The 288,358-nt window shown below is 45.9% G+C and overlaps 1 protein-coding gene across 1 annotated transcript; it reads right to left on the reverse strand.

The window, feature by feature from the left end:
* Window positions 1–563: 563 nt before the first annotated feature.
* On the reverse strand, window positions 564–161,484 carry LOC115075448 (zinc transporter 5). Its single transcript, XM_029575825.1, has 16 exons — window positions 160,836–161,484; window positions 154,255–154,377; window positions 139,394–139,460; window positions 126,996–127,081; window positions 115,238–115,325; window positions 114,234–114,321; window positions 110,798–110,874; window positions 106,315–106,485; window positions 89,053–89,341; window positions 80,675–80,883; window positions 69,308–69,465; window positions 51,911–52,040; window positions 21,448–21,676; window positions 5,672–5,898; window positions 3,075–3,203; window positions 564–1,018 (listed from the first exon to the last, which is right to left on the reverse strand). The coding sequence occupies exons 1-16, from the start codon at window positions 160,904–160,906 to the stop codon at window positions 848–850; spliced, it is 2,313 nt and encodes a 770-aa protein (XP_029431685.1). The 5' UTR covers window positions 160,907–161,484; the 3' UTR covers window positions 564–847.
* Window positions 161,485–288,358: the final 126,874 nt, after the last annotated feature.

Consider the following 288,358-nt stretch of genomic DNA (forward strand, 5'->3'; position numbering starts at 1 on the left):
ACGCCGTTGGGTACATTTGGTGCATGTTCGGACATCCTCAGCTCGGTACTCACCCATTTGTGAGGACAACCATCCTGCTTGTCCTGTGAGAAAGCAAATGTTGCTTACCTGATGTAACAGGTGTTCTCACAGGACAGCAGGATGTTAGTCCTCACGAAACCCGCCCGCCACCCCTCAGTGTTGGGTTCGTTTTTATTTTATTTTTCGGCACTGCCTGTAGCTTTGAAACAAGACTGAAGGGAGACCCCTGCTGGCTGCAGGGTTAGTGCCGTGCTGGGTATGCCCAGTAGGGGCCAGTCAAAGTTCCTGAAACTTTGACAGAAGTTTTCCGTGGTTGGGCTCGATCCTCGATGTCACCCATTTGTGAGGACTAACATCCTGCTGTCCTGTGAGAACACCTGTTACATCAGGTAAGCAACATTTGCTTTATATTTTGATGACTCTGTAGAAAAGAATCGCTGTCATCTAGTCTTCTTATCAACAAGCCTAGAAATTAAAGAATGATGATCAGGTCCTATTCACGGGGGACAGAGTTCAATTGATTTGTGTTCATTCATTCAGTGTAATAACATTTATATTTAATAAAGTCAAAGTACACTATCTCATATGAACTGCACATGGCTATTTCCAGATATACAACTCATATTCCAGTCTGTCATAATTTTATATAAAAACATCCTGATCCAGTCTTAAAGACGGCATTAAACTGGCTTTAAAAAAATTCATATCTATGGTACAATTATTTTTGTACACTTATGTGCAAGTCTTTGTCTCCTGACAAAATGCAGCATCAATACTGAGTCAATGTAATTCCAGCCAATGACCAGACATGAGTGGTTATGTGTCGTCACATAATATAAGTTCCGTCTTTGTAATAGTTCATGGATTCCATCTGTTTTGTCATATCGAGGACTTCATGAAACCCGGTACTGAGGCCAGACATGTGCTGAAAATAAGCTTCCTTCTCCACCTGCACAGTTAGGTTGTTTATGCCAGCATCTTTCAGAATGGATGTTACCTGGCCAGGAAACAACAGAAGAGTTTAAGAGTGAAATTACAACTTGACAATTGCAAATAGTACAAGCAGCACAATAGCAGTCACATCTCACCACATTCTCTGATATGAAATGGGACAGAGGAACTAAATGCAGCACAAGCACGAAAAATGTGCTAAATCAAGTCCCAGAAGCTCTAGCTTGAAATGATTTCAAAGTAACACAGTAAATGATAGAAGAAAAAGATAATCTGGCCAATCCAATCTGCCTAGTTATTCTGTCCACATATTTTAAGGATACATTCCAGCTGCTGGCCACAGAGTGTAACCACATGCAAGATTTCTCCTCATCCAGAACAGTTTTTTTTTGTCTTCCTCCTTTATATTCCAATATCTTAAATAGAAAAGTATACAGGATTCCCACTTAGCTCCTTCCTTTCCCATGCCTAGCCGCAAAGTACTGTATTAATCAAAATAGCCAACATTACTAGTGTGGTCACTGTCCAAATATCCAGCCTCCCAGGTCCCCCTTGTAGCTTGCCAGAGAGACATTGCCCATATTTCTGCTAAGATTTCTAGTTGTTATAATACTACAGCCTTCCAGACAGACCCAGCTGCTGGTCAATTCCACCATCACAGCCTGTCAGATAAACCTGGTCACATGGATGCCTGTGATACCGCTAGGACTTCTAACATTTCATATTAATCACTCTGCAATACATTCTGGCAACTCCAATGCTAGTTGTTGAATCAGGTATGAAGAAATTATTCTGAAAGCAATTGTAATGTGTTTTCAGTTTGCATCTTCAGTGTATTTTTACATGGAAAATAGACCTTGCAGCAATAGGAAGTAATTCTGAAGTACAGCCTAGAATAGCAGACAAGTATCATGGCTAAAGCCAAAAGCCTTCTGTGGCGATTCACGGGTTTTGCATGTTCTGTGGTTTATTGTTTTGTTCTGTGACACTTTTCCCCAAAGAGTTCATTTCCTCTGTGCTGGCCTGCAGGTGGTGTTTGGCCTTTGCACTGTAGTTGAGGCTCTGGATGCTGCCTTGACTCAAGAATGAGCTTAGACAACATATGTATCCCAGCATCCCTAAGGAAATGTAAGCTGAAGCATCCTGCATTGTCATTGGCCAGAAAACTATTACTAATCAGAAGGCCATTAGTCAGGGAGCAATTAATTAATTGTTAGTACTGATTGGTCCTTCAGATAGTGAACTATCCCAGAAGGATCCAGAACCTAGGCTTGGCTGGAAGTACAGAGGAAGCAGATCTCTGTGCTGAGGCCATATTCAGCTCATGTGGACAGGCTGTTTTTCTGACCTCCCTTAAGTAGTGTAAAGTGTTTAGTTAACTTTTACTGTTTAACCCTTGTTGTTTTACCTGTTCCTGTTTGCAGATAAGAAAAGAATGAAAAAAAGATTTAAAGTTTTGTTAATAAACTTATTAGTTTTTTAGCTCTGCCTCTCTTGGACTGATTAACAATCCTGGTATTATGTGTATTTGATCTGTGGGTTTATTTTTGAGTCTGCTTTTTTTTTTTTTTTTGTAGGCTGCTCATAGCCTTATTGGTTTTAACCATTTTCTTAATAAACAAAATTCCCAAAGTCTCTTTTGGCCTGTATGTTCAATTTGATTAGACTGGGATAGTCTCTTATGTGTATTTGCACTGCGCTGTGTATGCTGAGTAACACAACAGAAGTAATTAGTAGTAGTCAATATTTGTCAAGAAATATAGTTGATATTTTAGAAGTTGTAATACCTTTTACGAGATCCTCCAAAATAGCTTTTGGGGCTTTTCTTGTGAAACCTGAAATGCTAATGTATCAAAGCATAACATTTTCTTGGTCCCAACAAATACTATCATTTTATCCAAAGAATTCAGTCTTTCTTGGGGCTAGAACAGTACCAATCACTTAGCTATTCCAGCTGTTTGCTTCCAAATACAAATGAAGCACATAATCTAGAGTAGAATATATTTATTGGCACTGATTTAGTGTAAGTGCTGTAAACAGCAACTGACATTTCCACTAATGGGTTCTGAAAAGGTTCTAGAAAGCACACAGAATGATGTTACCTGCTGAATGATTTTCTGTTCCATGATATCAGATAGGACCTGTATGTGTACAGTCCCTGCCACCACACTGGCAGAGTGACGCCAGAAATGAGGGTCGCGGTAAGATATTATACCGTCAAGTTTCTCAATCTGAAAAACAAGGACACTCCAAAACTTCAGGGCAATATTTTCCCAGCATAATACGATTATCTTTTGCTCTGCTCTCAACAAAACAGGGAGGTTTTACAGTTATTAGGAAATCTCTCTCTATATTTTTCTTTTATAGGATGGGGGTTGCAGGGCAAAAGATCTGAGAAGTACAGAAAGATCAAAAGGGAAAAGAAAACGATTTAGTAAGGGGAGTAGCGAGAGAGAGATAAGATTTCCAGCGCATATTAATCACTACAAGGAATTACTATATAGTGGACACAGAATACAGCTCTCTTAAGCTACTTGTTTTACAATATGTGCCATATGTCACTGGTCACAGATCAAAGTTCATTACTGAAGCATTTTTTTTTAATCCATCAGTTTCCTCCTGCTCCTTTGGGCTTCCGGCTCAAATCAGAGCTAGAGCTGGGATCTAGCACTATGAGCCTTCACCAAGGGATTTTTTTTCTCTGTTTTATATCCTCTCCCAAATTACTTTGTAGCGAAAATCCTCAGGTGGGGGCCATGCACCATGCCTCTTCCTGGAACCCTGCAATCATGAGCCTTAAATCTGAGCATTACATGTCACCTTACTACTGTGTGAGGACAGAGTCCCTTCACCCCCCTCCCCACAGGCTGCAAACACTGCTTCTGCAGCCTCCCGAACCCCAGCTGACTCAGATCCCCAGCACTGCCTCTGATCCACAAAGCCAGACCCACTGAATCATCTATTTCAATTCAAAAATTGTACTAAAAAGAGTCTTAAAAAGTTAGAACTTTCTAGAACAGGATTGTTGAATATAAGACAGCATTGTGGTGTTTAGGAACCCTGTCTATTAGTTTCTAAAACAACATTGATGTCTGTACTTTCTTTTAATTCTCCTTTAAAAAAAACAAACTTTCTGTAATATAAGCACAATGTATGCAACACATGGTGTAAGGGAAACGTGTCAATGCATTGTCTACTCTGATATCTGTTCTGTATGTTTGAAATTTCTAGTAAAAATAAAATACTTTCTCTCTTCCTTTTCTATAAACAGTGAAATCTAGTATTAGTGATGCAGAATTTCTGGATGTGTTTTACAATAATTGCTACTAATCCTGAGACTAAACTTCAAAGTAATATGGAGATTGAAATTATTGCTTGATATGATGCTTGTGAACAAGTTTATAAGGCAAGGTTGAGGGAGGAGAGTGCAGTTTGTTGTTTACTAATTTTCGTCTAGATTTTAAAAGCCCTGTGCGCGTAAAATCCAGGCTTTACGCACGCGGCTGGGCCTTGCGCTCACTAAGCGAATTTTCGAAGGGCCCAGCCACGTGCGTAAAGCCTGGTACACGCACAAGTGCCGGGCTTCTTCGAAGGGGCAGGCCGGGGGCGTGTTCGGGGCGGGCCGGGACATCGCCATTGATCGCTGTCCTGAAGACCCGGCTGCTGGCGAGAGCAATTTCTAGAATGGTTACACCATAAAAAGTTATACAATGGTTAATGCCACATCTATATAGATGAATAACTATACACCTATCAGATACATAAAAATACATTTAAATGCAATTATCTCATAAGTAAAATGTACAGATGCTCTATAAACCCTGTTTACTGATGTACACAACAAAAACAAGAAAGCAGTAACTCCTTCAAAAACACCAAAGCAAACACAGAACAAGGGGGATACACCTTGTGGATATGTACAAGTTTCATAAAACTCGGCATCAGAAAAATGGTGTTCACTTAATTTACACCCACCGCCTCTCGCCACGCAATGAGCCACAAGCGATAGCAGCAGCAGTCACCTTTGATTTCATTCATGTGCTGGTTCGTTCAGTGCTCACAATTAGTGAGCCCAAAAATTTTATTTATTTAAAAAAATATATGTATGAAACCACACTCAAAAGGTTATAAATACACTTCCTAACCAAAAAGCAACTTTAAACAAAACAAAAATGAAAACAAGATTAGCTCATCTTAAAAAGACCCGCCTTTCACAACATTCACTGTTGACTCCAGAAATGAAACGCCAAACATGAACTCACGTTTCGGTGAACTGTGCCGACTGCCTCAGGGGTGACCAATTAAACTGGTATTAAATACCCTTCCCAAGGTTTATATATCGGTTCAAGACCTGCAACGGATATCGGCATATGCATCAATCAAATGTGGGTTTCATACATTTATTTTTTGAAATAAATACAATTTTTGGGTTCATTAATTGTGAGCACTGAACGAACTAGCACACAAATGAAATCAAAGGTGAATGCTGCTGATACTGCTTGTGGCTCATTGCGTGGCGAGAGGCGGTGGATGTAAATTAAGTGAACACCATTTTTCTGATGCCGAGTTTTATGAAACTTGTACATATCCACAAGGTATCCCCCTTGTTCTATGTTTGCTTTGGTACTATTGCACACTATACATTTACACAGTATAAAGAACAAATTGAAACCAACACACTGCAGTTGTCGTTTCTAACCTTTTCCAATGCAATGTGTACTTCCTTCTCAATTTCAGGTGGTATCCTCAACAAAATCACTTGACATGCATCCTTAAGAAATGGGAGAACACTGGCAAATATTAATACAGCAATAAAGAGGGAGCAGATTGGATCCGCTATTAACCAGCCAAACTTTTGTATGAGAATTGTGGATATGATCACACCAACGCTGCCAAGTGTGTCTGCTAACACATGTAGAAACACTCCTGTAACAAAAAGACAATGAAGAGAGAGTTCAGCATGTCCATTTTTCAAGTAGCATCATTAACAGATTGCACCGCCTGACCTGGGCTTAATGTACAGAGCTGTTTGCTGGGGCCTGTGGCAGTGCAATAAACCTCTCCCTGTCCAAGCCTGTAAGATATGAGAACAAATGCTTTGAAGCAAAAGCACAGGGGCTTCCCCCAGGATGAAAATCCGACAAATTTATGCAGTTAAGTGCTTTCAAGTATGTTTGCTTAGCAGCTCCTATTCATCTTATAGTCTCACTTAGGGCCTGATAAAATGCAGTTTTATCTGTGTAAATGAGCTTTTGAAAGTTGCCCGAGGTGGTAGTCACATAAAAGTACATGTAGAAACGATCCCACAGGTACTTTTATGTGCACTAGGAAGCGCATTTTCCATCAATAAGCAAGGCTAAATTAGCCATGATTTGTGGGTGACATCAACCAGCGGTACTGAACAGAACTGTTTCTCCAAGCTAGTAGAGCTCTGAGCACTACTGAGCATGTGCGGGAGTTCCCACACGGGCATTACTTTGTAGTGTCCTCAGCCTGTTTTTGTCTGCACTTCACATGGACACTTTTTCTGTCTCTCCTGAGATTTTCACTTCTCAGAAATTTCTTCAGTTCTCGCTGTTTCAGTGACCCACAACAGCCCTTTTCAGACTACTTAGCCTTTGGCTTAAAAAAAAAAAAGAGAAAACTTAGAATTGTTGAACATAAAAACATAAGATATGCCATACTGGGTCAGACCAAGGGTCCATCAAGCCCAGTATCCTGTTTCCAAGAGCAGCCAATCCAAGTCACAAGTACCTGGCAAGTACCCACACATTACATAAATCGCAAGCTATTATTGCTTATTAATTACCGTAATAGCAGTTTATGGATTTTTTCTTCTAGGAATTTATCCAAACAGTTTTTAAACCCAGTTACACTAACTGCTGTAACCACATCTTCTGGTAATGAATTCCAGAGCTTAACTATGTGTTAAGTGAAAAAGAATTTTCTTCAATTTGTTTTAAATGAGCTACTTGCTAACTTCATGGAGTACCCCCTGGTCCTTCTATTATCTGAGAGAGTAAATAACCGATTTACATTAACTTGTTCAAGTCCTTTCATGATTTTGTAGACTTCTATCATATCGCACCCCTCAGTTGTCTTCTCCAAGCTGAACAGCCCTAACTTCTTTAGTCTTACTTCATAGGGCAGCTGTTCCATGCCCCATATCATTTTGGTCGCCCTTCTCTGCACTTTCTCCAGTGCAGCTATATCCTTTTTGAGATGCAGTGAACAGAACTGCACACAGTATTCAAGGTGCGGTCTCACCATAGAGCGATACAGGGGCATGATGACATTTTCTTTTTTATTCACTATTCCCTTTCTAATAATTCCCAACATCGTGTTTGCTTTTTTGACTGCCGCAGCACACTGAACAGACAATTTTAATGTCTTATCCACTATGATGCCTTCTGCATTGCTGTGCCACAGCTGGTCTCAATCTTTCTCTTTCCAATCCAGTCAGGGCTCATCAAGTTAGAGCAATGATTTCCTCAACTGCGCATCTCAGAGAGGTCTTAATTGAAGATATCTGTAAAACTGCTACTGGTCATCGGTGCATACTTTCACATCACATTACTGCCTGGATAGCCTAGCATCTTCAGACAATGTGGTTGGGCAGGCAGTGCTACACCATATTATACAAGGATAGTTTGCTCTCCACGATGGAGTCCAGGTTGCTTACCAGTAAAAGCTCTGCTGCAACTCTCAGCTTAGGATGCCCCACAAATCATGGCTAATTCAGCCCTGCTTATCAATGGGAAAAAGCAAGTTTGCTTACCTTAAACTGTGTTTTCCATAGATAGCATGATGAATTAGCCCAGAAATGCCCACCCTCCTTCCTGGAGAGTAGACTATATTCCTACTAGCTCCGACACGGACTGATGAAGTTCTGAGGCAACAACTGTGTGAACTTCCGCAGATGCTCAAAAGAACTCAAAGCTTTACTAGCTTGGAGAGAGACTTCTGTTCAGTGCTGCCGGATGACATCAACCACGGATCATGGCTAATTCATTTTGTTATCTACAGAAAATGTTTATGATAAGGAAACCTGCTTTTCTAGGGGGTGTTGAGGAGGAGGATAGGAGAAATACTATTTACACTTATACATTCAATTTTTAAAAGCATGCGTGTTATACCTGCTAATTAGCATATGCAGCACTGAATTTCCCGCATACATGCTAATTTTCAAAACGGATTTATGAGGATAGTAAATTAATGACAGCAGAAAAGGACTAACTGATCCATCCAGTATGCCCAGCAAACTTCCCATGGCAGTATCTGCTGTGCCATACAGGTAACCCCAATGTTTCTCTTAAGGGTAGTAACTGCTGCTCATTGTAATTATTCTCAAGCCTTATGATAAGGGTAGGAATATTTACAATCAAAACCAAGCAACTATCAGACCCATAACAAAATTACTGCTAGCAACATTTTTTTTTTAAATTTTATGTTTATTAATTTCAACATTACAAGACAATACCTTACTTCGAAAAAAACAAAATGACTAAATGACATTGTCCAAGAGACAGACATAAAAAGAACAGAAAATAATTTCACAAGAATTAAATTTTATAGACAATAAGTCATTTGCCCAAAAGGAAACTCTATATGCGGGGGAGCACAATATTGGGAGAATTATAGGTATCAAACATACAAAGAAAAAGGCTTAATGTGCAATCAGCTACTTATATATCATGGATCTAGGTTAACTTATTCCCCAGGAGAAGATGTTAATATACTTCTGGAATTAATGAAGGATTTAAGCTGTGCTGGAAAAAGAAATACAAAACATTCATTAGAAGAACAAATTATACACTTGCAGGGATACCTTAATATAAAGGAAAACCCCAATGAGATAATCTGAGGGCGGAGAATAAGGAAATTACGTCTTCGTTCTTGGGTAACACGAGCAAAGTCCGGAAAGATACGAATTATCTGTCCATAAAAAGGTACAGAGATATTCTTAAAGTATCTCTTCATTACGTCGCCCAAATCATATTCAGAAATAAAGAAAACAAGAACTGCTAGCAACATTTTATAGGGTGCGCAGCCGTTTTGAAAATTCAAACAATGCTGCTTGACATGTTTTGTGTTTGGACTTGGCTGTAGAAGCAGTCCTGTGCTTTTTCTCTTAAGTCTGCAAATCAGTACCTACCCCAGACCATAAAAGTTGGGGCCCGCACTAGTGTCATCTGAATCCACTTCCCCTCCCCCCCACCATCACCATCGAAGCAGAGAACAATGTTGCAGCTGTGTCAAAAGCATCAAGGCTTATTGGTTAAGGGCAGTAATCCCCATGCCTTCTGTCCTCAGCCCTCCAGTCCTTAGAGTATATCTGGGGGTCAGGACAAGGTCTTCCTTCCATCCTCGAGGATAAGGAAGATGATGTGCCAAGAGCACCGGTTGACGAATACCATACGCCCCAGGGTGTGGAGCTATCTTCAGGTCCTCAGTCTGATAGCATCAACCCTGGAGGTAGTTCCGTGGGCGAGGGCACACATGCGTCCACTCCAAAGCTCCCTGCTGTCAAGTTGGAATCCGCTGTCCCAGGACTATGCAATTCGCCTACACCTACCGATGGAAGTATGTTCTCAACTTCAGTGGTGGCTGCAGGAAGCCCACCTGAGCAAGGGTATAGCCTGTCCCCTCCAGAATGCCAATTCTCATGACAGACACAAGCCTCCAGGGGTGGGGAGCTCACTGTCAGAAACTAGCGAACCAGGGGCAAGGAAGAAGTGCGCTGGAACATAAACCGCCTGAAAGCTCAGGCAGTCAGATTAGCATGTTTACAGTTCAGCCACATACTTCAGGGGTCAGGTGGTCCACGTGATGTCGGATAACGGAAGAATGGTAGCCTACATCAACCGCCAGGGAGGAACCAAGAGCCAGTAAGTGTCCCTGTAGATACATCTCTTTATGGAATGGGCGGAATTGAACCTATGGATGATCTCTGCCTCCCACATCGCAGGAAGAGACAACGTCAGAGCAGACTTTCTAAGCAGAGAGAGTGTGGATCTGAGAGAATGGACAGTGTTGACCAGAGCCTTTCAGCGATCGACCTGCTGGCCTCATTTCACAATGCAGCCTGCCACGTGGAGTGTTCACCGAGCCTGAAGTGGGGCCTAGCCCATTGGGGGGCCACTCAACCTGCTCGGAGGCCCCCTTCCCTTGCCCAACGAGATCGGGAACGTCGTCGGTACAGAGCGCAGAGCAAGGAGACTGAAGGAAAGACTTACCAAAGCCCTTCCACATCTCTGAATTGGGAGGAATCCTCTTCTCTCTTTACTTACCTGGGCTCAGTGCTTACTGGCTGAGTACAGAGACTGTCTCCAGCTGCGGGGGTAGAGGGCTTTGGCCATCACTGCTGCGCTTGGCTTCCTGCACCCGATGCCTTTCAGCTGCTTCCGCAGCAAAGTCCACACCGGGAAGCAGCTACCAGACCAAGGCACACCTCTGAAGGATCTTGGAAATCGCCTCAGGAATTCTCAACTGGAGGAGGAACTTTAAGGTATTACTGCAGGAGAGAGGGGCTCAATCTTTCTCCAATTTAAGGTAAATTTTCCTCTTCTAATGAGTACTGCAATCCTGCTATACCACCAATGCTGTTGTAGGGAAAGCATGTCCACATCTGCTAGGAGACGGAGAGATACAGGAGGGCTGAGGTCACTGCAGGGGCATTACTAAGGTGATGTCAGCTTTGAAACCTGACACTTTCTCCATCTGTTAACAGGGGAGCATATAACCCGTTGGTCCTGAGTCCATCTGGCTACACGCTAGGAAAACTCACTTTTAAGTCACTGGTGTTTCTGCTGTTATATGTCTTCTGATTCATTTTTGTCAACTCTGACTTGCCAGTGCTCACTTTCAGACCAAGATTTTGAGCCATCTTGGTCAATCTGTCTCCTCTTGCACATCTTTCTGATGGTTTGTTGGCAAGTTGATGCAGTTAGTCAAGTACAGATCCTCCAAACAGGAAGTGGAGGGTCCTCCTCTATTGTCAGCTAAGGGTTCTTTCATAAGTTAGCCCATGGCAACAATGAAAAGATGCATGACCCAAGTGGTAATGTTGTACTTGCTTTATTCAAAGAGGTCCATATTCAAAGGCTTTGTTCAGAGTAACTTTTTGAGTTTCTCAGACTAAAAAACAAAAATTGAAAAATTTCCCTCCACTCGCAGGCTAAATTTTGTCCGCATAATTCATTACTGGAGAAGGTACAGAGAAGGGCAATCAAAATGATAAAGGGGATGGAACAGCTTCCCTATGAGGAAAGGCTGAAGAGGTTAGGGCTGTTCAGCTTGGAGAAGAGACGGCTGAGGGGGGATATGAATAGAGGTCTTTAAGATCATGAGAGGTCTTGAATGAGTAGATGTGAATTGTTATTTACACTTTCGAATAATAGAAGGACTAGGGGGCATTCCATGAAGTTAGCAAGTAGCACATTTAAGACTAATTGGAGAAAATTATTTTTCACTCAACGCACAATAAAGCTCTGGAATTTGTTGCCAGAGGATGTGGTTAGTGCAGTTAGTGTAGCTGGGTTCAAAAAAGGTTTGGATAAGTTCTTGGAGGAGAAGTCCATTAAAGGCTATTAATCAAGTTGACTTAGGGAATTAGCCACTGCTATTAATTGCATCAGTAGCATGGGATCTTCTTAGTGTTTGGTTACTTGCCAGGTTCTTATGGCCTGGATTGGCCACTGTTGGAAACAGGATGCTGGGCTTGATGGACCCTTGGTGTGACCCAGCATGGCAATTTCTTATGTTCTTGCCCAAAATTTAGACGGATAAAAAGAAGCGATGATGGAGGCATTCCACGAGAAGGGCTACATTTTAGCCAGTGAGAGCTGGCTGGAAAAATAGCTGCCCTAAAAATGTATATTCAGCAGAACACTTACCAGGTATGTTCTGCTGAACATCTGGGTAAGATTACCTGGTTTCCTGCTCACTGGCTCACTGAATATCGACCTCAAAAGTCTCTCTAGCATAGTTCTGGGATGTTCACCTTCTTCTGAGGAATTACATATCAACAGAAGACTTTCTAGATGGATTCATGAGGAAGGCTGTCAAAAACCTTTTCCAAAATTTCTAAAATTGACAAAAATGGTGCGGTTCCATTTGGTCGCATACCCAGGAAGCCAATTAAAAATCTTTCAAATTTTAATATTTTTCTTTCAAAAATACAATCTTTTCCTAAACTTTGTTGCATGTCCAAATACTTTCTTTTACTTAATTTCTTCTCTCGCCCTTCTGTTTTTAAATTTCCTTTTCTCTCAATCATAATCAGAGCACCTTGTTTTTATATTCATTGGTAAAAGACGTTATTTAATGTGGCTATAGAATGGCATAAAACATAGAATATAAGAAAATTATTTCCTTACCTGCTAATTTTCATTCCTGTAGTACCATCGATCAGTCCAGACAGTGGGCTATGTCCCCCTTCCAGCAGGTGGAGTCAGAGCAAAAACTGAGAGGGCGGTCCTTCATAACTGGTGTGCCCTCTGTAAACCTTCAGTATTAAGAATAACCAAGCAATAAGGAAAAACACCTTGGATGGATCAGTACAAATTAAAGTACATAAACTGTCAACATGACTAAACAAACTTGCAACCAGAAAGCTCGATCAGCACCAAACCGGTCCTGAAAGAAGCACACAGTCGAGCTGGCAGATTGTTCCCACGAAACCCAAAAATCCTGATGGTGGGCGTCTGGACTGATCCATGGTACTACAGGAACGAAAATTAGCAGGTAAGGAAATAATTTTCTTTTCCCTGTACGTTCCAGGATCAGTCCAGACAGTGGGATGTACCAAAGCTTCCCTAAGTAGGGTGGGCCACTGATAGCCCAGCTCGAATGACCTGAGCCCCAAAGGACCCCGAGGTCGACGGTTGAAGATTCAGCAATAGTGATGCGCAAATGTGTGCAAGGACTTCCAGGTAGCCACTCTGCAAATTTCCTGCGGAGAAACTGCTTGGTGTTCGGCCCAGGATGCCGCCTCAGTGCGGAGAGAATGAGCTTTAATACCTTCTGGGGGAGAACGTCCCGCTCCAACATATGCCGCCGAAATGGCTTCCTTCAGCCACCGGGCGATGGTGGTCTTTGAAGCTTTATTTCCCTTTTGGGGACCACTCCACAGGACAAAAAGATGATCCGATAAACGGAAGTCATGGGTAACCTCCAAATATCGAAGGAGAGCGCGCTTGACATTTAGGCGCCTAAGTTCTCTGGAGTCCTCATCCTGGAATGAAGGCAGTTCCACCAACTGATTCAGGTGAAAGGACGAGACCACCTTTGGAAGGAAAGCTGGCACGGATACCCAGGAGTCCATGAAGCGTAGATAAGGTTCTCTGCATGACAAGGCCTGAAGCTCCGAGATTCTGCGAGCGGAACAGATGGAAACCAAGAAAACAGTCTTGAGAGTAAGGTCCTTGAGAGAAGCCCGTTTCAGCGGTTCAAAGGGTGGACTGCCAAGAATTCAAAGGACCAAATTCAAGCTCCAGGAAGGACATAAATTGCAGATTGGAGGTTTCACATGCTTTACTCCCTTTAAGAAACGGACCACGTCCGGGTGAGTAGCAAGGGTAGATCCTTCAGATGGGTGGACCAGAGCACCAAGGGCTGCCACCTGGACCCGCAGGAATTATAGGCCAATCCCATCTCCAGCCCACGCTGTAAGAACGACAAGATGTGGGCAATGGTCACATGCCGCAGAGAGAGGAGGGAGGACTGACATCAAGCCTCAAACACTTTCCAGACCCAGACATAGGACATGGAGGTGGAAGTCTTCCTAGCCTTGGGAAGAGTGGATATAACTGCCTCTGGGTACCCCTGTCGCCTTAGCTGGCGCCATTCAAAAGCCAGGCCGCTAGACAGAAGCGATCGACCTGGTCGAAAAATACTGGGTCCTGTCGTAGTAGATTTGGCAGATGTCCAAGGCGCAGCAGTCTGTCCACCTCTAGGTTGACTAAGTCGGCAAACCAGGGTCGACGAGGACACTCCGAAGCCACCAGGATCACGGGCCCCCGGTGACCCTCTATTCGCCAGAGCACCCTTCCCACCAGGGCCCAGGGTGGGAACATGTAAAGCAGGACGTTCATTGGCCACGGGAGGAGTAGGGCGACAACACCTTCCGCACTGTGCGGCTGAAGAAGCGCAGAGCCTTCGCGTTTCTTTGTGTGGCCCTCAGATCCAGATGTGGAGGGCCCCATCGCGTGAAGAGTAGTGAAGCTGCCTCCAGGGACAGCTCCCATTCTCCGGGATCTAAGCGCTGACGACTTAGGAAATCCGCTTGAACACTGTCCACTCCTACAATGTGAGAGGCCGCCAAACGAGACAGGTGAAGTTCCGCCCACGGCATCAGCCAGTCAGCCTCTCGAGCAACATGGAGACTCCGTGTCCCTCCTTGATGGTTGTTGTATGCGACCGTCGTTGCGTGGTTGGGGAGGATTCAGATTGCCCGACCTTGGACTAGGGGCAGGAAGTGCTGCAGCGCAAGACGGACCGCTCTGGTCTCCAGACGGTTGATGGGCCACGACACCTGTTCCGATGTCCATTGCCCCTGAGTTGATTGACGGCTGCACAATGCTCCTCAGTCGGCAAGGCTGGCGTCTGTCATCATGATTACTCCTTGTGGAATCTCCAGCTCCACTCCTCGGAGCAAATTATCCAGGTCTAGCCACCAGGTCAGGCTGTCCAGGGCTAGGGGCGGTAGCGGCAGGGGAGCCTGAAACTCTCAGGACACTGGTTTCCACCGGGATAGTAATGCTCTCTGCAATGGACGCATGTGGGCAAAGGCCCAAGGCATGACATCTATCGTGGAGGCCATGGAACCTAGTGTCTGGAGATAGTCCCAAGCCATGGGAGGCTGGAGGTCCCGAAAACGCTGAAGCTGAAGACGGAGCAATTGGGCCCCGTTCGGATGAAGAGAGACCGTGCCCTCCTTGGTGTCGAAATGAGCTCCCGGAAAGTCGAGACACTGGGATGGAATGAGGCTGCTCTTGGTAAAATTGATGACCCAACCAAGCGTTTGGAGGAAGAGTAATATTTATTCCACCGAGAGCTGGCACAAATCCCTGGACTTTGCCCGGATGAGCCAATCGTCCAAGTAGGGATGGACCAGAATCCCTTCCTTCCGCAGGGCCGCTGCCACCACTACACTCACCTTGGTAAAGGTGCGAGGAGCGGTTGCCAGGCCGAATGGCAGGGCCTGAAACTGGAAGTGCTGACCCAAAATCTTGAAGCGGAGAAAGCGCTGGTGTTCCTGCCAGATGGGGATATGCAGATAGGCCTCCGTCAGATCCAAGGACACTAAGAACTCTCCCTTGTGCACCGCCGCAATGACGGAGCGTAGGGTTTCCATCCTGAAGTGAGGAACCTTGAGAGCCCTGTTGACCAGCTTGAGATCCAGGATCGGCCGGAAGGAGCCCTCCTTCTTGGGGACTACGAAGTAGACGGAATAATGGCCGAGCCCTTGTTCCGTCACTGGCACAGGAAGAATGGCTCCCAACTCCCGAAGCCAGTCCAGCGTCTGTCGCACTGCATCCTGTTTCTTTAATCCGCAAGGGGAGAAGACAAACCGACCTCTGAGAGGTCGAGCAACCTCTAAAACGTAACCGTGCTTTAGAATACCCAGGACCCACTGGTCTGAAGTAATTGTGGCCCACTCCTCGTAGAATAGCGTAAGGCGGCCTCCTATCTGGGGAACTGAAGAGCGGGCCGGCAATACTTCATTGCGGAGATTTAGCAGAAGTCCCTTGGGCGAGGGCTCTCGGCTGATCTTCGACCCCCGAAAGGAATGAGACCAGGACTGAGATTGCGACGATGCAGGCCTGTGGGGTACCGGCCGACCCTGCTGAAAGCGCCGTTGTCCTCTGAAACGGTTCCGTGGAGAGCTGTAAGTCATGGAGCTCAGAGGATAACCTTCCGGTAACTTATGCAGCACCTTATTCTCCCTGAGCGATTTGATGAGTCGATCCAACTCCTCCCCAAACAGCAATTTACCCTTGAAAGGGAGGGAGCCAAGTTGAGACTTGGAGGGGGAATCCGCGGCTCAGTTTCTGAGCCAGAAGAGGCGTCTGGCTGAGACTACGGACACCGTGGACCTAGACAGCACCCGGAGAAGATCATACAGCGCGTCCGCACCATACGCTATGACGGCTTCCAGCCTTTCCGCCTGTTGTGCCTCCCCTGGAGTCAATTCTTGGGCGCCAAGCAGTTGTTGGAGAAACTGGAGCCCTGCTCGCCGCATCAGAGAGTTACAGACAGCAGCCCGAACTCCCAAGGCGGACACCTCAAAAACCCTCTTCAAATATACCTCAAGTTTGCGGTCCTGCAAATCTCCAAGGGCCGCTCCTCCAGTCACTGGAATAGTAAGAACATAAGAACATAAGAAAATGCCATACTGGGTCAGACCAAGGGTCCATCAAGCCCAGCATCCTGTTTCCAACAGTGGCCAATCCAGGCCATAAGAACCTGGCAAGTACCCAAAAACTAAGTCTATTCCATGTTACCATTGCTAATGTCAGTGGCTATTTTCTAAGTGAACTTAATAGCAGGTAATGGACTTCTCCTCCAAGAACTTATCCAATCCTTTTTTAAACACAGCTATACTAACTGCACTGACCACATCCTCTGGTAACAAATTCCAGAGTTTAATTGTGCGTTGAGTAAAAAAGAACTTTCTCCGATTAGTTTTAAATGTGCCCCATGCTAACTTCATGGAGTGCCCCCTAGTCTTTCTACTATCCGAAAGAGTAAATAACCGATTCACATCTACCCGTTCTAGACCTCTCATAATTTTAAACACCTCTATCATATCCCCCCTCAGTCGTCTCTTCTCCAAGCTGAAAAGTCCTAACCTCTTTAGTCTTTCCTCGTAGGGAAGTTGTTCCATTCCCCTTATCATTTTGGTAGCCCTTCTCTGAACCTTCTCCATCGCAATTATTTATTTATTTATTTATAGGTTTTTATATACCGATAGCCGTTTGCACATCGTATCGGTTTACAGATAACAAACTTTTTGACAGTGTCATTATACAGAACTTTTGGCACTGCCCTTACATAGAACAGTAAACTTTGCATACAAGATTTGTATATTATATCTTTTTTGAGATGCGGCGACCAGAATTGTACACAGTATTCAAGGTGCGGTCTCACCATGGAGCGATACAGAGGCATTATGACATTTTCCGTTTTATTCACCATTCCCTTTCTAATAATTCCCAACATTCTGTTTGCTTTTTTGACTGCCGCAGCACACTGAACCGACGATTTCAATGTGTTATCCACTATGACACCTAGATCTCTTTCTTGGGTTGTAGCACCTAATATGGAACCCAACATTGTGTAATTATAGCATGGGTTATTTTTCCTATATGCATCACCTTGCATTTATCCACATTAAATTTCATCTGCCATTTGGATACCCAATTTTTTTCTTCGTGACTGCTGAAACCGCAGCATCCACCCGCGGTACTTTAAGCAGATCCAGGGAGTCCTCGGTAAAAGGGTACAGCTTATCCATAGCTCTGCCAACCAGCAAAGAAGCCTCCGGAGCCCCCCACTCCTTGGACAGCAATTGGAGGAGCATAGGATGAAAAGGAAAGGTCTTCAAAGGGGGCTTGAGCCCCGCCAGGACGGGGTCCCCTCTCGTCGGTGCTGTGCTGGTACCAGGAGCATCCTGGGGAGCCTTAATGTCCAACTCGGCCAAGACATGCGAAATGAGCGAATCCAGCTCATCGCTCTGGAGAAGGCGGAGGACTCGAGGATCATCTCCTTCGACTTGTGCCGGGGGCGCAGAGTCAACCAAATCCAGGTCCACCGCAGGGACCGGCAAAGGCGGGTTAGGACCGGTCGGAAGAGAAACTGGCTGTACCCTGGCGGACCCTGAGGGAGCCGCTGGCCCGGCAGAGCCAGGGTCTCCTGGAGTCTCAGCTGAACGCGGTGGTCTCAATCCCCACAGTGCCCCTCCAGGGTCCGGGAAATCCCCCAGTCTGCCCACTTTAGCAGGAGGGGGAGCCAAGGCAGCTTTGGTGCTGATTGAGCCTGGCCAAATAAGCACTATGCATGAGCAGAATGAACTCTGTGGAAAAAGGCTCTGGAGAAGGGGTGGCTGGAGGGGGGGGGGGGGGTGTGTGTGTGTGTGTGTGAACCGGAGGCGGCTCTGAGCTGGGGAGGTTAACCGGAATGAGAACCAGAGGAGAATGAGTCCGGTCGGGGGCTGAACCGACAGGAGACTGCGCCGGAGGAGCCAACTCCGGATCCAAAATGGCCGGCGTTCCCGCGCTGGACGGGAATGGGGCTGTCCTCCTCAGAGCTTGGCGTGCGTATGAGCGCAAAACTTTCCGCCCTGGCGGGCTCGAGGTGCCCTCCCCACCAGGGAGGCACCGAGTACACAAACCTTCCCAGCAGAGCCGTGCTCCGGGCTCCCCGCAGGCACTTCATCGCATCGAATGCAGCATGGAGGTAAGTAAGAGTAAGCAAAGACCTCCGAAAGAGCTGCCGGCAGCCGGGGGAAGGAGTCCTGTGCTGCTAAGTAACTTAGTCGACCCGTTCCTTTAAGGGAAGACCCTTAAGAATAAGTATATTTTCTTCAAGCCAGAGGAATGCCGTGTCTCGGAAGCTTAGAGGCTGCCCCGAGGAATCGGCATCTCAGGGCAGCGGGTCGATATCGAGGGGGAGAGGTTGGACCACCAACTTCACCCCTAAGGCAGCAAAAGTTACTTCTGTGAAAGGAAAACTTACAACTTACCCCAAGGACCAAAAACAGCAATAAAGAAAAGCAAGAGTCTGGTCTGCCACTGAAAGAAAACCCTGCCTGCAAGCCTGCAGCAGAGCAACCAAAGCAGTAAGCCAAAAATGGGGTTTTTTTTTTTGTTTTAAATAAGATCCATCCAAATAAATAACTCTAAGGCGAAAAAGAAATCCAGAAAGGACTATTCTCAGAGAAAGAAAACTGGGGAACAGAAGGAGCCAACTGCCATCCAGCTGGAGTCAGAGAAATACTGAAGGTTTACAGAGGGCACACCCTCTCAGTTTTTGCTCTGACTCCACCTGCTGGAAGGGGGACATAACCCACTGTCTGGATTGATCCTGGTACGTACAGGGAAGACAGTTTATCATAGAACGGCATATATGCTCTGCATATATTTCTAGTTGCCAGAATAAATTCAGTTTTTATTTACTTTGTTTTATTTGATATACATCTATAAGGACTCTTTCTTGTCAAAGATTTATGCATATGCAGCTTTAGACAGCAGAATCTAGAATGCCAGAAACTGTTTTAACTTCTACAATGGAATTTTCCTCATTTCATTTAGAGTGGAATATTCAAATGTCTACTTATTCCTGTAATTGGAATCTGAATGTTTTAAAAGTTTGATAATGATTTCAAGTTAGCAGAAATATATTTTCGGATCATTTCACTGTACTATGTCTCAGGGCAGTTCATTATGAAGCATGCATTTTAATGTGAGGCGGAATATGGACTGCCTCAAGGATCTGTACTGCAACCTCTTCTTTTCACCATGTTTCCAAATGATTTATGTACAGGCGTGAAAATACCATAATCATTTTTGTTGATGACATTACGGTTAATTGTAGAGAAAATAATCCAACAAATACTGAATGATGCACAGGAACTTCGTTAAGCTGAGGGATGGGAGCATTTAATGCACCTGGAGACACTAGAAAGACTAGAGATATTTACCATGGACAAATGGAAAATAAGGGGCATATAACAACATTGTGTACATATTTTAGTTATAGTGACTGGATAGCTCCATGTGAAGGAGAAAAGGTTCTGCCTGTCCTGTTTTACCCCATCCACTACATGCAGGGAGATGTAGTTATATTAAGATTATTTTAGGTAGTTAGCTAGATTTCTGGAAGATCACTGTGACATGAAGATGGGGGTTAGCTATGGATCAAAACAGGTTCCAATAATTGATTAATGTGGATCTCTCGCTCTCTCTCTCTCTATATATATATCTCACATCTTAGCACAGCATAAGATTAAGAATTATTAAGGTCTGAGACACTGTAGCACACTGGCTGGCTCTGGCTGGTACTGATGAGCTGAGATAAGGCAGGAGACAAGACATCTGGTATCTCTAACAATTGTTTATCTAAGAGATAACATTAATGAGGGCCAGTAAGCAGAGACTAGTCCAGGATACCTTGGTCCGGGAGAAGTGGTTGTCAGCGGGTTTGGAAAACAGATGCTCAAATTTACGAGTATCTGTTTCCCTAACCAGTACACAGCCACGGATTAGTAAAATGGACACTCTTAAAATTGAGTGTCCGTTTTCCTGACCCGCCAGGACATTTTTTTTTAAATCTTTTTTTTTTTACCTATTGGTTCCTCAGACTTAATATTGCTACGAATTGACTGCATATTTTTTTTCTGTATCCTGGGCAAATGACTAATAGCCTCATCAACATGCATTTGCATGTGATGAGCGCTATTAGTTTCGGGGAGGGGGGGGGGGGGGGGTGGACGCACTATAAAGGGTTGTAGACACACGTCCAAAACGGGTTAAAAAGTGCACTCAGCTGAGCGCACTTTACAGTATTGGCCTGATAGTCGGGCTATAGATCTATTGTAACTGTGAGTTTTAATAGGCATAGCTTAATGAGCTGCAGATGGCCTGGCTAATGTCAGAGCTATGAGTGTGAATCAAAACATCTAACTTGCAGACTCTGGAGTTCCCGGCATTGAATAGCTTTCTGTTTTTTTCATGAAAATGCTATCTCATAGACAGGAAGGCCTATGAGGAAAGTATTTTCCTGTATAAACTCTTTCTTTAATTCTTTTATTGCAATAACTGTCTTGATTAATCTATATAATGCCTATGGTGATATAGTGTGATTATTGCTGATATTTACTTTTGATACTGTCTTTGCTTATAACATTTTCTACCAATTCATTATATTTAGTAAACTGAGTTTTGCTTTTACAAGATTGTATGTGTGTTCTATGGCGTAATATATAACCACTCAGCCTAACTTTAAACAGTAGTGATTTTTTTTTTAATTTTTTTTTTTAGAAATCATTTGGGAAACCAATACATTTCCTTATATGCAAGGAAGCAAAATCAGAATTTTCTCTGCTTGTTCCCGTGGACATGGAACTACATGGCTACTCTAGTTTTAGAGGGCTTTGCATAGATTTAATTGTGAGACTGTTCCAGGTACATGGAACTGGAAGAATAAGAGTACAATGAAGTGTGCAAACTGATCAATAATAAAAAATTAAAATCATGGGAAACAGGTTGGCAGGAGGTAAGGTTCTGGAATAGTCTACCATCAGCTCAGGAAATTTCAATACAGATTTTTTAAATAAACATATTCCTAGCTGATAATAAAAAAGTACAGGAAGTCAGAATGACAACTATCAGCTGAACACAATTGATCAAAATATTGTATTTTTGCAGTCTATAAACAATTTTGCTAAATTGTATTACACAAATAAATCCTTACCTTTCATGTTAGCATTCATGCCTCCTCCATGTGAATGTCCATGACCATGCCCATGGTCACTGTGGGAATGTCCATGTCCATGGCTGTGCCCATGGTCACTGTGGGAATGTCCATGTCCGTGCCCATGGTCATGTGATGGGCAGCCTCCTCGGGAAGCCCCATGGGAATGGGCGTGACTAAAGGCACAGATACCAACAAGGTTTACTAGCAGCCCTCCAACTGAGACTGGCTATCAAAGGGAAGGAAAAAACATTTTGAATGTCATACCCAAGGACTGCTGTTTAATGAAAACTAGCTACACAATATCATCCAGAACAAGCTTAATTCATATGAACTGTAGATGAAAGCAAGGCAGAAAAATCTTTGCACATGAACATGTCTTAAGACTCTTTTGCTTTCACCACCCCTCAAAATAAGCACTAAAATGCCACAACCTGGAAATGTCCCCAGTTAAGGAGGCATTTCAAATTTCAGTAACCAAAAAGGTAAATGAAGTTTCAAAAACCCCTGCAAGAGCATAAAATAGCTCTCAAAACAAGGAAATACATTATTTCCTTCATGATTTGCAGGCTTGATTTGGGTAGAGGAATTCACTTCAGAGCCTGGAACATGATGTTCTCTTGGTCTAGATCAAGCTTCAGTGTATAGAGAAAAAGAGTTTTTAATTTAAAACTTATTTTCTTTTCTTGAGGCTATACATCTTAGAGCTATACACACTTCTTTGTACTATCTGACTGTATAAATGTTTAGAAATGGTTTTGACTTGTTCAAATGTCTTATGTATTCCTAAGCAGGCTTTGCCATAATCATTTGGATATTATATATGTTTTATATATGTTTTGTATTTTGTATTATTTTCTTTTTGTAATAAATATATTTTTGATCTTAATATTTGTTTGGCTTTTCTACATGATTAATACTGTTGATTTTAAATGTTACACCATGTTAGGAAGATTAGCCTGAAATAAATCATTAGTTGTCACAGCAAGTTTGCTTACCACAAATGGGATTCTCATTGGATAGCAGGATGAATTAGCTACGACATGTGGGTTGACTTTATCAGATAGCATGAAACGAACCCCTCTCTCTCAACTAAGTAAAGCTTTTTCTCTACTGAGCATGTGCAGACGTTTCTACACAAATTCTGCCTCATGAACACCTCAGTCCATTTTTCAAGCTTAGTTTAGCTGAGTAGTTGATTCTCCAAAGAGGCCGGTGGGTATTAAGCATGGATAATTAATCCTGCTGTCTACAGAGAACCTAGTTTACGGTAAACAAACTTGCTTTCTGAAATGTGAGTCCCAAGCTGAACTGCAGATCACTTGCTGGATAAGCAATCTGGTTCCCCCATGAAGAGTGGATTACTAAATGATCAGGATGCGCAAAACTGCTTGTCCAAATTTATGGTCGTTTCTTTAGAGACTGTCCACAGAAGTGGGACATGAAGGTATGTACTAATGACCAAGTTGCAGCTTTATAGATGTCTTCTATAGGAATGATCTCAAATAAGCAACAGAGATCGCCATCGCCCGCTCTTTTATTTATTTAAGTGTTTTATATATCGTCGTTCCAAAAGAAGATCACAATGGTTTACATTATCAGCATTCATATTCTTGATCAACAATTACATACTGTGTGGCAGCATTTACATTCTAGGTTAAATCATAACAAATACATATTGATGGGCTTTTACTGGTTCTGAAATCTGGAGATCAGACAGACATAACAATGGGCAATACAGTCCACTAGCCAATTCAACATAATATGTTTAGCCACTGCCCTTCCCATCCTGGTGAAAAGCTTGTCAATGTGGCTGAGTTCTTGCAAACACTAAACTATAGCCCTCTTCCAGTCCAAGGAATGCAGGGTTTTCTCACCCTTGTGCACATGCGGCTTTGGAGAAAATGTTGGTAAGGCTTAAGGCTTCATTGATGTGAAATGCAGAAACAACTTGTAGGAGAAACTTAAGGTGAGTGTGTAGCACCAACCTATTGTGAAAAAATTGCAAATAAGGCTAATAAGAGACTAGGGCTTGCAACTCCTTGACTCTCCTCACAGAAGTGATAGCACTAGAAATACCAGCTTCCAGATGAGGAACTTTAGCAGACTAGACTCCAAGAGTTCACATGGATATTTCATCAACTGCGCATGGACAACGTTTAAGATCCCATAGAACTACAGGCCTGGAGACAGAGGATTTTATATGCCATAATCCTTTTATGAATTTTGAGACCAACGGATGAATGGAGATTGGCTTTCCATCTATGTAAGGACTGTATGCCGCAATAAGCAATTAGGTGCACCCTCAGATGATGTACCCAGACCTAATGACGACAGAGAAAACAGGTATTGAAGAAGGTCCTTAGGACGGCAATCAGATGCATCTAGACATGACGACTGACACTGAGTGAGAAACCTCTTTCACTTAAAAGTATATGCCTGCCTGGATGATGGCTTTTTTGCAGAAATTGAAATATCCTCTACTTCCTTGGGTAGTGCACATGGAGAGATCAACAAGTGCTCAATCTCCATGTCGTCAGGTTGCGATGTAGAAAACTTGGATGACGTACGTGGCCCCTCTCCTGGGTGAGGAGCATAAGAACATAAGAAATTGCCATATTGGATCAGATCAAGGGTCCATCAAGTCCAGCATCCTGTTTCCAACAGTGGCCAAGCCAGGTTACAAGTACCTGGCAAGTACCAAATATGAAATAGATCCCATGCTACTAATGCCAGTAATAGCAGTGCTATTCCCTAAGTCAGCTTGAATAATAGCAGTTTATGGACTGTTCCTCCAGGAACTTATCTAAACCTTTTTTAAACCCAGCTACACTAACTTCTCTAACCACATCCTCCGGCAACAAATGCCAGAGCTTAATTGTGCATTCCCTGTACGTACCAGGATCAGTCCAGACTGCTGGGTTATGCCTCCCGTCCAGCAGATGGAGTCAGAGAAAAGCTGAAAAGCACCCCCTAGATATACTGGTGTGCCACCTGCGATCCCCAGTATATCTCTGACTCCAGCAGATTGAGTGGCATAACCTGCGGTCCTGATCTTTTCTAAATTTGAGTTTGGTTATTCAGGTTTGACTTTTTGCTGACCTTTGACTAGATCAATTTCTTTTGTTTAAGGTAGTTAGATCAGTGGATAGGTTTGGTTTCTCTGTCCTTTTCACATGCGCTGGGCGAAGTTCTGATTCCTGGCAGGCTTGGCAGGGCAGTGCCCTAAGGCCTATTTCCCGGAGTTAGTGATCCCTTGGGACGAGGGGGAGTATTCACCGGTGGGCCGGTCACTCTCCCCCCCCTGTATGTATATTCCAGGGGTGTTTCACCTCTGAAGGGGGCTCAACTATCACAGAAAAGAAGCGGGGATCAGATTTTATTTATTTAAAAAAAAAACAAAAACATACAGTAAGTCCTGTTGGTGGCAGGCTGTTTGATCGCTTCGTTGGCCTCAGCCTGCCATGCTAGGGTCCCGGGACTCCGGAGGGGGTGGCCTGGTCACCCGGCGCGTTTTTATTTTACCTCAGTCACAGCTCTGCTGTTTTCGCGTGCTTTTTTCCTGCTCTAGCAGCTTTGGGCTGCTATGCCACGTGCGTTGGCCTGCACGGCCTGCGGGGAGTCGAGGGCGCGGCTCTCTCGAGAGGGTCTCTACTCCCGTTGTCTTCCCGGGGGTGAGGGACCCTCTCGGAGGCCCAGCACTGCCCGTGGGTTCCCCCTTTCACGGCCGCATGAAACGCGGAGAGTGCCGTCGGCTCGCATGCCGAGCAACGAGGATGCAACTTTGGATGGAGGGGATTTCCCTCCTGATTCTCCTCCGGCCCTCAGCCCACAACAAGATCGCGATTTCGCGGCGCATAAACCCCTCCCCCCCCAGACCTGATATATGGGCAGCCTAATATGGAGACTAATGCTAAGACTATTGCTCACTCAGCTCCCAGAATCCTTCATTGTCTGTGACCTGTTTGCAACTAAAAGATTCAAGACTTTGGAAGACATCTGGAATACATTTAGGCTCTGCAAAGCCTATGCTCAAAGGTCATGAGATTACAGATAGCAAATGGCCGAGGCCACATTCCAAACTACATTCTTGGATTATCTGTAATCAACTGAGAGGCTCAACTGATATCAGAAGTTTCTCCCTGCCCCCTGGAGATGAAATGATCGAGGACAAAAGAAATTCAGAAGAAACAGAACACGAAGCAGAACACGTCTGTCAAAAGCAAGGCCAGAAACAAAGGAGCTTTAATGTGGGTGGGAGTGTTTTCAGGTTAAAGTAGTTTTACTGTCATATTGCGTAAGTGATTATCACTATAGGCTCACAGGCATTCTCTGTATGGTTTAAGCCTATATAATACAGCTCTTACAAGATACTGGGAGAGACAAGCTGAAGTGCTTTCCCCTTTGTCGAAAGTCTGGCTGTGTCTCCCAAGGATATGCAATAATACATTTATCTTTGCTTTTACTAAATTCTTTGTAATATCCTTGTGTCCAAATATCTGCAGAGAAGCGCTGTTTACAAAATCAGGTAATATATACAGACCCGCGGAGACAGCTTTAAAAAGGCAAGTTCCATTTTCTTCGCAGTTTGTTCTGCTGATGCATCAAGCCTTCCTAGAGGCAGAGGCTGGCTGGGAGGATGCGGGTCCCTCTCCCACTAAAGTCTCCAAGTCCGCTGCAGGCGCTGGGAATGCAGGGGTTCGTTGTCCCCGGCCACCACTAAATCCGGGGGATGCAGAGCCAACTGTCCCGTTCCCACTTCCCTTCATTCCGGATGTTGGGGGTGATTTAGAGGGAAATGTCCCGGTTGCAGGGGATGACCCCCAGATCCTCCGTTTATTTGGTAAGGACGAGCTGGATCTCTTAATCCCGCAGGTCTTGAAAGAGCTTGAGATTCTGGCCCCCCCGCTGGAAACAGATGTTACCCCGGGGGATTTTGTTTTGGCGGGAATTAAGGGACCCCCTCAGACCTTCCCATTTCATCCAAAATTATTTCAGATAGTATCTAGGGAATGGGATTTTCCAGAGGCCTCATTAAGGGTCAATTTTCTCAGTGGAAAAGGGTAAACAGTGGAGTGCCTCAGGGATCTGTACTTAGACCGGTGCTTTTCAATATATATATATATAAATGATCTGGAAAGGAATACGAAGAGTGAGGTTATCAAATTTGCGGATGATACAAAATTATTCAGAGTAGTTAAATCACAAGCAGACTGTGATACATTACAGGAGGACCTTGCAAGACTGGAAGATTGGGCATCCAAATGGCAGATGTAATTTAATGTGGACAAGTGCAAGGTGTTGCATATAGGGAAAAATAACCCTTGCTGTAGTTACACGATGTTAGGTTCCATATTAGGAGCTACCACCCAGGAAAAAGAACTAGGCATCATAGTGGATAATACTTTAAAATCGTCGGCTCAGTGTGCTGCAGCAGTCAAAAAAGCAAATAGAATGTTAGGAATTATTAGGAAGGGAATGGTTAATAGAACGGAAAATGTCATAATGCCTCTGTATCGCTCCATGGTGAGACTGCACCTTGAATACTGTGTACAATTCTGGTCGCCGCATCTCAAAAAAGATATAGTTGCGATGGAGAAGGTACAGAGAAGGGCAACCAAAATGATAAAGGGGATGGAACAGCTCCCCTATGAGGAAAGGCTGAAGAGGTTAGGGCTGTTCAGCTTGGTGAAGAGACGGCTGAGGGGGGATATGATAGAGGTCTTTAAGATCATGAGAGGTCTTGAACAAGTAGATGTGACTCAGTTATTTACACTTTTGAATAATAGAAGGACTAGGGGGCATTCCATGAAGTTAGCAAGTAACACATTTAAGACTAATCTGAGAAAATTATTTTTCACTCAACCACAATAAAGCTATGGAATTTGTTGCCAGAGTAGGTGGTTAGTGCAGTTAGTGTAGCTGGGTTCAAAAAAGGTTTGGATAAGTTCTTGGAGGAGAAGTCCATTAATGGCTATTAATCAATTATACTTAGGCAATAGCCACTGCTATTAATTGCATCAGTAGCATGGGTTCTTCTTAGTGTTTGGGTAATTGCCAGGTTCTTGTGGCCTGGTTTTGGCCTCTGTTGGAAACAGGATGCTGGGCTTGATGGACTCTTGGTCTGACCCAGCATGGCAATTTCTTATGTTCTTAAGGGTTAGCAAGGCTATGAAGAAGCTGTACCTCCTCCCGGCTGAGTCCTTAGATCTTCTCAAGCTACCCAAAGTGGACTCGGCGGTCACGGCCGTCATTAAACATACTACTATTCCTGTGACGGGGGGAGCAGCACTTAAGGATCTCCAGGATAGGAAGCTGGAGGATTTGTTGAAGCACATTTTTGAGGTTTCTGCATTAGGTGTCCGGGCCGAGGTCTGTAGCAGCCTCATACAGAGGGCTACGCTCCGCTGGGTACAGTAATTGCTTACAGCCCAGGACCTACTGCCTGAAGAGGCGGAGCAGGCGAACCGCATGGAATCTGCGGTCGCATATACTGCAGACGCCTTATATGATCTCCTTTGGACTTCCGCCCGCACTATGTCCTTGGCGGTATCCGCAAGGTGCTTACTATGGCTTCGACACTGGTCTGCGGATGCTTCCTCCAAGTCCCGATTAGGTTCCTTCCCCTTTAAGGGGAAATGGTTTTTCGGGGACGAGCTGGAACAGCTCATTAAGGACTTGGGGGACAATAAGGTCTACAAGTTGCCCGAGGACAAGCCGAAGCAGTTTCGCACTTTTGGGAATTTCAGAGGCTGTTTTCGTGGTCAACGACGGTTCCGTGTGGGGAGGGGTGTTTCCGCCGCACAGAGACAACAGGCGTCTCGGTCACAGACTTGGACGCACTCTTTTCGTGGCAGACTGCCTCAACGTTCGGGGGCATTGCATGCCTTTACCCCCAATAAAGCGTCACAATGAAGCAACGCTGGCCCATTCCTCCATTCCTTTAATCAGGGGTTGCCTGTCCCTGTTTCGGGAGGAATGGGTCAAGATAACATTGGACCAGTGGGTCCTCGACGTTATAAGTCATGGTTATGTTTTGGATTTTGCTCGCCCGCTCCGAGATCTGTTTTTTGTGTCCCCTTGCGGTCCTCCAGCAAAGCAGCAAGTTATTGCGCAGACATTGGACCGTTTACGGGCGCTGGGAGCGGTAGTCCCAGTCCTGCCTGCTGAGCGTCGGACCAGTCGGTATTCCATTTACTTCATTGTTCCAAAGAAGGAAGGAACGTTCCGACCAATCTTGGACTTGAAACAGATCAACAAGCTTAGCGCGTTCCGCGTTTTCACATGGAGACGCTGAGGTCTGTCATTGCGGCCGTCCACAAGGGAGAATTTTTGGCTTCTTTGGATCTAACCGAGGCATATCTCCACATTGGAATTCAGGAGCAACATTAGAGATTTCTGAGGTTCATGGTTCTGGGGGACCATTATCATTTTTGCACCCTGCCGTTCGGTTTGGCGCAGCCCCCAGAATTTTCACCAAAGTATTGGTGGTGGTCGCGGCGTCTCTTTACCGCCAAGGGATACTAGTGTATCCCTATCTGGACGATTGTCTCATAAGGGCCAAGTCGGAAGCTCTGTGCAAGCTAGCGGTTCAGTCAGTGGTGGAGCAGCTACAGGCGCTAGGTTGGGTGATCAACTTCACGAAGAGCCATCTAACCCCAACTCAGCACCTGGAGTTTCTGGGAGCCTGTTTCGATACCTCGGTGGGCAAAGTGTTTCTTCCACGACAACGGATGGTCAATTTAATGGCTCAGGTGTGGAACCTGTTGGAACTGCCATTGCCTACGGCCTGGGATTATTTACAGGTACTTGGGCATATGGCTTCTACTCTGGAAATGGTCCCTTGGGCCTTTGCTCATATGCGCCCTTTGCAGGGGGCACTGCTTTCCCGCTGGGATCCCAAGTCGGAGGACTACAACATGCTATTGCCCTTGCCTGAGCCAGCACTGTCCAGTCTCAGTTGGTGGTTAATACTGGACCATCTCCTTCAGGGGGTGGACTTGGAACCTTGTTACGACGGATGCCAGTCTATCCGGGTGGGGAGCGGTCTGTCAGTCCCGAGCAGTGCAGGGACGATGATCCCCCCGGCAGGCCACATGGTCCATCAATCGCTTGGAGACCCGGGCAGTTCGTCTGGCCTTGTGTCAACTCCTCCCGATGGTGCACCGTCGGGCGGTGCGAATTCTATCAGACAACGCGACCACAGTGGCGCATATAAACAGGCAAGGAGGCACAAGAAGTTGCCTGGTGGCTGCCGAAGCGACTTTGTTAATGGCCTGGGCGGAACGCAATCTGACCCGCATCGTGGCCTCACACATCGCAGGTGTGGACAATGTTCAGGCAGATTTTCTCAGTCGACAACACCTGGATCCAGGAGAGTGGGAACTGTTGGCCGAGGCGATGCAACTCATAACTCGACATTGGGGGACCCCGTGCTTGGATTTAATAGCGATTCTGCGAAACGCCAAAGCGGCTTGTTTCTTCAGTCGAAGGAGGGAACACGGATCGGAAGGGGTGGATGTGCTGGTACTTCCGTGGCCTCCACGCATCCTCCTTTATGTGTTTCCCCGGTGGCCCCTAGTGGGAAAGGTGTTAAGATGCCTCGAATCTCACCAGGGTCTGGTAATTCTAGTGGACAATAAGGCCGTGGTTCGCGGATCTGGTCAATCTGGCGGTGGACGGTCCATTGCGTCTCGGTCATCTCCAGAATCTTCTGAGTCAAAGCCCAGTATCTTTCCATCTGGCAGATCGCTTTTGTCTAGCGGCTTGGCTTATGAGCGGAGACAACGGAGAAAGAAGGATTACCCAGAAACGGTGATTTCTACTCTTCTCAGGGCACGCAACTCCTCGACGTCTCTCGCCTATGCTAGAGTTTGGAAGGTCTTTGACTCCTGGTGCAGTAAGTTAAAGCTGTTGCCACGGAGGGCCTCTCTGGGGCATATGCTCACGTTTTTGCAGGACGGTTTGAAAAAGGGCTTAGCTTACAGTTCGCTTCGCGTGCAGGTAGCGGCCCTGGGCTGTCTGAGGGGCAGGATTGATGGTTCTTCTCTTGCCTGCCATCCGGACGTTGCTCGTTTTTTACGCAGGGTTAGGAATTTGCATCCCCCTGTTAGGGCTCCATGTCCATCCTTGAGCTTGAATTTGGTTCTCCGTGGTCTCTGCGCTTCTCCATTTGAACCTATCAAGAGAGCCACTTTGAAGGATTTAACTCTCAAGACAGTATTTCTAGTGGCTATTTCTTCAGCGCGTCGCGTTTCTGAACTTCAGGCATTGTCGTACAGGGAGCCATTTTTGCGTATTTCTGAGTCCGGGGTATCCCTACACACTGTGCCTTCTTTCTTGCCTAAGGTGGTTTCGACCTTCCATGTCAATCAAGCAGTGGAATTACCTGCCTTTTCTGAGGAGGATATTCGCTCTTGTCAAGGTCGGGATCTGAGGCGTTTGGATGTCCGGCGGGCACTTCTGCGGTACCTGGCAGTGACTAATGATTTTTGACGGTCAGATCATCTATTTGTTTTGTGGAATGGCCCCAAAAAGGGTCTTCAGGCTTCCAAGACTACTGTCGCCCGCTGGTTGAAAAGCACGATTGCTTCCGCATACATCGGGTGCGGACGTCCTGTACCAGATGTGCTTAAGGCTCACTCTCTTCGTTCTCAGGCGGCATCATGGGCTGAAAGTCAGTTTGTGTCTCCTCAAGAGATTTGCAGGGCGGCGACTTGGAAGTCCTTGCACACATTCGCTCAACATTATCGGTTGGATATCCATGATCCGTCGGTGGATTCTTTTGGTAGCACTGTGATTCGAGCGGGACTCTCTGTGTCCCACCCTATTTAAGGCGGCTCGGGTACATCCCAGCAGTCTGGACTGATCCTGGTACGTACAGGGAAAGGAAAATTAGTTTCTTACCTGATACTTTTCGTTCCTGTAGTACCTAGGATCAGTCCAGACGCCCGCCCAAGTCTGTTTACTACTGGAGAGTCCGCTCATATTTCTTTCTGTTGCTTTGTCTCCTTACAGTTCCTGCAGCTGCAGAGTATCGGAATACGTGTTGATGCGTAGTTTCAGGCAAGTAATACAGGGTTTTCTATTTTCATATAGGGAGACAAGTTTGTTTGAGTTTTCAGAGCACTAGGCCTACTTGATCTAGTCATTGCTTGAGTTAAAGGAGTTTACTATTCAGCAGGAGTGGATGTTTCTATGATTCATTCTGCTTTGATTTATACTGAGGGATCGCAGGTGGCACACCAGTATATCTAGGGGGTGCTTTTCAGCTTTTCTCTGACTCCATCTGCTGGATGGGAGGCATTACCCAGCAGTCTGGACAGATTCTAGGTACTACAGGAACGAAAATTATCAGGTAAGAAACTAATTTTCCTTTGAGTGAAAAAGAATTTTCTCTGATTTGTTTTAAATATTCTACTTGCTAACTTCATGGAGTGCCCTTAGTCCTTCTATTATTTAGATAACCGATTCACATTACCAGTTTTAGCTCTTCCATGATATCACAGACCTGACAGGACTAGAATGGGTAAATGTGGATCAATAGCAAGGTCCCCAACTGGAGGATGAATTAAGAGTTGAACCAGGTTTGAGAACCACACTTGTCTAGGACAGGTTGAAGTGACGAGGATCATTTCTGCTCAAACCTGTAATACCTTCTGAATTGTCCTGGTTACTAAAACTAGTGGTGAAAAAGCATACAGAAGACTGGTATCCCATTTGAACAGAAAAGCATCAGGTGTGAATCTGAACTTGTTTGGGGGGAAAGAAGGGCAGAAACTCTTTTTTCCAATTTATCTCTGAGGCAAACAGATCCATGGCCAGTTGACATCACAGAGAGAACAGGTCAATTGCCATGCCCTAGTCCAATGACCACTCGTGTGGTTGGAAAATCTGCCTAAGATGACCTGCTGGTATATTGGACATCTCTGGGAGGTACGTCCAATATACTAGCATCCTGGGCATCCTGGCACAGAATCCAGGAGCCTGTCCCACCTTGCTTGTTTATATAAAGTATTGATGTTTGTTTGAATTAGAATTTGTTTGCCTTGCAGACGGTGAGCAAACACCTAGAGAGAATAACAAATTGCTTGCAGTTCCAAGAGATTTATCTGACAGCAGCACTCGGTTAGAGACCACATCCCTTGAGTTTGATAGGGGCCTGTGTGAGGTGTCTTTTGCCAGTGTTATCTGCTGTAGGAGGATTCTCAGGGGAATGCCCAGTTTAAGAATGTCTGATCTCAACCATCATCAGGATGGCTTATTTAATCTGGCTGTTACTTGATAGGATGTGTCAAGTGTGCTTGTAGTTGGTCCCACTGTGACCGAAAAGCCCACTGGAGAGGTCTCATATAAAGATGAGCAAATTGTATCACATGGACCATGGCTGCCATGTGACTGAGGATAACAGTGCTGAATTAGCCATGGTTCAATTCCCGTGAATTAAAATCTTCACCAGAGTTCGAAGATGGAATGCTCTGTCTTCTGGGAGGAATGTCTGTCCTTTGACTGAATCTATGCAGGCTCCTATGAACTGGATCCTCTGAGTTAGATTTAGGCTCGATTTGCTGCAGTTGATGAAGAACCCCAGAGACTGAAGTAGCTATATTGCATGACCCAGTGATACCAAGACTCCTGCTCTGGAGGAACTCATCATCAACCACTCATCCAGGTACAGAAAAACTGATACATCCTCATATATTGCTATCAATGCTAAGCACTTGGTGAACCCCTTTGGGATTTTTGATAGCCCGAAAGGTAGAATTTTGTATTGATAGTGCTGACTGTCCACTCTATAGCTGAGTGTGGACTGACAATGAAAATTCAATTGCCAATGAGAACTCGTAATTTGTAACTATCATTAAAATTGTCCGTTGAATCTGAAGATCGGAGGGTGCGCAATGTGATGATGATCTTTAAAAAGGGCTCCAAGGATCCAGAAAACTGTAGACCAGTGATCCTGATTTCAGTTCTGGGAAAAATCATAGAAACTATTCTAAAGAATAAAATCACTGAACATATAGAAACACATGGTTTAATTGGACACAGCCAGCATGGATTTACACAAGGGAAATCTTGCTCACCAATCTGCTATATTTTTTGGGGAGTTTAATAAACATGTCCATTAATGGCTATTAATCAATTATACTTAGGGAATAGCCACTGCTATTAATTGCATCAGTAGCATGGGTTCTTCTTAGTGTTTGGGTAATTGCCAGGTTCTTGTGGCCTGGTTTTTGGCCTCTGTTGGAAACAGGATGTTGGGCTTGATGGACCCTTGGTCTGACCCAGCATGGCAATTTCTTATGTTCTTATGTGGATAATGGTGATTCAGTGGATACAGTGTATTTGACTTTCAGAAGGTGTTTAACAAAGTCCTCCATGAGAGACTCCTGAGAAAAATAAAAAGTCATGGGATAAGAGGTAATGTCCTATTGTGGATTGCAAACTGGTTAAAGAGTAAGAAACAGAGAGTAGGAATAAATGGTCAGTTTTCTCAATGGAGAAAGGAAAACAATGGAGAGCCTCTGGGATCTGTACTGGGTCCACTGCTTATATTTAGAAATGATCTGGAAAAAGGAATGACAAGTAAGGTGATATTTGTAGTTGACACAAAATTATTGTAAACCATTGTGATTCTACACATGGAACAACAGTATATAAAATGTCTAAATAAATAAATAAATAAATATTCTGAGTACTGAAATTACAAGCAGATTGTGAGAAATTGTAGAAAGACCTTGCGAGACTGGGCATCCAAATGATAGATGAAATTTAATTTGGGCAAGTGCAAAGCAATGCACATAGCAAACATTAACCACATTAAAGTTAAAATAAGTTAGGTTTCATATTAGGAGTTATAACATAGGAAAACGATCTGGCTGGCCATCATCATGGACAATACTTTGAAATCCTCAGCTCAGTGTGCAACAGTGGTCAAAAAAGCAAATAGAATGTTAGGAATTATTAGGAAAGGAATGGAGAATAAAATGAAGAATGTCATAATACTTCTGTTTTGCACCCAGAGTACTGTGTGCAATTCTGGTCGCTGCATCTCAAAAAATATATAGCTGAACTGGAAAAGGTAAACAGAAGGGCAGCCAAAATGATAAAAGGGATGGAACGGCTCCCCTATGAGAAAAGGCTAAAGAGGTTAGGGCTGTTCGGCTGGAAAAGAGACAGCTGAGGGTGGATATGATAGAGGTCTAATCAATCATCAGAGGAAGATAAAGAGATAAATAAATTGGTTATTTACTCTTTCAAAGAATACAAAAACTAGGGGACACTCCATGAAATCAGTAAATAGCACATTAAGAAAAGGGTAAATGGGGGTAACCTGCATGGAGCGGCAGCTACTATCTGTAATAGAAGTCATGGGGATTGCTACCCTTAATCAATTAGCTTGCATAATTTTGATGCAACTGCAGCATCACTCTCCACTTTGATAGCGGGTGGGGGGAGGGGGAGGGAGAAGGGAAACTGAATTCAGACGACAGCCATCACTGGGGCCTTGACTTTTACGGTCCGGGATACTGATACACAGATATTATGGAAAAAGTACAGGACTACTTCGATGGCCAAATCCAAAAGCAAAGCACATTCAAGCAGCATTGCCTGAATTATCAAGAAGGCTGCTCATCCTGTAAAAATGTTGCTAGCAGTAATTCTTTTATGGGTTTGATAGTTACTTAGTTTGATTGTTAATATTACTCCCCTTAACATAATGCTTGGGGGTAACCTGCACAGAGCAGTAGTTACTTCCCTTAACAGAAAGATGGGGATATCCTGCATGGAGCAGCAGTTATTGCCATGGGAAACTTACTAGGCAGACTGGATGAACTATTTGGTCTTTTTCTGCCATCATTACTATGTTAAAACAAATTGGAGAAAATTCATTTTTACTCAACAGACCATTAAGCTCTGGAATTCATTGCCAGAGGATGTGGTAAAAGCAGCTAGCATAGCTGGGTTCAAAAAAGATTAGGAAAAGTTGTTTCAGTTCATAAATGTTATTAACCAGATAGTCTTGTTAAAAGCCACTATTTATCCCTGGGCAACAGTAGCATGGGATTTATCTACTGTTTGAGATCCTGCAAGGTACTTATGACCTGGATTGGCCATTGTTGGAAACAGAATACTGGACTTGGTGAACTCTCAGTCTGGTGCTCATCCACGCTCTCTTAAAGAAAGTTTACCCATTAGTCAGTTTTTTTCATTTCTGGAGACTTTGCTCCACGAAAGAAGAATATAAGACTCAAGCTAAGCGTTGGGCAAAAGATTTTTGTCACGGGGATACCCAGCCACATGTATCAGGAGGGCTTATTTAAGGGCCAAATACACACACAGAGAGTGGTTTTTCCTCCCAACTTCACAACGGCAAAATTCAGATCGTTTAACATGTGCTGTTCCTTTTTCATCTTCTGCACACCATATTACTAAATGGGCACATTTTACAACGCCATGAGATCTTTAAAGATCCACCACTTATTTCCTATACCAAAGGCTCCAATTTGAGAGATTTCCTGGTTCCTGTCCCATAACCCCTGGACACACATTCACTTCTACAGGATCTCACAGACCTTGCGGATTGGGCACTGTATGTTACAGTTCTATGGACATTACGTTGTACATTCCATCGGCCTACAGGATGATTACTTTACGTCAACATACTACATGCCTCTTGACAGGAGTAATCTATGCAACTGAATATCCATGAAAAAAATGTTATATAGGAAAGACCAAACAATCGGGCCAATACAGTACAGTGCGTTACCCCTTATTTAGTAAGGGGCCGAAAACGCGCGTCCAATCCCCCGAACCTAACAGCGCCCGCAACATGCAAATGCATGTTGATGGCCCTATTAGGTATTCCCACGCGATTCAGAAAGGAAAATGTGCAGCCAAGCCGCACATTTTGGGTAGGCGCTAATTTCTTCGGGCACCGGGAAAGTGCACAGAACAGCAGTAAAAACTGCGGGTCGAAAACCGGACGCTCAATTTTGACGGCGTCCGGTTTCCGAACCCGTGGCTGTCAGTGGGCTCAAGAACAGATGCGGGCAAAATTGAGCGTCTGCTGTCAAACCCGCTGACAGCTGCCGCTCCGGTCCAAAAGGAGGCACTAGGAACGCGCTAGTGTCCCTAGCGCCTCCTTTTACCTGTTTTTACCACCGGGCCTAATTTGCAGACTGAATCGCGCGCACAGGAGAGTGGCCTATGTGCACGCTCTCCCGCGGACTTTACTGTATCGGCCCGAACGTTATATAGGAAAGACTAAACAAATTTTAACAGACAGTGCATGACGGCTCCACTGGTTTCGCATTGCCTAGTCGCATCACATGAATTTGCTCAACTTCAATTTTGCAGTCTGCAAAAGTTTACTCCACGATGGCGGGGAGGAGATTTCAATCTGAAACTTTTGCAATCTGAACAGAAACAGATATACAGACTACAACCTATGGGACTGAATTCTGAACTGGACTTCAGTGTTTTTCTTTGAATTGTTTTTATAACATTTTTTCTTTACAATGTTCATCTATAATGTTTTTGGTTTGATTATAAAAAAGTATTTTCTCCTTTTTTCATTGGTGGGTAAAGGTGGGCCTCAATATGGGTATGTCCTGACCTTAGGTGTTATGGAGTAGGTGATCTTTGGGATTTGCCACCATGAGATGATGGGTTTTGAATGAACTTTGGTAATCATTATCCATTTTGCAATCAGTGATGTCATTGGTTGTTTCAAAAATTTCTCCGACAGTTCAACTCAGCGTTTGCTATAAATTCAGCATTTAAATGGCAGCAGCCGCTGTTCCTCTTCCCTTGAGAGTGTTATGAGACCCTTGGTCTGGGAGCTATCGTAGAGATCCATCCACAAGATGAGTATTTTTTAATTATTTGAAATGTTGATACCAATCGTTTTGTTTTTTATTTATTTTAGACAATGATGTATAAGTCAATTGATTTAATCTGGTGACATGATTGAGATGCTCCTGAAGAAGCTTTTTTGCGAAACACTGGCCTTTGTCGAGCTGTGATCATTGTTACTCTCTTTTCCTTGCAAGAAAGATTTTTTGAAAAAATACATTTCTGAAAAAAAGAGACTTTCACAGTACGCAAATGATGTAGCCTGAGGGTGGCCCATTTAAATAGGGGCACACCGTCAGGCTTGCTGATGCGTGATTTTTAGTAGGCACTAACCATCTGGTACATAGGGATCTGATTTGATATTTGCTATTGTTTGATTCTGCCTTTTTTGGTGTTTGGTGTCATTGTTTTTGCCAATTTTCTTGGCTCTTTCTTTGTGTTTTGACATAGATATTTTTATGCCAGTGTCACAATGGAAAGTCCCTGGCTTCCCTAGGAACACCAGGAATAGTCAGAACAATGAAAAAGACAGCTGTGAAGACTCCTCTGCTGTCTAGGCGAGGAATGGAAAGTCTCGCCCCAGGAGCGCTTAAGAACACCATCTGGGACTGTAAATATGTGGGACCTTTCCACCTCTCACCTAATAAGAAACCTGTGGGCTGATATGGGCTAGACAACTAGACCACTACAGATGCTCCAGAACTCAGCAGCCAGGATATTAACCAACACCAACCGGAGAACTCATATCACTCCTATACTTAGAAACCTACACTGGCTACCTATTAAATACGGAATTTTGCACAAAGCACTCACCATTATCCACAAATCTATACACAACCAACTACCTGTAGACCTTCAGTTCCCACAAACTATACAGATCAGTAAGACCGATCAGAGCGGCACACAAAGGAACACTTCAAGTTCCCCCAACCAAATCCTCTCGTCTAACCTCCACGAAAGAACGGGCATTCTCCACAGCTGGCCCCATCATCTGGAACAACCTGCCGACTGATCTAAGACTGGAACCCTGCCTGATTACCTTCCGAAAAAAACTTGGCTTTTCATCTAAGCCTTCCCTTAAGCCTAACATTGCAACAGTTCTTTCATTTAGCCCAATAGACTAAATGACCGACCCAGCCACTGTATATTCATACGTTCTCATTCTCCAGTTTTTTCTGTCTTTTATTTCCTGGCTACTCTAGCCCCCAAGTTCATTCTCCCTGTTATTTGTATCTGCGCCTCGGCCTTCCTGTTATATGGTTTTGTTCAGTTAACCCCTAAGTTTGATGTAAACCGGCCTGATATGAAGCTTCTCATGAAGTTCGGTATAGAAAAATGGCAAATAAATAAATAAGACAGATCTGCACCTGCATAGCAGATAAAATTCTAGCACTTGGGGCCACTCTGTGGTTCCTGCTTTGCTCAGAATTTAGGGCTGACTTTGGGTCAGCACTTTTAGGGCTGATTTAAGGTCAGCACTTCTGAGTCTAGGGATGTACACCTGGAAAGTACCCAATAAGCAGGTGATCTCCATATTCCACCATTGATTTGTTTCTCTATATAATAAGCACTATGCTAAGTAACAGATCTCAGACAGCTTTCGATGCCTCCACATGTATATAGACTGTGCTGTCACAGCAAACAAAGCCTTGCCATCACTCCTGAGTGTGGTTCTTGTCTTACCCTCAGTCTGGGGAAAATTTCAGAGTGGCCTCAGATGCATTGTCGCCTTACACACCCTATATGGCAATTCTTCTGTTCTTATGAGATGGGTGAATAGGGATGTGGACGTAAGCCTCCTTCAGGTCCAGTGTGCACATCCAGGTACCTGCTTAGATGAACCAGAGGATAGTGTGGAGGTAGTTCTTCTTGCATTTTTCCTCTTTAGGGTGGATGTTCAACTGTTGTAAATCTAGGATGGGTCTCAGCCCACCACCTCCCCCCTTTGATCTCTTGGGGATTTGGAAATACAGGGAGTAAAAGCCCTTACTACACTTTGAGATGGGGACCAGCAGTATTGAGTGTTGGTGTAACAGTGCATCCACCTCAGAACAAAGTTGGGTCGAGTGAGATGGACTTGTACTGAAAGTCACCCATCAGTACTGCACTGGTAGATGGGAGAAAAGCAAGCGGTACTTACTCTCCACAGTCTTGATAACCCAGTGGGGTCCTTGGTGATTCTCTTCCACTCTTGGAGGAATAACTGAATTCTCTCTTCCACTGGAGGAAAGGGAGTGATGATCTAGCCCTGTCAAAAATTAGGCCCCACCTTTCCCTGAGCCTGTTGAGCTGTTTTCAGCTCAACAGGCTCAGAGAAACTCCAATGGTGATGGCTGAACCTGTCGCTGCTGAATTGAAAGCCTCATAAATGGAACAAATGAGATAGTGCTTACATTCCTCCACGTCCAGAAATGCTTGATGGCAAGCTCTGCGTTCCTCGTCCAGGAAGTTCATAAAGGGCCTCATTCTGTTGATGCAATCATGCAAATACTGCATCATATAAAGCACTGAATATTGAGACCTGGAAGAACTACTTTCCAAATGAGCAGACAGCCTGAAGTCTTTTCCTAGAGGTGCTTGTCTTTGTCCTCTTTAAGGCAGACTCCACCATCACCAAAACTAGGAGATTGCTCGACCCTGTACTTCAGATCCAGTTTTCTTGCCGCTGGGCTTTCCCACATTCTGATCTGGACGTCCTGAAGATTTTTATGAACTGGCAAGGCCACTGGTTCAGTTGGAGACTCCAGCACATGAAGGATATCAAACACATTTTTAATAGGATCTTTCTCCTTCCATACGTGGACATTGAGAGCTCTATCTAATTTGTTCAAGAATTTTAGTATAATAAATCATCTGGCGGGGAGGAGTGCTCTTGCGTAAGATCTGAAGAAATGCTCGTCAAACCTTCTTTGGAATCAGATAAGGATGGGACACTCACCCGCTATCCAAATGAAGACTAAGGTCACCGGGGAGCGGATCTTGGTGGAATCTGAGAGGGGATCTGGCTCCTATGGAATCTGGGAGCCAGATCTTCTTAGTTCTACTTCCTCCTGTAGTTGTCGTTGAACCCCCCCCCCCCCCTCAGAAGCTACTGATGAATCTGATTTTTGAGGATTAACCCCAGAACTGGTAGCTATTGTGCTGGGGTGGATGCATTTTGAGATAAAGCACACATAATTGAAGACAAGACTAAACATAACTTCCCTTAGCTATCACTGGATGCCAGTAATGTGAAGAAAGTTTTGAGCAATTCCATCATCTGAAGTGGTGTTGGGGAAGACACATTCTCCTCTGAGACCATAACAAGATCATTACTCTGGGAGACATCCCCCGAGCTCCACAGAGGGGATCCTATCTCGGCCTCCTGAGTCTATCCTGAAGTGGAAACTACAGGTAATAGGGAGCAGATAGGATCTTAAGTTTCCAGCTGTCTACCCATGCCACTGAAGCAGGTCCCATGGGCTTTGGGTCAGGGTAAAAGATGTGAGAGACATGCGAATCTTCCAGGCCAAAAAAGAGGAGGAAACAAACAGAATTGCCCATGGGTCCTCCCCAAGACCCTTGCTTTCAATCAACCCCACATTGACTGCATCGAGCATACCTATGCCCAGTGTTTACACGTCAAGGGATCTGCTGGATCTATGTGCCTCGATGGCACTTACAGCACTGTATGATCCAGAGCTATCAGGTACACTGGTAACACCAGAATCTTGTGCACCGACCATGTCAAGGCCTCATGCTTTAATAGCACGGATCAATCTGAGCCCTGGTGATGCAATGGCGCCGATCGTACTGTTCTGCTTCAGCCGGGACCTTAAATTTCAACAGCACTAACCACACTGAAGCTGCCTGTACTCCCAGTTTAGAAGGCTTTCATGTTCCAATGGGGCTAAACTGTCCGAAACTCAGTGCTTCCTCGAACTGCTCAACCCTGACACTACCTCTGCAGTTTGTGGAGTCCTGTTCGACTCACTATGCATGGAGTTTACTGATGAGGAGAAACTCCGAAAGCCCCAGGACTAGGCCATCTTATAGGCCTGGTTCTTCTGAGTTCTCGGTGACATCCAGCCACAATTGTAGCACTTTGGGTCTTGGTAGGACCCCAGGCACTTAAACATAGGTCGTGCCCATCAGTAATGGACATCTTCCATCTGCAGATGCAGTCCTTAAGCCATTAACGGTAAGCTTCTTGGGTCTGGGCATTATTCCTCTTTATTTTGGTGGGTAAGACTAAAAAATGCTGTAGCGAGAGCTGCCAAGGCAGAGAGGCAGAAAAAAGTTAGAATAAACCTCTGAAGACAAAAACTGACAACAAAATGACAGAATGTGAGAGGGGTACATCCAGACATCAGTATGGACAAAAAAAGACTGAGGGGCTCATGAGACAGCACTTGTGCGGGAATTCTTGCACATGCTCAGTAAAGTGAAAGCTCTACTGAGCTCAGAGAGAGAGATCCATTCGGTGAAGTCGGATGTTATCACCCCACATGTCATGGCTAATTCAGCCCTAATTGTTGAAGGAGAAAACTGTTTTATTATATTTTTTATGCTGCTATGTACTATTGGTACAGGTGTAGCTAGTATAAAAATAAAGGGAAATTTTTCCTATTGATTATTGTGCTAGAATATTTTTCCTTATTTATGATTTTGAGTGAATTTTATTTGGGAGCACTTTTGTTCTGGTTTTCATACTTCTATGATCAGTAAGGGTTGCGGGACCTTTTCAATGTGTAATCTGCAGGGACTTAGGCTATTGTGACTGTTTATTTCCATGAACAACCAAATGTTCTCACTCCTTTTGAACAATTCTGTTTTACAATATGAAGGTTGCAATAATGGAAGCACCATATTAATTTGATATTATAAGTCAATTTGTTGGGGAATTTTCCTCTCTCTCTCCTCTTTCTCTCTACCTCCTCAAACTGCTGGGTCAGAGGACATGAAGTATGTTTCTTCTTACTTCTGAGTACGTAAGTTGTGTTAACTTCTGTTTTCTTAGACATAAAGAACTGTTGAAATGGAGTTTTTCTCCAACCTGCTTAAGTCTATTTTACATTTAGTTCTGACTGGATGTGGAAATAATTCAGGGAGCTCAGGATGTAGTATTTTAGCAGGATGCATGGCTATGGCTTGATCAGCAGGGGATATGATTTATAGTTTGTTTCCCTTTTGTGTGCCTTGTTACTTTATATGTTTTAAAAAATACTATGATGTAGCCTAATTTTTAGAGCAGCAGACCACTAACCAGGGAAGCCAGGGTTCAAATCCCATTGACCATGGGCAAGTCATTCACCTTCCATTACTTCAAGTACAAACTTTGGGCCACATAATAGGGAAAAAACCTTAATAAATCTGAACCTTAGATTGTAAGCCCTTTAGGGATAGAGAAATACCTACTTCAGCTGAATATAATCGGCTTTGAAGTGTTATAGAAGGCTGAATATTAATATCTCTATATCTATCTATCTATCTATATATATATATATATACACAAACACACAAACTTGCTTATTCTTGTTTGTAAAACAAAGTTGTCTATTACTAAGATGTTTTCTTCTGACTTCTGATCAGTTAATAAAATCCTGCTGTTACTGATAACCGGCTTGGTGTTTGTGCATGTCAAAAGGGCTGCATGAAGCCATCCCTTTCACAGACATATAAAATAAGGGCATGGACACCATTAGACACCTACCCCAAAAGCATCCAACTCTTTGAGAAGTAACTTTTCTTTTATGCACCTAACTGGTGAATTTCAGCACCAAGATCAGACACCTGCTGTGCCTTGAAAAATTCTCTCCAAATTATAGGCAGCCCATGTGGGATGCTTACACAGCCCCAAATTCCTCCTGAGTTACAGAGTTACAGTTATATAGAATATACAAACTTGCTTATTTAATATGCTTAGTACACGGCTTTATTCTACCCTACATTTTTTTTTATGTCTACCTGTATGAAAAATAAAGATTACTGGAGATATTTTAAATGTTCTTTTTTCTTCTTCATATCCTTCTAGCTCCATTTTCACAAGCACTAAGCTTTTAAAGCCCCGAGACTGCGCAGTCTAACACCTGCCACACATGCTGCTGTACCCTGCTGAGTATGTATAGATTGATCATATGAGCCTGTAACTTCCTCCACTTCACTTTGGAGGTTCTCCACCTAGCTGAACCACTGCAATTTCAGTTTTAGTTCTCAACAAAAATACAGTCCATACTACCAATGTAAGACATCCTCTATAAATTATTATGCAATAGTAAAGCCCCTGGCACCAATACTTGAAATACAGTTGCATGCATAGTTTCTTATGCTGCATGAAGATACTGGTCTATCAGTTTCTGCTGCTGCTATCTTTGGGGGGGGGGGGGGGGAGCGTGAGGCTCAGGCAGATTCCTCCTGCTTCTTTGGACGTGCAGCTCACTTGGAATCAACATTTGTTGGGCTATGGTATCACAAACCTTCATTCACAACTACCTGGCGCTTTCTGCCCTATTTTTATATCTCCCTCTAACTCAGCTCAACCATCCTGGTGATAGTTCTCAGTCAGAGACCTCAAACTGCAACCCCCTTCAAAACTCAGTTTATGTCCACCCCAAGTCTGACCACTAGGTATTGCTGGTGTACAATGACAAACTCCCTATCCATCAGAGGCTGTGAACACTGCCTCTGCAGCCATCCCCAACCCTGGCTGATTGAGAGAATGGAAGACCTGACCTGGAAATCAAACCCAGGTCTTCTGATTGGTGAAGGTAAACGTCTGAGCAGGCACGTAGAGGGTGAACTAGGTAGACGATTGGAATGTGTAGTTTGCGTCCCAGGTGGAATGAATATGTGGAGAACTAGGCGTGTGGTTATGAATATGTGGAGAACTGAGGTGGTGTGTTATGATTGGGTTCATGGATCTTTATAAGTCAAAGAACGCGGGTAAGTAATCAGTTGATGGAGGTGCCTTGGATGAATTAGAGCTCGAAAGGACGGTGGTCGGCATTGTAAATTACTTCGCGCAGTGAAATGGTGTCTGGGCAGTCGTTGGTGACATCAGTGTCTAGTATTTGGCGTGGCAGTGTAAGTACACAGAACTTTGTGATTTGTTGAGGTGTATTTGTGGGATTACATCAAGTAGTTATATTTGGTATATTTTTAGGTAAGACTGAATTTGAGTGCTGGGTTACCTGTATGTGTTTTGGAGTTCATACAATGTGGTACGGGTTAGTGGAGCCATGGGAGACCAGGTATGTAGCTTAATTTTTATGAGGTCTGTGATCGTAAAGTTTTTGATGTTGAGATAATATATACTCGGATATAATTACCTATATTTACAGGTGCTAATGAGAAACAGTTTCATTGAGGGTCCGGACATGCGGTAGTTCTATTTGAGTTAAGTATGCCTTAGTATTACTATAGTGATTGTTAGTCTCTTTAAATATTTGGATACATTTATAGGTTTACTCACTCTTGATACATATATTTCAGGAGCTCGTTTATGATAGAAAACCATTTGGTCAGTTCTAAGAAGTGATAATAGATTTCCCCTGAAGAAGCCCGGTGAGGGTGAAACAAGGAAATTTGTTGGGTGACAAAGTTTGGAATACAGGAGTGAAGAGAACAGGGTGAATACCAGTGTTGTCCATAGGAATGTTATTCCCATGGGAATCCCATGGGACACGTCCCATGGGATGGGATGGGATGGCACACATTTGTATTTCCCATGGTAGTCGATACTTGATATTGTAAAATAAATTTAGGCTGAAATGTCAGAATGATACTGAATTGTCATACTTAGATTATACTTTTGAGTGTTAAAGTTAATAAAGTTAATAAATGTTGTCGTTTTGCATGTCTCTTTGTACATGTAGTCCTATTTAGTAGACACTAAACGTAAACTTTCATAAATTTAATAATTTTATTTGAACTGTATTCCATATTAATATTGTAATGGGAATCCCATGGGATGGGATGGGACAGGCATAAATTGCCATGGGATGGGATGGGATGGGACAGAAAAATATGTCCCATGGACAATACCCTAGGAACAAAGATATTGGAGAACATATAAATGGGAGGGAATTGTTCTATCAAGGAGTAAACTACAGACCATCAGAGCGAGCGGTGATACATTTTAGAGGGTTGAGATTTTTAGTGGAGTGAATGTGGTTATGTGTTATTATTGGGTTAGGGTTGAGAGCAAGTTCGGACAATTTGTATAATAAATTCACTATAATATACATTTATTAAGGTGATGTTATATGTACATTGTGATATGTATTGTTTGATATGATGTGATGACATTTTGTATGTAAAGCAATATTTTGTGTGTGATGAAAAAGTGCAATATAATAAATAAATTGTTAATATTTGTAGAACAATATATTGAATATATATATGATTAAATCATTAAGTAGAGTAATGTTTACATAGTACACCTGAAAAACAAACGGGTTGTATGATTTATTGTGATTCCCTGTTGTGTTGGGTTGTGTGAGTATTGGGGGATCTTTGATTTCTCTCAGAGTTTTGTGCCAGTGGTCAGTACTTGCCATTGGGCCAGCCTCTGAATGCTTGCTGCTCTCTCTCTCTCTCTATAGATATATATTCCTGGACCCGCTGATATTAGCAGTTATGTCCGGTTTATGCAACACCCTCTGTAGAAGACAACAATGAGTATATTCCAGAGTCTTACTGCTTAGACCCTTCATCCATGTTAAACTAAGCAATTTGATTCTGCCTTTTCCATTTCTCTTGAATACTTTGCAAGTGTCACAACTGAAGCCTTTACCCTTTGGGGAAACTGCCCATTTGAGGCACATAAGGAACCTCGATGCTCACCTGCCAGCATCTTGCTCTCCCAGGACAAGCAGAATGGTAGTCCTCACATGTGGGCGATGTCACTGGACGGAGCCCTATCACGGAAAACTTTAATGTCAAAGTTTCTAGAAATTTTGACTAGCAGCATGCCATAATCCCTTCAGACTTTTTTTCCACCCTGCAGTTTGCCCCGCGGTTAGCAGCTCTGTGAGAATTTTCTCACACAATTTTCCTCACAGAAAAAACTTGATTACTTTATTAAAAAGTTCCCTCATAGGAGTCTCCCATCGTGATAGTGTTTTTCATTGCTCGGTGAGTAAAGTTCACTGTCCCCAGTCGGTTCCCGCTCCCACCTTTTTTCGGTGTCCACAGGCCATCAACCGTTTTTGGGCCTCAACCTCTGCCATTATGGCAACAGGTTTCAGAAAATGTCAAGTGTCCCCGTACCATGTCGATTACCGACCCACATGATGTCTGTGTGCTGTGCCTCGGCTCATCACACGACGTTTCTCACTGCCCAAGTTGGGCCCAGATGACTCTGAAGGGTAGGCGGGCTCTCCTCGACAAGATGGAGACCCTGTTTAAAATCAATTGACTCCATCGATGCCCACCTAATCGTCACCGGTAGGAGCATCGAAGACATTAGTCATCAAACCTCGCCGGGAGCACCAGGGCAGCGGTGACCGTCTATCATAGACTCCGTCTAAGGCATCTATATCATCTATCTCGGTGCTGGAGAAAAACCAGACCGAGCACCGAGGGAAGCACAGACACTGGCGCAAGTCTACACCAGGTGCCGGCACCAGCACTGCATCAGCCTCGATGGCTATCAAGCCGCTTGCGAAGAGGACACGGGTAGAGGAGCCTTTAACACCCTCTCCACCCGAAAAACCAAGGCGATCCCCACCGATATCAGTGCCGGGTACTGAGCCCCCACAACTCCCTGTGGAGATGCTAGTAGTGCCTAGCCTGCCACCCCCTGTAGCTGCGATATCTACACCAGCTTTCAGGGAGGAAATGGATGGTTTTATCTGCCAGGCAGTGCTCGATGTTCTCAGAGACCTACAGCCATCAATGCCGGTCCCCATACCGGCACAGACACCGGAACTGACCAGACTGGATACACTCATTGGTGCCCTTCCAACACAACCCAGGCCACAGACACCAAAGCAACCCGCAAAGCCTCTGAAAGCCCCGATTCCCATTCCAGGGTCCTCTGATGACGAAGGCACGGATTCCAGTCCCCTTTCACCGATGCCGGAACCAATGCCTGGTCCATCAGGGCTCTCGGGACCGAGAGGCCCTTGTTTTCCATCGATGCCACCGGTGCTGCCGAAACCCACATCGGTGCCACCGCATCTTCCATCGAGGCCATCGAAGGATCCATCGGTGCCAACACGTCCTCCCGTACCAACCTTTTTCCCTGCTTCAGGATCTCGACTAGAGACCTTTTCTGACACATGGGAAGATGTTGACACAGACACATCCACGGAGGATATTTTGTCAGAACCATCTCCTCCGGAAGAAAGGAGAAAATCTCCCCCAGAAGATCTCTCCTTTGCCAATTTTGTTAGGGAGATGTCAGAGACAATTCCCTTTGATCCGATTACAAAGGAGACCTGAAGTCCAAGACAAACTTGCCAATTTGCCATGTACCGGTGAAAACCTATTCAGCAACAAGATACAAGATGCAGTGGCTCAATTAAAAGACCATAATGAGACCCTGCGGCAATTATCCACAGTGACTACCGAGGCCCCTTCTTCTGCAAGAAGATCCACTAGAAGGGACCCTAGAAAATAATTTTATCGCCCACACAGATACTACCCACCTGCATCTTGCATGAGGCCATCTAGGCCATCTCAGAGAGCACATCCTCAACAAGCCAAGACATCCAGGCCTCAGCCACCACTGCAAACAGGCCAAGCCTCTGGATTTTGAAACCTATCCAGAGAACAGCAGCCGCTCCACAAATCCAGATCCACATTTGCCAGTAGGAGGTCAAATTCACCATTTCATAACCAAATGGCTCAACATTACCACAGACCAATGGGTGATATCCATCATAACCCAGGGATACCATCTAAACTTCCTCATGGTACCCCCAGACTCACCACCCAATCCACTGTGGATACACAAAGATCACACAAGTCTTCTATAATCAGAACTGCCCACCCTTCTGGGCGCCAGGGCTGTGGAACCAGTGCCCTGGGCACAGCAGGGCAGAGGGTTCTACACCCGCTATTTTCTCATACCAAAGAAATCAGGTGGCCTCCGCCCCATCTTAGACCTCCGCAACCTCAACAAATTTCTACAAAAAGAAAAATTCAGGATGGTGTCCTTGGGCACCATACTTCCCCCTTCTGCAAAAAGGAGATTGGCTCTGTTCTCTGGATCTTCAAGATGCTTACTTTCACATTCCAATATTCCCACATCACCACAAGTACCTGCGTTTCCTAGTGGGACATCAACACTTTCAGTAGGTCCTGCTTTTCGGACTTGCCTCGGCACCCCATGTATTTACAAAGTGCCTAGCAGTGGCTGCAGCCCATCTACGCAAGAAAAACATACACGTCTTTCCTTACCTGGACGACTGGCTCATTAAGAGCCAATCCAAGCAAGGCGCTCTTGACGCTCTCAAGCTCACTATCAATCTGCTACACTCGTTGGGATTTCTCATCAACTACCAAAAATCCCACCTGACTCCATCTCACCTCCTGACTTTCATCGGAGCAGATTTGGACACCACAGTCGCAAAGGCCTTCCTGCCCAACAACCGCGCAGGCACACTCTCCAGACTAGCTACATCTCTGCGCATAAAGAAAACAGCCTCAGCCCAACAATTCTTAACGTTGCTGGGTCACATGGCTTCCACGGTCCTCGTCACTCCTATGGCCAGGCTGGCCATGAGAATAACTCAATGGACTTTGAAGTTTCAGTGGCTCCAAGCCAGTCAACCACTTTCATCCCAGAATCAAGTAACCCACCAGTTACATTTCTTGCTTCTCTGGTGGACGAACAAAGCCAACTTGCTAACATGTCTACCGTTTCAGCAACCAGTTCCGCAAGTAACTTTAACCACAGACGCATCCAACTTGGGTTGGGGAGCTCATATGAACCACCTTCAAACGCAAAGTACTTGGACACAGCTCGAAGCAATGTTTCAGATCAAATTCCTAGAGCTTCGACCTATATATGCGTTCAAGGACTACCTTTCACACAAGACTGTTCTCATACAAACGGACAACACAGTTGCAATGTGGTACTTGAACAAGCAGGGCGGCACAGGCTCTTATCTCCTCTGCCAAGAAGCCACACGGATCTGGGCCTCGGCCCTTGCACACTCCATGTATCTCCAGGCCACTTATCTGGCAGGCATACAGAACGTAGTAGCAGATCGCCTCAGCCGACAGTTCCATCCCCACGCATGGTCTCTGGATCCTGCGGTAATGACCAGAATCTTCCAACACTGGGGTGAACCAACAACAGACCTCTTTGCATCCGAACTGAATCATAAAGTGGACAGATTCTGCTCTCTGCACAGACAACCAAACCAGTTAGCCATGGACGCCTTCGGTTGCCCCGAAACACAGGTCTCCTATAAGTGTATCCCCCGATACCGCTGATAGCCAAAATTCTCGTGAAGCTGCAACAGGACAAAGGGTCAATGATACTCATAGCCTCATATTGGCCTCGACAAGTATGGTTCCCCATGCTTCTTGACCTCTCGGATCAGAGAACCCATTCGCCTGGGCGTAGCGCCCACTCTCATAACTCAGAACCAAGGCATCTTACGCCATCCGAACCTTCAGACCCTATCCCTCACAGCCTGGATGTTGAAAGCTTGATCCTGCAACCGCTCAACCTTTCAACTAATGTCTCTCAAGTGCTTGTAGCTTCACAAAAGCCTTCCACACGAAAATCCTATCGTTCTAAGTAGAATAGGTATCGACCCTTTTTCCTGCCCCACTCCGTCTCTATTAGACTATCTCTGGCACTTTTCAGACTCTGGTCTCCAGACTTCTTCGGTGAGGGTACACCTAAGTGCCATCTCAACGTACCACATGGGAGTTGGAGATGCCCTGGTAGCAGTGCAACCCCTTGTGAGTAGGTTTATGAGGGGCCTACTACAACTCAAGCCCCCCCTCTATGGCCACCAGTCACTGAGTGGGACCTGAATGTAGTACTTACAAGGCTCAAGCACTCCCCGTTTGAGCCTTTGCACTCCTGCGATGTTAAATTTCTTACATGGAAAGTCCTCTTCCTAGTAGCCATTACATCTGCTCGAAGGGTTAGTGAGTTACAAGCACTTGTCACATACTCACCCTATACAAGGTTTCTACATGACCGAGTGGTCCTCCGTACTCATCCTAAATTCCTTCCCAAGGTGGTTACTGACTTCCCACTTGAATCAGTCTATAGTTTTGCCCACATTTTTCCCCAAGGCCCCACTCTCACCAGGGCGAGAGGGTTTTACACACTTTGGACTGTAAATGTGCACTTGCATTTTACCTAGACCGCACTGTAGTCCATAGGAAATCCACCCAACTCTTTGTTTCCTTCGATAAACACAAACCAGGAGTTGCAGTGGACAAACAAACTCTTTCCAATTGGCTAGCAGACTGTATCTAATTCTGCTATGACAAAGCAGGCCTTCTTCTCCAGGGATGAGTGAAGGCGCACTCAGTAAGAACCATGGCAACCTCGGTAGCATACTATCGTTCGGTACCGATTGCTGAGATCTGTAAAGCTGCAACATGGAGCTCTCTTCACACTTTTGCAGCACATTACTGCCTAGACAAGGAAGGACGCCAAGACACTGCCTTTGACCAATCTGTCCTGAAGAACTTATTTCCAGTATAATCCCAAATCCTTCCACATCCAATCTGCTCTGATTTTCAGGCTGCCTCATTTTTCCCAACAGTACACCAGTTGTTGTGCCTGTTGCACAAGTTGTACGCTGTTGGTCCAAACAAATATGAGTCAGCCTGTAGATTGCTAATCACCCACATGTGAGGACTACCTTCCTGCTTGCCCTGGAAGAAAGCAGAGTTGCTTACCTGTAACAGGTGTTCTCCCAGGACAGCAGGATGTAGTCCTCACGAAACCCACCACTACCCCGCAGAGTTGGGTCCGAAACATTTTATTATTTTATTTTTCGCTCGCATCTTTTGCTACAAACGAGAATGAAGGGAGACCCCTGTGGCTACAGGGATTATGGCATGCTGGATATGCTCAGTGTGCCAGTCAAAAGTTCTAGAAACTTTGACAGAAAGGTTTTCCGTGATAGGGCTCTGTCCAGTGACGGCACCCACATGTGAGGACTACATCTTGCTGTCCTGGGAGAATACCTGTTACAGGTAAGCAACTCTGCTTTATCCTTAATTTTTGTGGATTTGGATGCCCAGATCTTTTTCTAACTCATATGTACTTACAACAGCCCTCCCTAATTTATAATTAGTATGGTTACTTTTGTTTTCCAAAATTACAGGTCCTTACAATGGGTTCCATTGAACTGTGCTTGCTATGTCCCCAATTTACCAAAATCCTTTGCAGCCTTTTGATATTTGCTGGATTATTTTCTAATGTTGAACGTTATTTGTGAAAGCCATGGTGGTACATTTCATCTGTATGTGTTTAAACTGCTGTTCAACAAAATGCAGCAGGGGGCTCAGTACCGATCCCTGCATAACTCCACCCTCTACAAACTCTGTCCTCTAGTGACAAGCTAATTTTGCCTACTTTACCATAATTATAAGGCAAAAAAATAATAATAAAGTAACAGAACTGGTAAAAACTTACAGTTAACATATCAGTATCTATATCTGGAGGATCAAACAATCGGGTCACAGACTCCATGAACACAAAGAAGGCTATCACCATTAGGAAAAGGCCATTAATAAAGCCAGAGAGAATTTCCACACGGCCATACCTGAAAGTGCATAAGGAAACTTGCCTTTAAAAAAGTATCAAGGAGGCAACATGCAAATAGAACATTTGTTATACCAGACATTTCAGTCTATGCTTCTGCTTCCATGCTAACCATTTTCACTGTCAAGCCTGGGCAATGCCAAACTGACAATGGAGGCTAGGAGGGAGTTGCATGGCCACCCTAGTCAGAAGATCAGCATTCTAGTAGTTTTATTGCCCCAGAAATGCTGGATTCTTTGTAGGCTGTGACAGGAACAAATTTTTCTGGTGCCTATAGACAGCATGGGGAGGGTGATGGGGGGGGGGGGGGGGGGGGGGGGGGGGGGGGGGGGGGGGGGAATCCAGTCCACTCCTCTCCCTGCTGCTTAGCTAAATCAGTGGCATCCTGATTCCACAGCAGCCATAGCAGCAACTTGAAAAAAGGCATTCAGTACAGGGCCTGCTTTCTCCTGTCACACATTCAAGGCTATGCAGCAGCCTCACTCCCTCCTCCCACACAGGATCTTACTATAGAAACTCATGCAAGGGGCAGGGCGTTAAGCGTGTGATAAGCAGCTGCAGGTCTTGCGCTCAATTTCTTTTTCCAAGTTGCTGCCACTGTAGGATCAGGACGCTGCCGCTTTAGGTAAGTGGTTGAGATGAAGGCTTGGATTGAGGCATAACAGCAACACTCCAAAGCCTATCAGAATCTTGAGCTAGAGGCAGTTGCCTATACTTAAAATCTGGGTCTGGGTTGTGATAACTTTAATTGGGTCAACACAAGAATTATCCAGTGATGAACTTGTACAGCAACTCCCAAGGCCACACAGGATCCTTTGTTCAGATGTGCCCTCCAAAAGTAAGCATCCAGGGCAAAAAAAACCCAAAATTACAATAAAAAAAAGAGCTATCTACCAATGTAGAAATTACTTACCTGATAATTTCATTTTCCTTAGTGTAGACAGATGGACTCAGGACCAATGGGTATAGTGTGCTCCTGATAGCAGTTGGAGACGGAGTCAGATTTCAATCTGACGTCAGCATTACATATACCCGTGCACGAGGCTTTGCTCTCCAGTTTTCTCCTCGAAAAGCAATTACGGATATATGTGTTTGGATAATTTTTTGATTAACTTGGATAACTTGATTAACTTGAGTAACTTGATTAACTTGAATTGGTTAACGTGGTTTCTAGCTGGAGACCGCCAGGACACTCAACCGAGAAGCGCCGACACCTGGTAATATGGGTATCTGAACTAGAGATAAGGGTTGGCTTACCCGTGCTTGTATTGCACTCGGGGGGGGGGGGGGGGGGGGGGAGGTTTCCCCGAGGATTCTTGATTGTGAGGCAGCCATGGGCGGGATGCTGAGTCCATCTGTCTACACTAAGGAAAATGAAATTATCAGGGAGGTAATTTCTACATTTCCTAGTGTGTAGCAGATGGTCTCAGGACCAATCGGATGTACAAAAGCTACTCCCGAACCGGGTGGGAGGCTGCCCGTGGCCCATTTAGTACTGCTCTTGCGAATGCTGTGTCCTCCTTGGCCTGAACATCCAGGCGATAGAATCTCGAAAAGGTGTGGCTGGAGGACCACGTTGCCGCCCGACAGATCTCTGCGGGTGACAGCATCTTGGTTTCTGCCCAGGCCTTTGTGGAATGGGCCTTGACCTTTAGAGGTGGAAGCTTGCCTGCCTCTATGTAGGCCGCCTTGATTACTTCTTTGATCCAGCGGGCTATGGTTGCCCGCGAGGCTGCTTCTCCTTGCTTCTTCCCGCTGTGAAGAACAAAGAGATGGTCCGTCTTTCGTACAGGTTCCAATCTTTCCAGGTATCGGACTAGGAGTCTGCCGCCATTCAGGTGGCGAAGAAGGCATGAGTCTTCAGAGTCCTTATGTTCGTCTGGAGATGGCAGCGAGATGGATTGGTTTAGATGGAAATGAGAAACCACCTTTGGCAGGAAGGAGGGTACCTTGTGCAGCTGTATGGATCCCATCGTGAATCTGAGGAACGGCTCCCGGCATGATAGTGCTTGAAGTTCGGAGATTCGACGGGCTGAGCAGATTGCCACAAGGAACGCAGTCTTCGAGGTCAAGAGCCATAGGGACAGACCGCGAGTTGGTCTGAACGAAGCTCCCGCTAGGAAGTCTAACACTAGATTGAGATTCCACAGGGGTATTGGCCACTTTAGGGGTGGCCGAATGTGCTTGACCCCTTTTAAGAAGTGGTAAATGTCTGGGTGGGCCACTAGGCCCACCCAGAGATTTCCTGATTTGCCCCGGAGTCTGACTGATTTGCCCCGGAGTCTGTGGCTGAACCATAGGCAGGCTAGTCTGACTGCTCAGGCTTCCAGTCAGTTTATGTTCCATGCCAACTCTTCTTTGTCCCATTGCCCTTGAGCCGTTAGCTCCTGGCAGTGGGCTCCCCATCCCCGCAGGCTCGCATCCATGGTGAGCAAGGTCCATTCCGGTGGGGATAGGCTTGTTCCCTCGCTCAGATGGTCTTCTTATAGCTACCACTGTAGTAGGTTCCGAACCTTCGCCGGTAGCCGGAGGGGGACGGAGTAGTTCTGAGACATCGGGTTCCACTGTGACTGTAGGGAATGTTGCCCTTGCCCACGGGGCGACTTCTATGGTTGAAGCCATGAGTCCAAGGACTTAGTTCAACAATGCTTGTAGTTGTTCCATCAATCTCCTTCTCTTTGGAGGGGGAAGGGAGACTTTGTTCCATTTGGTGTCAAACCGGACTCCCAGGTACTCTAAGGATTGGGAGGGTTGCAGGTGGCTCTTGGGTGTGTTGACGACCCACCTGAGGTTCTGCAGTAGTTCCTTGACTCTGGTGGTTGCTTGATGCCTTTCCTCTGGCGATTTTACTTTGATCAGCCAATCATCCTGGTATGATTGCACGAGGATCCCTTCTTTCCTCAGTGTCGCCGCTACTACCATCATGATCTTGATGAACATCCGGGGAGCCATAGCTATCCCGAATGCTAGAGCCTGGAAATGGTAGTGATGGCTCAATCTCGCGAAGCGTAGGAAATGCTGATGGAGGAGATGGATCGGTATGTGGAGATAGGCTTCTGACAGATCCAGGGAGGTCAGGAATTCTCCCGGTTGTACCGCCTTTATGACCAAATACAGGGTTTCCATGCGGAAGTGGGGTACCTTCAGGTAGCGATTAACGGTCTTGAGGTCCAGTATGGGCTGGAATGTTCCCTCTTTCTTGGGCACAGTGAAGTAGATGGAATAGTGCCAGAATTTTGTTGGTGTGTGGGCACCGGTGTTATTGCCTTTAGGGCAAGGAGTTTTGATAGTATGGTTTCCACTGCCTTCCTCTTGGAGGTGTCGTGGCACGGAGAAATCATAAACTTGTCCGGGGGGGATGCTGTGGAAGTCCAGGTAGCATCCCTCTCGGATGATGGATAGGACCCAATTGTCTGACGTTATTTCGACCCATCTTTGGTAGAATAGGGTAAGCCTGCCCCCTATGATCTCTTCCTATAGATGGGTCTGCTGATTCTCATTACATGTTGCGGCTGAAGCCTTGTCCCGAGCCGGCTCCTCTTTTGTTGTGTCTGTTCCGAAAGGACTGCCCCTTGCCGGCAGGGCGGGAGGCTTGGTAAGTCTTTTTGTATGGCCTATAATGCTGGGATCCTCTGCCCTTGGGTGCCTGGGGAGAGGGGTGTTGGTTCCTCTTGTTCCTGTCCTTTGGTAGAAGGGGAGCTGGGGACTCGCCCCATTTGTCGGCTAATTTGTCCAGGTTGCTTCTGAATAGGAGTGTTCCTCTAAAGGGCATTCTCGTGAACCTAGTCTTAGAGGTAGTGTCGGCTGACCAGCTTCAGAGCCAGAGCTGTCTTCTGGCTGCCACTATGAACGAAAGGCTCCTGGCTGAGGTGCGTACCAGGTCTGAGGTCACATCCGTGAGGAATGATATTGCTGGGTCTAATGCCTCGATTGGCATAGTTGCGTCCCTGGCCATAGCCAGGCAGGCGCGTGATACCACGGTGCAGCAGGCGGTGATCTGTAAGGTCATAGCTGATACACAAACATACATAAATCTGATCACATTACCCCTATCCTAAAAGACCTCCACTGGTTACCCATAGCCTCCCGCATAAAATACAAAACACTCACCATTCTCCACAATCTATTGTATAATCAAATTCACACTTGGCTCGAGAATGCACCACTTTTCCGATCATCAACCCGCCCCTCCAGATCCAACCTTGCTGGAACTCTTTTCACACCCTCCCTAAAATCTGCTCACCACACCTCAACCAGAGAAAGGGCTTTCTCCATTGCTGGCCCTTCCCTATGAACACCCTGCCCACGGCCCTCCGTCTAGAACCTAACCTGTCTAAATTTAAAAATGGGCTCAAAACCTGGCTCTTTACATTAGCGTATCCAGATGTTGACCAAACTTAGCTTGCACTCTAACCCCTTAGCCAACTCACTCTCCCCTCCTCCCATCTGCCTCTCCTCTTTCTCCCCTATTCTTCCCCCAAGCAAAGACTCCTAAATACTGTGTTATAAGGTCCCCTCCTCCACTCTAAGCTTATCCTACCCTGTCCCCCCCCCCCCCCCCACCTCCCCCTTTCACTGCCATCAATGGTCTGGTACCTACCAGCCCACCTATACATATATTGTCTATTGTTACTTTATATTCTTCGAATGTTCCTATCAAATTTCTCTCTTTCCCTATCCTTCCTACTGCTGTCCTCTCTCCTCCTTCATTGCTGCTCCCCTTTCCCCATCCCTGTTTATTGTATTTCATTCTCTTGTTAATTTGTTTCAATGTAAACCGGCATGATGTTCCGACGAATGTCGGTATATAAAAATCAACAAATAAAATAAATAAATACATCATAAGACTGCTTGAGGATGGATTCCTGCCGTCTGTCATTGGCATCTTTGAGTGAAGCTCCTCCCTCGACTGGTATGGTAGTGCGCTTTGTGGTGGCACAGACCAGGGTACTGACCTTGGGAAACCTCAGGAGTTCCTTCGTCGCGGGATCCAAGGGGGTAGAGAGCTTCTAGGGCTCGACCTCCCTTAAAGGTGGCCTCTGGAGCATCCCATTCCAGGTCGATCAGTTGTTGTACGGCCTGTAGCTTAAGGAAATGGCGTGAGGTCTGGCGGAGCCCAGCCAGGAAGGGTCTCGCCTTGGACTCTGCTGTGTTGCATGTGTCCGGGATGGCCAATGCCTTCAGACTCGTGGCTACGAGATCTGATAATTCATCTTTTGGGAAGAAGTGCATCATGGTGCGATATGGTTCCGTTCCTGGAGGGAGTTCCCCCTCTTCCAGGGGTTCTGATTCCTCCTCCGACTCATCTGTGTCCCCTAAGGGGAAGTATTTGTCCAGGGGAGGCTCATCTGGTGGAGGCCGGGAGGGGCCTGGGAGGGGCCTGGGAGGTTCTGGACCACTGGCGGGGTTGTGGTTGTGCTGCTGGTGGCCCTGTCTGTGCGTGGATGTAGGATTGCAGTTCAGCAAAGAATCCCGCCCAGGTGAAGTTGTCTGGGACCGCATTGGGTCCGACGGTGCTCCCCAAGGGCCCCCCACTGTGGAAAGGCCGAGTCGGGAATAGAGAGGTCCGGGGTAGTCTCGCTGGTGGATCCGGAGTCCTCTACAGGCTGGGGGGGGACCTTGTCTCGGCTCCCCCCGAGCTTCTTCGCATAGCAGGCACAGAGCAGAGGTCACAGCGGGCTGTGCCGCTCTCAGATGGCATGCCGGGCAGAAGACTGAACCTTTAGCTGTCTTGTACGGCAGTGCCTTGATTTGCGCGTGTATTCTATACAGGTGCGCGTGTCGGGAGGCCTGGTTATGCGTTCCGAGTGCGCCTACGTTATGCGTGTAGGAATGGAAGATGCGCGCGCGGCTGTGCGCGCAGGCCTAGTTGTGCGCTTGGCACCCCTGGGCATGCCGCTGTGCGCCCGGCCCCGATGCGCGCGCCCACGTGGGAGGATCCTCTTGCCGGATCGAGGTCTAGCCCGGACGGGACTGCTCAACCCGCATGTACAGACGCCAGAGGGACGATCTGTGCACTGTCCGAGCCTCAGAGACTTAGAGAAAGTTTTCTATCTTACCTTGTCTCTCCGCTTCCTGGTCCTCTGCTGAGCGGTCTCCAGCTGCGGGGGGAGAGGGAATTACCTTCACCGCCGCACTTGGTTCTGCACCCGCTTTCTCTCAGCCGCTCCCTTTTCAGGGGGCTAAGTCCACGCCGGGACAGAGGCTTACTTCTGAGGGATCTCAGAAGTCACCTCAGGAAATCTCGACTGGGGGAGGGACCCTTAGGTATCACCGCAGGAGAACGGGCTTGTTTTGGAGGTAAGTTTTTGTTTCTTCTTTAAATTTGGAGTTTGGTTTTCTAATGCTGTGCAAGCGTGTGTGAAGTCCCGAACTGCTATGGAGACGGAAAAAACTGGAGAGCAAAGCCTCGGGTACAGGTATATGTAGTGCTAACTTCAGATTGAAATCTGACTCCGTCTCCAACTGCTATCAGGAGCACACTATACCCATTGGTCCTGAGTCCATCTGCTACACGCTAGGAAAATGGGCATTACAATGGGTCTGATATTAAAAGTCTTTTAGCTGCCCAATATTGAAGTTAAGGAGCTAGCTTGGTGTCTTTGAAGTTGTATGACCACTGAACATCTAAATTTAATTGCTCATAACCTGGGCAGTCTCAGGAGCAGGGTTAGATCAGAGGGCCAAAGTTCACTAGGTTAGCATTAATTTTCAGCGCTAGCTGGCTTAGGTGCCCAAACCTAGGTGCTGCTATGGCAGGCCTAAATCAAGTCCACAAAATTTTGACCAGCAGCTAGTTCATTTTCAGCAGCAAATTTAGCTAGCTAAATTCAGCTGAAAAATATCCTAACTTAACTGGCTAGTTGAAGCGCTCTGTCCCACATTGGAAAGGCATCCTAGTGTGCCCATATAGCAGAGACGCTACAAAAAAATGTTCTTCAGAGTCCATCTTTCGTGTCATTCTCATGTATTACCAACAAGAGTGAGATTTCTGCATGGGATACCAATGACGCTCAGCACAGTAGCACTCTAATTTACTTGGACTCACATTCAGGCCGATACAGTATTCAAACGAGGGCCCGCAGCAAAAAGAGGCGCTAGGGACACTAGCACGTCCCTAGCGCCTCTTTTTGGACAGGAGCGGTGGCTGTCAGTGGGTTTGACAGCAGACGCTCAATTTTGCTGGCGTTGGTTCTCAAATCCGCTGACAGCCACGGGTTTGGAAACCGGACGCCGGCAAAATTGAGCGTCTGGTTTTCAACGCATGAACCGATTTCAAATTCTTTTTCTTTTTTTAAACTTTCAGGACTTCCGACTTAATATCTCAGTAAAAACTGCTTTTCTCTGCACTTTCCCGGTGCCCAGAGAAATTAACGGCTACCTTTGGGTAGACGCTAATTTTTGAAAGTAAAATGTGCGGCTTGGCTGCACATTTTGCTTTCTGAATCACGCAGGAATTTATTTATTTATTTAAACAAATTTATATACCGTTTTCCAGTAAAAACTTACTGACCAAAGCAGTTTACAAAGTCAAGATAACCTTGATCAGATGAAATATTACTAAAAATAACACATAAAATAAATAAAATAAGTATGAATAAAAATACAATGTATTAATTATCAATAAAAATAATGCCAGAAGAAAGAATGGCCAATTACATTTAAAAACTTACAGATGAGAAAATTACATAGTACTATGTAATTTAATATCTTTAGTCTTATTTACTCAATTAAGATGCTTCTATATCTTATACATCCCATTGGGGGCATTTAACATTTTCTCAACTGTAAAATATAAATCATAATGAAAATGGGGAATTTAAAGATTTTAACTATTACCTGAATCATTAAAAAAAAATGTCAGTACTGTGGCTGTAAACCAGCAGGGTTCAATTAAGGTCCCAACAGGAAACGACAATGGAGAAATTACTTACCTGATAATTTCGTTTTCCTTAGTGTAGACAGATGGACTCAGGACCAATGGGTATAGTGTACTCCTGTTGGCAGTTGGAGACGGATCAGATTTCAATCTGACGTCAGCCCCTAGTACATATACCCCTGCAGGAAGTGCAGCGCCTCAGTATTCTTCCTTGCAAAGCATTGTGGATATATGTGTGACTGACTGATTGATTAACTTAATATGATTAACTTAGATAACTTTTGTTAGAACGTTAAAACTTGATTAACTTGAACAGGTTGGTTGACTATAGCTGGAGACCGCCAGTGTGCTCAACCGGAAAGCGTCGACACCCGGCAGGGTGGATGCCCTAGGGAAAAGAAAACATGGCTTACCTTTGCATCATTCAAGGACTATGTATAGTGGCAGCCGCGGGTGGGCTGCTGAGTCCATCTGTCTACACTAAGGAAAACGAAATTATCAGGTAAGTAATTTCTCCATTTCCTAGCGTGTAGCAGATGGACTCAGGACCAATGGGATGTATAAAAGCTACTCCCGAACTGGGTGGGAGGCTGCCCGTGGTCCATTAAGGATTGCTCTTGCAAATGCTGTGTCCTCCCGAGCTTGAACATCCAGACGGTAGAATCTGGAGAAGGTATGGATGGAGGACCACGTTGCCGCCCTGCAGATCTCGGCAGGTGACAGCATTCTAGTTTCTGCCCAGGAAACTGCCTGGGCCCTGGTGGAATGGACCTTGACCTGTAGAGGTGGTGGTGTTTCCCGCTTCTACGTAGGCCGCCTTGATGACTTCCTTGATCCAGCGGGCAATGGTTGCCCGCGAGGCCGCTTCCCCTTGTCTCTTTCCGCTGTGGAGGACGAAAAGGTGGTCCGTCTTTCGTACTGGTTCCGACATTTCCAGATATCTTGATAGGAGTCTGCCGATGTCGAGATGGCGCACACTATGGGCTTCTTCCGGCTTTGTCAAGCCGTCCATCGCAGGTAGTGAGATGGTTTGGTTAAGGTGGAAGTGTGAGACCACTTTGGGGAGGAAGGAGGGAACCGTGCGTAGCTGAATGGTCCCCGGGGTGAATCTGAGAAATGGCTCACGGCAGGATAGGGCCTGTAGCTCTGAAATGCGGCGGGCCGAGCACACGGCCAGCAAGAACACCGTCTTTAATGTTAGCAGACGGAGGGACAGGCCTCTGAGGGGTCTGAATGCGGATCCCGCTAGGAATTGAGGTTGAGGTTCCACAGGGGCACTGGCCACTTTAGCGGTGGGCGAATGTGCTTGACTCCTTTCAGGAAGCGTGTTACATCTGGGTGCGAGGCTAAGCTGTCGTCCTCGATCCTGGGGCCGTAGCATGACAATGCGGCCACCTGTACCTTGATGGAGTTGAGGGACAGACCCTTCTGTAGTCCGTTCTGTAAGAATTCCAGGATCACGGGAACTTTAGAGGAACGTGGTTTGACATTGTGGTCTTCGCACCAGGCCTCGAAGACTCTCCTTATGTATGTTAGAGATGTGAAGAATTTGCGTGCTCGGAGGAGAGTATCCCCTCTTTCTCAGGCGGGCCCTCTCAATGGCCAGACCATAAGAGAGAATTGAGCTGGGTCCTCGTGGAGAATGGGACCTTGTTGTAGCAGATCCCTGTGTGGAGGCAGGGGTAGTGGACTCCCTGCTAGAACAAAGGGGAAAGCCGACAGTCGCTCAGCAGCGCATGGTTCGGAGAGAGGTATCTTTAAAGGATACTAATGATGCATTAGAATTAGGGCATCCCGACAGTGAGGTTCCAATAATTAGAAAAGTAGTCCAAGTGCCTGTAATTAAAAACTCACCTGAGCTAAAAAAATTCTAACTTATCCCTATCAATTAAAAAGCAGAATGAAAATACAAACAAAAAACAAACTTTGAAATGTTTGTATGCTAATGCCAGAAGTCTAAGAAGTAAGATGGGAGAATTAGAATGTATAGCAGTAAATGATGACATAGACTTAATTGGCATCTCAGAGACATGGTGGAAAGAGGATAACCAATGGGACAGTGCTATACCGGGGTACAAATTATATCGCAATGACAGAGAGGAGCACTCGGGAGGAGGTGTGGCACTTTATGTCCGGGATGGCATAAAGTCCAACAGGATAAACATCTTGTATGAGACTAAATACAAAATTGAATCTTTATGGGTAGAAATCCCTTGTGTGTCGGGGAAGACTATAGTGATTGGGGTATACTACCGACCACCTGGTCAAGATGGTGAGACGGACAGTGAATGCTAAGAGAAATTAGGGAAGCTAACCAAATTGGTAGTGCAGTAATAATGGGAGACTTCAATTACCCCAATATAGACTGGGTAAATGTATCATCGGGTCACGCTAGAGAGATAACGTTCCTGGATGGAATAAATGATAGCTTTATGGAGCAATTGGTTCAGGAACCGACAAGAGAGGGAGCATTTTTAGATCTAATTCTCAGTGGAGCACAGGACTTGGTGAGAGAGGAAACGGTGGTGGGGCCGCTTGGCAATAGTGATCATAATATGATCAAATTTGATTTAATGACTGGAAAAGGAACAGTGTGCAAATCCAAGGCTCTCGTGCTAAACTTTCAAAAGGGAAACTTTGATAAAATGAGAAAAATTGTTAGAAAAAAACTGAAAGGAGCAGCTACAAAAGTAAAAAATGTCCAAGAGGAGTGGTCATTGTTAAAAAATACCATTCTAGAAGCACAGTCCAGATGTATTCCACACATTAAGAAAGGTGGAAAGAAGGCAAAACGATTACCAGCATGGTTAAAAGGGGAGGTGAAAGAAGCTATTTTAGCCAAAAGATCTTCATTCAAAAATTGGAAGAAGGATCCAACAGAAGAAAATAGGATAAAGCATAAACATTGGCAAGTTAAATGTAAGACATTGATAAGACAGGCTAAGAGAGAATTTGAAAAGAAGTTGGCTGTAGAGGCAAAAACTCACAGTAAAACCTTTTTTAAATATATCCGAAGCAGAAAGCCTGTGAGGGAGTCAGTTGGACTGTTAGATGATCGAGGGGTTAAAGGGGCACTTAGAGAAGATAAGGCCATCGCGGAAAGATTAAATTATTTCTTTGCTTCGGTGTTTACTGAAGAGGATGTTGGGGAGGTACCCGTAATGGAGAAGGTTTTCATGGGCAATGATTCAGATGGACTGAATCAAATCACGGTGAACCTAGAAGATGTGGTAGGCCTGGTTGACAAACTGGAGAGTAGTATACACCCCAGAGTTCTGAAGGAACTAAAAAATGAAATTTCAGACCTATTAGTAAAAATTTGTAACTTATCATTAAAATCATCCATTGTACCTGAAGACTGGAGGATAGCAAATGTAACCCCAATATTTAAAAAGGGCTCCAGGGGCGATCTGGGAAACTACAGACCGGTTAGCCTGACTTCAGCGCCAGGAAAAATAGTGGAAAGTGTTCTAAACATCAAAATCACAGAAAATATAGAAAGACATGGTTTAATGGAACAAAGTCAGCATGGCTTTACCCAGGGCAAATCTTGCCTCACAAATCTGCTTCACTTTTTTGAAGGAGTTAATAAACATGTGGATAAAGGTGAACCGGTAGATATAGTATATTTGGATTTTCAGAAGGCGTTTGACAAAGTTCCTCATGAGAGGCTTCTAGGAAAAGTAAAAAGTCATGGGATAGGTGGCGATGTCCTTCCGTGGATTGCAAACTGGCTAAAAGACAGGAAACAGAGAGTAGGATTAAATGGGCAATTTTCTCAGTGGAAGGGAGTGGACAGTGGAGTGCCTCAGGGATCTGTATTGGGAACCTTACTTTTCAATATATTTATAAATGATCTGGAAAGAAATACGACGAGTGAGATAATCAAATTTGCAGATGACCAAAATTGTTCAGAGTAGTTAAATCACAAGCAGATTGTGATAAATTGCAGGAAGACATTGTGAGACTGGAAAATTGGGCATCCAAATGGCAGATGAAATTTAATGTGGATAAGTGCAAGGTAATGCATATAGGGAAAAATAACCCATGCTATAATTACACAATGTTGGGTTCCATATTAGGTGCTACATCCCCAAGAAAGAGATCTAGGTGTCATAGTGGATAACACATTGAAATCGTCGGTACAGTGTGCTGCGGCAGTCAAAAAAGCAAACAGAATGTTGGGAATTATTAGAAAGGGAATGTGAATAAAACGGAAAATGTCATAATGCCTCTATCGCTTCATGGTGAGACCGCACCTTGAATACTGTGTACAATTCTGGTCGCCGCATCTCAAAAAAGATATAATTGCGATGGAGAAGGTACAGAGAAGGGCTACCAAAATGATAAGGGGAATGGAACAGCTCCCCTATGAGGAAAGACTAAAGAGGTTAGGACTTTTCAGCTTGGAGAAGAGACGGCTGAGGGGGGATATGATAGAGATGTTTAAAATCATGAGAGGTCTAGAACGGGTAGATGTGAATCGGTTATTTACTCTTTCGGATAGTAGAAAGACTAGGGGGCACTCCATGGTTAGCATGGGGCACATTTAAAACTAATCGGAGAAAGTTCTTTTTTACTCAACGCACAATTAAACTCTGGAATTTGTTGCCAGAGGATGTGGTTAGTGCAGTTAGTATAGCTGTGTTTAAAAAAGGATTGGATAAGTTCTTGGAGGAGAAGTCCATTACCTGCTATTAAGTTCACTTAGAGAATAGCCACTGCCATTAGCAACGGTAACATGGAATAGACTTAGTTTTTGGGTACTTGCCAGGTTCTTATGGCCTGGATTGGCCACTGTTGGAAACAGGATGCTGGGCTTGATGGACCCTTGGTCTGACCCAGTATGGCATTTTCTTATGTTCTTATAGTAGCCTTCTCATGTCTGCGTACCAGGGTCTTCTTGGTCAGTCCGGGGCCACCAGAGGAACTAGTCCCCTGTGCCACTGAATCTTGTGAATGATTGCGCCCAGTAAGGGCCACGGCGGAAAGGCGTATAGCAGGGTCCCCGGTGGCCAGGTCTGTACCAGGGTGTCGATCCCCTGAGACTGCGGATCCCGCCTGCGGCTGAAGTATCTGGGTACTTGAGTGTGGGATCTGTTTGCTAGAAGATCCATGTCTGGAGTCCCCCACCGATGCACTATCATCTTGAAGACAGTGGGTGACAGCTTCTATTCTCCTGGGTTTAGACTTTCCCTGCTGAGGAAGTCTGCCGTGGTTCTGTCCTTCCCGGCGATGTGGACGGCGGAGATGTCCTGGAGACTTGTTTCTGCCCAAGCCATCAGCGGGTTTATTTCTAAGGACACCTGTTGGCTTCTGGTTCCGCCCTGCCGGTTGATGTTGGCTAATGTCGTGGCGTTGTCCGACATCACTCTGACGGCTTTGCCTCGAAGTCTGTGGGCGAACCACAGGCAGGCTAATCTGACCGCCCGTGCTTCTAGGCGGTTGATGTTCCACCCCGCCTCTTCTTTGTTCCACCACCCTTGAGCGGTTAACTCTTCGCAGTGTGCTCCCCACCTGCGTAGGCTGGCATCTGTGGTGAGCAGGGTCCAGGTTGGGGAGGATAGTCTTGATCCCCAGCTCATGTGGCTGGTCTGTAGCCACCACCTTAATTTGGTACGGACTCTGCCCGGTAGTGGTAGACGTACGGAGTAGTTCTGGGATCGTGGACTCCACCGTGATAGGTGTGAGCGTTGCAGGGGCCTCATGTGGGCCCGCACCCATGGCACCACTTCCAGTGTGGATGCCATTAGTCCGAGGACTTGCAGGTAATCCCATGCTGTGGGACGAGGGGCGCTCAGCAAGGTCTGGAGCCGGTCCCACAGCTTTGATATCCTCATGGGGGGGTCAGGCTGACCTTGTCTTCCTTGGTGTCGAATCGGACTCCTAGGTATTCCAGCGACTGCGAGGGCTGTAGGGAACTCTTGTTTGTGTTGACTACCCATCCCAGGCTTTCCAGTAGAGCTATGACTCTGTTGGTTGCTTGGTGGCTTTCCTCCGGTGATTTTGCTCTGATCAGCCAATCGTCCAGGTAGGGATGAACAAGGATTCCTTCCTTCCTGAGTGTTGCCGCCACCACTACTATTACCTGGGTGAACGTTTGGGGTGCGGTGGCTAGCTCGAAGGGTAGTGCCCGGAACTGGTAGTGACGATTCAGGACCTTGAAGCGTAGGTAGCGCTGGTGTTCCTGATGAATTGGGATGTGTAAGTAGGCCTCTGACAGGTCCAGGGAGGTGAGGAACTCTCCTGGCTGTACTGCATGTATGACCGATCGTAAGGTTTCCATGCGGAAGCGTGGGATCCTTAGGTGCCTGTTGACCGACTTGAGGTCCAGGACAGGCCTGAATGTACCTTCTTTCTTGGGTACGATAAAGTAAATGGAGTAATGTCCAGTATTTGTTTCCCGAGTAGATACCGGGGTTATGGCCTCGAGGTCCAGAAGTCTGGTCAGTGTAGCTTCCACTGCCGCCCTCTTGCGGGGGTCGTGGCAGGGAGATTCCACGAACTTGTCTGGAGGAGTTCGAAGGAAGTCCAGGTAGTAGCCTTCTCGGATGATGGCTAGGACCCACTTGTCCGAAGTTATCTCGACCCATCTGCGGTAGAATAGGGTTAGCCTGCCCCCTATGGCTTCTTTCCTTGGATGGGTCGGCTGGATCTCATTGCGGGGTGCGGCTGGGGCCTGGACCCGAGCTGGTTCCCCTCTTGCTGTGTTTGTTCCGAAAGGACTGGATCCTGCCCATAGGGCGGGGCGCTTGAAAGTTATTCTTGTACGGGTTGAAGCGCCGTGAGTTTCTGCCCCTGGTGGACCTGGGAAAGGGGCGCTGGTTTCTCTTCGTCTTGTCTTCCGGCAGGCGAGGTAATGGGGAGTCGCCCCATTTGTTAGCCAGTTTCTCTAGTTCGCTGCCGAACAGGAGGGATCCTTTGAAGGGCATCCTCGTGAGGCGCGTCTTGGAGGAGGCGTCGGCCGACCAATTTCGAAGCCAGAGTTGTCTCCTGGCTGCCACTGTGGATGAGACTCCTCTGGCAGCTGTGCGCACTAGATCGGAAGCGGCATCAGTGAGGAATGATAGAGCTGATTCCATGTCTTTTCCCGGGGTGTTGTTCCTGGCTTGGGATAAACAGGAACGTGTCACCACAGTGCAGCAGGTCGCAATTTGCAGGGACATGGCTGCCACCTCAAAAGCTTGTTTTAGTATGGCTTCCAGGCGCCGGTCGTGTGCATCCTTGAGCGCCGCTCCTCCCTCCACCGGGATGGTAGTACGCTTAGTGATCGCGCAAACCATGGCGTCCACTCTGGGGCACGCCAGAAGCTCCTTGGTTGCTGGGTCCAGGCGGTACATGGCCGCTAAGGCTCGACCCCCTTTGAATGAGGACTCCAGCGCATTCCACTCCAGGTCAATTAGCTGTTGTGCCGCCTGTAAGAGAGGAAAGTGGCGAGACGTCTGTCGAAGGCCCTCCAGCAGGGGGTTGATTCTCGGTTCCCCTTGGGTGCCTTGGCTCGGGATAGCGAGTTCCGAAAGACATTGGGATACAAGGTCCGGAAGCTCATCCTTTGAGAAGAAGCGTCTCATGGTTCGGTGTGGCTCTGTCCCCGAAGGAAGTTCTCCCTCCTCAAGGGGCTCGGCTTCTTCCTCGGAGAAATCCGTGTCCCAGTAGGTGGGGCTTCTAGGTGGTGGGAGCCTGTGCCTAGGCCTCGAGGGTCCTGGGGCATGAGGGTCTTCCGGTATCGCATATGGCTGGTCCGCCCGGGATTCAGTCTGCATCTTGACAAAGGCGTGGATCCCCTTGAATAACTCTACCCAGGAGATTGATGCTGGGTCTAGGTTGAGGGGCGCCGGATCCCTGGGGGTCCCCGTCTGTGGAATGGACTCGCTGGGGCCTGCTAGATCCGGGGTGTCCCCTGAGGAGGTAGTCCTGTGCCCTGGGTGAGACTGGCCCTGACCTGGATCTCCCAGGGCCTCCTCACAGTGTGCGCATAGGGCATCTGCTTCCTCGCTCTGTGCGGCTCTGATGTGGTATGCCGGGCAGAGGCCTTGAGCTTTTATTCTTGTTTCTGAAGGTGCCATTTCTGTGGACGTGTAAGCTCTTATGCGCTCCATTGCGTCTGATATGTGCGCGCAAATGTGCGCCTTGTACTGTGCGCGTAAGATATGCGCGTAAGGTTTATGTGCGCCTAAGATTATGTGCACAAGGGATTTTGTGCGCTTAGCTTAATTTGCGAGCTCAGATCGGGCGGCGCAGCGAACAAGGCCAAGATGGCGACGGCGAGCGTGCGGGCAATATGGCGACCTCCTCAGAGGGTCTCCACGTGGGCAGACCCTAGGATAGCCGGGGCCTAGCCCTTCTAGGGCGGATCAACCCGGAGGCACAGACTTCCGATCGCCGACCTGTGCTCCTCCTCGATCTTCGGAGACCGGCTTAAAGTAGAAGATTTCCACCTTACCTTGTCTTCAGCGCTTCCCGGTTTCGTCCCGGGCGGTCTCCAGTTGCGGGGGGAGAGGGTAAGTACCTTCACCGCCGCGCTCGAGGGGATGCACCCGCTGCCTCTCAGCCGCGCCCGAGATCGGGGCTAAGTCCCTGCCGCGATTCGGCTCCGGACCAAGGCTGCCTCTACGCCGCGCCTGAACTCCTCTTGCTCGGGGGCTAGGTCCCTGCCATGATTTGGCCACCGGACCGAGGCTCTCACCTCCGAGGGACCACGGAAATCACCTCAGGAAACTCAACTGGGGGAGGGACCCGAGGGTATCACCGCAGGAGTGCGGGGCTCGTCTTCAAGTAGGATTTTCTTTTAGATTTGGTCTAACGCTCTGAGAGCGTGCAGATAGCTCCTAACTGCTTTGGAGACGGAAAATACTGAAGAGCTGCACTTCCTGCAGGGGTATATGTACTAGGGGCTGACATCAGATTGAAATCTGATCCGTCTCCAACTGCTAACAGGAGTACACTATATCCATTGGCCCTGAGTCCATCTGCTACACGCTAGGAAATGTGCCTTTATCTAGATCTGGTCTTGGTTTACAATATTCCCTTAAAGTAATTCTTATATGATGTGCTCTCTTCTCTCCCATCAAGATTACTGAGTAGGAGGCAAACAGCTCGAAGGAAAAGATTCTAGTTTCATATGGCATCTTTCACACAAACTGAATCCTGATGCGCGCACACACAGTGCAGCCATCTCTGGGGGGTGGCATTCCATACAAGCACTGAATTGTGCACTGTATCATGGTGGGAGATGAGGAAAGAAAGAGTAAGGAAATAAAGTAATGGGTCGATAGCATGACTAAAATCAGATTAAGTGACAGTGATAGGATTAAACCCACAATCAGTACATTTGGTACAATTTCAAGCCCTTTAAATAATAAAAGATAAAACAATATTAAGGAACTTACCCATATGAGAATATACGGGTTGCTTTCCACCTAGTCATTAATGCGGCAAGAAGACCCATAACTAAAGCAGAGCAGTCAAAAAGCATGTGAAATCCATCTGAGACTAGGCCAAGACTATTGGTCCACGCTCCATAAAAGAGTTCCACAAAAGTGAAAGCCTAAAATGGGAGATACTGGAAGTTACTTTTCTGAATATGAGCAAACCTTTCATCAGGCATATGTACAAGACCACATCATCTGCACAGGACTGGCTTGTCTACAGCAACTTTACACCACAAAGATGCAGTGTTCAAGTCATGGTTTTAACCAGTTATTCACTGCCATCACTAATTTCTAAACTAAAGAGACTAAAGGGCTTCAGCAGGTCTCATTCACTAGAAATACCCTGCCAGAGAGCACTCTTGTCCTGCTTAAGCTTATTTTACCATAACAGCAGGACAGTCGCTGGACACAATGGTGCCCTGGGCAAGGGTTGCTTTCCATTGTCCCTTTTTCCCTTTGGGCTCACTTGTTTGCAAACTGATTCAAAAAAGTGGTATGTGCCTTCCCCAGCTTGGTTGCCCTTCTTGCCACTCCTTACGACAGCCTAAGAGATTGTCAGCAAACATGCCGTAGTGTAACTAGCTTGTTCTTTTTGCCTAGTTTCCTATAGGAAAACTGGCCTTATGTCTCTGTGTATGTCTGTATGCCTGTCTCCTCTAATAATTTTTGAGTTCATTTCCATTCAAATTTCCGCCACAGATAGTAAAGCACCAGGTGACTCCCAGCTCACAATTTTCATGAGCCCTTGATGCCTTCTGACATTTAGAATCCCTTATGAAAGCAGGTCAGTTGAATTTGCAGGCAGGTCAGAGCACTTTGAAAGCTGCCCAACCATTGGTCAGCAGTTATAACCATATGCAAATTTCTGTACCAAAGAAGGAAACCAGGCATCATGAGATGTTCACTTCTCCTTGCTCTAAACACATATTTCGTTTACTTGCAAATACATTTGTTCCACCCTCACCAGTTCAGACATCAGATTTTCATCCTGAAATGAAAGAGAAGTGTGCCACCAAACCACACGCCTGAATCCTGAACCACTGTTGCATAACTCAAGACAAAAGTGTTATGTGCTAGTGTGTTCCTCGTTTAGGCTGGATTCTGATTTTTAAATGTTGGTGGCAGAACGTGACAACTGTGTGGGAGACACAGCTTCACGGGAATGGCCTGGATGGCTGAGGTCAGAAGCCTGCATTCAGACTGGCTGGCACAGTGCTTTGAGTATCCCAGCACTTCATAGTCTCACTGAGGCAAGCTTCAGATTTTAACATTAAAAAGATCAAGGTTTGTAATAATTGTAGCTCTCTAGTCTCAGGTTTTCTTGATATTAATGTGGGCTGTCTACCCGCTATTACTTAAATACATTTGGGGAAAAAAATATCCTAGGACAAGCAGGGTGGTAGTCATCCTAGGACAAGCAGGATGGTAGTCATCCGATGGAGCCTGACACGGAAAACTTATGTGAAATTTTCTAGAAACCGTCTGGCACACTAAGGATGCCAATATCCACGCATCCACGCGGGGTCTCTCTCCAGTCCTTTCTTTTCCGCGGAGCTACCATCTCGCGGAGGTGGAGCTCATGCTCTTTTTCTCGGGAAACTTCTTAAAAAGTGAGTTTTTTGCTTTTTTCTTCCCTTTCTGGGTCTTTCTTCAGTTCCCACTTCCTTTTCGGTCAGTAAGTATATTTTCGTTCTTCTCCCATGTCTGCCAGCTGTTGTGGCTTTTGCGGTCTCCAGTGAGCCTCAAGGCAGCCTCAGGTTTCCGTCGGTGCCCCCATTGCCCCCTGACGGGTCCACACAATGTGTGCATCCTTTGCCTGGAGGAATCGCAAGATGTTTGGGGCTGTGAATTGTGCGCTCAAATGACCCCAAAAGGCTGTCGGGTCAGGCTGGACAAGATGGAGAAGGTTTTTGGTTCGGGAAAGTCAGACTCCCTCCACTCCAGCATCAAGGTCATTGACACCTAAGGACCGAGGGGATCCTTCAGTGACCCATTCCTCCCCCGAGGCCTTCGATGGTAAAAGGCTCCAGGGATTACCCAGTCTCAGTCTCCTCCAGGTCACGGACTTCAGGATCATCCTCCTCGGCGCTGGGGAAAGACTGGGCCGAGCACCGTGGGAGGTTTCAGAAGCACCGTCACTGGTCTCTTTCTGCACACAGTGCCGGGCTCGGGCTGGCTGTAGCACTTGTTGCCTTGCCCCTGAAGCAACTATCCTCCCTCAATCCATTAGCCCGAGGCCATCCACACCGGTTATGGTGCTGGACATGGTCTCTCCTCAGCACCCCAAGGAGGAGTTGGCCTCTCCCCTCCCCCTCAGCGTGCCCTTTCATCAGAGGCTTTTGAGGCAGAGTTGGAACGTCAGGTGCACTTGGTGGTGGAACGTGCTTTGTGCGACAGGGAACCGGTGCTCCCACTACCTAGGCCGGCACCTTCCCCGATGCCAGTGCCCGCATCGATGCCGCCTATAGTGCCAGGGCTGGAGTTATTGCTGGACCGTCTTGAGGTCCTCCTCTGTGTCCTTCTGACCCAGTTATTGCTGGCATCCCACGATTCCTCAGTGGGCCATCGGGCAAGAAACGCAAGGCATCTAAAGCTGGCCCTCATGGGGGACTCTTCCAAGGGCCCGTTGATGCCCTCCGTGCCACGGGGTCCCCTTATCCCATGCCCGGTGCTGTCAGGACCAGGGCTGGAGCCTTTGGGTCCCTCGATGCCCCTACCCAGGGATGCACCCAGTGCTTCCCAGCCCCCATCTCCTGAGAGCCTGTATGACCCGGGGGAAGGGGGGGGGGGGGAGACACACCTCTGACGCTTCATCAGTGAATTCCAATGGTCTTCTGTCAGATCCTTCCCTCTCGGAGTGCTGCTGTTCTCCGCTGGAGTACTTGACCTTTGTGGGGTTTGTCTGGGTGATGGCTGAAGCCATTCCCTTCCAACTTATGATGGAGGAAGATGCCCACCATAAGATGCTGGAGATTCTCCAGCTCGTGGATGCCCCAAAGGAGGTTGTTGCAGTACCTGTTCACGAGATCTTCAGAGAGCTGCTTTTTCGGCTCTGGGAGCATCTTTTCTCTGTGGCCCCGGTGAAATCGAAGGCTGATGGGATGTATCTTGTACAGCAGACTGGGCGATTTGAGAAGTGCCAACTCCCCCACCAGTCAGTGGTAGTTGAATCTGCATGGAAGAAGGCAAAGAGGTCGAAGACCCATGCCTCAGCTCCTCCTGGAAGGACAACAGAGCATGGGCTCCTATGGATCAGAGAGTGTTTCACGGCTCCATGCTGGTGGCTCGTATCACCACCTACCTTTTGTATATGACCCAATATACCCGTAATTTCTGGAAGTCCAGGAGGTTGCAGACGGCCTGGTGCAGCAGCCGCAGGAGGCCCTTATGGCTTTTGTCCAGCAGGGCCTTGAGTGAGGGAAGCATGAAGTGCATGCTAAGTACAACATTTGAGATGGCGGACTGAGTTGCAGCAGCCGGCATTTCTGCTCGGCGTTTTGCCTGGCTTCATGTCTCAAACCTTCATCAAGACGTGCAAGACTGGCTAGCTGACTTCCCTTGCACTGGGGATAACCTGTTTGGTGACAAGGTCAAGGAGGCGGTCGCACAGCTGAAGGATCACCATGAGACCCTCCAGCAGTTATTGGCTGGTACCTCAGCTTTGCCAGCGTCTTCTACGAAGTCCTCCTGGCCAAGGTCGCGGAGGCCATTCTACAGACCGCACAAGTACTACCCTCCTGCCCCTCACTCTTGGCCACAACAGACCAGCGCCAGATCTCGACAACAGCGGGGCCCTAGGCCTCAGCCAGTGTCTCAGGTTAGCCCTGCTAAGTGGTTTTGACTGGATGCGAGGGAGCATAAGCTAGTTGCCGCTTCCGGTACTGGAGGACCCATTGGTCGGGGGTAGGCTGTGCTTCCTTGCGGACCGGTGGCCAGCCGTGACTTTAGATCAGTGGGCCTTGTCCATCATCCGTCATGGCTACAGGTTGAATCTCATGGCTGTTCCACCGAATTCTCCCCCGTGCCCACACTGGGATCCGGTCTCGCACTCAGAAGTGCTCCAAGGGAAGCTCTCGGCCCTTCTAGTGGCAAGAGCAGTGGAACCTGTCCCTCAGGAGCAGTAGGGACGGGGATTTTACTCCCCTGTCGCAGGAGGTATCTTCGCTTTGTGGTGGGCCGTCAACAGTTTCAGTACCGTGTGCTTCCATTTGGCCTGGCTTCTGCGCCCCAGGTCTTCACGAAGTGTTTGGCCATGGTCGGTGCCTATCTGCACCAGCTGGGAATCTGGGTCTTTCCATACCTGGATGACTGGCTGATCAAGCGCAGTATGCAAGCAGGGGCGGCGTGGTCCCTAATCAACTACCCAAAATCCAATCTCTGTCCATCGTCACAGCTGGATTTCATGGGAGCCATGTTGGATGCGATACAGGGCGCACACACTGCTAACCCTAGCGGAGGAGGTCCAACACCACCGGCAGGTCTCTGAGCGGCGTATGCTGCAGTTTCTGAGGAACATGGCCATCACAGTCAATGTCATCCCATTTGCCTGCCCGCATATGCGTTGAGCCCAGTGGACCCTACGCTCCCAACGGCGGCAGGTCACCCAGGGCCTTCAGATCTGCACCAGGATTTCCCCTCTCTCAGGGCTTCCCTGGCTTGGTGGAGGTCTCCATCCAATCTGGAGCAGGAGGTGCCCTTTCAGGTTACCCCACTCCAGGTTGTGCTTACCACATATGCATCCCACCTGGGCTGGGGTGCCCATATAGAGGGCCTCCGCACCCAACGTCTGTGGACTGCTCAAGAAGCTCAGTGTGTGTGGGCCTTCCCGCCCGCCACCCCTGGTTTGTTATATTTTTTCGTGATCTGCTTAAGAGACTGAAGACAGACCCCACGTGGATGTGTGGATGATAGTGGCATGCTCAGTGTGCCAGTCAAAATTTCTAGAAACTTTGACATAAGTTTCCATGTTGGGCTCCTTCGGATGATGTCACCCACTTGTGAGGACTAACATCCTGCTGTCCTAGGAGAATACCTGTTACAGGTATGCAACTTCGCTTTCTAAAGCTCTGTTGCTTCCTTGTCTGGTCTTAATCCTACATAGGATAATTGGTTCTAACCTACTAATTTTCATTCCTGAAGTAACACAGATCAGTCCAGACCCTGGGTTTGGCCTCCCTACCCGCAGATGGAGACAGAGAAGAAAAAAGCTTTACTGACACAGCTACTTAACCTAGTGAGCAACCTGCAGTCCCTTAGTATTTCTCTGTCTCTAGCAGATGGCAGAGGTGTTAAACCTGCAGTCTAGGGTGTTAAAAAAAAAAAAAAAAAAAGTAAAATATTAGAATAGATATGTTTTTCTCCCAGGGATTGTCATGTTTCTGGTTGGACCATCCCCCTAGTTGAGACAGTCTAGCAGGTGAATGGTGATCCTTTATGCAGGCTAGGAGTGAGGGACTCTGAAAGCTGGTGGTCCAGTTTCCTCATTCCGAAGGAAATTGTGAAGACTAAAACTGTGAAGGATTTCAAAGGGGCATGGGATAAACACTATGGATCCCTAAAAGGCTCGAGGATGGGAATAAATAAAAAAAGCTAAACCTGCACGGAGCGGCAGTTACTACCTTGGGAATTTGCTGGGCAGACTAGATGGACCATTGTAGAGATTACTTACCTGATAATCTCGTTTTCCTTAGTGTATGCAGATGGACTCAAAACAAGTGGGTATAGTGTGCTCGTGCTAGCAGTTGGAGACGGATCTGACGTCAGCACGGGTACATATACCCCCGCAGGAAGTGCAGCAATTCAGTAATCTTCCTTGCAAAAGCTTTATGGATATATGTGTAACTGACCGATCGATTAAATGAACAGGATTACCCTGACCGATTGATAGTAGCTGGAGACTGCCAGTGTTCTCAACCGGAAGGCGTCAGGACCCTCCAGGGTCCTGCTGGTAGACCCTCCAGGGTCCTGCTGGTAGATGCTAGGTCCAGCGTACTGTTAGAGAAGCTGGAACCCGGTACCGGCTGGGGAGGGCCATGGGCTGGATCCCCCAGGGCTTCCTCACACTGTATACACAGGGCCATGGCCTCCTCATGCTGTGCAGCTCTAATGTGCATGCTGGGCAGAGGCCCTGAGCCTTGAGCTTCTTTTCCGGTGATGCCATGGCTTGTGCGCATAAAATACAGTTATGCGCTCCGGTGCGTCGAAGTTGTACGCGTAGGATTAGTACGCACCGTTGTGTGCACAGATCGAAGTTATGCGCCCGGCACAGTAAGCGCGTGGCTATGTGCATCGCTTGTGCGCATGGTTCTTGGGCGCGCGACGTTGTGTGCACAAGGTATTTGTGAGCACGGATTGGGATGGCGAACAGATCAAGATGGTGACGGCGACCACGCGGACAATATGGCAACGACCTCGGAGGGTCTCCACGTGGGAGGACCCTCGGATCTGACCGGGATCTAGCCCTGTTAAGGCAGATCAACCCGGTGGCACTGGTCCCGGCTGGCGACCTGTGCGACTCCTCGAACTTTGGAGACCGGAGACTTTTAAATAGATTTCTACCTTACCTTGTCTCGGTGCTTCCCGGTCTCGTTCCGGGCGGTCTCCAGCTGCGGGGGAAGAGGGAAAATACCTTCACCGCCACGCTGAAAGTTGCACCCGTTGCCTCTCAGCCTCACCCGATGATGGGGGCTAGGTCCCCGCCGAGGGACAGCCACCGGACCGAGGCTTACCTCCGAGGGATCGCGGAAATCACCTCGGGAATTCTCAACTGGGGAGGGACCCAATAGGTGTTACCCGCAGGAGAGCGGGGCTCGTCTGTAGAGGTAAAGTTTCTTCTTGTTTTGGTTTTCTTTGTTAAATTACTCTAACGTTGTGCTAGCGTGCATAGAGTCCCGAACTGCTATGGAGACGGAAAATACTGAAGAGCTGCACTTCCTGCAGGGGTATATGTACTAGAGATGTGAATCGGAACTGAAATCGGATCTGATTCTGGTTCCGATTCACATCTCTAATATGTACTAGGGCTGATGTCAGATTGAAATCTGATCAGTCTCCAACTGCTATCAGGAGTACACTATACCCATTGGTCCTGAGTCCATCTGCTACATGTTAGGAAATTAAAGATTTTTTCTTACTTGTCTCGGCCCTTACTGATCGTGTGCCGGACAGTCTCCAGCTGTGGGGGGTGAGGGAATTACTTTCACCGCCTCGCTCGGTTCTGCACCCGCTGCCTTTCATAGAAACATAGAAATGACGGCAGAAGAAGACCAAACGGCCCATCTAGTCTGCCCAGCAAGCTTCACACATTTTTTCTCTCATACTTATCTGTTTCTCTTAGCTCTTGGTTCTATTTCCCTTCCACCCCCACCATTAATATAGAGAGCAGTGATGGAGCTGCATCCAAGTGAAATATCTAGCTTGATTAGTTAGGGGTAGTAACCGCAGCAATAAGCAAGCTACACCCATGCTTATTTGTTTTACCCAGACTATGTTATACAGCCCTTATTGGTTGTTTTTCTTCTCCCCTGCCGTTGAAGCAGGGAGCTATGCTGGATATGCGTGAAGTATCAGTTTTTTTTCTCCCCTGCCGTTGAAGCAGAAAGCTATGCTGGATATGCGTGAAGTATCAGTTTTTCTTCTCTCCTGCCGTTGAAGCAGAGAGCCATGCTGGATATGCGTGAAGTATCAGTTTTTCTTCTTCTCCCCTGCCGTTGAAGCAGAGAGCTATGCTGGAAATGCGTGATGTATCAGTCTTTCTCCCATGCCGTTGAAGCAGAGAGCCATGCTGGATATGCATCAAAAGTGAAGTATCAGGCACATTTGGTTTGGGGTAGTAACCGCCGTAACAAGCCAGCTACTCCCCGCTTTGTGAGTGCGAACCCTTTTTTCTTCTCCCCTGCCGTTGAAGCAGAGAGCTCTGCTGGATGTGTGAAGTATCAGTTTTTCTTCTCCCCTGCCGTTGAAGCAGAGAACTATGCTGAATATGCATTGAAAGTGAAGTATCAGGCTTATTTGGTTTGGGGTAGTAACCGCCGTAACAAGCCAGCTACTCCCCTCTTTGTGAGTGCAAATCCTTTTTTCCACATTTCCTCTTGCTGTTGAAGATTAGATCGATGTTGGAGTCACAGTAACCATGTGTATGTTTATTGAATAAGGGTATTGTCTCCAGGCAGTAGCCATCATTCTGGTGAGTCTCCCACTCTTCATTGGCGGCCTCTTGACTTTATGGATCCACAGTGTTTATCCCACGCCCCTTTGAAGTCCTTCACAGTTCTGGTCTTCACCACTTCCTCCGGAAGGGCATTCCAGGCATCCACCACCCTCTCCGTAAAGAAATACTTCCTGACATTGGTTCTGAAACTTCCTCCCTGGAGCTTCAAATCGTGACCCCTGGTTCTGCTGATTTTTTTCTTACGGAAAAGGTTTGTCGTTGTCTTTGGATCATTAAAACCTTTCAAGTATCTGAAAGTCTGTATCATATCACCTCTGCTCCTCCTTTCCTCCAGGGTGTACATATTTAGATTCTTCAATCTCTCCTCGTACGTCATCCGATGAAGATCCTCCACCTTCCTGGTCGCCCTTCTCTGTACCGCTTCCATCTTGTCTTTGTCTTTTTGTAGATACGGTCTCCAGAACTGAACACAGTACTCCAGGTGAGGCCTCACCAAGGACCTGTACAAGGGAATAATCACTTCCCTTTTCTTACTCGATATTCCTCTCTCTATGCAGCCCAGCATTCTTCTGGCATTTGCTATTGCCTTGTCGCATTGTTTCGCAGACTTCATATCATTAGACACTATCACCCCAAGGTCCCTCTCCTGTTCCGTGCACATCAGCCTTTCCCCCCCCATCGAATACACCCTGGGGGCTAAGTCCATGCCGGGAACTGGCTGCTGGACCAAGGTACACCTCTGAGGGATATTGGAGATCACCTGAGGAATTCTCGACTGGGGGAGGGACCCTTAGGTATCACCGCAGGAGAGCGGGGCTCGATCTTCTTTAAGGTAAATTTTGTTTCTTCTTTGCTGTAATTCTTAACACTATTCTAGTGTGTGGGATAGTGTCCGCATCTGCTAGGAGACGGAGAGATACTGAAGAGCTGAGGTTACTGCAGAGGTATATTTAGAGTGACGTCAGCTTTGAAATCTGACTCTGTCTCCCATCTGCTAGCAGAAGACCACTATACCCATTGGTCCTGAGTCCATCTGGCTACACGCTAGGAAACCTCTGTTATAAAGAATTAAATTAGTGGAAAGTTGATTCCACACAGAATATAAGCAGAATAATGGTTGTAATTTTTCTGTTATTTCTGCACTATGCAATGTTACCACACATACATTGACACCCGCACACATATACATATCTAATAATTCATAAAAAAGCATTAATACATCGGAAAATGTAACAACCTTTACTAGATTTATTTATTTATTTATTTTAGTTTTTTCTATACCGGCATTCGTGAGAGTGTCACATCATGCCGGTTTACAATAAACATGGGAGTGATGAAAGGTATAGAGAACAAAGTAAATAACATGTGTTGAACCAAAAAACAATTACAGTTACACTAAAACAGGGATAAGTACAACTTGGAGCAGAGAAGTGATATGAAAAAATTAACATAATATATTAATCTAACTTTGACAAGGTACAATGTAAATGTAACAAATAAAACCTTTTGCTCAGTTAGGAATGACTGCGGTTAAGAATGCTGGATATTCATCTATAAATGACACTACTTGCCCAAGAAAGTGCGATAACACTAAATGATAATAAATGGTCTGTGTGAGCTTTATGTCCAAGGTTCTTTGGCTTACTATTAAGAAGGCAATTTTCAAAGTCATGTATGCGGGTAAATAATGATTTATGTCTGAATTAGCTGTTCAAAAGTGCCTTCCCCAAATATAGCTGAAAATACATGCGCTACTTTACAATATGCGTACTTTTAGACGCATTTAGAGGAGGTGAGCCCCGGGATGTTTTGCATTTTCAGCTCTGTGTGCATTATTTTGCATGGGGAAAAATACTCACACAAAGCCGGTGTAAATGTCCACTGTTACTTTGTACCCATAGTAAGTGTCAAAGGCAAAGGAGGTAATTTTCAAAAGGAGTTATATGCGTAAAAGTAGCATATAGCATAGTCTATCCCCCTTTATCAGTGTAGAGAGGATTGGTGCACAGGACACACATACTCCCATGGCTGACCCAGTTTCTCTAACACTAGTCCTTTCAATCCCAGTGCATGCATTCTCTCGACTGGGGGAGGGGGGCCCATAGCACGCAGGAGAACCGGGGATCCACTTTCAGTCTCTTTACTTTCCCAGTTAGTACTCACTGTTCATTGGCTCACAGGGATGGTTACCTTCCTTCAGGATAAAGAAAGGTAGCACCCTGCATATGGTGTTCAAATAAAATTTACTGTAACAAAAATAACTGCACAGTCCAGTCAAAAGATAAAGTGCAGGAATCTACACAAAAAGTTCACAGTGCTCATTCTCACTTGGTTGGGTTCTGAGCCAGTAATCCCTAAGGGGTAGGGACAAACTTAACACCCACACCCCTGGGTTAGTGAAAGTGAGCTTCTGGAAAAAAGGCCAGGTCTCTCAAAACTCCTCAGAAGGCAAAATCCATAAATTTCCAATATTGCAAAAAACAGTTTCTCTCAAAAAACTTCTTTTCTCCAGGTAGGTGCAGAAGCCACCTCACTTCAAATGGGCATAGGGCAAGCAATACCCTCAGATTCTCTTTCCCTTTTCTTCTCTAGGCCAGGGAGGGCCTAGCAAGGGATCACAGCTAGGCCCTTGCTAGGCCATGATGTGTACCCAACTCCTAACTCCTGCTCAGCTCTCTGCTTTCTGCATGTGCTCAGCCGCAAGATATAGGGACAAGCTGACCAATCCCAGTCTTAGGAGAAGGAAACTTTTAGGGATGGTCTAAAAAGCTGCAAGTCCCTAGTGCTGGTACAAAAAGGGAAAAACACATTGGTAAGGGATCAGAAAAGTCCATTTACGTGCATAAAAACTTTTTAAAATTCAACCCTATGGAGTGAATTCTCAAAGGTATTCTCAAAGGAATTCTCAAAGCAATTTTCATTTACGCATATAAATCCTTTTGAAAATTACTTCCAAAGTACATATCTACTTCCTCTTTGAAATCTGGTGCAAAATCCAAGAGTAAAAAGTACACCTGAACTCTGTCCCAATACAGTCTGAAAGCTATCTCCATAAGGTAGCACCTGGTTTACACAGAATAGGGAAAAGGCCTTAGTTTGCAATGACTTCTCTATCCTTGTGTACTAAACTTTAATAATTCTACAGATCTACTTACCAGATTTAGGCACAGAAAGTAGAAAATGTTCCGCGAGTCGGACTCTTCAAGGATTTGTTTCAGAGAATCTTTAATAAATCTTGGTAAGGAAGGTGAAGTCCGCTGCAGGGCGTCTCCCATGAAGTTATACAGAGGCGTGCCCTCGGGGGAATACCCCACCAGCGTGCCCTTCTGTCCTCTCCTAGAGCTGGATGATAAGATGTTGGCAGCTATACAGGAAGGGAAGAAAGACGCATTATTTCATGTCTGCTTCATCATAAAAACTGTAAAAAAAAAAAAAGGAAAATTGGTTCTTACTTGCTAATTTTCATTCCTGGAATACCACAGATCATTCCAGATGCTTGGGTTTTGCCTCCTTGCCAGCAGATGGAAACAGAGAAAAGTTTCACTGACACTGCCATATAACCTAGTATGCTACCTTCAGTCCCTCAGTACTGATGTGTACCCAATTCAAGATGATAACTGATAACCAATACTAAGAATCTTGAATCTAAAACTCCAACCAGCACCAGGAGGAAGGTGAAGTTGCAAAAAAAAAAAAAAAATAAATAAATAAATAAATAAATAATAATAATGGAAATTTGTTCCAAGAAACCAAAGCAGAACAGCATTGAAATTGGGAACAATTCTGCATTATATTCAAATTATCAGTGCGAGCGGACTCGCCCTCTCCAGTGGGTCGGTCTCTAGACTGTGGTATTCCAGGAATGAAAATTAGCAGGTAAGAACCAATTTTCCTTTTGTGTTCGTACCCCAGATCAGTTCAGACTCCCAGGATGTACCCAAGTTCCATTAAACCGAGTGGGACCTTGAGAGTTCTGCATGTAGAACACTCTAACCTATGGAATCTGGAGCCCGGAGATCCAACCGATAATGTCTGGAGAAAGTGTGCAATGACATCCAAGTAGCCGCCCTGCAAATCTCTTTCGGGGACACCTGTTGGGATTTGGCTCAAAAGGTCGCCTGAGAATGAGTCGAGTCAGCACTCAACTCCTGAGACACAGGACGACCCTTACAAATATAGGGTAAACCAAATCAACTTTCAGTCATCCTAGCTTTTGACACCTTACATCCCTTCTTTGGACCACGCTACACCCCAAAGCGATGACACGTTGTCTGGAAATTACTAACCTTAACATACCTCAATAATGCCTGCCTTACATCTAAAACTTGTACTTCTTTCGTGTGAAGCACCGACAAATCCAAATCCGGACAAGCCGGAAGTTGTGCAGTTTGACTTAAGATGGAACAGCGAAACAACCTTTGGCAAAACTGAAGGTATCGTTTGTAACGATACCCCAGACTCTACAGAAAAGGATCTCAATACAACAAAGCCTAAAGTTCCAAGGTTCTCCTGGCTGAACAAATAGCCACCAGAAAAACCACCTTCAGAGCTAAGTCCTTTATAGTTGCCCTCTTCAATGGTTCAAATGGAGCCTCACACATTCCTCTAAGAACCAGATTAAGGCTTCAAGGGGGACAGATCTTTTTCACTGAAGGGCACAAATTCTTTGGTCCTCGAAGAAAACGCATTACATCCAGATGTGCAGACAGCGGAAATCCCTGCACCTTACCCTGAAGACAGCCCAAGGCTGCTACTTGCACTCTCAGAGAGTTAAAGGCCAGACCCTTAACCAAACCCTCTTGCAGAAAGGCCAAAATATGCGACACCATAGCCTAAATAGGCTGCAGTCCATTAACAGTACACCAGGACTCAAAGATCCTCCAAATTCTTACATACGCCAAGGATGTGGAAGGTCGCCTGGCCTGTAATAAGGTGGTAATAATTCCTTCAGAATATCCCTTCTGTCTCAGCTGATTTCTCTCAAATACCAAGCTACAAGACAGAAGTGAGCTGCCTGACCCAAAAAATTGTACTCTGGCAGAGAAGGTTTGACAGATGGTTAAACCTCAGCGAACCAACTATGACCATGTTGACTAGATATGTGACCCATGGTCAACACAGCCACTCTGGAGTCACCAGAATCACATTGCCTGGATGTTTCTCTATCCACTATAGCACCTTGTCCACTAGTGGCCATGGAGGAAAGAAAGACAAAAAAGAATACCTCGAGGCCAAGGTAGAACTAGAGCATCGATTCCTTCTGACCCATGTTCTCTCTAGCAGCTGTAAAAACAAGATGCTTTGGCGTTTTGTCTGGATGCCATTAAGTCCCTATGGGGACAACTCCATTTGTTGTGAATGAGATGAATTGCCGTTTTTGATGGCCCCACTCTTCGGGGTCTAGTTTTCTCAGACTGATAAAATCCGCCTGAACATTGTTCACCCCAGAGATGTGAGTCACCACCAGCCGCTCCAAATACTTGTCCCCCAGAGAATCAACTCCTGGGCCTCTGAGTCACTGCCCGACTCTTGGTTCCTCTCTGCTAGTTGATGTAGGCCACCTTCGATGCATTGTCCAACAGAACTCGCACCGGATGGTCATGTAAGTGTGGCAGAAAGGCAAGCAACACAAAACACCACCACGTCTCTAGCTGATTAATAAACCATGATGCCTCCTTCTTCAACTACTGGCCCTGCACTGACTGATCCTGACACACTACCACCCATCCAGAAAGGCTGGCATGAGTGGTGACTATCACCCAATCCGGGACCTCCAATTCCACACCACGCCCGAGACTGGCACGAATAAACCACCAAGAAAAACCTGTCTTTACATTCCCTCTTGTGCTGGAGGGGAAGATGAAACCCCTCTGATAATGGATTCCACCGGGAGATAACAGCTCTATGAAGATGCCACATATATGCAAGCACTCAAGGCATCAGTTCCAATGTTGATGCCATAGAGCCTAGAACTTGTAAATAGTCCCAGACTCTGGGTATCGAACACCCTAACAGGCGATGATCTGGCCCTGTAACTTTAGTATCCTCTCCTCTGTGAGAAAAACCTGTCCCTCTCCTGTGTGTTGAACTGAACCCCTAGATACTTCAAGGTTTGAGAGGGAACAAGATGGCTCTTTACTAGATTTATAACCCAGCTGATAGACCTTAACTGCAACAGTACCTGCCACACTGACTGCCGACAGAGGTCCTTGACTTCAATCAAATGAGCCACTTGTCCGGATACGGATGCACCAACACACCTTCTTGTCCGAGGGTCACCAACAGCATCACCATCATTTTGGAGCCATAGCAAATCCGAAAAGAAGGGCCTGAAACTGAATATATTTCTCCTAGGATCATGAACAGCAGAAACCTCCTGGTGCTCCGGCCTAATGGCTATATGCAGATATGCCTCTGTCGAGTCCAGAGATGCCAAGAACTTCCCCTCTTGCGTACTGTCGCTATGACTAACCTCACAGTCTGTACGCTTTTACATCCTCTGACCTCTTGATCACAGGTTACCAGGGTGGGCCGAAGGAAACTTTGAAAAGGACCGCAACTTGCCAGCCCTACTGCTTCACTTCACTGTAGCTTCGCTTGCTAGTGAACTTTTCCTTATCCCCTTTGGGCTTATTCTTGGGCAAAATTATGTTCATTGTCCTTGCCTCAGTGCTTAGCCAGATGTTCCTGGAGTTCACCAAACAGAAATTCTTCTCTAAAGAGAAGAAGAGACATACTGGAAGCCCCACTTGCGAAAAAAAAACCAAGTAATTAGGTTCAGGACCTAGCATATGCCAAAATCAGCATAAAGCAATCTCTTGCTGCCAACGCCCTGGCTGAGATTTAGGATAAGGCAATAGCAGCAACGGCCTATTGTGCCAACGATTTATTAAGCCCCAGCTAAGGCAATACAGGTAACTGCCTACTGCGCCAACAATTTAACAAGTACCAGGCCAAGGAGGAGCCTGCCGCTGTGTCATTTAGGACCATGTACCAACTGCATTTCAGAGGCAGCACCATGGCAGCTCCCTACAAGTGTGCCACGAAAAATGGCAGTAGCCAGAGAAATCAGAAGAACTGCCATAATCCATAAACAAGTATTTCTCTCTCTTTTTTTTTTTAAACTGGCTTTTTGATTCCCCGCCGGACTACGAGCTACCACAGTCACTAAGCCCGTATCCAGGAACTCGCCAAACAGGCTGCTTCACTTGAATAAACCTGGAAGCCATAAAAAATGACCTCTTGGGCCTATTCTATTTCAGAGAAACCAGAGCAATCACGCCATCTGCACCGTCAGTGCAGACCATGAGAATTTTCTGTGCTTTATTATGGAGCTTCTGAGCCCCCCGACAGGATTTAAAGATGGAGAAGCAGCAGGAATCTCCCCAGCAGATCCCAGAACCGCAGGATCAGCCTGTAAAATGGCCACCATTTACAGTCTCCCTGCTCGGCAGAATCTCCAAGATGGCAACAATATTTCTTCCCCCGAGGAGGACTGCAGCATGGAACTTCCCCAAAGCCCCTTTCAACCACCCTTGTTGAGGCCAGAAAATCTAATACCTTGTGGTCCTCCCACACCGCACCCGCCATGCCATCTTGCCGTCCATGCGGCGTGGGAAAGAAAGAGTCATCTGCCTTTATCTCCATTACCCTCCCTGCGGCCAAAAGCAGACCTCTGGCTAGGCCCCTATGCCATAAGAACATAAGAAATTGCCATGCTGGGTCAGACAAAGGGTCCATCAAACCCAGCATCCTGTTTCCAACAGAGGCCAAACCAGGCCACAAGAACCTGGCAAGTACCCAAACATTAAGAAGATCCCCTGCCACTGATGCAATTAATAGCAGTGGCTACTCCCTAAGTAAATTTCATTAGCAGCCATTAATAGACTTCTCCTCCAAGAACTTATCCAAACCTTTTTTGAACCCAGCTACACTAACTGCACTAACCACATCCTCTGGCAACAAATTCCAGAGCTGTATTGTGCGTTGAGTGAAAAAGAATTTTCTCAGATTAGTCTTAAATGTGCTACTTGCTAATTTCATGGAATGCCCCCTAGTCCTTCTATTATTCGAAAGTGTAAATAACCGATTCACATCTACTCGTTCAAGACCTCTCATGATCTTAAAGACCTCTATCATATCCCCCCCCCCTCAGCCGTCTCTTCTCCAAGCTGAACAGCCCTAACCTCTTCAGCCTTTCCTCATAGGGGAGCTGTTCCATCCCCTTCATCATTTTGGTTGCCCTTCTTTGTACCTTCTCCATCACAACTATATCTTTTTTGAGATGTAGCGACCAAAATTGTACACAGTATTCCAGGTGCGGTCTCACCATGGAGCGATATAGAGGCATTATGACATTTTCCGTTTTATTAACCATTCCCTTCCTAATAATTCCTAACATTCTGTTTGCTTTTTTGACTGCCGCAGCACACTGAGCCGATTTTAAAGTATTATCCACTATGATGCCTAGATCTTTTTCCTGGGTGGTAGCTCCTAATATGGAAGCTAACATCGTTTAACTACAGCAAGGGTTATTTTTCCCTATATGCAACACCTTGCACTTGTCCACATTAAATTTCATCTGCCATTTGGATGCCCAAACTTCCAGTCTTGCAAGGTCTTCCTGTAATGTATCACAATCCACTTGTGATTTAACTACTCTGAAAAATTTTGTATCATCTGCAAATTTGATAACCTCACTCATCGTATTCCTTTCCAGATCATTTATATATTGAAAAGCACTGGTACAAGTACAGATCCCTGAGGCACTCCACTATTTACCCTTTTCCACTGAGAAAATTGACCATTTAATCCTACTCTCTGTTTCCTGTCTTTTAACCAGTTTGTAATCCATGAAAGGACATCGCCTCCTATCCCATGACTTTTTAGTTTTTTTAGAAGCCTCTCATGAGGGACTTTGTCAAATGCCTTCTGAAAATCCAAATACACTATATCTACTGGTTCACCTTTATCCACATGTTTATTAACCCCTTCAAAAAAATGAAGCAGATTTGTTAGGCAAGACTTCCCTTGGGTAAATCCATGCTGACTGTGTTCCATTAAACCATGTCTTTCTATATGCTCTACGATTTTTATCTTAAGAATAGTTTCCACTATTTTTCCCGGCACTGACGTCAGGCTCACTGGTCTATAGTTACCCGGATCGCCACTGGAGCCTTCTTTTTGGTGGCTTATTTGCCGCGGGAAATAAGCCACCAAAAACTCTCCTGCCCAGCCTCCACAGCTTGTAGCCACTGTGCTGCACAGATGCCTCAGCAGGTGTCCTCCCTTCTCTAAGCGGTCGCCATGCTACTGTAAAAGGCCCATAACAGCGGGCAGGACTGCCTCCAACCTCCCTCCCTTTCGGAATGCAGAGGCGATGTAATTCTCCTTTTGCTGCCGTATAGTTACTGCAGCTCCTTTTTTTTTCCCCCCACTTAAAAGGGGCAAGTAAACCCCCATAGAAGAATCAAATACTTCCCTCAGTAGAGTCTACAGAAAAGGGTCACAGAGAGCATCCAGAAAAAGAGGGAGAAGAGACTAGGATATGAGAAGGCAGCCCTCCTCAAGGCTGGAGTCTGACACACAAAAAGGGTAACCAACCCCCTGCTCAACCCGACTCTACCAGGGGGGTGGCCCCCATCAGGCCCTAATACCCCTGGAAGTCAAAAAATATCCAACTGTACAACCACCTCATTTACTGAGTCTCAGAAAACTACCAGGTGAACAGCTCTGCACACCAGTGATCGTCCTCTTGTCAGACTGGGACCACACATTGCAAGGCTGCCATACTTTTTTTTTTTTAATTAAACAAACGAATGCTGCCACTAGCACTGGTAACAGAAAAACAAATAGAAAGGCAATACTTCCCTACTCAGTCGGGATAGTTAGATGCAGAACTGTCAGCGGATACATTGCTGCCTCGTGGAGGAGGAGGATATACACCCCATGGAATCTAAAACTGAGCTTCCATCAAGGGTCACCAACTCCCTGCTCGTCTATCTCAAATCAGGGTGGGGTGGCCCCACCAGGACGTACCAACCCCCTGGGAGGAACTCAAAATCCATCTTCTTGTTACTTCTTTCTCTTTTTTTTTTTTACTCAAGACTGCAGGTTTTACACCACTACCATCTACTGTAAACAGAGAAATACTGAGATGCTGCAAGTGGCTCACTAGGTTATATGGCAATGCCAGTGAAACTTTTCTCTGTCTCCATTTGCTGGCTGGGAGGCAAAACCCAGGAGTCTGGACTGATCTGGAGTATGAACAGGAAGGTGAATTTTAAGTTGCTAATTTAGATATATATAATTTAGCAACTTCCATGTAATTCTCTGGCTCTTCTTGAGCAGCTGTATTGATGTGTGAATATGGACGCTGCACAGCAGGGTCTACCTAATTGGTTCATATTGACAGTGATGCCACAGCTTAAAGAATTTAACTGATTTCATAATATTTTTTCCAATATGAAAATGAATCTGTGTTTTAAACTGTTTTTGCAGCCATTCTTTTCTTGGGAGGAGATGCCTTCTCGCTCAAATGATTGATCTATTTATTTCCTGGGACGGTTTAGTAAAGTTCCCACTTATGGTGCTCTATGACTTACGCTCCTGAAATGATGACATTCAAAATACAGCTCTGCTATTTAAAAATGCAGTTGCAGAGTCCACACATTGTATGGGGTACGTACTCTTTCCTGTGCTAGCTTCTTTTATACCGATCAGTCCATACACAGCTAACAAATTTGAAACATTTGAATGATAACTTTCAAACAGCTAAGTCAGATAGCCGGGAAAGTAGCATTTTAAGCTTTATCTGGCTAAGTAGTAGCTTTGCTGTCACTTAGACAGATAAATCGTAATTTGTCCAGATAAGTGCTGCTTTCAAGATGTAACCACAAAAATTAGAATTTTTCTAGATAAGTAGCACGCAACTGCTATATTAACATATTTTTATGTCTAACTTTAAAAAGATATGCCTGAAGATTTTACCAGAGTACCATACACATATTTACCCCATAGGTCAAGTTTTACACATGTACAGCAGGGGGATCTTCTAACATGTCTGCGGCAATGAAATTACTAGTTTTACTAGTTAGTTTACTAGTTCGCCCAGTCCTGGCTCTTCTCCCATTTCACCCAGACCTGTTCAGTTTGGAGAAGAGACGACTAAGGGGGGGATAAGGCTTGAACAAGTTAATGAAAATCAGTTATTTACTTTCTCAGATATTAGAAGGACCAGAGAGCAGAGGACCCTCATCCTGGAACCTCCCTGGCCCACCCTTTTTTTTTTTACACATACAAATTTATTCACAGACTGTTACTTACATTTGTATTTTGAGGTTTATAAAATAGCATATATGTGAGTATATGCTAGTTGTACGAGTACTATGTTGATTTTTAAACGTGCAACTTTTGAAAATTCTTCTTAAATTGAGGGAAATGTCTAAGAGTTGATTTTGCTTTAAGATTTTTCTCGATATTGTACAATCTCTATTGATCAAAGGTATCAGAATAGAATAGGCAAAAGGCTTACACATGATAAAGAAAAGCGCACTCACGACCACTCCTCCAGACAGCACATGCTCCGTCTTCTCCTGAGGCGCTGGCTTGCTCATGGATCGAAGCTGCTCGGTGATAGGATGTGTCCAGAAGTGCCCCAGGAGGAGAGCGCTAACAGGAACCAGAAATGAGGTGTAGCGGGCAACCGTGGAGACTTCCATCTTGATGGAGCATACTGACTCTACATAGAAATCCAGGATCATGACGGAGAAAATGACTGTAGTGAAAGGCACAATGAGAGCAGACCAGGATTCCACTTTACTCTGCCAAGAAACAGGAATAAATAAAAATGGATAGCTTGCTAAATAACTTACAGAAAGCTTTAATACATAAATGTGTCCACTGGACATATTCTGTGGCCTAAAGGAAGCACTGGAAAATGCTTGGTGATGGTTCTGTTTGCAGCTACCCGAGGATTCTTCCTTCATTATCTCTCTTTTTCCAAATCATGCAGTGATTGGGATTCCCTCTTCCCCATCACCACAAGGCTCTGAATGCTGTGTCCAAAGTATCCCCAGCCCAGGAAGAGCTGTCCGAGGAATCAAACCCAGGTCTTCCATATGGTAAAGCCAGCACCGACACTGAACTACCAGGTCAGCCCTTAATAACATTTCTTAGTATGGCAAGCACAGAAGGGCCAAACTAAGATTTATTCTTTGGCACTGTATACCTTAAAAAAATAATCTGCATATGATACTTTACCTATGCAAATTGTTTGTTTTTTTTTTAAGTTCCCCCCCAAAATTCTCTTTTACCAAAGCCATGAGCATATTGGGGAAAACCTCATAACAATGGGCCATATAGAAAACATTCACATTGTGAGTGTTTTAAGAACAGATCCCTTAGAGTACTTTTGAGCCTTCCTTGTATTGACTCTTTATTCCTGCACAAGTGAAGACCAGAACTGAACACGATAGCCGTATGTCAACACAGAAAACTTCTGCTCCTACTGTGGCACATTATTTACAAACTGGCCATTCATTTGAGGCCCTGATTTGGTTGGTCCTTGATCAAGTATGTTCGCTTATTGTTTGAACAGGAGCAACGTTGGACATTTTGCCTGAACACTATTTCCCCTACGGTTTGAATGCTGAAATGAGATTCCTTACTTTAATTTTAATTTCAATATTCAAATTACATATTTTTGACTTTAACAATTATGCTGATGATTTTCTGAGGCCCTTTGGGATTCCAAGGTTTTCTTTACGCTGATGATGTTCAGCTAGTGTATTCGGTTAGTACTGACCCTGTTTCTGCACTGGAGGGGGTTAATGCTGTCATTACAGAGATTGTACGTTGGCTGGATATTAATAAACTGGTTCTTAGTGAGAATAAAACTGAGTGGATATATATTCATGGTTCTGATAAGGCGCAGCATAATTTGAAGATCAAGATTAAGGTAGTGGTGGTGGAGTGTGTCCTGTGTGAGGAATTTGAGGGTGGTAATGGATGATGATTTTTTTCTTGGAATCCCATATTTCGAATATGGTTAAGAGGGTGTATTGTACGCTTTGTCAACTACAGAAATTACAGGGTATGTTGAGTTTTTAGCTTTTTGCGGAGTGGTGTAGTCGTTAGTTCTGCCAATTTTAGATTATTGCAATAGATTATGGCTTGGGTTCCCATGTAAGCAGATTCAGGGTATTCAGGCTATTCAGAATATGGCTGCAAGACTGATATTTTCTTGCCTTGTCAAGACAGTGCTGCTCCCCTTTTGCACCAACTTCACTTCAAGACTCTAATGTTTAAAATTGCCCAAAGGGAGGGGGCAAATATTTAAAGACAGCGGCTTCTAGTTATATACCTAGATGAGAGCAGGGGCTTTATTTCTGGTGCCCACAGTGTGCAAGGTCCATAAAGCTTTACATCGGAGGAGAGCTTTTCAGTGGTGGGAACCGAAACATGGAATGCTGCTCCTTTGGATATTAGATTAGAGCTAAACTTTCTGGCCTTCTGCAAGAAGATCAAGACATGGCTGTTTCCTTCGGTACTGGTTTAGTAAAGAGGTGAGAAATAATGCACTCAGGCATTCAATTTAATTATTAATCTGATTTGTTTTCATTTTTGAGTTATTGTATTTTATTTTTGATTTATATTTTATTTTGGTATTACATGTAAATGGAGAAATTTCCTTACCTATTAATTTCCTTTCCATTAGTCCTGCTATACCAGTCCAGCCCTGACAAGTGGGTTATTTCCCCCTACCAACAGATGGAGGCAAACAATGTTTTCCTGTGTGACGTCACAGCCATTACTTAGGAGGTGGTGCTAGAAGAAGGAATCCAGTATCCTTCTGTCAAAGCTTCAGATCAGACTCCTATCCACTGAATATCTAACAGACAGCAATCAGAAAACTGAAAAGAAGCTTCTCTGCAAACTGAAACAGACAAAGTCGACAAGAGAAGACTCTCTCAACCAGAAAATGTCAGAAATAGCACAGTCTCACTTGCCGGGTGGATCTTGGACTGATGTAGCAGGACTAATGCAAAGGAAATTAACAGGTAAGGAAATTTCTCCTTCCATCTCTTCCTGCTACACCAGTCCAGCCCTGACGAGCGGAAGTACCACAGCTTCACCAACCCAAGCAGGCGGAAGCGAGGGCTGCTCAGAGCACCTCTGCTCAGACGTATCTACCCGTGCCAGTACATCCAGCCAGTAATGCTTCACAAAAGTGTGTAGCGAAGATCAAGTAGCTACCCTGAAAATGTCAGCCAGCACAAGCACATGCCCTTTCATCCAGGATGCTGACTGAGCACTAGTAGAGTGCTCATGGACCAACTCCTGTGCTTCTTGTCCTTCAACACATAAGCCAACTCCGCCGTCTCCTTTCTCCAGTGAGCCAAGGTAGCCTTGGATGCTGCCTCATCCTTATGCAGACCTCCAAAAAGGACAAACAGTCTGTCCGACTTATGTAAGTTGTTAGTAACCTCCAAGGTACCTGAGAGAATGAATCTCAGGTCCACATTCCTTTCTGACAAAAGCTGGGAGGGAAATCGACTGATGATATGAAAAGCTGAATTCATCTTTAGAAGGAAGAATGGCATTGGGCAAATCACCACCATGTTCAATGTATTCACCAGAAAAGGATCTCAACAAGACAGAGCTTGTAACTCAGAACAAATTGCAGCCAGAAAGGACGTTTTCATCGACTCTGTTTCAAAGGCTCAAACGGGGCTCCCATTGGAGCTCTCAACACTAGATTGAGATCCCTCAGAGGGACAATGGGGGTGGAAAAAGTGGTCAAACATTTCACACCCTTCAAGAAGTGGGTCATATCTAGGTGAGCTGCTAGTGACACAACCACTACAGATCTCCAGTAACAAGAAATAGCTGCCACATGCACCTTTAAGAAGTTCAGGGCCAGCCCCTTGTCCATGCCTCCCCTGAAGGAAGGTTAAGACACAGTAAACTGCAGCTCGCCAAGAGGACTCTGCTTGGGACTCACAGAAATGTTCAAACAGCTGCCAGACCCGTATGTAAGCTAATGAAGTGGACCATTTCTGGAACTTTAGCAGTGTGGAAATTATCACTAAAGAATACCCCTTCCTGCATAAGAACATAAGAAAATGCCATACTGGGTCAGACCAAAGGTCCATCAAGCCCAGCATCCTGCTTCCAACAGTGGCCAATCCAGGCCACAAGAACCTGGCAAGTACCCAAAATCTAAGTCTATTCCATGTTACCATTGCTAATGGCAGTGGCTATTCTCTAGGTGAACTTAATAGCAGGTAATGGACTTCTCCTCCAAGAACTTATCCAATCCTTTTTTAAACACAGCTATACTAACTGCACTAACCACATCCTCTGGCAACAAATTCCAGAGTTTAATTGTGCGTTGAGTAAAAAAGAACTTTCTCCGATTAGTTTTAAATGTGCCCCATGCTAACTTCATGGAGTGCCCCCTAGTCTTTCTACTATCCGAAAGAGTAAATAACCGATTCACATCTACCCGTTCTATACCTCTCTTGATTTTAAACACCTCTATCATATCCCCCCTCAGCCGTCTCTTCTCCAAGCTGAAAAGTCCTAACCTCTTTAGTCTTTCCTCATAGGGGAGTTGTTCCATTCCCCTTATCATTTTGGTAGCCCTTTTCTATACCTTCTCCGTCGCAATTATATCTTTTTTGAGATGCGGCGACCAGAATTCTACACAGTATTCAAGGTGCGGTCTCACCATGGAGCGATACAGAGGCATTATGACATTTTGCAGAGACATTTTGCAGAGCCGTTTCCACTCAAGAGCCAGACCGTAAGACAGAATGGAGCTGGATCCTCCATGACCACAGGCCCCTAAGCCAGGAGACCTCGCACCCCTAGGAGTCAAACGGGTCGATCCACTTGGAGCTGGATAAGATCTGTGAACCATGGACTGCACAGCCAGTCTGGAGCCATCAGTATGACACGGCTGTTTTCCAACTCTGTTTGTTGTAGCAGGAGGCCTGTGATTGCCCATGGAGGGATGGCGTACGGAAATTCCCCCTCCGGCCAGGGCTGCATGAGGATGTTGATTCCCCATTCGGCCCCTGCTCTTTACATCAACTGAAGAAGCGGCTGACTTTTGCATTCCACTAGGTTGCTGTCACGTGTACTTGAGGGTGACCCCACCTATGGCAAATTCTGTGAAAAACCACCAAGCTCAGTTCCCATTCCTTGGATTCTAGCAAGCTCGGCTGAGGAAGTCGACCTAAACATTCACCAGGCTGGTGACATGTGCTGCTAAGAGAAGTTGAAGATTTTTCCCTGCCCATCGGAAAAGGAGCTATGTCTCTGCCAAGACTCCACAATCCCTGGTTCCTCCTTGCTGAATCACATAGGCCACTGTGGTAGCATTTTTCGAAAGGACCTGAACAGCCTGTCCCTAGAGCAGTGGGAAGAAATAGAGGCGGGCCAGATGAATTTCCCTGATCTCCAACCAGTTGGTGGACCACAAGGAACCCAAGTCCCCGGGCCAAATGACCCTGACAATGAGCCCCCCAACCTGAAAGGCTCACGTCTCTTGGGACCAGAATCCAGTCTGTGTGGCTAGACTGACAACCCTTAGCAAGTCAGCGGGGCCAACCACCAGCTCAGACAATAGTGGACTGCTGGGCTCAGAGGGAGGCAAACTCCCATGACTGCAGAAACCTCAGAGTCAAAAGTGATGCTTGGCAAGGGCACATATGGGCCCTGGCCCATGGCACCAAATTCAGTCACCATCATAAATCCAAGCATCTGTCCTATGCAGGGGGAATGGACAGTTTCAGGAACCTCTGAATATGACTGTGTATTTTGTGCACTCTGCCATCCGTAAGGAACACCTTCTCTACCTGCATGTCGAACCGCACCCCCAGATACTCCAGAGACTGTGTTGGCTGTGGGGATATTTTGGCGAAATTGATGACCCAGCCCAAAATTTCTAAAAGCTGACCACAGGATGAATCACATGCTTCACCTCCTCACAAGTCAGAATTACAGTACCTCCATATCTCAACGATTGGTTAATCCGGTCACTAACGCCAGAGAGCTGCTGCCACCACCACCATCACCATGGTGAACACCCATGGCCCATTTACAAGCATGAATGGCAATGCTCAAAGCTGAAAATGTTCTCGGAGCATACAAAACCAAAGGTACTGATCACTGCCCTGAATAGGAATATGGAGATAAACTTCCTCCAGGTATAGCGAGCACAGGCCCCCCGCAGAACTTCCGCCATCACCGCTCAGCATTTCCATTCGAAAGCTAGGAATCGACAGACAGCAATTCATGCCTTTGGGATCCAGTATAGGCCAAAAAGACCCATCTTTTTTGGCCACCATGAAGTAAATGGAATAACGATCCAACCCAGTTCTGACCAGGGAACTGCAGCAACTTCCCACAAAAACTGCAGTTTTGGGGGGGGGGGGGGGGGGTGTCACTTGAAATGCCCACTGCTTGGCCAGAACAGAGAAAGGGGAGACCATGAAGGCTTCTCAAATGGAGCAATGGAGATCAAGGCATATGCGGTATGAATTATCTCCAGCACCCACTTACAGATGTTATGTGGGTCCACTCCCTGTAGGACTCCCATAGGCAGCCATCTACAGGCGTCAAGAGCGAGGGAACCCACAGAACCTCATGAGGAAGCCCTAGCAGCTCCTGAAGAAGAGCCAGCATCTCCTCTTTGTCTTCTGGCTCCAAGAAAGGAAGGACCTCGGGATCTGGACCCCAAATATATAGTGGAGATGTTAGCAAAATACTGCCTATCAGAATACCATTGCTGTATGGCCCAGAACTGACCTAGACCTCTGCTAGCTCTGTAAAAGGAATAATCCTTATCCTCCAGCAAGCACTGGGGCTTAGGATTGCCGAGGCTCTTGACCAACTGGTCCAGATCCTCCCCAAACAGCAGTCTGCCCTTAAAGGGCAAGTTCCCTAGTCAAATCTTAGACCAAGAGTTGGCCGCCCAATTGCATAGCCACAAAAGTCGATACACCACAACCTTAAGAGACACCAATCGGGCAGAACTCTATAACAAATCATACAGTGATTCCACCAAAGAGGCTGCAGCGACTCCATCCACTGTCATCTACTCGCTCTCTGGAAGCTGTTGAATCCAGTGCAGGAGCGCCTGGAAAACTAGAGCCGAGCAGATAGAAATCTGCACCCCTATCACTGAAGAAACAAACAAGCTCCTCAAAGGGGGCTCCATCTTTCTGTCCTGTGGATCCTTCAGGGATGCACCCCCCTCGATAGTAATGGTGGTACACCTGGTCACAGCTGTGACCAGAGCATCCACTAGTGGTACCTGAAAACCTTCTGCAGTGCAGTCTATGAAAGTGTCAAAAGTCGCTGCAGGAGGTTGCTACATCTGCGGCCCGACTCCAAGAATTCCCATTCCGCTAACATCATCTCTTCCACCTCTGAATGGAGCAGGAAGGCGGTAGTGATTTTATACTTACCTTTAATAATGGAATCCCACATGGGAGCCTCTTGGGGCTTCAACTCTTCTAGCTGAATACATGCAACCGCCTGCTTGATCAGGAATCCTCTCTCATCCCGATGGAAGAGATGAATTATCTTATTATCATCAGGCCCAGGGGAATCTCCCCTTCCTCTAGGGATGCCAAACTCTTCACGCCTCCAGGTCCCTCTGCGACTGAAGGGTTCCTCCCAGTAGGGCCCCAGCACCTCAAGGGCTGGTTGCACTCTCTTGACGGGGATCACGAGGGGGCGGGAAGGTCAAGTCATAATCTTCTAGGACCCTCAAAGCCCTTTCCCCGGCTGAGGAGAACGCACAGTAAGCCTGGCGCAAGAAATGAAAGAATTCCGGCAAAAATTACACCCCCCCCCCCCAAGGCCATCAAAGCCATGTCCCCCAGCAAATGTCCCCCAGGAGAAATCACTGGCAGCAAAATAGGAAGCTCATCTTGCCCCTCACCTGCTTGTAACACTGCCCCAGAGTCCAGGCCCAAACGCGTGGGAGACTTTAATATGGCTGCCATCTCCGCAGGCTGTGCAGCAGACCACGTCAGGCCCCTCAGACCGGTTCGCCAAAAAATGAGTCAGGTAGATAAGCTGGCGCTAAACCCACCTTGGAACAATGTCTAGGTGTGGGCGCATGCCAGAGAAACTGGTCCCTTCACTGCAATTCTCAGGATCCCGCAGGCCTCGCAATGCCAACAACCACGGGTGGGCCTCTCCACTCCTCCCTCTCTACAATTGTGCCATGAGACCAGGCAGTTCCGAAAATGAACCCCCCCCCCCCTCCCAACAGCACCGACACCTCTGGTTCCCCCCCCATCCTACAGCCCCACACACACCTTACTGGCGAAGGGGAAAGCTTCCTTGACTGTTTCCTTTTTTTTTCCCCAATAGCCTGAGTGCTGGGATGGGGTGGGGGGCGAGGGAGAGAAAGAGAGTGAGGAATAAACCGGAAGGGGAGCAGGAGGAAAGCAGAAAACCTCCTCTCAGCATATAAAATAGACCACCTGCACTTCTGACAAGGGTCTGGGAGCCAAAAGGTGGGCTCGCACTGCTGTCCAAAACCAGTGGTCTGGCCCTAGGGTCTGATCAGAAATCCAAAGTTGTGCTGCTGCACAAATTCAGCCTACCACCTGCTGGAGACAGAAAATATGGGATTCCTGCTGCTAACATTACCTCCTAAGTAGTGGCTATGATGTCACACAGGAAAACAATGTTGTTTGCCTCCATCTGCTGGCAGGACTAGATGGAAATTAAGGTTGTTTTTATGCACTTTTTTTTTTTTTAATATTGTGCACTGCTCTGATCAGGTTTGTACCTGCATGGGCGGAATATAAGAATTTTGGAAATAAATGTGTTTTTCTTTAAATTGTCAACATTGTTTTATTGGTCAGAGGTGGTCATGTGATATCTGATGGCATTTATTTGTACTTTCTTGTAGTTGTGGATTCAATGGCAGCTCTTAAGATTGGTGCTCCCGAGGGAGGCAAACCTTTCTGCCGAAACAGCTATGTCGATATTGATTGGAGTTACAGTTGATCTTGAAAGCTGCACCCTCTGTTCTACAACAATGCTGAAAAACTACATTTAGCTGTTCTGTAACATGGGTCTGTCCTCAAAGTTTTTGGAGCATGTCTGGATTATGAATTATATGGGTTTTCATTTCAGATAACTGGTATTTTTCTGTTCATTTATAATATATTTAAGGGTCACATTTTGGCCAAAATTTGAAATTGCATCTATTGAACACTTTTTTTTGAAGTTTGTAAATAAATACAGCTTGTTAGTTCAGTGCAGACGATTTATGGAAACCCTGAATATTGAACAATGTACTGTGCCAACAAGTTAGTTCTTTATAATGATTTTTTTCATGTTTTGATTTTGAAGATTTTTTTTTGCATTGAAAATAATGTACTATTAGATAATTTTCTCACTTTATGAAAAAATGGAGAAATTACTTACCTAATTTCGTTTTCCTTAGTGTAGACAGTACCAATGGATTATGTGCTCCCCTGCTAGCAGATGGAGACGGAGTCAGGTTTCAAAGCTGACATCATCTTAGATATAGCCCTGAAGTGACCTTAGCCATTCAGTATTCTCTTCAAAAGCCACTGTAGACATACTATCGAAAAAAACTTGATTAAAAATGGATAACTGTAACTGTACTCAACCAAACAAACACCGAACCCCAGTAAGATTATAGATGACCTGATCTAGGGACTGGATGACTGCTTACCCGTAATCGCTTGGAATCAATATCCACTCCATAGGCAAATCCTTGGCACCATTCTTGGACAGCAGAGGATGGGATGCTGAGTCCATCTGTCTACACTAAGGAAAACGAAATTATCAGGTAAGTAATTTCTTCACTTCCCAGTGTGTAACCAAATGGACTCAGGACCAACAGGATGTACAAAAGCTACTCCAAATCGTGGCAGGAGGCTGCCTGCGGTCCAGTTTACGCCACCCTTGCAAAGGCTGCGTCCTCCTGGGCCTGAATGTCCAGGCAATAGAACCTGGAGAAGGTGTGCAAGGAGGACCATGTTGCCATTCAGCAGATGTCAACGGGAGACAGCAGTCTAGCATCCACCCATGAGACTGCCTGAGTCCTAGTGGAATGAGTTTTAACCTAAAGGGGTAATAGCTTTCCTGCCTTCGAATAGGCTCTTCTGACAACCTCCTTAATCCAGAGAGCTATGGTAGCCCGCGAAGCTGGTTTGCCCTACTTCCTTCCACCGTGAAGGACAAACAGGAGGTCTGTCTTTCGGACCGGTTCTAAAACTTCCAGATACTGCACCAAAAGCCGACTGACAGTCAAATGGCGGAGGAGGCAGTATTCTTCCGTGTCCTTGTGCCTATCTAGGGATGGCAACTAAATGGACAGATTCAAATGAAACTCCAAGACTACCTTGGGCAAGAAGGATGGAATGGTATGAAGCTGTAACGCTCCTGCAGTCATCCGGAGAAACGGTTCCCGACACGACAATACCTGTAGTTCAGAGATGCAATGTGCCGAGTATATAGCCACCAGGGTCACCAGTTTCAGAGTTAATAAACACAAGGAAAGACTGTGCAGTAGCCGAAAGGAGGGCCCTGCCAAAAACTCCAACACTAGATTAAGATTCCACAAGGGAACCAGCCACCATAGGGGTGGCCGGAGGTGCTTCACCCCTTTCTGAAAAAGGGCCATGTCCAGATGAGCCAACAGGCGGGTTCCGTTCACCTCGCCCCTGAAACAGGAGAGCGCTGCTACCTGGACCTTCAAGGAGTTAAGGGTCAAACCTTTATTCTACCCGTCCTGCAAAAGTTCCAGAATTAGTGGGATTTTGACCATCCGAGGGGAAACACTGCATTCCTCGCACCAGGCCTCAAATACTCTCCAGACCCGCATATACACTATGGACATAGGGAAATTCCGTGCGCGGACTAAAGTGGCAATTACTGCCGCCGAATATCCTCGCTTCATCAGGCGAGCCCTCTCAAGGGCCAGACCGTAAGACAGAATCAAGTTGGATCCTTGTGAAGGATCGGTCCCCTGCTGTAGCAGGCCCCTGAACAGTAGGAGGCATAGGGGGGTCTCCACCAGGAGTCTCTGCATGTCCACATACCATGGATGCCTGGGCCAATCTGTATCTACTATTTATTTATTATTTATTTAAGTTTTTTTATATACCAACATTCAAGACAATAGTCCCATCATGCTGGTTCACATGAAACAGGAGTGCAAAGTAAACTTAAACTTGAACAATAGTGCGGAAATAGCAGTTACATGTAACAAGGAAAATTGAACTTGGAATGAGAAGGAAAAAGGAAAAAGGAAAACCAGCTAATTACATATAATTACTAGTAGGACTAATCTCCGGTGGTGCTTGATTCTGTGAATGACCCTGCCCAGGAGGGGCCACAGAGGGAAGGCGTACAGCAGCTACTCTTCCGACCAGGTGTGAATGAGAGCGTTGATCTCCATGGTCAAATGATCTCTTTTGTGACTAAAGAATCGGGGAATATCTGGGAGTCTGGTTCGACACCAAACAGGGCAAGATCTTCCTCCTGACCACACGGATAAGGAAGTTGATGTCCCAAGTGTGTCTGTTGATGAACACGATATGCCTGATTGTATGGAGCTATCTTCAAGTCCTCGGTTTGATGGTGGCAACCCTGGAAGTAGTGCCGTAAGCAAGGGCACACATGCGACCACTTCCCAGCATTGTGAGATGCAGCCTGCAGGTCGATGGACGGGAGACCCCAGCGATCTACTACCAGCTGAAAGGCTTTGGCCAACAACGCCCACTCTCCTGGATCCAGACTCCCTCTGCTTAGAAAGTCTGCTCTGACAGTGTCTTTTCCTGTGATGTGGGAGGCTGAGATCATATGTAGATGTGTTTCCGCCCATTCCATAAGGAGATCTATCTCCTATGACACTTGCTGTCTTTTGGTTCCACCCTGGAGGTTGATGTAAGCTACCGTTATCTGACATTTCGCAGATTGCTTGGCCCTGGAGCATGTGGCTGAATTGTAGACACACCAGTCTGACTACTCGAGCTTCCAGGTGGTTTATGTTCCAGAGGGCATCTTCCTTGGTCCAACGCCCCTGGGCCGTCACTTCCTGAGCTCCCCAGCCCCGAAGGCTTGCGTCTGTCGTGAGAACCAGCCAGTTCAAAGGGGACAGGGGTATACCCCTGCCCAGATGAGTTTCCTGCAGCCACCACTGAAGCCGAGAGCATATATCCATTGGTAAGTGGAGGCAAATCGAATAGTCTTGAGACAATGGGTTCCAATGTGACAGCAGGGAGTGCTGAAGTGGTCACATGTGTGCCCTCGCCCATGGCACTACTTCCAGGGTTGCCACCATCAAACCGAGGACTTGAGGATAGCTCCACACCATCGGGCGTATCATGTTTATCAACAGACGCACTTGGGACATCAACTTCCTTATCCTGCATGGTCAGGAGGAACACCTTGCTCTGCTTGATGTCGAACTAGACTCCCAGATATTCCAAGGACTGGGAGGGTTTGAGACTGTTTTTATGCAGGTTTACGACCCAACAGAGTTCCTAAAAGCAAGGACATCAGTCTGTTGGTCACCCAGAGACTCTCGTCCACGGACTTTTCCGGATCAACCAGTCGTCCAAGTACAGGTGCACCAGGATTCCCTCTTTTCTCAATGCTGCCGCTACAACCACTATAATCATGGAAAATGTTCTGGGAGTGGTGGCCAGGCCAAAGGGCAGTGCCCGGAACTGATAATGGCAACCCAGTACCACAAAGCTTAGGAAACGATGTTCTTGCCAGATTGGAATATGTAGGTAGGCCTAGGATAGGTCCAGGGAGGTTAAGAACTCTCCTGATTGTACGGCTATTATCACGGAGAGTAGGGTTTCCATGTGGAAATGAATCACTCGTGATGTCAGTTGACATTCTTGAGGTCCAGGATGGGGCAAAAGGCACCTTCCTTCTTGGGTACAATGAAATAGATGGAATAACGCTCCATATTTTCCTGGGGCGCAGGTATAGGGATTATAGCCCTCATCCTGAGAAGCCTTAACAGAGTAGTCTCCAATGCCTGTTTCTTGTGCTTGGAGTGGCAAGGAGATTTATTTATTTTATTTAGAACTTTTCTATACCGACTTTCCAATAACAGAATTACTGATCAATTCGGTTTACATTTTGAACAATAACAGTGACAAGAAAATGTCTTACAAAAAAACAGGTAGAAATAACTTGGAGATAAATATATGGGGTTAAATAACAAAGAAATACAATATACAAAGCCTAATATAGGCTGTGGCAGATAACATCGGTGTGGGGTTGTGTAAAGAGTTTAGGACTCAAATGTCATGAATATGTCCCGAGGAGTGCTGCGAAATTCCAGTGCATATCTTTCTCATATGATTTCCAGTACCCATTTGTCTGAAGTGATCTCGACCCACCGTTGGTAGAAGAGAGACAGTCGACTCCCTATCTCCTCGTTCCGAGGGTGGGTTGGCAAAACTTCATTGGAGGTTCGGGATGAACCTGAACCCGAGCCTGATCCTCTCTCGGGCTTGGGCTGGTGACTCCAAAAGTACTGAGACCTCTGAAATGTCGAGTTTCTGTAGGGGCGAAAGTGTTGGGAGCCCCTGGATCGACCCCTCGTAAGCAAGGGGCGCTGTAACTGCTTTTTCTTATCTGCTGGTAGCCGGGGTATTGCAGATTCGCCCCATTTACTGGTAAGGTTTTCCAATTCGCTTCTGAAGAGGAGTGATCCTTTAAAGGATATCTTTGTGAGATTTGCCTTGGAGGTTGCATCTGCTGACCAATGCCGCAGCCATAGCTATCTTCTGGCCGCTACCACTGAGGCCAAGCCTCTGGCCGAGGTACGGACTAGGTCCGAGTCTGCATCAACTAAAAAGGCAGCGGCAGGTTCCATAAATGTTCTGGAATTTGCCCTCGAGTCATCACCTCCCTGAGAGAGGAGCAGGCACGAATGAGCTATCAGGGCACAAAAAAGAAGTGATCTGTAAGGTCACTGCTATTGCGTCAAAGGCCTGTTTAAGGATTTTATTTATTTATTTAACATTTTTCTATACCGACCTTCAAGGTAGAATACCATATCAGGTCGGTTTACATCGAACAGGGGGTAGATCAATATAACATAACATAAGGAACAACTTTTTATAATCAGAGGAGGCAAAAGCAGAAAAGCAAAAAGTTACATAAAAACATGGACCATGAACTTGGAAGCTGATTCAGCTGGAAAAAGAGAAGCCTTAAGAGGGTATTAAATTAAATACAGTGCGACATGTCCGAGCCTGGTCTAGAGCCAGTTAACTTATTAGGGTAGAAAACTAGTAAATGAGGTGAATATTGGAGGAGCGAAGTTCCATATTCATAAGCGGAGTAGTTATCTAGTGAAAGTTTGATGGATCAGGGAAGGCTTGTAAGAAGAGCCAAGTTTTGAGTTTTTTTTTAAATGTTGGTAGGCAAGGTTCCAGTCTGAGTTCTGCGGGGAGGTTGTTCCAGATGGCTGGTCCTGCTGTAGAAAAAGCTCGGTCCCTGGTAGAGATGAGTCGTGTGGCTTTAGTTGGCGGGGCTTGTGGTGCTCCTTTGTAGGTTTCTCTCATTGGTCTGTTGGAAGTGTGGAGTTTGAGTGGGAATTCGAGGTCGAGATGGAGGAGATTATGAATTGATTTGTGAATTAAAGTTAGAGATTTGTGTAGAACCCTGTGATTGACTGGTAACCAGTGTAGATTACGGAGGATGGGCGTAATATGGTCTCTCTGGTTGGTGCGAGTCAAAATTCTCGCTGCGGCGTTCTGTATCATCTGTAAGGGCTTGGTTGTTGAGCTGGGAAGGCCGGTGAGGAGAGCGCTGCAGTAGTCAATTTTGGCAAATATTAGGGATTGAAGGACAGTCCTAAAGTCATGAAAATATAGGAGAGGTTTGAGTCTTTTTAACACCTGAAGTCTGTAGAAGCACTCTTTGGTTGTGGTTTTGATCATATTCTTTAGGTTAAGGCGGTTGTCGATAATTACTCCAAGGTCTCTCACATGAGTGTGAGTGAAGGTGTTTGTGATGGGTCTGAGACGGGAGGTTTTCTTGGTTGGAGGAAATGAAGAGGAGTTCAGTCTTAGAAGCATTGAGGACCAGATTTAGACTGTTGAGGAGATTAGTGATGGCTTGTAAGCTGTTGTTCCAGAGTGAGAGGGATTTGTTAATAGATTCTGTTATGGGAATCAGAATCTGAACATCGTCCGCATAGATGTAGTGAATGAGGTTAAGACTAGTTAACAGTTGGCAAAGGGGGAAGAGGTAAATATTGAAAAGGGTAGGTGATAGGGATGAACCTTGTGGTACGCCAAGAGAGGAATTTGTAGATGGTGATTCTTTATTGTTGATTTTGACTTTAAAACTTCTATTACTGAGGAAAGACTTGAACCAATTGTGGACTGTTCCCGAGATGCCTATGTCTGAAAGGCGATTCAGGAGGATGGAGTGGTTGACGGTGTCGAAGGCCGCCGAGATGTCTAAAAGGATTAGGAGAAAGGAGTGTCCTTTGTCTAGACCCATAATAATATGGTCTGATAGGCGGATGGACTCCATCCGCCTATCAGTAGCATTCTTTAAGGCCACTCCTCCCTCCACTGGGATAATTGTTCACTTAGAGATGGCACAGACCAGCACATCCATTTTAGGGAAACGCAAACGTTCTCTCGCTGCCGGGTCCAGTGGGTATAGAGCTTCTAACGCTCATCCACCTGTAAAACTTGCTTCTGGGGCATCCCATTCCAGGTCAATCAACTCCTGGTTGGCTTCCAGTACTGGAAAGCAGCAAGAGGCTTTCTATAAGGAAATCAGAATGGGATTCTTCTTTGGTTCCGTCATAAAGTCCGCCCCAGGAACTCCCAGCATCTTCAGGGTCAGGGAAGCCAGGGCCGGCAATTTGTCTCTATGGAAAAACCGTAACATGGTCCGATATGATTCAAAACCGGGGGGAATTTTCCCATCTTCCAAGGAAACTGGATCCTCTTCTTCATCCATACTGTCTGGGTCCCTCCAGGGATATCCTTGGTGAGCCGAGACATGCCTCGAGGTCTGTTGATCGAACTAGGGGAGCAGGGCTTATCGGCTGAGGTTCTGTTCGGACAGGGGCAAGTGAGGTAGCAGACTGTGCATGTACGAAGGCTTGAAGGCCTTGAAAGAATTCCACCCAAGAAAAGGCGGCCAGGTCCATGCCTAGCCCAGGAACTACTGGGGTAGGTACCGTTAAATTTCCCTCTCCCATGAATGACCCCAGTCCTGGGGAACGTCCCTCTGAATGGGAGGAGCTGGGCTTAGCAAAGTCTGGGGAGGCCAACTCTTCCTGGGCTTCCTCACAGTGCTGACATAAGCAAGAATCCAGGTCAGACTGTGCAGCCCTAATATGACAAGCAGCGCAGAGAGAAAGGCACTTATGTTTCTTTGCTGCGGAGCCATTGGCGATGGTAACTGCGTGTTCAGACGGCTCTCACTTAAAATTTTATGTGCCCAGATTTCGGGTGCCTATGCAGGCCACAGTGAGGCGCATACACAGCCCATGTACCCAGCTTTACTTGTATTCTGCGCCTAAATTGTGCGCGTATGTACACACATGGCATTATGCGCACTGCGCGTATCGAAGCTCTATGATGGGCAATACAGGCACAAAAATGCGAGCAAGATGGCACTGCTGCGGCCTACTATGTGGTGCGCAGACCAAGCCTAAAGCTGGGCCTAGCCCAGGGGGGGGGGGGGGGCGCCGCTCAAACCACTTGGAAGCGCACTTCCCCTTAGTCCAACGGGATCAGGAATGACGTCGGTAGGGCACACCGAGCAAAGAGACCGGAGGAAGTCTTACCAAAATCCCTCCAATGTCTCTGAATCAGGAGGAAATCCTCTTCTCTTTTTTTTCCCCCCCCCCCCCCACTTACCCGGGTTCAGTGCTTACTGGCTGAGTACAGGGATGGTCTCCGGCTGCAGGGGGAGAGGGTTTTGGCAGTCACCGCCACGCTCGACTTCCTGCATGTGCTGTCTTTCAGCTGCTTCAGCAGCAAAGTCCACACCGTGAACCAGCTACCGGACCAAGGCACACCTCTGAGGGATCTCAGAAATCGCTTTAGGAATTCTCAACTGGGGGAGGAACCTTAAGGTATCACCGCAGGAGAGTGGGGCTCAATCTTTTCTCCAATTTAAAAGTAGAATTTCTTCTTCCAAAAGGTACAGCGATCCCCTTAGGGAAAGTATGTCTGCATCTGCTGGAGACAGAGAAATACTGAAGGGCTGAGGTCACTATAGAGGTGTATTTAGGGTGACATCAGCTTTGAAACCTGACTCCGTCTCCATCTGCTGGCAGGGGAGTATAAACCATTTGTCCTGAGTCCATCTGGCCTCATGCTAGGAAAAGAAAATTTTCAAATCAATGGATATGGGCTATGATTAAAATTTTACTTGGCCTTTCTATGAAAGAGGCAAATCAAAGCCTTTAATGTCATGCCATGGTTTATGAATGCCTTTATATTTCCACTTAATTAATTCTTAGTCATTTTTTATTATTTGTTTAACATTCACAGTGGGGTATTTTTTAATTTTCGGGGGTGAATTTATTGGGTTCTTTGTAATTGTTATATGTGTTATTGTAATCCATTGACTCAAATGCTGGCCTCATGGAAAGACTGTGTGTGCACACAGAGAAATCCCTCTTTCAAACTGCATCTCTTGTAAAGATTTAGAGTACAGGTTTAAGCGGTGGTAAGTTACTATTGGCATACCAAGCAGTCTACGCTCATCAAGCTCTTACCTCAGTTGTTACGGACAGGACGATGACCCAAGGGCACAAGATGATGACAGAAACAATGTGAGATAAAGCTTGAAGACGCTTGGCTCCACCAATATCTAGAGAAAGTTTTCGGGAAGCTGTGTGGAAACCAACATTGCAGCACAGCGTCAACACAAGCAGCAGCACACCACCCTACAAGTAAGAGGAAAGAGCAGATCCCTTGTTAGCAGTGCTACATATTCGGGTTCTGTTACCAAAACCAGAAAGTCCCTCATCCACAGTACAGAAAGCTAGGAAGCTGCAGTAACCAGTTTGTAATTCATTTTCCACTTACTGTGGTGCGATTGCTGTGTTAGTCTGCTTGGATATGTAGAAATAAACGTCAACAAAGGAAAATTAGTTCTTACCTGTTAATTTTCGTTCCTGTAGTACCACGGATCAGTCCAGATTGTGGGTTGAGCCTCCTTTCCAGCAGGTGGAGACAGACTAAAACTGAAAGGATATCCTATATGAGGACAGAGCCTATCCTGTAACCCTTCAGTGTAACCATTGTCAAAGCAGAAAACAACAAAACCAGAATAGGATCAAGCAAGTAACCAGAAAGCTCAATGGAGCAGATGTAGACATATGTAATTGCTCAATATTCATGCACAAAAAAGATGTGTGGAAATCTACAAATCTGCAAGAGAAACAAGCTTCGAGAGGATAGAAAAAAAGACAAACAGGGAAGGGCGTCTGGACTGATCCGTGGTACTACAAGAACGAAAATTAACAGGTAAGAACTAATTTTCCTTTCCCTGTACGTACCCGGATCAGTCCAGACTGTGGGATGTACCAAAGCTTCCCTAAACTGGGTGGGACCGAGACAGTCCCACTCGAAGCACTTGTAGCCCAAAAGAACCAAGAAGCGGAGCTTTCACCTCCAGGCGGTAGTGTCGAGCAAAAGTATGCAAGGACGTCCAAGTGGCGGCACTGCAAATCTCCTGCGGAAAGACCGATTGACTGTCCGCGCAGGAAGTAGCTTGAGAACGCAGTGAATGAGCCGTAAGGCCCTCGGGAACCGCCCGAGGATAGGCCGAGGAGATCGCTTCCTTCAACCACCGCGCGATAGTGGTCTTAGTAGCCGGCGTACCCCGAATAGGCCCACTCCAGAGGACAAAAGATGAACCGAGACCCGAAAGCCATGGGTAACCTGGAGATAGCGAAGTAGAACTCGTATGGTATCAAGTTTATGGAAATCGTCCCCAGTCGCAGGGGAAAACGCAGGGAGTTCTGCCGACAGGTTGATATGGAGGTTAAAAGAACCTTCACTAAGAAGGAAGGGCCCGTCACGAGGGATACCCCGGAATCGGAAAATCGCAAAAAAAAGGTTCCCTACAGGGGGGAATCTAAGATGGCCGCCGCCTGAAGCGGGAGGTGAAGTCACTCTCTCCTCACTTCTTTGAAAGAAATTTCCTTAACTATGCCGCATTCAAAACGAAAGGCCAAACTCAGAGAGACTACCGCCACATCATCGCCGGTTGCTGAGAATGGCCAGACAAGGATTGAGACGTTCTTCGCTACCGCAGTAGCAAGAGACACGCCGGTGGAGGAGGCCGCTGCAGAAGCCGATTTAGGGCGGATTTCGGCACTGCAGGCCAACGAGATCACGCTTAGTCCCAGCGCTCCGATAACCCCTCCATCTCCTGTGCCACCCGACGCTGTGTCAACTGGGGTAAGTCCTCAAAGACTATATTCTTCTTTTGGGACTGAAGCTAATTTAAACACAATAAAAATGAGTGACTTACCCAAGAGCAACGCGGAATTGGAAGCAAAATCTTTAGAGGAGGTGGTGAAAGGGAGCACAGCAGGAGGGAAAAGCGGGCTCAGAAATTAATGCTGGAAAAGTTTATACCAATGGAGAAGCCAAAGGTTATAACGATGGACTCCCTGTGGCAAATTATGAAAGGATTGGAAAACGCTATACTGAATCTGACTATGATAACAATTGAATCAAATAATAAGTTTCAAAGTATAGAAAAAGAAATTGATACTCAAACTACTAAGATGCAACAGATGGAAAACAGAGTGGAAAAAATAGAGACTATTCAGACTGAGATCCTAAGGGTTGAAAATATCAACTTGAAAAAAATGGAAAATATTGAAAACCAAACAAAGTTCCTAAATTTACGTATACTGAACTTCCCCTTCATCAGGAAAATATCAGCGTATGAAATGCTTAAAGACTATATGACAAAAATATTAAAAATACCATCGGAAGGACTCCCAGTAATTTCTAGAGTTTACTATTTACCAGAAAAAGGAGGGAGGCGTAAAGATAATTTGGGTCAAGAGGAAGAGAATCAAGAAAATCAAGAAAATGAACTTAATTTGACTCAAATATTGGAATTATCGTTGGAATCTGTAGTTAAAAATAGGATGAAATTATTTTTATCGTGTACTTTTCCCACTGACAGAGATATGATTATGAAGAGGTTTATGCGTAATCGTTCAGAGTTATACTATGGAAATAAGATCTGGATATTTCCAGATATTTCTCGCATAACCCAAGAAAGGCGAAAGAAGTTTCTGTCTTTAAGGCCAGGAGTAATTGCGAGGGGGGCTAGTTTTAGCCTGAGGTACCCAAGTAAATGTATCATTAGACATCAGGATGCAAAGTATATTTTCATAGAACCAAATTAATTGCAGAAATTTTTAGAACCTGCTAACCCGTAAATATCTGTTGTGCATCAGAGCTAATAATGATTTTTGCTATATTCAAGCGACGAACCTTAATGCTTATTATATTGTTTTCTTGTAATAGTACCGCCTATATAAGATTCCCCCAAGGATTTCTTGGAACAGTAGATAGCTTTAATTTACTTTGCATAAATGATTTATTTGTTGGAAATTGTTCACTGGTTCTACATACTGTATGATATTTACTCTGGGGTAAGTATTGAAAAATTGAATAAACAATAAATTAAAAAAAAAAAAAAGTTCCCGACAGGACAGTGCGTGGATCACCGAGATCCGACGAGCAGAAGAGATAGAGATCAGAAAGACAGTCTTAAGCATAAAAGCTTTCAAGGTAGTGTGACGGAGAGGTTCGAACAGAGCCGCACTGAGGGCCCGAAGGATCAGATTAAAACACCCCGACGGGCAAGCGGCCGAGAAGGTGGACGTAGATGCCTGACGCCCTTCAAGCACCAATCACATCTGGGTGGCCCGCTCAGTGAAGACATTCTACCCGACCCAGGAGAGAGCCGAGAGGGGAGAAGATCTTCTTGGGGAACAGAGGACTAACGAGATCGGGGCGGAGAGCGCTGAGATACCCGACTCCGCACAAACAGCTTCAAACACGTTACAGATACGCACGTACGCCAGGGAAGTCGACTATTTCCGGGCCCACAGCAAGGTGGAGATGACCTCCTCTTAATAGCCCTTGCGCCTTAGGCGTCGTCTTTCAAAAACCAGGCCGCTAGACAGGAGTGATCGGCCTGGTCGAAAAATACAGGTCCTTGACGAAGGAGCCGAGGAAGATGGCGTACCGCAGAGGTCCATCCGGCGCTAGGTTGAGAAAATCCGCGAACCACAGCCTGCGCGGCCACTCTGGTGCTACCAGAACCACGGGACCCCGGTGGAGTTCCATTCTACTGAGAACTTTATTTTAACAGGAAGAAAACAACTACAAAATCCCTAAGGAATAAGTACTTGCTTGATCCCAGAAGGAAGGAAGAGAAAGAAGGCCGACTAGCCTAAATCAGGAGACCGAAGGGAGACTTGCTGCACCTGCTGGAGACAGACAAATACTGAAGGGTTACAGGATAGGCTCTGTCCTCATATAGGATATCCTTTCAGTTTTAGTCTGTCTCCACCTGCTGGAAAGGAGGCTCAACCCACAGTCTGGACTGGTCCGGGTACGTACAGGGAACAGTCTTTTTTATTGGACTGTTTGTGATCAGCCTTTGAGAGCTACCTTCCCTTCAGGTCACTGCAGAATGCTTCAGTGAGTTTTGCACTGATTGGATGAAAGGAGCATAACTCTCAAAGCTAGTCCAAAATGTATTAAGTTAGAACAACAGAAAGTTACCACCTTTATTTCTACTTATCCACTTACTGTGAAAGAAACATTCTAATGGCAGAACATGTTTCAATTCACATATGCATTTGTTATAATTTCTAATAATAATGTGATTATTACATTACAGTTTTGAAAGATATGCTAACTGTAGCAATACTTGCCAGATTCTAAAATGCCCTGGAGAGGAAGGAAGGCCTCTGAGATCACAGCTAGCGGGTGCATGTTTCCTATAGGTACATTTTACTTCAAATCAAATTCTTATGAATTCCTGGGAAATAGTTCATAGGCGGGAAATAAATATTGTATATAAATAAATAAAATGTAAAGTAAAAAATGAGCATTGACATTTAATTTCAAACTGTACTAACATTTTTCTGGAGCATGCACTTGAGCCTCCACTGCTGTCCATGTAACAACCTCCAGCGACACGTCATCACTTACCTTGTGGTCTGCAACTCCCAGGAAGGAGATGGCTGTATACAGGAAATGGGTGAGAGCACTGTCATGATGCCCTTCAGCTGAACAGATTAAACTAGTTAAGGACAAGATGCCCTCTGAACCCACTCTTTAAAAATACAAATGAAAGTAACAGAAAGCACAGCCATTTCAAGCTAATGTAAGACTGCAGATAAAAAGACACTGGAACATGGTATTATAGAAGCCTGCACAAAGGTGCAATACATAATCCCAATATTAGAATTAAAACCCAGTCATACAATGTCTCCTAGTCACACTGCCCTAGAAATCAGCATCATATTCATAGGCCATGCTAACACCTCCGCGTCTACTGCTGCTTCTGGACATATTCGTACCCTCTAGGCATGTGTGAGGATGTGGACAATATCATTACTCATACTCCTATGAATGGTTCTCATGAGGTTTGGTGCAGTGCAAGAAAGGAATGTCAATAACTTGGGCTACCAAACACCCAACATTTTCAGGCCAATGTAATAAGCTGAGCGTTAAAACTGTGTACTGAAATTCAGCTCAGTTTCTTTTAAAAATTGTTCTAACTCCCAATGCAGTAAGCTAATAGCATGCCAATGCATTGGGAATTAAAAACAAACTAATCTAAAAAAAAAAAAAAAAAAAAAAAGCGCCAAAAAAAAAAAGCGCCAAAAAAAAAAAAGCTTACCACGTACAGACACATGATTTGTGCAGAAAACATGATTTGCACAATGCATATTTTCTGCACATAAATCCCGAGTACAGGTCCCAGCACCGTAAATCAAGCTTCTGTCCATAGACTAAACTAGCCCTGAAACAAAACTTTAACTCTGATTAGGAGTTAAGTTTCCAGCATTAAGAAAATATGAGTTGAGCCAGTGCACCTTTCTATATTGGGGGAGGGGGAGAATAGCTAGTTTTCATTACCATTAAATTTACAAAGGGGGGGGGGAAAGAGGGAGTGCGTGCTAATATGTACGCAAAATGTTCTGCACATATTTTTGTGCACAAAACTCCCTCCTGTATTGGAGGTAAAGCTCACACAACTGCGGGTAAACCTGTGAGTTCTGCTGAGCGTGTCTTATTACACTGGCCTCTTTAATGCTAAATTTTGCCAATATATACCTCCAAGGAAGCATTTCAGTCTGTTGAAAAGCTGGATAAAAGTTTGACATTGGGGAGAGCTACAAGGCGAAACAGTAGATGGCATTGACCTCCCATCCCCTCCTCCATCACCACCTCATATCCCTCTTCATTCTATCTCTTCCATCTTTCCCTTCTCCTTTCTCATCCTTTTCCATTACTTGTTTAAATGGAGAAATTACTTACCTGATATTTTCGTTTTCCTTAGTGTAGACAGATGGACTCAGGACCAATGGGTTATGTGCTCCTCTGCTAGCAGATGGAGACAAGAGTCAGGTTTCAAAGCTGATGTCATCTTAGATATACTCCTGCAGTGACCTCCCCAATGTCAAATTTTCAAAAGTCATTGTGGACATACTATTGAAAAACTTGAATAAAATTTGGATATAACTTAGTAACCTGATTAAAAACTTGATTAAAAAACTGGTGACTGTAACTGTGCTCAACCAAACATAAAAGCTGAATCCCAGCAATATTATAGATGCCCTGATCTAGGGATAGGGCGACAGCTGACCCATAATCTCTTGGAATCGAGATTCACCTCATGGGCAGCTGTGGGCGGGATGCTGAGTCTGTCTACACTAAGGAAAATGAAATTATCAGGTAAGTAATTTCTCCATTTCCTAGTGTGTAGCCAGATGGACTCAGGACCAATGGGATATACAAAAGCTACTCCCGAACAGGGCGGGAGGCTGCCTGCGGTCCAGTTAGCACCGCCCTCACAAAGGCTGCGTCCTCTTGGGCCTGAATGTCCAGGCAATAGAACCTGGAGAAGGTGTGCAAGGAGGAGCACATCGTTGCTCGACAGGTGTCGACAGGAGACAGTAGCTTAGCTTCCACCCAGGATACTGCCTGGGCCCTAGTGGAATGAGTTTTAACCTGAAGGGATAAAAGCTTCCCTGCCTCCTCTTAAGCTCCCGTGATCACTTCCTTGATCCAGCAAGCTATGGTAGCTCGCAAAGCCGCTTGGCCTTGTTTCCTTCCACTGTGAAGAACAAACAAGCAGTCCATCTTGCACACCGGTTCTGAGTGTTCCAGATACCGTACTAAAAGCCTACCGACAATTAAGTGGCATAGGAGGTGGTAGTCTTCCGTGCCCTTGCGTCTATCTAGGGACGGTAAGGAAATGGACTGGTTCAGGTGAAACTCCAAGACTACCTTTAGTAAGAAGGAAGGAACGGTGTGAAGCTGTAATGTTCTTGGTGTAAACCAGAGGAACGCTCCCAACAAGACAGCGCCTGTAGTTCAGAGATACAACGAGCCAAGCATATCGCCACCAAGAATACAGTCTTCATTGTTAACAGGCAGAGAGACAGACTGTGCATCAGCCTTTCAGCTGCTTCAGCAGCAAAGTCCACGCCGGGAACCCGCTACCGGACTAAGGGATCTCGGAAATCGCCTCAGGAATTCTCAACAGGGGGAGGGACTTTTAGGTATCACCGTAGGAGAGCGTGGCTCTATCTTTCTCCAATTTAAAGGTAAATTCTCTTCTTCAAACTAGTACTGCAATCCCGCTAAACACCAAAGCTGGTGTGGGGATAGCACGTCTACATCTGCTAGGAGACGGAGATACTGAATAGCTGAGGTCACTGCAGGGATATATCTAAGGTGACGTCAGCTTTGAAACCCTGACTCCATCTCCATCTGCTAGCAGGGGAGCACATAACACATTGGTCCTGAGTCCATCTGGCTACACGCTAGGAAATCTCTAATTATTTTTTTGCAATTGCATCATACACCCATACACGAGTCATCATTGCTTTCTATAAAACAGAAAAAAAAAAGGCCTGTGTAAGCTTTTCCATATCCTCTCGATTTCTAGTTTCAAATCTGGGTTCTTACTTCTGTCTAAACACAGGTCTCTTGCTCAATAATTCTCTGATTCACATTCTGACTAACAGTTATGTCTCTGGCTGGAGAAGCTGTTACGTCAGAAGTCTTCAGGTCATTATTAGAACTTGATTCTTGTTCAAACCAAGGCACTGTGGATTTTTGCTCATATAAATGCACTGGTTTTTTTTTTTAAATGCTTTAGTTTGCATCTTATCTGGCACTCTACTATAGGAATTTTACTGGATTTAATATTCATCAAAGCAACCAATGAAGGCACTATTCACACCAACCATTCCATGTGCCTGATAATGGTTTCATTATTATCATACAAAAAGGAAAACCACAGAGCTAGAAAATGAGAAAAATCAGGCAAGTCTATAGCCACTACTCTTGGAGGATGACTCATTGAAAGTATGTAAATACCATTAATCCCCACTGACATTGTAAAGGATACGATGTTCAGCCATTTTAGCCAGGAGATCATCATTATCAAAAAGCAATAAGCAGATGACAGCAATGATGAAAAAAGCAGCTCCTCTTGTCTGTGAAGGAGGGACATCAACAAAAGGTCAAAAACCAGCGCAGGAAATACAAGCTCAACTCCTGCAGCGGCAGTACAAGAAAACTCCCTTCTACTCCCCAACAGATGTGAACACAACCATGAGCACTCACACTTGGCCATTCTTCCTTTCCTCCCGGTTTTAAAAGGGGAACACCAAAAATACTTCCCTTCTAGTTTATAGACCGAATGTAACCTCTGCAACAAATCTCTTTAATTACATTTGCCCTCATTTTATTGCTTCCATTGTCTTCTAAAACCAAGTTTGGCTTCACTTTTATTTCAAAATTGTGGAAGCAAACTCTCGTGTAGGCTTTTATTTGCCCTACTTTTGGCTGAACCTTGAATCTGGCCTTCGGTGTTCCCACTGCCGGACATTCACATCTGCCTCCTGCAGCTCTAAGCACTGTGACAGCACCTGCAATGCATCATGAGATTTGGGGGTGGCAACCTTCCTGTCACCAGGTCAGTACTCTTAGAAAGTTCTATTTCAATACCAGAGAGACCTAAAACCCGAACTGAGGCTTTATTTGTACGCTTTCCTATTGATGATGCTATCTCTTTAATTCTTCTTTTCCATGACTAATCAAAACAGATTCTCTTTGTTCAACTACTCTACAAATATTTTCAGAGTTCTTAAGTCAGCCTTCGTATTATTTTCACATTGCCTCTTCTCAATTCAGTTATCACCACATTCTCTTTCACAGATTTACCATTAACAGTGGTAGGAGGCAGGGCAGCAGAGTCAGCTTACAAAATTGCTGGCTGCAGGAAGAGAGGCATAACTGGATATGAATACGACATCAACTGATTTCCAGAAATACAAGACGTGGCAGCAAATTGGCATGCCTTGCTTTTCCCCCAGATTGTTTGTGTAATCATTATTAAACTTAAATTACCTTTGCCGGTCCTCCTCCAGAACTGGTAAACAGCATAGTGAGCAAAGAAATGACAACGATGTCCCTGTGTTCGAACAGTAGCAATGTCCTACAATGGAAAGAGAGCAGCAGAGATGCTCAGGTGTAGGAGGGCACATTCAGCAAAGGGCGATCCTGTGGCAGTGCCTGACAGCCAGGCTGCTCTGGGGGAAAGGAAAGCTACATGTACTCTCTGCTTGCAGAACACAAACCCTACATCATTTCTGTCGCATATGACATAGGCAAACCCCCTTCATTCTCTGCACCAGCCTAGGAGTGGAGCGGGAACATCTACTAATTAACAGTGACTGTAACATGGAACCTCTTTGTACTAAGCTGGACTGCAAAGAGCGATGACAAACAATTCCAAATCTGACTGACAAGTTCAAAACATTGAACATTCAGCTGCTCTCCTACAAGAACAATTCCCTCCCATGGAAGGGCATCGGCTGTTATGCATTGCGCAGGACAGGGCAACATGATCAGTATGAACCAATCGAATCTCAGCGAGTGTGAGGTCGTGGGTCACTAACATGGCCTCTCAGCAAAGTGGGACTGCAGAGCAGCAGATTAAATCACTTCAAAACTAACACCACTCGATGCGATACAGAATGAGAGCCAGCCAGAACAGGTTTTCTTTAAATAAAACAAACTAATGACAATTACAATGAATTATTTTTGAATTGCAGTTGTGTACAAAAGTTTAGGTACCTCAGGTCAAATTTGATATTTCAATGAATCTCAAAGTGAACAGACGGTGACACACCTCTCTCTACATGCTGCAAAGTTAGTGTAAACATGACATATTTCTGCAAGTTTTAATGCATAATTACTATTTGCTGATTCTAACAGACTGAACATAATAAAACAATGAATCTGGCATGCGCAAATGTTTGTGCACCCTTTCAGTCAGAAATAACTGCTTCCAAACATTTCCTGTAGCCAGCTAAGAGTCTCTTTCGTCTTGCTTTTGGAATTTTTTCCTACTCTTCCTTGCAGAGCTCATCTGGCTCAGAAACATTTTTAGGTCTCCTTGCAGGCACTACATATGTTTGAGATCTCCCCACAGATCTTCAATAATATTCAAGTCTGGGGATTATGACATCCATTCCAAAACCTTCACTTTTCTTTCCTGTGGATACTTTACGGTGATTTTGAGATACGTTTCTGATTGTGGTCTTGCTGAAATAGCCAGCCTCTTTTTCAGTTTCTTCACTGACTGTGGGACATCAGCTTCCAGGACATGCTGACATTTAACTGTAAAAATGGCTTTGAGATCTTGCACCAATGGAATCTCTTAGAATCATCTACACCAGATTGACTGGCATCTTGACAGTTCATTTTTATATTTTGAGTGATTTTGATGAAACGATTGTCATCACTGAATTGCATGTTTTACAGAAAAGAGGTTTATGAATAAATATGTTTGGACTATTTTTAAGATGGAAGATTATATTTTAAGAGGTAGATATTTAAAACTAAATGTTATGTAAGTTAGCAGGATAAGTAACACTGCCCCAATCTGCCCACTGCCCATCCACTTAGTTGGATAAGTGGCTTCTGCTGAACGTAACCAGATATTTAGCAGCTGCCACTTAGCCGGATAAGAAGCAGTGAATATTGGCCACCACATGCACTAAAACACTTTGTTTGATATAGCATGTTAACAGCATTCTGTATGTCACCTAGTTAAATTTCTATGAATATTTATCACTCCTTTCCTAAAACTATTCCACACTATCCTTCTTGAGCCACTGGCTGCCACAAAACTCCAAACTATAACAGATCCACCCCCATATTTAACAGTTGGCAAGGTGTTTGTTCTTTTCTTTAAATTACTGCCAGCTGATTTATTTCGAACAGTGCAGCAGCCTTTGCACAGGGCTTCCTAACAAGCTTATAAGAGGGTTCCTGATTGTTCAACACTCTGCAGTTCACTAAATAATGGGTTTAAAATGGCAGGAGCATATAACTCCTGCTTTGCGAGAGCTGCACTGATTTCCGATTGAATACCAAGAACCCTGCCCTTTGGTATTCAAAAAGAAGCTAAAAACATGGCTATTCAGCCAAGCGTTCCCTGAGAGCTAAGATCCGATGATTGGCGTTTCATTGTCGTTGCTCCACTTATGCCACTGTATATATGTTTTGAACTGTACTAATTATGTTAGATAATCATGTTTTTTAATTGCATTTCCACTTGTTCACTGTAAGTTCCCTTCATCCTTGTTCCAATGTATCCGCCCCTGAGGTGACAGTTCAGTTCTCTGTAAACCGGTGCGATATGTATTCTATACAGGAACATTAGTATATAAAAATAAAAAATAAATAAATAAATAAATAAATAAATGGAGGTCAAAATCTGGATTATTAGTAACTATATATAAGTTATTGGCCTCTAAGCATCCCTGTGTACTTTGAAATGAGACTGAATGGTATACTGCAGCTCGGCCCCAGCGTTCTGCTGGCCCCTGGCTCTTGCACGTACTATCTACAAGAGCTTATAGGCATGAGCAGACACAGGCTAGGGAGTTCTTACTGGTTGCTACAACATTGTGGAACACACTATCAGTGCAGTTAAGGAAAGAGCAATGCGGTGATGGTTGGCTTTGGTAATGACCTCCATATTAGTGACTCTGCCCTGCCAGCTAATGTCAAGAATGTGCTGTAAGGGGGGGGAAGTGACGTCAGCCTTCTAGTATGGACGCTTAAAGCGTGGAAGAGCTAACGCTTCATCTAAATCACTAAAAATCAGTGGCATCGCGGTGCTTGAAGAGTTGAAAACTGTAGCGGTCCTATATTACAAGGTTTATCATGACCACCAGGAAAAAAGCAATTGATTTAAAGTCGTTTTCTTACGAGGCCAGCAGATCTCGATTTGCGGCCCTGCGCAAAGAACCGGATCCAGAGGCAGGCAAGATGGAGACTGCTGGCGGGCTGCAACCCCATGAGGCTAGTAATGCGACGGAGACTGAAACGCCAGAGACAAACGGGGAACTCACCAAAGAGGACTTTCGTTTGTGGTTTCAGGAGATTAAATGTGATATCAAATCGATAAAGACAGACATGCAGGCAGCATTAGCGGAGTTCCGATCGGAGCTGGGGAATTTTGGACATCGAGTAGAAGATGTGGAAAATATCGTAGAAGGTCAGGTCATGGAAAATTCATGAGTAAAATCTGAACTATCGACGCTTCAAAGTAAAAATGAAGAGATTCTGCTTAAATTAGAAGATATTGAAAATAGATATCGACGCTCTAATATTAGAATAAGGGGAGTGCCGGGGTCAGAGGCTTACGCTGATGCCGTAGAGGTGGTTCAAAAACTGTGCCGGGCTGGAGCCGATAGTACAAGGGAAAAGGACGAGGATATCGAGCTGGATCGGGCGCACAGGGCCTTGGGAACCCCGAGAAACAACGTGCCGCGGGACATCATTGCTTGTATTCATCATTACCGGCAAAAAGAGGAGATTATGCAGAAAGCTCGCCAAATGGGCACTATCACATGGGAAGGGCACAAAGTAGCCCTGTATAACGATTTAGCTACTGCCACCCTACAAAAACGGCGAGAACTTCAACCTGTGACTGCACTGCTTCGTAAAGAAAATATCTGATATAGATGGTTGTATCCCAGTGGATTAGCCTTCACAGTGGACGGTGTAACACATCGGATTAAAAAGATGGAGGAGGCTGAATCCATATTGGCTGCGGCGGGATTAACGTTGCTGGATGAAGACAACACTGCGCCACACTCCACTGGAATGGACCGTCCAAGATGGCAGAGAGCGGGAAAATCGGGCTCCAGACTCCGCCGCAAATCTTTAGACGCGAGTGCGACGAGAGTGGGAGTCAAGTGAAGCCTGAGGAGTACTCATTTATTTGGCTCAGATTTCTCTACTTTTTGGGTGACCGTCTGACAGTTTCCTGGAAAATTAGATGATACATTTACATTTATAGCATATTCTGTGTTTACGTTACAGCTCAACGCTGACATGTGTATAAGTAAATGTAGTCGCTGATAAGATCTTCACCAGTTCTGTTTTGTAGTAACGGTAAAGTGTGGGGGGAGAGGGAGGTTGACGGCTCCCCGGAGAAGCACTACTGATGAATCAGTGGTGGGCTTTCAGGGGTGGGGAGGGTGGGAGGGGGGAAACCAGGAGGAAGGAGCAGAAGGGGATATCGAGTTTAATGTATTACAAGGGAGCTTAATAATTCAGCCAAACGGGAAAGCGGGGAGACGAGGGGGAGAGCAACAATATGGGAGTATTAGAGCGGCCAGGGTGACCCTTAGACGTATAGATGTCGATTAAAGTGGTTTCCCTTAATGTCAAGGGTTTAAATACGCCGCTCAAAAGGAAATTAATGTTCAAGGAAGCCCTTTTTTTTTTTAAAGGCCTCCATCATCTTTTTGCAGGAAACTCACTTAAGAAAAAAGTATGAGAGATTGTTAAACTCTTCTCACTATCCACAAACTGTGTTTGCAGCGAGTACACCTAAACATAAATATACCGGTGTGGGGATTTTATTTTCTAGAGACTTAATGGTGCAAGTTGACACTATTTATAGAGATGAAGAGGGGAGGTTCTTGATTGTTTCTGTGTACATTAATAAGGTTTTGTATACATTGCTTAATGTGTATTGTCCGAATACATTACAGAGGGAGATCTTTCAGAGAATGGATGTGATACTATTACAATGTAAGAGTGGTATTGTGATTGTGGGGGGGGATTTTAACATGGTCAGAGATCCAACGCTAGATTGCTCTAAAGAGGGTGGTCATTACTCTAAAGTAGATAGAAGAGCTCTCCAGAGCTTCATTACTAGGTGGAATGTGGTGGACATATGGCGGGAAAGATATCCTACTGGTCGAGATTTCTCATTCTACTTTACAGCTCATGACACCTATACTAGAATTGATTTCCTTTTAATTGATAACATGTTGGCGAACAGCACCGCAGTTTAGGTATAGGCAATATGGCATGGTCTGATCATGCACCAGTTTGGTGGGAATTTAATAGCTTGAGATTAGATAGTGGGCGTAGATTCTGGAAACTCAATGACTCCATAATAAAAGATAAAGCGGTAGAATTACAACTACATATGACCATTAAAGAATATTTAACAATTAACGATACAGCAGATACCACCCCTGGGGTATTATGGGACTGTTTGAAGGCAGTCATACGAGGAAGGATTATTGCGATAGCCGCACACAAAAAGAAAGAGAAAGCTCAAAAACATGAGAGGTTAAGAGAGCAGTTGGCGAAGGCAGAACTGGCTCATAAACAGGCTCCCTCGAGGCCATTGTTAAAGGAATTGGGTGATATCCGTTATCAACTCCGCATGCTGGAAGCAGAGGAGCTGGCGCATACTTTAGATTTAGCTAAACAAACATATTATGAACACGGCAACAAGGCTGGGAAATTGTTAGCGCATAAGTTGAAAGCCAGAATAGCACAAACACAGATCACTAAAATTCGGGCGGCCGATGGGTCTCTGATTGTAGACAGTGAGGGGATTAGAGCTCAATTTAATCAGTTTTTTGCTAAACTTTATACTCGAGAGGAGGGAGTATCTGAGGAAGATATAATTAAATATCTCGATGAAGTACAGTTGCCTAGTTTAGATCCTGATATATCGGAAGGGATGAGTTAGCCTATTACCTCTGCAGAAGTGTTAGCATCGATTTCTGAGTTGAAGCCAGGGAAGGCCCCTGGAATCGATGGGTACATCCCGCTATTTTATAAAAAGTTTAAAGATTTATTAGTAGTACCACTGGTCAACATGTTCAATATGCTGAGAAGTGGTGGCCATTTGATGAGTGCTGCAAATGTTGCTGGTGTTACTATACTGCCTAACCCTGGAAAGGATCCCACACAGTGTAGTTCATATCGCCCTATTTCACTTATCAATATTGACCTGAAAATATTAGCAAAAATCTTGGCTACCAGACTGAAAGTGGTAATTACCTCTATAATTCATGATGATCACGCAGGCTTTATGCCGGGCAGAATGGCCAGGGATAATATTCGAAAGGTGATTAACCTTATTCATCACGCTAGGAAGAACAATATTGCATCCCTGCTATTTGGGGTAGACATGGAAAAAGCATTTGATAGGGTGCATTGGCCCTTTCTTTTCCAGGTCATGCGAAAAGTTGGCTTGGGGGGTGGTTTTCTTCATTGGGTACACGAACTATATAGAGAGCCGGCTGCTTGCATAAAGGTGAATGGAGGCTATTCCAACAATTTCAGTGTGCAACGGGGAACGAGGCAAGGATGCCCACTGTCACCCTTGCTGTTTGCCATATGCTTAGAACCATTGGCAGAAAAAATCAGGGCAATGGGAGAGATTATGGGTGTCCAGATTCGAGATAGAAATTACAAGATCTCACTATATGCCAATGATGTGCTTTTCACTCTGACCAAACCAGAGGAATCCTTATCTGTCTTATTGACAAAGCTGGACCACTTTGGCAGGGTCTCCGGCTTTAAAGTAAATAAAGAAAAATCGGAATTCCTCCCAATATATCTGACCGTGTCTCAGATTACTCAATTGAAACAGACCTTCCCTTTCCAGTGGGCAAAGAGGACGGTAAGATATTTGGGGGTCCAGATAGGGTCAGACCACAGGGACCTTTACAATCAGAACTATATACCTTTATTTAAACGGCTAGAGAAAGATCTCCAATCATGGGACAGACTGGAGTTATCATGGTTGGGCAGGATCGCAGCCATTAAAATGACTTACTTGCCGAAATTGGCATTTTTTTTCAGACTTTACCTTGCATGGTACCAGCGCATTGTCTTAAAGGGTTACAAACCAAGCTCTTTTCATTTATATGGAAGAGACGTCCGCCAAGGGTTGCACGGTCGGTGCTTTATCAAACTAAAGCAGACGGGGGTTTGGGGGTCCCGCACCTTCTTAAATATTATGTGGCGTCTCAACTAAAGGTGCTGCTAGATTTTCATGATCTGATGCACCCTAAACAATGGGTTCAGATAGAGAATAGTATGGCCCAAGGATTGTCGATCAAGCAGCTCTTTTGGATAGGGGAGAGGGTCCGAGTTGAGGAGGATCGGATGTCCCCATGTACAGCGATAACTATTCGCCTATGGAATGGATGGAGGTCCCAGCTGGTAGGCTCTCGCCGATACTGGTACTCCACTCCGATTAGAGGGTGTGAAGCGTTTCCGGCAGGGATATCGGGAAAATGGTTCCAAATGTGGGAAATAAAGGGGTTACATTCCCTGGGTCAGGTCTGGCACGACCAAAGGGTGTTACCTTTTGAGGATTTGAGAACTAAATTTGGTCTTACGGTAAAAGATCATTTTGCCTATTTGCAGCTACAACATTTTCTTACTTCTAAAGAGGTGCGAGCGGATTTGAATAAAGGGAAAACTCTGGTGGAAAGCTATTGTGATAAAGCCCACCTCTTTAAAGGGGCTATATCCAAGCTCTATGTAGTACTTAATGGAACGGTGCCTTCTACAGCGAAACATCTGAAAGCATGGGAAGCAGATTTGGGTAGCTCTTTGACAGAGAGGTGAGTTGCAGCTCACTATCCGCTCAATTACTAGAACAAAGCTACAAGATGCTGTTTCGATGGTATTTAACACCATATAAACTACATAAAATGGGGCTTAAACAAGATAATTTGTGCTGGAGACGATGTGGGAAGGTGGGGGACTTCTATCATATGTGGTGGACATGTCCGGTTATTAAACAATTGTGGGAAAAGGTGGAAGTCTGCAAACTAATTTTTGCTGGACTGCACGGGGGGCTCTGTTACATGCCCCTTTGTCTGAAGTTTCCTCAGTACAACAGCCTTTTCTCAGGGCCGTTGCAATGGCTGTGAGAGGAGAGATTGCGAAAAACTGGAAGCAGGAAAAGGCACCTTCCTTAACATCAGTACTTCAGAGACTAAAATGGACACATTACATGGAATATCTTACTGCATTGCGAAGAGATAATGTAAAACACTTTACTAGTAGTTGGCATGTATTTCAATTATGGATCGACAAACATGACAGCCCCAAGGGTGGTGTAGGTAAAAGGGGGAGGGACGGGAAGAGGGGAAGGGAGGGGGTTAAATATTATGTAATGTTAAGATTCAGTTTGGGAATGCACAGGTTGTGACTGTGAAATATCTGTTTCTGTTAAGTGTCATATGTTATTGTTCAATAAACAGTTAATTACAAAAAAAAAAAAGAAGAATGTGCTGTAAGCATCAGAAATAGAAACATATGCTTCTTTTCTGGATAAATGAATGCTGACCAAGTCTCACTGTTGTACACAAGGATGCAAAGGACACAAGCTGCTTCATTTTGATTAGACATTTAGAAAAGCCCTCTCTTATCTGTAGTGTTTGAAATAAATCTTAGCATTGTTGATTCTAGTTGTTTAGACTTTTTATGAAATTATATTGGGAAGGAATTAACTTCTGTTTATGGAATTTACTTTATAAGAAGTAAAAGAATACAGTATAAGGAAAGTATCCTAGGCCAGTGGTTCTCAACCTTTCTCCCAATGTGACACACCTGACAGACCACGCTCACATGTGTGACACACTGCTCATTACAATTCACAGAGGAAATAAAAAAATAAAGGCCCAGTATTATTTTTATTGCTAAGAATGACACAAGGGAAAGATAAGTACTCTGTCTGAACAGAAATTGCATAAATAGTAAACATCCCATATCAAAACAGCACCAATTTCTAGCACTCACAGTAACCACCTTACCTAAGAAAAAAGGCAACAATGAAAATATTACACCAGGCCTTAAGACACCAATACACCTCCTATTAGGAAAATGGACCAAGCCAGACTGCTATATATAGCCCTACACAGAAACTACACGCCAGCAGAAAACCTCACCTCAGTCACATGTGCAGATCCTCACCTAACAAAGAATAGAGAGACCATGAAGCATAACTGAACATGCAGGAAACAACAACAAGCCAGAGAGACTGTATGCAGCGTAACAAAGGAAAAAGAGAAACTTCACCAGTCCTCAAAACAAATCAAGAAATATGAAATCAATAGCAGTACAACCATACTAACAAAAAGAACAGATTATTTCAAAATGGAAAATGGTGAATGGAATACCCAATAATTAAAAACTCATAAAAAAATTTCTAGATACCAATAAAATATTTCAAAATAGCTGGTACAAAGACCCAATAATGAAAAATAATAAGGATTACAAAATGCTTTGCTCTGCATACCTGGGAACGTTTATTATCCAGGTGCCCTGAGATTGTTTTGAATTAGCAGTAGGAGGGATGGTTTGCTTACAACTTTCTCCTCTCTCTCAGTAACACACAAGCTCTCTCTCTCACACTGGTTCTCAATCACACACATATACACATGCTTTCTCTCTCTTACTTACATAGGCTCTCAATCACACACATACACACATGCTTTTTCTCTCTCACTTACAGGCCGATACAGTACAGTGCGCTCCGACGGAGTGCGCTGTTAACCTGCCATTGGACACGCGTTTTCCCTTATCCCTTATTCAGTAAGGGGTGGAAAACGCGCATCCAACCCGCCGAACCTAATAGCGCCCTCAACATGCAACATGCAAATGCATGTTGATGGCCCTATTAGCTATTTGCGCGCGATTCAGAAAGTAAAATGTGCAGCCAAGCCGCACATTTTACTTTCAGAAATTAGTGCAGACCCAAAGGTAGGCGCTAATTTCTTCCGGCACCAGGAAAGTGCACAGAAAAGCAGTAAAAACTGCTTTTCTGTGCACCCTCTGACTTAATATCATGGCAATATTAAGTCGGAGGTCCCAAAGAGTAAAAAAAAGTTAAAAAAACAAATTTGAAGTCAGCCGGCGGCTCGAAAACCGGACGCTCAATTTTGCTGGCGTCTGGTTTCCAAGCCCGTGGCTGTCAGCGGGCTCGAGAACCGACGCCGGCAAAATTGAGTGTTGGCTGTCAAACCCGCTGACGGCCGCCGCTCCTGTCAAAAAGGAGACGCTAGGGATGCACTAGTGTCCCTAGCGCCTCCTTTTGCCCGTTTCTACCGCCGGGCCTCATTTAAATACTGTATCGCGTGCACAGGCAAGTGGCAGGTGCGCGTGCCGGGAGAGCGGGCGTTTGCCCGCTCTCCCGCGGACTTTACTGAATCGGCCTGTTACAAAGGCTCTCAATCATGCACACACACACACACATATATATATATATAATTTTTGAACACCCTGTTAAACATCGAAACTTTGTAAACCATTGTGATGGCGAAACCGAACAATGGTATATAAAACTCGATAAATAAATAAATATACACATGCTTTTTCTCTCTTATATAGGCTCTTAATCACATATTTATATACATGCTGTCTTCACACTTACACACACATGCTTTCAATCACACATTTACATACATGCTGTCTTTCTCTCACACACAGGCTCTCAATCACATACTCACATGCTCTCTAGCGTACACCTGTTCTCAATCACACACAGACACACAATCTCTCTCTCTTAATTATACACACACATGATCTCTCTCACTTACACATACAGGATCTCAATAACACACACATAATCTCTTATACACAAATAGGTTTTCAATCACACACTTCCACATACAGGATTCTTAATCACTCACTTACATACATGCTGTCTCACACACAGGATCTCAAACACATATGCTTGCTTGCTCACTCACTCACTCTCTCCCCCCACAAAACCAAACCACTGGCAGCAGCAGCAGCCTCCTCCACTTCCAGCCCTCGTAACCTCGAGAAAGGAGCCCCAACGTCCGCGGGGGCTGACATTGCGCCTCTTTTGCTTGCTTCGAGCCGCACTGCTCTTCGTCAGGCCGCGCCTCTCTTTAGGCCGATGCTGCCTGCACTAGCGTGGTCTCTTCTTCCCACGCACGTGGCTGCTGCATACCACTTCCTCTTCCAGGCCATGGGGGGGTCAGGAAGAAGAGACTATGTTGGTGCCGCTGACTCCAGCTCTCCTGCTGCATTCCTCCCGGGCTATCAGCATTTTAACCCCGGACGGAGGATGAGATCCTATTTCGATGGAGCAGGGGGAGCAGCTGGGCCAGTAGGGGACCGGGAAGTGTGGTGATAGACCTGCGTGTGCTTGGCGACACACCGGTTGAGAACCTCTGTTCTAGGCAATGTGCAGCCACAGGTGAACCAGAGCAATACTGAAAAGCAAGGTTAATGAAGGGAAAGCCAAACTGAACAGCAAGACAGAAATGTGAGAAGAGGTGATGAATCCTGAATGTCAGGGGGAAGGTTATCCCACAGGAAAGCAGCTAGCAAAAAGACAGAGTGTGCCAGCAGGATGCTGCTTGCTTTGTGCAAGGCACACTGATGATATTCAAAATGTAAAAGGCAAAAAGGAAAGAACAGCAAGATGTGGGAGAAGAGGTAAGGAAGGGAGGGGGAGCCAGATCATGAAAACAATTGAAGGCAAGTACAAGGATTTTAAATTAGGAGACAATATTGATGGTTATAAATTGACTGAGAACACTTTCTTCTGCTAATATTACAGTAAGACTCAAAAGGCGGGTTTTCACAGAAAAAAAGGATGAAAATGGGTCACGCTTCTGTCATTGGCTGGACCTGCCAGGCACAACCTAAGAAGCAATCGGGAAGCAGTGACCTCACCTGAAGCAGAGGGATTTCTGGCAAGCAGGATTTGTACTTAATGCTAAATTACAAAGCAGAGTTAGCTATATCAGTGAAAAAAACATTTCAGAGTAATAAAATTTACCTTAACGGTCCACAAAGAGTGAGGCCAAAAAACCAGAGGAGAGAAATGATGAAGCTGGCAACAGCATGCTTCACAACACTGATCCACTGGAAAAGAAAGCAGCGTATCAGTCAGGATCCCCAACAACAAAGGCTCCTTTCCAACGACAGGGCAAAAAGCCTCCAGAAACCAAATCATCAGATAATTAGATTCTAGCATTAAACCTGATCATCACCTCTCCACATTGAACTTTCCTAAAATACTGATGACTCTGAGCAGAGATGTGAGGTGAAAAATCTTCCATTTCTAAAAACTGCTTCATTAGCAACAATGAATGGGTACCAGTGCAGAATTAGAGAAGGCGGGCAATTTCTAGCCTTGAATGTATTTCAGTATAACACTTAAACCGCATCAAGAGTCTTTACTGATTTCCCCCCTCCTCCTCCCAGTCAAATATTTCAACTACTTGGCTACTTGAAAAACTTTGTGATCCAGTGAGGAACACTTGGTGGGTAGGAGGACATAGTTACTAAATATACAGGGCAAATAACATGTCAAATCAGATCACAAATCTATTTAGGGCAGTGGTGCCCAAACCTGTCCTGCGGGAAACCCATTTGAAATGAAGTCTCACCAACGTGTGCTCATTCCCCACACCAAGTGAAGCATCATTCACCCTCCCCTGATTCTGAAGTGAAGCATCAGTGACTGACGTTCATGCCACATGCTGTCTGATCTGAAGCATCACTGACCCACAATCCCCATCTCCCAGCTTATGAAGTGAAGGATCACCAACCCACGTCGATTGAAGTAAAGCATCATTGCCCAGTGCTCATTCCCCACCCTGTCTAAAGTAAAGTGTCACCGACCCACGCTGAATCCCCACGCCGTCTGAAATGAAGCGTCACCAATCACGCTGACTCCCCACCCTGCCTAAAGTAAAGCATCACCGATAAGAAAATTATTTCCTTACTTGCTAATTTTCGTTCCTGTAGTACCATGGATCAGTCCAGACCGTGGGTTATGTCCCCCTTCCAGCAGATGGAGTCAGAGCAAAAACTGAGAGGGCGGCCCCTCATGACTGGTGCACCTCTGTAAACCTTCAGTATTAAGGATATCCAAGCAAAGAAAAACCCCTTGGATGGATCAATACAAAAATGAATATCAACTAAATTGAACATCAAACTGTAAATCTGAATAGGCAAACTTGCAATGTGAACTCTCAGTCAGTCCCAAACAAGTCCTGAAATAATTACACAGTTGAGCTGAAGGATTAACCCAAAGAAAAACCCCCAAAATCCTTAGGGTGGGCGTCTGGATTGATCCATGGTACTACACGAACGAAAAGTAGCAGGTAAGGAAATAATTTTCTTTTCTCTATACGTACCAGGATCAGTCCAGACCGTGGGATGTACCAAAGCTTCCCTTAAATAGGGTGGGCCACTGATATCCCAGCTCGAATGACCTGAGCCCCAAAAGAACCTGAGGTCGTTGATTGCAGATACAAGCGATAGTGATGCGCAAAAGTGTGCAAAGACTTGCAAGTGGCCGCTCGGCAAAATTCCTGCTGAGAGACCTCTCAGCTTTCTGCCCAGGAAGCTGCTTGAGCTCAGAGAGAATGAGCTTTAATACAATCTGGGGGCTAACGCCCCGCACCAATGTATGCGGTAGAGATTGCTTCCTTCATCCATCGGGCAATGGTGGTCTTTGAAGCCTAGTTCCCCTTCTTGGGACCACTCCAGAAGACAAAAAGATGATCTGATAAGCGGTAGTTGTTAGTAACCTCCAGATATCGAAGGAGGACTCGCTTGACATCTAGGCGCCTGAGCTCCTTGAAATCCTCATCCTGGAATGTTGGCAGTTCCACCAACTGATTCAGATGAAAAGGCGAGACCACCTTTAGAAGGAAAGATGTTACGATATCAGAGGATACTCTGGGATCCGTAGAGCGGAGATAAGGCTCTCTACATGACAAGGCCTGCAGCTCCGAGATTCTGCGAGCGGCACAGATGGCAACCAAGAAACTGTCTTAAGAGTCAGGTCCTTGAGGGTAGCACTCTACAGCGGTTCAAAGGGCGGCCCGCCAAGAATACGAAGGATCAAAATCAGAACACCCCGAGGGGCATAAATTGCAAATTGGTGTTTCATATGCTTTACTCCCTTCAAGAAATGGACCACGTCCGGGTGTGTCGCAAGACGAGGGCCATCCCGATGATGAACTAGAGCACCTAAGTCTGCTACCTGAACTCGGAGAAAATTGTAGACTAATCCCCTCTCCAGCTCTCGCTGTAAGAATGACAAGATCTGGGCTACGGTCGCACGCCGTGGAGAGAGACTGGCAGCAAGCCTCAAAAACTTTCCAAGCTCATAGGACCTGGAGGTGGAAGGCTTCCTAGCCTTGAGAAGAGCGGAGATAACCGCCGCTGGATAACCTTGCTCCTCAGCTGGCACCGTTCCAAAAGCCAGGCCACTAGACAGAAGCGATCTACCTGGTCGAAAAATACTGGTCCCTGCCTTAGGAGATTCGAGAGATGCACCAGGCACAGCGGGCCGTCCACCGCTAGGTTGACTAAGTCTGCGAACCACGGCCGACGAGGCCACTCCGGAACCACAAGGATCACGGGCCCCTGGTGACCCTCTATTCTTCGGAGCACTCTTCCCACCAAAGACAAAGGCGGGAACACGGAACGTAGGATGTTCCTCGGCCATGGGAGGGCTAGGGCATCGATGCCTTCTGCTCCGTGCTCCCTTCTGCGGCTGAAAAAGCATGGAGCCTTTGCGTTCCCATCAGATCCAGATGAGGAGTTCCCCATCGCGTGACGAGTAGTGCCATTGCCTCCTGAGACAGTTCCCATTCTCCGGGATCTAAGCACTGGCGACTTAAAAAAGCCACCTGAACATTGTCCACCCCTGCAATGTGAGACGCCACCAGATGAGACAGGTGGAGTTCCGCCCATGGCATCAGCTTGTTCGTCTCCCGAGTCACATGGAGACTTCTTGTTCCCTCCTGACGATTGATGTACATCACAGTCGTGGCATAGTCGGAGAGGATCCGGACTGCTCGGCCTTGTGCTAGGGGCAGAAAACGCTGCAACACAAGACGGACCGCTCTTATCTCTAGACGGTGGATTGGCCAAGTTGCCTGTTCTGGTATCCACTGACCCTGCGTCGAGTGCCGACCGCACACTGGCCCCAGCCTTTAAGGCTGGCGTCTGTTGTAACGAGTACTCATTTTGGAACCTCAAGCTCTACTCCTCGAAGCAAATGATCCAGGTCGAGCCACCAGGTCAGGCTGTCCTTGGGTAGGGGCGGTATCGGCAGAGGAGCCTGAAGTTCCTGAGATACCGGCTTCCAATGAAAGAGTAATGCTCTTTGTAAGGGACACATGTGGGCAAAGGCCCAAGGCACAACATGTGTTGGGGAGGCCATGGAACCTAGCAACTGGAGATAGTCCCAGGCTGTGAGAAGTCGGAGGTCCTGAAACGCTGAACCTGAGCAAGGAATGATTGGGCCCGCTCCAGACGAAGAGAGCCTGTGCCTACTTTGATGTCGAAATGAGCTCCCAGAAAGTCGAGGGACCAGGATCCATTCCTTCCTCAGGGCCGCCGCCACCACTACCATCACCTTGGTAAAGGTGCGAGGAGCTGTTGCCAGGCCGAATGGCAGGGCCTGGAACTGTAAGTGCTGCCCCAAAATTTTGAAGCGAAGGAGGCACTGATGCTCCTTCAGGATGGGGATATGAAGATAAGCCTCCGTCAAGTCCAAGGACGCCAGGAATTCTCCCCGGTGCACCGCAGCAATCCCCGAGTGCAGAATTTCCATCCTGAAGTGTGGTATCTTGAGCGTCCTGTTGACCATCTTGAGATCCAGGATCGGCCGGATGGGGCCTTCTTGCTTGGGGGCTACGAAGTAGAAGGAATAATGGCTGAGTCCTTGTTCCGATAGTGGCAACGGAAGAATGGCTCCCAGATCCAGGAGACGGTCTAGCGTCCGACGTACTGCGCCCTGTTTCCTTAGTCCGCATGGAGAAAAGACAAACCTGTCTCTGAGAAGTCGAGCAAATTCTAAAGCGTAAACGCACTGTAGAATATCCAGGATGTCCTGGTCTGAGGTGATTGTGACCCACTCCTTGTAGAAGAGCGACAGGCGTCCTCCTACGTCCTCTTACGTCAGAGACTTAGGCACCTTATTGGACAACCAGCTGAACTTAAAAAGATTTGTCAATAATACGACTAAAGAGTGCTTTTTCAAGTTACAGGTACTTAAAAAGCTTAAACCCCTCTTGTTTTTCAATGATTTCCGTCTGGTTCTGCAATCAATCATACTTACCAAAGTAGATTACTGTAACTCGTTGTTGCTTGGGCTCCCAGCGGTCACCATTAAGCCACTTCAAATGTTACAGAACTCAGCCGCTAGGATTTTAACGAATACTAATAAGAGGGATCACATTACACCTATACTCTACAACCTCCACTGGCTTCCAATTAAATATAGAATCATCTACAAAGTGCTGACCATCATGCACAAAGCCTTCCATAAACTTGCTCCAATCGATCTCTCTTTCCGGATTCGCCCTAATTCCTCCACAAGACCTAAGAGAAGAGCTTACCAAGGTTCTCTCTTCATCCCTGAAGTTAAAACATCTCTAAGGAACAGGGCCTTTTCTTCCGCAGGTCCTATTCAATGGAACATTCTCCCACCTGACCTCAGACAGGACCCCTGCCCAATTTCATTCAAGAAAAAACTAAAAACCTGGCTATTCAACCTAGCTTTTCCAGAAACAGCATTTTAGTTAACACATTCTCTCCTCTTTTCGCTACATATCTCTGTTCTTTCCTCACCTCAAGATAGGCTTGTTTTATTTCTGCTTTCATATTTTACTTTTCTTTTTTCTCTAATTCATTTCCCTTGAAGAGCCCTCCTATTACCCTTTGGTATTATTCTGCCTTTCTCCTCCCTTTTTTCTCCTATCTTTTTCACTTCATATCTTCTGCTTCAACCTAATAGTATCTAAGACCAATTTAATGGAATCAATTGCTTATTGTCGAGGCGCGCGACAAAGGGGCTTGCCCCTTTGTGTGCCCCTTCGTGCAGCCCCTGAGATCATACTCTTTTTCATTATCTGCTTAATTCTCCTTTCATACCTTGATTAGAATTCAGCATATCATCTTTAAATCTATAAATTACATTGGCAACAAGATTCAAGTCAGCTGATTCGTGTAAGGGAGACGAGAATAGATCCCAAGCTTTATTCATCAACAGGAAAACAAATTGAAATTGTAATCCAAAATCTCCACAAACCATGGAACCTCAACAGATAGTGTTCCCTGATCCTAAAGCCAGCTTCGGGTCAATAATAAGCCAGTTTACTGGCCCTTGAATCTTCATCTTCTTTGGAGCACTCGAGTAAGCCTCTAATATTCTCTCTATACCACACAAACAGATCAACATGCTTCTTGGTTTCCCTATCCCTATACATCACCATGTTTGCCATGGCGAATACTCCATACCAATCATCAAGAATCAACGTAAACATCAAACTAAGCCTCTCCCACAACACTACAACCGTCATCAAAGGCTAATTCCAATAATGATTTCACCAATCACACAATTCCTCGGCCTTTCTCTGTTATCTCTTACTCTATTCAATGCTCAATCACTTTCAAAAAAAACTCATATCTTAAACGACTACCTTACTGAAGTAAACCCAGATATCTGTGCAATCACAGAAACGTGGTTTAAACCTTCAGATTTAGCTCTGTTAAATCAACTACCAACTCAGCTTTATGATTTTTTCTCCATACCTAGAACCAAAAGAAAGGGAGGAGGTCTGCTTCTCGCAGCCAAGAAAGGTCTAAGAATATCTTTACAACATTCATATACCACATCAAAATTAGAGCTCTCTTTCTTTAAATCTGATCATTTACAAATTGGCCTAATCTACGCTCCACCAGGATCTTTAGATTCTGACCCTTCACCAGTCATTGAACTCTCTGCCAAATACTTCAACCCAGACAAACCTGCCATCTTACTGGGTGATTTCAACTTACATGTCGATGCTTCACCACAATCCCCAAATTGTGTTACCCTACTCTCGGCTCTCAACTACATGGGCTTCACACAAATTATAAAAGCCCCTACCCACAAAGCAGGTCACACTTTAGACCTTATTTTCATTAATCAGTGCATCTCAAACACAAATACAATCACATGTTCACCTGTCCCTTGGTCGGACCATCAAATCATCAACACGACCTTCAAGCTTTCACAACATCCTCCACTTTCGTTCCCAAAAAACACTATTCAATTCAGGAAACCTTGTTCTACAGACCTTCTCATCAATCAGTTCACTAATGAATTATCACATCTCGATCTCTCCAACGCATCTACAGCCACCACCTCATGGTGCAACATCACCAAAAAGATCGCAGACATTACCTGCCCTTCCATCACAAAAGTAGTACAACCTTCGCCAGACAACAGGAAACCCTGGTTCACCCCAGAACTGAAGCTGCTTAAACAAGAGCTAAGAAATAAAGAACATACTTGGAGGAGAAACCCATCCCCCACAACATTAGCTATTTATAAAACCTCCCTCAATGCTTATAGGATCACCATACTGAGAACAAAGAGAGATTTTTTCTCAAAAAAAATACATCATTTCATATTTGATTCAAAAGCACTTTTCTCCTACGTTTCAGCTCTCACTAAACCATCACCTCCTACCATTCCTGATGATCAAGCACTCAACAAAGCATCAGAACTAGCAGAATACTTTAAGGATAAAATTGACAAACTGACTATCTCTTTCTCATCATCTTTTTCATATCCCCCTTTCCCTCACATTACCTCACCTCAACTAAATACAACGCTGGAAACTTTCGAGACCACTTCAGCACTTGAGATAGAAAACATACTTAAAAAAATGAAACCGTCATCTCATCCCTTAGACACAATTCCTACTAACCTTCTCATCGCAATAAGAAACTCCATATCAAAACCAATTGCAGACATCATTAACTGCTCTCTCTCCCAGGGTCTAGTTCCTGACCAACTTAAATTAGCCATTCTCAAACCTCTACTTAAAAAACCTAACCTTCCAACCACAGATCCAGCTAACTTCCGCCCAATAGCTAATCTGCCATTGATCGCCAAAATTATGGAAAAGATAGTCAATAAACAACTATCTGAATATTTGGAAGAAAACAACATTCTTGTATCTTCCCAGTATGGCTTTCGGAAATCGTTAAGCACTGAATCTCTCCTTATCTCTCTTACCGATTCTATTCTATCTAATATGGACAAAAAACAACCACATCTTTTGATACTACTAGATCTCTCTGCAGCCTTTGACACTGTCAACCATTTATCTCTATTAAAATGTCTGGCAGATATAGGCATTAAAGGAACAGTCTACAGCTGGTTCAAATCCTTCCTAGCAAATAGACAATTCAAAGTAAAGATTAACAACAAAGAATCACAACCGATCCCTTCCAACCGGGGGGTCCCTCAGGGTTCCTCCCTTTCCCCTACCCTCTTCAACATTTACCTCTTACCTCTATGTCATCTACTTACTAAACTAAACCTAACTCACTATCTCTACGCGGATGACATCCAGATACTCATCCCAATCTCAGAATCCTTACAAAAAACCTTGGCTCACTGGAACAATTGTTTGCAACAGATCAATCATCTTCTCTCCAGCCTTTGCCTCATTCTTAACAACAACAAAACTGAGATCCTAATCATCAATCAAGACATCAACATCAAACTTCTAAACCCAGCTGACCTACTCAACTCATCCACTCCCATATTAAATCACTCACCACATGTTCGAGATCTAGGTATCATGCTAGACAATCAGCTCAATTTTAAAAAATTCATAAGCACAACCACCAAAGACTGTTTTTATAAGTTACAAGTCTTAAAAAAATTGAAGCCTCTTCTTTATTTCAACGATTTTCGGATGGTCCTACAAGCCATTATTCTATCAAAAGTCGACTATTGCAATTCGCTTCTCTTTGGCCTTCCATATTCATCCATCAAACCCCTCCAAATGCTACAGAACTCTGCGGCCAGAATCCTTACCAATACGAATAAAGGAGATCACATCACCCCCATTCTCAAGCTCCTCCACTGGCTGCCTATAAAGCAAAGGATCCTATATAAAGTACTCACCGTAATTCATAAATCCATTCACAATATCTCTCCTCTTCAATTATGTAACCAACTACGCCCTCACTCCTCCTCTAGACCCATCAGAGGAGCATATAAAGGCACACTCTATGTACCTTCAACAAAATCCTCGCATCATAAACGTGCCATATCTACAGCAGGCCCCATTCAATGGAATGCGCTCCCACCAGACATTCGGCTTGAGTTCTGCCACTCTTCATTCAAAAAAAAACTTAAAACCTGGCTCTTTAGCCAAGCTTTTCCAGGACCATGATCATCATTTTTTCCCCTCCAACCAGCAAGAACATATCTTCTTCACAAACCCCCATTTTCCATACCACCACCTACTTCGGTATCTAATCTCTTGCTGCAGGACACTTGAGACTTTCTCACTTATACGTTATAATTTTTATGCTCAATAAGACCTGTCAACTTAATTGTTTAAGTCTTTTTTTTTTTTTTTTCTCCTTTATCTTTTGGTCATCAATGTTACAACGTTATTGTTAAATTTTGAACTTATGTACACTGTTCCAAGTTTCATAACCTTGTTCTATGTAATGCCTTTTGGCAATTTTCATGTTCTGTTTCAATGTAAACCGATGTGATCTTTATTTCATATAGGAACACCGGTATATAAAAATCTAAAAATAAATAAATAAATAAATTGTGACTGTATTGTTTCATAATTCAATTTGTTGTTCCAGGTTCTTTCAAGGTTAATGTTCAAGGTTCAATGTATAGCCTACAGGCAAGTTTTACGTTCTTTGTAAACCGGTTTGATTTGTATCTAATGCAGGAAGATCGGTATATAAAAACCAAAAATAAATAAATAAATAAATATCCGGGGAATCGAAGAGTGGGCCGGCAATGTTTCATTGTGAAGATGTAGTGGCAGTCCCTTGGGCGAGGGTGTCTCGGGCTGATCTTCATCCCCAAAAGGAATGAGACCAGGACTGCGATCTAGACGAGGGAGGCCTGTGGGACACTGGCCGCACCTAGTGGAAGCGCTGTTGTCTTCTGAAACGGTTCCGCATGGAGATTTATGTTCTGGATCTCAGAGGACAATCTTCCGGTAACTTAAGTATCTTATGCTCCCGGAGCGACTTAATAAGTTGCTCCATCTCCTCTCCAAACAACAACTTACCCTTGAAGGGAAGGGAGCCGAGTTGAGACTAGGAGGAGGAATCTGCGGACCAGGTACTTAGCCAGAGGAGGTGCCAAGCTGAGACTACGGAAACCATAGAACCGGCCAGCACCCAGAGAAGATCATACAGCGTGTCCGCGCCATACACTATGACGGCTTCTAGCCTTTCCGCCTAGGTCCTGAGTCCAGAGTAGTTGATGGACCCACCAGAGAGTCATGCACGCTGCATCAGGGAGCTACAAACAGCAGCCCGAACTCCCAAGGCGGATGCCTAAAACACTCTCTTCAAATACACCTGCAAATCCCTGAGGGCTGCTCTTCCAGTCACAGGAATAGGTATCCTAGCCGTGACTGTGGATACCGACGCATCCACCTTCGGTACCTTAAGTAGTTCCAGGGACTCCTCAGGGAGTGGATACAGTTTGCCCACCCGAAGACAGGCCTCCGGAGTCTCCCACCCCCTGGACAGCAATAGAAGGAGCATAGGATGAAAAGGAAAGTCTTTGAAGGTGGCTTGAGCCCTGGTAGGACGGGTTCTCCTCTCTTTGGAACAGTGCGGGCGGCAGGAGCCTCCTGGGGGGTCTCAATATCTAATCCAGTCAGGACATGTGTGATAAGCGGAATTATCTCATTTCTCTGGAAAAGACGTAGAACCCGAGGAACATCCCCTTTGACTTGCGCCGAGGGCATCAGGTCATCTAGATCAGGGATCCACTGCAGGGTCCGTCAGGGGTGGAGGTTCAGGACCGGTTGGATGGGCAACTGCTGAACCTTAGAGGATCCCGAAGGTGCCACTGGAACGGCAGGGCTAGAATACTGGTGCTATACCGGGCCGTGACAGTACCGATCCCCGAAGTCCCCCTGCCACATCCGGGAGTTCCCCCAGACTGACCACTTTAGGAGGAGGGGGAGCCAAAACTGCATCCTGGTGCTGGCTGAGCCTTACCAAATAAGCCCCATGCATCAGCAGAATAAATTCTGTGGAAAAAGGCTCCGGGGGAGGGATGGCCGGAGGGTCTTCTGAGGGCGGCTCTGCATCGGGGAGGTGCACTGGAAAGAGAACCGAAGGAGAATGAGGTCCGTCTGGGTCTGAATCCCCGGGAGGCAGTGCTGGAGCAGCAAATAGTGGATCCAAGATGGCCGCAGTTCCCGCATTGGACGGAAACGGGGCCGACCTCCTCAGAGCCTGGTGCGCATTTGCACGCGAAACAGACCGCCCTCTAGGGCTTGAAGTGCCCTCCCCGCCAGGGAGGCACCAAGCACACAGGTCTTCCCGGGAGAGCCGCAATCTGGGATCCCCCAAGGTGCTGCATCGTTTCAGCCGTGGGATGGAGGCAAGTAAAGAAGGGCTTGGAACCCAAACTTCCGAAAGTGTTCGATAGCAGGAATGAAATCCAAGTCCTGCGCTGCCTGACTAACTTTAATGACCTGTTCAGTTTGTTTTTTTTCTCAAGCCAGAGGGATGTCGCATCTCTGAAGCTTAGGGGCTGCCCTGAGGAAACGACATCTCCGGGCAGCGGGTCGATATCGAGGGGGAGAGGTTGGACCACCACTTCACCCCTAAAGGCAGCAAATGACAGCCCTGTAAAAGGAAAGTTAACTAACTTACCCCCAAAACGATACAGCAATAAATAAAAAAGATGACAGGTCTGCCACTGAATGAAAGCTCTGCCTGCAAGCCTGCAGCAAGACAGCCCATAGAAAGTAGAGCAAAGCTACAATGAAAAGCCTTTGCCTTTCTTTTTTTTTTTTTTTTTTTTTTTTTAAATAAGATCCATCCAAGTAAAAAGTGTTAACAAGAAAACTGGAGAAATAAAACAACAAAGACTATTCTCACAGAAAGAAAATGGGAGAACCGAAGGTGCATCCCAAATCTGCTGGAGTCAGAGAAATACTGAAGGTTTACAGAGGGCGCCCTCAGTTTTTGCTCTGACTCCATCTGCTGGAACGGGGACATAACCCATGGCCTGGACTGATCCTGGTACGTACAGGGAACCACGCTGCCTCCCCACCCTGTCTAAAGTTAAGCATCACCGATTCACGCTGACTCCCCACCCCATCTGAAATGAAGCATCACCGACCACGCTGACGCCCCACCCCATCTAAAATGAAGCATCACGATCCACGCTGACTCCCCACGTCATGGACATGTCACCCTCTATGCTGACTCCCCATCCCATCTGAAATGAAGCGTCACTGACCACGCTGACTCCCCACGCCATCTGAAATGCTCTAGACGCAATTGCTGCGACAATGCTCATCTTCCTCACTCTGAGTAAGAAAGAGCAGCAAGGTTTAGTATTTTGTCTTCTGAATACGAAGACAGACTTCTAGCTGATGAGGCCTACTGTGGAAACAGCTGTCAACCCAGACCTGCCAACCTATTACAAACTGTAAGAGATTATGGCTAGTGGCTAAATGTGTTTAAGCTTTCTATGAAGTGTATTGAATAAGGCAAAACATCATGTGAAACAAGGAGCAGAAAACTATTTTGGGAAAGCTAAGAAGCAGACAGGATTTTACATTGGTAAAAACCTCATCTGAAAAAATGATACTCTTTTGGCCTTCTTCAACCAGACTTGCCTCCTGCCGAGCATAATTTCAGAAGCACACATAAAAACTGTAGCAGCAGCTTTGCAAGAAGTCAGCCCCTCAGCCTGCTAACTTTCTGAAGAAACACTGCGATACTGAGGCATCCATTCACTGCACCATGGAGGGCACCGCGGACCTACAATACAATGGGTTTGCTAAACAGCTGGGAGAATTCTGTGTATGTTAGAGGACAGCTCCATGCAAAACAACCACCTCCTGTGTACGGCCGCAGAAAGGAGTAGGTTTTAGCATAGCAGGAGTCACAGGGGTGATACACTTGGTAATGTTCTCTTTCAGCTCTCTGAGGGAATCTAGGAAAGTAACAGTTACCCCACTTATTCCAATTCCACATGTTCAGTAACTGTAGCAACAATTTATATTGACCAAACACCTCTCCAAAATAAAAAAAAAAAACAAAAACCTTACTTCCTACTCTTTGCTACCTGTCCCTGTCTGTCCTTCCTCCTCCTTGGAGATCATAACCTCCCCTTGCCACTCAACCACTCACCTGGCGTCTTGTAACTGTTTTTCCAGAAGAAAATGGCTTTTGAAACAAAACCATAAAGATTGCAGACCTGTTCAGAATTTAAAAATAGCACAGTGAGTAAACAAGAAAGCAGGCATACAGTCCATTAAGAAAAGTCCCAGTTCACAGTGTCCTGGATTTTCAAAAGCTTAATCAGGAAATACCTGTGTAACTTCAGGAGTTCAGCAAGCATATTTGGCTATTTAAAAATGTACCCCTGTGTATTTCTCTACACACTAACACTTTTACACCCATAATAAAAGTGAGCATTTCAGGGGCGCAGCCAGCTCATCTTCCAAGTCCTGGCATTTGTTAAGTTGGTATATCCAGCTGAACCAAAAGCTGATGTAACTACATCTAGGTAGTTTTAGCCACACAGGTTTATGCAGATTTTGTAACTGAACATCCAACTAAGGTTATGTGGCTACAACCACTCGGGTATCTGACCCACTGAGCTGTTTTTTTAAAATCTATCCCAATATGCTCAACTAGAAGATGCCCGCTGAAAATCCCCAGGGGCCCCTATTTATTGCCCTGAACCCAGCACTCCTTTCCAGCCTCCTCAGCCCCACCCCAGCACTTCCTTCCTCACTGGCCCAGGCCCAGTTCACTCTGATCCCTCTCCCGAACCTGCCCCTAGCACACTCAAACTCCCTTCCTGAAGCTGACCCTTTTCAGTAGCCTAATTCTAACACGCCCTGACCCGCTGCCCCTGCCTGCAGCACACCTGGCCATCCCCCCCCATCCCCTCCAACTGATCCCAGCATATTCGGACTCCTTTCAACATCCGGAGTCCAGCACCCTCTGACTCCACCCGTTACACTCTGCCCCCTTCCCCCTTCCAATTCAACCCCAGTTCCACCCCCTGCACTTCTTTCCCAGTTTTTTCCTCAATGGCTCAATCCCAGCACTCTAAACCTCCTCCCCAGACCAACCCCAGCATATCTTGAACCCCTGCCCCAGCATTCCCTTCTTCTTTGTCCAGTCTGGCCCCAGCACACTACCATCTCTCTCCTTAACCTGACCCCAGCATACTCCTGATCCCCCTGCCTTAGCCCAGATCCAGCACACTCTTGACCACCTTCTCTCCCAGCCTGCCTCAGCACACGTCCAACCCTCCCTCCCTTCTCAGCTCAGCGTCAGCACACTCTGACCCCATTACTTAAAAGGAAAGAAAAAATCGATCAATTAAAAAAAGAAAAACTCCAAAAAACCCAAGGAAATTAACATACCCCCCCTCTCCCATGCATAAAAAAACCCGCTTCAGCCTTCCCCTTCCCGACCTCTCTCCAAGCCAGACCAGGTGGTGGACACAATAGTGATATAGGAAAATTGGTTCTTACCTGCTAATTTTTGTTCCTGTAGTACCACAGATCAGTCCAGACCATGGGATGAGCCTCCTGTCCAGCAGATGGAGACAGACCAAAACTGTAAGGGTATCCTATATCAGGACAGAGCCTACCTGCTTCCCTTCAGTATAACCATTGTCAAAGCAGAAAAGTATAAAGACAATGAGAATAAGGTCAAGCAAGTAGCAAGATAAGTAATAACTCAGTGAAAAAGTGAACAATAAACCAGGGAATGAACTCTGTAGAACAATTGCTCTTGTATAAAACATCTATGGTCATCTTAAGAGATGCTTCCGGTGCCGGCATGTGCTGGTAATGAGATTTCAGGCAATGAGAATCCAGGAAAAGACATCCAGAAAAACGTGTAAGGGCAAGGAAGAAAAAAAAAAAACTTTGAGCAGACTGACCGATAAAGACACAGGAGGGCATCTGGACTGATCCGTGGTTCTACAGGACCGAAAATTAGCAGGTAAGAACCAATTTTCCTTTCCCTGTATATACCCGGATCAGTCCAGACCATGGGATATACCAAAGCTTCCCTAGATAGGGTGGGACAGAGATAGACATGCTCGAAAAACCAGCCGTCCGAAGTACCCAAACACTGGAGCCCGAACATCCAGACGGTGATGCCAAGCAAAAGTGTGCAGATATCACCACGTAGCCGCCCTGCATAGCTCCTGAGGAGAGACTGAATGACTCTCCGCTCACAATGTAGCCTGAGAATGCAAAGAAAGAGCTTTGGGCCCGACAGGGACCGCACGGCCATGACAGATACATGCCGAGGCAATCGCCACCTTTAACCAATGAGGAATTGGAGTCTTAGAAGCCTAGTTGCCCCTAGGGGGTCCACTCCAGAGAAGAAAAAGATGAGCTGAAGACTCTGAACTCATTGGTGACCTGAAGGGAGCGTAAAAAGACTCGCTTCACATCAAGACGCCTGAGATCACCCCCTGCTGTCCCTGCTATGATTTCAGGGGTAAAAACTGGGAGTTCCACCGATTGGTTGACATAGAAAGAAGAAACAACCATTGGCAAGAATGAAGGAACCGCCTTGAGGGAACCCCCTGAATCCATGAAACGAAGGAAAGGGTTCCCTACAAGACAACGCTTGAATCTCTGACACACGTCTGGCAGAAGAAATGGAGACCAGGAAAAACAAACAGTCTTGAGGGTCAAAACCTTAAGAGCAGACCAACGGAGAGATTCAGAGGAAGCCACACAGAGGGACCGAAGGACCAAATTAAGGCTCCACGAGGGACAAGGAGCCCGAACAGGCGGCTTCAAAGCCGAGCATCTGAAAGAAAACTAATGAAATCTAGATGAGCCGCCAACGAACATCCATCCACACTGCCCAGGAGAGAGTGGAGGGTGGACACTTGGACCCGAGGGAGCCGAAAGGCAACCTTTTGATAGGCCCCGCTGAAGAAAACGAAAGAACCTGGGAGATCTGAGCTGTACGAGCCTGGATACTGGATTCCACACAGACGATCACAAACATTTTCCATACCTGGGCATAAGCAAGAGAGGTAGACGGCTTCCAAGACCGCTGCTGTCTTAATCTTCGCCATTCAAAAGCCAGGTCGCTAGACAAAAGCGATCCACCTGGTCGAAAAATACGGGACCCTGCCGGAGTAGGCACGGGAGTTGACAGAGGTGAAGAGGACCGACCGTCGCCAGGATTACCAGATCCATGAACCATGGTCTGCGAGGCCACTCGGATGACCGGTCCCTTGGGAAGCTCTATTCTTCTGAGAACCTTTCCCACCAGAGCCCACGGAGGAAACATGTAGGAGAGAATGTCGTGGGGCCAAGAAGGACCAGGGGAACCACCCCTTCCCAAACAGTACTCCCTCCAGCGACTGAAGAATCTGGGAGCCTTGGCATTGCCCAGAGTTGCCATCAGGTCTAGGTGAGGAGGGCCCCACCTGTGAACAATCAAATCCTTTGCTTCGCCTGACAACACCTACTCACCGGGGTCGAGGCATTGACAGCTAAGGAAATCGGCTTGAACATTCTCCTTGCCTGCTATGTGAGAGGCTGCCAGGCGTTCCAAGCGCTGCTTCGCCCAAGCGAGAAGCTTGCCAGCTTCGAAAGCCACCAGCGACTCCTGGTGCCCCCCTGACAAATGATATAGGCCATCGTTGATGGGTATAGGTCATCGTGGTGGGATTGGAGAGGACGCACACCACTCTGCAGCGGATCAGCGGAAGAAAAAACCTTGAGAGCCAGGCATATCGCTCGTGCCTCCAGATGACTGATGTGCCAGCGGGACTGGACTAGGGACCAGTACCCCTGCGTGGCCCAGGATTGACAGACCACTCCCCACCCAGAGAGACTGGCATCCGTCGTCACTACTATCCACTGTGGAGACAGTAAAGGCATTCTCTACAAGAGGCATGCCAGCGATAGCCACCATTGTATATCGGCGATGGAAGAATCGGAGGGAGGTAGGGGCGTCTGGAACTACTGGGACACCGGCTTCCAGCGGGATAGCAAAACTTTCTGTAATGGTTGCATATGCACAAAGGCCCAGGGGACTAGGTCGATAGTGGAAGTCTTGGTCCCCAATACCTGGAGGTAGTCCCACGCTGTGGGACACGAGAGGAGGCTGAGCCCTTAATCCATAAGTTTGAGCTCCTGAGCGTCCGGGAGGAACACCTTGCCGACTCGGGTATCGAAGCGTGCCCCCAGGAACTCCAGGACCTGGGAGGGCTGAAGGTTGCTCTTGGAGAAATGGACTATCCCCCCCTCGACCGCTATTCTGCAGAGATTCACCGACTTGGCCCGCACGAGCCAGTCGTCAGGTAAGGATGAACTAGGATCCCTTCGCGGCGAAGAGCTGCTGCCACCACCACCATGACCATGGTAAAGGTGCATGGAGTGGTGGCGAGGCCGAATGGCCGAGCTCGAAACTGCAAGTGTTGAAACGGAGAAACCGCTGTTGCTCGTGATGAATAGGTATGGGTAGGTAGGCAGACAGGTCGAGGGAGGCCAGATATTCGCCTGGGTGAACAGCCGCAATCACCGCCCTCAGGGCTGCCATTCGGAAATGGGGTACCTTGAGGGCCCGGTTGACACTCTTGAGATCCAAGATGGGATGGAAAAAAACTGTCCTTCTGTGGCATGACAAAGTAGATGGAATACTTGCCGGGGCCTTATTCCGCCACCGGGACTATGGTTCCCAAATCCTGGAGCCGGGTCTGGGAGATTGCCGCCTGCTTCTGGTGCCCGCAGAGGGAGACCATGTACAGTTCCGGAAGGTGTCGAGCAAACTCTAAAGTGTAGCCTTTTTCTATCACCTCAAGGACCCACTGATCCAACGTGATTGTGACCCATTCCTCCAGAAACCGGGAGAGTCGTCCACCTAAATCTGGAACGGAGGAATGGGCCAGCCGAATCTCACTGGGAGGCGGGCTTTGCGGTGGCATGTGGTGGGTGACCATCCCGGAAGGCACGGCGGTCATGAAAGGAATGAGACCATGTCCGAGACCTGGAGGAGTTCCCCCAAGGAAAGGAAATCCGTGCCCTGTTGGTATATCTACGCTGTCCCCGGGAAGGAGAACGCATAGGAAGAAAATCCTAGGCTGTTTAGGGCGGTCCTCCAGCAGCGTATGGACCTTGTTGTCACCCAAGGACTTAATAAGCTGCTCTAGGTCCTTGCCAAAAAGCAACTTACCTTTGAACGGCAGTGCCCAACTGAGATTTGGAAGAGGAGTCCGCCGACCAGTTGCGCAACCAGAGGAGGTGTCAGGCTGACACAACAGAGACCACCGCCTTGGCCTGTACCACAGCGCCCTGTAGACATTCAACCTGTTCTGCCTCTGCAGACGGGAGATCCTGGGTGCTGAGTAACTGTAGGACCCACCTAAGACTGGCCCGCTGCATGAGACTGCTGCAGATCGTCGCCCGGACCTCTAGGGCCAAGACTTCGAAGATACGCTTGAGATAAAAATTCAAGCGTGCGATCCTGGACATCCTTCAAGCGTGGTAACCACCGAGACAGAAGAACCCACCTTGGGAATTTTCAACATTTCCAGGCAATCCTCGAAAAGAGGATAGAGCGTATCCATAGCTCTACCCACGCGTAGCCTCGTCTCGGGAGCTTCCCATTCCCAAAGGAGCAGCAGCTTACGCATGGGATGAACCGCCCTGCATCCTGCCAGGGCGGGAGCTGGCATTGCGGCCGTAACCATATCATCTGGAGGCACTTCAATTCCCAGTTCCATTAGGATAAAGGGAATGAGAGGCTCCAGCTCCTCCCTTTGAAACAAAACGCAGAATTCGGGCGTCATCCCCTTCAAGAGGGGGGCCCTGCAAAAACACATCTGCATCCGGATCCTGATGCGGAGCCGCAGGGGGCGTGAGGCTGGTCCGGGGGGGGGGGGGTTTACCCCCGGAACCACTCGGACAGAGCCTTGTGTGTCTAGCGCCGCAGGAGCGGGTGGAGTAGCCATCCGAGGGATCTTGGTAGGCGGGGGGCTAGGAGGGGGGGTGCTCCTGTTCTTGCGAAATAGCGAGGTAAGATTTGTGCAACAAAGGCACAAATTCTGAGGAAAAACAGGCTCTGGATTTCCCGAGGGGGGTGGGGGGAGGGAGTAGAGTCGGGATCCTCATCAGGAGGGTGCACGGGGCTCAAATCGGGGGAAGAACATAAGAAATTGCCATGCTGGGACAGACCAAAGGTCCATCAAGCCCAGCATCCTGTTTCCAACAGAGGCCAAAAACCAGGCCACAAGAACCTGGCAATTACCCAAACACTAAGAAGAACCCATGCTACTGATGCAATTAATAGCAGTGGCTATTCCCTAAGTATAATTGATTAATAGCCATTAATGGACTTCTCCTCCAAGAACTTATCCAAACCTTTTTTGAACCCAGCTACACTAACTACCTTCTCTGGCAACAAATTCCAAAGCTTTATTGTGCGTTGAGTGAAAAAGAATTTTCTCCGATTAGTCTTAAATGTGTTACTTGCTAACTTCATGGAATGCCCCCTAGTCCTTCTATTATTCGAAAGTGTAAATAACCGAGTCACATCTACTCGTTCAAGACCTCTCATGATCTTAAAGACCTCTATCATATCCCCCCTCAGCCGTCTCTTCACCAAGCTGAACAGCCCTAACCTCTTCAGCCTTTCCTCATAGGGGAGTGTTCCATCCCCTTTATCATTTTGGTTGCCCTTCTCTGTACCTTCTCCATCGCAACTATATCTTTTTTGAGATGCGGCGACCAGAATTGTACACAGTATTCAAGGTGCGGTCTCACCATGGAGCGATACAGAGGCATTATGACATTTTCCGTTCTATTAACCATTCCCTTCCTAATAATTCCCAACATTCTATTTGCTTTTTTGACTGCTGCAGCACACTGAGCCGACGATTTTAAAGTATTATCCACTATGATGCCTAGATCTTTTTCCTGGGTGGTAGCTCCTAACATGGAACCTAACATCGTGTAACTACAGCAAGGGTTATTTTTCCCTATGTGCAACACCTTGCACTTGTCCACATTAAATTTCATCTGCCATTTGGATGCCCAATCTTCCAGTCTTGCAAGGTCCTCCTGTAATGTATCACAGTCTGCCTGTGATTTAACTACTCTGAATAATTTTGTATCATCCGCAAATTTGATAACCTCACTCGTCGTATTCCTTTCCAGATCATTTATATATATATTGAAAAGCACCGGTCCCAATACAGATCCCTGAGGTACTCCACTGTTTACCCTTTTCCACTGAGAATATTGACCATTTAATCCTACTCTCTGTTTCCTGTCTTTTAACCAGTTTGTAATCCACGAAAGGACATCGCCTCCTATCCCATGACTTTTTAGTTTTCGTAGAAGCCTCTCATGAGGGACTTTGTCAAACGCCTTCTGAAAATCCAAATACACTACATCTACCGGTTCACCTTTATCCACATGTTTATTAACCCCTTCAAAAAAATGAAGCAGATTTGTTAGGCAAGACTTCCCTTGGGTAAATCCATGTTGACTGTGTCCCATTAAATCATGTCTTTCTAAATGCTCTACAATTTTGATCTTGAGAATAGTTTCCACTATTTTTCCCGGCACTGAAGTCAGGCTCACTGGTCTATAATTACCCGGTTCACCCCTGGAGCCTTTTTTAAATATTGGGGTTACATTGGCCACCCTCCAGTCTTCAGGTACAATGGATGATTTTAATGATAGGTTACAAATTTTAAATAATAGATCAGAAATTTCATTTTTGAGTTCCTTCAGAACCCTAGGATGCATTCCATCCGGTCCAGGTGATTTGCTACTCTTTAGTTTGTCAATCTGGCCTACTACATCTTCCAGGTTCACAGTGATTTCGTTCAGTTCGTCTGAGTCATCACCCCTGAAAACCATCTCCGGAACTGGTATCTCCCCAACATCCTCATTAGTAAACACGGAGGCAAAGAATTCATTTCGTCTTTCTGCAATGGCCTTATCTTCCCTAAGAGCCCCTTTAACCCCTCTGTCATCTAATGGTCCAACCGACTCCCTCACAGATTTCTTGCTTTGGATATATTTAAAAAAGTTTTTATTATGACTTTTTGCCTCTATGGCCAACTTCATTTCAAATTGAAAAACTGGTTCCCCTCCCCCCTGCAGCTCCGAATCGGGAGCTGCACGAACTCCCAAAATGGCCACCATTCCCGTGATTTGCCGGGTCAGGAACGGCCTGGCCATGCGGCTGGAGGAGCACCCCCGGGTGCCTGAGGGATCGGCACCTCGGAGGGACCCTCACCACCCGGTAGGCACCCCCAGCATAGCCCATAGCAGGAGAGCTGCTAAGCAGGCTCCCCCAAGGTTAAAACAAGAACACGATTGCGGCATGAGGGAGAGCTAAAAATAGGCGCGAGCAGGGGAAACAGCTGAGTAATGCTGAGGAGAGGAACGAGTGCAGGCGATCGAACCCTGCCCGCTCTCTTCTCTGCAGGGGCAGAGGGAAAGAACTGCCTTCAGTTAAAGAATCCTTTTTTTTTTGTTGGTTTTTTGTTTGGCCAGTCAGGGGAATGAACTTCCCTGAAAATGCAGCCGGGGAATTACAGCGTCCCGGGGGCCAAAGCAGCTATGTATGCCGCACAAATGGCTTCCTTAATCCACCGAGATATGGTCGCCTTTGACGCTTTGTCCCCCTTCTTTGGGCCACCAAAGAGAACGAACAAATGATCAAAACGTCTGAAGTCATTGGTAACCTCCAGATAATGCAATAAGGTGCGCCACACATCCAAAAGATGAAGGTCTCTGTTCTGAGAAGACTCCTGGGACCAGTTAGGGAACCCTGGAAGCTCCTCAGTTTGATTGACGTGAAAGGCTGAAACCACCTTAGGGACAAAGGACGGAACGCTACCTGATCGTCGTAAATCCTAAGAAAAGGATCCTGACAAGATAGCGCCTGCAACTCTGAGATCCGACGGGAAGAGCAAATGGCCACCAAAAACACCGTTTTCAAAGTCAGATCTTACAGGGAAACTCCACGAAGAGGCTTGAAAGGAGCGCCACATAGAACGTGCAAGACTAAATTCAAACGCCAATCCGGACACACCGAACGGATGGGAGGGTGCAAATGTTTGACCCCCTTAAGAAACCAAGCAAAATCCGGATGCACTGCCAGCGAACAGCCGTCAAAGTTTCCCCGCAAGGCACCTAGAGCTGCAACTTGTACACGAAGGGAATTGAACGCCAAGCCCTTAGCGAGGCCATGTTGCAGAAAGTCAAGTACCCAAGGAACATGCACTGCTAAAGGGTCGCAGGAACGCTGATGACACCACATCTCAAAAAGCTTCCAAACTCTCACATAGGCCATAGTCTCTCCTGTAGGAGGGTGGAAATGACTTGTTCTGAATAACCCCTCAAGCGTAAACATCGCCTCTCAAAAGCCAAGCCACGAGAGAGAAGCGATCCTCCCGATCCAAAAATATGGGCCCCTGACGGAGCAGACGTGTTAGCTGAGCCAGCTGAAGTGGACACTCTAGAGCCAAGCGAACCAGATCCGCGAACCACGGACAACGTGGCCACTCCAGCGCCACCAGAATCACCCTTCCCAGGTGCCGCTCTATGCGACGGAAAAGCCGACCTATGAGGGGCCAGGGTGGGAAGGCATACAGCAGAATCCCCGTGGGCCAAGGACACACGAGAGCGTCTATGGCCACTGAGCCCTGTTCTCGGCGACAGCTGAAAAAAACGAACTGTTTTTGCGTTCACCTGCATTGCCATCAGATCCAGCTGAGGAGTTCCCCATCTGGTGCAAATGAGATTCCACGCCTCGAGAGATAGTTCCCATTCCCCTGGGTCTAGTTGCTGATGGCGGAGATAATCGGCTTGCACATTCTCTACTCCCGCGACATGGGATGCGGCAATGCCCTCGAGATGGCGCTCTGATCAGGTGAACAGAAGACGTGCCTCCAGTGCTATGGCGGGACTTCGAGTCCCGCCTTGCCAGTTGATGGAAGCCACCATTGTTGCATTGTCCGAGAAGATTCACACCATTCTGCCCTGGATCCAGGGAAGAAACACCTGCAGGGCCAGACGTACAGCCCTGGTCTCGAGCCGGTTTAAGGGCCAGAATCTTTTCATCGCCGACCAGAGCCCTTGGGCGGACCTGTCTGCACACACCGCCCCCCAACCTGAGAGGTTGGCATCGGTGGAGATTATCAGCCAATTCGGAGTGTCCAAATCCACCCCCTGTTCCAGAATGCCCAGTGACAGCCACCATGACAGACTGGCTCTGGATTCCGGAAGTAGAGGCATTGGTAGATGGAATTGCTCTGACACCGGGCTCCAGTGAGACAAAAGCGTACGCTGTAAAGGTCTTAAGTGAGCAAACGCCCAAGGACCCAAGTCCAAGGTTGAAGCCATGGAGCCCAGGACCTGAAGATGATGCCACACTGTGGGATTGTTCCTTCGAAGAAGGGAATGTATTTGCTCCTGCAACTTCCCTATTAGGTCCGCCACTAGAAACACTTTGCCCAGCACGGTATCGAATTGTGCTCCGAGATAAATCAACTTCTGAGTGGATTCCAAGTGACTCTTCTGCACATTGAGTGCCCAACCTAGGGATCGCAATGTGAACATCACCATGTGCACTGCTCTCTCGCAGTCCTCCCAAGACTTCGTGCAAATCAACCAGTCGTCCAGGTACGGGTGGACCAAGATTCCCTCCTGACGAAGGAAGGCCGCTGCCACCACCACCTTGGTGAACGTGGAGGAGCTGTTGCGAGACCAAATGGGAGGGCTCGAAATTGGAAGCGTCGTCCCGAGACCTTGAACCGCAGAAACCTCTGGTGATTCAGCCGGAATGTGTAAATACGCCTCCGAGAGGTCCAGAGAAGCGAGAAACTCCCCTTTTCGAACCACGGCCATCACTGTCCTCAGGGTTTCCATAGGAAAGCGAGGAACCCGAAGGCAAAGGTTCATCTTCTGCAGATCGAGGATGGGCCGAAACGTGCCCTCCTTCTTGGAGACCACAAAGTACATGGAGTACAGACCTCGTCCCTGTTGAGACTCCGTAACTGGGACAATAGCTTTGAGCTCGAGAAGTCGTCGTAGAGTCACCCGGACCGCCTCTCGCTTGACACTTGAGGCCACTCAGGACTCCACAAAAACCTCCTGGACTGAGCGCGAGAACTCCAGTGCATACTAGTCTTTGATCACTTCTAAGACCCAGTGGTCTGATGTAATTCTTGCCCATTCTGTGGAAAAGTTGGATAATCTTCCTCAGACAGCTTCAACGATGGAATGGGTGCTCGTGGCTTCATTGGGGGTTTTTATTACTTCCTGCACCAAGATGTCCCGAATTTCTTCCGGGCCGGCAACCCCCTTGAAAGGACTGCTGGCGCCCCAAAGCAGGTTTAGAAGCAGGAGGTGTGGAGTATCTACCTGCTCTGAAGCGGCAAGAGTCCCGAAACCTAGCTTGAGGAGGGAAGACTTTCATAGAAGATCTTTTATCTTCCGGCAACCGATTGCCCTTGGATTCAGCAAACAGCTTTACTAGCTGATCCAGATCCTCCCCAAACAGGAGCTTGCCCTTAAAGGGTAGATTACAAAGCTGGGACTTGGAGGACAAATCCGCCGCCCAATTTTGCAGCCAGAGGAGACACCAAGGACACCATACTTCTCACCAAGGTCCTCACCAGATCATACAAAGCATCTGCAACATAAGCGATACCTGCTTCTAGACGGGCAGACTGCAGAGCCCCACTGTCGCCCATACCGGCCCCAGCACAGACAGGCCCTCTGCATGAGGCTAGCTCAAACCGCCGCCCGAAGGCTTAGAGCGGCAACCTCGAATGCTCGCTTCAACTGGATCTCCAGCTTGCGGTCCTGCATATCCTTAAGGGCAGCCGTCCCAGCAACTGGGATAGTGGTCTTTTTCGTGACTGCCGAGACCGCAGCATCCACCTTTGGAATCTTCAGTAAATCCAAAACATCAGACGATAATGGGTACAGTTTTGCCATAGCTCTGCCCACCTTCAAGCCAGAATCCGGAGTCTCCCACTCCCGGGTCACTAGTTTGCGAACCTTCTTAGGCAGAGGAAAAGATGTTGTAGGACCCCTAATGCCATCGAGGACTGGATTGACGCCCTCATTGTCAGACTCTTCTTGAGAAACCTTAAGTCCCAGAACTTCAAGGACATGGGGAAGAAGGTGTCTTAACTCATCCCGCTTGAACAAATGCACCACGCTGGGGTCATCCCCCTCTGCAGGAGGGTCATCGGGCTCATCCGGATCATCAGTATCCGCATCAGCCGGATCCGGCCGCGCCGTCCCTACTACCCCTGAAGCCGGGGGTCACCCCAGACCCCTGGATCGGATCTCGCATACCCTGGGGAGAATCCCCCCCTGTGGGGTGAGCCTGATCAGCGAGGCGCTGACGAGGGTCCATACCCCGACCTCTTTTATCAGGCAGGTCCGAACCTGTCCCCAGGAGACTGGGACGCTTTACCGCCGAGCATTTCCTTGCCAGGAAAGCCTGGTGCATAAGGAGGACAAATTGTGGGGAAAACCCCTCCGGGTCCCCCTCCCCCACTGGAGAGTCGGCTGGGGTGATATCATTTCCCCCAGTGAGGTCTTCCCTCACCGGGGCTAGAACAGGCGGAGAATCCTCTTCCTGCGAAGCCAAAGGCGAGACAGACATTCCCTCCCCGAGGGAGGAGGCAAGAAGCCCTGAAGAGCCCTCTAACCACGGAGAACACGTGACTCACAAGGAGGCCGCATGACCCACACGCGCGGCCTGCGATTCTGTTTTCGGTCCCATCCGCAGCAGCGCGCCAATAGTCTGAAGTGAAATAGAAAAGGGCGCGAATAAAAAAAGAAATGCTCAGAGCCGTGACACGGAGAAACTTTCAGTCAGGCAGGACCAGAAAAAAAAACAAACTTTTCGTGCTGCGGAGGAAAAAACGCGCGCAGCCGTGCCGCGGGAAAGGAGCCTTTCTATAGTGAAATCGCAAGGCCCCCAGCAGGGAAGCGGCGAGTAAACGAGGCACACGGAGAAAAATTCACCCTTGCCTTCAGAAAACGACCCGGAGCCCCGGGAGCTGAGGGAAACACTGCTGACAGCTTCCCCGGCTGGCCTTAAAAGACCTGGTCCCTCCTGCATCTCTCCTTACCTCAGCACTGAAGACAGTCAGCCACAGTGAAAACAGCTCTTCTTTTTTTTTTTTTTTAATTAAACTTTACCAAGACACAGAGAAAAGCTGTTGCAGGAAACAAGGGAGCAGCTGTAGCGGAGATGGGGGTGAGTAGCCAGGAGCCCCTGGTTGTCAGACACCGAACTGTGGCAGGCGAAACTCTGACAGGAATATCCAATTCCCCGGACGCCTGGCTTCTACTGAGGGATTGCCCATGAAGGCACCTAACACCTCAGGAAGTGACCGTAAACCAAAAAATTAAATTCAAACTAAATAAAAAATACAACTAAAGACTGCAGGTGTGCATATGTACCACCCGCTGGAGTCAGAGAAATACTGGGTGACTGCAGGTGGCACTCTCGTTATGTAGCAGTGCCCAAAGTTCTAATTGTTCTCTGACTCCACTTGCTGGTAGGGATACACAACCCACTTTTTTGGATTGATCTGGGTATGTTCAGGAACTGAAGATTTTGAGAAAACCATTACACACATTTTCTTCTGAAAAATTGTTTTCCCCCAAGTCAATTATTTCGAAAGAAGTCAATATTGCTACAGCAGGGCTTCCCAGACCTGTCCTGGGGACCCCACAGCCAGATGGGCGTGCAGGATGTCCACAATGAATATGCATGAGAAGAATTTGCATATACTGGAGACCCAGTATATGCAAGCCTTGATGGAAGCTTTGGCTTTGGAATGAACATAACAAATGAAATTCCTCTTATGTATATTCAATAAGGATATCCTGAAAACAGCCTGGCTACAGGGTCCTCAGGACAGGTTTGGGAAGCTTTGTGCTACAGGTTTTTTCCATTCCTATATATTTAAGATGCTCAGGTGAGCACCATAAATCAGACTGTGCTGTGCCTCTTGAATGCAGCCTGCCAAAGGCATTTTAAAATTCAGAATGCTTATGGACCCTAAAGTCTGCCTGTAAGCATTAGCTTAATTTAAAATCTAAGAAACCTTATGACAACAATAAAGCCTGATACAAGTCACTGTGGGCTGAAGCTTCAAGCACTGGCTCATGGAGTCCTTCTCCGAGTGATGACGGCACACTGCAGAGAGCTTTAGTAAATGCATATCTAGAAGCCAACCTAATAATTCATGGCTTCCTATCTTCAGCCATGAAACCAGTCTTCGAAAACACAAGCCTGGGCAATCACCGCATGGAGCAAAGACATGTGGTGCTATTTGGCCTCGGGACCCCATTCTGATCCTGTCTTTGGGAAGAGAACATCAGCTGCTGCTGTGCACACGCCAGCCCAGCCAGCTCATCCCTGTGGACTGACACTCACTGGGGAACAGGGGCAGAAAATACAGTGCCTTGAAAGGAGACTGGCCTGAAGACCCAGCAACCCGAGAAAGGGTTTCAGTAGGGAATCATGTTCTCAGGGACAGACAAGTCTGCGGAGCGTTACTTGGCAGTGGCACTTAGGTTCCAGCCTGCATGAGAATGGGAGGCCCAATCCGATCATCCTGGAGACATACTAGGCATGTTTTAGCACACTATTTCTGCAACAAACATTCCCCTGACAAAATGTCTACAATGGTGCAAATCCCCACAGCAGAGTGAGGCCGGTGCAGCCCTGCAAGTCTGTGCCCTCTCAGCATCCCTTTAATAGTTCAGCGTTTGAAAAGAAAAAGTCTTGCACAGCAATCAAACTGTATTTTCTTCACAAAAACAAGGAGCACTTTGAGCTGAACACCCACGTTGCTGGAACCACCGCTTCTTATTTGCACCTGCCCTTTCTGCATGTTTGCCTGTCCCTGAGAACGTGATCCCCGACTGAAAGCCTGGACATTGGAATCCACAGGACAGTTCTGCTGAAACTGGAGCTTTACACTAAGGCACACTTACCCGAGTTTTAATATAAAGATAAACTGTACAATGTGAACTACTTTTAAGAGATCGTAGGATTCAAAGATTCCTAACGCCTTTAAGAACTTCGTGAAGCATAGCAGCACAATATATCCGGTCAACCTATAATAGAAGAAAGAAAAAAAAATGTAGTCAGTAAAATGGAACAAAGGAAAAGTAAAACTGATATAGCAGAGGATACTATGGCAATAACCCATACAAATAACCCTCATCTCCTACCTCTGTGGTCACACGGCATTAATCCCAAGCTCAAGGCACTTCAACTCTTGAGACCATTAACATTCAGTGTCTCTAACTTCCTTTTGAGGAAAGAAACTAGACTTCATTTTCCAATCACGACCCTTCTTCAAAAAAAAAAAAAAATTAAAAAAAAACTTTCAATGGACTAAATCTCTGCTTTTTAGTGTCCTATTTTAAGAGTATTCTTGCTTTTTACACCTGGAAACACTACTTAACTTCCCCTCCTCCCCTCAGAAATGTCGAATTTGAAGACCTGATTTGGTTAGATGCTGGGTTAGTTAAGGTCAAGGTAAAACATTTTTAGAAAACTTAAGGGCCAATCAAACTCCTTTATACGCTTTTGTCCCTTTTTTCTGCTTATGTTGCTTTTTGGGTATTTTTTGCTCTCCCCTCCCCATGACAGGTTTTTTCCTCTCTTCTTCTGGACCCCACCATTGTTCCCAGCAGCCCCCCCCCCCCCAAGTTCCTCCTCCTAAACCCAGTCCTGACCACTGATGCTTCTCTTTCTGAGTCCAGCCCCCTACTTCTGGCAGCAGGTTCTAAATTTTAGCCGCCCAGGTTTCCAGCCCTAGTGAAGATGAACTTTTTGAGAAAAGCATGCTGAAAGATTCTTCTACAGGAACCTATGGCAGGGAGGGCTTTGCAGCTGTTTAACACTCTACCTCTTGCTGGAATAAAAATTCAAGGAGGATAACTTTAGAAGACTTGTGCACGCCCATATATACACGTATATGGCCACGTGGAAATCTACCCCAGTATTTTATAACCCATGTGTAACATATACACCCGGGTTATAAAATATGCATAATTCTTCCCTGGAAAGCTTGCATATGTAAAAAAAATAAGCAAGCAAATAAGTCTTAAAAAGCGCTACTTATACGGCTAATGGGAAATTTCTACAAGGTGTGATAAATTTTTCACTTCGTGCGCTGATTAATACACCACAGGGGGCATATTACGGCGAAGAGAAAGAGAGCCTACATTGTACAAATCAACTCCTCTTGTTTTACTTTTCATCCATTATAAATGACTTCAAATGTTTAGTGATGTCAATATTACTAGGAATACCTCAGATTGTTTCTGTTACAATACCCCCCCCCCCCAATTCAAAGTGCCCGTCTACAGTGGTACATCTCTCTCTCTTTCTCTCTCTAAGATTTAGCCGGATAAGTAGCTCTGTTTGAGATTTATCCAGCTACCTTACTTACAGGCCGATACAGTACAGTGCGCTCTGTCGCAGCGCACTGTTAACCCGCCACTGGACGCGCGTTTTCCCTTACCCCTTATTCAGTAAGGGGCCGAAAACGCGCATCCAATCCGCCAAACCTAATAGCGCCCTCAACATGTTGATGGCCCTATTAGGTATTCCCGCGCGATACAGAAAGTTAAATGTGCAGCCAAGCCGCACATCTTACTTTCAGAAATTAGCGCCTACCCAAAGGTAGCCGTTAATTTCTGCTGGCACCGGGAAAGTGCACAGAAAAGCAGTAAAAACTGCTTTTCTGTGCACCCTCCGACTTAATATCATGGTGATATTAAGTCAGAGGTCCCGAAACTTTCCAAAAGTAAAAAAAATAAAATAAAAAAAAATTTGAAGTCGGCCAGCGGCTGTCGGGTCAAAAACCGGACGCTCAATTTTGCCGGTGTCCGGTTTCCGAGCCCGTGGCTGTCAGCGGGCTCGAGAACTGACACCAGCAAAATTGAGCGTCGGCTGTCAAACCCGCTGACAGCCGCTGCTCCAGTCCAAAAGGACGCGCTAGTGTCCCTAGCGCCTTCTTTTTGCCCGTTTTTACGGCCGGGCCTCATTTAAATACAGAATCGCCCGCTCTCCCGCGGACTTTACTGAATCGGCCCGTTAGCCAGAAAAGAAGCTGTAATTGATTCTTTTCCGGCTAAGTAGCGCTTTTCAGACTTATCCAGCTAAGAGGGAGTGAACTGCTGTACGCATGTTTTATTACTTTATATTTAAAAAATATAAGCATGGAGATTTTACATGAAAAATTTAAGTAGCATTTACCCCAAGTAAATGCTTATTTATTTTTATTTAATATTCCACTTTTTCAGGCACTTCAAAGAGGATCACATGCAGGTACTGTAGGTATTTCTATCACAAGAGAGCTCACAATCTACCAGTCCGATGCAGAAAGGCATGTTCAGCCCAAAGCATAGCTTTACCCATATCTGAACGTACAATTTGTGAGTGGAAACCTTACTGCCAATGCAACAAGGAGTTTTACGCTCACAAAATGTGCATTCTAAAATGTGAGTACTGCTTAGCAGCCTCTCATGGAAATCCAATGCAAATCAGGGCATTAAGCAGTACTCCCTGATGCAGAGAGATACGCTGGCCTAACATACGTTTTCTTAATGCAGTGCTGAAAACTTAACTCCTGGGTCAGAAATGGAGTTAAGTTTCCAGCACTGCTCTGCAATTAGCCGCTGCCACTTAGCTAGAGATGTCCATACTTATCTGGCTAAGTGGCAGCAGCTAACTGGACAGACAACCAGATAAGTACAGATTTACCTGGCTAAGAGGCGGCAGTTAGCCACAGCCAGATAGGTGGCCAAGTATTTATTTTTATATGGATATTTATGCTGTTTTATTGTTTTATATTGTTTTTTATTTTGTGTATGCTATGTTTTATGTTTTGTATCCCATCTAGAACACAGCCTGGCAATTAGGTAGAACAGAAATTATTGTAAATAAAATAAACAAGTAAGATTTATCAGACTATCTTTTTTCTTTTTTTTTTTTAATTATCTGCACAGTCTCTTTCTTCTCCGGACCCCCCATCTCTTTCTCTCCCCCCCCCCTTTCCCAAGTTAAAATGTGCATTCGGCTTGTGCTAAACACACATTTTAAAGTTAACCTGCTTTTTTAAAACCCCTGATACATTTGCATAGCATTAGCTTACTGCATTAGGAGTTAAAAAGATTTTAATTTGAGCAGAGGGTGGAAAAGTAAACCCACAGGGGCGGAGTCCAAGATGGCGACCGAATGAGACGCGGAAGAAGGCAGCTCTGCTGAAGTTCTATATCTCTTTTTGAAATTATACCTCAACTTCACTAATGCTGCATATGAAACGCAAGGCCAGACTCTGTGAGAGCCAGGCTGTTCTGGATATTCCTGAAGCACGACAAAGTGTTACCCTGCCTTCTTCACCCCAATGCCCAACCAGCCGGGAGCTAGTGATGCGGTGGATGAGGACGTGGAGCGAACGCCCTCATCTCTGGCAGAGGAAATCTCGCTAAGTCCCGGAGCGCCTGAGATGCCTTCCCCACCCCTGCGAGAGAGTGAGTTTCGGGAGTGAACTCCAAAACGTTCGCCGTCAAGCCATGAGATAGAAGGAGGTCGGAGCCTGGCAGAAGCGGGAGGAACACTCCAGCTGGGAGGATATATACCCCCGATGCCGAGAGATATCATCCCCGAAACTCCACCGCAGAGAACTGCACGGGACACTGTATCTGGGGAAGAAGAGGTGAGTCTATATAAGAATTAACCCCTTTTCTTGTGAAGCCAGCGGTAATAATGCTGGCAGCCCTTTGGGAAGCAATGGCTGCTTATTGAAACAGCCGTTGTGAATTTGTCAAAAGTTTGCATGGAGTCAAATAAAAGAAGTATAGAGAATGTGAAAAGACTGGAAGTTCAAGATGGAAAATTGTCTGAAATGGATAAGAAAATTAAGAGTATTGAGAGTAGTCATCAACATCATCTGATTCTGCATGAGACTGTGCTAAATAAAAAAGTAGAAAATATAGAGAATTCTCTCCGCAGCCTAAATATTAGGGTTCTTAACTTTCCGGTCATACCCCAAATGCCTGTGATTGATTTGTTCAAGAAATATTTAACTGAAGTTCTAAAAATGCCTACAGAGGAATTGCCTTTAATTTTAAAGAGAATAGCCACTGCCATTAGCAATGGTTACATGGAATAGACTTAGTTTTTGGGTACTTGCCAGGTTCTTATGGCCTGGATTGGCCACTGTTGGAAACAGGATGCTGGGCTTGATGGACCCTTGGTCTGACCCAGTATGGCTTTTTCTTATGTTCTTACCTTCCACAAAAGAAGAGCGAGGCAGACCAGGAGAAAGAAGAACCCCAAGCACAGCTGAATATTTCTGATTTATTAGAACTATCAATTGAGGATCCAGTCACCACAAGAGGAGTTTTATTTGTGACTTTTGCTTTTCAGAAAAAAATAATGTGATGAGAATGTTTTTCCGTAAAAGATCAGAAAAATATTACGGTCAAAAAATATGGTTATTCCCCGATATTACTCGGTCGACACAGGAGAGGAGAAAAAAAGTTTACAGAAATGAGGATGGAAGCTTTAACTATATGTTCGAAATTTGTTGTTCGCTACCCATGCAAATGTGTAGTAAAATTTCAAAATTTAGTTTATGTTTTTTTTGAACCGGCCCAACTTCGTTTCTTTATTGACTCACATATAGCAGTGACTACGACAGTACAGAAGGCATAAGTAGGCATTCTCTAGGTCGCCATCATTTCTTTTTTCATTTTTTTTGCCTAAGATTTGTTCGCTCTGAAATTTATTTAGTATCTGCCCCCTTAATTTCTTCTTATAAGGATGGTATGAACATGGTATTATTGCTGATTGTATTATGTTTGCCTGAAATTATTGCAAATGTCAAATGAACCATCTGACTTTTCATTCTCGATGTTATTTTGTGTAAATAATTTAAAATGCAATAAAAATAAAAAAATACAAGATTTTAATTTGAATGTTAAAACTATGTGCTGAAAACCAAGGCACACTTTCTAAATGCTCAGATTATTGCATTGGCTGGTAAATTTTAACCTAAGGCTATGGAGACTGAAGTGACTTGTCCAAGGTCACAAGGGATTTGAACCTTTACTTAACAGCAGGCCGAGCACACCGTTTAGCACGCGATTGGCCATGCGTTTTTGACATGTGTCTATTACCCTTTATACTTAAGGGGTTTAGCACGTCGAAAACACGCGGCCAACCCCCCCCCCCCCCCAAAAAAAAAAAAACTAATAGTGGTCATCACATGCAAATACATGTTGATGAGGCTATTAGTTAGTCCCCGGGATACAAAGTAAAATGCGCGGTCAATCCCAAGGGCAGGCATTAATTTCTGAGCAACCCGGAAAAGTGTACTGCTTTTCTATACACCCTAGCGATATTAAGTTGGAGGAACCAAAAATAAAAATTTTTTTTTAACAAATTCGCCCACTGGTCAGCAGGTTAGAAAAATGGATGCTCAATTTTACCAGCGTCCATTTTCCTAACCCGTGGCTTTCAGCGGGTTCAGAAACTGACACCAGTAAGATTGAGGTCGGTTGTCGGAACCCGCTGACAGCTACCTCTATACTAATATGGAGGCGCTAGGGACACGCTACTGTCCCTAGCGCCTCCTTATTGGCGCAACCCCTCATTTAAATAATCATGCGCCCAGAAGAGGTGGCTGGGCGCACGTTGGGAGAGCTGGCGCTCAACAGAGTGCCCGTTCTTCCGCAATTCTTACAGTATCGGCCTGCCAGTTTGCAACTTGCTCCTCTAACAACTAGGCTACTGCTCCACGCCACACTATTTACATGCGTATATGCTAACTTTTATGCGCTGAATGATTTGAAAATTCACCTTTAAGATTTTATCTTCATGGATATCCTAGTTGATTTTTGCAAATCTCAGACATGGATCAGTGCAGGTTACCACTTCTTTCTATCCTTAGCTCCGACATAGAGAGACACAGAATATGACTGCATTCTAACTCTGCCCAATTTCATTCCTGGGGCAATGCCATAGCCCTCAATTTATCTTTGGCTTTCCATTTACGTCTATGCAACTAAAGATCCTTCTGTGCTTATCCCATGCTTTCTTGAATATCTTCTCCATTTCTGTTACCACTGAATAGCAATCATTCCAAAGCAAAATGAAAAGATCTACCCCATATCGCCTCAGTTACCCAGATATTAATTTAGACCCAGTATGCTCTCAGGGTGTCCAGATTTTCTTATTAATGGGAAGCACAATGGGGCACACTCAGGTTAACCTTATACTGAAAAACACTGAACCTGACAAAATATTTGTAAGAACAGGGGGTGAGAAATGATTAGTTGTACTTTAAAAACCCATGTCACTGTGGCAGAGCCAGAAACTTCTGAGACCCCTGGAAAGGGGCATTTTAGGGACTGCTGACGTTCTTAGCATATTCTTTCACTAAAAAGAAGAAAGGGGGCCCTGGGAGTATAGGGAGACACTGGTTGTATGAGGAGATCCGGGGATCCCTTGCGCCAGGGGCTTTGCTTGTACGGGGAGATCCGGGGCCTCTCACCTGGAGCTCGGGACGTCCACAGGCCCCAGCCTGCCGCTAGCTATCACGTTGCTGCTGTACTTCTCCTCCATGGCGCCGGTCCCAGCTGGTGGGGCGCCGGGGGCTCAGGAGCGGCGCTCTTCCGGCATGCTGGGTGCCTCTCACCACCCCATTCCCGGCGCTCTCAGGCCCCAGAGCCACGTCAGCGCTCGGCGAACTCGATGGGGAAAATCGAAACCCGGCCGCAGACGCCACGAGGTCCCACTCTGCCCCGCGGTCTGCCTGCTTCCTTCCCGCCGACCTTCCGTCACCACCTTCTCTCCTCTTCCACCTTCCCGTCGCCGGTAACCACGACCAGCAACCAGGGCCTGGCAGCAGCAACACAGACTCCACCAGGCGAAAGCCACGAACAGCGCCCCCTGCCAGCCCCAGAACGCAGGGCAGCCCGCAGTCACAGCTCCACCCCCGCCTCTGGGCTTCACAGCTCCATCGAAATCCTCTCTAACTTTACAGTAATACCCTGGAATGTTTAGCAGGCTTCAGTAATGTACAGGAAGGAGGCCTGTTCCATTAAAAGAAGAAAGCCAAGGCAAAAGGGGTCATAGTGTGGATTCAGAGAACACACTATTTTATCCAAGAAAACAGGAGAAAATATTTCTGTACTGAAGTTGGCAGGGACCTGAGATAACCAGCAGAAGTGGTGGAAAACCGAACCTTGACTTCATTTAAACATGCTTGGGTCAGCTGCTTATGATTAACAGCACTATAGAACTAATAAGTAGTAGTAGCAGCAGATATAGACACGGTCAAAGTCAGGTCTGAAAATTTTAGAAAATGGCACTGAACGGGCTCAGGGCTAGAGGGTGCTCTAGGGCCGCTACTTTTGCAGAACTGGAGAATCTCAGGTATTGGCGGGGCGGGGTTACTAGGCTACCACTGATTTATTTAGATTTTTAGGGTGGGGAGGCCCTACTTGCCTGGCTTTTTTATGGAAAGAGGGTGGGTGGGGGGTATCTGAATAACTGTTCAAATGATGAACAGCTATACTGAAACCTTATGCTTCCTGTGCAGCTGTCAAGAGCAATCTTGGGCTGCATAAGGGAAGGGAGACAGGGGATGGCAGTGTGGCAGGAAGAAGTAGAGGGTGCCAAGGAGGCACTAGTTTTTGAAATATTTACTAGGGAGAGACGGCTGGAGGGCCAGTTCCTGTAAATATTATTTTCTTTTTTTAATCTAGTGGCATTTGCAGGGTCCTGGCCTACCAGGGGCTTTAATATTAGTGGTGTTTGAGTTGCAATAGGGCCCGGCCACAGCATTGCTACTTATCAGGTTCCCTGTACGTACCAGGATCAGTCCAGACTGCTGGGTTATGCCTCCCCTCCAGCAGATGGAGTCAGAGAGAAAAATTGAACAGCACCCCCTAGATATACCGGTGTGCCACCTGCGATCCCTCAGTATTTTCTCTGACTCCAGCAGATTGAGAGGCATAACCTGCGACCCTGATCTGTTGTATCATTTCTTCTGGAATTCCAGGTTGGTTTTTTTCTAGTAGTTGAGGTTCCGCTGACTATATCAACTGGTTGTTTGTTTGATTTTAGTTTAAAAAAAAAAAAAAAAAGTAGGTGTCTGTATAGTTTATCTTGTTTGTTTTTCCTATTCTGTTCCCCGCGCAGCGACTGACAGGTTATCAGACAGGCTTAGAGGGCTATGTCCTCAGGTGTTTTCCCGGTAATAGTGTGTCCCTGTAGGTCCAGGGGGAAAGCTTACCGGTGGGCCGGTCACCCTCCCCCCCCCCCCCCCCCCCACAGTGATTTTTCCCAGAGGTTTCCTCTGAAGGGGGCTTGCTTAGAGACTCTGTGTCTGTTTCATAAAAAAAAAATAACAAAAAAAAAAAGAAATAAGGTTTATTTGATTTAAGAGAGCCACGTAAGCCCTGTTGGGGACAGGCACTGAGCTTGGTGCTTGCAGCCCCGGCCTGCCGTGCTTCGGACCAGGGATTCCGGATGGGGTGGTTGGTTCACCGGGCGTGTTTACATTTTGGGGACTTTGCTTACCTTTGGCGCACTTTTTCTGCTACCGGCCTCTTCATGCCGCGATCTTCAGCCTGCACGGCCTGCAGGAAGGCGGGGGCGCGACTCTCCCGAGAGGGTCTCTGCTCCCAATGTCTTCCCGGGGGCGAGGGACCCTCTCGGGGGCCGAGCACTGCCCGCAGCGCTGCTTCTTTGACTTTTTTGGCGCGGCGGCGAGGGGTAGCTGATTCCCGGTCTTCGGCCCCGCCTCCCATAGAGAGGCGGGGTCTTCGGCCCCGCCTCCCATAGAGAGGCGGGGCCGGCGGCCATTTTCACCACGCGGCAGGCACCCGATTCAGTGTCGGAAGAGGAGGACTCTCTCCCTCCTTCGCCGCCGGCTTTAAGCCCGCGGAGTGCGCCCGATTCAGATACTCCTCGGCCCGCGGGGGCAACATTTAAGGGACCAGTACCTTTTTCCTCCAAGTTTGTGCTGTTGATGCACAAAGCGTTTTTGGAGGCAGAGGCAGGTTGGGAGGCGGATTAAACCCCCCCCCCACCAAAGATTCCAAGGGTGGTCCAGGATCAGGGGAACGATGGGGCTAGGTGTCCTCGGCCGCTGGGAGCTGCAGGGGTTCAGGAGGCCCCGGATCCCGTCCCAGACCCCTCGGATGCGCTTGGAGCAGATCTTGCTGACGGTCAGGGGTCGGTTGAAGGGGATGACCCCCAGGTTCTCCGATTGTTTGGTAAGGACGAGCCCAACTTTTTGATCCTTCATGTTTTGAAGGAGTTGGAGATCCCGGCGCCGCAGCAGGAAGCGGACACTTCAACAGGGGATGCAGCTATGGCGGGCCTGCGGGTCCTGCCGCAATCCTTTCCCTTCCATTCCAAGGTATTACAGATCGTCGCTAAGGAATGGGATGTTCCAGAAGCTTCCTTGCGGGTTAGCAGGGCTATGGACAAGTTATATCCCCTACCGTCGGAGTCCTTGGAACTGCTTAAGGTCCCCTCAGTGGATTTGGCGGTCGCGGCAGTGGTTAAGCATATTACCATCCCTGTCACGGGGGGGGGATAGCGTTGAAGGATCTCCAGGACCGTATGTTGGAGATCTTGTTGAAGTGTATCTTTGAGGTTGCGGCGTTAGGGGTCCGAGCGACGGCCTGTAGCAGTATGGTGCAGAGGGCCACTCTCCGCTGGATTCAACAACTGCTTACAGCTCAGGAACTTCCGCCGGATGAAGCGGAGCAGGCCAACTGCATTGAGGCGGCGGTCGCCTACACAGCGGATGCCTTGTATGATTTGCTATGGACCTCGGCTCGCACTATGTCATCGGCAGTTTCGGCCAGATGGCTGCTTTGGCTACGTCGCTGGTCGGCGGATGCTTCCTCTAAGTCCCGTTTAGGTTCCTTTCCCTTCAAAGGTAAGGTGTTGTTTGGAGAGGAGTTGGATCAACTCATCAAGGACTTGGGAGACAATAAGGTTTACAAACTACCTGAGGATAAGCCCCATCAATTTCGGTCCTTCGGAAACTCCAGGGCCCGATTTCGGGATCAGAGACGATTCCGGATGGGGAGGGGCGATTTCTTTCCCCAAAGACAACAAGGGTCCAGGTCACACTTGGTTTCCTTCCTTTCGAGGCAAGAGGCCTCAGCGAGTGGGCTCCTCACAAAGCTTTGTCCCCAACAAGACTACTCAATGAAGACGCGCAGGCCCATTCCTCCGTCCCATGCATCGGGGGTCGGTTGTCCCTGTTTTGGAAGGAATGGGTCAAGATAACTTCGGACCAATGGGTCCTCGACGTAGTTCGTTACGGTTATGTGTTGGAATTTGCTCGGCCCCTCCGGGATCTTTTTATGATATCGCCTTGCGGTCCTCGGGAAAAGCAACTAGTTATCGCCCAAACGTTGGACGGTTGTGGACACTGGGGGCAGTCTTGCCTGTTCCACCAGCCGAGTGTAGGACGGGATGGTATTCCATATACTTTGTGGTCCCAAAGAAGGAGGGCACGTTCAGGCCGATCTTGGATTTAAAAAGGGTAAACAAGGCCTTGCGTGTTCCTCGGTTTCGTATGGAGATCCTGCGGTCTGTTATTGCGGCCGTCCACAAGGGAGAATTTTTGGCTTCTTTAGATCTGACCTAGGCGTATCTTCACATCGGAGTCCGGAAGCACCACCAAAGATACCTGAGGTTTATGGTGTTAGGAAACCATTTCCAGTTTTGTGCCCTTCCATTCGGGCTCGCGACGGCACCCAGGGTGTTTACCAAGATACTCGTGGTCGGCGCGGCCTTTCTATGCCGACAGGGAATACTGGTACATCCCTATCTCGACGATTGGCTCATCCGGGCGAAGTCGAAGGAATTGTGCAAGCGGTCGGTTCGGTTGGTGGTGCAGCAGCTGCAATCGTTAGGTTGGATAGTCAACTTCGCAAAGAGCCGGTTAGAACCGACTCAACAATTGGAGTTCTTGGGAGCCCGCTTCGATACCTTGGTGGGCAAGGTGTTTTTGCCTCACCAGCGAATGGTCAATCTGATGACACAAGTGCAGAACATGCTGGTTCTCCCGTTACCTACGGCCTGGGACTATTTACAAGTCATTGGTCATATGACTTCTACTCTGGAGATGGTGCAGTGGGCCTTTGCGCATATGCGGCCTTTGCAAAGAGCGCTTCTTTCTTGCTGGGATCCCAGGACCGGGGATTACGGCATGGAGTTGCCTTTACTGGAGCAAGCCCGGTCCAGTCTCGCTTGGTGGTTGAACCCGGACCATCTCCGGCAAGGCGTGGATCTGGAACCTCCGCCTTGGGTGGTAGTGATGACGGATGCCAGTCTGTCAGGCTGGGGGGCTGTGTGTCAGTCTCGAGCGGTGCAGGGGTCATGGTCGCCTCGCCAGGCCTCTTGGTCCATCAACCATTTGGAGACCAGGGCGGTGCGCCTGGCCTTGCGCCGCCTCTTTCCACTGGTACGCGGTCAGGCGGTACGAGTTCTATCGGACAACGCGACCACAGTGGCGTATATAAATCGGCAAGGCGGCACAAGAAGTCGTCTGGTGGCCGGAGCGGCCTCGGAGGGAACTTTCTTTCCACTCCCCCTACCTTTTGTTGGCAGATTTACGCCTGCTGAAAGCAGACGTAAATCTGCGTGCGCCAGCGGGCTGCTGGCGAGCCATCACCCGACCCGGGAGCTGGTCCGGAGGCCTCGACCAGGCCTCCGGGCTGGCACCATGCCCCCGGTCCCACCCCGAACCGCCCCGACCCCGGACACGCCCCCGCCCCTTTTACGAAGCCCCGGGACTTACACGCGTCCCGGGGCTGTGCGCCTGCCGGCGGCCTATGAAAAATAGGCGCGCCGGCACGCGAGGGCCCTGCGCGCGTAAATCTGGCCCATAAAGTTTTTTTGAAAATTTCCTCCATATTATCATTACCAGTCTTCAGGGAAAAAAAAACCAAACCTCAGTTAAATGAACTTGAAGAGAGATCATGCTTTAGAGTATTAATATTAGTATAGTGGATTCATCCTACAGGAAGAATGATTTATCATCCTAAAAATGGTTTAGGCCTACCTTCCTTCAAGAAATTGGAATAAGTCCATTGATGCAGTGGAGCAAAACCAGAATTGGAGCATCCTAGGTTCAGCTGGGTCAGGTGGCAACCCGAACCATCTGAGGTGGCCATAAACTGAACATCAGCATTAACTAGCACAAAATGGGGATGCATTTGTATTCATTTTTATACTGCGACTACAGTTTTAAATGCTTGCTAGGCAAAGACAGTAACTTTAAAATGAGTGCACAGGCGCCCATATATGCGCAGATGCCCATGCCAAAGCACATATGCAGAAATTTTAAATTGCGCGAGCACTATTTAAAATACACCTAGTGTACGTATGGAAGCTCCTAATTTTAAGCAGTTACATAAGCAAACGTAAATCATGTATCTTCCTTGGAAATTTGTCAGCTTGAATGCGTGCAGGAAAGCAGATTTTAAAATGTGCGCATGAAGGACATGCCCAGTTTTACCAGTTAGTCCACCAGTTTCCCAGTCCATCTCTAGGTTATCCAGTCCCTGCTGGTTCTTCTGCATGCACTCCCCCCAGTTTACCTAGAGCCCTCACCCAGTCGTTATAGGGCTAAAAAGAGTTTTCTGCGGACTTACACCTCATCAAGAGCAGAAGTAAATAAGCGTGGGGAGCAGCCCGACATGTGCTGCAGGCGTTGGATTTAGCATTCTGTTTTACACGCATAAATGTTGGTCCTGTCCCGGAACGCCCCTGACCTGCTCTAACTCTGGCCCTTTTTTCCATGCGTTGAGTTGCTCACGCACGTGTATATATATGCACTTAATTGGGCCATTTAAAATACAAGTTAATCACGCTCTGCCCAGATACTCGCGTATATGAGCCTTTTAACATGAGCAACTCTTTTAAAATTTATCTGAAAATGTACACATGAATACCATCTGTTTAAAACCTAAAAAGGCTATCTCTTATTTTCAGTAGAGAAAATCCAAGCCTAATTAATTTTCTTGGGCCAACTTTTTTTTTTTTCAGAACTGGGGGATGGAGATTCTGATGAAAGAACATTTTCAGCAAGAATAGGTTAAATAAAATGGGAGTAGAATCTGGTAATAATGCATTTCCTTTGTTCTGTACCCTGCTGCCTCATCAGCCTGGATAATGGGAGGCTGAAAGCCTCTGAAACAAAGTACTGTTTTTGCCCAGCCAAATTTAAAAGGTTTGTTTATTTGATAAGTATATAGCTGTGCTACAATGCCACCTATGGGACACGTTGGGGAATTGCATTGTACACTATAAAAAACATTGCAAAGTTTGCTTTTTCAGAATACAACACTGCCAGCTAGCTGCAAGGTACCCCAAAAAATTGCATTATCAATTAGTCTTCTCCTTTTGCAGGAGCAGGGCTGACTTTTAAAGGTTTACAGTAGTCTTCCAGAGAGAACAGCATTTGTACTAGGTTAAAATTTCCTTAGTAAAATGATAGAAAAAATAGTTAATTTACAACTTACGGAATTCTTGGAAAATAATAATACTCTACTTCCAGCCCAACATGGCTTCAAAAAAGGACATAGCACTGAAACATTTTTAGCTACTCTGGTGGATAATATTCTTCATGGTTTCGATAAGGGAATCTCTTTTATCTTGATTCTTTTAGACATCTCTGCGGCATTTGACTCAGTCGACCATAAGTTACTACTCCATAGATTAGTTGAGATTGGTATAAATGGTAATGTTCTGAAATGGTTTCAGTCTTTTCTATCTAATCGCTCCTTCAAAGTATCATACAATAACAATACTTCGGATCTCTCTCCTCTCCCACTAGGTGTCCCTCAAGGTTCATCCTTTTCTCCCACCCTTTTCAACATTTACATGCTTCCATTATGTCACTATCTAAATATATTAGGACTCTCATATTTCCTTTATACGGATGATGTCCAAATTTTGTTACCCATCAAAGATAACATCCACAGTACATTGTCACAATGGGAACTATATCTTTATGATATCAATAATATCTTATCTCAAATGGTACTTTCACTCAATCATAACATGTTGTGATCCTGCCCGCGAGGAGCGTGGGCAGGCTCTTACCTTCTCACAGCCAGTCGGGCTGCTGACGCTGCTGCTTGCTTTCTCCCTGAATCAGCTGGGGCTGTCCCCACAGCTGTTCCCATGCGGTCGGCTCCTCTGTTCCTGCCTTCTCCCGAGGACGTGCTGCTGCGATCCCGGGCCCTTCAGTCAGCAGGCCGTCTCTGCTGGTGCCTGCTACAGCCCGGGTCCTTGCCTGGCTGGGAAGCTGTCCCTGCCAGTGCCTGCAGCCTGCTACAGCTCTCTACTCTGCCTGCAGTTTTACCTCTCCTCCTGGGGCTGTCTTCACGGCATGGAGCTGTTCCTGCAGTCAGCCCTTCTCCTGCTTCAGTCCTTGCAGCTGGGAGCTGCTCCACTGATCTGCCTTCACCTAGCTCCAGCCCAGGGCTGCTCCACTGCTTCCCTGGCTCTCCACGTGGCTGAGGACGCCACCAGCTTCCAGCACTCATCTCTCCAGCTTCCTAGGGCGCGAGCGCGCCTCTCTCATCTGTTCTTCAAGGGCCAGCCAGGTGTGGCCCCTGCTGGCTCCTCCCTGGGCGTTGTCCACCTCAGCTCTACAAAGGGATTCTACGTTCAGTCTGTCTTTGCCTTCGCAAGGAGTTGGTCACTCCTGAGACCCTCGTTCCAGGAGCTGCCTTGAGTTCCAGCCTTCTGCAAGGTCTAAGTGTTCCATGTTTCCAGTTGTTACAGTCCTGATGTTTGCTTGTTCCTGTTCCTGCCTTGAGGTCTGATTCCTAATCCGGCATCCATGATCCAGTCCAGATATTACAAGCCTGTACCTTGATCCTGAAACTCGCCTGAAAGCTAAGTACTTTGCTTCTGAATCTCTTGAAAGCTATCACCTTGATCCAATGTCCTGGTACCTCGCGGCAAGCCACGCCGTGGCCCGTGACCAGCCCTCGGAGCGGGCTGATTAGGGCCATCTGTGATGCAAGCCATGTACCTCGTTTCTAAGTCCCTGAGAAGTCCTTGTTCCTGATCCTGTTTCCTGCCTTGGCTGCCGGTGTGCAGCAATCCTGCCTTGGCTGCCGGTGTGCAGCAACCAGCTTCTTCCCTGTTACCTTGATGTCGGTGCCAGATCCAGTTCCTGATCCAGTCCATGTGTTCTGTCCTTCGTCTTGTCTGGCTCCTGAGCCTTCTGGTCCTGTTGGGCCCTGGAGTGGCCAACAGGTGGGATTCGTCCCTGTGCTTTGGAGCTTCCCTTCCTGCCAGCCGACGGGGCTTCGGATGTCAGTATCCCAGCATCGGAGTTCGCTTCGCCTGGATCTCTCCTGCATTCTCCTGTTCTCAGCGTGGTCCGCGACCAGCCTTCTTGGGTTGAGTAGGGCGCGCATGGGACAGGGTGGTCCATGACTCAGTCCCGCGGGTGGTCTGAGTAGGGCGCCCTGAGGGACAGTGCCCATGTCTTCCTTCAGCCCTTGTTCCTGAGTCTACATCTGCACCCTCAGTACCTCACTTCTGAACCTACCTCAGCATCTTTAGTACCTCGCCTTTGAATCTACCTCCGCACCTTCAGTACCTTGTTTCTGAGTCTACGTCAGCACGCCCAGTATCTTGTCTCTGAGTCTTCGTCAGCACGCCCAGTATCTTGTCTCTGAGTCTTCGTCAGCACGCCCAGTATCTTGTCTCTGAGTCTTCGTCAGCACGCCCAGTATCTTGTCTCTGAGTCTATGTCTGCACTCCCAGTACCTTGCCTCTGAGTCTATGTCTGCACTCCCAGTACCTTGCCTCTGAGTCTATGTCTGCACTCCCAGTACCTTGCTTCTGAGTCTATGTCTGCACTCCCAGTACCTTGCTTCTGAGTCTACGTCTGCACTCCCAGTACACTGCTTCTGAGTCTACGTCTGCACTTCCAGTACCCTGTTCCTGAGTCTCGTCTGAATCTATGTTCCAGCCTTCGCTGTCCTGGCCTGCCGCTTCATGCCGTACCCTGCGGCAGGTCCGAAAGGGCTGGGAACGGTCGGAGGACTGTTCACAAGACCAACATTGCGTTGTTGGGTCTTCCGAAGCGTGCAGGTCCGCAGGAGGGCCTGTCGCCTGGTCATCACTCCAGTCTTGCTTCCGTCCTACCCATGCTCGGGCATGCCACGCCTCCCGTGGCCCTCTTCGGAATCCTCTGGGGTCGAGCCGCGGCCCAAGGACACACCTCTCTCAGGAAGTGGGATCGCTCTCCTAGCGCTCCACAACAGAACAAAACAGAGTTTCTTTTTCTTTCCAAAAAGTTAACGCCACCATCTATAGATCCATCAGTACTCTCTAATTATAGAATATCCACGTCAGTTAAGGACCTTGGAATTACCTTAGATAAAGAACTTAATTTCAAAGCTCACATCAAAAATCTAATTAAAGAAGGTTTCTATAAACTTCAAGTTCTAAGAAAATTGAAACCGTTACTACATCCTCCTGACTTTAGAACAGTACTACAAGCCTTAATTTTTGCAAAATTGGACTATTGCAACTCCATCTTAATAGGATTGCCTACTTCCACAATTAAACTGTTTCAACTGCTTCAAAATGCTGCCGCTACATCCCTATCAAATTGCAGAAAATTTGAACACATCTCTCCAATTTTGCATCAATTACATTGGCTTCCCATCGCTTTTAGATCACAATATAAGATATTTATGCTTATTCATAAAGCATTGGTACAATGATGACTCATCTTGGAAACAAAAACCACTATATCATTGTATTTCTACTAGAAATCTTCGTTCTACAGACACTGGTTTACTCTCTATTCCCTACAGCAAAAAATTCTCAAAACAGCTACTATAAATCGGGTATAATTTGTCCTACTCTATGGAACTCACTTTCATCGCCACTAAGGACTGAACCTTCCACATCTACCTTTAGAAAAAACCTTAAAACATGTCTTTTTATCAAAGGTTTCCCCCAATAAACTCGATAGATTTCATCCCCTTTTATACGGTTTGTTCCTTTTATTCTCGATGAGATACTGAATTTTGGTTTGATAATGATAGGTTATTATTTTATATAGTTCTATATTAATCTATTGATAATTATTAGTTTGTTTGTTTTTTTCTTATTCCACACGCTGTTTTTGAACTGTTATACTGTATTAGGTCTTCAATAATATTTGTTGACAATTTGTTTCAATGTAAACCGGTGTGATATTTTGAATTGAATGTCGGTATAAAAAAGCAAATAAATAAATAAATAAAATCTAAAGCAAGTATTATGTGGTAACAAAAAGCCTCAAACACAATTCAAGAGTTCCATCTCACCAGGGCCAGCATTAAGGAAAGCAGCACCCTGTGGGAGAGCCAGAAATGGAGACCTCCCCTGCCACTCCAGCATGATTCTAGCCATAGTCATCCAGAGCAGTGTAGCTACTGCCAGATCCTGTCCCTCATGCAGGCAAGGGCAGCAATAACAACCATTTCTGTGCAGCTCTGGCCTCTCTCCCTTAAATTGCCCACACTTATTTGGCTTGGAGGCTTTGCCATTGTTCTTTCCCTGGTCCTGGCACCTGTGCCCCAGCAGCTCTAGCCCTAGCTCTCCCACTGCATAGTGCAGCATGCAGACCCGGAGCAAGATGAGGGCACAAGATGAAGCATCAGTGGTATGCACAGAGCTCTAAAGCAGCAGCAGCAAGGGCTGCTTTCTCCAGACCCCTGCCTCACATTGGCAGGCTGATGCAATAAAGTGCGCCCAGCCTAGCACACAGGTTTACTCATGGTTGGACGCGCATTTCGGGCATGCAATCATAGTGTCCGATGCAGTTAGGAGATTAGTGCATCCATAACGTGCATCCTAACCAAAGCATATCGGATAGCACCCATCACATTTAAATTGTATGCAGACGAAGACATTAGCTATTACCGCCCAATGCAGTAAAGTGCACCCAAAGACTGGGCATTCAACACATTTTTTAATGCTGGAAAATTAACTCCAGATCTGGAGGTGGAGTAAAGCTTACTCGCAGTAAAGGTCTCATGAGAATCATAAAAAATGTAGTTCTCTGTATTGCGATAAATGTGCCCCTTGTAGATTAGAGAGACTAGATTAAGATTTAATTGTTTGGGGTTGAAATAAAAAAAAATGTATATAGGGTTTAGTGAAGCAGAGCATGATGATTAGCTAAAGGACATCTTAAAAAGCCGAGGGTGATTACTTTTGGTAAACAACAGGCATTGCAGATTCCTAGGAATGCATTGTTTAGACGTCTGGGCACACTATGCAATTTACTTTTGAGCACCAGAAATGCACGTTTCTCCTTATGCTTTGGTTTTATTCTCATGAGAATTTTGCATCGGGCACACAGGGGATGTGGATGCGCATGCGTTAGGAAAACAGGAGCTTGATTGCATCAGCCTGTGGGTAAGGGGGTTAGCGCCCACACACTCTACTTTCTGCTGCTGGACCCCACCACACCTTGTGCATGCAAGGGCAGCAAACACTGGAGCGTTCCAGAGCAGCCTCACCCTGTTACCTCGGCTCTGCTTGCACATAACGCCCTGTGCAAGATCACACACTCCAAATGATGACCCTGCATCTCACGCTATACAAACAATCTAAAAGTTACAAGGGATAGTTAAATAAAAGCAGACCTTTGTTTCATTTTTTTTGACTCAGAAGTTTCCATCTATCCCTTTGGGTCTCCAGTGTAGTTGGAATCCTGGTGCCATGAGCTTTCATTTGTACCTACATAGGGATTTTTCCCTCTAGTTTATATCCCCTCCCCGCCATGTAAAACCAGCTTAGGTAGCCAGAAAGATTGTAGCTGAATTAGTGAAACGTTCTGGTGAAATACAGTGTCTTACCAATAAATGTGAAGTAGCTGCAGCAGAAAGATATAATCGTGTATCAGTCTCTCAGAAGATACGGAACCCTGTCCATCGGTTCATCCAGGATTCTCAATGAAGTTAATGCTTTTAGCTACCTTTGAATGCGTGTGTCACATATTATTGGTTTTCTTTCTCACGTGGCTGATATTGTTTAAGTATTTTAAGTATAATATATATTAGAATAAAATAAATGTTTGACCTAAAAAGAAATAAAGATATTTTATTATTTCACTCTCCTTCTGTAACTTTTAAATTATTTGCAGAGTACGGATTAGGCTTTTTGAACTGCAGTAATCTTCCAAAATATGTTTCTCATAGACAGAGAATTAAAACTATGTGGTGCTCTTTTTTTTGTCATTTAGCAGTCTATGGAATAAACTTTAGTGTGGATGTTAAGGCCCTCTTGTGCACACTAAAAATAGCAAGCTGTGCAGGAAGTCCTTACCAGTCCTAGAATATGTTAGTGTGGACATGAAAAAATTTGCATGTCTACATATGCAAATAAAGGAACACCTTCTGCAAATGAAGGGTTTCCAAGTGCATGCTAAATATCATGGTTTTCTCACCTATGCTAATTAATGTGTATTTCACTAACTGAGTGCTATATATCATCTAGCTTGGACTGGTGCTAATTCGCTAATCTGAGCCAGTTACTTTATTGAGGGGAAGCTAAATAGTATGATCACAATAACTGAGCATGCTCTTGAATGCACTCAACCAACTGAAAATAGAGGAAAAATGAAGCTTGTGGATAGAAGATGCTTTTCAAGCATTGCTCCACACCTCACGGTGTACAAGGCACAGATATTTCTATGTAAACCGCTAAATGTAGCGACAGTTATTGTTCCTTGTGAACCGGGGTGATATGTATATTATACAGGAACCTCCGGTATATAAATCATTTAAATAAATAAATAAATAAATAAATATTTCATACTAGTGTGGATAGGCTCAAAGGAATTGGCATGAATTTCATGATCATTGTAGCTCTTGCTGTGGTTGCACTGGCCAGTGAACACTTGTTGAGAATGATGTTTTTCGTGTGCCCATGGGCCTCAGCCCGACCCAGACCTTCCGGACCGAGCCAAGAGTTGACAGTGGCTCCTCGTGGCTGAACAATCGTGCCCACGGCCAGGCCGGCAAGCTCCCATGGCCAACATCCAAGGATGATGGAAGGTGAATGGTCCTCCGACCATTCCGGGCCCTTTTGGATCTGCTGCGAGCAGCATGGAGCAGCAGGCCTGGCCTGAGGTTGAGGGCAGACGGACCTTGACTCGGATTGATGCAACGGCATCACATGGCACGAAGACTCGGGTTGATGCGATGGCATCACATGGCACGAAGACTCTTGACATCCACAAAGGTAACGCAAGGCATGGACATTGGCACTGTCTCTCAAGGCGCCCTACTCAGGCCTCCCGCGGGACTGAGTCGTGGACCACCCTGTCCCAGTACGCGCCCTACACAGCCCCAAGAGGCAAGTCACGGACCATGACAGGAGCAGGACAGCACAGGAACACACAACCGGGACTTGATGGCTCAGGAGCGCAGGACAACCGTCCACCAGCAGGCTAGTCCACTCAGGAGTACTGCATCTGAGGGACCCCCGGCCTACCGGACCAGAAGGCTCGAGAGTGTTGAAGGCGAGACGTGGAAAGGAACATCACGGAAGGCAGGAACACCAGGACGTAAAGGATAAAGACACCTGGACGAGGACCTCAGGCACGAAGACAGGACATGGCAAGACGAGAAGACATCACGATGAGGAGCTCCACAAAACAAGAAGACCTTACACAGGCTCTGGCAGGCAGGAGCCTCCAGAGCGAAGACTCCATGACGATGCAAGGCCAGGAACAAAAGACGGAGCAGCCCTTTAAAGGGCTGAAGCAGGAAACAGTCACCAAGGTGGGGCCAAGACACTTCCTGTGTCTGGCCCTTTAAATGAAGCAAGAAGATGCGGCCGCGCACCGAGGAGCAGGAAACAGAGGCTGTGCAGGACCATGGCCAGCGGCCCGCACAGCGTCTGTGCGTCAGACGCAGAGCAGGGCCTGAGGAGCAGGCCCTGATGTCGGCAGCGGCTCCAGCCGCTGCGGGGAGCCCCGGGGGTGGCTCCAGCTGCCGGATGGCACCGGGGCTTGTGGCCTAGCGCCGCGAAGATGGAAGAAGCGTTGGGGGCGGTCCCAGGCCACAAGGGAAGCCTCGGCTCCTACCGCGGAGAACAGGTACCACGCAGGCGGCCTCCGGGCCGCAGGAAAATCTTCAGGCTGTGGCTCTGGCCGCGTGAGAGGGCCGACGACGGCATCCTGCCGCGTCGGCTGAAGATCAGCATGGTGGTAAGTGTACCTGCTCATGGGGAAACCCGTGGGCAGGAGGGTTCATAACAGCACTGATGGCATTTAAATGTCTATCCATGAGCAACTTTTTTTTTTTTTTTGTGAGGGGCCCAGCCCCATCCTCTGGCTATTTATAAAAGTAGAAGGTCTCCTGCCAGGGGAGCTCCCCAAAGGGCCCTCTCCAATATGTAAAGAAACATTTCACAGAGAACCAGCAAGATGGGAGACATGGAGAAGAAGGGAGTGAATGATGGAAAGAATGAGGTGACAGAAGACATATACTTGAGCACTTCAAAAATAAATCTGCCTTTCTTAATATAAGGAAACTTTTATTTCTAAGCAATAGGTTACCAGAAGACACAGGTCTTTGCTTCGTTGACATTAATATTGAGGCCAATGACCACCGTAGCCATTCAGAGATTTGAGACTGAATTGAAGTCTGGGTCTCAGAAGCTTTTTTCATCTGATCAAGTGTTTTGGTTTGAGTGTAGAGCTCATCTATGTAAGCTTGGAGGTAGGAGCACACTGTGTAGTGCAGCCATTCTGGTACCTGCACTACAGGGTGATGGTAGAGATGTGGGTGTGCTTCTGAGTTAGGGTGGCTAGATTCATCCTGAATCTCTGCCTTGCATGTTCCATTCTGTCCCCAACCATGTCCTCTCACACTGCTCTTTGAAGATCCATACTGACACAAAAGCTAGATAATTCTGAACATGCCATCATGGCAGTTTTCTTCTCTTGTGGAATTGTGTCCTCTTCTTTGACCTCCTGGAATGTTATATATTTCCCACTTCTCTCTGCATTGACGAGCAATAACCATGTGCCAGTTGTATACCCTTTTGAAGCCAGCAGGAGGAGTCAAGAGAAAGATATAGCCCCCCTTCTTCTGTCCCTGCACTGATGAGGGGGATCATTATGGAGCTCCTGGGATCTGATGCAATCCAGTGCAGTTCTTTGACTCATTCTTATTGGGGCTGGGAAGGGAGGCAAATGGAGAATTTTCTCAGGTCCTTGGGCTTGGGATTTGTCATCAGCCTTAAATAATCGATTTCACTCAGTCTTTGATGTTCCAACAAAGAAATACATTTACTGAAAATAAACATTTTCTATGGTGACAATTTGACACAACGTACATTTGTTTTGCAAGATAAATCCATTTTAGAAGTGAATCCTATTTTACTGTTACACTATAGTATTCGAATTTGAACACTTGCAAAGCTCCTTCCAGAATTTATTGGAAATTACTTTTCTGAGGTTCCAGAGAGTCGGGCTCCCATGGTGCCTGTACTCCAAGGGCGATGTTCCTCAAATAACTCAACCTGTCCTGGAATCCCCCCCCCCCCCCCAAAAAAAAAAAATCCCCCACCCCTCACTTATTCACTTAAATTTTAGCTGGATAATAACTTAGCTGACTAAAATTTAGCAGGATAAGTGCTGTGGATATTCAAAACTTGACACTTATCTGGATAGCTTACATGTTATTTGGCTAAATGCCTTTGAATATCAGCTTCGGAATGTTTGCCTTTTTGGTGACATTGAACTTTATCGTGTGGTAAAATTTGTTTAATTTTTGGAAATTTTTCATTTAATATATATACATTTTTATTATATGAGGGAGAGTGTGTTTGTTTTTGTATGATTTTGTGCAGATGCTGTGGTGTTTATTGAAAATCCCCTGAGCAAGCCTTTTTGTGGTGAAACATATCGGGGTCCATCTTGTTGCTGCTTTCTGTGCCTTTGAAACTGATTGAGAACGTTCTCTGCTTCAAAAAACATCAAGTTATTTAAGAAGTCCTGCACTGTTACAAAGTGGACATAGTTTGCTCAGAAACAATGTTTTAACTATCCATCAGATAGATTGCTGGAGTATTTTTGCATCAGTTCTGTGAATTGAGCACCTTGATAGTTTGAGGCCATTTTCTGTGGAGAGCCTTTGCTCTGTTTAAAAGCTCTTTATTCCATGGTTGAACTTTGAATGTGTTAACTCTCTAGAAGGGTTCCTTTTCACATACCGATGGACATTTATTTTGCTCTCTCCATTTTAGTTTTATTTTATGAAATGTTTATATGTTTTTGTTATGTGATTGATATATTAAAAGAAGAACATAAGAACATGCCATACTGGGTCAGACCAAGGGTCCATCAAGCCCAGCATCCTGTTTCCAACAGTGGCCAATCCAGGCCATAAGAACCTGGCAAGTACCCCAAAACTAAGTCTATTCCATGTTACCGTTGCTAGTAATAGCAGTGGCTATTTTCTAAGTAAGCTTAATTAATAGCAGGTAATGGACGTCTCCTCCAAGAACTTATCCAATCCTTTTTTAAACACAGCTATACTAACTGCACTAACCACATCTTCTGGCAACAAATTCCAGAGTTTAATTGTGCGTTGAGTAAAAAAGAACTTTCTCCGATTAGTTTTAAATGTGCCACATGCTAACTTCATGGAGTGCCACCTAGTCTTTCTACTATCCGAAAGAGTAAATAACCGATTCACATCTACCCGTTCTAGACCTCTCATGATTTTAAACACCTCTATCATATCCCCCTCAGCCGTCTCTTCTCCAAGCTGAAAAGTCCTAACCTCTTTAGTCTTTCCTCATAGGGGAGCTGTTCCATTCCCCATATCATTTTGGTAGCCCTTCTCTATACCTTCTCCATCACAATTATATCTTTTTTGAGATGCGGTGACCAGAACTGTATACAGTATTCCAGGTGCGGTCTCACCATGGAGCGATACAGAGGCATTATGACATTTTCTGTTTTATTCACCATTCCCTTTCTAACAATTCCCAACATTCTGTTTGCATTTTTGACTGCCACAGCACACGGAACCAACGATTTCAATGTGTTATTCACTATGATGCCTAGATCTCTTTCTTGGGTTGTAGCACCTAATATGGAACCTAACATTGTGTAACTATAGCATGGGTTATTTTTCCCTATATGCATCACCTTGCACTTATCCACATTAAATTTCATCTGCCATTTTGATGCCCAATTTTCCATTCTCACAAAGTCTTCCTGCAATTTATCACAATCTGCTTGTGATTTAACTGCTCTGAACAATTTTGTATCATCTGCAAATTTGATTATCTCACTCGTCGTATTTCTTTCCAGATCATTTTATAAATATATTGAAAAGTAAGGGTCCCAATACAGATCCCTGAGGCACTCCACTGCCCTCTCCCTTCTAATGAGAAAATTGTCCATTTAATCCTACTCTCTGTTTCCTGTCTTTTAGCCAGTTTGCAATCCACGAAAGGACATCGCCACCTATCCCATGACTTTTACTTTTCCTAGAAGCCTCTCATGAGGATGTTTGTCAAATGCCTTCTGAAAATCCCAGTATACTACATCTACCGGTTCACCTTTATCCACATGTTTATTAACTTCTTCAAAAAAGTGAAGCAGATTTGTGAGGCAAGACTTTCCTTGGGTAAAGCCATGCTGACTTTGTTCCATTAAACCATGTCTTTCTATATGTTCTGTGATTTTGATGTTTAGAACACTTTCCACTATTTTCCCTGGTACTGAAGTCAGGCTAACCGGTCTGTAGTTTCCCGGATTACCCCTGGAGCCCTTTTTAAATATTGGGGTTACATTAGCTATCCTCCAGTCTTCAGGTACAATGGATGATTTTAATGATAGGTTACACATTTTTACTAATAGGTCTGAAATTTCATTTTTTAGTTCCTTCAGAACTCTGGGGTGTATACCATCTGGTCCAAGTGATTTACTACTCTTCAGTTTGTCAATCAGGTCTACCACATCTTCTAGGTTCACTGTGATTTGATTCAGTCCATCTGAATCATTACTCATGAAGACCTTCTCCAGTACGGGTATCTCCCCAACATCCTCTTCAGTAAACACCGAAGCAAAGAAATCATTTAATCTTTCTGCGATGGCCTTATCTTCTCTAAGTGCCCTTTAACCCCTCGATCATCTAATGGTATTACTGACTCCCTCACAGGCTTTCTGCTCCGGATATATTTTAAAAAGTTTTTACTGTGAGTTTTTGCCTCTACGGCCAACTTCTTTTCAAATTCTCTCTTAGCCTGTCTTATCAATGTCTTACATTTAACTTGCCAACGTTTATGCATTATCCTATTTTCTTCTTTTGGATCCGAAGCAGAAAGCCTGTGAGGGAGTCAGTTGGACCGTTAGATGATCGAGGGGTTAAAGGGGCACTTAGAGAAGATAAGGCCATCGCGGAAAGATTAAATGATTTCTTTGCTTCGGTGTTTACTGAAGAGGATGTTGGGGAGGTACCCGTAATGGAGAAGGTTTTCATGGGTAATGATTCAGATGGACTGAATCAAATCACGGTGAACCTAGAAGATGTGGTAGGCCTGATTGAGAAACTGAAGAGTAGTAAATCACCTGGACCGGATGGTATACACCCCAGAGTTCTGAAGGAACTAAAAAATGAAATTTCAGACCTATTAGTAAAAATTTGTAACTTATCATTAAAATCATCCATTGTACCTGAAGACTGGAGGATAGCAAATGTAACCCCAATATTTAAAAAGGACTCCAGGGGCGATCCGGGAAACTACAGACCGGTTAGCCTGACTTCAGTGCCAGGAAAAATAGTGGAAAGTGTTCTAAACATGAAAATCACAGAACATATAGAAAGACATGGTTTAATGGAACAAAGTCAGCATGGCATTACCCAGGGCAAGTCTTGCCTCACAAATCTGCTTCACTTTTTTGAAGGAGTTAATAAACATGTGGATAAAGGTGAACCGGTAGATATAGTATACTTGGATTTTCAGAAGGCGTTTGACAAAGTTCCTCATGAGAGGCTTCTAGGAAAAGTAAAAAGTCATGGGATAGGTGGCGATGTCCTTTCGTGGATTGCAAACTGGCTAAAAGACAGGAAACAGAGTAGGATTAAATGGGCAATTTTCTCAGTGGAAGGGAGTGGACAGTGGAGTGCCTCAGGGATCTGTATTGGGACCCTTACTGTTCAATATATTTATAAATGATCTGGAAAGAAATACGACGAGTGAGATAATCAAATTTGCAGATGACACAAAATTGTTCAGAGTAGTTAAATCACAAGCAGATTGTGATAAATTGCAGGAAGACCTTGTGAGACTGGAAAATTGGGCATCCAAATGGCAGATGAAATTTAATGTGGATAAGTGCAAGGTGATGCATATAGGGTAAAATAACCCATGCTATAATTACACGATGTTGGGTTCCATATTAGGTGCTACAACCCAAGAAAGAGAGATAGGTGTCATAGTGGATAACACATTGAAATCGGCGGTTCAGTGTGCTGCGGCAGTCAAAAAAGCAAACAGAATGTTGGGAATTATTAGAAAAGGAATGATGAATAAAACGGAAAATGTCATAATGCCTCTGTATCGCTCCATGGTGAGACCGCACCTTGAATACTGTGTACGATTCTGGTCGCCGCATCTCAAAAAAGATATAATTGCGATGGAGAAGGTACAGAGAAGGGCTACCAAAATGATAAGGGGAATGGAACAACTCCCCTATGAGGAAAGACTAAAGAGGTTAGGACTTTTCAGCTTGGAGAAGAAACGACTGAGGGGGGATATGATAGAGGTGTTTCAAATCATGAGAGGTCTAGAACGGGTAGATGTGAATCGATTATTTACTCTTTCGGATAGTAGAAAGACTAGGGGACACTCCATGAAGTTAGCATGGGGCACATTTAAAACTAATCGGAGAAAGTTCTTTTTTACTCAACGCACAATTAAACTCTGGAATTTGTTGCCAGAGAATGTGGTTCATGCAGTTAGTATAGCTGTGTTTAAAAAAGGATTGGATAAGTTCTTGGAGGAGAAGTCCATTACCTGCTATTAAGTTCACTTAGAGAATAGCCACTGCCATTAGCAGTGGTTACATGGAATAGACTTAGTTTTTGGGTACTTGCCAGGTTCTTATGGCCTGGATTGGCCACTGTTGGAAACAGGATGCTGGGCTTGATGGACCCTTGGTCTGACCCAGTATGGCATTTTCTTATGTTCTTATGTTCTTATGTTCTTCCAATTTTAGAATGAAGATCTTTTGGCTAAAATAGCTTCTTTCACCTCCCCTTTTAACCATGCCGGTAATCGTTTTGCCGCCTTTTCACCTTTCATAATGTGTGGAATACATCTGGATTGTGCTTCTAGGATGGTATTTTTTAACAATGACCACGCCTCTTGCAGACTTTTTACTTTTGTAGCTGCTCCTTTCAGTTTTTTTCTAACAATTTTTCTCATTTTATCAAAGTTTCCCTTTTGAAAGTTTAGCACGAGAGCCGTGGATTTGCATACTGTTCCTCTTCCAGTCATTAATTCAAATTTGATCATATTATGATCACTTGCCAAGCGGCCCCACCACCGTTATCTCTCTCACCAAATTCTGTGCTCCACTGAGAATTAGATCTAAAATTGCTCCCTCTCTCTTGCCGGGTCCTGAACCAATTGCTTCATAAAGCTATCATTTATCATTTATTCCATCCGAAATTTACATATTGGAATTATATTTAAGGTTTGTATTTTGCAAAAGTTTGGAAACCCATCACCTTGTTTATGTGAGGGTTGTATCATGGCAGCCAAAAGCTGCCAAACTGCTGCTGTTAGGATTGTAATCTAGCTGTTGCGTCCGTCAGTTTCAGACAGCTTCGACCATTGTGCCTCACCTTTTCTCTGCTCTTCCCGCTAGCCTTGGGAAGATGGCTGCCACCGCGTCTGCAAGCCGCGTCCTCCGGCGTCCCCGGAATGGCTATGGCAAAGCCTCACGTCATGTCTCTCCTAAGGGCCTCCTAGGGTGCGCGCTCATGAGCACCACCCACATCTTTATTCACGTCATGGTGGGAACCTCGAGGGTGTCCCCCTCAAGTGACATCACACCATCTGGGTATTTAGCCTACGCTTGTTTTCTAGCTCGTTGAGTTAGCAAGGATTGGACTTGTCCAGTCTAAGCTACTCTGCCGCTTCCATGCTGCTGCTGCAAGCTCTCTCTGCCCTTCGGGGTATAATCTAACCTGGGTACCCACTCCTCGGGGGCCCTCTGCTTTCTTTCAGGTGCCTTACTGGGATCAGGAACTCTCTCCTCGAGGGCCTGCTCTCCCTGCCTCGGTGCCTGTTACCATCGACTTCTGCCTGGTGGAATCATCAACCTTACAGCTACCATCTAGTGAATAATCTAATTCTCAGTCTGTCTCATCTACAGCTCTGCCATGCTGGGAAACCTACACCTAGATATCCCTATACCATCTTGGTGAGATGGGTTCCCTCTGCCAAGGGTCCCTGGACTGCTACCTCTGGATCAACTCACTACTGCCACCTTTGGTGGTATACACAAGCTGTACAATAAAAGGCAAAACTCTGTGTTTGTGCATCCTGAGTCTAGCCCAGTACCGTGGCTTCCCACGGGGATCCTCCCCGTGGGCATGGTCATCTCCCACAGTACCCAAGAATCCACTCAAACCTCAAAACCATAACACTAGCCTGACACAGTTGTAGCTCCACTCTGCTCAGTAGACAATGTTTTTCTTTCTTTGGTTCTCTAAAGTTTCATATGACTGAACAAACACTCAAGCACTCTTTTTAATTTCTTCTATCTGCCCTTACCACTGTTTAAATTCTGCTGGCAAGCTAATCCAGGCATCCACTCCCCTAAGAACATAAGAAATTGCCATGCTGGGTCAGACCAAGGGTCCATCAAGCCCAGCATCCTGTTTCCAACAGAGGCCAAACCAGGCTACAAGAACCTGGCAAGTACCCAAACACTAAGAAGATCCCATGCTACTGATGCAATTTCCTAAGTAAACTTGATTAATAGCAGTTAATGGACTTCTCCTCCAAGAACTTATTCAACCTTTTTGAACCCAGCTACACTGACTGCACTAACCACATCCTCTGGCAACAAATTCCAGAGCTTAATTGTGTGTTGAGTAAAAAAGAAATTTCTCTGATTAGTCTTAAATTTGCTACTTGCTAACTTCATGGAATGTCCCCTAGCCCCCTGGCGGTACAGAAGTACTATTGTCTCAAGTTTCCTTTGTACTTTCCTATCTACAACTCCATATCATGATCCCTTGTCCTTGACCTTCCTTTTCTATGGAAAATGTCTCCTTCCCAAATTGAAACCAAACAAATATTTGAAAGATAAGAATATGCCATACTGGGTTAGACCAAGGGTCCATCAAGCCCAGCATCCTGTTTCCAACAGTGGCCAATCCAGGCCATAAGAACCTGGCAAGTACCCAAAAACTAAGTCTATCCCATGCTACTGTTGCTAGTAATAGCAGTGGCTATTTTCTAAGTCAACTTACTTAATAGTAGGTAATGGACTTCTCCTCCAAGAACTTATGCAATCCTTTTTTAAACCCAGCTACACTAACTGCACTAACCACATCCCCTGGCAACAAATTCCAGAGTTTAATTGTGAATTGAGTGAAAAAGAACTTTCTTCGATTAATTTTAAATGTGCCACAGGCTAACTTCATGGAGTGCCCTCTAGTCCTTCTATTATCCAAAAGAGTAAATAACCACTTCACATTTACCCGTTCTAGACCTCTCATTATTTTAAACACCTCTATCATATACCCTCTCAGCCATCTCTTCTCCAAGCTGAACAGTCCTAACCTCTTTAGTCTTTCCTCATAGGGGAGCTGTTCCATCTCCTTTATCATTTTGGTCACCCTTCTCTGTACCTTCTCCATCGCATCTATATCTTTTTTGAGATGCGGCGAGCAGAATTGTACACAGTATTCAATGTGTGGTCTCACCCTGGAGTGATACAGAGGCACTATGACATTTTCTGTTTGGTTTTTTTTTTTAATTATTTATTTCTGAATTTTGCAATAATTAAACAAAGAACAAACTTTGTTAAATATACGGTTACAATAGTAACAAGAAATATTTTTAAGTCACAAAAACAAACAAGCTTCAGGAGATACAGTCGTATAATCCCTTATGTTACTATCATACCATAATGAAGAAATGGGGGGGGGGGGGGGGAAGTAATTTCTGTATTTGAGGAATTAAAGAATATCTCACAAAGAAATAATAGAGGTGACACAATACATTATTTAACTTTATGCCCCAGTTCTATCGATGGCACTGTTATGTCTTCTGCCATCTAGGAATTGTTTTTAAATGATCAGGATGAAAAGACAAAGGTATTGTTAGACATCTTTATAATACAGCGGCATGGGTAGCGAAGTAAAAATTTCGCCCCTGTCGCTATTAAATCAGGCTTCAGTGACAAAAACTCTTTACGCCTGTTTTGAGTTGGTCTGGCGAGATCTGGGAACAGACGTACTTTCTGATCATGAAATAGAGCATTCAAATTTTTAAAGTATGCTTTCATAATTAAGGAAAAATCCTGCTCAGAGTAGCAGGAAATAAACAATACAGCTCTATCAACCACCTCCAAATCAGAATTCTCCAAATAATGAGTCAAATTATGAAATTGAGAATCCGTCTCTCCTCTTTGTTCGGCTGAAACCATTCTCTGAACCAGGAAATTTATCTTTTTGAAGGCAGGTATTTTTTCTTCTTGAATCTTTAAAGACATCTTTTAAATATCTTCTCAGTGTAAGCAGTGGTAATTCTCCATTATCTTGGGAAAGTTCAAGATTCTAATATTTAGATGCCTTAGATAGTTTTCCACTGCTTCCAGTCTACGTGATAGAATAACATTTTCACGAGCCAGACCTCCAGTAATATCTTGGACACTCTTAAGATCTTGCTTTATTACTTCCACCGTTTGTGTTTGTTGTTGTATAACCGTACAATCTTCCTTTCTCATTAAATCCAATTTCTTCTCAACATTACCAACATGCATGGCCTGTTCCCGTAGCAGTTTAGACATACCTGCCATGAACTCCCATAGCGAGTCCATTGTCGCCACCTCCGGTTTGATAAAATCCTCGGTCTGCTCACTAGATGTTCCAGGGAGGCCTCCTTGTACCCCTTCCTCCACCGCAAGGTTCCCTGGGCTTCCAATCGTCCCTCCACTCACAGGGTCTCGGGGTAACAGGTCTCCAAAACTCCGCAGATACTTCTGGGTTCACGACGGAGATCCCAGCATGGTCAGGACCTTCGATAGGTGTCCCGCCTCCTGCCTGAGCATTCCCCGAAGTTCCCGGGGAGGAAGCCAATGGAGGCGGTCTGGGGTCCGGCGGGAACAGAGTAACATCCCCCGACGAGAGTAAGTTTCCTCCCCTTACTCCAACAATGGGGCTTAGCCCCGGCATTGTTTGTATTGGAACAGAGTATTGAGATATTAACCTCTTCTCCATAGAAGGACCGGGTTCTGCTGGGTACACCTGGACCTTACCCTTGCGTTTATGCGGCATTTAGAATAAGGAAATCCCGGCAAACCAGGTATTAACGAAATTTCAGGAGGAGCAGGAAGAAACACGTCCGTTCACGCTGCCATCTGGGACACCCCCCCCCCCTACATTTTCCGTTTTATTCACCATTCCCTTTCTAATAATTCCCAACATTCTGTTTGCTTTTTTGACTGCTGCAGCACACTCAACCGATTATTTCAATGTGTTATCTACTATGATGCCTAGATCTTTTTCTTGGGTGGTAGCTCCTAATATGGATCTTAACATTGTGTAACTATAGCATGGGTTACTTTTCCCTATATGCATCACCTTGCACTTATCCACATTAAATTTCAGCTGCCATTTGGATGCCCAATTTTCCAGTCTCACAAAGTCTTCCTGCAATTTATCACAATCCGCTTGTGATTTAACTACTGTGAATAATTTTGTATCATCTGCAAATCTGATTACCTCACTCGTCGTATTTCTTTCCAGATTATTTATAAATATATTGAAAAGAACAGGTCCCAGTACAGATCCCTGAGGAACTCCACTGCCCACTCCTCTCCACTGAGAAAATTGTCCATTTAATCCTACTCTCTGTTTCTTGTCTTTTAGCCAGTTTGTAATCCATGAAAGGACATCGCCACCTATCCCATGACGTTTTACTTTTCCTAGAAGCCTCTCATGAGGATGTTTGTCAAATGCCTTCTGAAAATCCAAATACACTACATATACCAGTTCACCTTTATCTAAATGTTAACTCCTTCAAAAAAGTGAAGCATATTTGTGAGGCAAGTCTTGCCTTGGGTAAAGCCATGCTGACTTTGTTCCATTAAACCATGTCTTTCTAAATGTTCTGGGATTTTGATATTTAGAACACTGTCCACTATTTTTCCTGGCACTGAAGTCAGGCTCAGATTGCCCCTGCAGTCCTTGTTAAACATTGGTATTACATTAGCCACCCTCCAGTCTTCAAGTACAATGGATGATTTTAATAATAGGTTACAAATTTTAACTAATAGATCTGAAATTTCATTTTTTAATTCCTTCAGAACCTTGGGGTGTATACCATCCAGTCCAGGTGATTTACTACTCTTCAGTTTGTCAATCAGGCCTGCTACATCTTCTAGGTTCACCGTGATTTGGGTTCAGTTCAATCTGAATCATTACCCATGAAAACCTTCTCCGGAACGGGTAGCTCCCCAACATCCTGTTCAGTAAACACCGAAGCAAAGAAATCATTTAATCTTTCCGCGATGGCCCTTATCTTCTGCAAGTGCCCCTTTAACCTCTCAATCATCTAAATGTCCAACTGACTCCCTTGCAGGCTTTCTGCTTCGGATATATTTTTAAAAGTATTTACTGTGAGTTTTTGCCTCTACGGCCACTTCTTTTTCAAATTCTCTCATTGCTTGTCTTATCAATGTCTTTACACTTAACTTGCCAATGCTTATGTTTTATCCTATTTTCTTCGGTTGGATCCTTCTTCCAATTTTTTGAATGAAAGATCTTTTGGCTAAAATAGCTTCTTTGACCTCCCCTTTTAACCATGCCGATAATCGTTTGCCTTCTTTCCACCTTTTTTAATGTGTGGAATACATCTGGACTATGGCTTCTAGGATGGTTTTTTTTTAACAATGGCCACGGCTCTTGCACACTTTTTTACTTTTGTAGCTGATCTTCTTTCAGTTTGTTTCTAACAATTTTCTCATTTTATCAAAGTTTCCCTTTTGACAGTTTAGCACTAGAGCCGTGGATTTGATCATATTATGATCACTATTGCCAAGCGACCCCAACCACCGTTACCTCTCTCACCAAATCCTGTGTTCCACTGAGAATTAGATCTAAAATCGCTCCCTCTTTCATCAGTTTCCTGAACCAATTGCTCCATAAAACTGTCATTTATTCCATCTAGGAACTTATCTCTCTAGCATGTCCCGATGTTCATTTACCCAGTCAATATTGGGGTATTTGAAATCTACTCACACTGAGGAGTCGGTGGTTCACCACAATATAGAAAACATTTGAAATCTCCCATTATTACTGCACTACCAAATTTGGTTAGCATCCCTAATTTCTCTTAGCATTTCACTGTCTGTCTCACCATCTTGGCCAGGTGGACGGTAGTATACTCCTGTCACTATACTCTTCCCCAACACACAAGGGATTTCTACCCATAAAAATTTGATTGTGATTTAGTCTCATGCAGGGTGTTTATCCTGTTGGACTCTATGCCATCCCGGATATAAAGCACCACACCACCTACTGGATGCTCCACTCTGTCATTGCGATATAATTTGTACTCCGGTATAGCAATGTTCCATTATTATCCTTCTTCCACCATGTCTCTGAGATGCCAATTAAGTCTATGCTATCATTCACTCCTATACATTCTAATTCTCCCATCTTACTTCTTAGACTTCTGGCATTAGCATACAAACATTTTAAAGTGTGCTTTTTGCTGTATTTTCATTCTGCTTTTTATTTGATTGGGATAAATTAGAAATTTTTAGCTCAGTTTTTAGTTACAGACATTTGGACTACTTTTCTTATTACTGGAACCTCACTGTTGGGATGCCCTAATTCTAATGCGTCATTAGTATCCTTTGAAGATACCTCCCTCCGAACCATGCGCTGCTGAGCGACTGTCGGCTTTCTCTTTGTTCTAGTTTAAAAGCTGCTCTATCTCCTTTTTAAAGGTTAGTGCCAGCAGTCTGGTTCCACCCTGGTTAAAGTGGAGCCATCCATTGGAAGAGATTCCCCCTTTCCTAAAAGGTTCCCCAGTTCCTTACAAAATTGAATCCCTCTTCCTTGCACCATCGTCTCATCCATGCATTGAGACTCTGGAGCTCTGCCTGCCTCTGGGGACTTGCGCATGGAACAGGGAGCATTTCGGACAATGCTGCCCTGGAGGGTTCTGGATTTCAGCTTTCTACCTAAGAGCCTAAATTTGGCTTCCAGAACCTCCCTCCCACATTTTCCTATGTCGTTGGTGCCCACATGTACCATGACAGCCGGCTCCTCCCCAGCACTGTCCTAAAATCCTATCTAGGTGACACGTGAAGTCCGCCACCTTCGCACCAGGTAGGCATGTTACCAGGCAATCCTCATGCCCTCCAGCCACCTTGTTGTCTACATTCCTAATAATCGAATCACCAACTATGACGGCCAACCTAACCCTTCGATCCTGGGCCGCAGCCCTTGGAGACACATCCTCGGTGCAGAAGGACAATGCACCACCTGGAGAGCAGGATCCTTTCCTGCTGCACCAGGTTGATGCTCTCCGATCATGAGACCTTCTTCCTCCAAGGCAGCACCAGGGCTGCCAGTCTGAAGTTGGGATTGGCTACTATGTCCCTGAAGGTCTCATCTATATACCTCTCTGTCTGCCTCAGCAACTCCAGGTCTGCCACTATAGCCTCCAGAGATCGGACTCATTCTCTGAGAGACTGGACCTCTTTGCATCGGATGCACATGTACAACCTTTCACCGGTGGATAAAAAATCATACATGTGACACTTGATGCAAAAGACTGGGAGGCCCCCCTCTTGCTGCTGGACTGCTGTCTTCATCTCAAATTTGTTGAGTTCCTAGTTTAAGTTTTAGGTTTCTTTGAGAGTCTAATTAGCGTCCTTTAAATGTATTAGTGAATTCTCTATATGTCTGGAAGTGGCCTCTAGGGGAATGATCAAACTCTCAATAAGGTGTGGGGAATACGTGAAGTGAAGTTAAAAGACTGATTTTTTTTTTTTAGTGTGAAAGTGGCACCTGCCTATAAATTAAAGGATGAGCTAGGGGTGGGTGGGTTGGGAAATTCAAACACTCTAACTTCTGTTTATTAGCTGCCTTACTGACTATTAAAAGCACAAACACACTAAATAGTATACTCCAATAGTTTACTTCTCCCCAATACTTTAAAAAAAAAAAAAATTCCCAAGCAAAACTTACTGATTCCTTTTAGCCACCAGCAAGGTAATCCTCCTTTCCTCCAAACATTTTGAATGTCTTACACCTTTGTTCCCATTCATGAAATGGAATCTGATTCATCATTCAACCATTGCATTGTTTCATTAATTGAGGTCAAGCCAGACAGATGGTACAGATGACCAAGGATTTTTTGAAGATCAAAGGAGATTGACTGACTGGATTGGTTCATAACCAAATTGCACATTATGTTGCACCATGTACCACAAGAGAATGAAAGCCTGCACATATGCTCATAAATCACTGTCTGAAGATTTACTTTGATCAGTTATAAGCAAAGTTGGCTACAGATCTCAAAGAGAAGAAAGATTCAAATATTGAAGTGTAGTCATTCAAAAAGTTTGAAAGGATGATCATCTTTGTGTTAAACTGTAGCTCTGGATCAGTGAGGATATCGGCTACCATCATCTGGATGGCTGGACCTAATTCATACAATGCAAGATTGCCTGATGGTCTGATTTGGCATTGTGACTGAGCAAGAAATACAGACATAATTCAAAACCTGTGGTTTCTATAGATCTCTTCACTGAGCCCAGTAGATGTTCCAGAACTATTTGGGTCCAGGATTCACTCGGAATGGGAAGTGAATGCAAGAGTCCCCAAGGCTTCCCTGCTGGAGGCTTATGATGGGCGCATGTAGGACAGGATTCGATGTATGCTTGAGTGTCCTTTCGAACTGTAGGCCACCAATAGTATCGTTGGAGAGTAGAAAGAGTCCTGGACTGGCCCAGGTGTCCGGAGGTCAGAGAGTCATAAGAACATGCCATACTGGTCCATCAAGCCCAGCGTCCTGTTTCCAACAGTGGCCAATCCAGGCCATAAGAACCTGGCAAGTACCCAAAAACTAAGTCTATTTCATATTACTGTTTATAGTAATAGCAGTGGCTATTTTCTAAGTCAACTCAATTAATAGCAGATAATGGACTTCTCCTCCAAGAACTTATCCAATCCTTTTTTAAACAACAGCTATACTAACTGCACTAACCACATCCTCTGGCAACAAATTCAGGAGTTTAATTGTTGCATTGAGTGAAAAAGAACTTTCTCCGATTAGTTTTAAATGTGCCACATGCTAACTTCATGGAGTGACCCTAGTCCTTCTATTATCCAGAAGAATTACAAGTATTTCATGCTATCATCTCATTGCTAATGGGTCTTGCACATCCTCCATATGAATCACAACACTGCAGGCATATTCAAGTTTGAACCCAATGTTTTAGCAACCATGTCACTCAGGGGAGTGGTATTATGTATTCAGGCTAACATGTAAAATTTCCTTCAGTAGCTAGGTGATAGTCAAGTATATTCTAGGCTGTATTCTAGCTGAGAGCACTCATTATTTGTGTAAGCAACATGTGCAGGTTTACCTGCCTGAATCAAACGTGTTGTTATACACTTTATCATCTCACCATACTTGCTATGGGTGACAATGCAACAGAACGTTTGCTACATTAACCTTCTTCATCAGAACCTGACACATTTTAAGTCTCAAAATAGGTACTTTCTCTTCTGGCCCCACTATATATTAATTTTAACATGATTTTCACTGTCTAGTACTATATTACCAGTGTAATCATCTGGTGGATATGGACCACCCTATGCTTTCAGTTTAAATGATTTACTGAAGTTTCTGGGATTCTTCTTCAATTATAATCCTTCTTCTTTAAATAATATATGAGTCTGTGTTAATAACTGAAGTATCATTAACTAGTGTTGCCATGCATCTATCAGGAATCTATGAATAACTTCTGTGCACAGGCATTCTTCCAGCATAGTGACCTTATTTGACTGTTTATCTCTACAAATGACTGGGACACTGTCCTGGTTTCTTATTCTTCCCATGCTATTGCTATGTACATTGCATACACTTACTTGTCATTTTAATTTTCTTACGTTTCTTATGGTTCACTTTTTTTTTTTTTTGAAGTGGCATCTACTGACTTTGGCTTTTCATCTTGTTCCATGAACATTATCCCATTCCTGACTTACTTAGCTGGCTGAAAAATTTGCAACCACCTTGTCTAGCATGTCTTCAGTTACTTGTACAAATTGCGCTCTAGGTATTTCATCACTGATCCCACTCACTGTTCTGCTTCTGATTAAAGTCAGCTAATCTGTGGAAAAGCATGCCTGATTTTCAAGTTTGAGATCTGTTCCAAAGTTTTCTGTTCTTTCTTGTTCATGTTATTCTTTGGAAAAGAATAAGGACTTTTACTGAGATTTATTTTTTTTAACTTTTTGGAATTCCTCCTGCTATTTGTATTTATTTCTTGCTTCTTCTGTAACATGGAATTAATTTTACATGTCTAGAATTTCTGAATATTCTAGAGTGAGAATTTGATACTATCTTTTTGTGCATTACTTGCCTCTTGAACACCAATGTCTTTCATGTAAAATGGAATGTCAAAATCTTTTCTAATTGTCTTTCCAGCTGCCAGTGAATTTCAGTTCTGTGGGAAGTTTTAGAACAGTTGCTATGTCCTCCTAATATTTTTATCTCTCAAAAAGCAAACACCAATGCAGTATAAACAAATTCCATTATGGTAAGATGAAATAGATTAAGAATCATAAGAGCAGCCAACATTTTGGTTCAGCAAGGAACCTGAGACTGGTTAGATTAGATTCAGGGTGATGCTCAAAGTTTTATTGCTGGTTTTTAAGGTTTTATATGGTAAGGTATCTAAATGCTCATCTTTTAGATTAAAATATTATTGATATTGTTTGTTTGGTTTTGGGTGGACCCTTGTACACTGTGACTGCTGGCCATGCCCATGGGGGGAAGTCCCGTGAGGGGCCACAGGTCAGGCTCAGCTTTAGGACACACAACACAGATAAATCTTTTATTAAAAGTATTGAGAGCTACCAGAGGTGGCAGTAGTGAGCAGAGATGGAACCTGGCTGGGCTTGTAGTCCCTCAGGGCTCTGGAACAGCGATCCCTCAATGGCTGTGCTTGTAGTGAAGAGAAATTGAGATCGTGAGTACAATGAAGTAGATGCAGGGTTCTGGAATAGAGCCTCATTGGTTGAGTACTCACACAGAGGTTTCTCTCGATAGGGAACACAGGAGCTGGAGTAGAGGCAGGACCTCGAGGAGCGAGTACCTGTTTCCAGGGAAAAGCTCTGAGAGAAGTAGATGGTAACTCACTGATGGTGTAGGCAGCGGTATCTTCCAGGCAGAAGTAGTGTTCAGGCAGCGAGTCTGGGAACATGGCCATCGAGGAGCGAGTACTAGTTCCAGAAAGCGACCTGAAAGAGAAGAGAGAGGCCCCTGAGGAGCGGGTACCTCGAATAGAGTAAGTCCAATTTCGGAGAGGCAGAGTAGCTAGGTATGGAGACGAATCCCATCCGTAATGAATCCTTTTACCATTACCCTTGCTAACTCGATTAGCTAGCAGTAGCGTGGCCTTTTTGTATCCGGGATGCGTGACATCATCATAGGGGGATGCCTGTGTACAGCAGGTCCCGCAGGATGTTGTTCATCATGTTCTGAAATATAGCGGGTGTGATGCACAGGCCGAAGGGCATAACTAAGTACTCAAAATGGCCCCCCTGAAGCCGGTCAAAAGCTCTGAGATTAAAGGCAGGAGGTAGCGGTCTTTAATCGTGATCTCGTTCAGACCTCGGTAATCGATGCAAGGATGTAGGGTACCGTCCTTCTTCCCCACAAAGAAAAAGCCTGCGCCGGCTGGAGACTTCAGTGGTCTAATAAACCCCTTCTGTAAATTCTCCTCAATGTATTTGGACATTGCCTTGTTCTCAGTCGCTGAGAGTGGATACACGTCCTTTAGGAGGTTCAGTATGAGTTTCAGTCTTATGGCACAGTCATAGGACCTATGTGGAGGAAGAATGTCAGCAGCTTCTTTGGAAAACACATCACTAAAGGATGCGTATTGGGGCAGCAGTCCTGACATCACTGGAGTAGTAGGCATGCAGATGAAAGGAGCAATTTCTTTAAGGCACTTCCGATGACAACCTGGGCCCCAACGGGAGAGTTCCAAGGATGCCCAGTCAAATTGGGGTTGGTGTGACTGCAACCAGGGTAACCCCAGGACGATAGGATGCATGGCCTTCTCTAACACAAAGAAGGGAATTGATTCAATATGGAGAGCTCCGGTGCGGAGAATTACCGGTACAGTTTGGCAAGTCACGTCATCTGGTAAGGGCTCTCCATGGATGGAGGATAGGAGTAGTGGAATCTTCAAGGTGACGAGGGGAATCCTCAGATGTTCCACTAAGCGTCGAAGAATAAAGTTGCCTCCTGCCCCTGAATCCACCAGGGGAAGAGTTTGAAACTCAAATGGTCCGCAGATCAAGGAGACTGGGAGAGAGAGCGGAGGAGAGAGCATAGTAAGGCCTAAGAACAGTCCTCCTGCAGGAATTAGGCCCGTCCCGTTTCCCAGCGAATGGGGCATGTTGGGACATCGTTACCAACTTGTCCACAGTACATGCATAGACCATGCCTCTTCCAAAGTCTTCTCTCTTTGGAAGTCAAATGTCCACGACCAAGTTGCATCGGTTCATCCCCACTGGCAGCAGGAATTACTGGAACCATCCGAGGTGCAGGTTTAGCACTAGCCTCTTTCTGACCAGGTCCTCTAATAGGCCGGATTTCTTTCACCTTATCACAAAGCTGGTGATCGATCTTAGTAGCCAAAGCCACTATTTCCTCCAGCGAGTCAGGAGTTTCACGAACGGCCAGCTTGTCTTTCAAGCGAGTATCCAGGCCTCTGAAGAAGAGGGTCTTCAGGCATTTGGGGTCCCAACAGAGTTTTGTAGCAAGAATCTTAAACTCTATCGCAAAATCAGCCAGTGGTCGGTTTGCCCTGCTTCAGGTCCACCAGAGCAGAACCGGCAATGGTCACTCGAGCAGGATCATCAAAAACGGATTTAAATAAGTCCAAAAATCCATCTATGTCCTGCAAAATAGGATCCTTGCCTTCCCACAGTGTAGAGGCCCAAGACAAGGCCCTTCCATCAAGATAAGATAGAATGTAAGTAGTCTTGGAAAACGCTGTGGGGAACTGAGAAGGCTGTAACGCAAAAATACATGCAGCCCTGGTTTAAAAAGCTCCTGGTCTTCTGAGTCTCTCTCGAGAAAACGAACTGGAGCAGCCAGTGGTACAGCAGTCTTTAAAGTTACTTCATGTAACTGACCTTCATTGCTGGAATTAGCGCCTTGAGTCTTCTGTGTGTGCAGCTGATGAAACGCTGAAGTGACTTTCTCCAATGCGTCTTGCTGTTCAGAAATGTGCAGGCCAGGCCCAGAATGGCCTGCAGGGCCTTGACCTGTGCCGGATCTATGGAGTTAACAATCTGTTATTGTTTGTACGGTTTTGAGTGGACCCTTGGCTGCTGACCATGCCCATGGGGGAAGTCCCGTGAGGGGCCACAGGTCAGGCTCAGTTTTAGGACACACAACACAGATAGATCTTTTATTAACAGTATTGAGGAGCCATCAGAGGTGGCAGTAGTGAGCAGAGATGGAGCCCGGCTGGGCTTGTAGTCCCTCAGGGCTCTGGAACAGCGATGCCTCAATGGCTGTGCTGTAGTGAAGAGAAACTGAGATAGTGAGTACAATGAAGAAGAAGCAGGGTTCTGGAATAGAGCCTCGTTGGTTGAGTACTCACACAGCGGTTTATCTCGGTAGGGAACACAGGAGCTGGAGTAGAGGCAGGCCCTCGAGGAGCGAGTACCTGGTTCCAGGGAACAGCTCTGAGAGAAGTAGATGGTAACTCACTGATGGTGTAGGCAGTGGTATCTTCCAGGCAGAAGTAGTGTTCAGGCAGCGAGTCCGGGAACATGGGCCCTCGAGGAGTGAGTACCGGTTTCCAGACAGTGACCTGAAGAGAAGAGAGAGGCCCCCGAGGAGCGGGTCCCCCGAATAGAGTAAGTCCAATAATGGAGAGGCAGAGTAGCTAGGTACGGAGATGAATCCCATCCGTAATGAATCCTTTTACCATTATCCTTGCTAACTTGATTAGCTAGCAGTAGCGTAGGCTTTTTGTATCCGGGATGCGTGACGTCATCACAGGGGATGCCCCTGAGGTTCCAGCCGAAGAAAGTATTTGAAGCAGTGCCGCACGGCGAGCGCGCCCTAAGGCAGCTGGATAGCATGGCGGGAGGCAGCGCCCAAGCCGGACCGGGGACGCTGGAGAGGATGGCAGGCAGACACGCGGCAGCCAAACGTCCATCAACCACGAGAGGAGTCGCCAGAGAGGTAAGGAGGGCGGAGGAGTGGAGACGCCGGGCAGCGACAGTCCGTAACAATTATCAACCGGATCGTACACTAAGATCAGCATTACAACACTTATTAGAGGCTCCTAATTTTAAAACCTTTAAGTTGGATGAATTGAGGTGTCGCCTTTTTTTGTGTAATGGGTTCAACATGTTGGAATGCGCTCCCTATTGAGCTTCAGACAGAATCATCCCTGGCAAGGTTCTGGAAACATTTAAAAACTCATTTATTCATTAGGGCCTATGGTAATTGTACTGATTGAAATCTTCTGGAGTGGTGTGGAGTGAACAACAGTTATTGTATTTATTTTTAGTTTTTTATGTTATTTTATTATTGATGTATTGTTATGTGGGGTTAAAGGGGCACTTAGAGAAGATAAGGGGCACTTAGAGAAGATAAGGCCATCGCGGAAAGAGTAAAATGATTTCTTTGCTTCGGTGTTTACTGAAGAGGATGTTGGGGAGGTTCCGTAATGGAGAAGGTTTTCATGGGTAATGATTCAGATGGACTGAATCAAATCACTGTGAACCTAGAAGATGTGGTAGGGCCTGATTGACAAACTGAAGAGTAGTAAATCACCTGGACCCGGATGGTATACACCCCAGAGTTCTGAAGGAACTAAAAAATGAAATTTCAGACTTATTAGTAAAAATTTGTAACTTAACATTAAATTCATCCATTGTACCTGGAGGATAGCAAATGTAATCCCAATATTTAAAAGGGCTCCAGGGGCGATCCGGGAAAACTACAGACCGGTTAGCCTGACTTCAGTGCCAAGAAAAATAGTGGAAAGTGTTCTAAACATCAAAATCACAGAACATATAGAAAGACATGGGTTTAATGGAACAAAGTCAGCATGGCTTTACCCAGGGCAAGTTTTGCCTCACAAATCTGCTTCACTTTTTTGAAGGAGTTAATAAACATGTGGATAAAGGTGAACTGGTAGATATAGTATACTTGGATTTTCAGAAGGCGTTTGACAAAGTTCCTCATGAGAGGCTTCTAGGAAAAGTAAAAAGTCATGGGATAGGTGGCGATGTCCTTTTGTGGATTGCAAACTGGCTAAAAGACAGGAAACAGAGAGTAGGATTAAATGGACAATTTTCTCAGTGGAGAGGAGTGGGCAGTGGAGTTCCTCAGGGATCTGTACTGGGACCTGTTCTTTTCAATATATTTATAAATGATGTGGAAAGAAATACGACGAGTGAGATAATCAAATTTGCAGATGACACAACATTGTTCAGAGTAGTTAAATCACAAGCAGATTGTGATAAATTGCAGGAGACCTTGTGAGGACTGGAAAATTGGGCATCCAAATGGCAGATGAAAATTTAATGTGGATAAGTGCAAGGTGATGCATATAGGGAAAAAATAACCCATGCTATAATTACACAATGTTGGGTTCCATATTAGGTGCTACAACCCAAGAAAGAGATCTAGGTGTCATAGTGGATCAACACATTGAAATCGTCGGTTCAGTGTGCTGCGGCAGTCAAAAAAGCAAACAGAATGTTTGGGAATTATTAGAACGGGAATGATGAATAAACGGAAAATGTCATAATGCCTCTCTATCGCTCCGTGGTGAGGACCGCACCTTGAATACTGTGTATAATTCTGGTCGCCGCATCTCAAAAAGATATAATTGCGATGGAGAAGGTACAGAGAAAGGGCTACCTAAATGATTAAGGGGAATGGAACAACTCCCCTATGAGGAAAGACTAAAGAGGTTAGGACTTTTCAGCTTGGAGAAGAGACGACTGAGGGGGGATATGATAGAGATGTTTAAAATCATGAGAGGTCTAGAACGAGTAGATGTGAATCAGTTATTTACTCTTTCGGATAGTAGAAAGACTAGGGGGCACTCCATGGTTAGCATGGGGCACATTTAAAACTAATCGGAGAAGAAGTTCTTTTTTACTCAACGCACAATTAAACTCTGGAATTTGTTGCCAGAGGATGTGGTTAGTGCAGTTAGTATAGCTGTGTTTAAAAAAGGATGGATAAGTTCTTGGAGGAGAAGTCCATTACCTGCTATTAAGTTCACTTAGAGAATAGCCACTGCCATTAGCAATGGTAACATGGAATAGACTTAGTTTTTGGGTACTTGCTAGGTTCTTATGGCCTGGATTGGCCACTGTTGGAAACAGGATGCTGGGCTTGATGGACCCTTGGTCTGACGCAGTATGGCATTTTCTTATGTTCTTATGTGGTTTGATTATTTTATGAATTCTAACTGTAAACCGCTTTAGAAGCATCGATAGTGCAGTCTATAAATTTAAAAAATAAATGCTGTCATCTGTAAATGATTGATATCACAGTTGAGATCTCTATTCAATAAAATTAAAATCTAAGCCAACAATACTAAGTTCCAATGGTAATTTTGAAATAGCCCTCATAAGACAAAGTCTGAGGTACTTTTTACCCACAGATTTTATCCAGAATTTTCAAAGCAGATTTATGCACATAAATCCGCTTTGAAAATTCATGGCATATGCATATAGTGAAGGCTCCCTTTTAAGAGCCAATACCAGTGGCAGTGCCAGATCAGGCCATCAGGCTTTCTTGCATCGTTTGAAGTAGGTCTAACCACTCAGATGACAGTAACTGGAACCCACATTAATCCAGAGCTGGTACCCACATTAATCCAGAGCATTTCACACAGTTATAACTTTGTGTGTGTATTTAAATGCATACTTTGAAAATAAAAAATATACACACAAATCCTACTCCTGCTCCAGACTAGAATACCTATTTATTATGTCTGTAAAAGTGCATGTGAAATTGTGTCCCACATACATCCAAAGAGTCACTGAAAATTACAACCCCCCCCCCCACCCATACACCGAAGTGCAAATGCTGAAATAAGTCATGCGGATATAGCCATCTTATGGTCCACTGAATGGTTTACTTCACTGTTTCCATGGAGTCTTTCAGTGTCACCCCTCACCTCTCACACTTCCTCCTTCCAGCATATCAATCATGCCAGTATTGTACTAAAAAGAGAAGCATTCTGCTTCCCCACCCAAGCTCACCGTCACCATCATGACAACCAGATCGTTCATTCCCACTCCTGCTACTGCCACTGGATTTGTCACTGCAGCCAGCAACACAACTTCTGTCAGCTAGTCAGAAAAACTGAAATCAGATTGCACCCTGATTTAACAAGGTTCATAACCCTCAGGCTTACTGCATGTACAGGAGACTGGATGGAACTGAAAAACACCAGCAGCAAACTAAAACATCACAGCTTGTCTTCAGCTACATAAATGACTCTGAAAGCAGCAAACATAAGCTTTCGTTGGTAGCAAATATGGGTATTCACACTGCCTCAGTCCTGGAAACAGGAGGTAATGTCAGTATCTACTTCAGTTTCTTTCCCCAGTCAAATGAGAACGGCTCAGGAGTCAGACAGCAGTATCCCAGGGTTTTTATTTTTTTACACTTTCTGTATGTATAAAGAAGCTGTCACAGACTCAGTTTCAGAAAAACTTAAGGAGGGTACTTTTATAACTGTGCATGTTTAGGTAAGTCTGTGGGTACCTCTTATGTGCAGACTTTACCCTGAACCTTTGAAAATTTGCAGGTAACTGGCCCAGGATAAGGATACACAAATGGCAGATGAAATTTAATGTGTACAAGTGCACATAGGGAAAAATAACCCTTGCTGTAGTTACACGATGTTAGGTTCCATATTAGGAGTTACCACCCAGGAAAAAGATCTAGGCGTCATAGTGGATAAAACATTGAAATCGTGAGCTCAGTGTGCAGCAGCAGTCAAAAAAGCAAACAGAATGTTAAGAATTATTAGGAAGGGAATGTTTAATAAAACGGAAAATGTCATAATGCCTCTGTATTGCTCCATGGTGAGACCGCACTTTGAGTAGTGTACAATTCTGGTCGCCGCATCTCAAAAAAGATATAGTTGCGATGGAGAAGGTACTGAGAAGGGCAACCAAAATGATAAAGAGGATGGAACAGCTCCCCTATGAGGAAAGGCTGAAGAGGTTAGGGCTGTTCAGCTTGGAGAAGATACGGCTGAGGGGGGATATGAATAGAGGTCTTTAAGATCATGAGAGGTCTTGAACGAGTAGATGTGAATTGGTTATTCACACTTTTGGATAATAGAAGGACTAGGGGGCATTCCATGAAGTTAGCAAGTAGCACATTTAAGACTAATCGAAGAAAATTATTTTTCACTCAACGCACAATTAAACTCTGGGATTTGTTGCCAGAGGATGTGGTTAGTGCAGTTAGTGTAGCTGGGTTCAAAAAAGGTTTGGATAAGTTCTTAGAGGAGAAGTCCATTAACTGCTATTAATTAAGTTTACTTAGGGAATAGCCACTGCTATTAATTGCATCAGTAGCATGGGATCTACTTAGTGTTTGGGTAATTGCCAGGTTCTTGTGGTCTGGTTTGGCTCAAGACTGTCCATGATGAAGACAAGAACTCAGGAACACAGACCAGATTGCCAACACAGGAACCAGGAACAGAATCAGGAACTTAGGAACACAGATCAAGAACAACGAAACCAGGAACAGGAACACCTGAGGCAATGCATTATTTCTAGGAATTTGACCTATTGGTGAGGCAAGGAACAACTGTAGGAGTGGTCTTATATATTCCCCAGGCAGTGATGTCATCAGGAAGCGCCGATCTTCATTTCTTACATTGGACCCACTCGCGCCTAGGAGGGCTCGGGATTGATGTGGCCTCAGAGGCTGATCAGGGGCGGATTGGCCCATCAGGAGATTGGGCATGCCCCGGTGGGCCGATCGCTCCAGTCACGTGGTCTGCCGTGCGCGGCCGTGACAGAGCCACGCTCAGCAGACCACGTGACGCGTCTTGGGCCGGCCTGGGCGGCGAATACCCGGGCAGTCCGACATTGTGAGTCCGCCGCTGGAGGCTGATTGAGTACAGAGGCCTGCCATATGGTCAGGGGAGAGCTGTGTCGGTGTCCCTAGAAGTGGAAGAGGAAGCCAGCATGTGGTGGGCTGCTGCATGCATCTTCAGGGGTCTCCCCTGGCAAGTGCTGGTGATGGGTCAGGCTCAGGGCCAGAGGTAAGTGCAGTAGTCCGTGGCCCCGTGCCATGAACCGCCAAGTGCAACACTTCCTACCCTATTACAGGAACTGGCAAGACATGCTTCTCTGCTGTTATGTACGATTGGGGACCTAACTCTCAGGCCCATGCAAAAAGACATGCGTTAAAATGGGCACTCATGTTGAGCACCCATTTTCCTAATGGGAACCTGATGCAATATTAAAATGAGTTGCTGTGTTAAAAAGGATGTACTAGGGAACAATTGTGCATTCCTAGAGCCAAATGCATTGGGTGCCCAGGAGACATGGCTGTGTTGCAACAGGTGCTCAGTAGGCTTGATGGCTGTGATGTTACTAAAAATAATAATAATAAAAAAAAAAACAACCATCCCCATGAATGTCTGACATTCCCCTATTTTCTCCCTCTTTCCTGTTGAATGTTTCTGGCTTTAGATGTAGGATAGTTAACCAAGCTCAGGAGGAAGAAAATAATAGATAAGCAAGTGCATACAGAGTGGCTATTTTTATTTTACAGAATGAAAAAGGCCAAGCAGGTAGCTGGGCTTCGTGTCAAAGCAGGCAGCTGGAGACGCAATGCGGGGCAGGGCTGCTGTTGCTGCTGCTGCTGCTGCTGCTGTTACTTTTACATTTGCAAAGCGAGCTCAGCACATCATGGCCAGAGCCAGCAGCAGCCACCAGCACCCAGGAAGTGCCAAAGGAATGGCTTAATGCCTGCTCCGGCGTGTTAACAAGTGTGTGTTGGGCGCCGGGTGGGTTCTGCATCAAGGGTAATAACTAATAGTCTCATCTATATGGAATTTACATGTGATGAGTGCTGTCAGCTAAGCAGTTGTTTTGGATGCGCTAATCCCTTTATTGCATCGGGTGCTAGCCTAGCATATCCAAAACATGCATAAATCTGTGTGCTGGGCTGGGCGCACGTTATTGCATCAGCCCCGCAAAGAAAACACATGATATACTTCCTTCCTTTCTGAAAGCAAACTACATCTGCCCTACTCTCCTCCTAAACTAGTTCCTCCCCCCCCCCCCCCCCATGCCTAAGGGTCATCCAGTTCCAGACAAATACTGGGGGGAAATGCTGTAATGAATGGTTTGTCCTGGAACTAGGGACATCTAATGAAGACCCGAAGTGGTCTCTATATTTAGCTCAGGTGATCCTTTACTTATAGGCGCATGGACTACTTTTGCTTTTGTAACCCTTAGTGGTGTGTTTTATGTCCCAAGGCACACACACTCATTTATTACTCTTCGGGGCCTCTCTAGTTAGCACTTCTTCCAGGTCCTGAGCTTTCTATCCTACAGGTAGATTATTTTTATGCGGGGAGACTCTCATCTATGGCCCAGACAGTGGTGTGATTTATCCCTTGAGTATATTGGTAGCTGTGGCAACCCCAGGAGGGAATTACTGTAACAAAACAGGCAAAACCAGGTACTAGGTGTTAAATCATAATTTACTGATTGATTAAAAATGGACTTTAATTTGCCTTTAAATAAGTGTGCAGTTACGGATGATTCTTTGTACAGTAAGGCTGTTTCATTCTGGGTAAGTGTCCTTTTCTTCAATAAGCTGGTTGAGCTTCCCATGCTGATGTAAACGTGCACTAAAGCTCTCCCAGTGGCTTACCTGGGATTCCTATGTCAGAGGTTCCATTCTAGCATAGCAAAAACCGGCCTACTTTAATCTCCAGCTTCTCACTGATCACCCAGCCCTGTATCCTGGTCCCTTGGGTAGAGATACAGATGGGGTCTCCAGTATCTTACTTGACTCCTTTTAGTTGTTCTGAAAAGGGTGACTCCTTGGTTTGAAAAGTCTGTGGTTTAGGAACCTTCTGTTCCAGCCTGGCCCCCAGTGAGGAAGGGTGGCTTAAAAACCTCCTCACAACAAAATCATTTTCTTAATAAAAAAAAATCTCCTTAGACTGGTGTTCTGCTGTCACAGGTGCTTGTCTCACAGGTGAGGTGAATGGGCTCACTGGTCTTCAGCCCCTGTTCTCTGAGCCAACGAGGATGATCTTTCCCAAAGGGGCAGAGTTTAAACACAGTCCCTTCCAAAAATAGGATTCTTCCAGCCTTCAAACGCTTCACACAGCCAAGCCTATCACAGGTGCTTGCCACATTCAGGGAGTGAATGAGCCCACTGGTCTTCAGTCCTGGAGTGGGAGTCTCTGAGCAGTTCCAGCAAAAAGTGGTCCTTCTAAGAGGCCCTCTGTCAGGGTGCGCACAAACGAGACTGCGCTCAAAAAGCAAAAACCTGATGAGGCAGGGAGTCCTCACCAAGGAGGAAAAAACATATAGCTTTACTGCTTGGTGTCTCCATTGAAGTGAAACTAGCCATATCTTAAACAACAAAATGGCTGGTTATAAAGCAAAGAGAAACTCATCCTGGCTCTCCAATGTGACAGGAGGGTGAGGGGGATGGAAAGCTCAAGAGTATTAAAGCTCAGGGAATGGAACTAAGGGCTTTCTAGTTGGGGGCTGGGATGTCCTGCCACACTTTTATTGGAACCTCACTGTTGGGATGCCCTAAATCTCTTGCTTCATTAGTATCCTTTGAAGATACCTCCCTCCGGGCCATGCACTGCTGAGCGGCTGTCGGATTTCCCCCTTGTTCTAGTTTAAACGTTTCTCTATTACCTTTTAAAAGGTTAGCCCCAGCAGCCTAGTTCCACTCTGGTTATGGTGGAGCTCATCCTTTTGGAAAAGTCTTCCCCTTCCCCAAAAGGTTCCCCAGTTCCTTACAAAACTGAATCCCTCTTCCCTGCATCATCATCTCATCCAAGCATTGAGACTCCGGAGCTCTGCCTGCCTCTGGGGACTTGCACGTGAAATGGAATATTTCAGAGAATGCCATCCTAGAGGGTCTGGATTTCAGCTTTCTACCTAAGAGCCTAAATTTGGCTCACAGAACCTCCCTCCCACATTTTCCTATGTCATTGGTGCTCACATGTACCACGACAGCCGGCTCCTCCCCAGCACTGTCTAAAATCTTATCTAGGTGACACATGAGGTCCGCCACCTTCGCACCAGGCAAGCAAGTTACCAGGCGGTCCTCATGACTACCAGCCACCCAGCTATCTGCATTTCAAATAATAAAATCACTAACTATCGGGCCAATACAGTACAGTGTGCTCCGGTGGAGTGCACTGTTAGCATCGAAAATGCGCGGCCAACCCCCCCCCCCAAAACTAATAGTGCTCGCAATATGCAAATGCATGTTGATGGCCCTATTAGTTATTCCCACGCAATCCAGAAAACAAAATGTGCAGTGAAGCCGCCCATTTTACTTTCAAAATTTAATTTAAATTAAATTAAATTTAATTTAAAACTTTTTTATAGTGTCATTAAGATTGATACCATCACAACGGTTTACAGAAAGGCACATAATGTTGCTAAATGTTTTAAATGATATCAATTAAACAGGTGCCATAAAGGTTCGGTAACAGTTTTATAATAAATATTATTTGGTAAATGTTATAAAACATGTCCAATTAATGCCCAAAGGCTGGCATTAATTTCTGCTGGCGCCGGGGAAGTGTACAGAAAAGCAGAAAAAAATGCTTTTCTGTACACCCTCCAACTTAATATCATAGCGATACTAAGTCGGAGGCCCTAAAATTTAAAAAAAATTAAAAAGTAAAAAAAAAAAAGTAAAATCGGCCCGCAAGTCAGAAGACGGACGCTCAATTATGCCGGCATCCATTTTCCAAACCCGTGGCTGTCAGCGGGTTTGAGAACAGACGGCAAAATTGAGCGTCAGCTGTCAAACTCGCTGACACCCGCCGCTCTTGTCAAAAAAGAGGTGCTAGGGACGCGTTAGTGTCTCTAGCGCCTCTTTTTACCGCGGGCCTTCATTTGCATACTAAATCACGCACACAGGAGAGTGGCCTGTGCATGCGTTGGGAGAGCAGGCGCTTGCTTCGGAGTATCCGCTCTCCCGCGGGTTTTACTGTATCGGCCTGTATGATAGCTGACCTAACCCCCCCTCTCTTGGGCAGTAGCCCTGGAAGACTTGTCCTCGGTGCGAGAGGACAACTCATCACCTGGAAAGCAGGTCCTTGCTACAGGATCACTTCCTGTTACACCAGGGTGATGCTTTCTGACTAGAAGACCTTCTTGATCCAAGGCAGCACCAGGGCTGTCAGACTGGAGTTAGGACTTGGCTACTATGTCTCTGAAGGTCTCATCTATATACTTCTCTGTCTACCTCAGCTCCTCCAGGTCTGCTACTCTAGCCTCCAGAGATCATACTTGTTCTCTGAGAGCCAGGAGGCTGTTTGAAGAAAATTACCCCTCCTCTTCAGAGGCTGGATCTTGGATGATTTTAAAAATCAAACAGCATGCTCATAATTTCCAGCTCTGCCCCACCTCTGCTCCTCAGAAGGTCGATCCTCAGTTCTCATAACAATACACATGTAACTGTTCTGTACATACTTTTATACACATAGCACTCCTGGCTATTTTCTAATAGACATTTCCACGCACAGACAGGGTTTAATGTGCATAAATAGCTTGGAAAAATTCATCCCAAAGGGAGCAGCTTTCAAGGGATCTTCCTCAGGTGTAATGGGAGTTTACCCACAAGAAGGCCTTTTGAAAATTGCAAGGAATAGAGACATGGATTCTGATAAATTTAATCTGAGCAGGGCATGCAATTGAATGTCATCTGCATACAACTGGTGAAGGATATCAATTCCTGGATTATCTTACCCAAAGGCTGCATATACAAATTAAATAATGCACATCTGTGTCGTAGGAGCAGTTACTAATTTAATTGTTCTTCCTCTGCTAATTAAGCTTTCATTTTTAGTTAACTTGAGACATGAAAAGGGTCCCTGCAACTTCTTTTTAATTCTTAAGTTTGAAAAAAGAAATGCTTCACAGCTGGAAACTGAGCAAATGTTCTTTTGAAAGAGACAAAAGGCAGATAACCATTTCTTATTTATGGCTGTGCAGCCATGGCAATGCTGGCCAACTAGGGTGGCCAATTCAGAATACCAGAAAAGCAGGACAGTGGACACTCACTCCCACAAAGGAGGACAAAATGCAGGATGAAAATTTGCATTGAATTTGCATATATAATTAGAAATTAATTTGAATATGCAAATATGTTTACCGATGCAACATTACCAAGCATTGCTATAAGTTAAATAGAAAAACAAGTCGCCATATATTAGGGGACTCAAACCAAGTATTGCAGATTGCAGCATATTTAGAATTCAGGTATGATAATTCCAAGCCCCAAAGAGTTTACCATCTATCAGGCCGATACAGTACAGTGTGCTCGGCCAAGCGCACCGTTTAGCACCCGTTTGGCCGTGCGTTTTCCACGCGCGTCTATTACCCCTCTTATAAGGGATAATAGCGCCTTGAAAACGCACGGCCAACCTCGCAAAAACTAATAATGTTCATCACATTTTACTCTCAGAAATTAACACCTGCTCAAGGGCAGGTGTTAAGATCTAACAGCCTGGAAAAGTGAACAGAAAAGCATAAAATACTCCGTTTTCCTAACCCTGTCAATGGGTTCGAATGGCTGTCAATGGGTTCGAATGGCTGTCAATGGGTTTCGAAAACAGACACCAGTAAAATTGAGCGTCAGTTGTCGGACCCACTGACAGCTATCTCTACCACTAATAAGGAGGTGCTAGGGACACGCTATTGTCCTTAGTGCCTCCTTATGAGCGAGAACCCTAATTTAAATAGAGAATTGCGCGCCTTTTACAGAATCGGCCTGTATGTAGGTTCTTTGCCTCATCTCTTGCTCTAGCTCCCTACCCCCAAAATTTTTACTATCTGTTGGAAGTATTCTGTTGCTTCTTCCACTCCTGCTCCCGCTCCCTCTATCTCATATACCCTTCTTCTCTTTCCTTTTCCAGATCCTGCCCTGCCCAGTACCAGATCCTTCAACTCTCCCCCTCTCCACATGTCCAGCAAAAATGTCTGTGTGTCCCTCCCTGGATAGCAGCAGGTACAGGTCCTCTTTCCTCAGCACCAGGTTCTTCTCTCTCTCCTTTCTCTCCCCCTTGTCTCACCCCTATCCAGCACCAAGTCTCTCTCTCTCTCTCTGGCATATACTCACTTTCTCTCTAACACACAAGGACACACAATCTTCTGCTACTGTGCTGTTGCTCATATACTCAATCAGCAAGTGCTTTTACTCCACCCCAGTGGCATAGCTATGGGTAGGCCTGGGTGGGCTGTGGACCACCCATTTTGAAGTCAGGCCCATCCAATTTGAGCATCTGATTAGCCATGTGAGACCTAAAGTAGAAGCAGGTCAGCTTCCATAGCCCCATGCTGACAGAAAAGAGGCAGCATTAAGCATCAGGAACCCTGCAGAGATGGCCTGAGTGTGCCAGAAAAAGGGCCATTGCTAGGCTGATGAGTCCTCCCAATTCCATGATCAAATGCATCCAGCTGCTGGTGCCACTCCTCTCCCTCCCATTCAGATCAGTGGTCTGCTTTTTGAACTGCTCAGGGCTCCATAGATACATAGCATCCCATAGTTTAAAAAGTAGATCATTGAACCAAGCAGGAGGGGAAGGAGTTGTACCAGTGGTTAGAAGCTGAAAGGTTAGATCTCTGACCACCAGTGCTGGAACACAGAAGAGGGAGGTGAAGGGAGTAAGATGCAAGCTGCGGGAGGTGAGAGCTCCAAGGAATAAAAGTAACTCTGGAGGAAAACTAAGGAAGACTTAGGGAGTGGAAACTTCAAGGGAGAATGGAAACTCCAGTGTGGGTGGATTGGACATTAGAGGCATTGGCGATATGAATCAGGTGGGGAAAGTAGAGACCTCGACTGGGAGAGGTTTGGGGAGGGGAAGACTCTGAAGTTGTGGGTGAGCAGGGGGTTAGTGAAGGCTCAGGGATTGGAAGAGAGTAGTGTCTGGATTGACTAAGGATTGGGGGGAGGAGTGGGGGACTGAGTGAGAACTTGGGGGACAGTGGGGATTAGTGAGAGAATGGAATTAGTGAGAGCTGATGGATTGGTATGGACTGGAGGAAAGTTGGGACTCGAAATTGAAAGGAACTCTGTAGAGAGTGGTGGGGAAATAAGGACTCTGGGATAGGGGAGAGAGCAGGGACTTAAGAAACTGAGTGGGGAGTGGGAAGATAATGGGCACTTGGCATTTGGAAGGAAGCTTATGAGATGGGGTTGTTAGTTGGGCTGGGAGAGTATGAGTGGGGGATTTGAGGTGGGACTAGGTATTTGAAATGGGTATAAAAGAAGGGGGGCTTAAGAGTGGGGAGGCGTGAGAGATGGCATGAATGAACCTGGGGTGAAAGACGGTGGTAAAAGATTGGAAGAGAGAGCTTGAGAGGGCTGCTAGACATTGGAAAAGTATGGGTCTGTAAATGGAGTAAGAGATGATGGAAATGGGCTAGGAAGGAGGTAAAAGGGTGTAATAGGATGTTAGGCAGGGGATAGGAGCTAGATGAAAGGGGCTGGGCAGGGAAGGAATTAGCAATAGAGAAGGAGCTGGGACTGAGAGAAGATGAAAGGCAGAGAAAAATAGATGAGGGCTGGGAAAGGGTGAGACAGACTAACTTGGGGGACTAGGGAATGGGTGAAAGCGGGGAGGGGGGGGGGGGGGGATAAGAGCCTGGGGAATGAGTGAGATACAGGAGGGGAAAGGGAGGGTGTATGAGAAGGGGAGATGAAAAAGGGGAGAAAAAAAGTCTGGTAGGTAGGTGAGGTGAAAAGATGAATATTAAGGACTGGAGTAAAGAGATGTGGGACAGTCCCCACGACTGGCTGTACTCACCCTGCTCAGCCGCCGACCCCCCTCAATGCCGAGTCTGCACTCTCCTCGCGAAGGAATGAGGCCACGCCTGGCTCCCTCTGGACACACCGCACCATTTCCTAGACATATTCGCACTCAACATGTTTCGTATAGGTCCCTTGGTGGGAAACTGGCAGTATTGCTCAGTGATGACATCAGCACGGGCTGGGGATATAAACCCCAGTCGCACTCCCAGACATTGCCTCAGCAACAGGACCTCCTGCTCTGCGGTGCGTGTTTGCTATGTTCTTGTGCCTTGATCATGCCTTTTGCCTTGCCTTATTGTGCCCTGGTTCTAGTCTTGTTCATTCTTTTGCCTTATATATTTCTCACCTTTCTCCCTTATCTTGTCTGGTCCATCCTGACCCTGTCTTGGCCTGATTCTCTGGTTTTACCCTCTGCTGTGAATTCTAACTTCAGCCCAGCTTGTTGCCTGCCCTGACTCTTGGCCTGGATCTGGGCACTGTTTTCTCACTGCCTGCCTCGCCCTGTGGCCTGGACCCAGACACCGTCTTCTCACTGCCTACCTTGGCCCTTGGACTGGACCTGGATATTCTTGCTTGCTGCCTGCTCTGAACACCATCCCTACCTGGACTCTCTCTGTCCGCTCTATGAGGGACATTCTCCTAAACCCTGCTAGCCCCTGGAACCCAAAGGCTCAACCCATGGGGAAAGGGGCTGGTATAGGTGAAGCTCCCGCTCCTGTCCCAGCAAGAGCATGTCTGCCAGCTGGTGGCTTGGGCCTAGTGGATTCGCCTACTAGGTAATGTCAATCACGCCACAGCCTAAGGGCTCACAACCATAATACTAAAGTTGTAAAGGAAAAGAAAATGGATAAAAGAGATATGAAAATCAATATCAGAGATACATGTTGAAGAGGAATTAAAGAAGACAGGAGGAAAGAAAGGAAATGGAAAAATAGAAAAAAGACTGGAAAAAGAGTTGAATATAGAGGAAAATGGGAGAGAAATTGGGTTCAATGCATGAAGAAAACTCAGATGCTTAGACAACAAGGTAGAAAAGCATTTTATTTTCAATTTAAATATTGGAATATGTTAATTTTGGAAATGTGCATCTCTGATATCTTTATATTTTGTTTGGTATAGGAGAAAATACATTTCTGTTTCTATTTTTCCCAATGTTGTAGTGCATGCAAAGATGAATTCTTGTAGTTTCAAGTTTAATTTTTGTTTACAAATTTCTGTTTTTAGTTTGTGGTCACTTATTCTCTGTTAGGTAAAGGTCAGTTTGTTCTGTGTAGGGATCTGTAGCAGTTCAGCTTGCTTTGTTTTCCCATTTGAAAGTGTATTAATGTTCTAGGGACTTTGTAATATATTTGCAGTGCTGTCTTTTACTTGCTCTGTGCATTCTGGGAGTTAGAACTGATATAAGTTTGCTTTATAGGCCCTGAGTGATTTTTGTAGGATAGCAGATTTAAAACTAATTGGAGAACATATTTTTTTCACTCAGTGCACAATTAAGCTGTGGAATTTGCTGCTGGAAGATGTGATCAAGGCATCTAGCATAGCAAGGTTTAAAGAATTTTGACAAGGTCCTGGAGGAAACGTCTATAAACAATTATTAGCCAGGTTGACTTGGGAAAGCCAATGCTTATCCCTGGGAGCAAGCAACAAAGAACTGGAGCTACTCTTTGGGATCTGCTGGGTACTTCCGAGTGACCTAGCTTGGCCACTGTTGGAGACAGGATGCCGGGTTCGATGGACCTTTGGTCTGACCCAGCATGGCACATCTTATGTTCTTATATTTTGTATTACTTCAAAGTGCCTGGCAGGGAAGAAAATTTGTTTTGCAGTTACTCAAGTGACACCAGAATTTGAATGTTATTTACAGGTCGATTTTAAAAAGAGCGCACGTATTTTTATACACGTGCATTAGCGCACGAGCGAGGATACACTAGAATTTTTAATTGTGTGCCACTTATGTGCATATGTTTTACAATGCACCAAGCCACACGTAAGTACACTTCTAATTTTAAGAGGTTACTCGAACACAGTGCGCATGTGGCTTCAATAGGACCATGTCAGCGTTTACATGCATATTTCTGCACATTTTGAAACATATTCGCGCGAGGCACATTCCCAGTTTTCCAGTTAGTTCACTGATTTGTCCAGTTAATAACGAAGTCTTTCACACCCATCTGGTTCTTCATCTTGCATGCCCTCAAGATGACCCAGACCCCTCACCCTTTCCTATGAGCCTAAAATTTGAGATCTACAGGCTTGTTCCTCAACAGGGGCAGCAGTAAAGTACGTTGGTTATCTAGCATAGATGCGCTGCGGGTTTCCTTTTTAAAATGTGGAGTTATGCGCATAAGTCTTGGCTCCGCCCTGGAATGCCCTTGCCTTGTCCATGCCCCACACCTTTTTCCTGCCCCCTTATTCCTCACGCACATACGGGTTCATACGTGCACATTTTGTGGCTTTTTAAAATCTGCATTATTCGCGCACAGCCCGCATACACATGTGTATGGGCATTTTGTGCAAGTAATGCTTTTAAAATCAAGCTGTTAAAGTTTAAAATATAAAAGCATGATATACTATTATTTGTTTTAAAATGATTGTTTTTTTGAGGTTGGGCAAATGGAAATCACGATTGGTTCTGTTACCAAATTCTACATAGCTAGTGTAAATAAGTGACAAATGCTTACATTCTGTGTGCCTTGCCTAGGAGCAGCTTGTTGCTTTTGTTGCTGCTCAGAGGAAGAAATGCTGCAGTGATAAACAGAAAAGCTGAGGGAAGAGGCAGCCTGTGTTGTTCTTATCTGATTACCTCTTGTGGTTTGGAAAGCAGCATGATGATATAGGCTGCAGCCCATTGATGGAAAGTAAGCCACAGAAGGAGAGGAGATAGAGAGGACCAGTAGGAGACAGTTCCTGCTACTGGGTTAAAAAAAAGCAGGGCTCAAAGAAAAAGAACAAGAGAGGGTTTTGGGAAGTTTCTGAAACATGCAGTTCCTGTGCTGCTAATTAATGTTCCTTTTGAATCACTGGGACTCCTGTCCCTTCCCACACACTGCTGCAGTCTGCTGGGCCTAAGTGAGATTTTTTTTTTTGATCGAACAGGAGGGCAGGGCCCGCTGAACTCCTGGACAAAGCAGAGAAAGCAGGACTGCCAGGGAGAAAGGAGGACCCATGACTACCATATGGCCAACTCGGACTTTTCCTCTGGCATTGTGAACCTGCAGGAGAAAGAGGTGAGAAATTTTTCTGATTTGTAGTTTCATTTAACTTCATGGAGACGTAAATGACCCTAATGGCCGCAAGCTAGTGCTGTGCCATAGGCTGGCAATCAGTGCTCAACTGATGACATTACATCACTGGGGATAGGATATTATTATTAATTCCTTTCTGGTTGCCTATCTGACAAGTTTTAAAGTCAAATGGGCGAATGGTAAACTTTTGTCTAAGAACCAAGAACTACTACTGTATAGTCCTGGGGGAATTCTGCGCTACTGCGGAGTGCAGAATTTGCGCAGAATTTCCCCTTCCCAAACATTTCCCCCTTCACCTTGCAGAATCCAGGCCACACCACCTGCTCGTAACGCTATCACAGGCAGGATTGTGGCAATAATGGCTCCGTGAGCCTGCTGGAGGAGGAAGAGCATGATCCCTGGAAGCTTGACAGGCTTGCAGGAGGCAGCACAGCTGAGCTTACAGACTAGCTCTGCGAGTGTGGCTGAAGACCATGCCTGGGAAGCCTCCCGGCTGTTAGAGATCAGCTCCCCCGAGGGGAGGAGTTGGCAATCTGTTATCGATCAGCTACCCCAAGGGGAGGAGTTAGCAATCTGTTCTCGATCAGCTCCCCCGAGGGGAGGAGTTAGCAATCTGTTAGAGATCAGCTCCCACGAGGGGAGGAGTTAGCAATCTGATGTTGATCAACTCCCCCAAGGGGCGGAGTTAGCAATCTGTTACTTCTTCGGTAAAGGAGTTAGCAAACTGTTAATGATCAGCTCCTCCAGAAGGGAGAAGTTAGCAATCTGATCAATGCTGTACCCCGAAGGGGAGGAGCTGGCAATTTATAAAACTCCGTAGACGGAGTTATCAATTTGTAGTGGGTTGGCTCCCCACAGAGTGACAGTCTGTTACACTACAACTCTTGTATTGTGGGGAAGAGCACCCAATGGAAGTTGGTGAATCCTTAGCCGATGGCAGATGACAATGCCCCCAGGAGGATATCCTGAGAGGGACCACCGGCTAGGCTAGAGTATGGAGACAGACACAGATAGTTCTTAATTTAGACAGATAGTAGCACCACCAGAGTTGGCAGTAGTGAGCTGATGTACCCGGCAGGGCTGAAGTCCCTCAAATACTGGAACTGCGATCTCTGGGTTTGCTGAGCTGTAGAGAGAGACTATCGGTAGTGAGTAGACAGGGTATGCTGGATACATAACCAGTAGATGATACACTCACAATTGTAGATATATCTGTAATGGCTCCTATGCAACAGAAAGTCTTCAATATTTTCAGGATCAGGAGCCTTTAGGCGAGTACTGGTTCCTAAATGCAATCTGGAATAAGAACTCACAATATCTGTGTATGCGATGACTTCTGAAATAGAAGACAATCTTTGGAGGGTTATAGAAGAGAGTCTTTGAAGGGTTTTAGGAACATGGGCCCTCGTGGAGCGAGTACCGGTTCCTATCTGCAATATGAAATAGTAATTCACAAGATATAGGTAGGTGATAACTTCTGAGATAGAAGAGAGTCTTTGAAGGGTTTAGGAACATGGGCCCCTCGTGGAGCGAGTACCGGTTCCTATCTGCAATCTGCAATAATCACTCACGATCTCCGTATCTGCGATAATGTCTTAGACAGAAGAGAGTCTTCAGTACTAGGAACATGGGCTCTCGTGGAGCGAGTACCGGTTCCTATCTGCAATAGAACTCACAGTGTTCACGTCTGCGATCGCTTCCAGGTAATAGGGAGTCTTCTGAGCATTCAGGGACGTAGGCTCTCGAGGAGCGAGTACCGGATCCCGTCTTAGAATCTGAAATCAAGAAGAGAGAGCGGGTCCCCCGAGGAGCGGGTACCCCTTGGTAAGTTTGTGGAGGCAGAGCAGCAGAGAAAGAATTCCCCTTGCTAACTCGATTCGTAGTTGCAAACAAAGATCTTTAAGGTGGAAGTGGATGACGTCACTACGGGGGGACGCCCCCGAGGTTCGCGCCCTTGCCGATACAAACTCTGGAGCGCGCGCCCTTACGTCATCAGGAACATGGTGGATCCGCAGCGTCAGGCCAGCCCGGGGACTCCGGGAAGAAGTGGCGAGGAGAAGCCGTGGCAAGCATCTGTTCGTCAGACTCGAAGGGAGATGCCACAGAGGTGGAGAGGGTGGAGCAAGGGCGAAAACAGGCACGAACGCAACACCGGCAGGGAGAATCTCCAAAGGAGAGCCTTTGTGGAGCATGATGAGAGAGAGAGAGAGAGGCAATTCCTCCAGGAGTATACTACTCTATTGTTTGCATTACTTATTTATTTATTTATTTATTTTTAATTTTTATATACCGATGTTCCTGTAAAGAATACATATCGCACCGGTTTACAAGGAACTGAACAGTCACCTCCAGGGCGGAAATACATTAAAACAGTCGCCTCAAGGCAGAATACATTAACACAAGTATACAGGAAAACTATTAAAGAGAATACTTATACTTAGTTAAGTGATACATTTCCTAATCAACCCTTTAGCCAATAAGAGGCAAGGGATCAAGTATTAATGAGATTTAAAAACCAATCACAGCTGTGTCTTTGAAGTTTAGGGTAAAAAGCACACAAGCTTATCTTTTTTTCAAGCAAAGAGCAGCAGGAAGAGAAAGAGAGAGAGCGCCATGACACCTGCAGCCAGCATTTAATTTGAGTCTATGAAGCCTCCGCTACAGTTTTGTCTAGACATGCATTAAACTGTATAACTAAGCTGTCTCCTATAATGTATGTCTAAATGTGTAATGTAAATGTATTGTTTTGTTTTCATTATTGTAGTATACATTTTTCTCCGCTCTGCCCTTTCTTCCCTATCTCCAGAAAACCCTTTAGCTATGTTTTCCTATTTTCTTATGCTCATTTTCAAATTACACAACTGGGTGGTGTAGCCCTGCCCTGTACAGCAGGGATGAGCAAACTGGAGGGCTTGATCTACCCAGTCAGTCTTGTTGCTGTGGAGGCGTTGCAGGCTGAGAAGAGAGGGATCTGTCAGAAGGTAGTGACATCATCTTTTGGTGGGCTAGGGAGAGGAGCTGCTTCTAATGTGGCGGGTCCAGGTGGGGGGGGGGGGGGGGGGAGCATCTTACTCTGTGGCAGAACTGGACGTGGAAGCCACTGCGGTGTCCCACAACCTAGGAAGACCTGCTGCCCTCAGGCCTCAGCCCAAAAGGAGTTCATGCTGCTGCTTGGTCTCTACCCAGGATGAGAGATAAGTACATAAGAACATAAGAAAATGCCATACTGGGTCAGACCAAGAGTCCATCAAGCCCAGCATCCTGTTTCCAACAGTGGCCAATCCAGGCCATAAAAACCTGGCAAGAACCCAAAAACTAAGTCTATTCCATGTTACCATTGCTAATGGCAGTGGCTATTCTCTAAGTGAACTTAATAGCAGGTAATGGACTTCTCCTCCAAGAACTTATCCAATCCTTTTTTTAAACACAGCTATACTAACTGCACTAACCACATCCTCTGACAACAAATTCCAGAGTTTAATTGTGCGCTGAGTAAAAAAGAACTTTCTCCGATTAGTTTTAAATGTGCCCCATGCTAACTTCATGGAGTGCCCCCTAGTCTTTCTACTATCCGAAAGAGTAAATAACCGATTCACATCTACCCGTTCTAGATTTTAAACACCTCTATCATATCCCCCCTCAGTCGTCTCTTCTCCAAGCTGAAAAGTCCTAACCTCTTTAGTCTTTCTTCATAGGGGAGTTGTTTCATTCCCCTTATCATTTTGGTAGCCCTTCTGTGTACCTTCTCCATTGCAACTATATCTTTTTTGAGATGCGGCGACCAGAATTGTACACAGTATTCAAGGTGCGGTCTCACCATGGAGCGATACAGAGGCATTATGACATTTTCCGTTTTATTCACCATTCCTTTTCTAATAATTCCCAACATTCTGTTTGCTTTTTTGACTGCCGCAGCACACTGAGCCGACGATTTCAATGTGTTATCCACTATGACACCTAGATCTCTTTCTTGGGTTGTAGCACCTAATATGGAACCCAACATTGTGTAATTATAGCATGGGCATATTTTTCCCTATATGCATCACCTTGCACTTATCCACATTAAATTTCATCTGCCATTTGGATGCCCAATTTTCCAGTCTCACAAGGTCTTCCTGCAATTTATCACAATTTATTACAATCTGCTGCCCACCAGGGCAAGAGAAGTGGGTGAGGCTGAGGAGTGGAATGGGCAAAGAGGCCAGAGAGGAAGTGGAGAGGAAAGAGAGAGGAGGAGGTAGGGAAGGGAGAATAAAGGCAACAAGTGTAAAAAAGTAAAATAAACAAATTGAAACATGAAAAAAGATGAGCAAACTAAGAAAAGTACAAAAATAAAGAGAAACAGGCAATATTAGTGAAAGCAGTAAAAAAGCAAAACAAAACCCCCCAAAAAACAAAGTTTGGAAGGGTGGTGTAAGGGAAATACCAGATGTTCTGCTTCTGTATGCAACAAATATGAATGGGCCTCAGGGGGACATAGGCTTTAAAAGAAGGATGCTGACATGTATGTCTAGCCAAGAAACCCTGTCTCAGCAGAGAGAAACAAGATAAGAACTTTGACCAGCCTGAACAATGCTACCCAACTAATCAAGATCAGTTTGTTGACAATAAGCTCCTGTCTAAATAAAAGGTAAACAGCCAAGGCAGCAACTCAAAAACAGCTTAATCTCACAGAGCAGAAAACACAGCCTGTCCCAGGACAATTCCTGGGACAGGAGAAGTGACCCCCACATGGAAGAGGGCGGAGCATCTGAAAGGAAGAAAATTGCCGACCTGGCAAGACAGCACTGGGGAGACAGTCCAGAGTTACACCCCCACCCCCCATGGAAAAGGGGGAGGGCAGAGACCTGAAATGCAGAGAAGACCCCCATTTGCCTGCTGCATGACTATGCATGAACTTTATCCATATTCATCCGCTGACTGTTGTAAGAAAGGGCAAACATAAAAGGAAAAAAAAGGAGAAGACACCTGATGATGCAGACACACCCATCTTACCCTCCCTGTGTCAAGGAGGGCGAGGGCCGGGAATGTCCAGGGAGACTGGAGAGGAAGCCTGGCCTGATACCTGGCTGCTTGCCCCAAAATCAGAGACGGTCCCAGAGCTCAGAGATGTCTCTTCAGCCCAGCCAGTACCAGGACCAAGGAAGCATGCTCTTTCCCTCGAGACTGTCCCCGAGGTCTCCAGCTAGAGACTGCTCTAGAAGTAAACAGAAGGAAATCTCCCAGAGTTGGGTGGACATAGCCAGTTAGTTACCTTTATTAATACTCTATGCAGGATAAGGTTTCTGGCATGTTGCAAGCCACTAATGATGCCTGTTCTGACTGCAGCCCGCAATACATCAGCTGCCGCCTGTCAGGGTCTAGTCTGCGCTTGCACAAACGAGGCTGCACCAACCCAACAGTGGACCAAGGGCTCACCTTCTAGAAGTGGGACATGTTCTTATAAAAGCTGTTTTTTAGTGATTGTGGAAAATATCCCTGTTTCAAAGATGTATTGATAATTAGTTGAAATGATAATAAATATCCCTCATTACCATTATCATACCTATAAGGGAGCTGGGACCGACGTGCCACGAATGCGCAGTAGAGAGCAGTTCTGCAGCTCTCACCGACGGGCCGCGTATGCACAGAAGAGAGAGCTCTAACCGACCTCCTGATATGATGCCCAGAATAGCAGAGAAAGACTGCACAGCTCTCGCGCATACTGCAGCACAGGCACTCCCACTTCCCGACTCACAGCCTGAGCCCGTCCCTCCGCCACCGGGGAAGGGGAGAGGGAGTACAGGCACTCCCACTTCCCGACTCACAGCCTGAGCCCGTCCCTCCGCCGCCGGAGAAGGGGGAGGGAGTAGGGATGGACAGACCGTCACGCAAAGGGACAGCAGTAAGACGCCACAGTACACTGGGAGGGAAGTTCGGAGAAAGGCAGGTCCCCATAGTGGTGCCCCTCGCCCTCTGCATCTGACACGTTCAGCAGGGTATAGCTGGTCCTGTAGAAGAGAAAAAGAGGGAGTGGAGGAGGGCTGAGGGAGAGGGAAGGGGTTGTGGATGAGGTGAGAGGGGAAGGAAAGGGAAAATGAGAGGGGATGGAAGGAAAAGGGGATATGAGTAAGTGGGAAGGGTAAGAAGTTGTGGAGAGGAGAAAGAGAGGGAGTGGAGGAGGGCTGAGGGGGAAGAGGGAAGGGGTTGTGGATGAGGTGAGAGGGGAAGGAAAGGGAAGATGAGAGGGGATGGAAGGAAAAGGGCAGAGGATATGAGTGAGTAAGTGGGAAGGGTAAGAAGTTGTGGAGAAGAGAGCGGGTCTGACGATGGAATCTCGCCCGTTTGAACGGGCCTAATGGCTTGTTTATTATATAAGAGGGGTATGGTCAACTATGGGTACAAACAAATCTAGTACTTCCTCAAGGGGAATCAAAAGACATCCTACATCACTGGAACTCCGTTCCCCAATGTTTCTAAGTCCAGTTCAGTCTTCCCCTCAACGCTGGCACCTGAGGGTGATCAGTCTGTTCTTCCATTAGTCTCCTTTGCACATGATCACAGAGGATGTCCTATGTTAGAACTACTCTCTGAGACTTCCTGGTTGGCTACTCTTTGTTCCTGTATATGCACCTGCTTAAGGTGGCATCCTAGTAGCTTAGTAACTCTCTGAATTTTCTTCCCTGGATACATTTGATGTCCTAATCCACACATCTGAAAAATTTCTAGTCCTATCTTGAACATGCACAGCCCTATCTGGTTTAAGGTCTTACCGAATATTAGCTATTTTATTTATAAAATAACTTAAAAGAGCATCACAGCCTACAATTGTCTTTTTCATTAACAGGTAGACTTTGTAAGGTGCGGGCATGCGCACTTCCCGGTGCGCACACATGGACACTCTGATTTTATAACATGCAGGCTTTCCTAGCATGTAGCAGATGGACTCAGGACCAATGGGAATAGTGTGCTCCTAATAGCAGTTGGGAGACGGTGTCAGATTTCAATCTGACGTCAGCCTACATATTCCCATGCAGGAAGCTTAGCTCTTCAGTATTTCTCCATCTCCTAAGCAGTTAGGGACACTACACATGCTTGCACGGCATTAGAAAATCCAAACCAAAGAAGAAAGAAAATCTTACATCTACAAGACAAGCCCTGCTTCTCCTGCAGTGATACTTAAGGGTCCCTCCCCCAGTCGAGAATTCCTGAGGTGATTTCCGAGATCCCTCAGAGGTGAGCCTCGGTCCGGTAGCCTGCTCCACTTGGAGACCCTCCGGGGGGGGGGGGGGGGATGTCGCCATCTTGCCTGCGTGGTCGTCGGTGCCATTTCCCCCCCTTGATCGCCGTATTGTCCACTCAACTGAACCATGCACACTGCGGCGAGCCAGGCGCACAAACGACTTGTGCACACAGCGGCGCACGGATCTGTGCCGTGCGCACAATGACGCATACTACTGAGCTGTGCGCACAGCGGCGAGCCAGGCGCACAAACGACTTGTGTGCATAGCGGCGCACGCACCTGTGCCGTGCGCACAGAGATGTGCACAACGGTGCCGGGCGCACAGTGGCATGCGCATCTCCACTAAACGCACAAATAGCAGCCTGCACGCACAACTAAGTTTCCCGGCACGCGCATCTACACGCACATGCGAGCTCTGAGCCACTCCACACGCACGAATCATGGCACCTCCGGCCAAGAAAGCCAAGGGACAAGCCCTCTGTCCTGCCTGCCACCTGAGAGCTGTGCAATCTGAAGTGGCCTCTGCCCTATGCCTACAGTGCAAAGAAGCTCAAGAGGACCCGAAGCAAGGCCCCCCTCAGACAATAGAGGAGTCCACCTCCACTAATGAAAGTACCCTGGACCTCTGTATCCCGGGAACCTCGGGGAACTCCTCTGGATTCAATATGGACCCAGGGACCTTTTCCTGGGTGGAATTCTTCAAAGGCCTGCAAACCTTTGTCCATTTCGAGTACTTAGTAATGCCCTTCGGCCTGTTCAATGCATCCATTGTTCCAGAACATGATGAACGACATCTTGCGGGCCCTGTTGTACAAGAGTGTCGTAGTGTACCTGATATTTTCTCTGGACTTGTCTACTCATCTAGAGGACGTCAAACAAGTACTACGAAGACTTCAAGAACATCGGCTCCACACCAAGCTATCCAAGTACGAATTCCATAAGGACTCTGTGCCTTTTCTTGGCTATATTGTGTCTAAAGATGGCTTCTAGATGGATCCTCAAAAATTAGAGAGTATTAAAAATTGGTCCCAACCTACCAGCCTGAAGGCCCTGAGACGATTTTTGGGGTTCACTAATTACTATAGAAGCTTTATAAAGAATTATTCTTCTTTAACTGTGCCCTTAACTGCAATGACCCGGAAAGGGGCCAACGCTTCTAAATGGTCTGCGGAGGCCATTTCTGCATTTGAGGATTTAAAGACTGCCTTTTCCACTGAACCATGCCTGCGTCATCCAGACCCCGACAAAGCATTCATCGTGGAGGTCGATGCTTCTGATGTCGGTGTGGAGGCTGTATTGAGCCAAACCAAAGACTCTAAATCCTTATGTCCCTGCTCCTTCTTCTCGCGACGTTTCTCTCCGGCAGAGAAGAACTATGGGATCGGAGATAAAGAGCTCCTGGCTATTAAGTTGACATTCTAGGAATGGCGGCCTTGGCTCGAAGGCGCTCAACATCAAATTACCATGTTTACGGACCATAAGAATCTAGAGTATCTTCACCATGCGCAACGTCTTAACCATAGACAAGCCAGATGGTCCTTGTTTTTTAACCGTTTTGACTTCATGCTCAAATACTGCCCCGAAGACAAGAATACCAAAGCTGATGCCCTGTCACGCTCCTTTCTCTCGGAGGATGTTCCAAAAGAACCTCAGCATATTATCAACCCGAAGAAAGTCATCTTGGCGGCTACTCATACTGTGCTTGCTGGTAAAACCATTATGCCTAAACACCTCAGGAAGAAAGTGCTCTATTGGGTGCACGATTCCAAGCTGGCTGGCTATCCTGGTCAACGCCGTACTCTGCTGAAGCTATAGAAGTATTATTGGTGGCCAACTATCAAGGAAGATACACTCTCCTACGTAGCATCTTGTGCCAACTGTGCCAAGCACAAACCTACTTCTGGCCAACCGTGGGGATTGCTGCAACCGCTTCCAGCTCCGGAACAGTCCTGGATGCATATCACTACTGACTTTGTAGTCGATCTACCCCTCTCTGGAGGTATGAATACCATTTGGGTCACAGTCGACCGCTTCAGCAAGATGGCCTATTTCATGGCACTGCCTGGCTTACCTTCAGCCTTGGAGCTTGCGAAGCTCTTCATAACCCACATCTTTCGCCTTCACGGCCTACCGAAGCACATAGTCTCGGATTGAAGATAACAGTTCACGGCAAGATTCTGGAAGGCTTTGTGCAAGTTTTTCGACATCTCTCTAGATTATACATCAGCTTATCATCCTCAATCAAATGGCCAAACAGAATGGATGACTAGGACCCTGAAACAGTTCATTCGGTCCTATGTGAGTTGCCGTCAGAATAACTGGGCCAAATTGTTACCATGGGCTGAATTCGTCATTAATTTTCATTCAGCATCATCCACCGGATCAACACCTTTTGAAGTGGTATATGGACATTCACCATCACCGCCACTTCCACTGAAGCTCTCAGTTGCATACCCAGCAGCTCAATCCACTGCTGATGATATCCATCAATTATGGACTCAGGCCGAAAGAAATGCTACTCAAAGCGAGTGATCGAGCCAAAAGGTTTTATGACTCTCACCATTCCAAAGCGCCTGTCTTTCAACCTGGTGACAAAGTCTGGCTATCCACTAAGCACCTTAGACTGAAGTTACCCTCCACTCAATTTGCTGCTTGCTATGTTGGACCATTTCCAATCCTCCGACGTCTTGGCAACATCACTTACAGTCTGAAGCTACCATCTGGATTAAACATCCACAACGCTTTCCATGTTTCACTTTTGAAACCACTCATTCTCAGTGAGTTCTCTTCCAAATCTCAGGAACCATCTCCATCAATGCAGAAGATGAACTAGAATACAAGGTCGAAGCCGTCCTTGATGTCCGAAGATGAGGCAAGACTTGGGAATACCTTCTTTCTTGTGAAGGTTTTGGCCCCAAAAAAAATTCTTGGAAGCCTCTGGCTAATATCCTTGACAAAGAGATGCTCCATCAGTTTCATCTCTCGTATCCTTGGAAACCAAAACCTGGTACCCGCAGAGGAGACCGCCCTTTGAAGGGGGTACTGATGTGACCGTCACTTCCCGACGGCTTCACTCCGCCTGTCTTTCCTTTTTGCGGCTCTTCCTGCTCTTCACGGACGCTTGGCTGCCGCGGTGTCAGCCTGCGTCCTCTCCGGCGTCCCCGGACCGGCTTGGGCGCTGCCTCCCGCCATATTCTACAGGTACCTTAGGGTGCACGCGCCATGTGGCCCTCATTCTTATTTTCTCATTGGCGTGTTCCTCAGGGGCGTTCCTCTGTGGTGACGTCACGCTGCCCAGATATTTAAGCCTACAATTTATTGCTAGCTGTTGAGTTAGCAAGGGGAATCTTACGGATGGGATTTGCTCTCCGTACCCAGCTACTCTGCCTTTCCAACTTCCATTGGACTCTTTCTGCTAACGGGGTACCCGCTCCTTGGGGGCCTCTTTTTTGCTTCTTTCAGGTCACTATCAGGTAACCGGTACTTGCTTCTCGAGGGCCCATGTTCCCTGACCCCCTGCCTACATCTATCTCCTCTTCTACTTGGAAGAATTCGCTACAGACACCATCAGCCAGTACTACTATCATCCACTCCTCAGAGCTGTCTCCCTGGAACAAGGTACCCGCTCCTCGAGGGCCTGCCTCTGTTCCAGCACCAGTGCCATCTCCTATGTGGAACCGCTGTGTGAGTACTTTGCGTACGAGTCTCTCTACTCCCAGGGATCTGGTACTCGCTTCTTGAGGGCCAGCTCTCCCTATCTTGGGGCTTCTCCATATTTGGGACCTGTGAATATTCTATTGTACTCACTTTCTCAGTTCTCTCCACTACAGCACTGCTACCAGAGGAATCGCTGTTCCAGGGCCCTGGGGAATACTAGCCCAGCCAGGCTACATCTTCTACTCACTACTTCCACCTCTGGTGGCTTCTCAAACTGTCTAAATAAAGAAATATCTGTGACTGTGTGTCCAGAGCTGAGCCTGACCTGTGGCCCCTCACGGGACTTCCCCCATGGGCGTGGTCAGCTGCCACAGTATCCAAGGGTCCATCCAAACCTCACTAATTATAACAGAAGCCTGGTGAGAAGACCGCGATATCCTTCTGCGGACAGTCAAAATTCCCATAATCCTGGAATTTCTTCAGGGCGGCTTGAAGAAGGGGTTGTCCCTGAACTCCCTCAAGGTTTAGGTGGCTGCTCTGGTCTGCTTTAGAGCCAAAGTTGACGGCATCAGTCTATCATCCCATCCAGACGTCTCCCACTTCCTGAGAGGGGTCAAGCAAATCCGTCTACCACTAAAGTGGCCGGTGCCCCTATGGAATCTCAATCTAGTACTAGACTTCTTAGCGGGAGCTTCCTTCAGACCTACACGCGGTCTGTCACTACAGCTCCTGACCTTGAAGACTGCATTTCTAGTGGCAATATGGTCAGCCCATCGCATCTCCAAGCTTCAAGCGCTATCCTGTAGGGAACCATTCCTCAGGTTCACACCAGGATCCATACAGCTTCGCACTGTCCCCTTTTTCCTTCCGAAGGTGGTCTCTCATTTCCATCTAAACCAAACCATCTCGCTGCCATCTCCAGACGAACATAAGGACTCAGAAGACTCACGCCTTCTTCACCATCTAAACGTCGGCAGATTCCTAGTCAGATACCTGGAAAAATCGGAATCTGTACGAAAGACGGACCACCAGTTTGTCCTTCACAGCCGGAAGAAACAGGGGGAATTGGCCTCACGGGCAACCATAGCCCGCTGGATTAAAGAAGTTATCAAGGTGGCCTACGTAGAGGCAGGGAAACCTCCACCTCTACAGGTCAAGGCCCATTCTAGAAGGGCCCCAGGCAGTGTCCTGGGCAGAAACCAAGATGCTGTCACCCGCCGAGATCTGTCGGGCGGCAACGTGGTCCTGCATACATACCTTCTTGAGGTTCTACCGCCTGGATGTCCAGGCCCAGGAGGACATATCATTTTAAGGGCAGTACTAAGTGGGCCTTGGGCAGCCTCCCACCCAGTTTGGGAGTAGCTTTTGTACATCCTGAGTCCATCTGCTACATGCTAGGAAACGGAGAAATTACTTACCTGATAATTTCGTTTTCCTTAGTGTAGACAGATGGACTCAGCATCCCACCCACGGCTGCCCCAAAATCCGGAAACCTCGGGTGAGAATCCCCGAGAGCAAGACAAGCACGGGTAAGCCAGTTATTACCCCTAGTTCAAGACACCCTAGTTACCAGGTGTCGGCGTTTTTCGGTTGAGTGCACTGGCGGTCTCCAATTGGAAATCACTTTAGCCAGTCCTAGTTATATAATTCTAACTCAATTTGGCTCTGCTCCCTACTAAGAATATACAAACCCACTAGACAGCTTCAATCCATGGACAAATGCACACTGGAAGTACCATCTGTAAAAATCGCAAGTTTAGTGCTGACTCGAAAGCAGGCCTTCTCCGTTGTGGGCCCAATCCTGTGGAACTCTCACCCGGAACAAATTCGCCTAACCACTAATACTAAAGAATTTGAGAAAGCTCTGAAAACCCACCTTTATACCATTGCCTATAATATTCAATAACTATTACCGCATTCTCGCAGCAGAAATTGTTTTAATAATGGTTTTATTGTAAATGTGATTTATTTTATGATAGCTTGGTTTGTCTTTTAACTGTGAATGTCTTACTGTAAACCATTTAGACGGTGAGATTCCAGTCCTATTTTGCGGTATATAAAAACTTTTAAATAAATAAATAAATAAATAATCAAGTTAGCCAAGTTAATCAAGTTATTAAAACACACATATATCCACAATTGCTTTTCGAGGAGAATACTGAAGAGCTAAGCTTCCTGCACGGGTATATGTAGGCTAAAGTCAGATTGAAATCTGACTCCGTCTCCCAACTGCTGTCAGGAGCAAACTATACCCATTGGTCCTGAGTCCATCTGTCCATCAGTCATTCTCCTTACTTCCTTTGGGGCCGATACAGAAAACTTCGTGGGAGAGTAGGCGAGCGCCCGCTCTCCTGGCACGCACCCAGGCCACTCTCCTGGGTGCGCGATCCACTAAATAAATTTATGTGTCCCTAGCACCTCCTTTTTTACAGAAGCGGCGGCTGTCAGCAGGTTTGACAGCTGACTCTCAATTTTACCGGCGTCGGTTCTCGAACCCGCTGACAGCCACGGGTTCGGAAATGGACACTGGCTAAATTGAGCGTCTGTCTTCTAACTCGCGGGCTGCGGGCAGATTTTTAAAAATTTTTTAATTTTGGGGCCTCCGACTTAATATCACTATGATATTAAATCGGAGGGCTATTAGTTTCGGGGGGTTGGCCACGCATTTCCAATGCGCTATAACCCCTTACTGTATAAGGGGTAAAAATAGCGGGATGAAAACGCGCAGCCAAACGCCAGCTAACCGTGCGCTTCCCTAAGAGCCCCTTTAACCCCTCGCTTATCTAACAGTCCAACTGATTCCCTCACAGGTTTCTTGCTTCGGATATATTTAAAAAGTTTTATTATGAGTTTTTGCCTCTATGGCTAACTTCATTTCAAATTCTCTCTTAGCCTGCCGTATCAATGTTTTACACTTAATTTGACAATGCTTATCCTTTTTCCTATTTTCTTCAGATGGATCCTTCTTCCAATTTTTGAAGGATGCTTTTTTGGCTAAAATAGCCTCTTTCACCTCACCTTTTAATTATGCCGGTAATCATTTTGCATTTATAAGACTGTATTTTAAACAATATCCAAGCCACTTTTAAAGTTTGCAGCTGCACCTTTCAGTTTTTTTCTATTTTCCTTATTTTATCAGAGTTTCCATTTTGAAAATTTAGTGTTAGAGCTGTAGATTTACATATTGTCCCCCTTCTAGTCATTAGTTCAAATTTGATCATGTAATGATCACTATTGCCAAGTGGCCCCACCACCATTACCTCTCTCACCAAATCCTGCATTCCACTAAGAATTAAGGGCTGAATTTTAAAAGGGTTACGCGCGCCAGGCCTATTTTAAGAGGCAGGCGCAAAAGGTAAAATAAAAATTTTTTTTGGGGGGGGTAGAGTAGGGTTAGGGGAAGGGGGTGGGAAGGTCAGGTTAGGGGTAGGGAACGGGGGAAGGCAGCGTGGCTTAGGGCGCGCAAGTTGTACAATTGTGCACTCCCTTGTGCGCGCCGACCCCTGATTTTATAACTTGCGTGTGCCTGCGTGTGCAAGTTATAAAATCGGGTGTACATGTGCACGCACCGGGAAGTACACGCACATGTATGCCACGCACGCTCCTTTTAAAATCTACCCCTAAATGTACAATAGCTACCTCTCTCGTTGGTTCCTGAAGTAATTGTTCCATGAAGCTGTCGTTTATTCCATCCAGGAATTTTATGTGTCTGGATTTGACTTTAGCCTGCTTGACACTTGACTACAACTGAACTCTGCCTGCCACTGACCACTGCTTGTCTCCAACCATGCCTGTACCTATCCTGCCCCGGATCCTGGCCTGTGACTTGCTTGTCTCCACAATCTTCCACCTTGTGTTACGCTCCTGCCCACAAGAAGCATGGGCAGGCTCTTACCTTCCACAGACAGCCAGTCTGGCTGCTGACGCTGCTGCTTGCTTTCTCCCTGAATCAGCTGGGGCTGTCCCCGCAGCTCTTGCCATGCGGTCGGCTCTTCCTGTTTCTGCCTTCCCCCGACGTACTGCTGTGATCCCGGGACCTCCAGTCAGAAGGCCGTCTCTGCCGGTGCCTGCTCAGCCCGGGTCCTTGCCTGCTGGGAAGCCGTCCCTGCCAGTGCCTGCAGTCTTACCTCTGCTCCTGGGGCTGTCTTCACGGCATGGAGCCGTTCCTGCAGTCAGCCCTTCCCCCGCTTCCTCTGCAGCCAGCCTTACCTATCTCTGCTTCTGTCCTTGCAGCTGGGGGCTGCTCCACTACTTCCTTGGCCTTCCACGTGGCTGAGGACGCCACCAGCTTCCAGCTCTTCTCTCCAGCTTCCTAGGGCGCGAGCGCGCGCCTCTCTGCTCCTCTTAAAGGGCCAGCCAGGTGTGGCCCCCTGCTGACCCCTCCCTGGGCGTTGTCCACCTCAGCCCTACTAAAGGGCTCAGCTTTCAGTGTGTCTTTGCCTTCGCAAGGAGTTGGTCACTCCTGAGATCCTTCGCTCCAGGAAGTTGTCCGTGTTCCAGCACTTCTGCAAGGTCCTGTGTTTCGTGTTACCTGTTGGAGCTCCTCGTCCAGTCCTGATGTCTGCCTGCTGTTCCAGTCCCAAGGTCTGTCTCTTGATCCAGTCCTGATGTTCCTGCTGTTCCTGATGTCCATGTTCCAGCCCTGAGGTGTGTCTCCTGTTCCAGTATCTGTGTTCCAGTCCTGATGTTCCTGCTGTTCCAGATATCCTTGTTCCTGATCCTGATTGCTTTTAACCTGCCTTGTGCTGCCAGGAGAGCAGCGTATCCTTGCCTAGTGCTGCCAGGAGTGCAGCGAACCTGCTTCCTTCCTCTTTCCTGTGCTCTCCCGCTCTCTGCGTGGCCTGCGACCAACCTTCCAGGGCTGTGTAGGGCATGCATGGGACAGGGTGGTCCGCGACTCAGTCCCGCGGGTGGCCTGAGTAGGGCGCCCTGAGGGTCAGTGCCCATGTCTACCTTCAGCCCTCGTTCCTGATTCCACCTCTGTGCATCCAGTCCTGAGGTCCATGCTGTGCCTGTCCACGTCTATGCATCCTACACCTCATTCCTGAGTCCACGTCTTTGCCTGAGTGCACGTCTAAGGATCCTACAATCTATGCCTGAGTCCACGTCTATGGATCCTGCACCTCGTCCTGAGGTCCACGTCTATGCCTGAGTCTACGTCGTTCCTGAGTCTCGTCTGAATCCATGTTCCAGTCATCGCTGTCCTGGCCTCCATCTGGCCTGCCGCTTCGTGCCGTACCCTGTGGCAGGTCCGAAAGGGCTGGGAACGGTCGGAGGACTGTTCACAAGACCAACATTGCATTGTTGGGTCTTCCGAAGCATGCAGGTCCGGAGGAGAGCCTGTCTTCCATGTCACTCCAGCCCTGCTTCCGTCCAGCCCATGCTCGGGCATGCCATGCCTCCCCGCGGCACCCTCTTCAGAGCCCTCTGGGGTCGAGCCGTGGCCCAAGGACACACATCACCCAGGAGTGGGATCGCTCCTCCTAGCGCTCCACAACACCTTGTCAAGAGAGGCTCGCACCTAAGTCCTGCTGGCCCTGCCACCCCAAGTGCTGAACCTAAAGGGAATCAGGGCTGGTATAGGTGAAACTCCAGTTGGGCCTATGCCACAGCCAGCTCTGCCAGCCGATGGTGGGGACCTGCAGGTTGCACCAACTTCACCTCGGCCCAAGGGTCCACGCTCGCAACATAAGGTAGCTGGTTTTGTCAGCTCACTATCCAAAGTTTCCAGTAAAGAAGACACATCCAAATTAGCCTCCCTGTTTGAAATCCCACTTCTGTTGCATCATTTCTTCTCTTGAAAAGGGGAAGATACAGGCAGAGTGGATTGTTCAGATATCCATAACACTTCATGCAAATACCTCTTAAACCTCTCTCTAGGAGATACCAAAGGTAATTTAGGAAAATGTATAAAGCAAAGATTCCTGCTTCTGATTGTATTCTTAACATTTTCCATTTTAACTGAGAGAATAGAATTTTCTTTAATAATAGTCTCTTGTACCTGCTTCACATGATCAAGTTCACTATAAATAGTAGAGACTTGCTATCTCAAATTAGATATAGAACTCTCTAAAAATTGAATCTGGTTATCTAGATCCATGCATTTCCCAACCAAGGGAGTCAACTGCAACATTATGGAACTTCTCAAGCCCTCTTCGGCATCCCAGATGAATGAAGTCGGTCTTACCATAGTGAAACTTGTCTGTGTAGCCTGAGGAGGAGAATAAGCAGACTGTGTGGCTAGTAAAGTCTCTCTAAAAAGTCCCATCTTTTTTAATCCCAGCTTGTCGCTCTCCTGGACCTTTGGCAATACTCTGGCCGATTACAGCCACAGAGTCCCCTACCATCTTGAGCTGTTGCACCAGGATTATAAGCCTGCGTCTCCCCTCCACTGGAGTAAGGAAGCCTGCGCTGCAGCAGGGTCCAATGATGCAGTTCTATATGCTAGGCTCAAAGATGCCATACTGCCTAGGGACCACAGGAGCACAACTTCTCTTCCTGAACTCTCCAATGGCTCAGGCTTCGGCGGCAGCAGGCCACAGACAATGTGGGCATCCAACGGGCTAGATAGAGGAGGCACCAGTGGGACCACAGAGTGAATCCCAACTTTGCCTTCCTCTTCTGCTCCATAAATACAAAAAGGCAAAGATTTCAAGGAAAAAATAAAGATCCAGCTGGTGGAGCTCACCATACTGTAAACTGCCTGTTAGGCATCTTGAATCCCCATCTGGAAGTATCAGGATATCAGGCAGTAGCTGTCCCTTAAAAAATAACTGTGGTATAAACTTCATTGCGGGCCATTTGACCCAAAGCATCTTCGTTTTCTGAGGATTAAGCAACATCCTATTTTGATTTGTCCACTAAGAAATTGCTTCTAAACACCCCATCATCTTTATCACCATCACCTGTACAGAAGCGTTCCGGTAAATTTATTTTCATAAAGATTTTTTTTTAACATCCAAAGCCCTTTTAAAATAGAAAGATATATAATTTAATTCCAGAATAAACTTTGTTTCTCTAAAAATTGAGATATTTTATCTACCCAGAAGTTGAGAATATTTCCTAAAATGGGTGCATAGAATACTGTGATTTCCAAATTGTTGTCTTAGCTGTACTTGAGAGGAGGATTCCTTTTAAAACTCATCATGCCTCCCAAATATTCAAATTTGTCACATTCCCACCCTCCAAATAATGTTTTGAAAATGTTATTCAACATGAAAACTGTTTATATCTGGCAGAGTTACCCTGTCTTACAGAGGGCATGGAAAATTGTAGAGGGCAAAGAAAAAGAGAAACTGTAGGAAAAAAAACTCCAAAAAGCATCAAGGTCACATTTCTTTACTGTAAACATTTGAAATTCTTTGGTGATAACTCAATAGCAAAAAGAAGCAAGACAATGACTTGTCCTAGTATATAAACAAAATGCAGAGAAAGTCTCCAGGTCCTCTCTTTCTGATTGATAGAACTGAGCAAAAAAACTTTGTAGTGGGAAAGGGAATAAATTGGGGGCATAACGGGTCAGATTTTCAAAGGGGTACGCATGTAAGATACGCGCATACCCCCGAAAACCTGCCCCAAGTTCCCCCTGTGCGTGCTGAGCCTATGTTGAATAGGCTTCGGTGGCGCGCGCAAGCCCCGGGACGCGCGTAAGTCCCGTGGCTTTCCTGGGGGTGTGTCGCGGCGGTGCGTCATCCGGGGGCGGGGCAGCGGGCGTGGTTCCGGCCTGGGAGCATTTCGGGGGTGTGGTCGAGGCCCTCCGAAACAGCTCCCGGGCCGGGAAGCATGCAGCTGGCGCGCGCGAGTTAGGCAAGCGTAACTCTTCAAACAAAGGTAGGGGGGGTTTAGATAGGGCTGGGGGGGTGAGTTAGGTATGGGAAGGGAGGGGAAGGTGTGGGGGGGGGTGGAGGGAACGGAGGCAGGCTGCGCGGCTCGGCGCGTGCAGGCTGCCGATTTTGCACAGCCTTGCGCGCCGCTGACCCCGGATTTTAAAGGATACGTGCATATCTATTAAAATCCGGCGTACTCTTGTTCGCGCCTGGTGTGCGAACAAAAGTATGTGCGGGCGTACTTTATTTAAATCTAACCCCAATGTGTGCATGTGTTGTAATCTGGATTCTAATAGGGGATGTGCAGGAAAACAGTTTTCCTTTCATTTTGTTATTTGTTTTGTTTTTTGGGTGGTATTTTAAATTTGGTGTTTTTTTTATTTGTTTAATATTTATTTTGGTTTGTTTCATTTACGGAACTAAAATAAACATTACATTTTAAAAAATCTGCAAGAGAAAAACAAATAGAAACTGTCCCCACCCTCCCAATGCAAAAAACAGCAAAATTAACCACCCCGGCTTTCACCATAAACTCCCACCTCCTCCACCAAAGAGGTGTCTTGCCAGCATCCTGGGATTTGTGAAGTAGAAAGTTGCAGAAGTAGGGTGACCAACTGCCCAGTTTTTGACCAGACAGCCCAGTCTGAAAACCCGGTCAGGCAAGGCCAGGGGCCAATCAGTGGGGGTAGCTGGGCAGCGCTCCAATCACTTGCCTTTTTTGGGGGCTTGGTTTGCTTTTCCTCCTCCTCTGCCTCTCCCATAGCTGTGCTGCCCTTGTTCCTACTTCATGCTGTCCTCCTGGGGGTCACAGAGGAAGAGGATAGTCGAACCGAACCCCAAAGCCAAGCAGGCAGAATCTGCCTAGGAAGAAAATCAATGCTCGATTTGGAAGGGGGAAGGGGGGAGGGTCGGCTGTGACCAGCCCCCCTGTCCCCCCAAGTGTCCGGTCCTGCTCCATAAAAAAGTTGGCAACCCTATGCAGAAGTGATCCCCAGTAACTCTTACTCCATCGGTTATTGGTTTGAAAACGACACCAACCAGCACTGAAGATGGCACCCTTGTATTGTATGGCTGTATGTTGTACAGCTGTACAGCATATAACTATAAAACAAAATGATTCTGACCTCAGAGCCTAGAGCCTGGCACAATTTTGTTTAATGGCTATATGTGGCGTGGACATACAATAAAATAACCAGCATTAGGGCTGGCTGGCACCATCTCAAACTGGGGCATGGTAGACAGGAGCAACTGAGGATGGCTTCTGCTCATGACTACTTTGCAGACCCCCAGTAAGGGGATAAGATAACTTTTGGGAAAGTCCTGGAAGGGGGGGGGGGGGGGGTGACGGGTAGTGATTTTTGTGGTTTTGGTTATGCTCTGGGTTTTTTTTTTCTTTTGGATGACTTTCAAAACAAAAATCAATGGAAAAAATAATTTGTGGGTTTGTTTTTCATTTCATTTTTTAAACTAAATGAAATGAAACATGGTTGCTGTGTCAAGTTTTTCATTTCATTTAAAAATAAATGCACAAGTGACATCTCTAAATTCTAATTAGAAAGATGCATCAAGTAATACCAAAATTAACAGCATGTGTTATTCTGCTGGGAAATAATGATATTCATAAAGAGGATAATTTTCAAAGCCATTGTTAATTATTATTTATAGAGTTCCATTTGATATTCTACTTTTTACCATGAATGGCCTCAAAACCGATTACAATATGTTTTTAAAACCATTTACAAAGAGGGAGCCTGGCTTTCAAATATATCCGCATGGCCCTGTATACGTGTGTATAGGGGCCAAAGCAGATTTGTTCAAGTATTTTAGATCCTGCACGGCGTCATCTGGGCAGGTTTTAAAATATGTGTGTCTCTGTCCCCCAAAGTATATGCATACTTTTCAGTATGTGTGATATTTTACGCAGATTCAGGACCTTTAGAGCACACATACTTTTTGTGGTGTGCGCGACTTCTGATTGTGTTGGAGTGGGTTCATTCCAAAATGGCTCCCCTGGCAAGAAAGCCAAACCTTTCAGCCCAAGACATGGCCAGGCTGGTCTCCCTGACAGTGGCCAATAAGAACAATCTGTTCCCAATCCAGGGGAGTCCTGTGGAACACCCGGACCATACCTCAGCCCCAGCAGGGCTTCTGCTGGGAGTTTAATCATGGAGCCTCATACACCAGGGAAGTAAGTGCCTCAAGGGAACAAGGGCGGTCAAAAATAAAATAAAGTGAGGTCAACCAGGGTGCACGTGCAAAGCTCCACAAACTAGGGGCTAGCTCTTGCACTTTGTGTGCAGTTTTGCAGAGAAGCTAGGGAAAAGGCTTCACATATTAAGGTCCTCACACATGGTCACACTGGGGCTCTGTGCAGTCACATAGCTGCAGCTGTCAGAGCAGAACAGCCCTGCAAGAGTTTCAGAGGACAGCACCAATAACTCTTATGGCACTAGGAAAACTCCAGGGTTGGTAACGCAGGATAAAGGGCAGTCAAGGCTGCAGCTCTTAGCATTAAAGTGTCACATGCAGTGAGAAGATTTGGGAGGATGGGGATGGGAGCGAAACCTAACAGTATAAAGTGATGTCAGAAGGGACTGTGAGCGAGCGGGTCAAAGGTTAGCTGGCATGAATGGAAACCTCCACACAATAAAGTCCATAACCTGGAAATTGATGAATGGAAACCTGCCATTGAGGATGTCACAGAACCTGTATCAAACAACTATGAACATTTTATTCTAACTTCTCATCTGTATAAATTGAAGACCTCAAGAAGAAATCCTAGGAGCTACACTGCCTGGTGGAGAAATGGTTGGAAAAGATGATGTCAGGCAGGAGGGCACCAGAGGTAAAACACCCATCAGGAATATGTCAACAAAGTCTTTTTATTTCCTGCTTCCATCACATAACCTACTATTGCCCTGCCAGCTCACAGAACCCTGGCACGGACAACATAAGGGCTTTTTCAGTAGCAGGTCCCTCCCTTTAGAATGCATTACCGGATTCATTGCGATTACTATCTAACCCAATACACTTCAAGAAATCCTTAAAAACATACTTGTTTCAGATTGCATTCAAAATTACACCAACTAAACACTAACTATTTCATATCAATATTTCAATTTTGAAATTTCCCTTCCTATTAGTCTTTTATATACATTTGGAATTACCCCTTTCCCTCAAATTCCCCTTTCCCATACATACACAGTGGCTACAAAATGGCACTTGATTTTTGATTTTGATATGTTTGATGTAATTATATTTTGATAATTTATTAATGTTTATGTTACTGTTATGAGATTTATGTAATTTTTTTGTTATTTTATTTTTATGATTTTATATTTATGTAAACCGTTTTGACTAAACTTTGTTTGTAAAAGCGGTATAGAAACACTTTTAAATAAAAATAAATAAGGCACTATCCTTCTAGAACCCATAGGCATCCAGCCAGTGGAGTGCAAAGCACTACTACTGGGTTATGGCCTGCCATGCCATCAGATATTATTTTACAGTACTTACAAGCCGACTATATAAGTAAGAAGGTTGTAAATACTATAACCAGGCAATCTCTATACCTGTCTTTCATCAAGGACCCTTTGCCTAGTGACTGCAACATGACTGTTGAAGTGTTGGAATCCAAGGCACACTCCAAAATATGCCAGCGTCACAGCTGTTATCAAGTAGGCACCATGCTGTAAAGGACAGCTGAATAGAAGCCTCTGTTTCTGTTAGACCTTACATATGGCCTTGAAACACCCTATAGCAGATGGGAGTCCCACAGCTAGGATCATATCCCATTACCTCCACTTCTCTCATAAATGGAATGCACTCTTATAGTTTATATGATACTGCATATCACACCCCTGTGCACACCAGCTGACTGCTTACCGTACACTTTTTTCTCTTTTCACAGACATCAGTGCCTCCTTTGATGAGGAGAAGGAAGCAGCAGAGGACCAGGTCCCTTTGCTGATACAGCTGCAGGGATGGTTACTGGTTGACATCACCTACCACCACCACCTGCAGTGGCACACCGCTTTTGGCCCCAGGCCTCTGAGAGGTCATCCTCTTCCTGTCTCCAACCTTGTAAGGCCTCCTTCCTGTTTTTCCCCAGGACCTTAGGATACAAGTCCTGAGTGTTCCTGGCCATTGCTGGGAGAGGGAGGCAACCATCTGGCAGGATAGCTTCCCCCTGAATCTGGTCAGCACCCCATGGCTGCAGAGGCTGGCTCTGCAGCTGGAGTACCAGTCTTTTGCAGCTATGGGTGCTGCAATCCAGAGGATGGGGAAAGAGTTTGGAAAGGTGTAGGCTGACCTCAGGAGGCTGGTGGCAGTAGTGGAGTCTCTAGTACAGGCTCAAGAGGGCCTCATGGCCATTCTTGAGCTGGTGGACATTCAGCAAATACCACTGCTCCCAATCCCCTAAGTGTATCAGGACCTGTCCTGAAGTTCCTGGGGCCTGTTATGTTTTGTAAATAGTTATGGTCCATAGTTTTTCCTTTTCATAACCTTTTTTTGTTGACTAATTTTGAATATATTTTTCAAAAACATTTAATGTATATATTTTATATATGTGTTGCATTTTGTGTATATCTTTTGTATGCTAGGTGCCATATTACTCCTAAAACCCCTTTCAGGACATCCTACTACACTCACTCTCATACCACACACTGACCTGCATGTAGTTAGACATGCAGCTTTTTACAATATTGTCCATCCTCCACTCAGCTACCATTACAGCTGCCTCATTTAAGCTCCAGATTATTTGGTTCACCATTCTAGACCTAGCTCCCCTGTATATCCTTCAACACTATTGAACTTGAAATCATCACTTAGGTCTTACCTCCCCAATATGTCAGAACTGGCTGTGCAGCCAAGCCTAAACACTGGTATAGCTTTTACTTCTGGGGGAATTCTGCGCTACTGCGGAATGCAGAATTTGCGCAGAATTCCCCATCTGCGCAGAATTGCCAAATTCTGCGCAGAAAATAGCAGAAGAGACCCCGGCATGCTGCGAACGGAGCGCGTCCCGCAGCACACGCTCCGTTTGTGGCGAAGATGAAGGCCCGGTGTGCTGTTTGCGGCACACGGGGGCTTTCCCTTTTCGCCGCAAATGGTGCGCTGGGCCTTCGTCTTCGCCGCGAACGGAGCGCGTCCCGCGGCATGCTGGTGACAGAGAATGTGTGTCGGGAAGGGGAGGGTGAGAGAGCAGGAGGGTGTGAGAGAGACCATGGAGGGGGGGGATGCCAGTGAGAGAGAATGTGTGTGTGAGAGAGGGGAAGGTGACAGAGAGCATGGTTGGTAAGAGGGGGGTGGGGAGGGTGAGAGAGAGCAGGAGCGTGTGAGAGAGAGCATGGGAGATAAGAGAGGGTGGGTTTCAGAGAGAGGGAGCCTATATGAGGGGAGGGGGATGCCGGTGAGAGGGAATGTTGTGTGAGAGAGGAGAGGGGGTGTGGGGGAGGGTGAGAGACAGCTTGGTTGGTAAGAGGGGGAGTGGGGGGTGCTTGAGTGTGGGTTTCAGAGAGGGAGCCTATATGAGGGGAGGGTGACAGAGAGCAGGAGGGTGTGAGAGAGAGCATGGGAGGTAAGAGAGTGTGGGTGGGGGGATGCTTGAGTGTGGGTTTCAGAGAGAGGGAGCCTATATGAGGAGATTGTGAAGGAGTGTGTATGTGTGTGAGAGATTGGGAGCTCATGTATATGAAAAAGGGATTGTGTGTATGTGAGGGTGCTAGCCTGTGTGAAGGGATTGTGTATGTGTGAGCCAGAGCCTGTGTGAAGGGCTGCGTGAGAGAGAGACATAGGTAGCCTGTATGAGGATGTATGTGTGTGAGAGAAAGGGAGATTGTGTGGGTGTGTATGCAAGAGAGAGGGCCCTGTATGTGGGGATGTGTGTGTGCGAGAGAGTGAAGGAGCCTGTATGAGAGTGTGTGTGTATGTGGAAAGGACACCCTTACAGTGAATTTCTAGGGAAATTCTGCTCAAAATATTTAAAATTCTGCAACTTTAAGTAATAACTTTTTTCTGTAATAATTTAAAATGTAATTACTTAAAGATTGTCATGTAAATTGTGTTATTTTGACCAATATATAGTTTGCAGAATTTTCAGTTTTTGTGTGCGAAATCCCTTCAGGAGTAAGCCTTTAGAGAGATATATCTTGTCTGCTTCATCACTACTACCATCAGACAAGGTGCTGAAATTTAGTGGCCCTTTCACCAACAGGAAACCTTCCAGCAGAGAAGAGGTGTTATATAGATGTGCAGATAAGAACTATTTTCAATGGAAGTTGTCTGCATCAAATTCTAATCATTCACCTTTATCTCCCAAAAGCTGGTAATTTCAATTATAGGGCCCAAATTCAGTCTTACACCATGATGATGATGGGCAATCTGGAGTTCAACAAGTGGCTGATGTAATTAGAGGCCCAATCCTTACTTTCTATCTGCATCCACAAACTCTCCTCCCAGGTAAGAACATAAGAACATAAGAAATTGCCATACTGGGTCAGACCAAGGGTTCATGAAGCCCAGCATTCTGTTTCCAACAGTGGCCAATCCAGGCCATAAGAACCTGGCAAGTACTCAAAAACTAAGTCTATTTCATGTTACCATTGCTAGTAATAGCAGTGGCTATATTCTAAGTCAACTTAATTAATAGCAGGTAATGGACTTCTCCTCCAAGAACTTATCCTTATGGTGGATAACTAGGGACCAGATGAAGGGTTTCAGCTTTTAGCTAGAAATCCCTTCATCGCCATGTCAACACTAACATCTCTGGAAGCTCCACATGCCGATGGAAGTCAGCCTGTCAGTACAGTAGTTTCTGTAGGACCCCTGGCTTCTGCCAGACATGTAGGCAAAAAGAGTATTTGAAGGCTTTCTCATAAAAGCTCCCAACTGTGAACTATCAGGGACTCCTAGATATTTCCATTACTTTGTCCTCTCACCCATCTGTAATCCTTATGATGGGGTAGGATCCACACAAAGCAACCCTTCAGATTATGATGGAAATCACCCAAAGCAAGGTCAAAATTGTCATTTCCCTCAGATGCTTCCCATCCAGACATAATTAACTTGAAATGGAATATATAGGTTACATAGGGCAAATGAGACCCTCTGTGGCCATAAAGTAACACAGATGGGCGTATTGATGTAAATGAAGGGTCCTACCAACTCGAATAAAATACTTGTAACTTGTGGATAGAATACCAGCTCTCCTTGCCCTCCCCCCTTAATAAACTACACAACACAGTAACTGGGATTATATAGGCCGCAATTTATTACTACAACTAAACCCGAGCCCTTACAAACTTGAATGAACTCAACTCAACTTCCCCCCCTTCTCAAATTATTCCGCCCCTTTCTCCACCACCTTTATTTATTTATTTATTTTGAATTCTTATATACCGACATTCTTGTATGATTTACAAATCATATCGGTTTACAGTACAACAGAACAATCGCGGCTAAGGCGTTACATTAAAACATAGCATCGAAAAGAATGTAGTAACAGAATAATCGCGGCTAAGGCGTAACATTGAAACATAGTGTCTAGTAGAATAAATAAATATGAGTACATAGCGTCTAGTAGAATAAATAAATAAATATGAATACATATGCACAATTCGAATAGAATGTAAAGGGGACCCTAACGTAAAGGGACCCTAAAGAACATTAGCACATTAGAACTTTAAAGCATTAATGGTAAATATTAGCAAGAGATGCTACCACCTTATCCCCAATGGTGAAGTAACAGCACCCACCCCCCACCCCACTCACTCCACCTCGAACCAGCGAGAGTAAGCTAATACCGAGAACCAGGCCCCGTAGTTCTTCGGTCCTCCGTGTAGCGGCCCCCCCTGGCTACACTAGGCTTGCCCCCTGTCCCCCTCCTCTGAAACCCCCCCTTACAAATTCCTCTTGGGCTCAGGTTTTTCCACCACAAACAAGTTGGGCTGCTCAACTTGTTCCCCCCCAAACTGCGGCTCTACCATTTTGCTACTTCCCTTTCCAACCCTTCCTGTATGGAGTTATTAAACAGGTCCATACCGACCTCGGATAAATGGACCCCGTCACCCACGAATAACCCTGCTTCCTCCATCCACGACCATGTGTGCCTAATCCAAAATCCCCCTTCCCACCCTATCTATTTACCCAGTTGCGTATTCAGTTTTTTGACTCCCGTTTGCCAAATTACCTCCTCCCTATTGCGTAAACGAATGATTATGTCGGACCAACCGATGCACATGTGCGGCCACCATATCCAAATCTGTGAAAGGTCTTTTTTCGTACAGGTAAGTAACTCCCTGCATGTTCTATATCCAATGTCATTCCCTCCCAAGTTAATGATGAGAATATTTGGTGCTCCCCACATGTCAAGCCTCTCATACAGGAAAGGTAGGATTTCGTCCCAGATCATACCCCTTTTACTGAACCACGCTACCCTCCATCCCTTCTTGTCTAACTCCAGATTCTCCCTGTAGGGACATTTCAGCGCTCTTCTTTGCGCCCTGTGGATGTATGAATGGCCCATGATCCAGGCACATCCTGTAAAATTCCTTGACCCCTGTCTTTCTGCAAAATAAATACAGATCGTTAATTACATCCCCCAACCCCCTGTTCCCGTGAGGACCCTTACAATCGAATATATGACTGAAACGCGTTTGACTGCCACCTCCCCAAGCCCTTAATACTACTAACCGAGAGACCTGCCTCAGCTGCCGAGGTTGCCGCCCCGATGCGAAAGGAATGTGAACTGTATGCCCGCACATCCCGTCCCATCTTGCCTATGACTGCGCTCAACACACTCCCAAATTGATAACACGTCAATGGATTCCCGTTCTCATGAATCAAAAAGGCCCCCTCACGTTTCGGCCTAACTTCCATATACTTCTCGGCTAACTTCACTGGACACACCTTTCTGTTCACATCTCACCCTAACTTAATAACTGCTCCTTTTCCTCCTTGGTCCGTTTTTGACTTTGTAATGAAGAGTCTTACCTCGGACTCCAGTAGCTTTACAAACTGACATTTGAGACCAACTTCCCAAATACTATGTCGAGATAACGCTACCAACTCGCTAATCCTGAGCGCTCAAAAAAATGCCCAGGAAAACAAAACTCGAAACAGCACGACCTCATACCGTGACCAACAAACTTGCGGCAAATTTGCAAACAAGCAATCTAAATCCTCATATCTAATGGGCCGTCTAACATCTTCCATCTTACTCGAACCCCGCTCCCAACCCCTTAACACTTTCTTTACTCTAAAACTGCTTACTGGATTGCCCCACCCGCATTCCTTTTGAAAGAACGCAAAACCCACTAAATGGGACCGTACTGATGCTACTGAATACCTAACCCTCCTGGACCCTATAATGAATTCTACTACGGAGTGTTCCGGCCCCTGACCCCCTGTCCACCCTTTATCTTGAAAAAACCTATGACCGTCTTAGCTTCTTGAAGGTATGCCTTCCAAGTCGCTGGGGCAACTGAACATCGTAGCAGCTCCCATTCCTCTTCATCACCCTGCCTGATGCTAGTTTCTTGCCGTCCATCACCCTTCTGCGTATACCCGTAAAAGTCTGCAAGGACATTGACATAACATTCCTATAAGATCTCCCCCTCCCCCTTAAGTATTTGAACGAGTAATTTATCAAGAACATATCGTTTAAGTTCTATTCTTATGTTGGTCTTTAATTTAATTTTTTTTTTTTTTTGTAATCCCTCTCCTCCTCCCCTTCCGGAAACCTGCCCCCTGTTCCATGTATAGTATTATGTATGGAGAGTTTTTTTTTTTTTTAATATGCATTTTCCTTGTGTCACATTTTTTCCCGCTAGTGCTGGTTGCACTGTCCTGCATTTAACTACAGGATGTAATCCGTTACATGCCGAGCACGCATGCCTAAACTTACAATCCGGAAATAAACATGTGGACCTATTAAATCTCCAACACACATCCATGGGAGATGCCGTCGTCTTCTGATCGGTAGATTTGACAGTATTCCCCGTCACTTTGCCTGGATGCGAGTAACTGGCGCCTACACTACCTCCCTCGTTGCCTGTTGTGATAATGCCTTGGCCTGCTCTCCCCGACCCTGCACCCTTGTTGGTCATCTGGGTCAACCATAAATTAATATCCTGCGTTCCCCATGACATAAATCTATTCCCTGCCATTTTTCCCCGAAAGCGCTCATCATAATTTAGCCATGCCCACCCTTCATAATCTTTAAATGCTCCCAGGATGCTATCCCCATAAGACAACAGGGCTCCATATTGCTCCGGCTGGTAATGCTCTACTACGCTGGCCAATCTCAAGAAACCCCTAACCCAACTGATGATGTTTTTGGGAAATCTTGTGCTGGCGCTGCGTTCCACTTTCCTCTTCTTACCCTTCTTGCGTGGCTTCTTGTCTCCCCTCCTGCCTTCTAACACGCGGAAAATGTTTACATATCTCCTTCTCTTGATCCTCATCTGTAATTTCTTGGGAACCCCTTCCCATAACTCTGTTAATGATGCTAATGCCGGGTGTCCCATATCCTTGCTCGGCCCCGACCCCCCTGTCCTTCGCACTGTCGCCGAAGCGCTACTATGCGACGTGGATGAAGTCGAGGAATCCAAACTGGAACTAGAACTCCCCGTGTGCTCTTTCCTTCTCTTATTTGCTTTTTTAGCCGGTCTTTTAATGATAACCTCACCCTCATTTCCTGCTGTTGATCCTTGGATCAAGTGAGCCATAACCGCCTGTGCTCCTCTGCTTTCAAAGCCGGCCCGCTGCCTACTGGGGTAGTCCCTCTCGTCCCTGGACCGTTCCCTCCATTGCTCCATGGATGCTCCCTGTTCTTGTCTGAGCACTGCACCTGCAAATGAAGACACACCACCGACGGCCTCTGCTCCAAAGATATTTTCCCCCCGTTCGTCTCCCTGTACCCCTTGGCTCCTAGCCCAGTTTGATGTATCCCGTCTCCCATTTACCTCCCCGCTATCTCCTCCCCCTATGGCAAATTCTGTCCGCCCATAATCCCTACCTCCCTCCTCAAGCTCCCTGAATTCCCGTGCCTTTTCCCTCTTCTGCCTCTCTAATGTTGCCTGTGCAAATCCCCTACCCAGTCTTACCCCCCCGGTTAGCTATTATGGATTGCTTGGTCACCTGCGTGGCATGTCCACACTCACCCGCATGCTTGTTCTGCTGCCTCTCCGCTCCACGCTGCCCGACCCTCCGCTTCGAAAGTGACTCGGTGGATGCCCCTGCTGCGACTGCGCGCTCCCATTCCCGCTCTGCTCCCGACTTCTTTCTGCCAACCTCTTCCATGTCTGCTCAGGCTTGCAGCCTGCTGGCCCTCTCCTTCCCGCCCAACTTTGCTCGGCGCCATTTTTCTCGCGCACGCCCGCTCTCTCCCTCATGTCACGGTCCTGCTCTCTGTGTGCACCACCGCCGATCGTCTGTCTTTCTCCCCGACTGCTTCCTCCTGGTGCATGTCGGCTGGGGCATATTGTTGTTGCTCAGTCGGCAATGGTGGCGAAGGCGAGGAAACCGGTTTGCTGGGGGGTTCGCCTGAAAATCGCTGCCCGAAGCACTAAAGGACATATCCAGGCCTTGTGGCCTGGTACCCTGCCCGCTCTTTTGAACACCCGCGTCCTCCTCCTCCGGAGCCGCTTCTGGACCGCTTTCACCCGAGCTGGCCGCCTGTCTGGTAGGTGTCGGCGCTGGAGCCAGTCCCCATATAGCCTGCTCCGTGGGCTGACTGAGAGCACGCGGCATACCGCTCTGGGCTTTTCGCCCTTTTTTGTATGCTGCCACTGCATCCTGCTCGGGCCTAGTACTTTTTTCCTTGCCGCGAGGCATTAGTCAAGCCGATACTCAAGTATAGTGCAGCGATCAGCACCTCCTCGTCCCTCCCTCCCTCGGTGTTGCTTTATTTATTATTGTTATTTACAAATTTGCTGATCGGTGCCTCGGTCTCACGAAACCTGCCCCCCTTGCAAAAAACAAGGTTGTTGACCGTTGGCGGCGCTGCCACCTCTCTTCGTTCCCGTCCTTTAACTCTATTGGCTAATCTGCCCTCTGCTTGCCCTTTCCTCATTGGCCTTCTTTCCCGCCTTTCCTAAAAACCACCTCCCCCTGGCTGTCCCTTCCTTTGCTGATTCTCCCCAAGTTATACACGCCGCGCAAGACAGGCTTGCCTAGCTTCTCTTTTATACAAGTGATGAGCTAGGCCCAATAAAATATAGGAAAAAGCTTCAGATATTGAGTTTTCATCCAAACATGCCTTAGATTTCTGAATGTAACTGGACATTATATTATTTATGCCTCCTAATTACTTTGCAACTATTATTATTATTATTTAAAGGCTTTTATATACCAATTGGCGTTTGCACATCGTATCAGTTTACAAAGAATACAGCGCTTATAGAATGAAGCATAAGAGTTACAAGCATCATATCGGTATACGAAGAACATAGCGTTTATAGTTTGAAGCATACCAGTTACATGGAACAAATTGGTATCATATAGGTATAGTATAAGTAAGAAGTATTTAAATCAATCATATTATAAACTATGTACAACTCATCGGTTTACAAAGAACATTGAGCTTATTATAATGTAGCATAACAGTTACATGGAGCGGTTGGAAGCATATAGAGATAGCATCAAAATAGGTAAATAAATCAAACAGATTGGAAACTAGGTTCAGGAATATAGACTGGACATGATTAGTGGGCCAGAAATGTAAACTAATCAGAGTAAACTTTTATTTGAACACTCATCCAGTGAATCCAGCCTTATTTGTGCATGTACATGTCCCAAAGAGCTGAAAGTGGATTCTCTTTCTTTGCCTGGGCCTAAAATGTCATCCTTTCCCCCAATAGATAAGAACCCACTCCTTGGGACAGGAATATGGGAAGAGGACTGGTTGGAGATAGCCCCAAATATAAATTATTTTATGACCCCACAGAATATTGTACCGCCACTAAAAAGGGGTTACATAAGTGTTCCACAATAATAGAAATGTGCAAGACCTCAGTCACAAGTGCCGGTAGGGATGTGCAGAAGAAAAAAAAATTGTTTTGGTTTGTTTATTCGTTTTGATGGGACCCCAATTTGTTTCATTAGTTTCAAAGCAAAAAAAAAAAATGTGTTTATTAGTTTGATTCGTTTTTCGTTTCCCATTAAAGTCAATGGGGGAAGTATTGTGGACAAGTGCAAGGTGTTGCATAAAGGGAAAAATAATCCTTGCTGTAGTTACACGATGTTAGGTTCCATATTAGGAGCTACCACCCAGGAAAAAGATCTAGGCACCATAGTAGATAATACTTTAAAATCGTCAGCTCAGTGTGCTGCAGCAGTCAAAAAAGCAAACAGAATGTTAGGAATTATTAGGAAGGGAATGGTTAATAAAATGGAAAATGTCATAATGCCTCTATATTGCTCCATGGTGAGACTGCACCTTGAATACTGTGTACAATTCTGGTTGCTACATCTCAAAAAAGATATAGTTGCGATGGAGAAGGTACAGAGAAGGGCAACCAAAATGATAAAGGGGATGGAACAGCTCCCCTGTGAGGAAAGGCTGAAGAGGTTAGGGCTGTTCAGCTTGGAGAAGAGACTGCTGAGGGGGGATATGATAGAGGTGTTTAAAATAATGAGAGGTCTTGAACGAGTAGATGTGAATTGGTTATTTACACTTTCGGATAATAGAAGGACTAGGGGGCATTCCATGAAGTTAGCAAGTAGCACATTTAAGATTAATCAGAGAAAATTCTTTTTCACTCAACACACAATTAAGCTCTGGAATTTGTTGCCAGTGCAGTTAGTGTAGCTGGGCTTAAAAAAGGTTTAGATAAATTCTTGGAGTAGAAGTCAATTAACTGCTATTAATCAAGTTGAGTTAGGGAATGGCCTCTGCTACTACTGGCATCAGTAGCATGGGGTCTTCTTAGTGTCTGAGTACTTGCCACGTTCTTGTAGCCTGGTTTGGCCTCTGTTGGAAACAGGATGCTGGGCTTGATGGACCCTTGGTCTGACCCAGTATGGCAATTTCTTATGTTCTTAACAGTTATAGAAACTAAAATAAGATCATATACAGTACATCCAAAATGTAAGCTAAAAAGTAATATACAATAGCATAAATATAAAAAACAAACAAAAAGCTTAAGACATAAAAATAAATAGTTTAAAAAAGGAATCATTATCCTAGCCCTGCCCAAATCTCAAATAATATCCAGAATTCATCCAGCTAGCTAACTGTATAAAAAAAACTAATTTAGGCAAACTGTAAAGGACATAAAGAATAAATAATAAAACAACTCACTACTAAATTATCATTTTTAGATGGTACTTCTGCTTTAAGAGTAACTGTTACCATCAGTTAGCAACATACTCAAATCCAGTCACCAGCACCTCATCAGAAATAGTGTATGCAGTGAAAGGTAAAAGATCAAAACTTTTAACAGTCTGCTAGACTAAAGCCCAGAGTGATGCTGTATCCATTTTTCTTCTTTGTATACAAGAGTGCAGTTTTAACAGCAGAGGGCAGGAAAGAAGCTTTCTTAGAGGCAGCAGTAATAATAAGCTGCAAATAGGAACAAGAAAGTTCATTGTTAAGTTGTAAGTGAGCAGTTTAAAGGGAGTCTGATCCTCCCTTGGAAAAATGTCTAACAATCTGGTCACAAAAGGGATAATAATCAAACTGCTTGCTATGGTGCAAACTCCACAGGTAGTTTTTATCCACAGGGTTTGAACCAATAATCAAAGAAAAACTACACAGGCAGTTTTGCTTTGATTATTGTCCTTAGAAAAAATTATCCACAGAGATTTGTGTGTGCTTTCTCTGTGGGTAATTTTTCCATCAGAGTCAATGCTTATAATTTTGATTATGCAGAACTACATGTATTGTTTTCTCCTCTGATCACACGCCGCCGCCAGTCTCTGTGACTAAAATAAAGTGCTTTGACAAAGGCACGGAATTTTACCCACATAGAGGTAAATTTTAAAACCTGCGTGCAGGCACACGTGCGTGCATATGCTGGCTCATGCACATGGACGCAGTGATTTGAAAACATACGCAAGTAAATGCGCGTATACATATGTGTGTTTTAAAATCAGCTATTTGGAGGACACGTGCACACGTGCAAAAGAGAAAGGGAACCGCGACGAGACCTGCCCAATCCCGCCTACCTGCCAGAGCCTCCAATCGGAGCTCGGCCTGCGGGGATTTAAAACTCAACGCTCAGTGCGGCGTCGCGCGCCGGGCGTCGCGCGCACGAAGGAGCGCCACAAAGGGGCAGGCCCCTTTGTCTCGCCCCTTCGTCGCAGCCCCAAAGGAGCTCCGATCCATCCTCACGGAGTGACCACCGACTAATCGCAACATAAACCGTGAACAACTACAAATATCCGAATCCCGACGGCTTCGCAACAAGTATCGCAACGCTCTGCCTTCCTGGCCTCAACAGCATCTCATCCGCCTCCACCGGAGTTCGCGCGGTCAGCGCCACCCACCCGGGGTAAGAGCCTTTTCACCTATTCCACCCACCAGCGCCAGACCTACCTCGATCACCCGGCTACCTATTTGGCGAACTACTTAATGGTTTAAACAACAGCTTAAAAACAAATCCCTTTGGACAGCACCCTGCCTCTGAATGTTCTTTGCTTTTGATCACCCTGTATTTTCATTGTAACTTGCGCGCACTATACAACTCTGTCAATTATTGCTATTGAATCACCTGACGTTGCTTTCGAGCGTACCGTGCCTCTAAGTGTGCACAATCTTTCATTGCAACCTACCTGCCCTTGTAATTTACCATAGCCACTCTTACGCTATTACGCCAGCCTTCGCTACAGCCACCCCCATGTTTGTATTTATTTTAGTCCCCACTACCCAAGTCCCCTCCTGCTTCTAGAAATCATGTGCCTACTCCCCATCCCGAGACGGCACCGCCCGCTACTACGCAAGCCCCCTACAATACCCCCCCACCCACCCAACCCCCGCAAATCCCTCATACCTATCATGACACCTCCTTTCTCACAATTCCTAGGCTTAACAACCTTAGCTATTACCCTTTTCAATGCCCAATCCATCCAAAAAAAAGGACCTATACTAAATGATCTACTTACAGACGACAATCCCGACCTATGTGCCATCACGGAATCTTGGTTAAAAAACACTGACCAGGTTTTCCTAAACCAGCTCCCAACAAAGACGTACGACCTCCTCTCCATCCCAAGACCTAAAAAGAGAGGGGGGGGTCTACTCTTGGCAGCCAAAAAAAAGACTTAACCTCAAACTCCAAACCACTCAACCCCCACCCAAACTAGAAATTGCGCTATTTACATCCAAATCCCTGCAAATCTGCCTAGTCTACGCCCCCCCAGGCCTAATTGAACAAGACCCCTCACCCATCACTGAATATTTCACGGTCCACATCAAAACAGACCTTCCTACCATTATACTAGGGGATTTCAATCTCCATGTGGATTCCCACCCTACCACCCCTTCCTGCGAGACTCTACTGGTCACCCTTAAAGCCCTGGGTTTCAATCAAATCATCACCGAACCCACACACAAAGCAGGTCACACACTCGACCTAATCTTTGTGAACTCTAAAATAACCATTGCCACCCCCCCTGTAGTCACCCCTGTACCGTGGTCCGACCACTACCTCATTAATACCACCCTTGAAACCAAATCCCCCACACCCTCCACACAAAATCACCGTAAAACCATCTCCTTCCGCAAACAGTGTAGTACAGAAGAGCTCACCCTAGCCTTCGACAAAATAACCAACAACATCGACCTCACCAACCCAGACACTGCACTTCACTCCTGGAACAATCTCACAACGACCGTAGCCAACGAACTATGCCCCATCATTCACAAAGAAATACCCATTGCACAAGGCGAGAAAAGAAAACCATGGTTCTCAACCAAGTTAAAAACAATGAAACAAGACCTAAGAACTAAAGAACGCGCCTGGCGCAAACAACCATCCACTACACTTAAAGCTAGCTACAACAACGCCTTACACGCATACCGTCATGCGATTACCCAAGCTAAGCGTGATTTCCATGCAGCAAAGATCCATGACTACCAATTTAATGCAAACACCTTATTCACCTATGTCGCAGAACTCACCAACCCTAATACACCTACTCTCAACGAAACTATATCCAACAAAAGATGCGAAGAAATAGCTCTCTACTTCAAAAACAAAATCGACAACATTCTACTTTGCTTCCCGGCTATCACCACCCCCCCCCCCCCCCATCCCCAATGACAAAAAGATCACCCTTAAAGCATTTGACCTCACCACCAACATAGAAGTAGAAGCTACCCTAAAAAAGATGAAACCCGCCACACACACCTCAGACACCATTCCCTCAAAAACCCTCCTCTCTATCACCCCCGCAATCACCAAACCTATTAAGGACCTTATCAACTGCTCCATCACCGCAGGCAGTGTCCCAGACCCCCTCAAACTGGCCATAGTCAAGCCCCTCTTAAAGAAACCCACCCTCGACCCCACAGACCCGGCCAACTACCGTCCAATTTCCAACCTTCCCTTCTTATCCAAAGTCCTAGAGAGGGTTATTAACAAACAACTGACGGACTTTTTAGAAGACCACAATGTCCTCCACTCTCGACAGTTCGGTTTCGTAAAGCCCGAAGCACCGAAACCTTACTACTGGCCATGACAGACACCATACTTAAAGGTATGGACCATGGAAACTCGTACCTACTCGCCCTATTAGACATCCCCGCTGCCTACGATACAGTCAACCATCAAATACTAATGACCCGCCTAGCAGAAATAGGTATCACCGGCACAGCCCTCTCATGGCTCTCCTCCTACCTCACACACAGAGAATACCTAGTAAAAATTGACAAGCACGAATCCTCACGCATACCTATCACACAAGGTGTACCCCAAGGCTCATCCCTATCCTCCACCCTCTTTAATATTTACCTCCTACCCCTATGCCACCTCCTCTCCGACCTAGGCCTGAATTTCTTCCTATATGCAGATGACGTGCAGATTCTCATCCCGTTTCAAGGGTCCATAAGCGAACCTTTGCAACGATGGGAATCTTGCCTCGCCACCATAAGCGCCTCACTATCCGAGCTCCATCTAGCTCTAAACACCTCAAAAACAGAATTACTCGTCATCTCCAATCACCCTGAACGTGTCACCCTCCCCATGCGACAGAACACCCCCCAAAATACTACCACTGCCCTCTCTCAGACCCAGTTTGTAAGAGACCTGGGCGTCTTTATAGATCAGAACCTAAGTTTTAAACCCCACATCAAAGCTCTCCTAAAAGGGGGTTTCTATAAACTTAACATCCTAAAAAAACTCAAACCCCTCCTCCACACCCACGATTTCCGCACAGTCGTTCAGACCACCATGCTTACGAAACTAGACTATTGTAACTCCCTGTTACTAGGACTCCCTGCCTCCACCATCAAACCCCTTCAGATTCTACAAAATTCCATGGCTAGAATCATAACCGGTACACGTAAAAGGGACCACATCACCCCCATACTAAAGGACCTTCATTGGTTGCCCATCTCCTTCCGCTCACAATACAAAACCCTCACCATCCTTCACAACTCCCTACATAAACACAATCACACCTGGCTCGATGAAATGCCTCATTACCGCTCCTCCGATCGCCCCACAAGAACTACCCATACAGGCACCCTCCACACCCCATCCCTCAAAACAGCTCATTCAGCTCACACCAGAGGGAGAGCCTTCTCAGTCGCTGGCCCTACCCTCTGGAACTCCCTCCCCACCCTCCTACGCCAAGAGACATCCTTTCACAACTTCAAGAAAGGAGTCAAGACATGGCTTTTCCGACAGGCCTACCCTGACGCAAACCAAACGTAATTTCTCCCCCCAGCTCCCCCCTGCCCCCCCCCCTTTCAGTTTCCGCTCGGCCCGGCCATCCCTCACCCTCCTCTCGCCTGTCTTATCCCTTTCTCCTCCCTGCCCCCTGTCACCCTTTCGTTTCCGCGTCACCCGGCCGCCACCCTTCCCTAATTTCCCCCCCCCCCCCCCCCCCTTTTTTATACCCTCTGAAGTAACTATTTCCCAGTTTTACTGCCTTCTTCAACTTTTGACGCCTCCGTAATTCTACGTAGTTAAATGACACCTATACAGTTCTCCTGTACATAGTCTCCCCCTACTCTTTTGTATTCTCAACTTACCTCCTTCTAACTATGCTTTCCCCTTCCCTCCTACCCCTTGCCCACCCTCCCCCTCCTCTCCCCCCCTTTCCCCCCCTTAATTTGGCTCCCATGGTTTCATTTTTGTACTGTTTTATTTGTTCACTTTGTTGTAATGTTACATTGTTATATTATATTGTTATATTGTTTCACTGTATCTCCCACCTGAGTTCTTTGTAAACCGGCATGATGTGCTTCACGAATGTCGGTAAATAAAAGTTAATAAATAAATAAATAAAATAAATAAAATATTGTCAAATGCTGCCTTTCTCACGTACGTGGGGGGTGGGATTATACTAAGCATGCACACCGATGCAATTGCCTCTTTTTTCAGTTCATTTCCAGTTCGCTCCAGTAAAGGACTTCCTAATCCCCCTAGCTAACTCGCCTCCCTTTTACCCTATTACCCCCGACCATTAAAACCCTGCTGACTATCCTATTTTTTTTAATTTCACAACTTACACATCATCCATAGCAGAATTAAAGTTATGGAGTAGGGGACCCCAGCGTGCGCTTGTGTACGTAAAGACTTACACGTAGGCTTCATGGTACAGACTTGGCCTGCCCATACCCTGCCCATGCTCCGCCCATTCCCCGCCCACGTCCTGCCATTTTTTGTGAACAATTTTTTTGTGCGCGTTCCGGGAAATACGTGCGTACTCCGGTGGTTTTTAAAATCCATGTGGCATGCGCTGGGCTGAGTCACACACATATCTCCCGGTTTTGGCGCATGTAGGGCTTTTAAAATCGACCTGATAGTAGGTGGTCAATTTTCAAAGAGCCCATTTCCCCAGGTAAAATGCCCATTTCCCCAGGGTGCCGCTCAGAGACAGACTGAGATGTGTTGGTATCCAAGGCAGGCCAGTAATTCAGTGCCCCCCCCCCCCCCCGGTGAGGTTTCAGTGTCCTATTAGTTGGCACCCTGCGCAACTGCCCTGTTCACTCACCCCTTAATTCAGCTCTGGTGCCACTGTCTGTGCTGCTCAGCCAGAGAATTGGGTTAGACAGGCGGGGGTAACAAAAATGGGGAAAGAGCGTAGGCAGCCATGTGTGAAAGCATATGGCAGCAAGAACCCAGGTTCCGACTGGACTGCAAGCTCAAAGGATCAGAGAGGCACTGCTGGGGCAGGAAAAAAAAACATTTCCTGATACACAAGAAGCATTTTCTTTTAGTTCTCAATACCTAGCGAATTATCTTATTATATTTCTTCTGTTCTATAAGTTTGTTTTATTATTTTAACTATGTGGTTTCTTTTAATACTTGGACTGGTGCTTTTCAATATATTTATAAATGATCTGGAAAGGAATACGATGAGTGAGGTTATCAAATTTACAGATGATCAAAATTATTCAGAGTAGTTAAATCACAAGCGGATTGTGATAAAATGCAGGAGGACCTTGCGAAACTGGAAGATTGGGCTTCCAAATGGCAGATGAAATTTAATGTGGACAAGTGCACGGTGTTGCATATAGGGAAAAATAACCCTGTTACGCCCGTCGGTCGCAGACGGCTGTGACCACTACTGCTCACCTCCTTCTTTGCTTCCCTGACTTCATAGGGTAGATTGGTAGCCTCCGCTAGCTGCCGATGACCTACCTACCGCTCCCAGGCCTTCCGGGTTGGCATGGATGCCACCGACAGCCATCTTGCCATCGGGTTCCTCTAGGCGCGCGCACGTGCACACGGGCCAGTCTTATCATCTACTGTACCTGAAGACTGGAGAGTTGCCAATGTAACCCCCAATATTTAAAAAGGGCTCCAGGGGCGATCCGGATAATTATAGACCAGTGAGCCTGACTTCAGTGCCAGGAAAAATAGTGGAAACTATTCTAAAGATCAAAATCGTAGAGCATATAGAAAGACATGGTTTAATGGAACACAGTCAACATGGATTTACTCATGGGAAGTCTTGCCAAACAAATCTGCTTCATTTTTTTGAAGGGGTTAATAAACATGTGGATAAAGGAAAACCAGTAGATGTAGTGTATTTGGATTTTCAGAAGGCTTTTGACAAAGTCCCTCATGAGAGGCTTCTAAGAAAACTAAAAAGTCATGGGATAGGAGGTGATGTCCTTTTGTGGATTACAAACTGGTTAAAAGACAGGAAACAGAGAGTAGGATCAAATGGTCAATTTTCTCAGTGGAAAAGGGTAAACAGTGGAGTGGCTCAGGGATCTGTACTTGGACTGGTGAGAGGAACACTGAGAGGAGAGGATCACCTTGCTGGTGGCTGAAAGGAATCAGTACGTTTTTGCTTGGGATAGTGTCTTTTTTAAAAGTATTGGGGCAAAGTTAACTATTTGGGAATATTATTTAGTGTGTTTGTGCCTTTAATAGTTAGAAAGGCAGTGAATAAACAAGTTAGACTGTTTGTATTTTTAAATAGTCAATAAGGTAGCTAGTAAGCAGTAGGTAGTGTGTTTATTTTTAAAAGTGTGCAGAACTGAGTGTTCTGCAGACTTTTAAAGAACTGAGTGTTTGTATTGAAAACCCCCCCCCCACAAAAAAAAACAAAAAACAAACAAACCCAAAAAGTAGCCAGAAGCTAGAAATAAGCTAGGAGCAGTGTATAGCTAAGTAAAAAAGCTGAATAGTTCAGCTCAGTTACTCACCTTGGAAAGGTGTTGAGGTACTGTGATTGGGTTTAAATAGGGACCAACCTTTGTTAATCAAGAGAGCAGTGAGTCAATCTGGCTGACTAACTGAAGTTAGACTGTTTGGATTTCCCAACCCTCCCACCCCTTGTCCACCCACCCCTAGCTCATCCCTTAATTTATAGGCAGGTGCCACTTTTACAAAAAAAAAAAAAAATCAACAAAAACTTTATTGAGAATTCAATTAGACCCCGGTAGGCCACTACCAGACACATAGTGAATTCACTAATACATTTAAAGGACATTAGACACATTCCTACTCCCACAGCAACCTAAAACTTAACTAGGAACTGATCAAAATTGAGATGAAGGCAGCAGTCCAGCAGCAAGAGGGAGGCTTCCCAGTTTTTTGCATAGAGTGTCAAATGTATGATTTTTTACCCACCGGTGAGAAGTTGTACATGTGCATGCGATGCAAAGAGCTCCTGGCTCTCAGAGAACGAGTCCGATCTCTGGAGGCTAGAGTGGCAGACCTGGAGGAGCTGAGGCAGACAGAGAGGTATATAGATGAGACCTTCAGGGACATAGTAGTCAAGTCCCAACTTCAGACTGGCAGCCCTGGTGCTGCCTTGGAGGAAGAAGGTCTCATGATGGGAGTGCACCAACCAGGTGCAGCAGGAAAGGATCCTGTAGCAAGGACCTGCTCCCCAGGTGATGCATTATCCTTTCGCACTGAGGATATCTCCCCAAGGCCTACTGCCCAGGAGGGAAGGGTTAGGTCGGCCGTCATAGTTGGTAATTCGATTATTAGGAATGTAGATAGCTGGGTGGCTGGTGGGCGTGAGGATCGCCTGTTAATGTGCCTACCTGGTGCGAAAGTGGCGGACCTCACGCGTCACCTAGATAGGATTTTAGACAGTGTTCGGGAGGAGCCGGCTGTCGTGGTACATGTGGGCACCAACGACATAGTAAAATGTGGGAGGGAGGTTCTGGAAGCCAAATTTAGGCTCTTAGATAGAAATTTAAATCCAGAATCTCCAGGGTAGCATTCTCTGAAATGCTCCCTGTTCCACGCGCAGGTCACCAGAGGCAGGCAGAGCTCCGGAGTCTCAATGCGTGGATGAGACGATGGTGTAAGGAAGAGGAATTCAGTTTTGTTAGGAACTGGGGAACCTTTTGGGGAAGGGGGAGTCTCTTCCGAAGGGATGGGCTCCACCTTAACCACGGTGGAACCAGACTGCTGGCGCTAACCTTTAAAAAGGAGCTAGAGCAGCTTTTAAACTAGAAGAAAGGGGAAAGCCGACAGTCGCTCAGCAGCACATGGTTCGGAGAGAGGTATCTTCAAAGGATACTAATGATGCATTAGAATTAGGGCATCCCGACAGTGAGGTTCCAATAATTAGAAAAATAGTCCAAGTGCCTGTAACTAAAAGCTCACCTGAGCTCAAAAATTCAAACTTATCCCTATCAATTAAAAAGCAGAATGAAAATACAAACAAAAAACAAACTTTGAAATGTTTCTATGCTAATGCCAGAAGTCTAAGAAGTAAGATGGGAGAATTAGAATGTATAGCAGTGATGTTGAGAAGGACGGCCTCTAAAGGCCTTGCATTCTGTTACACTCTGGTGGTTTAGTGTGCCCTTGGGCCTTGGAACGAGCCCAGACCTTCAGGGCCGGGCCATTCCGAGCCCTTTCAGACCTGCTGCGAGGAACAGCATGGAGCAGCAGGCCTGGCCTGAGGTTGAGGGCAGACGGGCCTTGACACGTAGACAGGACTATGGTCGATGCGACGGCATCGCAGACAAGACACTTAGTTGATGCGACGGCATCACTGACAAAGACTCTTGGTTGAGGCAACCACATCACGGACAAAGACACTTGGTACTTGACAACAGCTGGGAGGAAGGACATTTGCACTGTCTCTCAGGGCGCCCTACGCAGGCCACCCGCGGGACTGAGTCACGGACCACCCTGTCCCACTGCGCGCCCTACACAGCCCTTGGAGGCTGGTCTCGGACCACAAGGAGAGCAGGACAAGCGCGGGGAAGATCCAGGCAAAGAGGAACTCCAATGACGGAAGCGATGTCACCCGAAGCTCCATCTATTGCTGGCGGGAACAGAGGCTCCGGAGCACAGGGACAATCCCACCTGCAGGCCACCCCATTCTCTGGCACACATCATCCGAGAGAACAGGCCTACAGGATCAGAAGGCTCAGGAGCACCAGACGAAGATGCAGGGAAGAACATCCTGGAAGGCAGGCACATCAGGAGGTGGAACATCATGACGAGACATCAGGACATGGACCGGGACATCAGGCAAGACATCAAGACACAAAGACGTGGTAGAAGGCAGACGAGACGAGGAGCTCCACGAAGAACAGAAGACCTTACAAGGCTCTGGCAGGCAGGAGCCTCCAGAGGGGATGACACTCTGATGCAAGGCAATGACAGACTGAGAAGACAGCCCTTTTATAGGGCTCAAGCAGGAATTCCACTCCCTGGGTGGGGCCAGCACACTTCCTGTGCCTGGCCCTTTAAATCATGCAGAAAGGCGCGCGCCGGCATGTAAGAAGCAAGCATGAAGCTGTGCAGGACCGCGGACAGCGGCCTGCACCGACGTAAAGATGCAGAGAAGGCAGGGTTGGCCGCTGCAGGAGACCCCAGGGCAGCTCCAGCCGCCACTCCAGCCCGGGGATGCAGTCTTAGCGCTGCGAAGATGGTAATGGCATTGGGGGCAGTCCTGGCCCCACGGGGATGGGCAGAAAGGCCGCGGCTCTGACCGCGGCGAAGAAGATTATCCGGGGCGGCCTCCGGGCCGTGTGGGGCATGCAAGACCGCGGCTCCAGCCGCGTTGGAGGCCCGATGGTGGCATCCTTCTGCGTCGGGTGAAGAAGGCAGCGGCACGGTGAGTGAGTCTGCTCACGGGGGAACCCACGGGCAGCAGTTCATAACAAATGAATGATGACATAGACTTAATTGGCATCTCAGAGACATGGTGGAAAGAGGATAACCAATGGGCCAGTGCTATACCGGGGTACAAATTATATCGCAATGACAGAGAGGAGCACTCGGGAGGAGGTGTGGCGCTTTATGTCCGGGATTGCATAGAGTCCAACAGGATAAACATCCTGCATGAGACTAAATACAAAATTGAAACTTTATGGGTAGAAATCCCTTGTGTGTCGGGGAAGACTATAGTGATAGGGGTATACTACCGTCCACCTGGTCAAGATGGTGAGACGGACAGTGAAATGGTAAGAGAAATTAGGGAAGGTAACCAAATTGGTAGTGCAGTAATAATGGGAGACTTCAATTACCAAAAGTACATAATGAGCAAGAACTGCACTTAAAGCAATATCACAGAATACACAAGTGCAGATGAAAGTTCAATCCTGACAGGACACTCACAACGGGTGTATAAATACTGTTGTTTTTTAATTCTTCAATATGGCAACTCCACTGATTTATACAAGCAATGGCTTAATGGCGTCCCCCGGACCCGTTGTGAGTGTCCTGTCAGGATTGAACTTTCATCTGCACTTGTGTATTCTGCGAGACTTCAATTACCCCAATATTGACTGGGTAAATGTATCATCGGGACACGCTAGAGAGATAATGTTCCTGGATGGAATAAATGATAGCTTTATGGAGCAATTGGTTCAGGAACCAACGAGAGAGGGAGCAATTTTAGATCTAATTCTCAGTGGAGCACAGGACTTGGTGAGAGAGGTAATGGTGGTGGGGCCGCTTGGCAATAGTGATCATAATATGATCAAATTTGATTTAATGACTAGAAGAAGAACAGTGTGCAAATCCAATGCTCTCGTGCTAAACTTTCAAAAGGGAAACTTTGATAAAATGAGAAAAATTGTTAGAAAAAACTGGAAGGAGCAGCTACAAAAGTAAAAAATGTGCAAGAGGCGTAGTCATTGTTAAAAAATACCATTCTAGAAGCACAGTCCAGATATATTCCACACATTAATAAAGGTGGAAAGAAGGCAAAACGATTACCGGCATGGTTAAAAGGGGAGGTGAAAAAGGCCGCAGCATTTCCTGATTGGGGTTCCCGGCTGTGAGAGCCCAGCTTGAAACTTTCCTTCAAACTTGCCTACCAATACCGGGGCAGTGCTGAGGACGCCGCGACGTGGAGGAGGAGCCGGGTAGGCAAATAAAACCTAGCCTACGCCGGCGGGACACTGCCGCAGCATTTCCTGATTGAGGTTCCCGGCTGTGAGAGCCCAGCTTGAAACTTTCCTTCAAACTTGCCTACCAATCCTGGGGCAGTGCTGAGGACGCCGCGATGTGGAGGAGGAGCCGGGTAGGCAAATAAAACCTAGCCTACGCCGGCGCGATGCCGCCGGTGCGATGGTTAAGCCGTGCGCGGTCAAGGGGCGCGCGGCTTTGCCCGGCTTAGCCTGGTTTGGAGTGGTTTGGAGCCAGGAATTCTTGTTTTCTTTTTTTGTTGTGGCCAGACTGAGAACATTGGGAACAAACTGTGAGTAACTTGCTGCTAATAATTGGAAACATATTATATAAGATCTTCTGTAATTTAGAGCAATACTCTCTTATACAGCCATGCCTCATACCAAGAGGAAGGCAAGGATGAGAGAGCTTTCATTGTCAACACCGTCTGGTAACTTGCATCAGTCTACTATTACAGATTGCTTCCATATTAATCCCACTTTTACACCTGGAAGGGCCGCTAGTAGCCCAACCCAGGAGCAGGTGTTGGACAACGAGGCTTTCGAGACATCACTAATCCCGGGTGCCCCGGAAAAACCGGTCCCTCCAGCTGCAGAATCCGAAGTGGACTTAAATATTTCTTTACAGGACTCTTTCTCTCAGAAGGGTGTTGTGAAGATAATTGAGAACTCCGGGGATATGGAAGACCATATCCCAATGGAATTTAAGGAAACTTTGTTGAGTAATGCAGAAGAAAAAGGCGGGTTATTGCAACAGACAAGGGGAAGTGATGCACAATTATGTGTGGATAATAGTGAAAAGGTTTCTATTATCGTTCCAAAAAAATTCTCAATGGAGGAGTTAGGGTCCATGATGATTAAAATGCAAAAATCTATTAACAAACTAGCAAATACAGTACAGGAAGCCTTGAAGCAAAATAATCAAGTACAGGAAAAAGTAGATCAATTGGAGAAATGTGTCAATACAATGGATAAAAACTTGGGGGAAGTTCAAAAAGTTCAGTTAAATCTAATTAAATCAGAAGAAGATCATGAAAATAAAATTGAGACATTAGAAAACCAGATGAAGAAGTCCAATCTTAGACTGTTGAACTTCCCAAAAAGTCACCTAATTACACCCTTGGATTTATTCCATAGTTATTTGAAAAACATCCTGAAATATTCTGAGGTTAATTTCCCTAAATTAAGTAAACTATATTACCTACCACAAACAGAGGGAGGGGGTAATGTAAAGAATGGAGAGATTTCAGAGGAACTAAATCTAACTGAATTCCTGGAAAAATCCTTTGAGTCTAAAATTAACACTACAGCTATACTGTTAGTTCAATTTGTGTCACAAATAGACAGAGATGCAGTGTTAAAACTACATTTTAAATATCAAAAGTCCATTTTCTATGGGCAAGCTATAAGGATATTCCTGGACATAGCCCATCCAACCCAATTAAGACGAAAAAGGCTTCTAGAAATGCGACCAGAAGTATTATCAAGGGGGGCACAATTCCAATTAAGGTATCCCTGTAGGTGCTTAATAAAGCATTTGAATAATAGATTCATTTTCACCTACCCCGAGCAATTGCGAACATACTTGGACACACACCCTAAAGAAGCTGTGCAATAGGGATGTGAATCGTTTTAGGACGATTAAAATTATCGTCCGATAATTTTAATATCGTCTTAAACTGTTATGGAACACAATACAATAGAGATTCTAACGATTTATCGTTATAAATCGTTAGAATCGTGAGCCGGCACACTAAAACCCCCTAAAACCCACCCCCGACCCTTTAAATTAAATCCCCCACACTCCCGAACCCCCCCCCCCAATGACTTAAATAACCTGCGGGTCCAGCGGCGGTCCGGAACGGCAGCGGTCCGGAACGGGCTCCTGCTCCTGAATCTTGTTGTCTTCAGCCGGCGCCATTTTCCAAAATGGCGCCGAAAAATGGCGGCGGCCATAGACGAACACGATTGGACGGCAGGAGGTCCTTCCGGACCCCCGCTGGACTTTTGGCAAGTCTCGTGGGGGTCAGGAGGCCCCCCACAAGCTGGCCAAAAGTTCCTGGAGGTCCAGCGGGGGTCAGGGAGCGATTTCCCGCCGCGAATCGTTTTCGTACGGAAAATGGCGCCGGCAGGAGATCGACTGCAGGAGGTTATTCAGCGAGGCGCCGGAACCCTCGCTGAACGACCTCCTGCAGTCGATCTCCTGCCGGCGCCATTTTCCGTACGAAAACGATTCGCGGCGGGAAATCGCTCCCTGACCCCCGCTGGACCTCCAGGAACTTTTGGCCAGCTTGTGGGGGGCCTCCTGACCCCCACGAGACTTGCCAAAAGTCCAGCGGGGGTCCGGAAGGACCTCCTGCCGTCCAATCGTGTTCGTCTATGGCCGCCGCCATTTTTCGGCGCCATTTTGGAAAATGGCGCCGGCTGAAGACAACAAGATTCAGGAGCAGGAGCCCGTTCCGGACCGCTGCCGTTCCGGACCGCCGCTGGACCCGCAGGTTATTTAAGTCATTTGGGGGGGGTTCGGGAGGGTGGGGGATTTAATTTAAAGGGTCGGGGGTGGGTTTTAGGGGGTTTTAATGTGCCGGTTTTGCGATTTTTCGATTTTTCGATTTTTCACGATTTTTCACGATATTTTACCCCCCCAAACGGCAACAATACGATTCCCTCCCCCTCCCAGCCGAAATCGATCGTTAAGACGATCGAGGACACGATTCACATCCCTACTGTGCAATAGGGGGTACGAGATTTATAGTGGGAGGAAATAGCATCAAGTATTTCCTTTAGTCTTTTTATTAGTTAATGCTCCTAATCTTGGTGTTTGAAACCCTTTGTTCTCATGATTTTTGTGCTTTATTAGATTTCTTTTAAAAGATAATAAGGAAATTGTACCTGTTATAATATTTTTTCCTTTGATTAAGAAAGTATTATCATATTTTTGTTTAAAAATGTGAAATTTCAATAAAAATAAAATTTAAAAAAAAAAAAAAAAGGGTAGGGGAAAAAGCTATTTTAGCCAAAAGATCTTCATTCAAAAATTGGAAGAAGGATCCAAAAGAAGAAAATAGGACAAAGCCTAAACGTTGGCAAGTTAAATGTAAGACATTGATAAGACAGGCTAAGAGAGAATTTGAAAAGAAGTTGGCCGTAGAGGCAAAAACTCTCAGTAAAAACTTTTTAAAATCTATCTGAAGCAGAAAGCCTGTGAGGGAATCAGTTGGACCGTTAGATGATCGAGGGGTTAAAGGGGCACTTAGAGAAGATAAGGCCATCGTTGAAAGATTAAATGATTTCTTTGCTTCGGTGTTTACTGAAGAGGATGTTGGGGAGGTACCCGTAATGGAGAAGGCTTTCATGGGTAATGATTCAGATGGACTGAATCAAATCACTGTGAACCTAGAAGATGTGGTAGGCCTGATTGGCAAACTGAAGAGTAGTAAATCACACCCCAGAGTTCTGAAGGAACTAAAAAATGAAATTTCAGACCTATTAGTAAAAATTTGTAACCTATCATTAAAATCATCCATTGTACCTGAAGACTGGAGGATAGCAAATGTAATCCCAATATTTAAAAAGGGCTCCAGGGGCGATCCGGGAAACTACAGACCGGTTAGCCTGACTTCAGTGCCAGGAAAAATAGTGGAAAGTGTTCTAAACATCAAAATCACAGAACATATAGAAAGACATGGTTTATTGGAACAAAGTCAGCATGGTTTTACCCAGGGCAAGTCTTGCCTCACAAATCTGCTTCACTTTTTTGAAGGAGTTAATAAACATGTGGATAAAGGTGAACCGGTAGATGTAGTATACTTGGATTTTCAGAAGGCATTTGACAAAGTTCCTCATGAGAGGCTTCTAGGAAAAGTAAAAAGTCATGGGATAGGTGGCGATGTCCTTTCGTGGATTGCAAACTGGCTAAAAGACAGGAAACAGAGAGTAGGATTAAATGGACAATTTTCTCAGTGGAAGAGAGTGGACAGTGGAGTGCCTCAGGGATCTGTATTGGGGCCCTTACTTTTCAATATATTTATAAATGATTTGGAAAGAAATACGAGTGAGATAATCAAATTTGCAGATGACACAAAATTGTTCAGAGTAATTAAATCACAAGCAGATTGTGATAAATTGCAGGAAGACCTTGTGAGACTGGAAAATTGGGCATCCAAATGGCAGATGAAATTTAATGTGGACAAGTGCAAGATGATGCATATAGGGAAAAATAACCAATGCTATAATTACACAATGTTGGGTTCCATATTAGGTGCTACAACCCAAGAAAGAGATCTAGGTGTCATAGTGGATAACACATTGAAATCGTCGGTTCCGTGTGCTGCGGCAGTCAAAAAAGCAAACAGAATGTTGGGAATTATTAGAAAGGGAATGGTGAATAAAACGGAAAATGTCATAATGCCTCTGTATCACTCCATGGTGAGACTGCACCTTGAATACTGTGTACAATTCTGGTCGCCACATCTCAGAAAAGATATAATTGCGATGGAGAAGGTACAGAGAAGGGCTACCAAAATGATAAGGGGAATGGAACAGCTCCCCTATGAGGAAAGTCTAAAGAGGTTAGGACTTTTCAGCTTGGAGAAGAGACGGCTGAGGGGGGATATGATAGAGGTCTTTAAGATCATGAGAGGTCTTGAACAAGTAGATGTGATTCGGTTATTTACTCTTTCAGATAATAGAAGGACCAGGGGGCATTCCATGAAATTAGCAAGGAGCACATTTAAGACTAATCGGAGAAAATTATTTTTTACTCAACATACAATTAAACTCTGGAATTTGTTGCCAGAGGACGTGGTTAGTGCAGTTAGTGTAGCTGGGTTCAAAAAAGGTTTGGATAAGTTCTTGCAGGAGAAGTCCATTAATTGCTATTAATCAAGTTTACTTAGCTAATAGCCACTGCTATTAATTTCATCAGTAGCATGGGATCTTCTTGGTGTTTGGGTACTTGCCAGGTTCTTGTGATCTGGTTTGGCCTCTGTTGGAAACAGGATGCTGGGCTTGATGGACCCTTGGTCTGACCCAGCATGGCAATTTCTTATGTTCTTATGTTCTTTTTTATAATTTATATATTTATTGATTTTTTTAACATATTACATAGGTAAATAGGTACTCCTTTACATTTTTAACAAACCATCATTACTAAAATATGTAACAACTTTCTATCATAATCCACTGTAATTTGGATTCAACATCTATTGAAATTACAAACAAAAGAAAATAGCAAAGGCTTAATTATCTTAGAAGGGAGATTATTACGTTAATCTTCAAGAAAACATCCTACACTGTAATTCCTGCATATTAATTATTCATTCACTTTTTATTGGGGACAATGTTGCGGTTTTTCTCTGTTCAATAAAATTTTTAAGCTGTTCAGGTGAAAAGAAAATATGTGTCTTGTCGTTTCTTAATCACACACTTACATGGGTAACGTAAAACATATGTATATCCCAAATCTAATACTTCCTGGCGGAAAGTCAGGAAGTTTTTCCTTTTTATTTGTGTAAGTGTGGACAAGTCTGGGAAGATTTTAACAACACCATCATTAAAAGTGATAGGATATTTAGTAAAATATACTTTCATTACCTTATTCAGTTGCAGAAGATTCATGAATGATACTAACAAAGTACCCCTATCAATAATCTGGTTGTTAGCACTCTCCAGAAAATTTGTTAGGTTCCCTTGAAAGGGAGCCTCTTCTATATTCATATTGGGGTTTCTATTGGGGATAAAGTAACAAAAACTAATCTCAGGCATATCATCATCCGAAAAAGACATAACTTCTCTAAAGAATCTTCGTAAAGTTTCCAATGGTACTTCACCTACTATCCGTGGAAAGTTTAACATTCTCAGATTTAAACGTTTCACATTATTCTCAAAAATTTCAATTCGCCTGGATAGGAAATCCCTGTCTTTAACGACAGCTACTTGAAATTCAGTATTTTTCCTCCCCATATCTTCTAAGATTTTTACCCTATCTTCTGTAACCTTTAATTTATTTTGTATCACTATCACTTCCTGTTTGTTTTCCCCTATATTATCATCCATTTTCTTCTCTAACCCCTTTAAATTCAACGTCATAGCAGCCATCATGTCCCACAATATTTCAAGTGTTACCACCGTGGGACGTTCTAAAGTCTCTGGCAGTCTCACTCCACCTACAGCTTGATTTTCTTCTCCATGGGCTGTTCCTCCCTCGGCACCTTCCACTCCGACAGGGGTTTGTGGCCTGACATTGGTCGGGTGGGATTGGTCCAGTGATACCTCAGGAGCCCTCCACTCAGGTGGTAATCCCAGATTGGGGCTCAGTGAAGCTTCCTCCATGGATTCTGAACCACCTCCCTTTGTGGCAGAATCAGCGGATTCCTTAGCTACTGGAGATGATGCAGGATTTACCATAAACCGAACAATTTCCTGTTGTGTTAACTGCGGCAATTGTAAGGAAGGGTAGACCCTTACCTTGCCTTTTCGTTTCGGTGGCATTTTCACGCTTACAGTCCAAACGCAGAACGTTTGTTTATGGCAACAGTGTAGTCTTTTAGCCTCTGCGACAGCAAATCTTCTTTCTAACTTTATAGGCTCTCCTCCTCTCGAGTCCGAACGGAGTCGAACAGAGTCGCGCGCCCCTTAGGGAGCGCGGCTTGGTGGCGTGCCGGCGGCGGTGGTGTGCCGTAGGGCGCCGGTCTTATTGGCGTCCTCCCAGGGCTCCTCCCTCCGGACGGACAGGGAGCAGAGAGGTCCAAACAGGAGAAAATGGCTCACCCGGGGCTGCCTCCAAACATGAACACGCTGCAAAGTTTTAGTCTCTCTGGTGCCGGTCTTATCGGCGTCCTCCCAGGGCTCCTCCCTCCGGATGGACAGGGAGCAGAGAGGTCCAAACAGGAGAAAATGGCTCACCCGGGGCTGCCTCCAAACACGAACATGCTGCAAAGTTTTAGTCTCTCTGGCGCCGGTCTTATCGGCGTCCTCCCAGGGCTCCTCCCTCTGGACGGACAGGGAGCAGAGAGGTCCAAACAGGAGAAAATGGCTCACCCGGGGCTGCCTCCAAACACGAACACGCTGCAAAGTTTTAGTCTCTCTGGCGCCGGTCTTATCGGCGTCCTCCCAGGGCTCCTCCCTCCGGATGGACAGGGAGCAGAGAGGTCCAAACAGGAGAAAATGGCTCACCCGGGGCTGCCTCAAAACACGAACACGCTGCCTATGTTCTTATGTTCTTATTCACGTCATGGTGGGAACCTCGGGGGCGTCCCCTCCAGATGATGTCATTCCCCTCGGATATTTAAACCAGCTGGCCCTGCCTAAAGATGATTGGGCAAAGAGTCTCATCCTTGCTAATTCCACTTCGCTTCCTGAGCACTCTATGTTCCATTTCCTGTTCCGACGTGGACGTCTCAGGTACCCGCTCCTGTAGGAGCTTCATGAACCAGTGCAACATGCACTTTTCCCTACAACCTGCATATTTTCCGGATGTAATCTCCAAAACTACATATATCTTATCCCTTCTGGACAGAAAAGCATTGGCTTGGGCATCACCCCTTTGGGAACATACAGATCCCATCCTTAATGATCTACTCGGGCTTCCTCGTCCTCTTACGAACTGTGCTTGATGACCCAGGGCGAAAGGCCATCTCCGGATCTACACTCTTGCATTTGCAGCAAGGTTCCAGATCGCTGACTGATTATGTCATCGAGTTTCGGACTCTCTCATCAGAATTACACTGGGATCTGGGATGTCTGTGAGCCATATTTCTTGAGGTTCATAGCCCACACATTAAAAACAAGTTGGCAGCACGCGAGCTCTCTTAGGCCTTGGACTCCCTTATTGATCTCGCTGGTCACATAGACTGTCATCTACGCGAATTTTCCCAGGAGATCAGAGGAGCCAAGAGAGTGGCTTCTAGTGCCCCACGGGTTTGCTCCATGTTCTCTACTCAGGGAATCCCTACACCTAACACTGAAGAAGAGGAACCAATGCAAATGGGCCGTAGCCATCTATCCACAAAGGAGAAGCAGCGTCACCAGAAAGCAGGCCTCAGCATATATTGTGGCCAATCGGGTCATGCAGTACCCTCCTGCCCTCTCCATCTGGGAAACTCCCAGGCCTAGCATCTGCTGGAGTAGAACCAGTTAAGGAGTTCCAAGGTCCTCTCGCGTCCTGCGTGCCCTCCAGTGAGGGAGTCATGAGCCCAGCGCAGTGTCTTTAAACGGTCTCGTCGGGGAACCACGGTCCTATCCTGGGAGAGGACCGTCTGGGCGGACAGACGAACCTTACTGGGGTCAAGGATATACTGTGGAGGTTCGTGGTCCTCATCGGAAAAGGAGGTCCGAGAGAGAGCGTCAGCTCGGAGATTCTTGGCTGCAGGCCGGTATTGTAAAATGAAATCAAAGCGACTGAAGAACAGGGCCCAGCGGGCTTGGCGAGGGTTCAGTCGTTGAGCCTGGGACAAAAACTCTAAGTTTTTGTGATCCGTATATACGGTGGTCGTGTGTCGGGCTCCCTCGAGCCATTGCCTCCACTCTTCGAAAGCGAGTTTAATCGCCAGCAGCTCCTTGTCGCCGATAGAGTAATTAATCTCGGCGGGAGAGAACTTCTTGAAGTAAGAACATGGGAGGAGCTGTCCAGAGTTGGAGTGTTGACTGAGGACCGCTCCGACGGCAATGCTGGAGGCGTCGACATCGACGATGAATGGTCTGGCGGGATCAGAATGCCGGAGACAGGTGTCCGAGAGGAACGCCCCCTTCAAGTCGGTGAAAGTTGCGACCGCAGCGTCAGGCCAGTTCTTGGCGTTGGCACCCTTGCGGGTCAAGGCAGTAAGGGGGGCGACCCGGTGTCAGTACTGTGGAATAAAATGTCTATAAAAGTTAGCGAAGCCCAAGAATCTCTGGAGGGCCTTGAGACCCTTGGGTTGAGGCCACCTAGTTATGGCGGCTACTTTCTCGGGGTCCATTCGGAATCCTGTGGAGGAGATGATATACCCAAGGAAGGGCAAGGACTCAGCTTCGAAAACGCACTTTTCAAGCTTGGCGTACAGGTGATGGACTCGGAGAGCCTGCAGGACTTGTGCAACATGGCGATGGTGAGTCTTCAGGTCCTTGGAAAAGATGAGCACGTCATCGAGATAGACAATGACATGGGAGTGAAGCATGTCGCGTAGGACCTCGTTCATGAGGTTCTGGAAGATGGCTGGGGCGTTGCAGAGTCCAAAGGGCATTACCAGGTACTCATAATGCCCATCCCTGGTATTAAAGGCCATCTTCCATTCGTCCCCGGGGCGAATGCGGACGAGGTTATAGGCCCCTTGGAGGTCTAGCCTGGTGAAGATGCGTGCTCCCTGAAGACGGTCCAAAAGCTCAGGGATTAAAGGAAGCAGGTACCGGTCTCGCTTGGTGATGGCATTCAAGCCATGATAGTCTATACATGGACGGAGGGAGCCATCCTTTTTGGCCACGAAGAAGAAGCCAGCTCCGGCGGGCGAGCGAGAAGGACGAATGAAGCCCTTGGCAAGGTTCTCAGTCACATACTGAGACATAGCAGTAGTCTCTGGCAGAGACAAAGGATACACTCGGCCACGGGGAGGTGTGGTGCCCGGCAACAAGTCGATCAGGCAATCAAAAGGCCGGTGTTGAGGGAGTATCTCCGCCATCTCCTTGGAGAAGACATCAGCGAAGTCCTGATAGGCCTCGGGCAGCAGAAGCGAGGAGGAGAGGTGCAAAGTTTTCAGTGGTCGTGGGAGACGTAAACAAAACAAAAGGGACTCCATTGGGTTAGCTGAAAATTATCCCACTGAAACACGGGCGAATGCTGTCGCAACCAAGGTAGTCCAAGAACCAAGGGATGCACGGCTCGCTCCAGGACGAGCAGGGAGATCTCCTCCGAATGGAACAAACCCGTCTGGAGAGTCAAGGGGACTGTGGAGCAGGTGATGACCCCAGGGAGCAGAGTGCCCCGGATAGAGGAGATCCGCAGTGGAGGAGTTTTCGGTAGCGTGGGGAGAGCCAGCTGATTCACCAGGTCGGCCACGATGAAATTCCCCTTGGCACCAGAGTCGATGAACGCGCGGATCTGGAGTTCACCACCGGGGTATTTCAGAGTCACGGGCAAGGTACATAGAGGAGCTGATCCAGTAGAGCCTAGGTGTAGCTCCTCGGTATAACCTAGGCACAGTCATTTCCCGGACGTTCCGGGCAATTGGCGAGGAAATGCCCCTTGCCTCCGCAGTAGAGGCAGAGGCCCAGCGATCGGCGCCTCTGCCTTTCCTCTGGAGTCAATGGAGACCTCCCCAGCTGCATGGGTTCCGCACTGCTGACAGAGGCCGGAAGAGCCTTAGGAGCCGGGGTTCTGGCGGCGGTGGATGACTGTGGGGATGCCTTACGATAGGAGCGGGTTTCCTTGTCCCGCTGCTGAAGGCGACGATCTACCCTGCCAGCGATGTCAATTAAGTCATTTAAGTCCTCTGGGAGGTCTCGACCTGCTAATTCATCCTTGATGCGACTAGCAAGCCCCTCCAGGAAGATTCCCCTAAGGCAATAATCTCGCCAACCAACCTCCATGGCCAGCGTGCGAAAGTCTATGGTGTAATCGGCCACCGTGCGTGTCCCTTGCTTGAGGTGCAAGAGCTCCGAGGCCGCGGTGGTCTGGCGTGCAGGATCATCAAAAGCGAGGCGAAAGTTGAGAACAAATTCCTGCAGATTCTGTAGCAAGGGGTCCTGACGCTCCCACATGGGTGAGGCCCAGTCTTGGGCCTTACCGTCCAGTAGCGAGAATATATATGCCACTTTAACAGCGTCTGAGGAGAACTGTGCAGGCAGGAGGGCAAAGCGTACGTAGCACTGATTTAAAAAGCCACGGCATGTCTTGATATCCCCGGCTTACCGGGACGGCATGGGTAATTGAGTCACGGAAGCAGAACTGGGTGCTGGTGCCGGGGGAGGAACTGGAGGCGGTTCCGGAGGAGGAGCCTCCAGGCGGGACACCGTTCCACGGTAGCAGCAAGTGTGTCGATACAGTGCTGTTGTTGCTGGAGGCGTTGTGCCATCCCTGGAATGGCCTGCAGGCTTTGGGCCTCCGCCGAGTCCATGGCCTTGCAAACTGTTGCAGTTGGATACTGCTGGCGAGAAGGTGGACCCTTGGGCTGGCCTACCTAGGGTGACAGGGTAGGCCAGGAGGTGGAGCCACAAGTGGGAGGTGTTCACCCAGGAACCAGGAACCCCCCCGGGAGGAACCCGTAGGGCACTGGGACCTCAGGACTTGGAATAGAGCCAGAAAGTCCAGGGGCTGAGATAGGCTTAGAGCGGGACCAAAGCAACAGGAAGGATAGGAAGTCCAAGGTACCCGGGAAGCAAGGGCCGGCAGTATAGGCCCGAGGGCCGGCTGAAGCGGAGGCTGAGGCAGGCTGTAGGCTGAAGCGGGGTCGGTGGCAAACCGGAGGCTGAAGCAGGCCGTAGGCTGAAACGGGGTCGGTGGCTAACCGGAGTCGGAGGCAGGCAGCAGGCTGAAGCGGAGTCAGAGGCAAACCGGAGTCGGAGGCAGGCAGCAGGCTGAGGCGGAGTCAGAGGCTAACTGGGGTCAGAGGCAGGCAGCAGGCTGAAGCGGAGTCAGAAGCAAACCGGAGTCAGAGGCAGCAGGCTGAAGCGGAGTCAGAGGCAAACCGGAGTCAGAAGCAGGAAACGTGGAATCACCAGGAACGCAACTAAGAACAACTATGGAGTTGTGAACTTTGTTGCAAGGCGATGAGAGAGAGTTTGAGCGCCGGTTATATCGGGGCTTGGACGTGACCTCATCAGTGCGGGCGGGGCCAGGCTTCCGGGAGTTGAGCGCTCAAGACGGGCGTCCTCGCGCGCGCGCGCGACTGACAAGAAGCAGGCACATAATGGCGGCCGCCACATGGAGTGAGAGAAGCCCCCGGGGTCCGGAGCAGGCGGAACGCTGTGATTCCTGAAGCGGAGGTAGGCGGGTTTGAGCCCAAAGCGGAGGGAAGCGGTAGAGACCGCAACAAAAATTGTTGAAGACATTTTTTTGTTGACCTTTATTTCTGCACAATTTTGCAGCCAGAGATTGGAACAAGGGTGGGGAAACTCTGGTCCTCGAGGGCCGCAAACCAGTCAGGTTTTCAGGATATCCTTAATAAATATGCATGAGAGAGATTTGCTTGCACTCTTCCTCAGTTTTATGCAAGTCTATTTCATGCATATTCATTAGGGATATCCTGAAAACCTGACTGGTTTGCAGCCCTTGAGGACTGGAATTGCACACCCCTGGACTAGAAGGAATTGGTGTTTTAAAGAAAACATGGTCAAAATGTGACGAGGGCCTGAGGGATTGCTCAGGAGCTACATTTGCACTTCTCAGGATGACTATTTGTAGCACAGTGTAGACTGTAAAGCAAACTGAATTGTTTTTATATAATATATCAGATCCACCGTATCTGATCTTCTATTTAATATTCTGCTGGAGAATAACCAGCATGCAGAAGCTACAAACTGATCAATATACTGTAAAAAGATAGTCATTAAGAAGATAAGACCTCCCTAGCCAGTTGACAATTATTTTATGATATTCCTGATTAATGATTTAATTTAGGCTGTTTCAATGTACAGCAGTTTTCATTTGTTAGTGTTGATTATGGGATACCATACCTTGTCTGAATCTGAGTAATTTCTAACCAGCAAATGTGAATTAAAATCAATATTAATGCCATTAGGATCCCAATATTATGAAAGATCATACAACCATTTCTCATGCATTCAGTTTATTAAAATTTGCCAAAGTGTGAAATGTGCGTGGCAAGTGATGATGTTTTAATCTTTCACCAAGGTAACAATTGGAAACCAATTGATTCCATTCAGTAATTATAAAATCAAAATGATGGAAGATTGTAATCAAGTAGGATTCAATCTTATACTTTGTCACTCCTCAAGGCAAGATAAAATTCTCATTTACATTTTCTGTATTATCTTTAAAAGATTGTCAAAGTCTCATTTGCTTCATTTTAAGTCTCTCAGGATGGTAGATAATAGCTTTGAGAAAAGAAAAGTAGCCTACACTGACAAATAAATTGCAAAACTTCTTAAACTTTTGATTTACAGTGGTCCATTTCAAATATTAAGGAAGACTTCCCTAGCTCTCTCTCACACACACGCACTGTACTGTTTCTTTAAAAGTAGTAAAAGGTAGAGCATGGCACTAAAGTATTAAATCACCTAATTTAACATATAAACATTTTACTATACATTTATGTAGTACTGTCAGTGTACAGTGAGTTGGATGAAAACATAGATAAAAGTTCCCTTCTCTGAAGTGCCCAAATAATTACCCACAGTGAGCAGAGAGGTAGACGTATTCTGAGGCCCCTTTGAATAAATTAATAAATAAGTGGGCACTGTTTTGCATAAAGGCAGCTCTGGATTTGTCAATAGGCACCCTTTATGCCTGTGCCTAAGGCAGCAAACATTTAACGGCAGTTAAATGTTTGCTGCCTTAGGCACAGGCATAAAGTACCACAGTACTTTATGGGAGTACCACAGTACCCTGTGGTACCACAGATGGGAGTACCACAGTACCCTGTGGTACTCCCATCAAAACAAGGAGTACCACAGGGCTCTTCTCTGTCCCCTACCCTGTTTAACATATACCTACTTCCTTTATGCCAGCTGCTCAATAGCCTCAACCTCATCCATTTTATATACGCAGACGATGTGCAAATCATAATCCCCATCTCGGACCCCATCTCCTCAACTCTAAATTTCTGGAACGACTGCCTACATGCCATCAACCAGCTTCTCACGAATCTCAACCTGGTCCTAAATACGTCCAAAACGGAACTCCTGGTTATCTCCCCTAGCGATAACCACCCCTTCACTAATAACACAATAACCCCACTAGCAAGCCATGTCAGAGACCTTGGGGCCACCCTTGACTCCAGAATGAATTTCAAAAAATTCATTAACGCTACAACTAAAGAATGTTTCTTCAAGCTACAGGTCCTGAAGCATCTAAGACCGCTCTTACACTTCCAGGATTTCCGTTCTGTGCTTCAAGCAATACTGTTTTCAAAGATTGACTATTGCAACGGTCTTCTACTCGGTCTCCCCGCCTCTTCGACCAAACCTCTACAGATGCTGCAAAACGCAGCAGCCAGGATCCTTACAAACACACGGCGCAAGGACCACATCACACCTATCCTAAAAATCTTACATTGGCTTCCTATTCAACATAGAATACTGTTCAAAGCTCTCACTATCATCCACAAATCGGTCTACCAACAATCCTCTCTCCAACTCACCTTCCCTCTGGAACTACTTACATCTTCAAGACCAATAAGAACTGCCTACAAAAGTAAGCTCAAGGCCCCTCCCAACAAATCATCAGTTCACAACTCCATCCACAAGCGAGCTTTTTCAACAGCAGGTCCCCTACATTGGAATTCGCTTCCTCAAGACTTACGCCAGGAACAATGCCATTTAACCTTCAGAAAAAAACTTAAAACCTGGCTGTTCACACAAGCCTGGCTGTTCACACAAGCCTATCGTTGAAGGATTCCATATTAACCAACTCTCTCTCACCCTCCAACCCACCCTTCTCCCTCCCCGCACTCCCAACTTTTTTCACTTTTTTCCCTTTTCCACTCGCAACCTCAACCCACCCTTTTCCCTCACCCCCGCCACTCCTCCCTTCTGACATAACATGTATATTCCAGCTGTATATATTCCATATATATATATTTCCATGTATATTTCCGCTGATTATAATCCATGTTTTCTGTATTATTAATTTATTGTTTTATGTTAATTTATAGTTTGTAATTTTGTTAACTTATTGTTCAATTACTTAATTCTGTCCTATCTTCCGACATCCATGTTTTTACTCTCCCTGTTTTAATGTAACTTCTCTTTTCCACTTATACGTTAATTGATTTTTCCCCTTGTTCTAATGTAAACCGGTACGATAAGACCTGGTCTTGAGTGTCGGTATAGTAAAAGAAGTTAAATAAATAAATAAAATAGACTGGCCAGTATTTGCTGTCTTCCTTTTCCAGCTCTGCTGAATCTCATTTGGCAGAGAACAATCGTCTCTTACCCTATAACAGGTGGTGGTGGTGGTGGTGGTGGTGGTAGGGTGGGTTGGTGGTGGTGAAAGCACCAAAAGTGCCTAGGGACAGCAAAATCCAAAATCCGTCCCTGCATAAAAGATTAGTTACCAATGATGATAAATAACTTTGGGGCTTGAGCTAGAGAGAGGTACATTTACAAAACTTACTTGGCAGACACAAACTGGGATAAAAATATGTGCTGGAGCCCAAGACCCTTCTAAACATCAACTTGGAGACTTACCTGAAGATTTAAATCTGTGATCCCTCTCCTCCCCCTCATTCTTTTAAATTTCTTTATCCATTTGACCTTTCCCAGTCTCACACTCTGCTTCCCTTTCCTCTCTTCCTCAGTCTCTCCTTTTTGGTGAACAAATCCTTTAAGGGGCAATTTTTATTATGGGCATTGCAGATCAATTCAAAACAATTCAGGTTTTCATGATTATGCAAAAGATTGGTATCCTGTAATATTAGATATCAATTCATTATACATGAACATACCATAAGATGATGCTATACAAGTTATTAGAAACCACATACTGTTCCTATATCATTTATTGTCCATCTTGCATTGTGAGCCTTGAAATGGAATTATTATTTTTCTAAAGATCTATTTATCAACAAATTTCTGCCACTGTCAATGGTGCCAGTTTGTCCCCTTCCTTGGCCAATTTATATATGGTATGTGTTGTTAATGTGGGTTGATCATTTTCCATTTGCTCAAAATATAAAACTTCGAAAAGATACATTGTTGATACATTTGTTTTGTACTTTAGAATGGCTCGGTTGATGATTTATTAGAATTTCATAGGTGGTTGAATATCAACAATCAGTTTACCATATATTTTGATGCAGGGGTTCTTCCTTTTTTGGATCTTACAGTAATTAAGACATCCACTATTTTGTTCTGGACTATGTTGTATCAGAAGCCAACAGATTGCAACACTTTGTTGTATTATAAGAGTACTCATCCACATCCCTTGAGAGACAATCTTCTCTTATCACTGTTTTTTCGGATTAGGTGGAAATGTCCAAATGTGAGCGATTTCAAATGTGATGGAAAAGATCCATAGTGAGAACATTCTACAGAGGGGTTATCCTGTGTATTGTAGATGTCAGGCATATAAAAGTGCTTTGTATTGCAATCTTAATTTATTTATTTGAAAGAAAATAACATCAGAAAAAAATGAGCATGCATGTGTACTTTGGCACTCATTTTTTTTCCATTGATAACCAGGCTGAATTAGCCATGCTGAATGGGTGATGTCATCTGGTGTCACTAGGTGAAGCTATCTTTCAAAGCTTTCAGAGCTTAAACTTACTGGGCATGCACGTTAGTTTTGCGTGATCGAGTATTCCAGAAGTCTCCTCAGTCTGTTTTTTTCATGCTTCACATAGATGGAGGAATCCTGTCTCTCAACTCCTCTTCTCAATTTTTTTGCTTTACAAACCCCAAACAGTACTTTCCAGTGCTAAACTTGGCCCAAAGAAAGACCTCAGGTCTCAAGTATTGTTCATGTGGCCACATAATGTTGATTACAGATGGCCACAACTATTGTTATCTATTCCTGGGGCCAGACCATGACCAGGCCAATTGCTGTGATTGCAGCAGGATGTCACATGATGTGCAGAGACAAAGGGCAGGCAAGATTGCTTGTCTCCAGGCAGCAGGCACACTGACGTCAGAACAATCCTTAGTCTTGGCTTCATCCTCATCAGGAGAGGTAGGGGAGCGTAGTGGGTCAGCAAAGTCATCACAGGGATAATCAAAACAGTTCCAGACTCAGGAACACCAACCGGTCTCTGCAGGAGCCTTGCATGCACCAAGTGCGCTGTCGGGAAGCTCCCAGAAGCATGTGAAGTTTCATAGCACTGCAATGAAGAAAAAGAAACCAGTGGTGCCGAGGAGTTGATGTATAGTGCATCATGGCCAGTGCTCAGTGCAAGTACTCCCATAGTACATGATGCACCTCTTGGTATGACACATGATGTGCCATAAATAATGCACAGTGCAAAGATTTCTATGACGCATGATGTATCATCGCATACGATGCAAGATGCGCCAAGGACAGTGCACGTCATAGCATTGACGACATGCATGATGCAGGAGCCACACAAACCACGCTCGCATGCCACTGGCGCCTATAAAAAGGCATCAGGTAAAAAAAGACCAGCCAAAGAAGGTTCCTTACCACAAAAAAAGAAACAGAAAGAACAGGACAAAAAGGAGACTGTACTTCAGTCCAACAGTCTACATCCAGGGACTGCAATTGGTCGCAGATTGACAAGAGACCTCCACATCAGAGGGATCCTCTCCATGAGGAGTCAGCTTTCCTCAGTGTCCGCACAAATCTAGATCACCTTCAGAATCCTTCAGAGGAAGTGGGCAACAGATGTACTTGGGTCTCACATCTCCCAGGAGGAAGGTACAGCATAAGGAGTAATGGCAAATTCCAAGTTTTCCCCTGGGCCCCATGCCAGCTCATGACTTATTGACCGCAGCACTACCATCACAAGATTACCTTGGGGAATCTATTCCTTTTACAAAATGGCAGTCCATGTACTCTCAGAGGGGCCAAGCTCCTTTCTAACTTTCAGCCTATGGCAACAGGGTCTTCATCTCCAAAAACCACAGCCTTTTGTTCTATTCTGCTAAGGGGGCCCCTTGACTAGCATAGAGAAAGAGCAAGTCCTGATATCTGAGGAGGATGCCCCTCAATCTCTTGACAAGTCCACTGAAGAACCTGTTCACTAGGTCTTTGGAGATGAGAGTGGTTCCATGGGACTGGAGAAAGGTGAATGTTATCTCTCTTTAGAAAAGCAGTACTAAGAAGGAGGTTGGAAATTACAGACTGGTTAATCTTATTTCAGATGAAGGAAAATTAGTGGATACTCCTCTGAAGGAAAGGATAATGTAGCATCTTAAATTTAGCAGGTTGTAAGATGCAAAGCAGTATGGTTTTAGCAGAAGATGATTATGGCAGATGAATCTGATTGATTTCTTAAATTTGGTGACCAGAGAATTAGATTGGGGGTAGGTGCTGGATGTGATGTACTTGGATTTCAGGAATGCCATTTATATTGTCCCAAATAGGAGAGTCATAAATAAACTGAACAATCCAGTGGTGGGACCTAAGGGGCTAGACAGATTTAGAAAACTGGTTGAGGGATAAATGGAGTTCTCTCTGAAGAAAGAGAGGTGATCAGTGGAGCTCCTCAGGGATCAAGCCTAGGGCAGATTTTTAAAAAAATGTATAGTCCACTTTTCATGACCCTTCAAAGCAGATTACATTCAGGTACTGCAGGTATTTCCCTACCCCTAGAGGGCTTACAATCTAAGGCTTACCTAACATGCAGGCCGATACAGTAAAGTTCGCTGGAGAGTGGGTGAGTGCCCACTCTCCTGGTGCGCGCACAGGCCAGTGTCCTGTGCGTGCGATACAGTAAAACAAAATATTTAAATTAGGGCCTGTCCCTAGCACCTCTTTTTGGACAGGAGCGGTGGCTGACAGTGGGTTTGACAACCGACGCTCAATTTTGCCGCCATGATATTAATTCGGAGGGTGCACAGAAAAGCAGTTTTTTACTGCTTTTCTGTGCACTTCCACTGCGCCAGCAGAAATTAACACCTACCTTTCGGTAGGCGCTAATTTCTTAAAGTAAAATGTGCGGCTTGGCTGCACATTTTACTTACTGTATCGTGCGAGAATAACTAATAGGGCCATCAACATGCATTTGCATGTTGCAGGCGCTATTAGTCTCGGGGGGGGGGGGGGGGGGGGGGTTGGCCGTGCGTTTTCGACGTGCTATTACCCCTTACTTAATAAGGGGTAAAGCTAGCGCGTCAAAAACATGCATCCAAATGCGGGTTAACTGTATCGGCCTGATGATGTGTTTGGTTACATATTAGGACTTACCATCCAGGAAAAAGATTTAAGCATCACAGTGGATAATCATTGAAACTGTTGGCTTAGTGTGCTGTGGTGTTCAAAAAAACAAACAGAATGTTAGAAATTATTAGGTAGGGAATGGTGAATAAAACAGAGAATGTCATAATCCCTCTTTATCACACCATGGTGAGACCGCATCTTGAATACTATGTGCAGTTCTGGTCACTGAATCTAAAAAAAAATATAGTTGTACTGGAGAAGGTATAGAGAAGGGTGACCAAAATAATAAAGAAGAAAGGACAGCTCCCCTATGAAGAAGGGTTAAAGAGGTTAGGGCTGTTCAGCTTGGAGAAGAGATGGCTGAGGCGGGATATGATAAAGGTCTATGACATTATGAAATAACTCGAATGAATAAATGTGAATTGGTTATTTACTCTTTCAGATAATAGAAGGACTAGGGGGCACTTCATGAAGTTAGCAAGTAGCATATGTAAAACAAATCAGAGAAAATTCTTTTTCACTCAGCGCACAATTAAGCTCTGGAATTCGTTGCTGGAGGATATGGTTAGGGCATTAGTGTAGCTGGGTTTAAAAAAGTTTTGGATAAGTTCCTGGAGAAGTCTGTAAACTGCTATCAATCAAATTGACTTAGGGAATAGCCACTGCTATTACTGGCAATAGTAGCATGGGATCTCTTTCATGTTTGGGTACCAGCAAGATACTTGTAACCTCGATGGACCCTCTTTCTGACACAGTACGACAACTTCTTATATTCTTATATTCTTAAGGGCCTCATTTACTAAAAATGTTTTCCTGAACACAAAGAATGGTAGAAAAGCCTTAGTAAATCAGGCCCTAAGTTTGTACCTGAGGCAATAGAGTGTGAAGTAATTTGCCCAATGTCACAAGGAATGTCTGCAGGATTCTGTTCTGTTCTGGTTCTGTTCAATATATTTGAGAGGGAAGAGTGCTTGATGTAATTTACTTGGATTTAAGTAAAGCTTTTGACACGGTCCCACATAGAAGACTCATCAACAAAATGAGAACCTCGGGAGTGAGCTCCAAGGTGGTGGCGTGGATTTCAAACTGGTTGATGGATAGAAGACAACATGTGATTTGTTGTCTTCTATCCATACCCCAGTATGGATAGAAGACCATACCCCAGATGCATGAATGCATCTGGGGTATGGTAATCCGAAAGAACTGTATGTGTTGGGGGATGAAGGGCTGATGTGCAGGGAACAGGATGGAGACCTTGGAGGTGATAGTGTCTAACAACCTGAAGTTGGCGAAGCAATGTGACAGGGCGATAGCTAAAGCCAGAAGAATGCTGGGCTGTATAGAGAGAGGAATATCTAGTAAGAAAAGGGAAGTGATAATTCTCTTGTCAGGTCCTTGGTGAGGCTTGACCTGGAGTATTGTGTTCAGTTCTGGAGATTGTGTCTCGAAAGGGACAGAGACAGGATGGAGGTGGTCCAGAGAAGGGTGACCAAAATGGTGGGTGGTTTCCAACAATTGCCTTATGAGGTTGAAGAACCTGTATATGTATACCCTGGAGGAGAGGAGGAGCAGGGGTGATATGATACAGACCTTCAGATACTTGAAAGGTTTTAATGATCCATGGTCAACAATTGTTTCCATTGGAAACAATTTAGTAGAACTAGGGATCATGATTTGAAACTCCAGGGAGGAAGACTTAGAACTATCAGAAAATATTTCTTCATGGAGAGGGTGGTGCATGCCTGGAATGACCTTCCGGAGGAGATGGTGAAGACTAAAACTGTGAAGGATTTCAAAGGGACATGGGATAAACACTGTGGATCACTAAAGGCTACAGGATGGGAATGAATGAAAAAAGCATGGGGGAAGTGGGCCTGGGGGTAACCTGCATGGAGCGGCAATTACTACCATGGGAAGCTTGTTGGGCAGACTAGATGAACCATTTGGTCTTTTTCTGCCGTCATTACTATGCTACTATGTTACTATGAGAGTGATATTGCTGCGTAGTAAGGAGAAAGTCTGCATACATCATATAAGAAAAGATCTAAGAAAACTTGAGGAGTGGTTAACGTTTTGGCAGCTGGGATTCACTACTAAAAAAAAATATCAGTTATAAATAAATATATATTCTAGAGGAAAAGAGAGACAGGGGAAATATGATAGAGACATTTAGAGTCTGATTGTCCAAGAGGCGTGGTCATTGTTAAAAAATACCATTCTAGAAGCACAGTCCAGATGTATTCCACACATTAAGAAAGGTTGAAAGAAGGCAAAACGATTACCGGCATGGTTAAAAGGGGAGGTGAAAGAAGCTATTTTAGCCAAAAGATCTTCATTCAAAAATTGGAAGAAGGATCCAACAGAAGAAAATAGGATAAAGCATAAATATTGGCAAGTTAAATGTAAGACATTGATAAGACAGGCTAAGAGAGAATTTGAAAAGCAGTTGGCTGTAGAGGCAAAAACTCACAGAAAAACTTTTTTAAATATATCCGAAGCAGAAAGCCTGTGAGGGAGTCAGTTGGACCGTTAGATGATCGAGGGGTTAAAGGGGCACTTAGAGAAGATAAGGCCATCGCGGAAAGATTAAATGATTTCTTTGCTTCGGTGTTTACTGAAGAGGATGTTGGGGAGGTACCCGTAATGGAGAAGGTTTTCATGGGTAATGATTCAGATGGACTGAATGAAATCACGGTGAACCTAGAATATGTGGTAGGCCTGATTGACAAACTGAAGAGTAGTAAATCACCCGGACAGGATGGTATACACCCCAGAGTTCTGAAGGAACTAAAAAATGAAATTTCAGACCTATTAGTAAAAATTTGTAACTTATCATTAAAATCATCCATTGTACCTGAAGACTGGAGGATAGCAAATGTAACCCTAATATTTAAAAAGGGCTCCAGGGGTGATCCGGGAAACTACAGACCAGTTAGCCTGACTTCAGTGCCAGGAAAAATAGTGGAAAGTGCTCTAAACATCAAAATCACAGAACATATAGAAAGACATGGTTTACTGGAACAAACTCAGCATGGCTTTACCCAGGGCAAGTCTTGCCTCACAAATCTGCTTCACTTTTTTGAAGGAGTTAATAAACATGTGGATAAAGGTGAACCGGTAGATATAGTATACTTGGATTTTCAGAAGGCGTTTGACAAAGTTCCTCATGAGAGGCTTCTAGGAAAAGTAAAAAGTCATGGGATAGGTGGCGATGTCCTTTCATGGATTGCAAACTGGCTAAAAGACAGGAAACAGAGAGTAGGATTAAATGGACAATTTTCTCAGTGGAAGGGAGTGGACAGTGGAGTGCCTCAGGGATCTGTATTGGGACCCTTACTTTTCAATATATTTATAAATGATCTGGAATGAAATACGACGAGTGAGATAATCAAATCTGCAGATGACACAAAATTGTTCAGAGTAGTTAAATCACAAGCGGATTGTGATAAATTGCAGGAAGACCTTGTGAGACTGGAAAATTGGGCATCCAAATGGCAGATGAAATTTAATGTGGATAAGTGCAAGGTGATGCATATAGGGAAAAATAACCCATGCTATAATTACACAATGTTGGGTTCCGTATTAGGTGCTACAACCCAAGAAAGAGATCTAGGTGTCCTAGTGGATAACACATTGAAATCGTCGGTTCAGTGTGCTGCGGCAGTCAAAAAAGCAAACAGAATGTTGGGAATTATTAGAAAGGGAATGGTGAATAAAACGGAAAATGTCATAATGCCTCTGTATCGCTCCATGGTGAGACCGCACCTTGAATACTGTGTACAATTCTGGTCGCCGCATCTCAAAAAAGATATAATTGCGATGGAGAAGGTACAGAGAAGGGCTACCAAAATGATAAGGGGAATGGAACAGCTCCCCTATGAGGAAAGACTAAAGAGATTAGGACTTTTCAGCTTGGAGAAGAGATGACTGAGGGGGGATATGATAGAGGTGTTTAAAATCATGAGAGGTCTAGAATGGGTAGATGTGAATTGGTTATTTACTCTTTCGGATAGTAGAAAGACTAGGGGGCACTCCATGAAGTTAGCAGAGCCCTGGGACGCGCGTAAGTCCCGGGTTTTTTTTTAGGGGGCGTGTTGGGGCGTGTCGGGGGCGGGGCCGAATGACGCGGCATTTTGGGGGCGGGACACGGCATTTTGGGGGCGTGGTTTCGGCCCGGGGCGTTCCGGGGGCGTGGCCAGAACCGCCCCCGGGTCGGGTCTCGGCGCGCCAGCAGCCCGCTGGCGTGCATGGATTTACGTCTCCCTCCAGGAGGCGTAAATCCATGGATAAAGGTGGTGGGGGGTTTAGATAGGGCCGGGGGGGTGGGTTAGGTAGGGGAAGGAAGGGGAAGGAGAGGGGAGGGCGAAAGAAAGTTCCCTCCGAGGCCGCTCCGATTTCGGAGCGGCCTCGGAGGGAATGGAGGCAGGCTGCGCGGCTCGGCGCATGCCGGCTGCCCAAAATCGGCAGCCTTGTGCGTGCCGATCCAGGATTTTATAAGATACGCGCGGCTGCGCGCGTAACTTATAAAATCCAGCGTACTTTTGTTTGCGTCTGGTGCGCCAACAAAAGTACGCGATCGCGCTTTTTAAAAAAATCTACCCCTTAAAGAATAGCCACTGCCATTAGCAATGGTAACATGGAATAGACTTAGTTTTTGGGTACTTGCCAGGTTCTTATGGCCTGGATTGGCCACTGTTGGAAACAGGATGCTGGGCTTGATGGACCCAGTATGGCATTTTCTTATGTTCTTATGTTCTTATGTGACTCATGCACATAAAACCCTGTTTTATGCACAGAATTGTCTCTTTGAAATTTGATTGGGGGACCAGTGTGCATAAAAGTATGTGCCTAACCTGCTTTTGGGTGTACTTTTACGTGCAATGGAGGTAATTTTCAAAGGAGTTACACATATAAATGTAACATACTATCACAGCAATTTTCAAAGTCCATTTATGCTCTTAAAGGCTACTTTTAAAATGAGCATGCGTGCATCCATACATGTGTGTATTGGCGAGTGAGCAGAGATACGCTTTAACTAGTGGCAGGACTAGATGGAACTGCAAGGTTCTTTTTACTTTCTCTCTGAAGTCTGATATGCAGGATCCATATTTCCTCATCTTTGCTACTGATAATTGACTCGTGTTTTCTTAGTAAGATTGTTTTCTTTCTCCAGATTTTTTTGTTTGGATTTTTCTTTTTCCAGTCTTTCCTCAAGTTGTTTTTCTCTTTCAAACAATGATTTATGTGGTTTTAGTCTGATCATTGGGGAATAATGGTGCCTATAATTGGAAGTGCATTTTGCACTGGTTCAGCTATCCCTGACACCGCTTGGGGTCCCTGGCATACCATGGTGGTGCCAGCAGTTGTGGAACAGGCTGACTGGATGCTGGAGGAGTTAAGCGGCACTGTAACAGGTGGAGAAAGTGCAGTAGGTGCAGACAGGGCATCCAGTCGCGTAGCAAGGCAGTCCATAGTTGCGTCCAAGAGTTCCAGGGCAGCCTGTTGCTTCTGATGTATGCGAGTTACAAGAGGAATAGCCTGTAGTGCGGTCAAGTCTGCCGAGTCCATGGCTTCAGCACCCTGTTATATCGGTGGACCCTTGGGCCAAGGCAGGATTGGCTCTTCCTGCAGGGAGGAGCCCTCAGGTTCCTACCATCAGCAAGCAAGCAGAGACCAGTCAGGATCTTCACCTATACCAGTCTTCATTCCCCTTGGGTCGAGCCTTTGGGTGAGGGGGGCCAGCAGGACTTAAGTGGGCTCTCTGCAGATGGTAGGAGAGGTCTGTACTAGGATGGATCATAGAAAGGTGGCAGTCAGACGTGACTGGGGTCCAGGCAATGCTCAGAGGCAGGCAGTGGTCAGTCATATCAGAGATCCAAGCCAAAATCAAACTGGATATCCGTCCAAGAGAAAGGAGGAGTGATGGATAGATAGGGCAGGCAGGCGAAGATAAGAACAAGCAGGCCACTTGGATGAAGACAAGCAAGGATGAGAACTGAAGACAAGCAGGATTGGAAATGAAGTGAAGATAAGATGCTGGGAAGCAACACACACTACAAAGTATAGCTGGACCTGTTGCTGAGGCAACGGGTAGACGTCTGGGCTAGCCTTATAGAGGGCAGGCTTGGTGATATCATCTAAAGGCATAATGGGGGGTTTCCTACTGTGGGCCCTTTAAATCCTGCAGCAGCGGCTTGCACACATCCTAAGGAAGTAATCAGCTGTTGCGTGTGCTGGCGGCGTCCTGTCGTGTTTCAGGGAACTCGGCCTGGAGGTGAGTGTGGCAGTCTGTGGGGGTAGCCCGTGGAGCGCTGAATGTAACAGGGACTTTGTCAAATGCTTGTTGGAAATCCAGATACCCTATATCAATTGGCTCACCTTTATTCTCTGTATCACTCCAAGGTTAGACTGCACCTTGAATATTGTGTACAATTCTGGTTGCCACATCTCAAAAAAGATATAGTTGCACTGGAGAAAGTACAGAGAAGGGCAACCAAAATGATAAAGGAATTGCTAATCTATGAGGAAAGGCTAAAGAGGTTAGGACTTTTCAGCTTGGAGAAGAGGTGGCTGAAGGAGGATATGATAGAGGTCAACAAAATCATGAAAGGATTTGAATGAGTAAATATGAAACAGTTATTTACTCTTTTGGATAATACTGTTGCACGCCCTGGCCGTGTCTGTACCGCAGCCAGCCCTGCTCACCTCGCCATTTCTGCCACCAGCTCCGGGCATTCCTCCTCCACTGCTGCAGCCAGTTCTCAGCGTCCCTGACTCTCCCGCTTGCAGTCTCCCGTGCAGACCTCACAGCGGAGCTCCCGTCGGGGTTCCGTGTCGTCGGCGTCCTTGGCCCCACCCCTAGGTGTACGCGCACGGCCGACCTTCAGCCCTTTAAAGGGCCAACAGCGGGAAAACCTGCGGGGGCACCTCTCGATGATGTCACTTAGGCCGGATATATAAGGCAAGGTCCTGCTCCCTATTCCTCGCCTTGGCAATCGGGTCTTCCCTGCCAAGGACTCGGGTCAACACTCTGGTGTCGTAGGTTTGCCTGCTCTAGTGTCTCCTCTTCCAGCATCTCCTGTTCCTAAGTCTTTCCATTCCCTGGTAGTACCCTTCGGACTGATCTCACGGTACTGACTTTTGCTTGCTTTGACCATGTCTGACTGCTGCCTGGAACCGACCCCTGCCTGTTCACTGACCACAGCTGACCACTGCCTGGAACTTGACCTTTGCCTGATCCAACTACATCCAGACTGACCACTGGTACTGACCCCTGCTTCGGCTGACCATTCTGGTCTGATACTCTGGCCTTGATCCTCGCTATCCACTCAGACACTCTGCTCTGGCCTCCTGTGACCTCTGGACCTTCTTGCTTGGACATTGACTGTGCACCCTTGTTTATGGTGGGCACTCCCCTGCACTTCCTCTCTAGGAGACCCTGCAAGGTCCACCTAAGATCAGGCGGCCCGGGTACCCAAGGCCTCAACCTGCGGAAACCCCGGGTTGCTATTGGCGAAGCTCCAGCTGTTTCCTCCTGTGCTCCGCCTCCTGGTTGCAGGCGCTCTCTGGGTCTGACCAGAGGGCCGTACCAATCCTGCACCAGGCCAAGGGTCCACCTCCAGCTCAACAAATATAGGGATTAGGGGGCACTCCATGAAGTTAGCAAATAGCACGTTTAAAACGAATCAGAGAAAATGTTTTTCACTCAATACACAATTAAGCTCTGGAATTCTTTGCAGAAGATGTAGTTAAGGCAGCTAGTTTAGCTGGGTTTAAAAAAGGTTTGGATAAGTTTCTGGAAAGAAGTCAATAAACTGCTATTAATCAATAGGGAATAGTCACTGCTTGTTGCTGGCATTAATAGCATGGGATTTATTTCATGTTTTGGTACTTGTTAGGTACTTGTGACTTAGATTGGCTGCTGTTGGAGGCAGGATACTGGGCTTGATGGATCCTTGGTCTGACCCAATTTGGCATATCTTATGTTCTTATGTTCACATGTTTATTTACATCTTTAAAAAAAATGTAGCTGATTAGTGAGGCAAGACTTCCCTAGGCTAAATCCATGTTGGCTTTGTCCCATTAAATTATGTTCAGTAATTTTGTTCTTTATGACAGTTTCAACCATCGTGCTCGGCACTGACATCAGGCTCACTGGTCCCTAGTCTCCTGGATCACTCCTGGAACCCTTTAAAAATTATTGTCATTATATTGGCAAACCTCCATTTTTCCGGTATTGTAGATGATTCTAAAGATAGTTTACAAATTTCTTATCATTGTATGTCAGAAATTTGGGCAGTTTTTCCTCATGTGTATTACTTTGCATTTATTAATGTTGAAACTTGTCTGCTAGTTTATTGCCCACGCATTCAGTTATGTGAGATCTCTTTGTAGACTGTATCTCAAAAAGGATAGAGACAGGATGTAATGCAACCGAAATGGTGTGGGGTGTGCACCAAAAGACTTACAAGTTGAGACTGAATAACCTAAATATGTATATCCTGGAGGAGAATAGGGACAGGAGAGATATAATACAGACTTTTAAATATCTAAAGGGTCTTAATGATGCCTGGGAAGAAAGCTGTAGAACATGGGGACATAATATGAAGCTCCAAGGGGGTAGACTCAGGGAAAATGTCAGGAAACATTTCCTGACAGAAAGGGTGGTGGATGCATGGAATGCCCTCCTGGAAGAGGTATAGAAGACAAGAATGTTCATGGAATTCAAAAGGGCATGGGATAAACACATGGTTAAAGGACGGGAATGAAGATAAGGGGTAACCTGAGTTAAGTGGGGCAAGCTGCCTGGAGCAGCAGTTACTACCCTTAACAGAAATGGGGAAAAAGGGTAACCTGTGTTACCAGTAGTAACCTACAGGGAACAGTAGTTTCTACACTTAACAGAAGGTATGGGGGAAAGGCAACTTGCCTGGAGCAGTAGTTGCTGCCCTTAACAGAAGGCACAGCCAGAGGAATAACCTGTACAGAGCAGCAGTCACTACTACCCTTAAAAACAAAAAATCTTGCTGGACAGACTGGATGGACCATTGGGTCTTTCTCTGCCATCATTTACTATGTTACCCTTAACTTTAGGGCTGACTACCTCTACACTTTACTGTTTTGTTTCCTTTCCAGTTCATTTATGAAGATATTACACAATAGTGGTTTCAGCACAGATTCTTAGAAAACCCCAATACTTACCTTCCTTCACTAACAAAAACTGGCCATGTAGTCCTACCTTTGTTTCCTCTCTTTCAACCAGTTTTTCCATAAATGAGACTTTTCTTCTGATACCATTACAACATAGTTTCATTAAAAGGCTTTACTGAGGCCTGTTATCAAATGCTTTTAGAAAATCAAAGTACAGTATATCAGTTGGATCCCCTTATCCACATATTTGTTGACACCTTCATAGAAATCCAAACATATTAGTGAGGCATGACTTCCTTTTACAGAAGCCATGTTGACTCTCCCCAAGATATCATATTTACTTATCTGACTCAGGCAGTGCAAAGGTTATGGCTGGCCTGAGTGGGTTCAAAATTTGATGCCCTCCTCAACCCTGGCCAATGCCAGTGCTGGTGATGCCTTCTTTCTACTCCCACTGATCTGACATCTCTCCTCTCACTAGGCCTTCACCACTGCTAACATAACTGCTCAGAGCCTGAAATATACACTGCATGATTACACATTTCTGAGCATAGGAACTGTGAACTGCTGCCACATGCTCACGGTACCTGGCTGAGATGGCTCTGCCTCCATCCTTACTTTGGGAGTGGGTCCAGGAGGGGTAGGATATGGGGCTGCGGCCTAGTAAAGATTGTGAACATGTGGCACCCACAGCCTGATCCATGACTGCCCAGAGGATCTGGAGAGCGCTAGAGAAGGTGGGCAGGAATAAAGCACTGAGAGGATGTCAATGAGGTGGGTGGCAGCAAAGGGAAATTTTGCCATCCCTTGCAGCTTGGCACCTGGTTTGCACCAGCCCTGAGAAGAAACTTTATAGTGCACAGATAGCCCAAGTTTGCCCTGTGTGAACAATTACTGTGCTGCTCCCTTCCTGGTTCCTTTTTTATTTTTTTAAACAAAGAATGTTGGTTTTTCCCGGTAACCAAAACATTGTCATTCTCGCACTCTGTTACAGGAGCCCTTCCCCACCGAAACAAGCCATGCTCCCTCTGGCAATCTAAACTTTTAAAATTGACACTACCCTTGAACCTCAAAGTTGGGCAGGAGTCATCCACTAACTGTTATGTGAAAATGATGCCAGCTGGCCCCATAGCTGGCACAATTTTGTTGAATAGAAATGCATATGGTATTAGGCCTATTGTAACATGTTGGGTGTGGGTTTGGCCCTCAGAAATGCATATGGTATTAGGCCTATTGTAACATGTTGGGTGTGGGTTTGGCCCTCAGAAAGTCTTGAGTAAACAAAATGACAATAATGATATAATAAACTTCCCATACTGAAATAGTACTAACTGCTAGCACTCAAATAGGAACAACCATATCTACAACCCGATCTATGAAAAAGCAACACTGCAAATATTACACCAGGCCATAAAACACCAATATATGTCTTGTGAAAAACTGAACAAACCAGGCTGCTATAAATCCCTACATAGAAACTACAAGCTAGCAGAATACTCCACCTCAGTTTAACATGCAGTACACAGCCTCACCCTCATGAAATACAGAATAAAGAAACCAAAAAGTGTAAATAGAAACATATAGACAGAAAGTGAACTGGAAACTGCAACAAGTCAGACTCTGTATGTAATGCAGCAATGGAGAAACAAACATCACCAGTTCTCATAAATAATCAAACAATAAAATCAAGAAATATAAATCAGTCCTATTAGTAAAGCCATACTAATAAAAAAGAATGTCTCCAAGAAGATAAGGTACAGAATAGCATCCAATAATTAAGAGCTCATACAAATTAAAAAAAATTTCCAAACAGCAATAAATATTTCATAATGGCAGACACAGACACCCAATAATTAAAATTACTAAGGATGGAAAATTCACTGCACTACATATCTGAAAACTTCATTTCCAGTCACCTTGAGCATGTTGTGGATTAGCGGGGCAGCATAAACCTTCTTCACATACCACACACACCCACACACACACACACACACACACACACACCAGGCAGGTTCCCAATCACACACACACACATCCAGGTAGATTCTCATTCACACACACACACACACACACACACACACACACACACACACACACACACATACAGAGTCAGATTCCCTTTTACATACACATACCCCCCAGCCAGGTTCCCATTCACACACGTACCCAGGCTGGTTTCCATTCACTCAATCACACACACACACACACACACACACACTTCCAGACAGGTTCCTATTCACACACACACACATACACTCACATACACACAGTCAGATTCCAATCCATATAGACACATCCAGTCAGGCTCTCATTCATTCAATCATTCACATACACATATCATCGGGAGCAGACAGAGGAGCCCATTCTGCTGCTCCTCATTGTGTGCTGGCTCCTGCTCTAGTCAATCTCAGGGGGCTAGCACTTCCTTTATGCTGATCTCATGCAACGCGGGATCAGCCTAGAGTAGTAGTACTACCTGCAATTGATTTGAATACCGAATGCCTCCACAGAGGAGCAGAAGAATGGGTTCCCTCCTTGCCAGGGGAGGTTCTATAATGAGGCAGGGTTAGGCGGCTGCTTTAGGCGGCAAGATTTTGAGGCGGCAAAATAGCCCCTGAAACCTTCCTGCCACAGCCGCCTCACTCTGACTTTATTATGCCTTTTTTTTTACTGCCCGCCAAAGAGAAGAGGAGGGGCTGCTGCCGCTGCAGCCCGAAGAGAAAACTGTGGGGGCGTGGCAGAGCCATCTTGCCGGGGCCGGAAGATAGCCATGCAGGATCGGAAGAGGGGCTGGAAGAAAGCTGTACAGGGCCACCACCAGAGCCCAAGCCAGCGGTGGCTGAAGAAATGGAAGAGGGGCCACCACCACTGGAGCCCAAGCCAGCAGTGGCTGAAGACAGAGCCATAGCATGCCTATGGCCAACATAGCCACACCATAGGCGCCGCTACCAAAAGACACCAATGAGAGCAGTGTGGCTGGCTGTCGGCGAGTCCTCTGCAAAAGAAAAGCAGCACTGCCCCGTCGAACATGACGGCATGGTTGGTGCAGCCTTAGTAAGTGGAAAAGCAGCAAGGCCCCGCTGGCAAAGCTGCTGATTTCTGGCAGGGCCGCACTGCTTTTCCATTTACTAAGGCCGCGCCAACCACGCAGACAATTTCAAAGGGGTCGTGCTGCTTTGAAGGAGGAGCGCCCCTGCTGGAAGTAGTCCAATTCAGGCACAGTCCTGTGGCTGGAAGTCATTCCCTTAGCCACGGGTGCTGAAAGAGATTGCTGCTGCCTGCTAGATCAAGGAGGAAGTGAGAGAGAGCATATATACAGGCGAGTGAGAGTG

The sequence above is a fragment of the Rhinatrema bivittatum genome, chromosome 1 (assembly GCF_901001135.1).
Source record: "Rhinatrema bivittatum chromosome 1, aRhiBiv1.1, whole genome shotgun sequence".
In the NCBI taxonomy this organism is placed as follows: domain Eukaryota; kingdom Metazoa; phylum Chordata; class Amphibia; order Gymnophiona; family Rhinatrematidae; genus Rhinatrema; species Rhinatrema bivittatum.

Excerpts from the sequence above, each read along its gene's own strand:
- LOC115075448 (XM_029575825.1), bottom strand. The coding sequence starts at position 160,906 with ATGGAGGAGAAGTACAGCAGCAACGTGATAGCTAGCGGCAGGCTGGGG. Across the intron at positions 154,378-160,835 it reads GTGGACGTCCCGAGCTCCAG|GTTGACCGGATATATTGTGC; the intron begins GTGAGAGGCCCC and ends CTTCTATTATAG. Across the intron at positions 89,342-106,314 it reads TCCTGTCCGTAACAACTGAG|AGTAAAGTGGAATCCTGGTC; the intron begins GTAAGAGCTTGA and ends GTTTCTTGGCAG.